The sequence below is a fragment of the Myxocyprinus asiaticus genome, chromosome 2 (assembly GCF_019703515.2).
Source record: "Myxocyprinus asiaticus isolate MX2 ecotype Aquarium Trade chromosome 2, UBuf_Myxa_2, whole genome shotgun sequence".
Taxonomy (NCBI): domain Eukaryota; kingdom Metazoa; phylum Chordata; class Actinopteri; order Cypriniformes; family Catostomidae; genus Myxocyprinus; species Myxocyprinus asiaticus.
The window spans coordinates 27,599,808-27,888,165 of NC_059345.1; the positions used below are offsets into that span (position 1 = coordinate 27,599,808).

The 288,358-nt window shown below is 38.8% G+C and overlaps 1 protein-coding gene and 1 long non-coding RNA gene across 20 annotated transcripts; both read left to right on the forward strand.

The window, feature by feature from the left end:
• Positions 1-618: 618 nt before the first annotated feature.
• Positions 619-179,307, forward strand: LOC127450578 (transcription factor SOX-6-like). 19 transcript variants are annotated; one of them, XM_051714888.1, is made up of 21 exons: positions 619-1,013; positions 3,685-3,810; positions 24,727-24,806; positions 26,371-26,441; positions 38,033-38,083; positions 48,366-48,490; positions 64,364-64,610; positions 69,470-69,680; positions 93,739-93,828; positions 107,783-107,955; positions 109,349-109,417; positions 123,985-124,020; positions 130,541-130,661; positions 134,757-134,836; positions 146,681-146,830; positions 150,112-150,289; positions 150,888-151,075; positions 162,626-162,731; positions 169,217-169,390; positions 171,209-171,425; positions 174,013-179,307. In XM_051714888.1, exons 7-21 carry the CDS (start codon positions 64,371-64,373, stop codon positions 174,320-174,322), a joined length of 2,343 nt encoding a protein of 780 aa, XP_051570848.1. In that variant the 5' UTR covers positions 619-1,013; positions 3,685-3,810; positions 24,727-24,806; positions 26,371-26,441; positions 38,033-38,083; positions 48,366-48,490; positions 64,364-64,370; the 3' UTR covers positions 174,323-179,307. The 19 variants fall into 19 exon arrangements, with proteins under 19 accessions (XP_051570848.1, XP_051570803.1, XP_051570893.1 ...); XM_051714843.1 differs by lacking the exon at positions 48,366-48,490; XM_051714933.1 differs by lacking the exon at positions 38,033-38,083.
• Positions 179,308-212,101: 32,794 nt separating this feature from the next.
• On the forward strand, positions 212,102-213,296 carry LOC127450719 (uncharacterized). The gene is made up of 3 exons (XR_007899025.1): positions 212,102-212,189; positions 212,395-212,650; positions 212,779-213,296. It is a non-coding gene; the product is annotated as an uncharacterized LOC127450719 (long non-coding RNA).
• Positions 213,297-288,358: the final 75,062 nt, after the last annotated feature.

Sequence of the window (288,358 nt, forward strand, 5' to 3'; positions counted from 1 at the left end):
ACCTTCACATTACAAATTTAATTATGGGCTGCAGTCCTAACATAACCTTTGTGACAAAATTGGCCCATTATATAGAAATCCGTACAAAGATCAAATTCACCTATCTTTTACATAATCAGCACTCAGTATGAATGCTTTTGCAACTGCAATTTGTGAACTTTGAACATAGTTTTGGCTGTAACTATATATATATATATATATATATATATATATATATATATATATATATATATATATATATATATATATATACACACACACACACACACAACTTTAACAAAAATGGCTACTAACAAAACATAACTCTTATATTTGCAAAAATGCATTTAAATGTATATGTTTTATAAACATATGCATATGGTATATTTTATATATTTATAACCTATATATAGCCTATGTTTTGCTCCTGATATCTGAGGTTAAAATGTATCACCAGAGCCACCCCCCCCCCCAAACAATCTTCGCTACTCTATACCCAACCCCGTTAAAGACTCATTCTCTTTCTCTCTCTCTCTCTCTCTCTCTCTCTCTCTCTCTCTCTCTCTCTCTCTCTCTCTCTCTCTCTCTCACCCATTCTCTCTCTCTCTCTCATTTGTTGTCTGGGAGGGGGAGCCCTGCCTCTTTCCTCAGATCAATGCCCTGGCCACTCACTTTCTGATGTTGCAGGACGGGAAATGCTTTGAATTCTTGTGACATGGCCGCTTGCATTGATTGCCAAGATTGACAGCAGTAACCATCGTCTTCTCTCGCGTCTGTTTTAGAGTAGAGAGGAAAAACGCGATAAATATACTTACATCTAATCTCTTCTCAGCAGTTTTGACAGTTCAACTTCATATAGCCAAAGCGGGATTCCCTCTACGGTCAGTGGAAGCGATACACTTTAGCATTTTTTTTCTTCTTCTTTTTTCTTTGCTCTACAACAGATCAGTGTTCATCATTTCTAACCTATTCCAAAACAAAAACGGGATACAGCGAAGACGAGTGTTTGTGATTGGTACCCTGCTCACATCAAGGTAAACTTTTATCATTGGTAACCTGCCGTCCGTGATTTCGTGCGTTTTCGTCATGTTGTGTTGATCGTCATTTAGCGTAGTAACACCGCTCCTCACTGTTTTTACAAAGAACAGCTACTGTGTTTAGACTGTATGTTAACGTTTACTTTATCTTAACCTTACAGTAAGGATCTAAAGTCTTTAAATGTTTGGTTTGTCTTGGATTTACATGTCTTAACGAGCATTTTCAGCTAAAAGAGATGCGTAGCCTACACTCAGTAGAATGATGTGGCGCGAGCGACTAAATAAAAAACAGCTAAAATCATGGTAATTAGCAGAAAAAGTGAATCAAACGTTACACCGAATGTTCTTCCATGTATTCCCTGCAGTTATAATGTTTTGTTTTTACTTATTTGTCCGTTTTTGAACTATCGGAGTCTACTCGTGAACGCACGCGCCGAACTGAAACAATAACACAACTATATTGAGTAATAGTCCTGCGCTGGTTTTATGTCTAACAATATCGCTACGATTATTCCTCCGGATGCAGTGCCATTGTACTAATCCGTACTATTTTAGAGAAGTGAATGTAAAGTTGTCATCCGGACGACGGGAAACTTCCCTCCATAAGAGGTAATTTCACGTTTGTCCACAGAGCGGTACTCTTCCTTGACAATAACGGAGGACGGCCCCTATAGGTACAGTAGAGGCACCTCAGGAACCTCACAGGTCCGATTCGACGTGCTTTAAGATTCGCTCTGTTAAGAAACAAGTATGCATTGTCTATTTAAGATCGGACACATCTCCTATAAGAAATAGCTAAAAAGGTATGTGGGTTTAAGAAAAGAGTAAGGCAAAATTGTTCTCTCTGTGAGCCTGGGAATTGTTTCTTACTTAACTTTCGCTCGTGGTCAGGCATAATGACCCCTGAAGAATGCATAAGCCATAAATTAAAATGAACACCTCATCCAAAGCTGATCCATTTAGAGACAATATGCAACTTGGACAAGCAGACTTTTTTTAGTCTCACAGCTCGAGAAACGGTTCAACGAAATACACGACGTTCAGACTGATAGGAAGTGAACTCCGGAAAAGGTAATGCGTGCAATTATTTTATCAGAATGATTGTTATTTTATCTGTGAGTGGTAAAAGAGCTCATTAAAATTATCTGCCTCGTGTTACACACAGTTCTTTACAGATTATCGCAATTATTATTATTATTTTTTTTTTTTAATTATTATTATTATTTTTTATAAGACAGAACGTGTAGTGGAGAAACTTCAACAAAATCAGAGTTGTTTAAATTTTTGAACTTTTTTTTTTTTTTTCAACGTTTGTTTCCCATTGTTAGTCATTTCATTTAGATGATATAGTACACTTTGCATCAGTGTGTGTCTTTGTCATTTGTTTTTGTTATGCGCTACATGATGCTTTTGAGATTTCCAGAAACAGTGCATAGAGGTTTTGAGAGGACAAACAGAGCGCAAAGTGTGTGAACTCAGTCTGTAAGATACAGATAGCCCATCTTCTCATGGGTGTTTCCCAAAAGTAGACCCTCACAGAAACAGATAAGCGCCTTTCCACTGCTGGACGCGATGTGATAATATTTTATAAAGAAGCACAACACAGCACGCTGACGTATGAAGGAATTTAAAGACTTTTAGAAACTCCGAAAGGGTCGCCAGGAGGACAACACGTCAATGGGGAAATTCAAATAAAACATGGAATAGCCTACAAAATATACACTTTACAGTTACCAACGCTAGAAAGCGAAACACTTTGTCCCCACTTTGCTTTTTAAAGCCCAGAGCAGAAACACAAAAGCTTAGTTGTTCCCGTGCAGGGACGCAACCTGACACCTTAATTAATTAAACACAGCTTAACTGTGCAAGTTTTTCTCTCCTGAAATGCTGTCCAGTCTATAAGAATAACCGGGTGTCTAATAATACATTCTTGTCTTAAGTGAGAGGGGGGCTGTTTGAAAAACAATCCCTTTGGCTTGTTCTTCTGTTGGGGTGAAGTTGAGCCCGTGATGGCATTTTGTTTTGAGCAGTTGCTGTTAGCTGTTCCCTCATAAGGTAAGATGGCACTGGAACCCAATGGAACATTTATAATTAGACTGCCAGTTCAGCACATTGTCCTGATTGCTGTACAGGGATATGCCGCACTCACAAGAGATAGACTTATTCACTGCCTTTGAGAAAGGGTGTCTTTTGATGGACAGCATTCGATGTTTGCCTGTGCCTTTAGATATAGCCTGTTTTATTTTCCCTAAGCCATGCACTGAAAAGACAAACCATGTGCATGTTTAATAAGCAAATCGAAATATAGAACACATATAATTAATAACGTGTTGTCTAAAACATGCAAATGTAAAATAAAAGTTAAAGACCAGACATATAGCATATGCTGATAGTGAACCCCTCTTTTATAAAGAGCACACCTCTCAAATGTACGCAAGTATTTTTTTTCTTTTTTTTTTCTACACTTCACCGCAGGGTGTTTAAAGTTTTGTTTTTTTATCCATTACCATTTTACCATGCCTATAGGTTGGATTTTTCAAACGTTTTTTAATGAGCAAAAATTAAGTGTGAATCCAAGTTTATGCGCAGTTTTATAACGATATCATCCTCCGATGCACTTTCATTTTCCACGAGTCTGAGATAATGATAATCTCTGTTTGTTTTTCAGGACTTTCTGCCCGTGGATTTGTGCAGGACCTTGTGGCTTTGTGAGAGTAAAGAGCATTTCCTAACTGGATCCGGCAAGCAGATATATAGACTACGGACAGATCGCAGACGAACGCTTATGTTGCCAGTAAGTTCAGAGATTTGGACCGCATTCTCGCTTGTGTTTGAATCTCCTCTTTGATATCTCATTAGTGACTCGATATCTGAAATATGCATTTTTAACACATTGGTCAATTTGATATGTGAAGAATAGTTAATTGTTTAATTGTATAATTGTTTTTGTCAGCTCCTCCAGATATTGTAGTTTGTGTGTGTGTGTGTGTGTGTGTGTGTGTGTGTGTGTGTGTGTGTGTGTAAAATGCCTCGATGAAATATTTATATGCAGTGATGATAGTTTTGCATATTTAGGATTGAGGCAATTAATCTGTTCAGTTCTAACTCGTTGTTTAAACACTATTGCAGACAATCAGTTAAGCTCTCAGACCCTATGCAGTTACTGAGTGTTTGAATTTCATGCCACCAGAATGGTCAGAATCTTATGGTCAGCACAAAATCTTTATACCCAAGTTTTAAATGCAATTTTTTTGAAAGCAAAAAAAAAAAAAAAAAAATGGAGCAGAAGTTTTTTCATGGTTTCTCTTAAATTTAAGGAAAAGTAAGAGGAATAGATGTCAAACCTTTTTAAATGGGTACTCAATATTTTATATAATTAATATTCCTGGAATGAGACAATCACTTTTTTGTCTATAGTTGATCGTATGTTGTATAGTTATAATATAGTATATTTATCTCTGCTGGTGGCTTCTTCTGGGACATGAATTGCATCGCTGGCATCAGTCAAATGCATTATTACTCCTAAAACCTGGACAGTAAATTAACTTTGAATAATTCCCTTTCATGTGCTTCTGTTGCCAGCCACAGTCTGTTGTTTCCAGAGGTTGTCAGCCATATGTCTTGGTACTTGTGTATTATTGTCTCAGATCTCCCTAACTGTTATTTTCAGGTTTAATCTATTTTCGATGAATTTCTGGTGCTCAGGCATCTACACAATATTCATTGGCTTTGTTTTATAAAATATCATTACTTACCTTAGTTAAGCTAAGTTTATGTGGATGTCTTTAATGTTTAAATAATATTTATACTCCTTAAATGGATGTATATCTTAAAGATACAGTGAGGGATGAAGTAAGAGGAGGGATTGTTTTCTTTTCTTTTGACAGCGCATGGCCACTTAGGCTTATAACAAGTTCATTAATGAATATCTTTTTTTTTTTTTTTATTTGTCTTCAAAATTATATTACAATGAGAACAAAAATATTTATTTTAAGTTAATATTTATACCGCTCATCATTTACCCCTGTTTAAAATGTAAAATAATATTTTTTATTGTCAATTTGCATACGGAATGTATTAGCGCATTATCCAACACATACGCAGAATCAGCGTAACATACACAGACAGGTATATAGTGGACTAAAGCATGTTGAAACAGTGGAAGATGCTCAGGCACAACTCTAGTCTGGCTATGCTTTGTATCGGAGGGGTTAGAACAGTGCCAGCAGAATTCTAATGATAAACAACACTGGAGGTAAACAACAGCAGGCCTGGTAAAGGTAAGCAGCACGCCAGCAGTAGGGGAGGAATGCATGAGGAGGAAATGTGGCAGCACATGTTGTGACATCTGTCTTTATAAGTGTTAGCTAATTTGCTGTGGAATATTTCAACAATGATCAAAACCGATGGCAACATGTTTATTAGAAGGCTTTTTTTTTCTTTTCTTTTTTTTTTTTTTTTTTGTGGCAGAATCTCTCAAGTTTCTGGAATGTGTTATTGAAGCTATACTGCACTTTTAATTATAGTAAGTTAGGCTACTAATTAGTGAAATGAGGAAGACACAAGGAAGGTGGCATTTGCTTTAATTTCTTTTTTGAGTTTCACCATGTTTAAATTGCAAATCTTGGATTTACATGTCTAATGATGTTTTAAATGCATGGCAGTGGCTTTTCTCAGAGCTATGCACTGCATTCTTGGAGAAAGACAGATGCATTGTCATCAATGAAGATGGCACACTTACAGCTGTTTGAGTTCCCCAGGGATTCCAGTATCTCCTATCATTTAATGATTTACATATACATGAATTCTGCCCCTGGGCACACAGAAACAAAATCAAAGCTGTAATCGTGGTGCAACAATCAAATGACTGATAGTAAATAAGTATATTTGTAGTCCTGTGAAGACCTTTAACATTAGAACCTAAGTATTTCTTTCCTCCAGCGCAAGCACAAATTATCCAACCTATATTTATCTGTGGCTTAACAACACGCCCAAATTGCAGTCTTTCCTCTGAAAAAAAGAAAGTGAAGCTATAGCTCAGGAGGCCTTGTGAAATACCAGTACTGTCTTTCAACAATCCAAACAGCAAATTATTTTTTTAAATGGTTTTATGTGTTTTGCCCTTTTGCAACTTTAGTTCTAGACATTACACTCACTCAAGAATAGAAAACCGAATATGTCTTTGATGTCTCGGACACTCTTTGTAAATGAAGGCATCTCTTTGACCTGTGTTAAAAAAGCATATTTATCTGTGGCCTAGTGCTGTACAATGAACCTGTGAGAGAGAAGCTTTTCAGAAATACTAAATGCTTTTTTCTCCTCATCTTTAACCAGATGGTTGTGCTAGCACAAAAATAGAGCTACTCTTTAAAGGAATATTCTGGGTTCAATACAACTTAAGCTCAATCGACAACATTTGTGGCATAATGTTTATTACCATACTTTTTCTTTTTTGACTTGTCCCTCTTTTTCTTAAAAAAAAAAAGAAGCAAAAATTGGGGTTACAGCGAGGCACTTACAATGGAAGTGAATGGGGCCAACTTTTGAAGGGTTTAAAGGCAGAAATGTGAAGCTTATAATTTTATAAAAGCATTTACAATAATTCCTCTGTTAAAACGCATGTATTATTTGAACTGTGAAGTTGTTTAAATCGTCATTTCTATAGTCCTTTTAGTGTTTTAGGGTTTGTTGACATTACATCGTCATGGCAACAAATAGGTAAAATTGGCCATAACTTTACACAGAAAAGGTTAGTAAGCGATTTTATCACACTAAAATCATGTCAACATGCATATTGTTTATGTCTTGTGGCTATACTTTTGAAACAGTGAGTATTTTAACATTTACGCATTGGCCCCCATTCACTTCCATTGTAAGTGCCTCACTCCAACACAGATTTTTTTAAAGAAGGAACGAGACGAAAGTAATTTTTGTGGTAATCAATATTATGCCACAAATTTTGTCGATTGAGCCTAACTTCTATTGAACCCAGAATATTCCTTTAAATTATCAATACACACCATTGCCCAGACCATCATATTCTAACTTTACTTGATCTCACCAACAATAAGGTGCGTTGTGTGCCTACAATTCTTTGAAATTAGGTGTATGACAAATATGCCTTCTACATTCTTTATTATTTTCTTTTTGTTATCTCTCCTCATAGCTTTCTTATAAGCAAACATGAATATGTAGATTTAATGGTAGAGATTTCTGGAACTGTGAGGTTTTTTGACACTGGCTTTATTTGTGGATATAATCAGCATTATCAGATATCGGCTCTGGTGTAGAATATTTTTTTTTGTTTTTTTTTTTCAAACCAGAAGAAGATTTCTGCTGCGCAAAAGAATATTCTGGGTCCATTTCCATTTCAAAGGGGTTCACTGTGCTTGCTGGCAGTAATTAAAATGCAGTGGTTTGGAGCCCGTATACACACACGCTCTGGGGTGGAGGGTTTGCTGGGAGAGAGTGAGCGCGGGGAGCCGTGTGCAGGCGGTTGACTCCTGCATGCGTCTCCAAATGCACTTATAATTTTGTACAAATGTTTATGCCAGTCCATGCTCTTTTGTGGAGAGCTTGTCTGCTGGCCAAAACCATTTCAAGACAAAGTTAGTTTGCTTTTTCCTTAACCTTCTTGTTGTGGCCTTCTTTTTCTATATCTCTGTCTTGCTACAGCTGCTCTCTGACACACAGGCTTTGGCATGTGTTTAACCTTTAATTGGCGCATGAATAAATAATGTGAATCAATCTTTTGATTAGGACTAGTGCTTTTCTGCTCGGGAATGTGTTTTTGTTTCCCATTTCTCATTTTTCTTTCACTTTCAGTTCTGGCCAGTTTAGTTGCAAACATTGCTAAATTGTGTAGATCAGTTAGCAATTTTTATGTTTTGTTTGGTTTTACGGCATTCGTATTTTTTTTAAGCATGTGGAGAAATGTACTATTAAATTGCTGGTTTGTTACAGATCCGTGTATCTAACTGCACATTTTAATTCTTAAATTTATTGCCCTGTGCTGTGTTTTAAGGGAATCAAAGAGGCTTCATAAATATAACCTGACATTCTGTTGCGGTGGTCGTTTCTTTGCGGGGCAGTTGAATTTAAGGGGCTGGTTATGGAGTCATCACGCTTATTGTAGCATAATGGATAATTATTGTGTACATTAACCTATTGAATTGTTATAATTGAGACTTTGTAATCACCCTTATCTTTTATGTCTGAAACTCTACTGACATCAAAATTCAGTGACTTTTTAATCCAGTGTTTATCAGTTTACTCCTTAAATGATTCTGAATCTGCTGCCATAAAAATAAATATAGTAAATCTTAAGATGCACGTATTTTAGTTTCATATAACATCATCTTGTGATGGAAGTGTGCTGTATCAGCTAAGTCAATGTCAAACAAAGATTAAGAAGCAGTCAGTGGCAGTGAGCTTTTTTAGTATTTGCGGTAATCCTGGTCTTTCATGGTAGAAAATAATTGATCATTAACCTAAGATGATACTGTAAGTTTGCCATCACAAAGGGATCTGCATGGTGCACAGCAAAAGACTCTGCATTCTCTGAACACTCTGCAAATAGACATGAGCCAGTTAGATGAAGCTGGCAGAGAGCCTTTATCTCTACTATAATTTTACTATGACAAACATACAGTACATGCAACTAAACAGATCAATATGTATTACTCTAGAATGTTGTGAATCTCTCCTATGTAATAAATCTCAAAATTAAGTGAGTTGGTCTGAGTACTCGATCCAACGTGACATGGCACAGAGATCTACACGGCCATGTCTAAGTTGAGTGTTGCTTTTAAAAATAAAAAGCCTGGCAGTAGGGTTTCTTGCAAGGGCGTTTAAAACACATTTTATTGCAAACTATGGTATATACAGTTATATACAGTACAGCTCAATAATACTATAACATAAAAATTATATTTAGATTTTTTGGAGGGAGGGGGGTGGGAGGCAAATCAGTTAAGCTGTGCATTCTGGCATGCTTATGATAAAAAGCATGATTGTGTTACCTTATAACAGGGGTGTCCAAACTTTTTTGGTCTGGAGCCAAATGCAGGAACAAATAAGGTGCTGTGGGCCGCATCACTATAATAATTAAAAAAATGTCTAGAAGCTACTAGATTGCCACTATGCATGATCTTTATATTGTATGCTTATTATGCAAGTTTTAATCGTAATTTGTGCTCTATGGTATGCTTGTGTAGGCCCTACATGTAAATAAAGGATAAGGTATTTCACTCACAAAGAACTCTTATAATGGAACAGTTATGCATCTTATACCAAATATTATACTCATTTATTCACATTTTTATCTTTTTGACGTCCATTCTGTGGCACTGCAAAGAACATATAGATCTGCTACTGAGTGTTGGGTGTGACCCATAACAATAATCAGAATCAGATTACATTTGATCACTTTATGAATTGATGCAAGGAATTACTCTTTATAGCTATACAATTATAACTTCTGTTCTGTTGATACTTGCATTACAAATACGTTTTTAATTTGATCAAAATGATCATGCTTCATTTTAATTTGTAGATGTGCATGTGCAAGCTGAGCGCGCATCAGGAACAGATGTGCAAGTGTTTTAAGCGCTCTCTTCTACAGTATGTCCTCACTGAAATGGTGCTGGGAAGCCCGTGAATCATTTTTCTTGTTTCAACGAAATATCAGAACAAACCAATTAATTACAGTATACTTCCCAGTGCTACAGAGGACGTTCTGGAAGAGGATGCTCAGTTTGTTCATCTCTGTGCGTGCTCAGTAAACTCTGTTCAGCCACTCGCACAACAGCAGCTCTACTCAGTTGTATGGTGTGAGATATCGGGACATTTTAACAAGAACATGTACATGAGTAAATTATCTAACCTGATGTCAGTCCTTTAATAAATGCATCATTCTTTCTGTGGGGTGCTTCATCCTTGGAAATAAGAAGTATTCCAAACTCCTGTTGAACTCTGTCAGTGGATGAAGCTGGTGACGATACAGAACGCACTAGCAGAGACGATGCGCTGTGAATAGCGGCTGCACGTGATAGCGGCATCCAGTGCCCAGAAAATGAATTTCATATAATTTCTCCATAGCGGGCCTCATTCTGTTCTATTTCTAAACTCTCTCGCAGGCCGCATTGGAGCAGTCGGAGGGCCGCAGATGGCCCGTGGGCCAGACTTTGGACACCCCTGCCTTATAACATAGAGATACATTTGTGTTAAGAACTGTGTCAAAGAAATATCCACCCCAAACCTCAGAGCAGAATTCATCTCCAGACAAAAGGGTCTTTGAATTCCTGAGGAATTTTCTGTTTTGTGAAAGAAAGCCTGTTGCTGTCTTCTTAAACAGTATTGTTATGGCTTTGCCTCTGGCTTTTTTTGATAACAAGATTAGTCTAGAATCAAAATCAAATCAAATCACTTTTATTGTCACACAACCATATGCACAAGTGCAACTGTGTGTGAAAGTCTTGGGTGCAGTTCCAAGCAACATAGCAGTCATGACAGTGATGAACAGTGTTTCTCAACTGGTTTTACTTCGGGACCCGGATTTTACCTTGGACATCAAGTGGCAACCCACCATAGTAAAAAAAAAAAAAAAAAAACCTGTATTTTGTGTCCTGGGTTGGATTTTCTTTTATCTTGCATAGTTTTGTTCATGGTTTTCAAGTATAAGGGCATTTATCAAGTGCCATTATTTTTGTTGTTGATGTCAACAACAGAAGATACACTGTAACATTTATTTATTTATTTTTATTTAATTTTTACTCTTTATTTTACAGGTTTTTTCCTGTATTTTTAAAGTACAGAAAAATATTAATAAAATTACAGAAATAGACTGTGAATTTACATGTGTAATGTAGAATAATATGGAAAACCTGTAACTGTGAATAACCATAAAATTTCCATTTTTTTACATTTCCATTTTTATGAGGAAAATCTTGTTTTTTCTACATAAAAAGACTGTTAAAATACATTCACAAATTTATCATAATTGTATTTAATGTATGAAACTGTTGAAAAGCTAAAAAAAAAATACAGAAGATCTCAAGTAAAATTAAAGCAACAAACTGTATTTTAATTATGGAAAATTACTGTATTTTTACGAGTTAGTTATTTTCCGTTATTTCACAGAATTATTTTGGCATCCCAGCTGCCGGAATATTACTGTTTGTTTAGTGTTTTTAAAACAATTGTTTTTTACAGTGTACAGGAAGTTTTCTTTACCCCCTTTTAAAAGGTAATGAGCCTATTTATCATGGTTATGTCAGTGTAGCTAGTCTTAAATAAAAATAATAAATTATGGTATTTACGTGAAAAGAAATTTGCTGAAACACATTTATAAATTTTAACTACAACTGCCGCTGTTGTTATAAAAATTAGGTAGATTCTACCTAATAGATTATTTAATATGAAACAAAAAATTTTTTGTCAAAATATCACAGACACTTTTACTACTGTAAAATCGTGAAACAATTTTGTAAAGGTCATGATGTCTAATGAAAAAAATAACAACTTTATTTTGGTGCATAGCACAGTAAAGCTCTTTTCCTCCTCAGTGCTGTTTGGCATGTCTGGGCTGACTACTGTTTGAGAGGTTTGACTTGAGTTCGTCCATAGCACTTTAAACTAGAAAATTCTCACTAGAATACAAATGGGTCATCAGTTTTATGGTCTGTGCGCCGCAATATTGAGGGAAGACCAATTGTTGCACGCACGAGTGAGCAGATCTTCATTAGCCCGAGCTAGTTCCATTACAATCGTGCAAAAGCTTTAATCGCACTGCAAAAATATCGCAGTGCAGATGAGAAGCCTTTAGCTGAACGAGAGATTATCATTAAATTTGCATCGGCAGCCCTATCCGAAGGGAAAGAACCAGTCTGAATAGACCTGTGGCCCACTTTTGGGTTGCGACCCACCAGTTGAGAAACACTGGTCTAGAATGTGTCTTGGATATTTGCTGCTCAGAAACCAGAAGCTGGTAGTTAATTGCAAGGGAAACTTGTTGTTATGCAAGTCTTTATCAATAGCGATAGGACATCTGTATTTTTGGAAAATTATATGGAAAAATTAGGAGATATGTTGCCAAAATCACATAACCCACAGTTTTTTAGTGGAAACTCAGGATAAATAATGCCAAAAACAAATTAAAGTGACAAAGAAAGGGGTAGGTAAGGTGAGGGGAGGAATGATTTTGGCTGTGTTTCTGACAGCAGTTAAGCTGAAGTATTTCTGTCGCCCTGAAACCAGCTCCCTTTGTTTCCTTATACCATGATTATGTACACCCGCTCGTAGTTTTAAAGACTTTTTGCAGTACATGTGCGTCACAAGAAAATGACTTCAGCAGACCAAACCACAAGTGTGGCTTTCTCTCTCTTTCTCTCTCTTCCTCTGTCTCTCTCTCTTCTTTCTGAAGAAGTGAAAGCCTCTGTTACCTGACTGTCAGTGGAGTAAGATGGGGATGTATACTCTGCAAACAGACAGACTGACAGAAAGCACTTGACTACAGTTATGGATGTGTCCATGAACAGCCTTTGAAGTGGTGACAGCAGCTGTTGTGATGTGTGTGTGTGTGTGTGTGTGTGTGTTAGCTTGATCTGCCATCCTTGCCATCACAGTTTAGAGAGAAAGAGACAGAGTGGAGGAGCAGCTTGTCTGACTCTGAGTGGTCTTCATGTGAAGAGACTCAGCAGTTAATGATGTTAGTCTTATTTCAAAGCTGCGGCCATGGAGATAGGCCTCTTTGTTTAGGGCTGTATGGACTTAATGTGACCCATGAAGCTCCTTTAAGGGTCATCGTTCCTGGGGTCATGGCACCAGTAGCTTGAAGATAGTGGACAAGCAAATGCATTCTCAAACAAAGTAGTATGAACTCACTAATCATGTGGTGTATCCAAATGGCAGTATTTTCCTCTCTTTCTGGCTTTGCGAATATATATTAACCACACCAAAGGAAAAACGGCAAGCTGGAAAAAGTGAATCTTTTCTTGTGGAGGAGTAAAAATATTGAAATTGAATAAAATATTATCCTCTTTTTCATTAGTTTGTCATGCTAAATCTTTGGGGCAGGAAGGGCTAGGAGCACAAGTTTTTCTTGTAAGTAGTCTTAGTGGCAAGGGGGCTGTGTCAGAGAGCTGTTTGTAGTTAGTTAAAGCCAAGTCAAGCTGAATGAGTGAACTATAATGTGGTGATCGCTTTCTCTCTCTTTCTCTCTCTCTCTCTCTCTCTCTCTCTTTTTTCTTTTTAATGGCATGACTGAAATCTGAGATAATCTTGTGGCTTCGCCTCCCATGCATCTCCTTGAAGCCTCTTCGACAATCTTTCAGTATACCCACACTGGCACACACCACACACAGAGTCTGAACCACTCATCTTAGGCCAGTGTTCAGGAACATACAAACTTCACAGAAAGAGAGAAAATGGAATAAGGGGCGATCCTGGCAGTTTTACAGCCTCACCAGTCTTGTTCTACCAGCGGGCATGTTGTCCTGCAGCTGGAAAGAGCTCACTCATAACACACTCATAGCCTCTCTACCAAGAAAGAAACTGAAACTATGACACAGGGCTGAACTAATGGGGTCTGTCGGGATGCAAATGAGACATTTTCTCAGTGCAACACTGATTGTCCCAGAGCCAGGGTTTTTTTTACAGAATGAAACCGCTTGTTCCATTTAGTACTAGAGCTGAGAGCTGTGGACCTAATCCTGCTGTTACCTTGAAAGCACTTCTCTCCTCCTGGACCATTTTTAGCTGCTTCTACTATAAGGATGTTATTTTAACATAATTTAAGTATAGTATCAATACTTCAGAGCAATGTCAGAGTGAAACATGTCAGTGATTGGTATTTGTACAGGAGTCTTGGTGTGTTGAGGTGTGTATGTGTGCGTGCAAAGGGGATGCAAGCTTGAGTGATGATGGCACATGAACGACTTGTGGTGCAGTGTCAGAGGGGAAGAATTTTTTCTGTCTCTGATCGGCAGTGGTACTTAGGCGAAAAGAAAGAGAAGTTTTAGGGGAGGTGGAGGAAAGGAGCAAGGCATGGCCCTACTCTTCTTCACTGTTGCTAAATTTATTCCATCTGCAGGGTGGAAGAGTTTGGGCTGACTCCAGACCAGAGTGAAGCTTCTAATTAAATCGTCATCATTATCAACTTGTGGTCACCGATCATCCCTGAACGCTCGCTCTTCCAAGATGATCATGGAACCAGAAAGGCTTTTCCTTCAAACCTTTTGTTGGACAGAATTAGAAAGTGAAGAGCAGAATTGGAAAGTGCTACACAAGGCTGTTTTTTTCTTGTTGGCATACATTAAAAAAGGCACTCAGCCATTCCCACTCAGGTTTAAACAATTACTGCACATCAGAGGGAAGCATAGGAATCTTAGCTGAGTCTGCTAGACTCATCGCTTTTCCCTCGACTCGCTAGCTTTCAAGGGAAACATTAGCCGTAGCTTTAGCATGTTCAAACCTGTAATAATTTCAATTAGAGACGATGGGCGTGTTTGCTGTATTCGGATCAGCACTGTTTGGGAAGTGCTCCCCTTAAGGGTTGACAGCTCTTAATACGGTATTCCAAGCATGGATATGTGAGTGACACTGAAGAGTGCGATAAAATGCTTTATCAAATCATAATTACAGCTCCAGTGATTAAAGGGGAAGTGACTCTGATTAGAAGAGTTTCTGGGGATGTGGAAACAGGATGAATATTCAAATGGGAAGGCAAGGAGAAAAATTATTTGGAATTTCTCTCTCTCTCTCTCTCTCACTCTCTCTCTCTGGAGTGAGGTATGTGTCTGCCAGACTACTGTGCAACCACAGCGCTATGATATCATCTTTACCACACAGATTTCATCTGGGCCCTTTCAGCTTTGGCTATTGGGCAGAAAATGTGCATATAGATATTGGTCCATTAATGTTCATCTCTCTCTTTCTTTCCGCATCTGTTAACCTGCTCTTTGAGAATATATCAATAGTAAATTTCTTCTCTTGTTGTGTCTCTATCACTGGCTTTGCAGTGGAGTCGGATTTACCATTTATCACTGCAAATCAAAGATTATGAATAGGCAAAAAAATGTGTGGGATGTACTGAGTTTGACTCTTGTTTTTATATGCTATCAGCCTGGCATGCAAGCTTAATGCAGAGGACTTTCAGAGCAAATTGGACTTGAAATGGTGAGGAATGTTAAGGGTGGAAATGGCAAGGCCTCGTCTGCTCTCTTTTTCTCTCTCCACTCTAGTGCGCTTGGAGAGCTCGATGGGTATCACACGTTTTTGTGAACTTCAAAGTATGCACTGTTTAAGCAAAGCAGATAAAGGTGCATATTATTAGGGCTTGTCTTCGGCAAGAAGATTAGGATTGCTTTAGCCTTTTCTCCCCCCACCTCTAAGAGCCTCAAACACTGGCTGCCATGTGATAGCCTCTATTTTATAAATCATTTCAGTGAGCGTTCATAAAATGTAGGCTGTGAAATAGACAGTGAGAGCCTCACAATTTTACAATTTCACAACCGACTTCCCTCTTAGAATGACAGTGGCTAACCCGACTATTACCGCTTTTGATTTCAGCAGGGCATGGTTTTGCGCTCGGTGAGCTATACATAAAAAAGCTTAGGCCCGTCTAAATTTATGGCTAAATGCTGCTTATCTTCCAGCCTATTCACAGACCTTAGAAAAGAGTCATATTTTCCCCCCACTTCAAAAAATTCACGGTTGTGTTGTTGTCCATTTGGCTCCGTTGTGAGTTACACAAAGAGAAGCAGAGCACCACCAACTTTTTTTTATAGCCATATTTCTCTTTAATATGGAATGTTTTACAGTTGGGATTCTTTCAGCGTCGACACAGACAAGCATGTAAACAGACAGACAGACACACACACACACACACACACACACACACACACAAACTTGTTTTTATATCATTGTGGGGACTCTCCATAGACTTCCATGCATTTTATGGATTTTATACAGATCTAATGATCATTTCTATCCCCTAACCCTAACCCTACCTTTAAACCTAAACCTCACAGAAACCTTTTTGCATTTTTACATTTTCAAAAAAACATAGTTTAGAATGTTTAATAAGCCATTTCCCTCATGGGGACCGCTGGCTGGGCCCCACAAGGTAGGTGATCTCAGGTTTTACTATACCTTTGTGGAGACATTTGGTCCCCACAATGCAGGATAAACATGCACACACACACACACACACACACACACACACACACACACACACACACACACACACGGGAAATCCAGATGTTTCAGGTGAAGGCTAATTTTTGTATTCTAATTATCCACATTCTTCAGAGTTCTCCGACTTGTGCATGATTTAGAGAAAACCTAAGCACGTAAGAGACTGTGAAAGACTGCTAATCAAGTCAACACTACACTCGACTGTGGAAAAAGCTGGAGTGGAAAGTGCAGGAGTTGTCTCAGCCCTATCCCACCGCGTGTTTAGCATGTGTTGTGTTGTATTTGCCTTGTGCTTAAACACCTTTCCACATGTCTCCTCAAATCCTCACATTTATTTCACAAGTTTCTACTTCCCTCTGAATTTACCCGTCAAAGGCCAGTAGGCCTGGAAAATTTACATTGCTACATAATCTAAGATACATTTGAAAATAGTGTGTGGCGAACAGTAGTGGTGGCGGAAGCCTCCTGATATTTTCATTGGAGCGTTGTCAGTTTTGCTGGAGAATAATCTAAACCATGTGTTCTGCCGGCGAGAGAAAATGAGAGACCTTTCATACGACCCACCTGTCGCGCTTTCAGTACCAATAATGCTAACCTTATTTCGCCAGCATCTACCAAGAGAGTGCGAGAGCATGTTTATCAACACCAGAGGAGTGCCCCATCTATACTTGCGCCTGGCACCTGGCTTTGACACACATTCAGAGACCTCGCAGGGAAAGATCGTTTCTCTAAAGAGCCAGGCATTAGCAAAAACAGCTCTCACAAACATACAAACAAACATTAACTGTTTAGGCATAATATTCCCCCCTTTATTTTCTTCTCTAATTTTTCCTCTTGAACATTGGTTGGCTCCTCAACTGCTGTTATGAGCTTCGACTTTTCAAGTTGAGGAGTTCCTAAACGTTCTTCAAGGTTCACATGGTCTCTGCCATGCTGTAATAGGTTCCCTGGGTGTGACTGGAATATAATAACAATGTTACGGTATTTCTTTACCACCACCCCAGCCCCCCCCCCCCCCCCCCCGCCCCCCACCCGTGCTGAGAAAATACTAAATGTGCACAACCACCACTGAGCATATGGTTGGCGCAGTGATGTCAGTTGTTATTGCTGGATACGTCGAATAGGAAAAGTTTGATTCTTTTCCCAAAATCCACTGTGCGAGGAGCATTATGTCACATGGCGACATTGTTGCCAGTTGGGTGTGTTGTATGTGTTTTTCTGTGTGTCCCTTCTCACTCTCTTGTTCTATGCATTGTTCAATCACACTCAAGTCAACACTTGACTTGAGTCATGGCACTTCCCTTCTCTTATGCTGAAATCAATGGAAACTGCTCCTACAGATTGGCTTCCTAATGGAAAAGTACAGTAGTCACATAATGGAAAAAAAAAAAAAAAATTATTGCCACACATTATGCCTGTCCATTTTTAGACCACAAATTGTCACTGTATGGAAGTGTGTGATCCCAGTAGCGCCCTTAGCTGGTTTCATATGTAGAGCATCTTCTTAACACCAGTTTCAGCACTGTTATTTGGATCATGGCTTTCTAACAATATAAGGCATAGTAGATTATAGCTATCTTGCTGGTTGCTAGAGGGCAGAGATTGAGCAACAATAATCTTGCTCTCCAACTTACCTGCACTGTCATGTGACACGTGTAATTTCGCCAAGCCCCCCACGATCGCTAGGATGAAGTGGATTTCTTTAAAGCTGTCCTCCATCAGTGGATACTCCAATCTGATTGCCTTGCATAGGACGAGAGTTTCATGGGAAAGGATATGCATCTAATAGCTAAGTGAAGAAACATGTGTCTCCTGTTTTTCACTAATTGAATTGTCAACAAATGCAGAGGCAGGACCCAAATGAAAAGTTGAAAAATAAAAGGGAATTTATTAAATAACACATGGGCAAAAACACAAACCAAAAACTCCCACGAGGGGGAAAAATAAATATAAACTACCCCGAAGGGGAAAAAGGGTAATCCAGGCTGGGGCATGGGGAAACAGGACCAAACGGACCGAAACAGGAACCAGGTAGGGGAAACAGGACCGACAGGGAATAAACTAGACCAACCAACTGGACACACAAGACAAATTGGCACTGGACAGCAAACACAAGGAGACAAAAATAGGGAGAGAAATCAACAGGTTAACAGGGGACATGTGAGGTAAATTAACTAATACTAAGCAAACAAGGAGGCGGGGTATGACGTAAGACAGAGAGACACGCGGCGATACAGAAACAAAACAAAGCCACATGCTCTCACAAGACAACAAAACACCTGAATGGCATGAGCGCACATCGCCAAGACAATGAGGCAATATACGTCCATGTCAACCGACAAACAAGACGAGAGAATGCGTGGCAACGAAATCTGAGTGTACATCGCGAGGCAAATGCCATGTGATGCACGCAACAGGTAACAAAAACAAGAGAGGACACCTGTGTGAGAGTTCGGCCACACATACACCCGACACCTTAGACCGAAGTGACCAAACCTCAGCACAACATGAAGACAGCTTGCGTCTTGGGCGCGCAATGCAACATGAGCACGAGGCGCACCCGTGTTCACAAGAGACAGACAAACTATTGACGCGAGCGCATGCTGCTAAGATGACATAAGCGTGATGCACCCACATCAATAACAGACAGACATGGAGCACGAGTGTCCGGATCCCGACACAGACCGAAACCGAACCAGACAGGAAGTCAGGATCCAGACACCATGCTCCTGACATGAAACAAGACAGACTGAAGAGTGCACGGCAGGGAATACAACAGAAACTGCGCGCTCACACAAAGACAGACAACGAAACACAAGACAGACATAGGATGATAATGCCACGGTCCTGTCAGACAAAACCCAGACTGGCAGAGTGACAGGACCGTGTCATGAATTCTGCACTAAAATATGCTGGCAGGAGCCCTCACCTTGTTTGACTTATTTATTGCCTGACTGGAGAGGTAATTTGACCTCCTCATTTGAAAGACATTTTTTTCCTGCAGAAAAAGAGTGTTAAACTCAATTACACCACTGATCAGTGACTCAAACACTACATTTGTTTTCTCAGAGGGGGGAAAAAGGGAACCACGGAGAAGAGAGGAGCTCTTTTGGATGCATTCTATCTTTCTTTTTAGTCCTTATACTGTCTGAGCAGCTGTAGCGAATGGGGCAAGTACCAGAGAGAGAAAGAGAGAGACAGAGAGCTCAGGCAACTCCCAGTCATGTCAGCTGAAATTTGGGTCCATTTTTAAAATAATTTTCCTCTCTAGAAAAACTAAGAATGCAGAATAATTCTCAAACCAGCCAAATATGTTCTATTAATTTGCATTCCAACATTGGAATAGTATTTGTGAATTTTGAGGTGATAAACATGAATAACATGATTATTTAGAAATAAAAAAGAAAGAAAGAAAATAATTTATTATGAATTTTTCCATTTTGTTCAGCACAAATCACCTCATTGAACTGTACCAAACACTGTTACATCAGGAATTTATGTGCATGCTCTCGAACTTGAAAAAAATAAAATAACACAGGTTTTAGAGTTTTTCCATTATTTATGCTCATTCATTTTCTCTGCCTGAGAAAAACATGGCAGAATGCTTCTGGATTTTTATGAAGCCACCAGACAAAAACCCTAGAGCACAATGTGTTCCTCCCTGCTTGCTGGTAAAATAATTAAAAGTGAACTTGTGCATGAAGTATGCAAGTACCAATGAGTCGTAACCTCCTTTTTGTTTTTCCAAATATTTTTCAGATTTTACATACCCCTCAAGCCATCCTTGGGGAACCAAGGCCTTTCCTGGCGTGTTTAATCGATGTTTCCTCTATTCTTCCGAAAGAGAGCACTGCACACAACTAATTTTTCTCCTTTGTGATCTTGACCATGTCTCTTCATTTAAATTGTATCTGTTCATTCATCGTGAATGCAAACTGTGGAGGTTTCAATTCAATTGCAAATGTAATATTTGAAAAATGAGACTGTGCCGTACACACAGTCCCGTGTCTGAGCAAGAACGACACAAATCATTTGCAAGCAACCAACGGCCCTAGTTGTAACCTGATCTTTTCTGGATCAATTGATTCCATTCTGGTTTAATTCATCATATGATTGACTTTCAGCTTGGCTTACCATTGGAAAGATATCCCTGAACAGACTAGGGCCTTTAATAGCATAGTATTTTGAATACATATTCTTGCTACCTAGACCTTGTCACTGGAATTGAGTCATGAGACAATTGCAGGTTGATTATGTTGCCACTGACATAAGTTGCAGGTGCTTCTTTGTGCATCAGATATCTTTGCATTTAAATGCTTTTTGTAAGCAGGCAAAGCATATGCACTCTTGAATGTCTGCACAGCCTGTCATTTTGCGTCGTTTTCTGAAAGACAAACTTAAATGAATCGCAAGAATGGATAATCTAAATGGAATTATTTTTCCAAACGTAGGACGAACATCAATCAATGTGCAACATTTGTTAACTTGTTTTCATATCAGTCACATTATTTATTTAATCTCTGTGTTGTTGTGTGATTTGATCAGAATCTGCATAATCCATCCTAACATTTTGTCTTCATATTGTACAGTAGTTGTCTCTCTGACCAAGTCAGTGAGGCTGCGTTTGAATGTTCAAACATGCAACAATACTTTGTTTTGTGTTACACCACATACTTGAACTGTGTGTGTGCCTTGTGCCTTTATCTGTGTATATGTGTCTCATGTTTGGTCTATGTGTATTATATCATAAAATTGTGTGTGAGGCAGGTGTGCGTGTGTATGTGTTGTCCTGCTGCTTCAGGCTCTGGTTTCTTTGTCCTGCAGCACTCAGCATGTCTGCCTCCTCAGGAGAGCCAGGGCTCTCTCGTCTGGCCACACAAAGGCACTGCCTTTCTTTGAGGTGTTAAAAACGTCCATTTATGCATTCCCTGGACAAAAAGCTCCCAGACCCATTTTCGAGGCCATTGGCAACACAGGCAGACATTGTGGCCATGCTTCCTCGGCACTCATTTCACAGATTCTAAAACCGGTATGTGGTGAACAGGATTTCAGCAGCTAAAATGCCCCGTGAGAGTATAGGCGATAAGAGAGCGAGAGAGTGAGAGAGAGAGAACGGCCGGCAGCCCCGCAAACTAGAAGATGAGACCAGGAGAATAAACACATTACCTGAGAGAGAACCAGGCTTGTTTCCATAACCCAACTCAATAGTAGGGGGTGGATAAATAGGGCAAGAGAAAGAAAAAGTGCTTTGTGCTGTGGCTAGGGAATAAACTCCATCGAATGACGCTAAATCAATGACAAAAAAGACAAGGCCTTGCTCTCTTGGTTTGCTGTATTCTAATCATGGACTGGAGTGTGTGTAGTCTGTATCGAAGAGCACTGATGCTGTATTTTACTTCACTCAAATTCCTCACAGGCTGGATTTGAGGCCCTGAAGTGGCCGGTCAGCCTTTCTTCCCCTAATACGGTGTTTCGCTGTAGTTATTTTACAGCAGAGTAAATCACATGTAATGTATCTTCAGTGTTGGACATGAAAGTCTGGCTTGGTCACAGAGCTGTCTGCAAGGAGAGGAGATGTTTGATTTAAAAACAGCACCGTCCTCCCCCATCCACGACTTTCTCCAAGACAGCAATAGTGAAATGCACTTTACAAACACAACAGAAAATCCTCGACTGTAAGCAGGCCCTGTTAAGCAAAGCAAGTGCTTATTTCTGGGCAAATGGCAGATTCAAAGAGAAAGATCAATGAAATGGGACATCTCTTTTTTATTCTAGTGAAAGAGAGTTGGTATTTTTGGTTCTGCTGCTCTTTATAGTGTACATTTCTGTATTTCTGCAAAGCATGGATGGTGAGATATATATTGTGGGAGACAATCACACATACACACACACACACATACACACACACACACACAAACTTGTGGGGACTCTCCATAGACCTCCATGCATTTTATGGAATTTATACAGATCTAACAATAATTTCTATTTCTATTAATTCCCTATCCCTAACCCTATCCCTAAACCTAAACATCACAGAAATTTTTTTGCATTTTTACATTTTCAAAAAAACATCGCTTAGTATGTTTAATAAGCCATTTCCCTTGTGGGGACTGCTGGCTGGGCCCCACAAGGTAGGTGATCTCAGGTTTTACTATCCTTGTGGGGACATTTGGTCACCACAATGTAGTATAAACATGTACACACACACACACACGTTGGTGCGGCTATTCTTATGTGGACTCTCCATAGACATAATGATTTTTATACTGTAAGAACCATAGATTCTATCCCTAAACCTACCCCTAAACCTAACCTTCACAAAAAACTTAGTTTAGTATGTTTTTTAAGCAATTTGAATTATGGGGACACTAGAAATGTCCTCAAAAAACACATTTATAGCATAATACCCTTGTAATTACCAATTTGTAACCTAAAAAAATGTCCTCGTAAACCACCCAAACCCGCCCACACATACACACACACTTTCTGTCAGCCAGTACTTTCCTATATTTTCAATAGATGTGTACCATGCGTTTACACCCACCAACCTGTCAGCTGTGCACTGGTGGATTTTTGTCAGGCTGAATATTTAATCAGACAATAGGCAAGCATGGAGGTTTTCATAAAACACCGACTTGCCTCTTTTGCTATTCCCCCACTGCTTTTGGCCCCATTCTGCCTTATTTTATCCCCCACTGCCTCTTCTCCCATCATCCAGACCCCTGGTCCTGCTGTTAGTACAGAGATAACCTGTCCTATACCCAGTAACATACCGTCCTGCTGATGGAGGATATTGCCTCTTTTGTCCCAATAACTACTTCCCCTAAATCCCCTCTTAACATGTCCTGGACTTGGTAAGAGTAACAGAGGAAATAGTACATTTAAAGTGATTTTTTTTTCTGAAGGTTGCTGGATAAGAAGAAAGCTAAGGCAAAGTTGATGCAAATGAAAATATTTCATCCTCGGTTGTACAGCACCGGGAGTACAGTATGTTCACGGTCAGAGAGATGAAGGATTTCATCTATATTTGACCCATCCAAAGCACTTTGCCTTACAGTTCTGTTGCTGAAAAACCATAATTACCAGAGCACATTTGTGGCATATTATGTAAAGCAAGCTACTGTATTTCTCCCCTTTTTGAAAATATATTTAAATCAATTTGTTTGCTTTAATCAAGTGACCATGGTGGGAGTGCGTGGCTCTCTTAGACTGTTATTGTGGAGCTTAGTAACTGATTCAACTGCCGTCATATGATGGTAAAAGACACAGCACTGTTATGTACAGGATTGATTAAATCAGCCTGAAATCAGCGTACTGTAGATGAACACATGCCTGGAATTTGAAAAAGTTTATTGGATTTTTCTCTAGATTCCTCTGGATTGTTCTCCAAGAGGAATACACTTTGGCTCAAGGCTCAGTCACAATAACCCTTGCATGTGAAATTCTGCAGATGAAGAAGGCGTGGCCGGATGTTAAATGAGTGTGAAACTTGCAAAAATGGGAGAGTGATGTTATAAAGAAACAAATGTTATTTAAAAATAAAATTATTGGGGTTAAAAGTTGGTTCTGTGCATATATGTTTTGCTTTTCTGTTTCATTTGTTAGAATCAATAAAAAGTGTTAATGAAAAAAAAAAGAAAAAAGGCTAGTAATGTTATTTTGCCTGTAAAAAAATAAAATACAAAAATAAAATAAGTTATTTGCTTGTCCATTGTGAATATTCAGTGTACAAAGCACCGCCCAAGCAGAGGTCAAACCAAGCAACTTACTACTGATCAATGCTGCGAATTTGCATGTTAAAGTTTACCAAACTTCACAAGCAAAATTCACGTAGAGAAATTTCTTCACCAACAGAAGTCCATCGGGCAAAATTCCCGATCAAGCAGATTCCCATTGAGATCACTGTATTCCGCCTGCAAAATTTCAATGTGCAAAGGTGAAAGTGATCGAGATGTTATGCAAAAATTATGTCCCAATGGTCATTTCCATAATATTTATGTTCTGGCGCATATAGATCATGGAATCAGGAGATATTGAGAACTATGGAGGACCTGTAGAGGACCTTCATTTCTGGGGCATCAGTTCAAGCTCTTACACCATGTCATTTGTGTGTAGCCATTGGCTCATGCTTTTGGAGTCAGTTTGGGGTAGTGTGTTCATTGGAGGCGATAGCTGGATTCACTGTCATGGTCGATGGATTGGCTTTAACAACACCAGCTTCAAGCACCCCACTTAACCGCTTTGAAATATTCAGCACTGTTTTCATTAAAAGAACTCAATTCCTCATTTGATGCATTGCGGAATATGACTTAAGGTTGATTTAACAGGAAGAAACCCATCATTAATTTTTGGGTGCCCCCCTGTCTGTCCTCATGGGGTTTAATGGGCATTAGCTTTTTGTCTAGCAATTTGCCAAGAAGCTTGGCTTAGCTCAACTACTCATACAGTTCGGTGAATGGTGAGGTCTCTCTTTCTCTCCTGCCCTCCCTTCATTCTTAATTTCTCTTTATTTCAGCTCCCATTTGTACAGCCAGAGTTACTTCATCACGGCAGTCATTGGAGAGTCAAGAGGAGAGAGAACACAGGGCTCAACATGTGAGAAAGCCACAGTGGTTATTGCGGACACAATGAATCAGTAATAAAACTTTTGGGTGACTAATAAAAACAGGCTGGTGCTGATTGGAATTCTCTTGAATGAATTCATGATCGCCCAATTAGAAAAGGGAAATGGTTTGTGTGAGTAAAGTCCTGCTTGCACACTTAATACAGGTGTGTCAAAGTCGTTTATATCACAGGTCAAGTTTTAATGATTTCTAATATCATTGTCTTATTTTTCACAATCAAATGTTTTTTTTAAATCTAGACAATGAGTAGCTTAAATAAAGCATGAAAATGAAATTGCACCATTTTCTTGTTTACTTTCATGATTTTTCTCAATTAGTATCAAATTATAATTTCAGATTCCTTTTTATTTTTTACCCCCCTGCAACTATTTTTTGCTCTTTGAGAAATGTATGTGAGTGCACACACACAGACAAATACACACTGTGAGTGCATGTGTGTGTGCTGTTTGAACGGTGAGACAGTGTGGGGACACAGGCAAGGCCTTTGGTATGGTCCTTTGAGAACGTGGAATAGACTGTCAGCTCAGAGGTGCTATTAAGATGACAACAGCTTTCCATTCACACAGGGGTCAGACCTCCTGCGTCTTTTCTCTGATTGTCACCTTCAGCCTCATGGTTGCCACATTCAGATCCATTGGAGACCAAAGATCTCTCAGTTTATTCTATTAACCCACCCTCCTACGCAGCCATTTACTTAGTCCATGCAGTTGGCATAGTTCTTCAGCGCTCGTATGGAGTCGGAGGTCACTTTTTGGTGGTTCCTGGCTCGCTTGCGGAAACAGAGATGGCGCAAATTACAGGGGGATCAAATTGCTGTGACCTCAAACCCTTGTGTCCTTGTTTAATTGGGGATGCTGAGGCAGGCTGATTGTATAAATCAGTTGGTAATGAGATTCCAGCTTGTTGTGAAAAACAGAGTAATGTGGAGAAATTAACATCAATGAGATTTGTGCAGCACGACTTTCCTGTCTGCATTCTACATCTTCCATCACATGAAGCAAATGTAACGATACACATATGGTTGGATACTGGTGAAACTGGGTGTGTCACCATCTGTTTGTTTGTGTTTCCTTGGTGGTGCTGCTGTTGCTGGTGGACCTCAGAAGACCTGCTAGAACTAGCCGAGCATGTAACTAAATAAATCATTAGTGCTCTGCAGTGTAATAGACGCATAGAAAGGAATTAGAGAAAACAAGTGCTTTGTATGAAAGCCATTTATTAGTAGAATCAAACAGTGCAGGGACAGATTAATGAGGTATTAGAGAAGTGGACTCTAAACATTGTCTCGGATTGAGTCCCTCAGGGAGAGTGGAGGCTAACTAGGGGCCGTACAGCACTACGACTGTTTAACTTCATCTGCCGGGCCTCTGACTGCCTGCCAGCACTCTCTCTTCACTCATCTGATGTCCTCTCTCTCTCTCCCTTTCACTCTCTCCCTCTTTTCTGCCTCCTTGTTACTCTTAAAGAATTTACAAATATAAAGAAACTCATGCCAACCTAAACACTCATGGAATTTTCTCTTTGTTCTTTTGTAGGTCATTTTCATGAATTCAAAATCAACTCACCAGTGATCTTTGGGAGCTGGGGATCAAGTCTTTCTGTTTACGTAAGTACAATCAACACTTTATATTGGATTTTGTGTCTTTTCCAGCGTCACCTCTTCATCATTGCTCCACAACCCCCCCCCCCCCCACACACACACAGACTTGCAGACACGCTTTATTTTTCTCCGTCGCTGCTGTCTGTCTGCTATGATTTCAAACTCATGAAACCACTGTACATGCTTCGCCACCACAGGAAATGGTGGCCTCACACAAATGATTAAAATGAATGAGTGTGTTTTTCTGTTCTGTCTCACTTTTCCTAGAATTAAGTTTGCTAAAAAACAGTTGAAAACCCACAAGCACAAATGAGTGACTTATATTGCTCCCAGCCAATGACATCCGTGATATTCCTCATTTATGAGTCTTTAAAAGCTACATACCAATGATTAAAAGAAGCAGAAAAATATGATTATACTCTTTGAATTCCATTTTAGTTCTTTCTAAACATTGAAAGTAGTCTTTTAGAGAGAAAAAACACAATTTGCTTGTTAGAATCTACCTCCAAGTTCCACTCAAACACACACTTCCAATGGTGCATATAGAGGGAATCTATTCTCTATGCTAATACCAACTATGTTATTGGTACTTTCAGGCTGCCAGTTGCCCTCAATAAGAGCATTCAGAGCAATGAAGAAAGAGCCCCTTTTAAAGAAACACAGACAGGGTCTTAGTAAACAGTCAGTGTACGGATGCAGTTTTCTGCCACAATATGTCTTAAATGGGAGTTCTCTCTTTCCAGCGTAGTAATAAAGATCATTTCTGGCAACGTGTTGCTCTTGGTAATGTTGAGCAAACAAGCCTCCTGAAAGTTAAGTTCATATTAATCTTTTTTCAAATGTCACTTCGATATGAGGTGCAGGACAGAGTTATTTTAGTGTGCAGAAAGCCCCACTGTTGGCCCTGCATAATTAGGCCACTGAGAATGGCATATTTACGCATAAAGTTCAGGGCCGCACGCTAACACAGCAGCTTTATCCCTGTGATTTCAAGTCAAACACCGGCTTCATCTCAGATCAATACGCCCTATTACACTGGGGCAGGCTCTTTTATTTTGGCTGCGGTTATAGTGTGTGTCACCGAAGTGTTAAGTTCATGGTGAATGGCTGTCAGAGGAAGGAGAGGCAGATCAGTGAGGTTCGCTCTGCTGAGCTGAATGGGGAAATAACAAAAGGGGCTAGGAGTGATTACGGCTTTTGTCTGCCTGGCTTGTCATTCTGGGCGAGAGTCCGAATTTCTCTGTCAGCCTGAAATAGGTGGCAATGGAAGGCACCACAGAGGAAGATAATGCGCTATGAAGTTATTGGAAAATTGTACGGTAACAAAAATATGATATTGAAAATGACTATTCTTTGCCGATTATTTCTGTTATGACTTTATTGGTTTCAGCAGGCTGGAGTGCCACACTTGGTTTATACTAAGGTAGTCTTACTGTTTGGAATGAGGTTACATATCCTGTGTTATGCACAATCATCCACCACCACAGAACAGCTGCAGTCTGTCCCATTCTAGGTCCTGTGAACACAGATATTAGCATTGATATGTCGCAGGGTCAAGTCTCTATTTAAAGAATGAAACACTGATTGTCAAGTTGAATGAAGGTGAAAGGACCACTTGAGTTAGAACAGTAAACATCAGGCTTATGCACTGGCCCAGCTCCAGCACTGAGGGTAACACTGTAAGCCTTGTAATGTACATCAGGTTGGCTTTGTGTCAGCGTTCAGGCTTGTGTGTGAGTGTGTGTTGGGTGGGTGGGTCAGTGGATGAGAGAGTGAATGTTCATGGCAACTAGCATTTTATTTTCCCATGTTGTGAAAGTTACAAAATTTATTGAATCATTTAAAACAATTCTATATGTTTTTAATGGTGTTTGTTGAAACATATTTTCCACCAGTATAGTCAGAATCTAAATAGAAAAAAGTCACTTGCGAGTTTGAATGACTATCTGACAGGAATTTCTTGATTTCAAAACACATTTCAGTAATTTAACAGCCTGTTGCAGAGGCTAATTTTTAATCCGTCAATATGTGTTAAAAATCAATCTGCAGGGCCTGCCGATTTCAATGAAACCAATGTCTTCTTCATTTCACATTGTTTGAGTATGATTTCAATAGAAGAGATGGGCTCATATCTGATGCTTACAAGACATATGAGACCTCACACACTCATTAATCTAAAATGCAACTTTAATCTGCATGTTCAATTAATCACAAAATGAGGGAGTAAGTAATTTGGGCGAACGTGTGGTATGCATGCGCCCGGCGTTAAATCACTCTTGTGCAAACTCATTTGGAAACACCTGAGGATGAGGCGACGGCATCTGTTTGAACAGGCAGAATACACTCTTTGTCAGTGTGTGCCATTCATCTAATAAAGCTGCTGGAGTCTGCCTTCATTTCGCATTAAGCATGTCTCGCGGTTGATGTCTCTGTGGGGCCGGTGTCTCCAGGAAAGATATTCTGTAAAAAAAAATTAATAAACAGTTCTCCTGGACCCCTAATGAAAATGAATAACCTTTGGTGGTTATTTTCCCATCTATTAACAATCACTCCCCAGCTACATTTCTTCACTGACCCTGTTCTTGATTGTTGTTAGAGACGCTGTTCAATAGGGGTTGGCATTTTAATTTCATCAGCCACCGAAAACATTTTCATCCTATTCTCTCAATCTAGCTAGTCCAATGGAACATCACATTTCATCACTGTGAATTTAGAATCAGATTTAATTGTTGGAAATTTAATTATTGTCATGAAAGGAAGTCCTATGGTCTTCAAACATCTGAGATGGTTGAGATCCTTGCTGAAGCATTTAGGACGCAGGATCTATTTGTTTTCTCATTAGTTCTCATGAGGTATCTTTCGGGAGACGCCAAGAGCATCATCAGTTATTAGTAGAGGATCTGTAATTTTTCTGAATGTGCACAGGGGAGGTGTCTAATCCCTGAGATCTTTGGTGATAGATTTTTAACATGAAGTACACCTCAGTTTTTTGTGCAACGTTTGACCAATTTAGTCTAAAAGACAAGGCTTTGTCGGAGACCCATTGATCATCTGGAGCATGACATTTCAATTGTCTTCAATCACCCCGCTGTGACCTAACATCCCAAACACACTGTCACGACTGGGGCAGTGGCCTCAGCCAAGGATGATTCAATATATAATCTTTTTGATGGCTTGATATGCTTTATCTAATATTCAGAAGAATTAAACATAATATAGACTTGGCTGTCTTTCTTCGTCTCAAGGTAAAGACAGTTTTCGAGGTTAAAACAAAAGATATGTTTCCTATTGGCTATATATGGCCACAGACAGACTAAGGAACATGCCATTAATCTCCTGGCTTCAACAGCTGGAAAGAGTAATGCATAACTAAAAGCCCTGTAAAATAAATTAATGATTTCAGCCATGAACTTTTCTCCCAAAATGCCATGAATCCTCAGGAGCTGATAATGTGCCGTGACCCATGGGTGTGAAATCCTTGTTATGTTGAGAGTTGCCAGTTAATTGATTTGCAAATTATTTAAAGTTTGTGGGGCCCAAAGGAGCGCTTGGCTCTGATGATGCCTATTCCCAAAGAGTTCCTTTCTCTCTGTATTCCATTGCCTCAGAACGATTGTAATGGGCTAATACGTCTTATCAAAGATTTACAGCACAGTAACACAAAGAGGGAAAGCAGAAATAAAGAAGTCTTAAAGCATTTTATGGGAGGGAAACTTTGACAATATTCATAATTTAGCACAGATGGAATGAATTGTTGTTTTGCTCTCCAAACCCAGTCTTCAATTTTATACAAATGTGTCTAAGCAAAGAAAAGTGCTGGTCTCAAAGCTGTTATTATATTTAAAATATTAGTATATATACACACAAAAAATCTTAAGTGCAATTAATAATTAACAAAATGCACCCTCTAAAAGAGATTTGAGAAATCTTCATTTATTATATATTGTCATTTTATGTATTAGATCTACACAGACAGTCCTTACAGTTAATACTAAAAATTCTGCATTATCTTATGAAAAAATACTAAAAAGCTACTGTCTTTAGCTGCGTTTCATCTATGCTCCCACTTGTATTCATTTTTTCCCCCCACTAATTACATTGAATATGTAAAGATGGCAGTGCAGGGTCTTTGTACTTTACAGTCACCTGCATAACATATATCTGAAAAGACAACTTTTTCTGTTGTCTTGGACACATAGCAACTTTTCAAACTGTATTAGAAGCAGTGCGCATGTCATTGCTGGATTTATCATTGACATATCTTGTCTTATCTCTTTTTTTTATTTTATTTTTTATTGCCAAAGTATGAATATGACTCCCTTTATTAAGATGTATTTTTAGAGTTCTAATGGGAATTGTAAAGACTACTAGAAAGATGAATGTGTCTTGTTAAAAAAAAACATGTTTATTTTTGCGCATGTAGAATGTAAAAGCAGACCATGCTGAGGTCATCTTCACGCATTAAACATGCACATGAATCTGAAGCTATCTGATTACCACTTGACTCTTAGGAATACTGTGGATATAATTAGCACTTATGTTTCTCTGCTGCATATAATAGGGTAGATTTTCCCACATGCTTTTTTATTCACAAGTGTGCTGCCCACACCAAACAGTTAGTGGGTCAGTGAGATGTGTAATTCACCTTGAGTCATTTTTAAATTTTAACATTTCATAAAAAATGTATGAATTAAAAAAATAAATCGAATGTTTTCAGGTTAGAACCCAGCATGTTTTATTTTGTATTTTTTTTATAATTCCACCAATCTAAGTGTCCTGCACTAAACAACATAATGGCCTCGACTAATCTAACTTTCAAATGATGCCTGCTGATGGATGCATTGAATGACCTGCGAACATCTGACTCGAAAGTAGTTTAACATCGTTATGTTTTAACTTTTTTCTGTCTCCTTCAACTAGCCCAAACGTCGAATTAAGCTTAAAGCTGCAAGACTAAAAATATCCACCGCACCATCTGCAAAATGAAGAACTGCCTCCGAGCTTTAATTGATTTTCACGCAGATGTAAGTTAAGAGAGACCTTACCTTTCGCGTGGCTTGTAAGTTTGTAAGCACGCAGTAATGTGTCCATTAGGGGAGGCAGATGCTCAGCTGGTTGAGTTGTAGGGGAAAAGTGTGCACTGTCTAACCCACTAAGTGGCTGTTTCTCTTTGCTAATATAAAGGAGACCCTGAGCCCTCATTAGCAACTGCTGTCATTCAGACACAGAGTGTCGGCCTGATTTAAATAAAATGAAATGAAGATAGTTCTTTCTGGTCCCCTGGCTTCACTCATTGCCATAAACATATGCTCTGTGCCCCGCTTCTTTCCATCTTATTTATGACTTTAATTTGTTGTGTGGGCTGCGCTGGAAATCAAATTTAATACAATCCTCCCAGGGACCCTGTCATATAATAACATGGTAATTTCTGTGTATCCTTTTGAAAAATGAGGAAATTAATTCTTCCTGACATGTTCTAATTATTCCAGTGTGAACAGGCAAATCCAGACTCTCTCTCTCTCTCTCTCTCTCTCTCTCTCTCTCTCTCTCTCTCTCTCTCTCTCTCTCTTTCTCTCTCTCTGCTAAGTGTCAGAGGCAGGCGCGCAGCCTTGACGGGCATCTAGGTGCTAATGCTGACCAGCAGTGCATTTAATTTGAAACATGAGAAGACACCTTTCAACACACCTTCCTAATGTTGGGTTGCTTCACACAAATTAATTCACTACTCATCAGGCGGCACTGAGTGGGGGGTGAATGAGAGGGGTTGAGACTAATGCATGGGATGCCGCTGCTATTAGTAAGGCTGTATTTAATCGTAGAGTTTGGTGGGGTACTCAGGAAGACCCTTTCAGTCACATCTTCTTTTGTGATGCCGTTTGGAGGTGTGTATACGCATGTTGGGGGAAACACCCATAAGACGTGTTTGGATCTGCGGAGGGAGCAATTTTTTTTTTTCTTTTCTTTCCCCAACGTTCCCAGCACTGTCAAAACCTTTTCACACCTTCCTTCACACCTCAGATGAGAGGAGATGAAATGCTAATTTAATTACACTGTCATTAGTCACTTCAAAATATAGTGCATTGGCTTTACCATAGAAACGACTGATTTCAGGATCAATGTTCTATTGTCTTTTTTTTTATTCTATCCAAAATTTGTTATGCATCTACTCTGTACTGCCCTAAAAAGACAAAATGGCTTTAAAGTTTTTGGACTGTCCAACCAAATATCGATTATAATGTAGTCTCACTACATTTTCTTTAAATGTGAGCATATTTGCAATAAACCCGTTGGTCATAACAACATTTAGACAAAATGTGTAGTTTATGGATTTTGCCTTCGCATGACAGTGTAGTAGTTTTCCTCCTCCTCAACTTACCCCCCTTGTATATTAGAAAAATCATTGATATTTCTGAACTGAAGACAACCCACAGTTGTTCCAATATAACATAATCTCTGAATTATTATTATTATATTTGAGTTGTAATTCTCTGTTAATATATATATATATATATATATATATATATATATATATATATATATATATATATATATATAATTATTATTATTATTATACCTGAGTTGTAATTCTCTGTTTATATTTAAAAATGAGATTTCTGAATCTGAATATTATCTTCACCTAAGAGTGTTTAACTCAAGAGAACTGAAAGCAGAACTCTTGTAAATAAGCGCAGCCAATGCTGAATATTTGTATGTGGGTGACACAAAAGCCTGAACTTCCTATTACATTCTCAATTAAACTTTCTCCATTGAGTGTCACCCCTGCACAGTGTGCTTTCATTGAGCACTTAGATGCAGACCTGCCAGCACTGGAGATCAGATGACACCATGAGCCGTTATTATTGGCACATTTCATCATTTCATTTAAGCCAGACGAGAAGGTGCAGCCATGTCATGTCGATTTCTGATTACAGGCACTACAGCGTTATTAGTCCAGGAATTATTTATTAAATGAGGAAATGCACATAATGTGTATTTATGTCATGTGTTTTCCGCTAATAGCTGTCACCGTTCAGCACTCTGAGGAAAAATATCCCCCTTTTTTCCCACTCTAATTATGAACAGTGTTTAAGGCCCTGAGATGGGAAAAAATAAACAAACAGAAATGGAGTGAACCATTGGGTCGGGTTAAAGCCATAAAGGCCTAATTGATTTGATGTGTGCCATACATGTGTGAGCAGCAGAAAAGAGAACCAAATTATGACGTCGTGTGCAATGAATAATAAAAGCGCTTTATAGTCTGTGGGTGGGGTCGCGTTGACTCCCTCCTATTTGCTGAGGAGGGGTGTCGCCACTGCAGCGCCACGGCGTCGCATTATCACATCCCACACCCTCAAGGTTTTAATCAGTGCCTTCTTGACTGCTGGAGGAAGACATGATCATCTTCTTCACGGAAGAAATGATACGCAGCTTGTGCACTGCAGTTCTTACACAATAGAAAGTCTTTAAACTGAAGATGTTAGTCATTAAAGTTGTTTTGTGGCATTTTCTGTCCTTAAGGTCCTGTATATAAAAAATAGTCGGTGAATAAAGATATAACAAGTCTTTTATGTCACCCTAAATTAAGTTCTCCGGCTCTCAGTTTCCCCCTGCTGCCTGCAGAACACACATAGAACAGATTGTGATAGCACGTAGGATAATTTAAGCCTGCTATCAGCAGAATCTCCGGGATTTTCTTCTCTGTGCCCGAGCCCACCCAGTTTCCATAGCACTACATTAATTTAGCCAGTCAATTTGACTGAAAGTTTGAAATGTGTGTTGCGTTAGCGAGGGGGGCCATACAGAAGCCGTGTTAATAGCAAGGGCTTGTTGTCCATATGGTACTGTTTTAATGGAGCACATTTGATGCAGATGGTGGGAGACTTCGCTTGGGCAGAAGCGGTTCTTGGCAGGTCTTCGGCTCTTTGGAGAAAAAGCTCAACTTTTAAAACTGATGTCGATCTTCCCTTGCAACACGGCCTGTTCTAAATTTAAGCGTTGCCGCTTTATTTATTTTATGTAGATATGCTGAGACAATACAGTGTGGCTCAGTCACTTTTTCCTCAGCTCAGTCTCCAAATCGCACCTCAGTCCCCACACACAGGTATCTGTTTTTTCTGTTTCCACAATGGATTTTTTTGGGTTGCAGGCGATGGCAGTAATGAGGTAATGCAGCAGTCAGAGGGTGAGAAAATCTGAGAGAGAGAGATACTAATCTCTTCAATGCTACTGTTTCAATGTATCAATGATGAACTCTAGTATAACATGTAGCACTATATATAACTGCTAAGAGTGTACAGAGTAGTCAGATATACAGAATACCATCTGCAGGAGGGTGAATCTCAGGAAAACTGTCAAGAAAATGTCCCAGTGATTTCTCTTATATATACACTGCCGGTCAAAAGTTTTGAAACACTTGACTGAAATGTTTCTCATGATCTTAAAAATCTTTTGATATGAAGGCGTATGCTTAAATGTTTGAAATTAGTTTTGTAGACAAAAATATAATTGTGCCACCATATTAATTTATTTCATTATAAAACTAAAATGTAATAAAAAAAAAAAACGTTTTTGAAATTGATGACTTGGACCAAATAATAAAGAAAAGCAGCCAATAAGTGCCCAACATAGATGGGAACTCCTTCAATACTGTTTAAAAAGCATTCCAGGGTGATACCTCAAGAAGTTGGTTGAGAAAATGTCAAGAGTACATGTCTGCAAATTCTAGGTGAAGGGTGACTACTTTGAAGATGCTAAAATATAACACAGTTTTGATTTATTTTGGATTTTGTTTAGTCACAACATAATTCCCATAGTTCCATTTATGTTATTCCATAGTTTTAATGACTTTACTATTATTCTAAAATGTGAAGAAAAAAATTATAATAAAGAATAAGTAACTTTTGACCGGTAGTATATATATATATATATATATATATATATATATATATATATATATATATTAATTATTATAAATTATCAATTATAATTTTATATACAGTACTGTGCAAAATTCTTAGGTGCATAAGATTTTCACAAAAACATTTGTCTTAAGATGGTTATTTATATCTTCAGCTTTAGTGTATCAGTAGGAAATATACATTTTAGACTCCCAAACATTCCTTTTGCAAATAGAATAGAATAGAAGAACAGGGAGCCCTGCAACAGATGGCATATCCCCCACAGAGCCCCCCACTGAACATAGAGTCAGTCTGGGATCACATGAAGAGACAGAAGCAATTGAGACAGCCTAAGTAGATAGAAGAACTGTGGCAAATTCTCCAAGAAGCTTGGAATACCTATCTGCCAACAACCAAGAAAAACGGTGTCCAGGTGTCCAGGTGTACCTCTGAGAATTGAAAAAATGCTAAATAATAATAATGCTAACAATAATGCTCCTAAATATAGGCTTTATTTTTTTATGAAATTTGTATCTTTTTTTCTTTCGATTTTGGAGTGAAATGTGACCTGGACCTGTGATATGAGATTTACTCAGTGTACAATTGCAGCAAAATTGAAAAATCGCAATCACTATTTACTATAAGTGCTGTAGATGTATACCGTATGGGCCAGTAACGTATTCAAGTTTTGTGTCAGTTAACTCACCGGACACTTAGTGTGTTATTTTACTATATAAAGATAATTTAATGAAATTTGTATATGCATATTTATTTTTCTACTTTATTCTGCTTATTTAATTAAAGCAGAGCAAACAAACCTCACATTCAAACCACATTTTAATCTAACCTCTCCTCTCTCTTTGCTAAGAGTACACTATCCAAATACTTTAGACAGACATTGTCAGTGTGCATGTGTTTTTGCTGTCTTCTTGCTGCCCCCTAACAAAAGCAAAAGTTGCTGAGAGAGAGGCAGAGTGTGTGAGAGTGTGTACAAGAGTGTTGGTGAGGAGACACACTTGATTGCCTCTGTTGCGTTTTTACTGTTGTTTTCTTACGTTGTCACTGGTGTGGCAGCACTGGGTATTATGTGAACAGAGGGCCTGTGGCCAAAAACTCTCCTTTCCCATCCCCCTTAGACACCTGACTGTGAGAAAAATCTCAGTGGGTCTTACGGGTCCTCTGGCCTGCTAAGTGCTGACCGGCCTGAAAGGCGCAGTGTCCTTGGGGTTCTCTGATCTCACTCTTTCCATTCTCTCAGTGGCTTTGTCTCTACCCAGCCACAGCAGCACAACTCGCCACAGAGAGAGAGAGAGAGAAGGGAGGGGAGAGGCATGGGGAAAATTACACCCATGTAAAAGAAAGCGAAAGCATTTAAGAGGCAGAAAACTGGATGTCTTTTGAGTCTGATGTGTCTCATATTTATGATGATGATGATGTGAGAGAGGGAGTGGGGTGTTAGAGCATGAGGGAAATTGCTAATTAGTTTCAGCACTTGATGAATTCTGCTTCTGCAGTATTGTATTTTTCAGGAAGAAAAAAACAACTCTGAAAATGCACAATCTCCAGTCGTCGCTTCAGGAGGGACTGAAAGTGAGATCAAGGGAGAGGATCCATGCAGATGGGGAACTTTGAACTGCTATGACTCAAGCGTTATTGTGATTGATGTGTATTCAGGAGTGATTTTATTTTAATTGTAGTTAGCAGAACTGTAGTTAAAACATATTCTTGCCCCTTTAAACCCCACTGTGCACTTTACATTTTCTTTTGTTTAGCAGATTACTTAAGAAGACACACACACACACACACACACACACACACACACAAACACATATATGCATGTATTGTAAACCCTGTTGAAAAGACCAGCTTTGCTGGTCACCAGCTTATGTTGTGTTTTGGGTGCTGGTCCCCCAGTATTGAATGCTGGTGTGCTGGTGTCCCCACCAGGCTTTTAAACTAGCTTAACCGGCTTCATCAGAAAGACCATGCTGGTCAACCAGCTTCACCAGCAAGGTTTTGATGATAATAAAATCATGGCTATGATTGTCCACCAGCTAGACCAGCACCAAACCAGCATAACCCAGCCTATACCAGCATGGGAATTGCATGCTGGTTAAACTGGTCTTTTCAGCAGGGAAGACCAAGAACAGAGACTAATGGAAATCTTTTGGACTCAATTTCCAAACATGTGCTCCAAAATTTGCGGTGTTATGCTTTATGAACAGCCTCCGTGCGTGGTGATATCATGACCACATCCTCCCGCCTCCCCGTTGGGTGCATAGCCCAGAATTGGCGCCATCTTGAATTTGCCCTATGTGGGCCCCTGTGGTCCAGCTCCGAGGGGCTGTTGCGGCCCTGCCACACATGGTCTACAGCTGGACCACCACACTTTGTGCTTTGGGAGGAGCAGCATCCAGGAACCGCTGTCATACGATAACATATCATCAAAAACAGCACTGGAAAACCATGTACGCTAATGACAAATGTCTGTTTCTCTGAAAAGATGGATGAAAAGCTATTAGTGGAGTTGTGGGGATTGTTCCGTCTTTGTTCTTCAGTTCGGTTTGGAAGAGAAAATGTTTCAGGGACAGTCAAGGATGTGTTGGCGGTTTAGTCTGTTTCTATTACTGTTTTAAAGTTGCTGTGTTAACGTGTATTCGCTAAGTTACAATGGCTCTCTATGTATTTCTCCTGCTACAGAACCCAAATGCTGAACATGGAGGGCTTTCTGCGTAGCAGCTTTTTACTGAGGTTAGTTGCTTTAGTTTCTCTTTCGTTTCCACGGGGGGTCAAATGGGCTAAATTCATCTTTCCTTTCACAGATCCTGATATCACGCCACCTAGCATTAGCAAACTCGTGGGATGATGTGTTATTTACATCTGTTTGTGTGTATGCTTAAAGGGATAGTTCACCTCAAAATCCAAATGCTGTCATTATTTACTCAACCTCATGTTGTTCCAAACCTGCATGACTTTCTTTATTCTGTGAAACACAAAAGAAGAAAGTCACATGGACTTGGAACAACATGCAAGTGAGTAAATGATGACAGAATTTTAATTCTGGGTAAACTATCCATTTAGACTCCTAAGTATATCTCCCTGACATGTTCACACTTCCACCCTGCCAATAATCAGACCCTTCATACACCGTGTGCCCCCCACCTCAACCCCTGTCTGTCAGAGGATGATAGACAGGTTTCACCCCTCATACTACATGTACATGTCTGTCACCTTCCCCTCATGCTGATCGGTCAGGTCGGGGTGGGGCGGCACTCAATTTGTGATTCTCACATTTCCTGTTTTGTGTGTTTGTGTTATAACTGCAGTCAAAGCGAGTTTGGACGCCCCTCCACCCCCTCCACCTTCCTGTGCTTCTAATTAAGAATGTGTGCCGTGTGTCTCTGCACAGAGGAAGTAAATAACAGTGTGTTAGCCATTGGCTGTTCTCTCTTTGTACAAGGCACTTTCTCCAGACTTGAACTGCTAGCAAGCCTAATTAGTAATCTCTCATTAAAAACAGCAGCATCTGCCTTTCAAAGCTGCTGTCTTTCAAAGCTAACTTTGCTAAAGCTAATGAATCCTCTTCTTCTTTTTCAAAAGGTCATTTATTTGATTAAATTAAAATAATTTTTATTCTCTTTCCAATCTGTCAGAATCCATACAAATGCAATAATGCTATTCAATAATGAATGTTACTTGATTTAAAAGTGATTAATATATAAAAAATTTGAATAAAAGTAAAGAAAAGCACCTGTAATCATAGCTTTTTAAACATTAAATGCCAGCATGGAATGAAAATTGACTCTATTTACCTTCTTAAAGAACATTCCTGGTCTTACAGTGCATTATTCATCAGAGCACATATATATATATACAAATACTAAAAATGCATTTTTAATAGTTCATCAAAATGTAACAACTAGCTGTGCTTCTGAATTACTTTTTTAAGTTAACGTCGCCTAGACAGTGTGGGCAGGGGAAATAAATGTTAACCAATAGCCAAATAGCTATTAAGAGATTATTTCCAATTACTAGGAGCCTTTCTGAAATATTTAATTCCGCTTGAATGCTGGTTAAAATTAATGTTATTATAGATTGTGATAGATTTGAAAAAGAAGCGTTACCATTGGGATGTGTTGGGCCTCCTCAAAAATGGGTTCTGGCATGGAACACCAACTTTTCATGATCCAATCAATTACCAGTTGATATAATCAAGCTCTGTTGAATATTCTGTTTCATTTACAAGTATGTTATATTAAAGAAGTCAAATTGGTTGCTTCATGTTGACAAAACACAGCAAAAAATAAAATAATAAAAAAACTGACTTTTGTTTAGTTCCTATTGCAATATGCACACTTTTGTATATGCTACACTCTCAAGTATATTTTAAAGTCATGACAATGAAAGGTTATTAGAAGAAAAAAAGTATCCTAGAGATCCCCACTATAGTGATTTGTTGGGAGATTACTGAAACTGATTGACCCTCACTAATCCTGAAAGAGCAGAAAGGAGGATCTTTGATCACACTGACCATAGACAAGTGTCTTTCAGTGCGTTTCCAAATAATCACATGCTTTCAGGACAATCTGTGGCAAATATGCATGTGTTCTTTATCGATTTATCGGTTAGATCATCAGTACAGAAACATCAGTCAGGATGTTTAAATTCTCTTTATGGTTATAAAATTGTAAGTGTCCCTGCTACTGCTGATGAGTTTGTTGGCAGATATGTGACCCACTTATATCGCCCTTGGCAGCAGGATCTGCTAAAGCAGGCTGGATTATTGTCAGCATGATGCTTTTATCCACCCACCTTCCTTCTTTAGTGCTGCAGAATGGAGGATTGTCTTTGACTGTAGCCACCTGTTGAAGGAGGATAACTAGATACATTGGGGCGGGGCTGGAGGGGAGGGAGGGGGCAGGAGGTTAAGAGAGGACAGTAAGTGACACCTTATCACTTCCTCACTAATCCATCAAGATGTTCGAACTCTTACCAAGAAAGAAAGCAATGGTATAAAGGTCACCCCATTTACATTCGGTAATGCCAAAGATTTCCATTTCACTTTGTTCTTTTTCTGAATTACCACAATAATCTGGAATAAATGCATCATTATGCTCTTAAAATCAACTTTCTGTCACATTAGAAAATACAATTATGTGATTGGAGGAGAGATATGTTGCCTTAGGATGGACACTTTTGCTTGGACAATGGTAATAGTATCTTCTTATTTGGCAGAGCAGAGTGGGGTCTCCGGAAAATTATTAATAACAGAATGTAAAAAGTGTTCATGTAGATTTATCTTAATAAGAAATAATTAACTTTCTCCCTAGCTCTGTTCTGATAGGGTGAGCAGAGATTAGTCAAATCTTTTTAGTTTCAGTCCCTAGAAAGAACTTTCTATTAATCGTCTTTAGTTATCAATCATCATTTGTGTATTGTACCAGTAGTCAGAGTTATCCTCTCCCCAGCAATTCATATTCAAATGTATGCAGTGATTATTGTAGTCATTTTGAAACACATCAAAATGTAATTCTGTACACAGAGAACTTAGATTTAAACAGCTGCTGGTGAATTCTTTAACCATGGTCTCTATATTATTTTTTTCGAAGTTATTTAAAGTTTTTTTTTTTTTAACCTTAAAAATAAATTTTCACAGACATTTACTGTATTATACAGTAGACAGTGAAATGTTAAAGCTCTGTTTTCCATCAAAGATTAATTATCATTCTTAAAAGAAGCTGAATTTATTTATCTTGGGTTGGGTTCCATAATGGACATTGCCGTTTTTTCTTTGATCATGTCAAAAAATTGATAGCTGGGAAATTTAGCATAAGGGTGGGCTAAATAAAGAGACAGGGAGGGAGAGAAAAGTGGGAGAGAGAGAGAGAGAGAGAGAGAGAGAGAGAGAGAGAGAGAGAGAGAGAGAGAGATGTCTTCAGCAGTTCCAAGCTAATCCCAGAGGAGAGGACCTCCTCCTCCATCTCTGCCATTATTTGATGTAATGAAAGGAGAAAGTGTGTAACAGCTAGATTGTTAATTAATTTACTCTAACAAGATGAAGATAAATGAAACACACTGAAGGTTGACTAGGCAAAGGGGGCCCACTTAGCATTCCCTCTCCCCTCTGCCCCTGCTCATACAAACAAAGAGCCGTTCTCACACCAGTCAGCACATGAGGATTCTTATGACTAAATGCCATCACTCTGAAACACTCATTTCAGATTTTACTCGAACTTCGGATTGGATTCCAGCACTTCTGGTGTCATGCTCATTTGCCATGCATGCTGATGATTAATTGATATTATTCTCTATGGTTAGTTATTTTGTTTATAGCCATCAGTCACTTCAATGACATTTTTGAGTTTGGTTTATGAGCCTTATTTTGTGACAGCTGAGCTAGAAAATGTAAACCTTATGCTTTAGTGAAGTAAACCAACCAAGAAGTGTGAATGGTTGATTCTAGGTCATGCTTGCCTCTTTCTATATGGAAACTAAGATCAACATAGATACAACATAATATGCTTTCTTTATTCTGTGCAAACAGGCTAAGATCTTCCTTGGTCTAGCACACAGAGGCTACCTAACCCTTCTGAAAGATGTGCTGCTGTGGCCCAGCCCTATTCACTGTATGAATAGTTGTGGTCTAATGCGGATTGGTGGTTATTTATGCGGTGAGAGAAAGAGGCCCAGACACAAAAAACAAGAGAGAAAGGGCATTTTTTTTTGAAAAGCCAGTCAGTTGTCTTCATCCAAGCCCTTTTTCCAGGGTAGTTAGCGTTCTATCAAGGGCCTTCTTTGCCAGACAATTCTGCATGGGCCCCACATGGCAGAGCAGACCAATCACCGTGGCACCCATTTTCTGCGCCTTTGTTTTTTCAAGTCACCAACAATAGGTTGTTGATTGTGTGGACAACACCAGTACAATTACCTTCTCTGTTGTTGTGGCAGAGAGGCATTTTAATGTTCGCTCCTCGATAATAGAATCATTATTGTTATTCTTATAGCAGGGCCTCAGGAGAAGGAATAGCTGCTCCCGGTATGTCATTATTTTGCAAATGTTCGATTAGCTCATCATGAACATGCAGCAAGAATCACAGCTAATTAGACAGAGGGAGCGTCCCCGCTGGCCCCTCTAGCTCCTGAGTTAAAAGGTACCACTTGATGGGCCAATAATATAAAGAAAGGTGGTAAAAAGAGGGATTAGAGCTGTTGCCTTAGTAACTCCAGCTTCCATCTGCGAGAGGAACAATGGACTTCTGTTCCTCCACCACCTTTGATTGAAAAATAGAAATGAAAGAGCGAGTACTCTGAAACGGCAAGACGCTTTTTAACAACAAAGTGGAATTCTGGCCTAATAGGCTCTTTGGTAAGAGTTGTTTGGGAAGACTGCTGGAGGATAGAAAAGACAAGAGATCGCCATGTAATCCGAGGACAGCAAAGGTCGATGTCCTCTTGAACAATAGCAGTTTGTTTTGGGTGTCCTGTTTTTTGGCGCAGTGGTGGACATGAGACCTGCAGATTGGCTGTTCTCAACACTTCTTGAAGGGAGAAGGAAGAAGAGAAAGTGGAGGTGTAGGGAGGTAGACCTATAAGGAAGTGATGCAGTATAGCATCCAGGAACAAAAATGCTCCATGGCCAAAAACGACTTGTTCCTTACTTACTGTGAATAAACACCAACTAGATTTACGCCTGAGATCTGGAGGAAAAATAACTCCTACAATTAGAAGAAGCTGTCGGATGATGTTTGGACAGCCTCCAGTCATTCCCATCTTTATTCCCTGTGCAATGGAGGGTGGGAAGAGCAGAAGAGTTTTTTTTCACTACTATGTTTGTTCCTGCCACTTTTTGTTCACAGATAACTAGGGTCTTAGCTGTTTTCTTGCCTGTTTTGCAACTTTATTCTACTTTCTATATTTACTGTAATCGTCAAACATCAATATGTTCATACCTAAAACAATTCCAGAGTTCCCACAGTCATGCAATACCTGAACATATAAGGGAATTTTGCCATTGTGATTTCCAGACCTGGAAAAGCCCTGGAAAATTCTGAAGTGAAAATACATTATATGAATACTAGTAAATACTAGTATAAAATACTTGTTATGCTTTACTCTAAAATGTTCCATTGGCTAAAAAATTGCTCTTTGTGAATGCAGTCTCTTTAAAATGATATCCAAAAATCTTATCTAGTAATCATAGAAAAAGGACATGCAAGTTCATTGGTCAAAAGGTGTGGAAACCCTGAGTATTATTCAGGCATCCTACAATTATGCTTTCTGGCAGATTATCAATGTCGTCATATCTTGCATTCTATTAAATCAGAGTGTGTCTTATATACTGAAGGACAAGTAAAATCAGACAATAAATTAGTAAGTAGAGATAAAGTGTTAAAGTTTAATCAGAAAATGCCACAGTAAAATATTTATACATTAGCAATTATCTAAGATAACATCATTATTATTTTTTCCTAACCCTTTGATGTCCTTCAGAAAACATTTGTCATGCAGTAAAAAATGAACAAAGAGCCATTAACACTTTTTGTCAGGGACAATATGTTTATGATCTACAATCACTGTCCCTTCATTTCCCTCATCCATTTTATATCCCCTATTAGCGGTGGAATATGTCCTCTCACATTAACCTAATTTATGGTTAGGGCCACTGTAGCAGCAGCACAGGTTAATGAATTTGGCATTACTGATAACTGTTATTGAGGGCTGAGGAGGAGTCCAGCAGATGGGAGAGATTGTAAAGCTCGCCTGCTTTGCATGCCAATGGTTGAGAGGGGGATAGGAAAGGAAATGATCTGAGCACATCATGAACTCCTCCACCCACCTGCAGGACAATTGTGAGAAGCTCTTTTTTCCTGATAGGATGTCTTTGGACCGTTAGTTCTCGTCGCATTGTGCATGTGGAAATGCTCTTACTTTCGCTGTTTAACTTAGCTGTGAGTTCTTCTGTCGATTTTTTACGATGTGACTTCATCAAGCGTTTTAGTGATCTCCAATCACAATCAATCAAGATTTTTTTCCGACCACATTTCTTCCGTGAAGCTGACGGTTCACCACTATCCTTCCAGGTTTTAATAATGCGTTGGACAGATCTTAACCCAATTCCAGTGATTTCAGCAATCTCCTTAGTTGTTTTCTTTGCTTGATGCAGGCCAATAATTTGCCCTTTCTGAAACACAGTAACATCTTTTCCACGACCACGGGATACGTCTTCCGACATGGTTGTTTAAGAAATGAGAAGCTACACACTGCATCAGTTAGGGTTAAAAGAATTGTTTCCAGCTGAAACATATTAATCACTGCAATAATGATTCAATCATAGGCTCTTAAGTATCTGCTTAGACTTTTTTTTTTTTTGGCCAGGCAGTGTATGATTACCGTTAATCCGATAGAATCATTTCGGCATGGAAAACAGTTCTCAGTTAAGCCAGTCTGGAATTCAGGTGTTTAGGACTCATTGACAATAGACCTTTTTTCATTTTCTTTTTCTTTTTTGGCAAACAGCAGATTTGCATCCTCTCATACTTGATGAATCCTAAATTGAAAATGTCTTTTATAGCTCAGAATACTTAATGAGTTTCTCAATAGGTTTCAATTCAGGATTTACTTACCAAACTTCTTACTAAGCATCTGTCTTAAATGTCTCTCTTATAATTACTTAAAATACATAAAAATAGACACAAGTGGGAAAAATGTTAGCATACAGTAAGAGTATAGAGTTATAATATTAATAGGGGTTGTATAGCCCAGAAAATATGGTCTTAGAGGAATTTGATGAGCAATATCTTTCTCAGAAACATTTGAAAACAGGAGACTTAAGCAAAGGTCTCCATTTGCTCTTCATTTAATCTCATCTAGGAGAAACAGATGTGATGTTAAAGAGATCTTAAGAGATCTTATTGTCCAAAATAGGAGCTCTGAAAACCTTTTAGGGATCTCAGAGTAAACCTATATAGCTCTTTTAAAAGTAATAAGATGAAGAAGAAAGAAGAAACAATTTGACTGAAAATAAGTCATACTGACATTAGGAGACATCTTCCAAAGTGAACATACTAGAAAGTAAATTTGCCTCAGATAACATCTATATGGTTTTTGACTCACAGTAATATGTTGCGACATGCCAAATGCTTGATGATTGGCCTTTGCAGTGCCCAGCACAATGAGGCTTAAGAAAACTGCCCTGTGATGACTCACTGGTCCTTGAGCTTGTCTTCCAGCCATTTCATTCATCTCTCCCTCTCTTTTTCCCTCCATCAGCATATTTATGCCTTTTCTCTGCTTTCAAACCATAAATACTTCCGCTCTCTCTGCCTTGACACAGTTGCACATGGCACACCAACTCTTTTAATTTAGATTTCAATTATCATGTTAGTTTTGTGATTATGCTTGTGTCCTCAAGGAATCAAGCCTCTTCGTTCCTCTCTCTCTCTCTCTCTCTCTTTCTCTCTCTCTCGCACTCTCTCTCTCTCTCTCTCTCTCTTCCCCTCTGCAATCAAATTGGATCTGATGAATTGCGCCTGTAATTACGGAAGTTATTGAATATGCAGATCACTGATGACTAGCAGTGTATCTGTTCATAGTGCATTAACTCTAACTATATCAATCGAGAGGCTTGTTGAAGACCCACTCATGTAATGAGAGACGGCCAGTGAATGCCATTAGCTGGAATAATAGCATGCTTGAAAGGGGCGAACTCAGTTAAGACATACTCAGACCTGTTGTGGTGCCTTTGTTTCATTCCCTGAGTGTATGTTTGTGTGTGTGTTATATGATGGGAGTCTCTGGCCAAGTCAGCTTGTGAAGCATTGTAACCAGTGCTTTTACTGTAAACACAGTCAGTGTAGTTCTCCCTGGCTGAAATGCTGGGAGTTTATGAATTGCTCAATATAAGGTATTTTCTCCAGCTGGCCCTGACCATGGCAAGAGACCATGATGCAAACACTGAGACAAATGGGTGGGGGTAAGACAGGGAATGGTGTCACAGAGAGAGACTGAAGTGGGAAATTCTGTTGTGAGCTTAAAGTAAGTGCTATAACATTTTTCCTTTTCAACCTTGCCTTGTGTTTGAGCCTTGTCAACTCTGCCGATGTATGACCACTTCAGATGTCCCAACAAATCTATTTTCAATGTGCTTCACAATATTTCTGAGGTAATTTAAAAACAATAAAGGGCCTCACGAGTATAGCCAAACCTGTAACCGGACAAATTGGAAAAAATCAGATCATCTCATTTCGGTGTTTATTTTGCGGAGTAAACGCGATGGACTGTGCATTATAAGGCAATATAGGCTAATAATAACACAATCAAGTCAAATGAATGATAAACGTATTGAATTAATGATTTATAATTTTTTCATTCAAAAAAATCAAAATGGCTGTCATGGAATTAGCGTCTAATTAAAAAAAAAAAACAATAATGGGGGCAAAACAAAACAACTAAACTGCAATTTGCCGCATATCTTTTCGTTTATAAATACATATTAAAATAAAATAACAAATTGTTATGTTGTGTCATATGATTTCTCATCTTGGCTAATTTCCTTCTCTTTATTTTTTTGACTATTTTCCTCCGATTTTTCATATCACAAAAGCTTCCAGTGTTTCTCTACAGTTTGAGATGCACATAAGCCTGGTGTCCATCTCTCCAGAAGACGACAACAAAAGGCTGTTTTAATGTGATTCTGAAGTGAGAAGCTTCTCACTGCGGGCACGCAAAACAGGAACGCAGGCTGCTTTTGCCATTGTGCTGGATACATCACGATGTTGTTGCGGATTAAGACTCTGCAAGCTTCGGGAAAGTTTAAACCTCTCTGGCAGCTAATTGCTGTTATCATTGGCATGGCATCAAGTCAAGTCAACCTTTATTTATAGAGCACATTTAAAAACAACAGAAGTTGACCCAAAGTGCTTTACAGATCAAACAAATAAATAATGACAGAGTGATATAAAAACAGATTGATTTAAAGTTAAATATAAGACATAATAAAATAAATGAAAACCTTTAAATACAGCATCATGTATTTATCCATTTCAAACTATTCAATGATCTATTCAAAAGCTACAGATTAAAAATATGTTTTTAAATAAGATTTAAAAATAGCTAGTGATGAAGCTGACCTCACATGGAAAGGGAGACAATTCCATAGATTAGGACCTATCACAGAAAAGGCACGATTACCCTTAGACCTATAGCGTCAACGAGGAACCCTCAATAAAAGTTGATCAGAAGACCTGAGTGCACTGGTATTGGAGTAAGGGAGAAGTTCACTGATATATTGGGGTGCGAGACCAGATAGTGCCTTGTAGACATAAATCAGAATTTTAAAATCGACCCTGAATTTCACAGGAAGCCAGTGTAGAGATGCTAAAACCGGGGAAATGTGATCTCTCTTTCTTGACCCTGTTAAAAGCCTAGTTGCCACGTTTTGAACTAGCTGCAGGCGGGAAAGGGCAGTCTGGGGGAGACCGATGTACAATGAGTTACAATAGTCTAACCTTGATGTAATAAGTGAGTGGATCACAATTTCCAAGTCTTTATGGGAAAGACATTTTTTTTATTTTAGCGATAGATCTCAGGTGGGAAAAGCTACCCTTGACAACAGCACTGATCTGCTTATTGAAAAGTAATGAGGAGTCTAAAATCACTCCAAGACTCCTTACGTGATCTTGTACATTTGACGACATAGGACCTAACTGGGCAATCAAGCCAGGTAAGGAGGATGTGGAAGAACCTAAAATCAGAACTTCGGTTTTGCTTTTATTTAATTGTAAAAAATTGTTAGCAATTTAGGGTGTTCTCAAATGAACAATTCTTGTCTATACTCACTGGGAAATAAAACTGTGAATCGTCAGCATAACAGTGATATGATATGCTGTACTTCTGAAAAATAGAGCTGAGAGGAAGCATATACAGTGAAAATAACAAGGGTCCTAAAATCGACACTTGAAGGAAACCACATTGTAATTGAGCCGATGTAGAAGAAAAAATTGCCTAAATTAACAGAGAACGTCCTTTCTTTTAGATAGGAGGAAAACCACAGGAGGGCCATACCCTGGATGCCAACCATACACTCCAGACGATTGAGAAGAATATTATGGTCGATAGTGTCGAACGTGGCACTGAGATCTAATAAAACTAAGACGACAGGTGAACCTGAATCCATGGAGAGTAAAATATCTTTGGTGACCTTCAACAATGCAGATTCAGTGCTGTGCAAGGGTCTGAATCCAGACTGAAATGTATCTAAAATGTTAAATGTTAGATAGGAGTAGATCTGTGAATAAACAACTCTCCCCAAAATTTTGGAAATAAAAGGCAGTTTGGAGATTGGTCTGTAATTGTTGTGTATTGCCGGATCCAAAAAAGTTTTTTTTTTAACAAAGGAATTGCATGTTTAAAACGTCTTGGAACAACCCCACTTGCTAATGAGCTGTTAATTATAGCTGTCACACTGGAACTGATAGTCATGAAAACTTCTTTAAGAAGGCACGGAGAAAGAATATCCAGCCTGTAACTGAAACACTTCATCTTAGAGACTACATCTGCTAACTGTGCTGACGTAACTGGTTCAAAGTGAGTCAGGGAGCTGGACGGTGAAGGAATTAATGGTTGATCAAATTGTGCAGGTACAACCGCACCTTTAATCTGCTCAATTTTGTGAGTAAAGAAGTTTAAAAATGTTTCACAGGTCTCTTGGGTGGCATCCAGAAAAGCATTTTTAGTTGGGTTTAAAACAGAATCAATTGTTTTGAACAATATTTTTGGTCGATTTGCGTTATCAGAGATTAATGTAGAGGGAAAAACTTGGCTTTCACTTTCTGTACATCTCTCTGATAGTTAGTTAAACACTCCTTTAAAATATCATAAGATACCTGAAACTTTTCTGCACTCTTGTCTGAGAGTGCGGGTGATGCCATTTAGCCAAGGCTGTGAAACACCCTTAATTTTCCTTGGCTTAAGCAGAGCGACATTATCAAGTGTAAAAACAACATTTATTAAAAGCTTCAACCAATGATTCAATGTCGAGTCCAGCTAAGACATCATCTGTGAAATGAGTTAGATACAATTCTGCAAACAGATTGGCAGTAGACAAGTGAATGGACCAGGAGTGACGTAAGGGCTGAGAAAAAGTAGGGAGAGGACAAGTAGATACAGACTCAAACATTATTGAATAATGGTCAGAAATGCCAATATCTAAGACCTCTAAGTTGGATACTGAAAGACCATAAGATAACAAAAGATCCAACATATGACCCATATTGTGAGTAGGACAAGTGACATGTCATACAAAATTTAAAGACTCAGTGAGGGAGATAAATTAATTTACCAGAGGTTTTGATGGACAGCATACGTGAATGTTAAAATCCCCATGAATCAGAAGTCTATCACAACAAGACACCAGTCCAAAGAGAAAGTCCGAAAGTTGATGGATGAAGTTCTTATTGAATCTGGGAGGTCTGTACACAAGTGCACAGAAAGCAGGACCCAAGACGTCAATCTTTAATAATTGGACATCAAAACTGGAATATAAAAGATGTGCATTTCAGCAAGCTGAGATTATCAAAATTGACACCCCGCTTCATATCACTTTCACCAGTCAGAATGCGACGGTGTGAAGACCAGATGGCCAGTAGGTGATGGTTGTAAGAGGAATCAGTCTTTAATCTGCAGGGATGTTGGCGTAACCCTCGATAGACATACTGGGGGCAACGTGCAATTCCAAGTGCAGCGCAATAATTGTATACTCCGTCTGACAGGCGGGCCGAGGAATTAAAACGCCGTAAATCCAGAGATGAGTAAAATAAAACCATGTCGGAAAAAAGAGGACTGTATGAACCTGCAGACAAGCAGGGAGTTCTCCGATGAAACTGGCGAGGGCCAACAGCAAAACTCCAACAGGCCAAGATGGGCAACAGAATGTAGAACATCCTCAATGAATCCACCAGCACGACCCGAATTCAAAGTCCACACACTCCAGCCCCACTGGACATGGAAGATGGACAGGGAATCAAACAGCCTATTTAAGACTGCACACAGCAGTCCCAGCGAAGACCATCGGTGAGTGCAGTGGTGTTTATTTCCTTTGAGGTAATCCAGTAAAATTTCCTGAAGTGTGGCGTAGATTTCAAAACAAACTAAAAAGTTAATAGTCCATAAGATTGTCCATAAAAGAGAAGCATAAATCTCGATTTCCTGAGGTCGCTTCTCCAAAAGGCCACTAATCAAAAGCATCTAAATACATTGAAAAAAAAAAAAAAATGGAGAGCAGCGGCAAACAAACACGCCAGCGTTCACTCTACCGGAAGTCATGATAGGAAACCAAATGGTAAATGGTACAACTGTACACTTGTGACATACCGCATTACAGAGAGACTAAGAGACAGAAAGATGCCAACTAACTGGGGAAGAGATACTGAGTGTCTTAAAAGTGGAGGGCCCAGTGAAGTGATAGTATTAAATTACCTAACCTGTCACTCACAGACTTTACATTTTCCCCCCTCTTTTTATCCCTGAAGCCAAAGCAGTCAGATTCTGGTATTTTAACTTGAAAGCTCTAAGCCAGAGAAGCCCCTTGTATTTTAGCAGCGCTTATAACCTACAGTCTTATTCCTAGACTGCCACACCACTGATGTGCGAAAACACAAAGTCACACAAGGAACCTCGATCCGAGGGGGCCCTTACATCAAGAACCAGTTACACATATTTGAATACCTACATGCCTTCAGCATTTCAGCATTAGAGTCAAATCAGCTAAAACAGCACACACATTCAGCCCAACATTCTAAGATATACACATAGACACAATGTTTTTCATAGTAAGATAATGATGTTTAATATACCCTACACCTAACCCTCACTGAAGCCTGTTGACATTACATTTAAAAACATGATTTGGCTGACTTTTGAGCCTTCCAAACACTTCAAATGTCCTCACAAGTCAGTTTGAACATGTTTCACTGTATTTATGAGGACATTTTCACACACAAACTAATATGAATGAATACGGTGTGTGAGTTGTCCATGCAGTGGACCTGACTTATTTATCATCTCTTCAGAAATGACAACTGATGGAAGCATTTTCTGACACACAAGTACAAGTACAAGTACACACATACACGCTCCCCACATGCTTAAAATGTATCTGGCTCAATGGCCCACTGTTAAATATTTACCCTAAAACTGTCTCCATTTGCTGTGGAGGTGACATCAGAACAAAACAGAAGGAGCATCTGCCGGCATTATGCTTTCACAACGCCACATAAAACGTGTTGTATGTCGCTTTTAAAATGCAGCACTTTTATGAATAATGCAGCTCACAATTTCAAGAGGAAACACTTAGAAATTGAATTCATAAAAAATAAATCTCTAAGTTTGTTTTTTTCTCCCTCTGTGATGATGAGAGGAACAGTTAGAAAGTTAAGTGCCACCACTGTAAATGAAACAAGCTCACCAAGCACAATGATAAATTGACGGAGCTCTAGTGTAGAGATAGACACTGTCTATGTTTCTCTGAAGCTGGGAGGATTATGGGGTCTATTTATGCTCTAATTAGTGTTCATTTCAGGAGTTTCCTGCCTTAGATGTGTATTACTGTAACGATAGAGGACGTGTTTGTTTTTAGGTGCCTAAGTGGAAAGGCTTAATGCAAGCAATCTAAATAGCACCTTCATTTAAAGAAGTGCATTGTGGATTAATTTATTACCCTATTTGTTAGCACAAAGCTCAGAGCCACATTACTCTGTTGCTCAGATGGCCCAAGCTTGTTAAGTCTCAAAGAGGTCGCAGCAGCATGGTTCCGTGTATATTATTAGGTTAATAGGATTGCACTTGTTTACACCAAATGTTAGCTTAACACAGGTCAAAGAGGTGGCTTAAACTTGTGTAACTGACTTATTAAGAAGGCTCAAGTAGCATTGTAGTGGAGAGGTTACAGAGGCACAGATGCGTGGGTGCCGCACGATGTTGGGCCGTGTGCGGCAAGCATGGGCTAGCTGCGTGCTCCCTGTTTTTTCAGCCTCCGATAACACACATATTGAGAAACATGACCTTTGTCAGTGGCTAGCTATTGTTTGCGAATCGGTTGCACACTCCGCAGGCTGTGAAAGACACATCTGCTGCCTTGCACACAGAAACAGGGAGAGGAGGAGAGAGAGGGATAAAGGGAAAGGGGGAGGAGGGAAGAGCTGTGCTATACGTCCCACATTGCCACAATACCTTTCCACTTATCAAATATTTGTCTGGCCTTCACCACCTATTTACCTTCCCTCTGTTCGCTTTGCTTATTTAAGTCTTTCTGTGCCTGATACAATGTTACCAAAGACTAGATGCTTCAGTTCCCCCGCCCCCAACCCCGGATTATTCACCTCCTCTCTGTCAGAGCACACATGCTCTTTGAAAACATTTTATTTTGGGTTTTGTCATATAGTTTGCTTTCAATTCTCTCTTTCTTATGGCCTCGTACATTGCCATGCTCTCGGTCATAAATACATTAGTGTTGTGGCTTGCTCTGTGTTTGATGACATATAGAAGTGGTGTTAATTTGCTCACTGCTCAGTCACTCTTCCCACTAGCCCTCTGCTGAATGGCTTCAGTCGCCAGCTCAAAATGTATATTTGTTTAATATGTTTTTGATTGATTCAGCGATGATGATCCATAAAGTCAGTATTGAGTACATACACACACACACACACACACACACACACACACACATACTGGAACACAAAATGATTCTTTGTGCTGCTGGAAGAGCTTGTGAATTTAGGGAGAGCGCAGTTGAGATCACTCAATTATTTTATACCAGGACCAAGCGAGTCACAGAGCCCAGTCCCGGCCGCATGGAGCAGGATGGCTGTGGCGACAGCAAACCACAACAGAGCCGAGCCCGGCCTGCAAGGGAACCAAAAAGTGATGGACAGCAGCCAGAGACAGATACACACTGCCCCTGTCTCATACTTGTGGTTTTTTAAAAGAAAGCAATTTAGTTAATGATTTCATTCTGAAAGGCCGTCATGATGCATGTGTCTGCCTTTGCCAGGAAAAGAGCGGGGTGAAAGAGAAAAAGAGAACGATATGCAGACGATGGTGTTAGTCAACACGTCTACACTTACGTTCTAACCGCTTGTGGCTGCCATACGGATTGTGTTACAGACTTTCATACTGCTACTTACAACTGGCTCAGCGCTGAGGCAGCCCGTCACTGACCATACTGTTAATTTTCGATATTTTTCGAGTTTGTTGAGAAAATTTTTAAGACACTACTGTGCTGTTTTATCTGAAACAGGAGTGTGTGACTGAGCAGAGAGCTGAAAAGCGAGTGGTCAGACACAAGGTTTAATAGCAGATGGGTGAGACATTTTCTGTATCAGTCAGCGGCTAATCCAGTAATGTGCCTGCTTTCTGGCCTGGATACAAATCTGCTGCACATTTTTCTGTTCAACCATGCTTGTCAGCTCCTGGTTTTATTAGGCCGTGGTTCAGCATGATTCATATTCACTTTACCACTTTTTCCCTGTGCCGCTCCATGGGCTGCTCCATCTTAGCATTGCTAAAACATCAGTCCTTCATGTACTCTCTGAGCCAGATTTTCGTGGCAATTACACAGATCGATGGACGGACTTTTGCTCTCGCCCTCTCATCTTTCCTGTTCTCTCTCTGCTTTTTTGTATCAGCTGTCAGTCATGTAGGGAACTTGTAACCACCTCCTGACAGACATGAGTGCCAGCAGTTCCTTTAGCGGGGTGTTTTTATTCAGCCCCCTTCACCCGACCTGTCACCCTGGCCACACACTGTTGCCCATGCTTTCCATTAAACGGGGGCGAATGAATAACTTTCAGAGGTTTAAATCAGCAATCAATGTCACTTGCCCCATCATAATAAGGCTTAATCGTAGATCTTGGAGATGTGTCCTGGCTGACCCTGGTGATTCATCAGACATCTTTACATGGCCTCATCTGGGTGGAGCAAATGAACTGCCCCTGTTTTGATTTTCCGAATGACGTGTCACATGAATTGTGGTCTCTCGCAAAACTCATCCCCTCCCCTGCCTCCACAGTCCTCCCTGATCCCCTCTCTTCCTGTTCCCTCCTTTAGATATCTAATGTCATAGAAAAATAATTAATCTCGTCACCCTGAGAGAGGATAATATTAAAGGGAAAGTTCACCCATTTAAGCACCTACATGTTGTTCTAAACCAGTACGAATTTCATCTGTGAAACACTCAAAGAGTTAGGCAGAATGTTAGCATTAGTCACCATTCACTTTCATTGCATCTTTTTTTTCCACACAGTAAAAGTTAATGGTGACTGAGGCTAACATTTGATTTGATTTTCCTGAATAGGATGGAAAAAGCATGCATGAGAAACAGAGCAGTGTAGGTTGCAGCAAAAAACAAAACAAAAAAAACCCTGCCTTCGGTGGGATTAGTAATAACTAATGAGCTGTTGTGCACCCAAAAAGCACACAGAATAGCACAGCTCAATCAAAGAAGCGTTGAAGGTAATTTCCTTAGTGTTCTTCCCCCCCACAAATCCCATTTATGAGATGAAAATGAAAGGGAACAAAACAGCTTTTCTTTTCATTAGATGCCACAAATTTTCCAATTTGGTTGACTAGCGACTGGCGAAAAAAGCGTCCTATTTTTGGAAAAGAAAGGAATTAGGGGGACAGTGGCTGGAGAAAGCAGGGCACTGTGTGCCGGCATTCCAGATGTCCAAACGGCATTTGTACCAGCCCAAGTTTTTTTTTTTTCTGGGCACCGGGTGCCAATGATGACCTCATGAGCTCCATGCTGAAAACTGTGGGCATACAGTTCTCGTTGACACGGGCTTGAATAGCCCTCAGCCTTTCAAGCTTTCATTCACTCTCTCCAGTCCTCTGGCGGCGAAATTACTCCCTCAAAAATAGCCATTGTCCCCTTTTTTGGCTAGTCCGAAAAAAGTTTTTTGTCTAGTCACTTTTGTCTAGTCACTTTTTTAAATTCTTGCCCTTTGTATTCTTTCTTTCGTATTTTCTCTATCGCCCTCCACCTTTCCTAATATTTTTATTGTGGAACTTGGCAATCCCCCCTTCACTGTCTATCTTTAGCATTCTCACTCCATTCACTCTCTCTCTCTCTCTTTCCCTCGTCACAGTGGACTGTGGGAGATTTTACACTTGATTTGTTGACTTTTGCATAGTCCACCGCTCTGAAGAAAATCTTAATAAATGACAGAGGGGTCTTGTACCTGAATGGTTCTTTGTTTACTGTTTTTCTAAAAAGGGGCCCCCCACTATATTTCAACTGTCAGAGTTGCTTTTCTTTCCCCCAACAATGCTTGATTGTTTCTACAAAAAGAGGGACAGAGAGAGAGAGAGAGAGAGAGAGAGAGAGAGGAAAAGAAAAAGGGAGAGAGAGAAACAGAAAGACAGAAAAAAAAGAATTCAGGTTCCACAGACAGGAGAATTCTATATTATATTTTCTTGCCAAATTCCGATCTCTGTTTTCCTTCCCGTGTGCTCAAAAAGGGCTCATAACTTACTGTCAACTGTGAGGGAAACCACAAAGCTCCACTGTTGCTCTGCAAATAGGCTGTGTTGCTTGATCACTTCACTGGCAGTAAAGTTTGCTTAACTGTAGCACTAACACCAGTCACTTTGGGAACTGCAGCCCCGTAAGGCCCTGACTTCTGCACATTCACAGAGAGAGTGAAGGACAACAAGCCGCGTTTCTCGTGTCTGAATCTTCTCCGGCTGTACTGCGACTAAAAAGAGACATGCAAGAGTGAGACCGTGTGTGAGCAGAGGAGCTTAACAGCTGCTCTGCCGGTCGCTCCGATTTGTGTGTGTGTGTGTGTGTGTGTGTGTGTGTGTGTGTGAGTGAGCATACTTCGTTTAGCTTGGCGTCGGATGTGTACTGACAAGACTTGCCGTGGCTGGGACGAACGGCCAGTTTGTGCTCTAGTGTTTTGGTGTGTGTTTGTGTATAAAAATTTATAGAAGGATTTGAGGAAGTGTAATGCACTCCATCTCTGAACTGGTGTGTGAAGAACAGAGAAGACCACCAGCGGCCATACAGGCTGAGGGGGACAGTATGTGAGTGTATTCTGACTTCATGCACATTCATTCACACACATACAGTATCTCTCACTCACACTGACACACAGTGACAGGCGACTTTGGCTTGTATTCCAGGGAAAGTGTCAGTCTGCTCCTAAAAACTGAATATTTTTTCTCATAATTCTCCATGCAAAAGGGTATGCTTGATGTCTGAAATTTATTTTTTGGAGAAGACTGAGTTTGTTTTCTTCTTTTAAACTTATTTTGGAGCAGTGGCGTTTCCTCCGAGGAGGCAAGGAGGCAGTGCCTCCTCAAAAAATTCAAGTGAGAAAAATAATCGACTGAACATGAATAAAACAAATACAATATCATGAGCTCAAATAATGTGTAAAGCATTCATACCGTATTTCTAAAATTACACTGTCCAACAGCGATATTAGCGGATAAAGTTTCAGAGGAAGGTATTACCACTCTTGCCTCCCTTTAGCTCATTGCGATCTATTGAGCTCCTAAAGCGTGGCTTGAATGTGAGTGGTGTAACCGTGGAATATAGGCGAAAAGTCAATTGAGAGGAGGAAACATCTCCACTTTGATTTGATTGGCCATTACCCTGTCATTCATTCGTCAATGCAACAAAACCATGCTCGCAGCAAATCCACAGATCGCCATGAACCGAGCGAACTGGTGGAAGTGGGCAGACTTATTACAAAATAAACGACTAACCGACATGGACAACACCACTTCTGGTCACATCAGAATCAAAATGAACTTGAAATGACTTGAAAATAATAAAGCGGACAACAATTAATAGTAATAGATACTTATGTAAGAAATATGTATAATGTATGTATAATTTTAAATATTATTTTTGGAAGCAATGTAAAAAGAATAGAATGCATAAACACCTTTTTTATTTGACTTGGTTTAATAAATATTATAAGTTAAAAGATACTCCATATCCCTTCCCATACAGAAATATGATTTATGGTCATGGAAATGTAAACTATAATTTATATATATATATATATATATATATATATATACAAATTTCTGTATGGGTTTTGCCTAAAAACATTTGCCTGAAATGTTAAATGGAACAAAATATGAATTTAAATTGGACTGAATCTACCTCCTCATTTCAAAAGTCCACCACACGCCACTGCTTTGGAGTGTTCTTTAAAGTGAACACACTGCGGCGGATGTGGAACAGAACAAATGCATAGAGACAGTGAAAGACTGACTATACTTATATTATATCTTACTGTATAATTTGGTGGTGAATGACATCAAAACATTAAAAATATTTTAGCATTTGTTCGATACAGCTTTCTTAAATAATAATAATAATAATAATTATTATTATTATCATTATTAATATTATCATTGTTGTTATTGTTATTATTATTTAAATGATTGTAATGTAATAATAATAATAATTATTATTATTATTATTATTATTATTAAAGTAAATGTATTTTTTATTTAGTTTTATTATAATTACAAAAAATATAATTATAATAATAATAATTGTTGTTTATTTTTATCATTATAATTTATAACTCATATGTCAGTTAATAACTGTATAAAAGAAGATATCAAAATATATTAACACTACATGTTTTTGAGGAGCTGTTTGAAAGATTGGAAGTTCTAGAATTTCAATAGGAAGTTCTGATGAAACTAAGAGGTGTCACATATACTATTCTGAATCCTGAGTCGTTCCCCACTGATCATGCCGCTGACTAGCACTTCCTAATCAGAAGCTCTGGAACGTTTAAACGAGAGACCGTTCTTTCCTTCTCTTTCTTTTAGTTCATGGATGAGTAGACGGCACAGGCACAATGAAGGTGATAATTTAAAGGTGCTAAACAGTTACAGTGAGGCTGATAATTTTCCAGCCCAGATTTCACAGGTAACAGAGGGTTGATTATAGGAGGTGAGGACCCTGAGAATCTGTGCTCTGTCACCTGCGTGATCTGCTGTCAGAGATACACTCACACAAAAGCACATATGCAAACTCATCTGTGCATTGTCTCGCACTTCTGTTCTCGCTCTCTGTGGGACAGGAGTTCATGTCTGTGTAATTATTGACAGAAATCTCTGCTGTAATTTTTAGCATTAATAAGTGAGAGTATTATCTACATTTTAAGTGTTTTAAAATTGTAGTGTTGTTCACTATAAAAATCAGTATCAATTACTCCTGCATCAGTAATCGAATGCTTACTAGCTGTGGCAGCTGCTGTTGTTTAAAAAAAGTACTGCACATAAATCATCAGTATTCAGCAGTGATATTTGTCAAGAAGGCGTATTTACCAATTCGAAGAGCATTTTTGTTTATTGTTTTCTTGGTTGGTGTTTTTTGGTCATTTATTACTTTATGTCTGTTTATATTCCACAGACTGGCGCAATTATCATAAAAGGCTGTGTTTATTATTATAAACCTAGCCACAATTGCTCTCCTCAGGAATACTACACAATACACAGCTTGCTTGTTTTTTACAGATATCGTTTCAGGCAAAAATGCTTCCTCTTACCCTTGAAATAATTGCATTCGAGTGTCTTGTTTCAGATTTATGATTAGCCTTTTAAACTCTCATTTGAATTGTTTTGTAATGGCTAACACTCTTTTTTTATGTTCTTTTCCTGTTTAGGAGTTTTACGTTGCTATAACTTTTTAGTCTTGACTTACCTTTAAATTTCTTATTATGTTTTAAAGTATGTGTGTATGCGTGAGTGTGTGCACATTTGTGTACTTGGGCATGTGCCAGCGTGTGTGTCGTTAACCATGGAAACTTGAAGCCCTGTCATAAAGCAGCTTTTGCCATTTTTCAGCTTACCCATCGTTAGCTCCCTTAACAATGGCCCTCTTGTTTTACCCTCTTTTATTTGATTATTTCTCTTCATATAGGTCTGGGTGGTGGTGCCGAAGAGAAAACTGGCCTTCTAATATTTCCTTTCAGGAGTGACTGGTAATTTAGGGGGTCTGCTGGGTCTGTGTTTTTTTTTTTGGGGGGGGGGGGGGGGGTATGGGGTAGCAAGGGGCAGTAGTGACACCATACCTCAGGAGTTACTTATCACCATTGTCTATAAAAGGGCAGCAGAAAGAGACAGCAGAGACTGAGGAGTGGGGGGCTTCTTACGATTGAGAGGGGTGAAAGCGGATATCCCAAGACACATGGCCCCCAGTCATAAGACCCCCTAAGGAACACCAACGTGGGGTGTTTCGGGGGGATGTCTTCTAATGCCACTAACCAATTAAACAGAGTTCAGTGCGTGATGAAACGTTAGCAGTGGCAACAATTCATGAGTCAAAGCATTCCAGGCTACATGAGAACTCGCAGTGAGAACTTAACTCCTAATCCTCATAAACGTATTGCAATATTGTCAGCTATATATGGGGCCTTTCTCCTCTCCCTTTCTTTCTTTCTCGCTGACTGGGAAAAAAGAAACTGAGGTGCGCTACAATTATTGATTGGTTTAGTTTGTTAGCTGTCTATTGTTATTGTGTATTCAGGCTTGAGTTGGAGAGGACTGACAGGAATTCATTTGAGGCCACTCTGGCTTAGCTGATAAAGTCACTGCTTAATATGCACAAAGGGCAACTGATCGGACTTAATTACTGGAGAAACAGATTGAATTATTAATAAGAATAAAAGGAAGCAGTGCGGCGACACACAGGAATGTTTCTTGGGTGTTTCTCCAACTGTAAAGCTCTCATCGGATCAACGTGTAAAACTAAATGTAATTCTATGAAATGTGATGCCGTATGTTGGGGCGTGGCGAGTTTACATGTTTAGTGGCCCCTCCTCCATCATACGCCACATCGAATTGAAACAGATTTTTGTTTTATGGCTCGTCGGGAGGAATTCAATGATTTATTAGTGCGCTTGTCAGCTCAGTCAGCTGGTTTTTTGCATAATGTTGACTACCACAAAAATAATTTCGACTTGTCTGTAGTTTATTTAAAAAAAAAGTAAAAAGTAAAAATTGCAGCACTTTCAATGGACGTTAATGGGACCAGACCATATACTTCCTGTTGCTGTACTTTTGAAACAGCGTGTATTTTGATGTTTATGGACTGGCCCCATTCACTTTCACTGTCAAGTGCCTTACTTAACTCATGATTTTTGCTTTTATTTTATTATTTTTTTTATTTAAAGTGGCAAAAAACATGAACCCAGCTCGCTGCACTCTGTGCTGGCTGTGCACACAGGCTGAGCCACCCTCCCAGCTCTACAAATGAATTATTAACTCCAACTGACAAATACTATTATGGGGTCCTGGCTCAGATCTGTTGCGTTTTCGAACAAATTTGCTGTAGACATGTTACAGGAGGATGGAGTCAGTCCTCGCTCTCTCACGCACTCGCTCTCTCTTTCCCCCTCTCTCGCTATCATGCCTCAGCAGTTTGACTGATGGCTGGAGACTGGAGGGAAAGGCCTGAGAGACTGAATATTTTAGAGGTAAAATAATACCACTTGATTTAGTGTGTAATACAAAAAGAAGTGCTTTGTTTCACTCGCACTCCATTGAAGATGAAGGTGGGATGGGGGTTGTGCTGGAAGCTCCGGCTCTTTGGATCCATGAATTAAAAACTACAGACAGAATCTCCGATCTCTCTTTCTCTCTTTCTTTCACTCTGAGAGTGTCTTTCTTGTCCTGTTCTCCTCCTCCTGTCGCCACGGTGGAGCCTGCGTGCCCCTTCCGTACATCGTTTCGCACTTGAACTTTGATCTTAATTTTGATTTTCAATTAACGCTCTACAATTTCTATTTGATATAATTACTGGAAACAATTTATTGGCTGATTAAAACTGAGGGCTCGGTCTCGCTAAAGAAAATAGGGGTGCGGAACGGTCTGGGTCTCCAGTGCCATTCCCCTGCGCTAGCCTGCTTGATTAACTTCCATTGACTTGCATTGTCCGCTTCTGTTTGCTGCTACAGAACTGTGTGTGCTTTGTTATTTTGTATTTGATTTTGGTAAGCATCACAAAAATTCTGTGCTATTTCAAGGGCTATTTCTATTACTGCAACCAGAATGAGACAACATGGCAGCTCAAGTCTTGTTTTTATCTCACTTACTGAACTGTATTAAACAGATCATATTAAGAGTGTAAACTGGCTGAAGTGCTCACCCATGTGTGCAAATTGGTGGCACGTCTTCAGCTGAAGTAGTCATACTTTGAAGGGCTTGAGAGCAATTGGGTCTGACAGCCCATTGCAACCCATACATCCCTCATGCGCAAGAGTGAATGGCCGCCACGTACGTGAACAGATTAACTCACAGTTTGGTGTTAAAATAATCTCTCCTGGTGTCAAATTTGTTTTTGTCCCATGATGAGCCCCATGCTGGAAAATTTGGCAGAGCTGGGAGATGGAGTTCTGGAGGCACCTTGGGCTGCCTTCATTACCCAGCCTGCCTTTCTCTCATCTCCCTGCAGTCTCAGTGGGCAGTGGAAGGACATTAGCTCACCTGCAGCCCTTGACCTAGAATGCTCATGCCCTTTGTCCACTTTAATGTGGCTAGCGGCAGCGTTTTGGCTTCCTTAGCCACAGCATTACTGCCGCTGCCTCTTGTAGACTCCAGATGTTTCAGATTTCATACAATCAGTAACACCCATCCCTGTGGTGAGTATTGGGTGTCTAGTCTAGATAACTACCTTAGAGTAGACAATGTGAAGGTCAGAAGAGAAGTAATTTAGAGTAGATGTGGGCTGACTCATTGTGAGTACATCAGGTCAGTTGGAAAGCCTTTGATTCAAGTATTTAAACAAAGAGCTTAATTAGATTAGCAAGGTAAGTATTTATTTCCTTAGTGGTATTAGAGTGATTTCATTAATTGTTATAAAAACACAAGTGACCTGTTGATATACACTCACTGAGCACTTTATTAGGAACACCTGTACACCTACTTATTCATGTGATTATCTAAACAGCCAATGGTGTGGCAGCAGTGCAATGCATAAAATCATGCAGATACGGGCCAGGAGCTTATGTTAAAGTTCACATCAACCACCAGCAGGGGTAAAAATGTGATCTTAGTGATTTCAACCGTGGTATGATTGTTGGTGCCAGACGGGCTGGTTTGAGTATTTCTGCAACTGCTGATCTCCTGGGAATTTCACGCACAACAGTCATTAGAGTTTACTCAGAATGGTGCCAAAAACAAAAAAACATCCAGTGAGTAGCAGTTCTGCTGACGAAAACGCCTCATTGATGAGAGAGGTCAACAGAGGATTTCCAGACTGGTTTGAGCTGACAGAAAGGCTACGGTAACTCAGATAACCACTCTGTACAACGGACTCGTGTATGCACGGCGTATTGCCTATGTATTTCCGCAAAAATCTCAGTGGCTACACGAACCCCCTGTATAGTATTCTCCAATATCAAGCTGTGGTAGTAGCAAACTCTTTCATATTTTGATTAATTATCAAACACAACTAATTATATATATAACTATATTAAAACATAACATTTTAGTGATGAGTTCCAGAAGCTTTAAATACAGATTCCAGCCTCACAATGCGATTGACATCGTTCACAGTAATCCGTAGAAGATCTTGCAAACAGCAAGTGTAAAAAGTCGTGTTGACAGCACTCATTGAAACTGTAGGCAAAGATCGCTTCTGGCGCAGCACCAGTATACCATATTATTTTCCTAATAAAGTTCTCAGTGAGTGTATGTTTGTACAGGTGCACTTTTTACACCTGTTGTGCCGTGTTCCCTTGTTTTTACGCTGACAGATTTTAATACATTTTTTTTTTTTTATCTGCACTTTAATTCGTCTATTTTCCTGGAGAAACACTCTAACACTAAAAATGTGCTTTGCTCATTGGTTGCCATGGGCTAAAAAGGAAACTTGGTTGAGTTTTATGTTCTATGGCATTGTTTTTATTTTTCTATTATTAATTAATTTACCAACCCTGTTTAGTGAAATAAGATTTTTGCAATAATTTTTTTGGCAAAGTTAGCCCCCTTCTGCCACATCACAATTTAGTCCAATTAAACCTTAAATACAACTGTAAAAGCAGAAAAGCAAAATTACACATGACATTTGGACATTTATTGTCTCGAGTTGATCGAAATCCCGTGAAGTGTTAATGTCTCAGCATCACAGCTCTTTTTGCAGTTGGTGGCAGGGTTAGCGCTTTAATGAGAGCATGTTATATGGTATGGTAACCCTCTTAGCGTGGTAATCAGGCACGGGGTGGGGAAAATCGGGCCTGCCTCAGGCAGCTCTCCAGCCGTAGCTCAGCACGTCCATTTACATTAAACAAAGGATTAAGAGGGACCACAGTGCCTGCCGTTTCTCCCGTACTGAGGCAGAGCCGTGCTTAGAGCCATTGATAGGATCTCCCCAGCTCTGATACAGGTCCAATCCTTAGATGGGATGCAGAGGCTCAGAACAGCAGCCAAGTTCATATATTTGTGATGTGAGAGTGGAGGCTGGGATGTGCACTCAGACACATGCTGCTGATACAGAGGAAATAAATCATTAGGTTCTCTTACTGTGTTCCAAGCATTTCCTGTCTGTGATTGACAAGATCTTCATTAGGTTTTCTCTATCCATAGGAAATAAAAATCACAAATGAAATCTCTTTAATATCTCAATAGGTTATCAGTGAATCTCCTGCTTTTCAGAGTTAATCCTGAGAAAAAGATCTCAGTAAACACACATTTGTCTTCTTTAGAGTTTCAGAAGAGATGTCAATAATGCTCTCTCAACAATTCTTGTGTTTGTTAACAACTGTCACATTTGTTTCTATTTAAATTTTAGGAAAATATCTCAGACAAAGTAGATACTTAAATGAAACATAACTGAGAACTCCGTTAAGTCTGGTGACAAAGTATGAAATTTAAACCTTGGAGTAATAAAATTTTCCTCTGTGTAGATCTTTTATTTAGAATGATGTTTATATGTTCAGTGTTACATTATATGGCTGAACATATTTTGTGACATGCGTGTGTCCCCTGCTCTTCTCTCAGCAGAATCATGTTTTCCAAGCAAACCACCTCACCATTTGCCTTGACCCCTGACGGAGGCGAGGATGGAGTGAATCAGGAGCGCATATGCTGGGAAAAGGAGGAGAACCTGGAGCCGCTGGCCGCCCCTCAGCTGCCCCTACACAATCTGCTCCACAACAAACCTTCTCTGGAGGAGCTTCAGCCAATCAGCAGCAGTGTGCCGCCTGAATCTGACTGGGACAGCCTGATTTCGGCCCAGCAGCGCATGGTGAGAGCTGCGCACAGAGCCACTGCCAGCCCTATGCTCATTTAGCTAGTCATAGCTCATTTACGTGTGCTAACATAGAGTATGTGTTTTTTTTAAATTACTAATGAGTTTTAGATGAACGGACACATTATTAAAGATTATTGGCAGGTCTCAGAGTGTAAGAACTGTCTGCTCTAGATGATTCGTCTAGAACTTTGGCGGGCTACACATATTTTCCAGTGGTGAATCCTTTACATCACAGTTTTACAACATTGTGACAGTTCAACCATAATGGAAAATTCTGCCATCATTTCCTCACTCTCATGTTGTTCCAAACCTAAAAAGGACACAAAAGATGTTAGACAAAATGTTAGCCTCAGTCACCATTTCCTTTCATTGTATGGAAACAAGATGCAATGAAAGTGAATGGTGACTTGAGTCGAACATTTTGCCTAACATCCCCTTTTGTGTCCTGTTTGGGTTTGGAACAACATGAGAGTGAGGAAACAATGGCAGAATTTTCATTTTGGGTGAACTATCCCTTTAACAGCCCTGTCATGACATTGGATGTGAGTAAACCTCCAGACATATCCCACTGTCTATTTTTTCAAAAGACCCACACACAGTGACACAAAAAATCTCTGTGCTCCTGCTGAGAAGAATACTCATCCCAAGGACACAGTACCAGAACAGAGCAGGTCTCGTTGGAACACTTTTGAATGAAGACTTAAGACTTTGCGATTTGCCAAGCTTGACTTTGAAGTTGAAGTGCCTGGAGATCCCTCACACTGTAAAAGTGCAGGAGAACAGAATTGAATTGCATTTCACGTCAGAGCGATTTTATGAATCTATAAATAGAGAGACAATGAGGGAGTGGGAACTTGAAGGAGCCCCTCATCCTCAGCGATGGTCTCTCTGGACCATAAGGCAAAGAGCCCAGACGCAGGACTGACAGCCACTTATTGTTCAATGCTTGCAAAAAAAGGAATTCACCATAAACCCTCCCTCTGCTGCTGCAGTCCCAGAGCTGTGCGACTTCAACAGATCCAGAGGTCTGGACTCCCCTGGCCCAGCAGCACTCAGACACCAGCACGGCTCTAATTAGCCTGAACAAGGACAACGAGAGCAGCAGTATGGAAACCCTCACGGACACAGCCTCCAAATTCAACCGTCACGAGAGGAAAAAATGCTTTCGCTGTTTTATGTTTCTCAACAAACTTAAAGAGACTTTGTATGTCGAGTTTAAAGGGATAGTTCACCCAAAATGTAAAATTCTGCTATCATTTATTAACCTTCAAAAGTGTAACACAAAAAGTAGAATTGTGCATTTTTTTTTTTTTTTCATAAAATGAAACTGAAATGTGACTTAGGCTGTCAGTCTCTAACATTCTGCTTAACATCTCATTTTGCGTTCTACCCCAGAAAGATAGTCATGTGGGTTAAGAACAACATGAGGGTTACTAAAAAAATTATAGAATGTTTATTTTGGGATGAACTATACCTTTAAGGTTCCTTATTTGTGAGAAACAGCAAGAAGTGAAGAGCGCTTGCTGCCAGCACGTGTGCAGTGAAGTAGCTCGGGCAGGTGGCTTTAGGAAAATCCCAGAGGGCTGTTGAAGTATTCCATCAGCGTGCTCCTCCAGAGGGCCTGGAGCAATTGCCCATTTACCCTTGTCTTCTTCATTGTCCTGCACTTGCTCTGTATGTTGACAGGGTGTTCTCCTCTTTCTGACATGTAAATGCAGAGAGCTTCGGCATTGCTCAGGTGGTCCCTGTTTCCTAATTGGATTACAGAGCTTTTTATGATTGGTGTAATTAGAAAAGCATTTCAAAGAGTTTTGCTGCGCTGCTGTGGTTGGATATGCACGGGATGATCTCTCAGTATCCTCTTGATATAATGAGGGAAAGCATATGAAAAGTTAATTGTGCTCATTTGATGTTCAAGTGAAGCTGCTTGTGTTTGATTTGCATGTGCACAATGCAGTCTTGTTCGCTTTTCCTTGCTTGAGCAGGACGTCCTGTAGGTGAGGTTTTTTTTTTTTTTCACTTCAGCTCTGTTTCTCACTATCCAACATTAATGTGAAGTAGGTTAAACTCAGAGGAAAAAATAAATAAAAATCCTCAACAATGATTTAAAATTTAGAGCAAATTGTTTGTCACATGCTTCTCTAATATTTCTCATGAGAAAATACCTTTAGTAATCTCACATGCATCATCTCTAGAGTTTCAGGAGAGATCTCAGCAATGTCACAAATTTTGCTCAGGTTTGCTAAGATACCAAAGTCTTCAATTTAAATTCAGATTCAATATGAACACCCCACCCAAAGTTTTTAACCTAAATGTCCCTAAACTAAGTTATCTGTGCCATGCTATCCACTTTGATGTTATAGCTCTATCCTATTACTACATATATGCCAAAAAATTGCTTATGTACCAACATACCAAAATCTACAATCAAAAATTTTAATTCTCATCAAATTCCTTCAAGACCAAATTATTAGAGCTATGCTATCCACACTAATCTTAAACCTTTAAAAATCGTACAAACAATTTTTTTATTTCTCTCATGAAATCTTCTTCCTCAAAAGAGAAACATACTGCATGTATTAAAGTTGATTCTTAATTGAAATCCACCATGTCTCCAGACTATTAACTATCCAGAAATAGATAGGGAGGACACTAAGATCTGGTATGTCAGTGAAGAGAATTTCATGGAATAAAAAAAAAACCAAGAAAATCTGTACTGGTTTAAATAAAAACTAAAAAAAGAATTCCAGGATTTCTAGGAAATGTGGTTTGGAATTAGAAAGTGAATACATATACTGGTTCACTTTCTAATCTCATTACAGATTACCTGCTTGGGCAAGTCAATGTGTTAGCAGAACTCTGTCTTTGCCAGCTACTTTGTGTGGTCTCATTTCCTGCACTCCTACCACATTATCACACTGCCCTAATACCCATCTGTGTCCTGGGCACCCTGTCTGTCACAGTTTGATGAGACAGGACCCAAACAAAAAAAACTCACTATGGAGAAAACACAAAAAAATAAATAAACTCTACAAACCAAACAAAGCTAAAAACTGACCATCATAATTAAAGCAGACAAGAACCAACTGATAGGAGAGATACACCAATCTACAAAACAATCTGGCACAGAACTGAACATGAGAGGAGCTATATATAGGGAAGGAACTAAGGAGGGTACCGAGGGAAGGCAGGTGAGGCTAATGAACTAATAACACAGTAACAAGGGGGCAGGGCCTAGACGTGAGATTGGAGAGCACATGGCAAACAATCCTGGCGGAAGCCATGTGCTCACACAAAACACAACTGACAAAACAGAAGAGCACATGGCGAATGAACACAATCATATGCCATGTGCTCAAACAAAAAAATACAGCGCAAAAGACAGACTGAAGAGTGCATGGCAACAGAACCAAATCTGAAGCCATGCTCTCACAAAGACAAAACATGGAGCATGAGTGTCTGGATCCTGACACCAGAACCGAAACCAAACTAGACAGAAGTCAGGATCCAGACACCATGCTCTGAACGTGGAACACAAAATGGACAGAAGAGTGCATGGCAAGGAAAAACAACCCCAATCCGTGCGCTCACACAGAAACACAAACAAAGACAGACAGAGCACATCGGCAGGAAATAAACCCTGAACCATGTGCTCAACACAAACACAGAACATGAATGTCAGAATCCCATCACCAGTCAATAAACATGACTGACAAAGGTGACAGGATCCTGACACTGTCTCACTGCAGAGCTTCTGCCATACCCTCCACCTCAGATTTTTGTAAAGAGTGGTAGGACTAAAATGGATCATTACTCTGCCCATATCCACCTCAAACTCTTGTTTGTGTCAAGTCTCCATCTCTAGTCACTAACGGGTCTGTTTTCTCAGGCTTTTGCCTGTGAGAAGTTTATGTTCCACTGAAGTGTATGTACTGACTTCTCAGCTGTGGTGGTGGGGGCGTGGTTGAACGCTGGCTTGTGAATAGAGAGCGAGATCAGGAGATGAGAACGGTAAGGATCATCACCTGGCAATGATTGTCTCTAGCAGCTGTTTGTCATTGCAGTGAGAGTTGGAGATGGATTTAAGAGCGAGTCAGATGACAGTAAGGGAGAGAGAGCTACTATATGTACCCAGAGACTGTGTTGAGCTGTGTGTGTGCGCTGTGCTGAAAAGCATAATTATTAAGTGAAGTGATGAAAAGCAAGTTTTGTGTTGTAAAATAAATACAGTTTGAGTTGAATAAATGTCTCCCGCTTCCTCCTTGCACCCCATCGTGATCTTTGTTACATCAGCGCTTACACTGTATTTAAGTAGTATGTTGAGTTACCTGTATGTTGTGTAGGATCAGACAAACAGATCGCTCCTCCCTTTTGTTCTGTTTTCCCTTTCTTCGTAAGCGCTCAGGGAACACTCAGCTATCAGCTGCAGACAGAAGCCCAGTTAACCACTAAACCACACACAGGTGGGACCGCAAAACAACAGCAGTTTGAGACAAGTCTCGGATTTATGATGGCCTGGAGGGTTCTGTGAGGAGCAGCCACTCACTTGAAAAGCAAAACAATTACACTGCATTGAATCCCAGCTCTGACACACACTCATAACCTTTAGGAAAGGAACTACAATGGTGATTCTATCACAGGAGTAGGAGAGAAAAGAGCTGTTAAAACTCTATTCATCTGCTCTTTTGAAGATCTAATGATTTAACTTATGCTGCCTGAACTCACTTTTCATTCTTATACAGTATATTTGTCTTATTTGTGAACTTAGTACTTTTACAATTTGGTGTTGTGTTTTTTATTATGGTATAAAAATAAACACCCTTTTCTCCCAAACTCTTTTTGTTTTCCTACAGGAATCGGACAGCAATAAAGTGTGTTCCTTATACTCCTTCCGGAATAACTCTACCTCTCCGCACAAGCCAGAGGAGGGGGCCAGGGAGCGCGGTGACCTGCTGAGCAGCTCAGCCTTCGGAACACCAGAGCGCCGCAAAGGAAGCCTGGCCGATGTGGTGGACACACTGAAACAGAAGAAACTGGAAGAGATGACAAAGACAGAGCAAGACGGTACGAGAGGTTTCAATGTGGTCGTGTATATTTGGAGGGCGGGTGAAGATGTGTGTCAGGGATTTAGGAATATACGTATGTAAGGGGCCTGGGTAGCTCAGCGAGTATTGACGCTGACTACCATCCCTGGAGTCGCAAGTTCGAATCCAGGGTGTGCTGAGTGACTCCAGCCAGGTTTCCTAAGCAACCAAATTGGCCCGGTTGCTAGGGAGGGTAGAGTCACATGGGGTAACTCCCTCGTGGTCACGATTAAGTGGTTCTTGCCCTCAGTGGGGCGTGGTATGTTGTGCGTGGATCGCTGAGAATAGCATGAGCCTCCACATGTGTGAGTCTCCAGGGTGTCATGCACAGCGAGCCACATGATAAGATGCGCGGATTGACGGTCTCAGAAGCGGAGGCAACTGAGACTTGTCCTCCACCACCTGGATTGAGGTGAGTAACCGCGCCACCACGAGGACCTAGTAAGTAGTGGAAATTGGGCATGCCAAATTGGGGAGAAAAGGGTATTAAAAAAATAAAAAAATAAAAAAAAGGAATGTATGTGTGTGTGTTTGTAAGTGTGCGTGCCATTAATAAATGTTTTTATTAACGATAGAAACGTTAATTCACGTTTAGAAACGTTAATTCACTGTTTCTTTTCCTGGCCATCTCTGCTCTTTTTGTAAAACTCTGTATTCTTTTTCATTCTACATAATCCATCTCTCTTCGTCCACTGTACAAACACACGCACACACACACAGTCCTTTAACCTGGGAGAACTGACGTGGCTATGTTTCCAGTTTGTTCTGAACTGGGTCCAGTGTGACAAAGAGTGGGTGGCACTACCCCTCAGCTTAAGTGTGGTCTCCAGGCCATGCCAAACCAAACTTTCAGACCATAAAACACACGCCACGACCTGACGCCAGGAACATTACCTTTTTATTCTTCAGTACAAACGACAGCATTTATGCCACGAAATTCATCTACAGACCAACTCAAATAGCACCAAGAAGACTTTTTTTCTTCCATGTCTTTAGAGCCCAGAACTATCCAAGGATTTGGCAATTGAATTCTATGATATAAATTCTATATAAAAGACATATGTGCAGGGTAAAAAATTTATTGTACAAAAGATTTATATTATATATTTTGGCAGGTATACGTTATAGCTTCTGGAGCAAGTTCAAAGATACTTTTTGTTTGGAAAAAAAAAATCCCATGACTGAAATGAAAATTTTGTTAATTGATAAAACCATACAGTATGTATATTCTTTTCATTATGTTTTACTGTTTAATAATATTAATTAATAGTTTGACTAAGACGTGCCGCAGTGGAGGCTGTCCTCTGGGAATACGACAGAAAAACAAATACTGCAAAGAGCTGCTGAAACAGTTCCTCTTCTCGTAATTAGTATAAAGTAGAAACCTTTACAATCAAATAACACACACACACACACACACACACACACACTCTGCCAGAATTGCTCCTTGGGGACATACTAGTCTCATTTAAGCATCTGGGGAGCTTTTACCCTGAACACTTGATCAGAGGAATAAATTACGGCATAATTCAGTTAAATGTGTTTTTGTTTTTGTTTTTTTTTAAATAGTTTTTCTCCCTCTGTGAAGGTCTTCATATTAAATTATTCATATTTGTTTATGGTCTGTTTCATTATCACCAAGGTTTAGAGAAATATTTTTTTATATGAAAACAGGATAAATTAAATCTGAGTGGGGGGCTGTCAGTCACACATAGACTTGTTATTCTCATATTCATAATTGATATACTGTAGAAAATGATGACAGGCCATCCATTAATATAAAGGGAGTATCATTTCACGGAGCAGCGCAATGAAATAATTTAACAGCAATTTCAGTTTCTGTAAACTGATTTAAGATTTGTTTTCTCTAAAACTATTTCCACCTATAATTTGCCTGTCTGTCAATTAAGGTACTGTGTTAAAGAAATGCACTTCTGGAAATATAACCAACCTTTTTAATACTGCATCCTCGTGGGTTCCTCTTGTTGTTTCTGGTGGGGCGTTTTTGAGATGCGCTCTCAGCCCTGTACAGCTTGCTATGCTAATGAGCCCCAGCTGGTATGGTCGGTTGCTGCAGTAATTTAAATGGTCAAGTGCAGCTCATATTCCTAAAGCCCCGTATGTTTAGTTCAGGCAGGAGAGGGTGCTTCACTTCTAGTGTACAGCTGTGTTAATCTGCCCTTAATAATAGAGACAGAGCTTACCTCATGCCTCCATGCCTTACACCACAAACTCCCTTGTTGCACATAAATTAGCTCTCCAACTTGAGTGAGATAAGAGACGTGCAGAGTTCAGCACGTTAGCGCGGAATGGAGCGGTTCTTCGTCCTTGAGGATATATGGGTTTGGTGCAGCTGTAAGGGCAATCTTGGAACCTGCAGAACAGCAAATATCAGGATTAACCTTATATAACGCTCTAAAGCAATATGAGTCATGTGTTGTCTTAACTACAAAGCATGTTATGTTATCTTAGACAAAGAATGAACGAGCTAAAAATATTGCTTATCAAAGCTCATTATTAAGGGAACATCTGTGTCCCTTAATCTAGTTTGCTCTGCCCCACTGTCTTAGATCCTGCTATTCTCAAGGGATGAGAATTGTTCCAAACTGGGATAACTTTCTACCGAGGAACACAAAAAGAGATGTTAGGCACAACAACATGAGGATGAGTAAATTATATCATAATTTTCATTTTTGGATGAACTATCCCTTTAAAGCTAAATTTTAACCACTCTTTTTTCTCCCGTTATTATTCTAAAAAGCATTGGCTCAAAGAAATTGGCTTCGCTTGCTGTGTGGTGCATGGTCTTAGGCTTTACAGTATAGCTTTGTCTTAATGTGTAGGCTGCACATGTTGCGTTGAAGCTTAACTCTTTGTTCAGAAAACAATATTATTTTGATTTCAATAAAGGGAAGATAGATTGAGGCATTCTTGATGACTTAATTGCATGTGCACTGGTACTCTCTCAAATTTAATCAGACCTATTAGATCTGGACCGCAAGTCTGTGGAACCGGACTGTCATCGTGGTGCTATCTCTCCTCTCAATAACAATCCTTAAAGTGCCTTAAGTGCTTGTGACCGCTCTAATGAATGAAAATATCCTGCCCAAGTCTAAAGGACTGCATTAAGCTGAATAGTTACCTTCAATGGAAAAGCAGTATGTGGGCCTCCCTCGCCTTACAATTGTGTCTGCTGTTTTTTTTTAAGCTGGTATTGTGAAAACATAAGTTATTAAGAGCTGTCTGTACGGTGCTTGTCAATAGTTTAAAATGTCTAACTAAAGTGGACAAAAGCTAAATAAAGAGAATGCGGAATGAATGGGACAAGAAGAAAAATTTTCGTCCATTATAAAGATTCAAGGTGACCTTGCCTAGGATTCACAAGCAATTAAGGCAGTGGTTCCCAAACTTTTTCAGTCAAGCCCCGCTACTAACAGAAAAATCCATTCGCACCTCTCATAGTAAAATGAGTTGTAATTGTTGCATAGTCATACAAAAAGCTATTTATTGTCTCTGTAAACAAGAATACAAAAGATAAAACTAAAGTTGATGTCATTTAGTTCAAATGTAATTGTAACTAATTACTAATACCTAATTTCGAAATAGTTAAAAATGTGCTGCACCTACCTCCCCTGGAGTCGTGAGTTCGAATCCAGGGCATGCTGAGTGATTCCAGCCAGGTCTCCTAAGCAGTCTCCTAATTGGCCCGGTTGCTAGGGAGGGAGTTACATGGGGTAACCTTCTTGTGGTCACCACAATGTGGTTCTCGCTCTCGGTGGGACATGTGGTGAATTGTGCGTGGGTTCCACAGAGAATAGTGTGAAGCCTCCACATGGCTCCGTGGTAACATGCTCAACAAGCCACGTGATAAGATGCGTGGATTGACTGTCTCAGACGCGGAGGCAACTGAGATTTGTCCTCCGCCACTCGGATTGAGGCAAGTCACTACGCCACCATGAGGACTTAGAGTGCATTGGGAATTGGGCATTCCAAATTGGGGAGAAAAGGGGAGAAAAAAAAATAAAAAATTTGCTGCACATTAAAAATGCTTCTCTTAGGTTTTTACTGGGTCAAAAATGGTTTTTGGTGGTGGCTGACGTACATGGTCATCACATGTATTATTTTTATTTTATTTTTTACATAATTGCAATTAATATGTAAGATATGTAGTTGCATTCAATGTTTGTAATGAATATGATTTATTTTTGATCATCTGAGCAACAGAATTTTTGTACTTCAAGGTGCTGTTTGAAGTCAAATTAACTTAACACTTTATTTCTATAGGCCTAATTATAATATTCATGAGTAAACCACTTTACTGATTTGGGAACTGTGCTTCTATAGAGGAATTGTTTGCTTCCTACTCCAAAACAGATTTACCAGACTCTTAATGATTTTGGAATTATTTAGATTATAGGAGTATCTGATGCTAAACCAGGCCAGTTTGTATCCTAATCTCAAACATCATCAGACAGGAAATGTATTAAAATAGTACACATGCATTTGTTAATAATTTATAAAGGTCCAGACTTTTGTTCTACATTGTACATGCCCTTTTGTTTACCATAGTTCTTTCATTGTTTAAAAGTTGCATTTGTAATGCCATAATCACAAGAAAGACCACGGATGGCTCCTCATTACAGTGGTTAGTTAGGTAGTTAGTCTTTCTTAAAAAAAAAAAAAAAGGTGTTTATTTGTTAAAAATAACAGCCTAAACACATTTAACACCACTTTATATTACAACTCACACAGTTGTAATGAAAAATTATGTTACAGTTTACTGTGTTAAATGTTAGTAAGGGTGTTGTTGATGTGTAGATGTGAAAAGTCTTGTAATTCATGCTGATGATGAGCAGGTGTTTTCCCTTTCCCTTGTCATAGCTGTTCAGAATGTCAGCGCTGTAGCCATTTGAAATGGCATGATATTGAGAGAAGCCCAGTTTAATGAGACAGTCATGTGATCCGCTCTGCACTATCCTGTCACCGGAGCTCACATATCGAGGGAAGCCTGGTTGACACGCATTGCGCGCGCACCTGCACTAGCATGCTCCAGAGATACAGTAGGATGGAACAGAGTGCGTCTTGCGTGTGATTCTCAGTGGATCGCACAACACTCACGCCACACCCAACTTTAAGCACCCTGCGCTCATCCACGTTTTAGATGAATAAGCATATTTAGCGCTTATAAAATGGCAAAAGCAAGGTGAATTTGAATATCATTTGCTTTGGCGTCCGAAATTTCGAAAATTTTAAATGCAGGAAAAACCCTGATCTCACAAAAGCAGAGGATTTAATGCCTCACACTTTTGGAACCACTGAATCAAGGCCTTCTTTATGTAATGTACTTCAGTAATGGACTTTGATATATGAATCCTTTACCGGGGTGTTTGTTTTCATTGTTGCAGTTACAAACACAGTTTAGGAACACTCCTTTTATTGGATAAAGTGGGGTGATTTTTTAACCTTTATTTGGTTGAACTGTACTCACCCTTCCTCAACCTTGAATCGGTTTGTTTGCTGTTTAATGAATTCCAAATATCTGGTGTGTACACTGAGCAGCGTGCTTAAAACGGCCCCATTCTCTATCACTGACTTACTCGTTTCGTTCCAGTGGATTTTTTTTTCAAACAATACAGTCCAGGATAGTTTTTTTTTTCTATTTCTTTTACAATCCCACGGCATTTTGAAGCAGACGGAAAGATCTAGACGCTGCATCCGCACCTAGTCAAGGAGGCATGCTGCCTACTGCTCTAGTTTGGCCATCAGTGAGCCACTGACTCTGCCAACTTAGTCAGCAGTCTTGTATTGGCAGAATTGGCCACAGCTCCTGGTAATAGCTTGTTAGCTACTAATCCACGCTTAGAGCCCTGTTCTTCTGAATGACAGTTTTACATTTTGCCGGCAGTTCGGTGGCAGGAGTTCAGATTGGTGGCTGGAAAATAGACGGTCCATGCAGGCTGTCATTCCTCTGTGATGTCTAATGTGTGCTGTTTCTGCTGAAGACCACACACGCGGTTATACAATCTGGAATCCCTTACAAAAAAACTCTTACTTTTAAATGGTCTGTTTTATATTGTTTATAAAATTTCAGCTTGCATTTCAGGATAATTTGTTATAGTGGTTCCATAATCAAATTGATTTGAGTCTTCATGGAATGTTTAAAAGACAAAATCCGCCAAAAAAGCATTGAAATATGATGCTTAAAAACTTCACCATCACTGATTTTCTCAAACGCTGTTTCTTATGTCAGTGCCTTTAGCACAGTTGCTCAACCCCATGCGCCCTGCTTTCCCTTTCCCCTGGAACAGTGAAAGGGCAAGGTTGTTAGGCATGTTTTGCACGCACACAGAAATATGCCAACCGTCTTCTCAAGCCAACAGGTGTAGGAGAGGCACTTTCTTCGCCGCAACCAGTGACATGGGTGACAACAGGAACAGTTGCTAATGTGGCGTGGATGAGGGCTTTCTCTGGGGTGGTAACCCTAACCCCTCCGAGAAGAGTTTAGAGTAGGTTAGAGAACAGCTCTATACACCTGGAGCGTTGTGTATTGAGTCAGAGTTAATGAGTTTAGCAGGGGGGCAGATTCTTCAGTGCTTCCATCTCACGTAAAGCCTGCTCTCTGGGGCAGCATCGCAACCCCCCTCTGTGGACCTTATTTCAGCAGCAGGTGAGCACCGGTGTGCATTTGAATAACAGCTGTGTGTGTGTGTGTGTGTGTGTGTGTGTGTGTGTGTGTGTGTGTGTGTGTGTGTGTGTGAGTGATCTGCTCTTTGGAGATATCTGTCCTCAAATCTCCTTTGAGAGACCCATTCTACTGTAAATGTGTCTACCTGCTCTAGCTTGTGTATGTGCTGTATGTTTGTCTTAAAGTCATTTCTGAGTCATAAGAAAGGTGAGCAATGATGAGTTTAATAAATGTACAATTTACAGTACATAAATTACATATTACTTTTTTGTGCATTTTAATATTAAAACAAATAAAAGTAAAAAAAAAAAAAACACATTAATATTGTGTTGTTTAAGTAACACAATCTGCATTTTTTCTACATGAATATATATATATATATATATATATATATAGAAGACAGCAGACGGCTCTAAACATAATTGTGGGTCCCGCCTGGACATCGTGCTTCTCTGGGAGCCTCTGGAAGCTCCTATTTGCATTGGAATTTTTTTTTTTTTTTTATTGTTTATTTGACGTTGGGCTTTCAATCAATATATTTTTGTCCCACCTGAAAACCTGACTTCTCTATATGATGATTGGTCGAGCTTTCAAATGGGTGGGACTTCAAAACAAATGGCCTATAATTGAAATGTATGTGATTGATTGACAATGTAAGCATATAACATTTATGTATGAAATGTAAAAGCTTAAATGTAAAAATGTAAAATATCATAATCTGATATTTTCTTTAAAACAGTTTTGAGCTAATTTAATTATTTTAATTGAGAAATTTCATTGTCTGAATAGTTTGAACATGTGGGAGCACCAAAGAAAGTAATCTGTACTTCCCCACTTTTGAAAAACACCAACCACAGCTGCCCCACATGTATACATTTCTAACTGGAATTAGCCTTTTTTTCCACTTTTCTTTAACATCCAGCCCAATACCTCTAGGCGGCACGAGTCTTTTCCCATCGAGATCAGAAGATTGATGGGTTTGGGCAGCGAGAGAATTGAGTGCAGAAAGCTGTTTTACCGCATGCCATTTTGGTTGCATTTTTATGACCCTCTTGAAAGGGTTCTTGTTGAAATAGCAGAGGGGCTAGCTTTGCTCTCCGCTCTCCGGCTGCCCTATCATCTACCTCTGATTTTCATTCCACCTAATTAATAACAATCTTTGTTGTAATGATGTGCGGCACTAGCCCTGGACTTAATGCATACACAATTAAGTCAAAGGCTCGCCCAGCTTTATTAATTTCTTGGCTAGTGTCTGGGCTGAACCTGAGATCTTGAGTTGTGCTACAAACGTAATGTTTGGTCAACTGATCCCTCAGGCAGAGAACACAGGCCAAACATCAGTCGTTCAAAGTCTTCTCACTTTCTGCACACTCTCTTTCACCAGTAGCGCTGTCTAGCCACTGTCTACCTTTTACCAGGGCTTCTCGTCTCAGTAAAAGTGTAGGGATTTGATTAATCCACGTGCGCTTGCACAGATGTCAAAATATGTCCTTGTGTGTTAGTAACACTTCAGGGTGATGTGTGGATCTCGAGAGTTGGCAGGTAAAGTAAGTATACAGTATAAGTGAGTGAGTTGGTATGCCCAGCCTGCTCCTAGTATAGAGAGGATCTGGCCCATCACTTTTGTTTGAATAGGTAATGTAAATCTGCTGGGGTAGAGGAGACATGATCTGGAATGGCTTGTTAGGACACATGATCAAAAGCTCCTCTCGCTGCTCTCTGCTCCTTGCCAGTCAACTCTCTTGTCACCGTGCGAGGCAAACGTTAAATAGATTTTATTTTTCTTAGGCTGTACATCACAGGCATTCTGCCAATCTGCAAACTTTAACAAAAATGATAGCCCCTACTCCTCCTGTCTTTCTACGAGAGCTATGCTACTGACTTACAGGAAGAGAGAAAGAGACAGTGATACAGACAAACTGCCCCAGTCCAGAACTCTGGCAGCTATGTAATTCACTGCAGCCTGTATGTTTCATATCAAATTCACATAATACACAAGTTTTCCAGAGGAGCCTGCGTCAGGAACAAGAAATGGTTCCCCTCCTGACTGCCTAGTGTGGCTCAATGGACCTCCAAAATTCTGTCCCTGCTCCAAATAGAGTGCTCCTCTTTCAGATGACAAAACAAGCAGCTGCTTCTGTCTCAATGTGCCATTCTTTGTGTCTGTATCACCTTCCCTCTTCTCAGATTCCCATTAGTCAACAGTAGCAACTGCTGCAGAGCATTCCAGGAGCCATCTTTTCTCTCTCTTGAGCCTCAGCTGTTGACTCTGTCCCCCTTATGTGTGACCAAGCACAACGCCTCTATTGTGCCGGGTCTCTATCTTTGAGCTGGGGCTCTCCTGATTGGAGGAAACGGTTGTTTCAGAGAGACAAATCATAGCCAGGTCTCCTGAACAGAGCCCCATTTTTCCCCTCTCTAGCACCATAGGTATGTCACCTCAGCCGTGAATAAAAAGTTCTTGCAACTCAATTCATATATGAAACAGAAATGGACCTGATTTACTTTGATAATAAATGCCACTGGTGTGCATGATTTAATAAGTGCATGCTCTTCTAAAAAAATAAAAAATCTAATCACATATCAAATTTTTCTGCCTCTGCTAGTATAACCAAGGTTGCACAGGCTGGGAAAAATAACCATTAAAATGAAAAGAAATTTCTATCATCATTTACTCACCATCATGTTGTTCCAAACTTTATATCTTCTCTGGAACACAAAATGAGATTTCTGGCAGAATGTTAGCCTCAGTAACCATTTACTTTCAGTGGGCCTCATTCATTAAACTTTAGTAAATATATGGGTCAATTCGGAGTAATTTGCGCGTAAAATTGACCTTCCTGAAAACTTTTCGGCAGATTCACATATGCTTCATGCTCCCCAGATTTGTTAGTAAAATGTGTGTATGTTCGTGAATTCCAAACATTCGCAATGAGGGGATGTGTGCACATTCATTCACAGTTATCATAATCCACGGCCATGAATACGCCATAAAAGAAAGGCACCAGGTAACATCTATGCGGAACAGTAATGAAATCGTTTTTATGAATGAAGTGCATTTACATCGTAAAATTTTGATTTAGCAAACACAATAGCGTCTCAAAGAATGTGAGGACTTACTGTTATCGCATGTTTTTGTTGTCATATGACGGCCTTTTATGAATTCGGCAGTTCAAGAAGTCAATAAAAATTGTTTGACATGATTGTAAAAAAATGTTCAGTTCACACCAGGAGGAGGCCCACCACCATTAACCTTCTCTGGTTCAGTTCTCAGCATGATTTACCGATGCCTATATTAAATTATGAAACCTTAAGAGCTAATATCAAATAAAAAATAAAAAAATGCCCAACCAGTCACGTTAGAAGGCATACATTTTTTCGAGAAAAATCAATCACTTCTGCTGGAAAAAACAATAAGTAGGGTTGGGGGAAAATTATACTTTGAAAAACAAATTCAAGCAGTAAAGAAACATTTCTAAATAAGTAGCTAAGCTATGATTTAAAAAGAAAACAAATATATATATATTTTTACTAATTTGTTATTTTTAAGGTTAATTTCACTTATTTAATTATTAGTTAATTTTGTCATTACTTATTTAATTTCACTTCTATCAAAACTTATTTATGACAGTTTACCTGAAAGAACACAAAACATTTGGATGTCTTACGCACGATTACACGTGGTCTGGAGCATGTGGACATTTTTCGTACCAACTAACGTTTTGAAAATACGAAAACTTTCATGAATACGAAATTTACGTCAGAACGGCTTTATGGACGATTTACACAAAAATTCATTTTGCTTGTGTTTCATGAATGAGCCATGAGTTCCATTGTATGGAAAAACAATACAATCAAAGTAAATGGAGGCCAACACTCTGCCAAACATCTCTTTTTGTGTTTCATGGACAAAAGAAAGCCATATGGGTTTGGAACAACATGAGGGTGAGTAAACAATGACTGAGCTTTAATTTTTGGGTGAACTGTCCCTTTAATGTCATAGCCTAACATGTAGCTAAACAAATCCTGATGAATAAAATCAGGTCCCGCCCTATTATTTCACACTCAATATTCTCTTTCACTTTTTAATAAATCACATTTCACGAATGCCATGTCATTTTGTCCCTATATAATATAATTTAGGCAGTTATGGAAATGAAAGTTAGGAATGTTGTCTCAGTAACAGTGTTTATAGCAACAGCGTTGAGTCGGACCCTTGTTTAACAACAGTGTTGGAATAGTGGTGTACGTGTAAAGCAGCACTGGAATGGAGTGGTTAACAGTTTTAATGAGCAAGCATCTTTATATGTCCCTCTCAGTATTTGGATTAGCACAGGGCGAAAAGCAAAATGCTGATGCCCGGGAAAAGAGAACCACCCCATTAATTAGCCTTAAATCTGTCACTGCGCTGCTGAGCGCTGCCGGTGGAAATAGCAGAACCCTTTATGTAGATTAAAAGCAGGCAGATCAAGATGAGCTGGACTTAACCTGTAAAGTGTGTGTGTATATGAGTGTGCGGTCACAGCCCCCCCGTCACCACCCGCCTTGTGCTCAGTTCCCAGGCAATGACTGCACATAACTAGACAAAAGAACTGGTGTCATCTGACTAGGATTAAAATAGTGTCAATATAGCTCACATCATAGCCACAGACAGGCCGGTATGGCCAGCTAATAATTTCAGGCCACATAGCATAGGCTTGTTTTATAAGGTATAGCTACGTCAGCTCCATCTGGTTGCTAATACCACCACCCTTCCCAAAATTCACAGACACAACAGCCAACACAAGCCCTCCTGTAAACAAACATATGTTGTTTTCCTTCACCAAACAATAAACATGAACATTCCCATTTTACACGAGGAACGGAGAATTGTAATCGACGGCACCGTTAACGTCCTTGTATCTTTCCCTCTTGTGCTCTCTCTCTTTGTTCAATAAGGTGCCACGCGGTGCCAAGGGATGAGATGGGATGTCTGAAAAAACAGATAGAAACATGTTTTATTGCTCGTCGAAAGCTGCAGCACTGATCATTGCAATTATTTGCTGAACACCATCTCTCATTGGGAGTGGCCCCCATATAATTTTAAGTCTGTGTAGGTCAAATGGTTAATATGCTTTTGGACCCTGTCATCCATTACATGTCATGAAGTTCCATTGATAGCTTGAAGTTATGAGTTTTAATTCTAATTAAGGGTTTGCTGGGTGTAAAAAAATATATATATTTTTTCCATAAATTTCCATCAACTGCAATTTGTGATTTGGACAGAAAGGCACGCTTTTCTCACACCTTTTTTCCAGAGTGCCCTGCCTGAGAACGCATTCTCCACACTGGTCTGGGTCTGGTCTTGTACCGAGTTTAAACGAGGGATATTTTCACACGTCTGTTTTCTTTGTCTCTCACGCGCACTTTCTTTTTCCCGTTCTTGAGAGGTGATAAAGAAATGAACTTAGCTCCATGTGAAATGGCAGCATTTTTCCGTCTTCTCACAGCAGGCAGCAGTGGATACGACCCCACAGCCCGGAAAAAAAGGAACAGGTCGATTCAAAGGAAAATACGGCAGCCGTTGTTGCAGAACCGTGCAGGAAACAATGGTGCATTGAGTGTCTTAGCTGTAGAGCAGCGAGTAGACTTCCGAAGAATCGGAATTCTTAACCTTTTGAAGTACTATGGTTACCGGTAACTGCACCATCTCGACACGGCCTCTCCTCAGACTTGCTCAAATATCAAAAGATATAGAAAATACCTTTCAGTTACTGTCAAATCAACATTTACTTTTTACAGTAACCCTGCCTCTGATAATGGGCAAAACTGGTCAGATTCTGTCTTCATTGTTCAGTATAGGTGGATTCTATTCCTGTATGCAGCTGTGTGGGCTGAACTCAGCAGTCACTGGTGGTCTGTGTGTGTGAAGCAGTGAGAGTGTGCAGTTACATGATTGCTACATGTGTGTGCAAGAGAATGGAGGACAACAGCTAAAAATAGTGACCTTTTAGGCCTGTGTGTGTGAGTGCTGAACTCTGACATGCTGGTAAACAGAGTGAGCTGCACGGGACCATAAACATTTTTAATTGTTGCCTCATAAAAACTGAGAATGTCCGTGGCAGCAGTGGCAAATATGCTTCCTTAATTAGTCAAGCCAAATTTACAAAGAACGAAGATGCCTCGTTTTAACTTTTTAATGCACTCATGCACACGTACAGGACTGTTTATTACTGTTATGAATAAAATAGTTCTTGACTGCAAAAAAAAAATAAAGCTGCACTTGTGGATGTAAAATGCCGCCAGTAAAATACCTAGGTTACTAAAGATCGTCAATTCTAATCAAATTATAATATTTTCTCTACCCAAAGAGTGCATAAAAATTGAGCCATATTGTTTAATGGTTAAAATGTCTTAAATTGTTATTTTAGCACCACATAATCTTAACATAACGTTAAGACTGCGTATATTGTGAGAGAACTTATCAAGCACATCCAAGTTGCTGTGGCATTTAAGATAAATAAAGTTTCAGTGACGACTCAAGATTTTAATCTGTTCATGTGGATCCTATCAGTTTCTTTTTGTCCCTAGCACCCATTAATTTACTAAATCACTCTGAGCCAAAATGATCACAGTAAGCATCATTATTCACACATTTTTATTAATTCAATGTAGACGAATAAAAGCGAATGTTTTGAAGCATTGATTAGCAGAAGGGTTTATATCTGACAGTTAGATTGCAGGGTAGCCAGCATAAAAAATGGCTCCTCTCCAAGGTACCCAGTAATTTAATTCTTGTGTGAAATTATTATAATTTATTACAGTATCTAGGCTCTAATGATTACCTACTTCAAATGGAAATTATAAATTAAGATTAAATCCATATATCTGTGCTAAAACCTCTCAACAGTATTTTAGAACATTTTATAAGATGCATCTTCCCTCTGTCTTTTTATATTTTCATTTTTACTTTATTTACAGTTTCAAAAAATGAAATAAATAAAAATGTATTATAGGTTGGTTTATAAAATCAGAACACTCGAAAAGCATAAAAATGTTGTAGAAATCGAGTTTAGGAAAATGGCTTTATTTTCATTGCAGATTAACAGAAATAAAAATCAGCTGAATATAAAAAAAATAAACTGAAAAAAGAGGTACAAAAAATACACAAGGGACAAACAAGTGCAGGATGCGAAATGTTTGTGTAGAAAGGTGACATACTTAGTTATTAAATAAGAACACTATTATTGTGCAAAGTGTACATTTTGAAGCTTTAACAAGAATTATTTTTCCTCTCCGTGTTTGCTGAAGATGTTTCTTGTTCAGAGTAAATTCTAATGAGCAGCAACAGGACAGAGCAGTCGGGGTGGGCTGCCTTGGAGGGCTCGCTTAGCCTGAGAGGAGGCTAAAGAGTATAGGGGAGAGAAAAAGTTCATTTTACTATCCAAGCATTAAATGGTCCTAGATTTCTTAAAAGTGACCTTGTGGGGAAGGCAGAGCCGGCAAGCTTCGGCACACCTCCTTCCAGCTGCACACATGGCATCCATTGGGGCACAATCACGTGCAGTCCCAACACCTCAGGCTCGGACATATGTTGAGTTTTATTTCATTCTTCTGACATTAATCCTGTTCACCAGCTGTTCTGCCAGCTGCCACTCTCCAGCTTAAGAGGAGATTGCAGTTTTGGGGGCTCAGAGTATGGGCTTATCTTGGCTCCTGATCTCTCCACACTATGTTCTGATTGGATTTTTTTTTTTCATCTTGTGCCTCTCCTCCTCCACTCTTCCTCCCTCCTCTACACACTCTGTAGGATCCTTGAGTTGTACTGCACTCGCTAGCGATCTCTCTCGCTCTTTCAACTTTGCTTGAATTTTGTCTCTCCACTTCCTGGTGAGGCAGGGAGGCTTCAGGGGCATGTTATAATCACCTGCCCAAGTCTTCCTTCAGAAGATACTGACCCTCTGCTAGTGTCTCTGTTTGGCCCTAGCTGTATCAACATTTATTATTCAGATTTGTTCTTTCGTAGCCCTTGTATATGGTGCCCAGACTACCTCTCAAGAGGATGTCTCAAACCCATCTGAGGATTAGGATACCTGGCAGTCTGTCTTAGTGCCACACATGCCATGAAAATCATTTTTATTCAAGGCTTTGATTTTTTTTTCTCAACTTGAATGATTGACTGTTTTTTCTTCTACATCTTTAATTCTTCTATTAAACATATTTCAACTTTATCTCTCCCGATCGTGTTACTAATCAGCGTGATATATTTCTCTCTACATCTTTCGTTGTCTGATGGAATTTCTTCTGTCATTAGTGCTGCAGAAGTACCCTGTCATGGAAGGTCTGGCCAGCGTGAATTGATCATTGGTGGCTGCTCACTTTAATAATTCAGCCCTGATTAGTGCCGAGTCCTGCAGTAAAATGGATTGAGGAGGAGGTCATGTGCTGCCCTGCTCAAGAGGTGAAGTCTCTTGGGAGTGGTTAATTCATATATGCTTGATAGACACGTGTCCTGTTTAGAAAGGTCAGGAATCGTGTGATTGCGGGGACAACGAGGTCAGCACGGTGAGCTTAGCACCTTAGATTTGTCAGATGAAGGCAATGACACACTAGAACCATCCACATGTACTGTTATGAACTATTTTTTACCTTGTAGCTTTTTTATATCTACCTGAATCTGTATCTTCGCAATTACAATCAAGTCTCAGACCCAGTATTTCCATATATTTTTTGCATTGGATAAAGTTGGATAAATTCTGATTGGATGTGTTCCATTGGAAATTGTTGTAAAAAGACTGTAAATTAATTCCTGTGAGCGCACATACCAAACAAATGCAGCAAGTTGCAACAATGCTTGGCAACCACAAACAGCCTACAGTTACAGTAAAGATACATTTATATAAATATATTTCTTAAATTATCTATTCAATCTTTTTTTAACTTTTAATCTATGTTTAGAATGTATTGACACTTGTTTTATGTCTGATGTGTAGTATGCACTGACAACTTTCACACAACATCCTAATAATGCAATTTATAAAGACAATAAAATGCATTTAATCATTTATGTAATAACTAATTATTATTTGCATTGTGGCAAGAAAAAAAAAAAAAAATCTTACCCGTGGTAAAACCACTGTAATGCACGGCCTCTTGTGGCTTATTGCTGTAATGTACTGGACCTTTAGATATTTCACTCAAAAACACTCAAAAACCAAAATAATAATAACTAAATAAAATGAACTAAAAGACTTTCTAGGCTAGTCTGTCTATTTAGAGCAGCTGTCGACAGATGGAAATGGCAGTGCGGTGTTCGAGCAACCTACAGGTGACTAGCAGAGATGCTCACTAAGTGGAATAATGAATAGTATTAGGTGTCAATTAAATCAAGCCTTCCCCGAGGTGCAGGTGCTCGACAATATACTGACACATCTCAAGGAGCCGAGGCCTCTTCTCCCATGCATGCCAACGGGTGCATTTGCATATTAAAGAACCAAAATTATTTAACTGAATAATAAAATAAAAAAATACATGAAAAAAAAGAAAAAAGAGCTTCTGGAAATGATCGAGGTTATTAAAACTGTTGACAGGGAAGAAAGGTAATTGGCATAAAATGAGGGAAATGCTACTGTTATACATGCATGAATGCATGTGTATGTGTGCGTATTTTCTCTCTGTCGTTATTTTTTTCCTACCCGACTTTTTTTTAGCTGTTAGCATTGTGCACCGTCGCCCGGGTGTGTAACCTATTACGTTTAGATTGCTCCCTTGCAATTAGTGCCCTTTTTGTCCTCACTTCAATAACGGCATGATTATGGAGATTTCAGGAGCATTTGCCGCCACCGCCCCAGCTAACAGCTGTTGTCTCTGGAACTGACGACGGGAACGACAAACATGTTTTCTTGTGGCGTTTCACTTTCCTGTCTGCCTCTTGTAATTATTATACTCTTATTTTGTGTGATGATGGAGTCTTGTTTTAGTGGCTCTGTGATTAAGACATTCAGAAGATTTTCCCTCTGTGTTGTGTGCACGCTTGCTTTTTTGTGTATGTGTGCTTGTAGCTTATGACTCCAGTTTGTTTTTGTAAGGAGACGGAGGGAAATAGGAAAAGAAAGAGTACATTTTTAGTTTTCTGTTGACTGCAGCATCACTATTGTGAGAAACAAATCTAATGCAAGAAAAGCCTTGAGATATGATTTTGGAGAGGGTCTGTGTTTTTCCAGTTGGAGCCGAGGAGAATGCCTGGAATAAGTTTTCCCCTCTAAATTGCACAAAACTCTTAATATTCTCTTGACCTTGGCTTCTTGACTACTACTTTTTTTCTCAAGCTTATTCTCTTCTAATATTATCAGAAATGAGAGTGCTTAGAGGATAATTGTTAACCTAACTGCGACACTTGCAATGAGAGTGCCCTTCAACCTGGGTGGCTTCAAGTGGAACTATAATATCTCTTCCTCAGTTGGGCCTTCTTCCTCTTTCCTGCTGTCTCTCTTTCTGTTCAGAGAATGAACACAGTTCCTCTGCTCTCTCCATCATTGCAAGGTGAAATTTATATCATCATTGTCAGCTGATCATTGATTTGATAATTCCGTGTTTCTCCAGAAGTGTGGACTGCAGAAATGCCGGACCAAAGGGGGAGCATGATTTCTCTTTCCACTAAAAGGGTAATTCTAAGGAAACTGGTCCTATTTAAAAAGAAAATTCCTAGTCCTATTTTATTCTAAAATCAAAAGAAACATATAAGAAATTATATTTATATATATTATTGAAATGATAAAGTATTTATACATCATAGTAGTACTCCTTATTACCAATGTTCCCTCTAAGCTGCGCGTGTGCACTGCTGCGCACTTTTGATATAGCTCCCGTGTAGGTGGAAAAAAACATCCACGCACTGCGTGCAGACTCAAAGTTGTGTGGGAAAACCTAGATATGTCTTGTATTAGAGCTAAATGCATGCTCAGTGTTTCAACTGGAGTTCATAATAATGTTAGTTTTTTCCAGTATGGAGCTGAAACTTTGAGTAGAATCTTGTGTGAAATCAAGATGGAAATAAACATTAGTGAGTCGTGAAACAAAAATACATATAACTACATTTACCGTGAGACGCGAGCGCTATTGGTGGATGCGGAAATGCAGATGTGTGCCCGTCCCACGAGCGATTAACATAAATAGGTCTTGAATGCAAACAGGTGCAACACATCTGGTTTGTGTCAAAATATCAGATCTGTGCATAAGACCTTGCAGTGTTAATGCACTAATGCAGCCCGATAGATCTGCCACTATCTCTGTTATGTTGTTAATATTAATCAAACAGCAATATTGAAAATAAAGCCACTGACTGCTCTTTATTTGCTTTATATTAGCCTACTTTGTTTACTTTATACTTAGGCTACTTCATTATTATTATGACTATTTACCTGAATAATTCAAAATATTAAGCAATGTTTACTTAATGAGAAACATTAAGGCAACATGCCATTGTTTTAACTTAATAATATGTTAACATTATATAAATATTTTACTTTTTAAATAAATGAATGTGTTCAATAGCATATCCATTTTTACTGTGGAAATAAAATATTCAAATATTAAGAAATTTGAAATGTAACCAGTATTGGTTATATATATATATATATATATATATATATATATATATATTTTTTTTTTTTTATATATATATTAACCCAAACCCTATATTATTCTGCTCAGGTGGCCGAAGGTTCTGCCTAATAGAAATAGGATTTGCTCTGCAAGAACAAAAATGAGAGGGAACATTGCTTGTCACTGCCTTTCATTTCATTGAAATGTAATACGGTAAAAGAAAAATTCTGTTACGGTAATGAGAACCATTACTGAAAACAATGGGAATTGTTAAAGTAAATATGTATGGATGCATAATAGTAAAGAGAATTGGGGTGTAAAAATTAAATGGTCCTAAATGTAGATTTCATTTTCTTTATGCAAAATAATATTTCATTATTTTTATTTTCTTGACCGGTTTCATGAGAATTACCCAAGAGCTCTGTATCATAGCACCCAGTACAATAGTGATGTTTTTGAGGTCTGTTGAGAGGAAGGGACATAAAATACTACAGTTTATAGAAAACCAGATTAAGGATGCAGTGTTTGGTGGACAATTGACAATAACAGTATGAGGACAATAGGGCAGTTCACTAAGGACAGCTGTAATGATGTGTGCACTGTGAAGTGGAGTGTGTCTGGAGAGAGAGTACTTTCCTTCCTCTCTCACTCTATGACTCTTTCAGTCTCTTTCTCTCTCTTCTCGAGTGTAAGGATTGATTGGGGGAAGAGCAGCTTCCTGTGGTGGGGATTGCAGTAGTGGTGTGAGACCTGGGGGTGCTGGCAGATGTTCTGGTGTCTGCCACAGGGCAGGACTCATCGGGACATGGGGTAAACCCTCTCCGCTCAGCACAATTGCATCTTTAGGGGCATGACACAGCCATAACATCTGATACATGCACATAGAGGTCATTAATGATGGCACACAGGTTTCTTTGAGTACAAAAAGACTGATCAAGTTGTTTTCTACATAACTACATAATACTCATGCACATTAAACAGTTTTAAGGCAGTCAAACTAGGTATTTAAGCACAGCATTTCATTATATACATTTGTGCCACATTTAGGCAACATTCTGACCTTTAAAGTCATCGTGGACGCCATGCACATTCTTGTTCTTCATTGTGAATTAAAAAAAATATTCGTAATCTTTCATGATAATGGAATGACTAGCTCCACCTCTGAAACGATTTCCCTTTTTGGCTCATCTCCTCTCCAACCACATGTCTTATATTGTAGATGGCACTTTTCATGATCCACATGAAAAGTCTCATCCCACAATTTTTTCCCCTCATTAAATATCCTATTTCACTCTGAGATACATCACAGTATGGGAGTAAAAAGGATTTATGAGCATTGGTGCTCCATCTATTCATGTGTTTAAAACCATCTGTGTAATCTTGTCAGCCGGTCTTTGCTTTAGGTGTCTTAATTGAGTTGCCATTGTAAAGATGAGAAGATTTCTCTGGCAACAAATCATGTTGTTAAGTTTGGATTGTAGATGAGTTGATAGATACAGAGAGGTCAAGTGTAGATGGTCCATTAGTATGTTGAGGAGGCACTTGAATGTTCCTACTGTGACTGCACTGAAATCAGTAAGTTTCTCCTCTGACTTTACAATGGGCTCCCTGACTTTTGTAGTTTAGGAGGCTTTGGCTTTGTCAGGCCAGAAAAGGGATTGTGGCATGCTACTTTTTCAGCCCCTGTTGTGGGGAAATGGGTATGCTGCTTTCTAATCCTGCTTTTTTGACAGGGATGGTCTCCTGAGTGTGTAGATGGGTGAAGTTTTAAAGTAACACCGCACTGAGACAAATGTGTATCTGGGGCTGCTGTGCTCTCAGAAGAGCTCTCTCTCTCTCTCTCTCTCTCTCTCTCTCTCTCTCTCTCTCTCTCCTCTCTCTCCCTTTCTGTCTCTATTGTTTCTTCTTTCATTCTCCATTTTCGACATTTCTGGCCATGGATGTGGTGCTCAAGAGGCTTTATATCAATAGGGTGTCCTTTAAGCACTTTCCCCAGTGCCATGTCATATCTGTGGGACAAACAGGGCCCAAGAAAGCTCCTCTGGGTCCAGTGTGGCACAGGGCTAAGCCGTCTGTTGAGACTGTGGGGCCTTGGGAAAATATGAATAGGACGTTTATAAGGGCTATTGTTTTTATTCTAATCTCATCTGGGCTGAATTGGTTTCCCTCCAGCCATGCCACACTTTATCTGAGAGGATGAGAGAGGAAGCAAGGAGATTTCTGGGGCCCCCACGGGACAACAACAAAGTTAATGCTTGCTTTATTCATCTTGTCATTCTAGGCCTCTGACAGGATTTTCTAGACAAGTACAATCTTTTCCACACTTCCTCTTCAGTTTGCAGAGTCTACAAATATCTTACTGTCTCTGAACTGGGGGATGTTTGTATTTTGAAATACGAATGCAAATGTGGGAAGGAAATGTACCTTGTTCAATGGGCTGTGCTGAATTTTTCAATTGAAGTTGTGGCAGCGCTGAGAGATGAATGGATGTGGCTGAAGCATTGTTTGATTTTTGGAAATAAATGGTCCACTTTTGTTTCTTTACATCGGTAATATGTTAGTATGGCACTTAAGTATTATCCAGATGTTAAGCAGTGTTTCCATTGGCATTTATACTCTCGCCGGAGAAGATGGAATGCAACTTTGGAAATTGTGCAAAAAATATCCCCTTATTATTAATCTAAATTCCTTTCAAATGTTCTAGCTTTATAAGGGTACTTTGAAAAAACCCAGACGTCCATCTCGTTAACTGCTTGTTTTTCTAAAGTATCCTCACATGAAAACATTGCAATTGGAGTTGTGGTTTCATGGGTGGATGGGTTGTTTTCTGTGGGTGTTCCTGGTCCGTCATCTACAAATGCTGGACATTCCTCACCTCTCTCAGGTAATAAATGTTTTGGAGGACAGCTCCAGCACATTCCAGCTGTAGTGTGTGTGTGTGTGTGTGTGTGTGTGTGTGTGTGTGTTGTGTGTGTGTGTGTGTGTGTGTGTGTGTGTGTGTGTAGGAGTGAGGGAGTGGCCACTCTCAAAGGAGGCAGAGTGGAGCAGAATGGGAGCTGGCACCGCATTATCTGCAACAGTTGGCGCATTCCTCAAGTGCTGAAGAAGCATCTGTGCTGCGCTCTGTCTGTGTGTGTATGTGTAAGACAGAGAGGAGGAATATGGGAAAAGTCTTCCCTAAAACCTTTTAACCCCCTAGGACAGTTCCACCCCAGCCCTGTGCCACAAAAGGAAGTTTCTCTCTTTCCAAATATTTTTTTCAGCCTGGAGGAAAGAATGTACTGCTATTTGTTTTATATACATATATATATTGGTATGTGTGTTCTGTATTGGGTGCTAGTGTGTGTATGTGATATTATTCGAGGGAAGTGTTTTGAGAAAGGAAAGCACTGTTATTCAGGGACAAGAGCAGTATCACAGACCTCAATCACACATACGCACACGCAAAAACTCACACAAAACACAGGGTCTTAGCATCTCACAAGGTCAAGGAAACAAACTGTGAGTTCTGGATTAGGAAAGTCAATAAAGTAGAAGTAATGTTAGAATGACCCAAGTGGAGGCATCCTGTCGGTCCCACTGAAATAGAGGAAATGGAGAATGAAAGAAAATGTGACCTCCCCTTGATCTATCTTTGCCCTGTATTACAACACTGACCATCAACATAGTCTCCACAAGCTTTCAAATATTTATCTGCCCATAGTCCCTGCTAGACCTGGAGTCATGTAACTGTTCGTTATGAAATTTTATTATATCTATCTATCTATCTATCTATCTATCTGTCTGTCTGTCTATCTGTCTTTCTGTCTATCTGTCTGTCTATCTGTCTGTCTGTCTGTCTGTCTGTCTGTCTGTCTGTCTGTCTGTTTGTTTTGTTTTGTTTATCTATCCATATTTGGCAATGTACCAATTTTGGATTCTTATGTTTTAAGTATTGAAAAAGATAAAGCATTGCTAATGATAACAGAGTTATAATCGCAACAATAATTTTTATTGCATGAGATGAAGATCGCATCATGCCACATTCATGAGTGTGATGATGTCAATCTTTGGGAATGTTCAATGGCCTGGAGTACCTCAAGATATGAATACAATACACGCAGACACAAAGCATGCAAAACAGAATACCCAAAGTTATTCCCAGCACTTTTGTGCTCATGAATCGTACCCTTTTTGTTTGCCAAAGTGTGTTCACAAATGATCCATTGTGCGCGCGAGTGGTTTAACTGCGGCTTACGGTGCCGGAGGGCTGCCAGCGGCGTGCAAGAATGTCTGCTTTAGCCCGGTGCCCTTTAGCCTTTCACACAGAGAAAAAACTCTACTCTTTCTGTCTGTTATGTGATCGAATGGCAACATGAGACCCACAGGACCTATGCACTGAGGTCATGCCTGCAAAAAAAAAAAAAAAAAATCCTCAGCTCGGAAAAGGTAAAAATCAACAAAAAATGGATATAATTTTGGTCACTTTGCCTGATTCTTCTCCTTATAAATCCACTTCATGTCTGTTCAGCTGGGTGTATCTCGGTCCTGTGTGTGTGTTTTTCCTTGTTTTGTGTGATGGGAACAGGATGACCCACGCTTCAAGCTTCAGACTCTTGCTGGTGAGCAGTGTGTTCTTTATCAATGACCCTGAGGCCAAGGCTCTGCGGATTCCAGCCATTCCTCCTCCTGATTCATTGTCTGCCAGACAAATGTTAATTGTTTTCATCATTGCCGGCTGTGCGGGGCCAGTCAAGCAGACCCGTCTCATACCTTCCCCTTTAATGTCTTTGTGTAGCACCTCGCTCTTATCACTCTTTCAGCCTGTCTGGTTGACCTTCAGAAAACCAGGGGCCACATCGCACATTATCCACATATTATATGTGTGTTCTTTGTTTTGTGTTCGATTCAGAATTTAAAGAACTCCATGCTTGCCCTTTAATATATATAAAAACAATTAGTACCTTTTATAAAGAACCTTTAATTCTCTCATTTTGTTTTTCGGCTTGAGGTAGAAACATATTCACCTTGACACTTTTACAGAATGTAGTTGTCCTAAGTTGAAAATATTGCATTCGATCATTTCTTTCAGTCAAAAATTATGCTATGTTTATACTTTTATATATATATATATATATATATATATATATATATATATATATATATATATATATATATAAATTCTGACCTTTTGACATCAACCCTAATACTCGAACTGTTGTGACAGTTTTCTACTGTAATACATTCCATACAGATCTCTATTAAATTTCACATTATTACCACGGTTCATCCATCAGAATGTGCGGCCAACAATTATTATGTACCGTGGCTTTTGAAAGCCAGGTGCGTGCTACATTCACTTTCTCAATAAGTAGAAGGAATTTGTTTCTTTCATTTTGCTCAACACACCTTTTCAATCAGAATGTTTTCCCCTTTTTTCTTGCTTTTTTCTTTGTCTTTTCTTTGTCTTTTTTTATATAGCACAAATTGTTTTATTGCTCAAGGTTTGTGGGTCTTAGTCACAGCTATGGATTTGAGAGAGATGTATTTCAATGCAGACTGCTGTCTGAATGCCTCTTTACTGCAGTCGTCTGTTACACTCAATCCATGTTTGCAGTCAAATCTGTGTTTGTATTTATACTTTAGCTTTGTATGCAATTTAGCCCCTGAAATGTACTCTGCCACACGCTATTAAATTTGTGCACAGTCTATAAATTGAATGTTAAATTATTATTTTTCCCCATTGAACATACATTCAGTTTGATTGTGAGAAATTGACTGTTTGTTTCAGAATCCTCCTGCATGGAGAAACTCCTTTCTAAAGACTGGAAAGAGAAGATGGAGCGACTCAACACAGGGGAACTGTTAGGAGAAATCAAAGGTAAGAAGACTCCAGTGACTTACTTACAGATCTGTTTCTATCAAAGTTAAGACTATAAGTTCCTATAAGAGTTAAGGCCTATTCACACATCTGTTTTTTCGGTATGAATGTTCGTTCCGAATGAGCTTTTGAACTGGATCAATAGATTCCTATAGCACTATTGACACAAGGTCCGACAAATCTTCCACCGACAATCTGAAGGTTTTTTCATGGAGAGCAGTCCGATTTTTTTTTTTTTTTTCAGACTACGATGAAAACGGACTGACCAATGAGATATAAGCTTTTTATTACTTTTCCAGAGTCACTGCAGCTGCCCAATTCAGCACGTTGGTGGCACTTATCAACTGACAAACACAGGTGCTGTGCTCTTTTACATGTCTCACGCACAAAAATTCGGAATTCATTGCAAATATGCAGTAAATAAATAATATATGGAAGCTGTAAACACATTCTTTTAAAAATATTTATGTAATGTGCTGCTACCTCAAATTTTATATTGTGTCTATTGTTTTGTCTTAATGTACATTATTTAATATGCAAATCACTGTACCTGTTATATTATCTTGACATTAAAAATAGCAGTGACGTTCGGCAAGTCGTTTAGACTAAGTTTGTAGTAAAATATCCCATAAAAAGACTTGCATGCAATATTTTACTACGACTGTAGACAAATGAATTGCAAGCCTCACTGATATTTTTATTGCAAGGTTAATGTAACAAAGTATTCCTGTAACTGTGCTCTTTTTCTCACCACGCACAAGAAACCCTGAATTCAACACAAATATGCAAGAACTAAATACAGAAAAGACCATGAGCCAATGTTTTCTTTTATATTTCTTTTACTATCATGCGTCATATTTCATTCTGTACATGTTATTCTAATGCACATTATTTCACGTGTATTTATATCACTATACCTTGTGTAATATCATCCAGGCATTAATCCAGGCATTATAAAAAGAGAAGTTGGTTTCGGGAGTTCGTTTGGAATATACTCATAGCAAAATACATGTGCCAATATAAAGACACAGTACATATACTTATGCAACAGCGCCCTTTACTCATCTCACTTGTATGAAAAATTCAAAATTACTCTAAATGCATCAAAAACATTGAAAGAGCATAATGAAACAAATTAGTTACATAAATGCTTTAACAGCATTTAATAAATTAACCTCTAGCATTTACAGCTGAATGCTAAAGGGTCCGGGCAGGAAACTATTAAAAATATGTTTGTAGAACAGCAACAGTGCCGCCTACTGTACAGGGGTTAAATAGTTTTTCGTTTAATTAACTGCGGTCTCTGTATGAATAGACCTTTCGTCGGAAGTTCGTATTGCAAATTCTTCACGGATTTGGTGTGAACAGGCCTTTAGTGAGGAATTTGCTCCTGGCTTCAGAATATGGCAGAGAAGTATCAGAAAACAACCCTTTGTTTAGTCACTCTTATCTTTCCTGTCTAAATTCTTTTCGCAACATCTCCATTTTAATTTTAACCTCTTTCTGTTCAGCATAATTAATATACAGGTTTGAAATGCATTATGAAGGCTATAGTGTGTTTTTATTTCTTGGAATAGAAAATTAGGCAGGAATTGCTGTGTACTCAGGCAGGTGAGATACATTTCAGTTTACTAATGGTTAGAAACAATTTAAAAGGAAAGGGGGCTTGATGTAAACAGAGAAAAGACGAGAAGATTGCATGTATGAATGTGTATTGGAAGACAGTACAGCCCATGCACTGTTTATAACCAGTGAAGGTGTACATGGGATGAGCTTTTGTGTTTTTTTTTGTTTTGTTTTGTTTTTTTGTTTAGTTTTTTAAATGCGAGCAGGTCTTAGTACTGGCTGTTACAGAGAAGTGTTTATGTAGCAAGAGAGCACTGTAACAACTCTCTGATAACACACCAGTTCACCCCGGCTCCAGCCACACACTCCTACCTCTCTCTCTCTCTTTTCATTTCCTCTCCTTTTCTCTGGCACACTGGGTTTTTAGCTTGTACCTACCAACACGAGTCCACACCATTCCCTCAGACACATGCAGAAATAGAGCTCCATCTGTTTGTCACATAGATATACTGTCTATATTCCCTACTAAACTCACTTTTACAGCCATGTGTTTCAATAACAGTCTTCGGTGAGGTACAGGTGTCATAACACTCAGAATATAAAATATTATAGCATCAGTATGTCACAGCAGTTTTAATGGAGAATACATTTAGGAGGAGGTTAATAGCAGGATTGAGATTGCAAGGGTAATAACATTGGAGAGAAGTGTTATTGTTTTTTTGTTCCCTCGCTTAATGGCTCTTCTTTTTATCCCTGTGCTATTTAGAATTATGAATAACATTTGTCCTTGGTTTTAATTATTGGAGTAGTGTTTCTCTCTGTGTTGAGTGGAGGAGGGGTTGAAATCGGGGGGAGAACAGGGAAAAAAAAAACATTTGTACATTCTAATTAGTGCATTCATCGGCAATAACCTTAATGAACCCTCAAATGTATATCACATCTTGGTAAACCAGATTCATTGTACCTGCCCCTGTTATGTGGCACTGTAGATCAAAGTGCAGCGGGGAAAATGGTGAGGAATGATTTAGCCTTTTGAAAGGAGATCTTTTTAAATTACAGTGTATTTTTCTGTTGGATAAATGGCATTGGGTGAGGTCATGTTTAAAAGGTATAAACAGGTAGAAGGCGTTGATAATACCCCACCGGTGGCCTCCGTTGTGATTTCCAGCGAGGCTGCAGGCGGCTGCAGGGAAACAGACAGAATTACTTTTCATATCATACTGGCAGCCTTAGGTTTCTAATTAGCCTGCCATTTCATATGACTGTAGACATTTCAAAGGCCTCCTTTGTGCTCCCCCTTACAAAATGTCTCTCTTTGCGTTTGAAGTCGGTCTGATGTAAATACAGGCAATTAAAAAGGAAGCTCAGGGTTGGAGACACACAAGGTCTGCTTTATTAATACACAAACAAAGGCACCAATCTGAAAAAGAGAAAACATACACAACTTATGATTAAGATCTAAAGTGTTATGATAAATCAGAGAGCGCATTACTAGTAGGGTTAAAAAATCAATACAAAGTCCACACATGCCGCTAGCTTGGAATTAGTAGAGGAGAGCGCTAGATAAAAGATGGCATAAGGATGAAAAGGAAGCTGTTGCCTGTTTGGCCTTGCTGTTTCTGCTGTCATATCTGAACCGATGGCATTGTGCTTTCAGCTCTTTTGTGCCATTGTCCCCGTGCTACAAAAAGCCGCCTTGATCTTTGTTCGATAAATAAATCAGGTAGGAATTGCTGCCCCCACTGAACTGTGTATAGATATTAAAACAAAGTTTCTTCTCGCTTTTAGAGTGTAGCTCCACTTTGAGTGTGTGACATGCAGATGCTTGAGATTTCTGCAGCTGTTCTTTAAATCCTTTGCATATTTTTTGCCTTGTGAACCTGTCAAGACACTGTGCCATGGTAAGAAACACTGTATACTAGCTGAAGAAGGTGACTAAACGCTTGAGGGAACGATGAACAATAGTGCTGAGTGAAAAAAGCAAAACCTCAGAACACTTAGAACTGCTTTCTAAAACACAGCAGCATGTCCAGACTTGCCCAACACAACATTATCTCCCATTGCACAACAACAAGTAAACAAGATGTTCACACCAGTTCACAGTTTCAGGTCTGTCCATGTGTTACAAGCTCAATTAGTTGTCTGTAATATTTTTCCATGATTAATTCCTCATATGTTCCAGGTGTGTTTAAGTTTAACCAGTAAATACATTTGAATGAGGAAGTCCAAAAATTTGCTGAAATGCTTGTTTCTTTAAGCCCATTGGAGGGATATAGACATAAAGTGAGGGGCAGTAGAAGTGGGCACGGCACGTAAAGCAGAGTTAGCTATGGATCGTTTTCCAACCGCCGCCACCGGAGCAGTGTGTTTGTTTTCATACCTGAACTCAGCTGTCAATCAGGAAGAACAGTGAAGAGAGAGATGAGATCTGCAAAACAAAACCACAAAGCAGGAGACGCAGGATGTCTGGAGGACGTCCAAGCCACAGCAGTACTTGCTCGATTGTCTGAGAGAGAGAGAGAGAGAGAGAGAGAGAGAGAGTGAGAGTGAGAGAAAGAAAGAAATATTAAAGAACACATCAGATATATGCCAGAGAATTTTAATTGCCAAATTTAATGCAAAGAGGTGCTGCTGGTGCAATTAATGCATTTGACATTTTTTATGTATGAGAAGCTATGGTTCACTTCAGCGACATTTAATTTTTAAATTAAAGACACCGCCACCCTAGCACCACTCATTCATTTTTCGATATTTTCTGGACACTTCTTAAAATTAATTTGAATTCATATTCTGGTGGAATTTTAATTAGGCTTTGTCATTTTAATGGGATTCATCAGTCAATCAGAGCTATTGCGCTTCTGCACAAAGCCGTTTTGTTTCTATCGCCTTGAACGTTCAGATGTCCCTGACTGTTTAAAACGTGATAAAACGACTGGAACTCAAACCGTACTCATGCAATTAGAGTATACAAACAGCGACCAAAAAAAAGAAGAAAGAACAAAAATCTGAAAACTTTGATTTTGAAAGAGTATTGTGCGATCGCATAAAAATGGTTGATTTTGGAATAAGAGACCCCTCGCTCTTTTCTTAATCAACCATCTACATGGTTGTGGAAAGAACGTCCTGTGGTCAGTAGATAAGTAGATGCTCTTTAAGAGAGGAGCAGGACTGAGTATGATTTTAATGGGACTCGTACCTGACTGAGATGCTCTTGGACAGAAAGCAGACTGTGAGTGTACAGAGCACTGATTGTTCCAGCAGCTGGATTTACTTAAAAACATGATTATTCAATTTAACATCACCTTTATTCTTAATGGCTTTAATAAAAGCAGAGAGCTCATACCAGTGTATATATGTGACATTACATTTAGGAATAAGCATGAAAATGCTTAACCCTTTGAGACAATTTTTTTTATTTTCTTTATTTTTTTTGCATTGCTATTCCATCTCATAAAATGGTATGAAACATAATTTAATAGCGTTACACATTATAACTACTAATAAGGTAAAATAAAGAGGAAATTTGAAATGTCACTAAAATAATTTGACATATTCAGAGTAATCAAAGTTAAGCAAAACATCACACATTTCTGGTTGCTTATTGATATTTGATCTGTGCCACATAAGGTTGTGGATAAGAAACCATTCACCATACTCTTTTGAGACATTGTTCCTTACCTAGAGAGAGAGGAAACCTTCTCCACCCATCAAGCCGTTTGAAATATTCCTCCATCTTCCCCATCCTCTAGTGGCACGCTCTGCATTTTTCTCTCCCTAACGCCTCAATAGTCAAACTGTTTGCCCTTATGTACCCAAGTGAAATATGAGCCACTGTAAATTATTATTCTTTGGGCCACATTTGCAAGATGAATGCAGGGAGAGCTGTGCTCTGTTTCTCTCCTAATGAATTGAGGAATTTAGCTTGTGGCGTTTGGCTGTAAAAAGGCACACCTTGTTTGCTGCCTCTCCTCACATGGTGTTATTGAAGGTTTTTTGTGAACAGAAGTTTGTTTAGAGGAAGACAGCCACTGAGGCAGCCCAGCACACACCCACACTGTTCAGACCAGAGTAAAATCACTTCTCTGGACACTAAACCACATGGTATGCATTTAAGCTTTCCTGCTAGGCATATATTTTCATTTTTAAAATCAGATTCACAATGTCCTACACTGTTACATACGTCAGTCCGGGCCTACAGTTTCTCTGAGGTGGTGAAATCTAGTTAAACACAATTATTCACAAATTAAAAACATCTTTGCATGATATGTGCCACTAGCAAACAGATCTTTAAGGCAGTGAGCTGCAGTGTTGGGAGAGCTAATGTTTATCAGAGGGTGGCTTGCAGAGCTAATATTCTGCTCACGGGCGTGTAATGCAGTTTAAGAGCTGGCAGGGCCGTAGCTGGGCTGCTTTAGCATGTTTCATGCTGGATTTCCGACTACAGTAGAGTCTCCGAACTCTATCTCCACCCCAGCCTAAGCCCCTAGGTCCAAAGGGGACATTCACCGCTACTAATGAAACCTTTATGGGTAGGCACACAAACACACACACATAGACATATGTAACTGAGACTCAAGCACAAGGTAGGCCTTGAATGTTTGCCTAGTTTGGTTGTTGACTCTAATCAGGGCCTTTTATTCTCTCTAATGATAACAATAATAATAATAAAACAAGAAGAGGTCAAGGCATCTAAGTGAGCTATGAATGGGTGATTTTAAAAGTGTGTGCTCAAGGACAGCTCCTTTCTCAGCGGTGACCTCGGCACAGACCAGATTTGATAGGAGAAACATTGAAATGCACACCAGGAGCTCTCTGTCCAGTGTCAGTCTGTGTGTGGATTTTGTGGTAGGTTTAGCTGTTATCTCAGAGGGACTCTTTAATGAAGGGGTTTGTGTGATGATGAGGATGCTGGGAGAAGAGCAGGGCTCTTGCATTATCTTAATTACACTCGTGAGCATCGCTGCTGTAGTCATTAGATTATTAGTTGGCATTAAAGTGCCACATGAACGTCAAGAACATGAAGTGTGTCTGTGCTTAAGAGCCACTCTGTTGACTTTTGGTGTCAATCAAGTGTTTTCAAGATGGGAGGGAACAAATATGTGTTGACAGTGTGTAGTAAGATTTAATTTAGTATGTGTTAACACACTTTGCATATAGTACATAAACTCATATGCATACATATATAGGGTTGGGAGGGTTATTTTTGAAATGTATTCCACTGCAGATTACAGAATACATGCTGTAAAATTTAATTAGTAACATATTCTAAATACTTTGGATTACTTCTTCAGCACTGTTAGATTTTTTCACTTGTTTTGACTATAATGTAAGACAAAATACACATGTTAAAAATACATTCTCTGAAAAACTAAATATCTTATGCAGTGTTGTTTCTAAAACAAGATAAATCAAACTGATCTTGTTTTAAGGATTTTTAGATATTTCTACAGGAAAACAATAAAAAAATTATTATCAAGAATAAGATTTTTGTCCTAATATCAAAGGTCTTACTAGAAAAAAAGAAATTATGATCCAATGTGAATTTTCTTGATAAAAAAATATGATCGTACCTGGTACGTGCATGTAAAATGACTAGAAATAGCATTTTAGCTTAGTGTAAAGCTGACAATTTACACAAGGTTTATTTCTGTTTCTTCTGCTCCAAACTTACTTCAAACTTACTTCTCTGTCTGCTCGTATGAATGTAACACATCATAAGAAATTATTTCACCGCTGTTCAGATGTACTTTGGATCGCATCATTTATATGTGTAAAAGTTTTCCATCTGAAAGAACTAAATATTAAATGAAACAAATGACAATAAAATGCAAAGTAATCTCTTCAGTAATCAATAATACTTTATGAATGTAACTGTATTCTAATTATCAATGATTTAAATTGTAACTGTAGTGGAATACAGTTACTTATATTTTCTATTTTAAATATGTAATCCCGTTACATGTATTCCGTTATTCCCCAACCCTGTACATATAAACATACAGCGATACATCCCACATGGAATCAGCTCACTTTTTTTGCATTTTCTGCACTGATTGTGGGGGAAACTGTGGAATTCTGAAGAATAGATTTAAATACGTTGAATAAAAAACCCCCAGTGTTAAATAGATCGACAGTATTATCTGTATAATATAGAGTTTTATTATATATTAAGGGTATTATCAAATTGGCAAAACATAAACATTTCCATCTTATTTAAACAACATTTATTCATTTATATTAAGGAAAAACAAATAAACATTTGATTCAGTGTGGGCCTAGCCATGCATGCTCACATACACAGCTAATTTCATTTAAAATCTCACAGCGCTGTATCTGGTTTGGCACTAGTGGAAATTGAGGACAAGACATTCACCCTCTTTATAGCCTGGACAAGAGCTGTAAATTTGTATTATGTTAAATTTGAATGCAGCATTTAATGGTTTTTTGAGTTGATGATTTGAGCTGCCATATGCTTACATGTGCTAGCAGGTCCTGGTGCATGCTAGTTAATGAAGTTTTACTGGCAGGATCAGCAGGGTTTCGATCATCACATGAGGCAGCAGGCCAGGTAAAACAGCTGTTGGTCATACCGTATCAATTCAGGAGCAAGGGTAACAGTTTTATTAACGTGATATCACTTAAAACGTTGCTTGTCATTCAAAAACACAAATGTGCTTTTTAACACTCAGTCATCTGTACTTCACAAAATTTTAGTTAAATGTTTCTCTCATCTTTTGTTTAAAAATAAATAAATTGTAGAAAAATTTACATTTATTTTTATTGCTGAAAGTAAAAAAAAAAAGCACAAATAAATTGTTGAACATTTTTAAATGTATTTATTTTGTTTATTGCTTAAATTATAAGTATTTTATTGCAACAAGTGTTTAATTGTGTATTTCTTAAAAATACATTTTTACTCTTATTTAATTTATTTTAAACAATTATTTTAAGTATCAGTTGCAGTTTTAGGCAGTTATGCAGTTATATTTATTTGGATATACCATAGGTAAATTAAAATTTCTGTTGAACAGAATTATAATGATTTTGCCTTGGGGTCCTGTCTTTAGATGCAACAAGCTTCTGTAGGATGAAAGACCATTAATAGTGATAGTAATAGTATCTGTGATCATCATTTTTCAGTTCTCTTTTATTACTCTAATAGTTTCTTATTGATGTTGACAATAAAAAATACATTGACAACAGACATATTCAGATTTTGAATAGTGAGATTTAACACAAAAGAACCTTCAGAGTTCTTGTGTGTACAGTATGGTTGGCCTGAAAATCATTAGTGCTTGTTTTTTTTTGGTATAGATGAGGGAATATACCTTTTTCACAGACTTTAGCCACTTCAGCCATGCCAGCTATCTGCCCCCTTTGCCCAGACTCAGCTTGGGCACAATCGCTGCTTCTGGAGCCCTCTTAATTTACTTAGGATGGGCTCGCAGCATATGGGAGCATCCACAAAAGCCGACTGATGGAGAGACAAATAAATTCCAGTATTCGTACATTAGTGGGGAAAAAAGTCATTCACATGTAGTAATAATGGTTCAGCTGTCCTAACCAAAGGAAGAGATGAGAATAGAGAGCCCTTCCCTCTTTTGCCCCTTTTCTTTTTTCATCCTCTTTCTTTCTAGTGTGTGCCTGGATCTTTTATCTCTCTTATTCACATGAGACTCTTCAAAGTAACAAGCTGCCCTTCTTTCCCTGGTGCTGGACTTGGAACTCAAATTAGGGACTGCTTGATTAGAGGGGAAAGGGGGGTGGGCTTGTCCTGGGGTGGCAGAATAGCTGTTGGACAGAACAAATCGCACCCCTACAAAGTGTCTTTTATCTGCTGGCCCCTCTCTTTGACAGCTCCCTCTCTTGCTCATTCACTGCAGTCACAGTTGTTTCTCTCCAGTATTCTAGTTAGGCATTGTGGGAAATGTCATCAAATCTGGTTTGTGACACTGAAAGGGAGAGGAAGGTAAATGTTCGAACGACGTTTCATTACGTTTGCTCATACTGTTTACGTCCAGTCTCAACCAAGGATAAAGGAAGCTCACGTACCTCCCTTAATTCTTAATTTCTTCCTTTCTCATTCTTTCTTTTCCCCCTCTTCAGCACAACTAAGTGTCCTGAGTGGAATGTTATGTCCTCAGCCTGCCGTGATGAATTAGACAAACCTAACCTGCACTCATTATTTAGCTAAAGAGGCATCTTCTTGCCAGACTTGTCTATTGCAGGAACGGCAATGCAATGAGACACCTTTACAAGAGTAGCCAGACTCACTGTTCAAAGCAATGCAATATGCACCAGTGCTCTCTTTTTCAGCACTCTGCAGTCAGGCCAAGACTCTCCATGCCCCCTGCCAATAAAACTTTTATCTGCTTTTAAAAGGGATCTATAATTCAACACAGAAAGAATAGGTTCTCGCTACCAAAATATAATGCACATTACAGAATGAACTAAACGCTGTTCAAAATTCAATCTACGAAAGTACGGCTCACTTTAGTGTATTATTATGAAATAAACCACTGCATGTTGTCAGAGGCGCTGTTACAGACTGAAAACAATGAGAAAGTACCAGAACAGAGCAGAAATCTGAGGAGGAGTGAGAGACAAGGGAATGCATTCACCATTTTGGGGGGGGGGTTGAACTCTGGACAATCAAGCCGTAGAACAAACAATGGGGCCTCTGTTAGTATGCTGTTTGTGTTTGTCCGGACCGGCAAACACAGACCCTGTGCTGGGCCCTCCTGAACCTGTGGATCCTTAGTAAGACATGGCTACTGTAACATGTGTACGCTCGGTTACCAACCAACACACACACACACTAGGGTTTGCAAGGCTACTTATTTTTACTAGTAGGCTAGTAAAAATAGGCCCAGAAAAGTAGCTAAGTAGTTGGTTACTCGACAAGTCAGTGTTTACCCTACGTAAATGACTGAGAGGATGTCTGTTTTCCACATTTTAAAAGCTTTGACGGATAATTCCAAATGATGTTTGTCATTTTGACAGATATAATTCAAGAATGAAAATCATATAAATCATAGCACGTCAATTTTCCCCTTAACCGTCTTTACTGTGGGAATACAAATATATTACTATACAAATAATGTATATTTGCTTGTATTGGAAAATGTATCTGCACACAAAGAAAATACAAAGGATGCAGTTTGTAGATTGAGGAATTTTCCTATTGTTATAACCATATAATAAGCACAACTAAAATTATGTGATCCACGGGAACTCGGCATGGACTGAACATGTCGACCAGTGGCAAACCTAATTGACATACCAAGTAGCAAGTACCAAGGAAATTGGTACTTTAATTCCCCAAAGTGGCATTCAACTGATCAAAAGTATAGTCAGGACATTACTGATGTAAAAAACAGCACCATCACCTTTTGAAAAAAGTCATTTTTGATCAAATCTAGACAGGCCCCATTTCCAGCAGCCATCACTCCAACACCTTATCCTTGAGTAATCATGCTAAATTGCTAATTTGGTACTAGAAAATCACTTGCCATTATATAAAATACTGCTGAAACTACTCTGAAGTAGTTTAAGAAGTTCTGAACATTTTTTTATTATCAAATTGTAATAGTAATTTTTCACATTATTAATGTCCTAACTATACATTGTGATCAACTGAATGCCACTTTGGTGAATAAAAGTACCCATTTCTTTCCATAAGAGCAAAATCTGTACATTATTCCAAACTTTTGGCTGCCAGTGTGTGTGTGTGTGTGTGTGTGTGTGTGTGTGTGTGTGTGTACATACACTACCGGTCAAAAGTTTTGAAACACTTACTTATTATATATTATTATTATTTTTCACATTTTAGAATAATAGTAATGTCAGCACAGCTATGGAATAAGATAAATGGAACTATGGGAATTATGTTGTGACTAAACAAAATCCAAAATAAATCAAAACTGTGTATATTTTAACATCTTCAAAGTAGTCACCCTTCACCTAGAATTTGCAGACATGTACTCTTGACATTTTCTCAACCAGCTTCTTGAGGTATCACCCTGGGATGCTTTTTAAACAGTATTGAAGGAGTTCCCATCTATGTTGGGCACTTATTGGCTGCTTTTCTTTATTATTTGGTCCAAGTCATCTATTTTTTATTTTTAAATTAAATTTTAGATTTATAATGAAATAAATTAATATGATGGCACAATTATATTTTTGTCTACAAAACTAATTTCATACATTTAAGCATACGCCTTCAGATCAAAAGATTTTTAAGATCATGAGAAACAATTCAGTCAAGTGTTTCAAAACTTTTGACCGGTAGTGTGTATGTATATATATATATATATATATATATATATATATAAAAGAGTAATCCTGATTGTGTGTTAATCTATGGCAGAATAGAGCGCAGTGGATTGTGTGATTGAAATGTGTGATTGAGTTGTCAGGAAGGCTCCTGAGTGGGCAGAATTGAGTCCAGATGTTTGCCCCTCAGAAGGATATGAGTCTGGTCAACACCCCATTACCCCCCCCCCCCCCCATGCTGGTTGACATCAAAAGCCCTTCTGACTTTGTGGAGTGGCTCTCCCTTCATCCACTGAGAGATACTCCGCAACCCCCTAGCAACCCTCTATCACACACCCACCTCTCTCGCTAACTCTCTCACTCTCTTTCTCTCTCTCGTGTGGGGGCAGATGTCAGTCCCGTCAGTAGCCACTGCTAAATGTGTTCCTTCATGGCTCAAGCCAAAGGTTAATAAAATCTGTAGCAAATGTATCAATTTTACAGATAAGCCATTCACAACAAGTGTAGTCGGCTGAATAAAAAGTCAATTCAGGCTCAGGGAAACCACATGCAGTAGAAGCAGTGAATGAGCGCTTTTAGGTGCCTTTTTTGAGAGAGGATAAATAGGGAATTGCAGCCTCTGTCTCTCTCTTTCTTCATTGCGGCGGCGATGGCAGCACAGGGCAGACCATTAAATTGCTTTGAATGGGGGCTGGAGGTTGACAGGCCCTATTAAGACAAATGGCCTTCCTCATCGGAGAGATAAAATAAATCAGGTGTTTAGTCAAATTAAAATAGTTGAACTAGAGTGGGCCCCAGGGAGCCCCTATGGAGAAATTCAAGACAGATGTGGCCAGAGAAACATAGGAAGGCACCCAGGAAAGAATTTAACACTGAGCTGGCCACAAGCCAAGGGAATCATACAGTTCCTACGGCTCTCTGGCTCTTCTTGAGGTTACTCACAAAAAGGAAAAAGAGAGAGAATGCTTGCCATGAGAGACCTAGTTACCATCCAGCTTCTCACAAGCAATTATGGCTACTTTGTAATTCAGGGAAGGATCACTTAGCATTGATTAGCAAAAGGTGCAGCACTTCCTCCTGGAAAGACGTCTATGAGGCATCCTTATTGTCTCGTGTGATTATGTGATCAGTAGCGATGCTATGTTTTATGTGCATGTGTATGTGTGTGAGATAGAGGTAATGAGAGGATACAAAGGTGACAGTGACCCTGTTTGCAAGAGGCACGTCAGTTTCGAGGTGTTTGTCTTGGCTCCTCCCTTAATGAGAATTGAGAGCAGACATTACACAGCAGCGCCTCAGTCACGACAAACGCGCAACTGTCGCCAACACACACACACACACACACACACACACACACACACACACACAAACACACTTGCCCTGTATTGTCTGTCACTAATCTGCCACCTTCACTCGTCTCGTGACAGCTCCTCTTATTTAATGGGAACAATTCCATTCCTCACCATCTCTCAGTGAAGCTGTGATCACCAGAAGTGGAAAGAGAGAGTGGGGGCTCGCAACCTTCGCACTTTTAATGAAGCTTTTCTGTTGTCAGACCAAGGCTGTTCAGCTGATACCATTCTTGGCTTTGAAGGAGCTAGAGTTTCAGAGGACAGACCATACCTCCTTCTCTCACTGCCTTCTGTGGTGTTCAGGAATTCTCTTGACTTAGACATCGCAGTCTTGGATGCTCAGCATTTGTTGTCTCTGTTCTAGCCTCTCAAGAACAAACGTATTGATCCCAGGAGCTTCTCTGTGGGTGCTTTTTATATCTCCAAGGAAGGTTACTGATGCACAGATCAATTAACAAGGGTCTGTTTTCCATGGCTTGCTTGCTTTGTTTGCTCTTCTGTCTCTAGGAAAACTGGCCTTGATATAGAGACTATATTTAACAAAAGGTGAGGGACATCTGGCTGATGTAACATTAGACGTAAACCTTTTTCTTCTCTCTGCTGGGAGAGTGTATGAGGTCAGGGACGCTCACTTATGGTATGGAATACCTTTATCTACTGACTCCATATGCATATCCAGAAGGGAGAGTCCTGAAATGTTTGCCTTGTTTATGCACACGCTCATGGGCCTGTGTGGTTGACTGGTTGTGTTCTGGCTGCAGGTACTCCAGAGAGTCTTGCAGAAAAGGAGCACCAGCTCTCCACCATGATCACCCAGCTCATCAGCCTAAGAGAGCAGCTCCTCACCGCCCATGATGAACAGAAGAAACTGGCCGCCTCGCAGATGGAGAAACAGCGTCAACAAATGGAACTGGCACGCCAACAACAAGAGCAGGTGAGAATGTGCACACCTGAACCTGCCCCATGTCTCATTGGCTTCATATTTATATATCCTATAAATCCTGTTGCTTCTTTTAAAGCCTATCTAATTAAGACATTATTATCCATGCATCACCTCTTCTCACTTTACTGTCTCATTCATCAGAGGAGGTACTAAAAACAAGATTGCTCGTATTTGCTTTTAAATAGGTAATGAGTTTTCCTGTTTAGTTATTTAATTTACTTTATGATGTTCCACTCCTAGACAAACCCGGGCTCAGCAGTTGTGAGGAAAGATGCACAAAGTATCAGTTATTATACAGTGTATAATTGATGAAATATGGAAGAATGTGGAAATTGATCCCTATTAGATCAGACTTGGCATGAAAAGTGTAAATGTGAAAATGTGTAGATCATGCAAATGAGGCGTAGTGAACGCATCAGCAGATAAGCACAGCTCATGAGCTCTGTTAATGTTGCAAAAGATTCATCTACATATCCACTGTTTTTATAGCTAAACCATATAATTGCTGTCAGTTTATTTTGCAGATGCATAAGTGTATATTAATGTTGTCTACATTTACCTGATATAGATGCACACATTTCTGAATTTGCCCTATTAATTTCACCCAATTCTGCACATTAATATCCAAGTTCATGAGGATTTTATCTTCATTTTATGCTTAGCTGATTTTAATAAATGGTTATGGCAGGAATTTACTGTTTTGCAAATGCTCAAGAATGCATCCCATTCCATTAATGACAAGCAAAATGGAAGGAAAGGAGGGGGGCGAGAAAGTGAGAGAAGGGGGGGGGGCGGGGGGGGCTGCCTGAAGTTGGGATGTCATTTAGCCATCCAGACACGACACAGTAATTAACTGTTGACACTAGTGAAGAAGCCAGCACAAATTAATCCTGACACATTTGCAGACGGGTGATATCTTACAGTGAACACTTTGTAATTATATTTGAAAATGAAAATGAAATGACACTTAAACCTAGGCTGTAAGGCTCACTGAGGAGGAGGAACGGGGGAGTCTGAATGGCCGGGAGAGAGGGAGAGAGGGAGGGCAGGAGGGAGGGATACATTGAACGATAAAGGCCCACCCTTGGGCAGACCCAACCAGGCTTTCACCCTGCTGCGGATCGCCCGGCCAGACCCGGCTGTGTATAATACACTGGCTCTGACATTAGCTCTTCACTGATTACAGTTATTAGGGTCAATTGGTAGACGAGAGATGTTATCCACAAGCTCTGATTGCATATATTATCTGTCTGTATAAATACATGGTACAATGAATTCAGTTGCACTTACATAGACATCCTTTAATGTGTTGGGCCTTTTAAATTCTATTAGAGTGTTAGTGTTCTGGCTGCATTCAGCTAAACAAATCTTTTTGCTTTCTCAGATTGCCAGACAACAGCAGCAACTTCTGCAGCAACAGCACAAAATCAATCTCCTTCAACAGCAGATCCAGGTCAGTGCCCAACTTTCACGTTTTCATCTTCTCTTGACTCATCATGTAGTTCTACAAACACTGTTATTTTGTTATTACAACTGTCATCAATCAAGTTACAACTGTCACCAATCTGGATAATTGGCCAATGGTAATTCGGAAGGGGCTATAGATGAGTAGAATAATTATCACTCCCTAATTAATGAAGAAAAAGGGAAAAAAGCACAAAAAATGAAAGAAAGCTTAATGACACCAAGTGGTGCCTGTTTGCATGTTTTGTGGAAAAGTGCCCTAAGGGTTTGTGACATGAAAGCTGCTGGTAAATACCTTTGAAATTACACTGTCCCAGTGCAGTGATGTGGCAGCGGCTTCAGAAAACAGCACAAGCACTACTGTTAGCCCCAGTTCTCATTGTATCCGACACTGGAAAAATCACTAAACATTCATTTGCTTTAATGCATTGCATTGACTGCATTGCGGCCAGCTATTCAGTAAACGTACCATGTTGACACATAAATTGCATAAACCATGCCTTTTACAAATATTTGCTGCTGTAAGTCAGTTTGAGTGATCTTTTGAAGCTCTCTCTTTATAAGAGTATTTCAAGAATAGACTCACTGAAAGTTTGCTCTTTGCTTAAAAATAATGGAATTGGATTAGTTGCAAAGTACACAGAGTGGTCACCCAAATCTGTTTTCTCGACACAAAGTGGATTGCACTTTTTTTTTCCTCCATCAAGCAATTATGTAAAGTGAAAAACTGGAAATACAGATGGAGGGAGAATTCACATCAGTTGAAAAAAGAGAGAAAGCTTACAAGGGCTTCATAAATAAATTTGATATATTTGCGAAGAAAGGTTAGGGTTAGTCTGTAGTAATTATAATTGGCTTTATATCAGAAAGAATAGAAGTCTATGGCATGTCTGCATTCAGATAGCTAAGTAAACATGCGTGCGCATGTGTGTGTGTATGGACAGATGATGGTTTGGTGTGTGTGGTATGTGTAGTTCCATCAAGCAAGGCTGTTTGACCACCCAGATTGAGAATGGACATACACAAGCTGGTCAGTGGCAGTGGTCTTTAGACATACACCATACAAACATAAAAGACGAGGGAACAGAGAGTAGCCCATGCCAGGAGATTCTCTCTGTCTCCTTCTCTCGTGCTTTTTTTTTTCCTTTCGTACATTTATTGGAGACAGGTACATGTCTCCCCACTCCTTCATTCTTTCTCATACTTACGTCCAATACACCATTATGTCAGTGTGTCCTGTTTCACATTTTTCATCTCTTTTTACACACTCATCCTATTCTCTGCCTCTCAGTCCTCACTTTTCAGTCTCTTTTTCATGTCTCATATATCCCTCTGAGTTTGACTTACTCTTCAAAGCCTCTGAGCTTGAGGCCCAACCGATGGAATCCAAGCTGGTTTTCTTCTCACGTGCCGAGAACCACTCTAGCAGTCACTGCGAGGTTAACCATCAGCCTTTCTTTTTCACTCTACTCAGAAGTGTCAGGTAAAAACAAACCACTGTCTTATTTACACAGCCCGGAGCGTAACAGATTTATAGCGTGGCAGTAAAACCTCTTTCAAGTGCACTTCTCAAGAGAAAGACCCAATCTGTTAAAGGCCCCTGCTGTTGAAGAGCCCGCAGAATAGCCACTGTGCTACTACCGTCTGTTTGACGCACTCCAACACTCAGTGCATGTGAGAAGTACCACTCTTCACTTTCCAGTAGACAGGCCCCTACACGCTTACTGTGTGTTCAGTCAGTAGCAATGGAGCAAGGATTTGTGTTAGGATTTGAGTCTCCTGGGTTTGGATAACTAGTGGTGGCGCTCATATCAAGCAGCAGTCTTGGGGAGTAAAGCCCAAAGTATACTTCGGTCAGACGGGATGCTCTGGACGCGTGACGCAAATCTCGTCATCAACAGATTGCGTGAGCACTGAACGTGCGCAGCCCGATTTTTCTAACCGCGCTTCTTTGAACACGCAGAATGCACATGCGCCTGGAGTTATTTGCACTAATTAGTGAGTCCACAAGGTGGCAACACTTACATTTGAGCCATGGTTGTCACGAAGAAGTGCTAGCAGATGTTATCGCTGCTAAACATCAGGAGATGAAGGTAAAAACAACAACAGTTGATGTGCAAGTCAAGAACGCGTGTATGAGGAGGTTTGGAGATACCTGCATTCCTATAACTCAATTCTGAAGGAATATAAAGATATCATTATGGGTCTAATCTCTTGAATAGAAAGTCCAGTGTCTCATAGTGGTTGTAGCGCACATGAGGCAACGCCTGTGTATGCATGCACAGTTGTGTGGAGTATACTTTGACAGGCTTGCGTTTGACTCGGAGCGTTTGCGTCAAAATGGAAGTATACCTAGGGCTTAACTAACCAAAAGTAGCAACGCTATTAACTTAACTACGTTTTTCACAAAAATGACAGTAGCTCAGCTGTTTTGAAAATTGTATAGCTTTGCATCAAAGAAGGTTTTACAGCCAAGCAATCTGAGCCAATAATAAAACTGCTAAAATCTCACTCATATGTAGCACTGAAAAATTTAGATTTGTTTTAGGGAATTGGTTGGTTCATGTAAAAGAATCAGTTCAAAAAAAGTTCACTACCAGTTCACTAATTTGTTTCCCTGCGTGGCATTTTAGGTCTTCTTATTCATAGCTAAATATTTTGTAAAATGCTAAAATATTGTCCTTAAGTAACTTCAGTGTAGTTAGCTATGTTTCTACTTTTTAAACGTTAGCTTGACTGAATGTCTAGCTTGAAGCATGGTATGCTGCACAGTTTCAAAGCAGCTTCCCCAACACTGCAGCCCTGATCCCCTTTCTCGATGGTACCACCCGTCCACGATTAAAACAAAAGAGATGGTCAACATCTGTTGCTGTTGATGGCTGTTACACAGGGTCCTTATCATAAATGTTTATACCCAGAACACTACCAGAAACAGAGAGACACCAATATAGTTGGGCTTAGGACCCGTGCTATTTTATCATGCTTTTTATCTTCTCTGACTTTGTTTCCATATACCATTACCATTGCACGGTTGGTCATAAAGAAGAAGGGAACGTCAGAACACAAGAGTAGGATGCAGTGGTAAGCCAGAGGAGGCTTGCTAATGCAGTTCACTGGTACTCTGTTTTCATTTGAGCTAGCTCTACAAAAAATGCCCAGTGCTCTTAATATACAACAGCTTTGAGTTAATTAGTATTCCAAACAAGCTCTTCAGCCTTCATGTAGCAGACGTAAAAGTTGAGTGGTAAAACAGCATGCGAGGATTGGGTTTCCTTGCTGTTGTGTGGAGCGTGTGCGTGGTTTAAAGAAACAGCCTCGCCATCAAAGTGCTACTGTTTTGGCTCACAGGGGAAGTGGCATTTTAGACCTTTATTGATGATGTAACTGATCACATCACTGGATTCTTTAAACTGGACTGAATGGGGTCCAAATAAAACCATCATGCCTGTAACCCAATACATTGCTGGCTCTGGCAACCAAATTCTGGTTTTCTCCGAAAAAGCAAGAGAGTTGGAAGCTAGCTTTGTTTGAAACTGTACATTGCCCAACTCAGACCACTTTTAAATTGGCCTTCTCTCTGATTCATCCATTCACATTTTTTACAAAGAGGGCTGAGTGATGGAGAGATTGAGTCTTTGTCTTTTCGGAGTTACAATGTCACTTGTTTAAAGATAGCAGATGTTTAGATTACAGTGTTAGGAGGCTTATCAGAACTTCCAGCTCAAGGTTTTGCTCTTATTTATTTCTTTAGCTAAAGCCTCTTGTTAAGATATTTCATATGGCAACTAATTCCGTCCAGGGACTGGATTACCTTTATGCGATTTAAGTACAAACTTAAAAGCGCCATCAAAGATTGAGGGAGAGGCTTAGGAACAATTAAAAACAAATGTCGAAAGTAAATCTTAATCTGCAAGAGAAAATGTGTAACTTATGTAGGACAAGTAAAGCCGGACAAATAAGACCAGGTAAAAGTCACTGCCTTCAACAGGAAGGCCAAAAAAAAGTCACTAAGCAAGTTTGTATTGTTCTTTAGAATCGGTATTTTGTTATTAACTATTTTTTATTGATTCCATGCAGCAAAACAAATAGACACAACAGAAAATGCACATGAAATCAAAATTCTTCCCCCCGAACATTAACCCCCTCACCCGACACAAACAAGTACTCCAGTGGTCAAAAGCCAACTGATAAAGACACATAAATAGACAATAAAACAGCAGAAAATATTTAGAAACATAAAAAAAAACCACTAGTCTCTCTCCGCTGCCCCTCCCCGAGAGCCTTCCAAAAAGGCTAGATAGCTGCCCCATTTCCTGATGTATATATCCATGTTGCCTATCCTTCTATATACCATCTCCTTAAATGCCGCCACCCTGCCCAACTCGATGCACCACTCACGAAATGAGGGCACATCAGTCGACCTCCATCCCCTGAGGATTACCCGCTTGCCAATCATCATGCCGGTCAGGACCCAGCTCTCCATTTATCCATCACTCATATTCAGGACTGCCCCATCACCCAAAATACACAGTCTGGAGAAAAATGAAAATTGAGTGTCCACTACATCACACATGAAGCTCTGAACCCTCAACCAAAATTATTGGATCTTAACACATCCCCAAAAAACATGGGTTGTGTCCCCGTCTTCTGATTGGCATCGCCAGCAGGTAAGTGTGTCTTTAAGACCAAGCCCAATCTTAAATTGCATCAGACTTGACATTTTTTTAATCCTAGCCCACACTCCCTCCTCCAATACCAAGTTTAAATCTTTCTCCCATAATCTCTTGAGAGAAGTTGAAGCTCCGTCCCCCAGACTCTGAATTAACAGGGAGTAATACACTGATGCCTCATGACCTTTTCCAAAAGCAGTAATCACAACTTCCAGAGTATCTATCACTTTAGGGGGTGTATGCTACTCCCAAAAATAGTACAGAGCAGGTGGCGCAGCTGTAAATATCTAAAGAACTGAGATCTGGGAATCCCAAAATGTTGAATCATATTTTCAAAATATCTCAACACTCCACTCTCATATACACTACCGGTCAAAAGTTTTGAAAGGTAGTGTAGGTCACCGAGCGTACTAACCTCCCTCAAAATGCACTCTGACCAGCAGAAAGGGGACTTATTAATACGTAATTTTGTTTTCAGCCATATGCTCAAGGCAACATTTAAATAAATGTCCGAATAAAACACTCTGGACACTTTTGTCCATACCGCATGCAAATGCGAGATATCGGGGTGTGACTTAACTTCTCCGGTTAGTTTAATAGAAAGGCTTTGCAATGGCAAAATAGGGGCAAGAAATTCCTGTTCAATACAAAACCAGGGAGGGGCTCTCTCAGTTGGAAGTGACCAATGAGCCAAGTGTCTGAGACCGAATGCATAATAATAAAACAAAATCTTAGGTAGGCCTAGTAGAATCGGTATTAATCAAGCAGAGTGATCCGGGTTCCGCTGACCTGTTTACAGAAGCCAGTCTCCTTGACAGTTCCTCTCACTGTTGTATTCTGCCTCACAGCTTTAAATTCTGCTGTATTTTTGGAGGCCGAAATGAGCTCCCATACTATACGCAGCTTCCACTATAGAAACAAAAATCACATATGAGATTAAGGAGACACAAAGTGATTAAATAGAGACTTAAATGAAGGCAAATGGTTACCTCATTTTTTACCTGAGAAAAAGACCCCAGTAATCTCAAATGCGTCTCCTCTAAAGATCCTCCATTGATTTCAACAATGTCTCAAACTGTGCTTAGATTTGACAAGACTGCCACTGGTGTCAAAAGTGAGAGATTTATGATGAGCTCAAACATTTCTCATAAATGTTTTGTGATGATATCCACTTTGATTTTATAGTTCAAAAGAAGCAAAACTTTGTCAAATGATACATGAAACAGAGAATTTTTTCACCAAACATATTTTTTTATTACCATTATGGTATTGATAAATGATTAATCACTTTTTTCCAACTCCTATTTCTTTCACTTAGCCTGAGCTGCCCAGGCTTTCGACATGTCTGTGTTGATGGAATATATGATGTTAGATCAGAAAAATATAATTTTTAATCATTTTTAATATTTATGATAATGGCTGCCATGCTCAGTTAAGATTTCAAAGGTTTATTCATATGTGCATGTCTATTAGGTAGTATTGTCTCTTTCTGGGCGCTGTTTTGTGATGGCAGCTGTAAATTCCCATGCTGGACTCTGGATAATCTGTTCTGGAGCTGACGTGCATCTCTAGCTCAAATTTGGCATGGCTCCAGGCATTCCTGCACGCTGGGGCTGGTACGGTGTGAGCTGAGGTGACGCAGGGAGGAGAACACACAGGTGGAGGCAGGCACATCTTATTGTATACACACACACACACGCACAATCATCAGGAGAATAATGATTCTCTCAAAGGTCAGCATGAACTTTAGATACTGGGGAGAGAGGCGAGGCTACAGCGTATTTGAGGAAACATTCCAGTTGAGATTAAACAACTGTTTCTCTATGAGAATTATATTATGATGCTCATATAATGTCTCTCATATCACTGCAAACAAGAGCTTATTAGCTCTCTTCCCATTCTCCCTCCTTAGAGACAGTATTGGAAAGAGAGAGAGATAGACACTGAGCTCCATTTGTCAACGGACAGAGATGCTGTTTGTCCATGTTGGGGCATTGTTGTGCTGACCGTCGCTTCCTGTGTTGTAAAGCAGAGTGCCGGTTCAAACACTCTGTCATTGTGCAGGCCTGGTTCTACTTATCTAACCCCAGGGCTCCACTTCCTCTTGCTGCTCTTCTGAGAGAAACCTCCACGTGGCTGTCTTCCGCTGTCCTCCCTCTCTCTCTCTCTCTCTCTCTCTCTCTCCTCTCTTCCTCCCACCCGTCCCCCCTCTCCCCTCTTTCTTCTGCCAGCTCCGGCTGGATCACACAGATCTCTTGCTCTCCATCTCTCACCCTCTTCTGGCAAGCGCCACTTCCCACTCACTCACCGGCGCCTCATCCACTTCTCATTCTTAGACAGACACAGAATCTGCATACTTTTTCAATTTTTCCACACTGAATGTGGGGGACAATATAGGAAAAAAGTACTAAAAAAGTACATTTTTGTGGGCTTTTACCTTTAATTGGACAGGATGGTATAGAAGTGACAGGAAACTATATGGAGATGGGGCAAGGGGGTTTGGTAAATTACACAAGCCAAATTCAAACTTGGGTCACTCACAAATAAGTGCAAAAGGTGCAGGAGAACATACACTCCCATCATTTGTTCAAAATGCTTTCAGTGTGCCATTATAATGAAGAAGCACAAATAAAATTAGAGAGATGCATAGAATTCTGTGTTGGAATTTTGTGGAAATCTGCAGAACTTTCATTGTCAGTTTCTGCAGATTCCATGCAGCCCTACTCATTTCCTCTCTATTTACTCACTCTGGACGTATTATCAATTTAATACACTTACAGATGACATATCACACAATTCTTGATTTTGAATTTATAACATATTTTTGATCTGTAATGGGTTTAAATAAATAATGAGATGAATGGGTAATTCTACACTTTACTTTTCTGTTATTTTCAACACTTATGCCGGGTTTCATAATCTGTATTCCAGCTCAGTGGCAGAGGAGTGGCACTATTACAGCTAAAGCAGAAACTGTTGTCAACATTCACTTCAAAGCAGGAAAGGTTCCCTCACATGTGGTTTTAAAGGGTGTGGGGGAGCAGTAGCGAGCCTCTAAGGGTTAACTGATAATAGCTGCATACAGCCACCAGATTAAAGATTCTTTTTAATTATACACGGCTAACTACCACCATAGCAAAGCCAGACAGACTAAAGACGACCTGCGCAGATGACAGACACAATGTGCGAGTGTGTTTGTGTGAGTTGTGAACTGTCTGAGAGGCTGGTCAGAAGGTGGAATAGTGGGCCTTTAGGACATTCTTTTCTTCCTGTGGACTGACAAATATCCTTAAGTGTGTGTGTGTGTGTGTGTGTGTGTGTGTGTGTGTGTGTGTGTGTGTGTGTGTGTGTGTGTGTGGTGGGGGGGTTACAAACTGGTAATTACAAGGGTATTATGCTATAAATGTGGTTTATGAGGACATTTCTAGTGTCCCCATAATTCAGATCGCTTAAAAAACATACTAAACAATGTTTTTTTGAAAATGTAAAAAAGTTTTTTGTGAGGGTTAGGTTTAGGGGTAGGGTTAGGGGATAGAATCTATAGTTTGTACAGTATAAAAATCATTATGTCTATGGAGAGTCCTCATAAGGATAGCCGCACCAGTGTGTGTGTGTGTGTGTGTGTGTGTGTGTGTGTGTGTGTGTGTGTGACTGATCTATCTCATATGAGTGCCATTTCCCTAGAGTGAGCCCTCATAGGCATGTTTGTCAGTAGGAGAGAAGGCCAGACAAAAGGGTTAATCAGAGCCAGCTTTCTCTGTACATCACTCACACTAACACAAAGCATACACATCTGGCTTTGTTGGCCACTACAAACTAATTCAATCTTCAATAATTCGATATGTATGTGTATTTTGATTGTGTAATTGTTGTATTTGATTATAAAACTTGATGCATACGTCCTGTCATCCAAGAAGGTCTTTGTAAGATTACTGAATATGACGAGAATAATAACAGGTTGCGAAGCCCCATTTTCCTCATCCTTTGGTGCATCAGAGCTCACAAACAGGAATAGAAGAATTATAGCAGTCTGTTCTGAGAAGTTGCATAATGGTGTTCAGGTCTCTTCTCTAGCTATTTTGCAGAGCGGTGACAGGATTCACATGGGAAGTTGAACAAAAAGAAACTCTGTCTGCACTGACAGAAGAGAGCCTCCTAATTAAACACACAAGACTTTGAGGAACTCATTCGTTATTTATTTTTTCTGAGAGAAAAGAGACCTCACTCAATTTTTCTTTGGGGATGTGTTCAATTAATGTGAACCAGTCGAAATGAATACAAGTTTTGTGATTTGTTATAGTTTTATTGTTTGTGTGTGCATGTGTTTTAAAGGAGAAGACCATATTTTTAAATAGACTGTGGCCTGTTAACATATTTTTTATTTCCCTCAGGCTCGGTAGAATTTATGTTAAGAGAATCGTAATCCGGTTACTGTACAGCAGTTTCATCTCCTCATAGTCATATTACAATCACCATTATTTAGCCACTGCATATGAAGCTAATTACCATAGCTTTGTCTTTAGCCCAGAGCCATTTGGTTTGCCTTTTTAATTCAATGAACAACAATTAAATCCAATATTTCATTAAGCTCCCTCAAATGCGCCAGGCGCCATATAATGGTGAATAATTCAGCTCGGGTTTTTAGATAAATATAGGGGTGTCTAATTGAACAAAGATAATGCTCCTAATTTGCCTCTTGTTAGATGGTTTTGGTTGTCTCCCAGCACCCTTGTGATCTCTCATGCTAAAGTCTCATTTATGCAGAGACAGTGCTGAAAACAAGCTATGCTAAAAAAGAATGTGTTGCCAATTAGCATTGTCTGCCAGGCAAATAGATTGTAATAAGGAAGAAAATGAGCATGGGTGCTCTGTGTTTTTGTCTGCGTATGTGTGTCTGTGCATCTCTCCGCACACTGCCCTTCTCTTTACAGCTTGGAGTATGCAAGCTCTCCTCCACTACCAGGATGAGGGCCATAACGGTCTCATCAAATCCTCTTGGCTGGTGCCCAGTGCGGCGGAGCCTGAAACACCCTCATCCTCCATTTAGCCGAGACTGTTAGCTGATGAAGAGCCCAACATGCGAGAGCGGAGATAAAAGAAAGCGGTGACCCGACACATTAGCCCCCTTTGATTTAATATATTGACACTTGGATACAAATAATTCCATTTAGTGTGCTTGGTTGGAGGGTGGGGGATCAATTTAATTAGTTATGAAATGTGACTTCTTGTCACAAAGCAGGAGAAATGCTGACGTTATATAAAGTCATGTGCAGTTTGAACAATAAAGCTTTCGTAGGCCCCGTTTTAAAACTTAACGATGCATAAAAATGGGCCTAATAGTTACATCCTCACCAATGGGCCATGATGCTTTTGATATTAAGCTAATGGATGAATGAATATAGAATGTTAAAAGACAGTTCAAACAGATCCTGATATTAAAAATATAAACAAATCACTTGGCCGGACAGAAATTTTCACAGCTCTGTGCATTTTAAAAGTTTGTCCAAGGGGAACGACTAGTGGTGCCTTCTGTATTGCTTTTCACTGTATGGTCAAATAATATCACTTTTTTTCTTTAAACACTCTGTGGGTCCAGACCAACAGAAAGAGAAAGGATACAGAGATTGACATACTCAGCTAGAATGCCATTTAATAGTAGGATTTAACAGAAGAGACAACAGTCAGTATTCACTTCATTGTACATATGTTCAGGTGAAAAACATGTTTCCATTGTTAAGCTGGATACAGCAGGCTCCTAAACATGTTGAGAGATCAAAACACAGACATACTTGTGTTGTAACATACAGTATGTGAGCATGGCAAGTGACTGCTCAGAAAGACACACAATAGAAGGCAAACACAGGCCAATTATTGTTAGTTGCACACCATCTCCATGCTTTTTAAATGAAAAGACTTTATGCCTTGATAAAGTTATAAGGCAGCAGGAAGAAAAAATGTGTGAACAGCTTCAATGCTGCACCTAAATTTGGCTTGTACTAGTTATCCATTAGTATATTACAAATGTGTGTTATACTGAGTGGCATAGACACAGAGGGCTGTAATTTAAGAATGCTACATCTTGAGCGCAGTGCTAAGCAATATGTTCTACATGCAAAGTCAGTGGGCATGGCCATGAAGTCTTGGTATTTTCGTGCAAGTATGTGCTAAGTCTTAGGCGCAGTGTTAATTTTTTTAACAGTTTTTTGTTTGTCAGTTTTAAAATTAGTCAATATTTCGTCATGTCATATTCATTCATTTTAGTCATTTTTACTCAGACTAAAATGGCATATAATTGTAGTCAACAAAAATAAGATCTTTTAGTCGATGATTATGTGAAAAATGACGAACAAGACCAAACTTTTTGATCAAGTGCAATTTAATTCCAAGGTTCTTCTCTGGTTATTGTGTTGTCTGCGTTCTATTGTATATTCCACTCGCCGTCAAGCAACTTTGATATAAATGAAGACCATTCATAAAAACTTGTTTGTGTAAATTGGCTTCATGCAGAAGAAAATAAATATGGACCATCTGTATCTTACGGTCTTTTGCACATTAACTACGTTGTTGTTAAATGTCAGGTTGGGCTGCAACTAACGATTATTTTGATAATCGACTAATCGAATGATTAGTAGAACAATTATCCAACTATTCATCGATTATTGCAACGATTAATCATTAGCTCTTAACCCATCTTGTGCCTCGACTTAAAAGGTTGTATAAAATATGAATATAACAATAAAGAGGACAAAATCATCTTTTAAAAATAAGGAAAAAAATACTTGGATTTTTATTAAATTTAATTCATTAAAAAAATCACTGCAAAAATTCCTATTGTTATCAAGGTTTTTTGTCTTGTTTTCCAATTAAAATTATCTAAAAATCATATAAGATATGATAGAAACATAAGATATTTAGACTTGCTTTTAGTGAATGTATCTTGAATATAAGTGTATTTTTTTTCACTTATTCATATATCTGCCAGTGCAGTAAAGACAAAATATACTTGTATTTAATATATATTCTTTTAATAAATATCAAAATCAGTGGCTCTGACTGCACAGAGAAATGCCAGTATCAGAATTTGTGCTTATTTACACAACCCGCTTCCTTATTATTTGAATTTTAATAAAGGATGCATTAAGCATATAACGCCGGGCTGTTTCATTTTTAGACGCTCTGACAGGCAAGTTTTGCTCAAGCGGAGTGCCAGATTCGGCTTCACTTTATTTCACGTCAGGACAACACTTCTTCTGTATTTACTTATTTTGTATTTTTGTAGTATAATCCCCTCACACTTTGCAATTTACATCACCTTATGCTGTTTGAAAAGTTTGGAGTGCATCTGGACTGTGAGCTGTGTCTTCTTCCTCTCCTCAAAGCGAGCTGCAGTGCTCCTCTTGCGCGGCATCATTAGAATTTCAAATGATCTCGTGTTACGTTAAATGAGATCAAAAGACCATTCGACAACACAATTTTTTATTGTCGATGTTGTCAATAACGTCGACTAATCGTTTCATGCATATTTCTATGACATTGACACACTCCTTATATACATAAGAAAAATCTTGTGCTTGTCAGGGCTAATTGGGTGTAGGCTGCGTTAAATGATAAAGAATGCAAGTATAATTAATCATTTTGATCTACAAATCATAGCTTTTTCTAGTATTAAAAGTGATTGATAGCTTTTTGATATAATTTGCTGGTGGGATCTCAAAACTGCAAATGCAGGTACGAAGACTAGATTTTGCATAACAAATGGACAATGTGCTTAGACATTTTAACACAATTATATATTTCTGAGGGAAATAGCAAATTTGCACCACTTCATACACATAAAATATACCCACAGATAGCGCAAGCACTCCAACCCACAGCCACTTTCGTGTTGTGCTGGCACAAAAATTGCGCTTAGAATCAGCGCTCTCAAGAAAATTGGATAAGATGTAGCACACGGTCATTGCGCTTAACACTGATTTTAGCGCTCTCATGAAAACAGAGCCCTGAGTGTCTGAGTAAACCAATATTAAAGAGACAAATGGCATTTTTGAGCATCTTATCTTAATTTTTCATCTTAAAAATGGTCTAGGCATTGTTATGACAAACCACAGCCGACTTGTAATCTACGGTAGTGAGCTATAGAATATTGTTTGAGCCCAAAGTCCGGTCAACATTGGCATAAAACGGGCACTGCCCTGCCGACTTCAGCCCCTGAATCTCACCAGAAAGCACCTGTCACGCACTGCCTCTCAACAATCCCTCCCAGATGAGGCCAACGGACCTATACTTGGCACTCATTGTGCCAGGGCCCTGTGAGAGGAAAAATATCAGTTGGTGGAGAACACATCCACCAGTGTGATGTTGACTTAGTTTCCTCTCCCCTTCTGCCTGGCCCAGTGTTTTCCCTGTTAATGTTGAACAAACTGTTTTGTCTTTGCATTGGCTTTTTACCGTGGTGCTCAGCCTCCGCAGTGGGCACACATAGAGGGGAAAGAAGGCAAGGCATTAATAGCCTCTACTGTGTGCGGCCAGCCGGCAGTTTAGTAAGGGGGCCCGTGTTTTCTTAGGGCTAGGGTGGCAAAGCAAAGCATTCAGCCCTGCGCGTAGCAGCACAAAAAAAGGGCCGCTTTGTTTTTCAGATGGGGCGGAGGAGAGTCCAAGCATTCCCCGCGGAATACAATGAATGGGCCGTTTTGTCTTTCGTTCATTTTTCAAAGACACTGAATTGTTGTTGTATTACTCTCTCTTTCTCCCTCTCTCTCTTTTTCATAATTATTCTTCCCCATCACTGGGTGTGCACATGACATTTGAGCGTGTTTTAAAGTCTCAACACTCATGTGCCTGTAATAAAGTCCCGGCCGTAACAATGTCAGCTTTCTGCTGGACAACAGAGTGCTCTCTGTTGTTCTCAGGGCCCAGCTGCTGGAAGGCTAGAGTGAAGACAGTGGCTCAGTCTACACACAGATGACAGGAAGAGGGTGAAATGCCCCCCTCCTCTCTCTCTTTCTCTCTCTCTCTCTCTCTCTCTCTCTCTCACTGGACAATGCCATTTTTAGTTAATGGGTTGTCTGACTCTGAAGCATTAGGAGCATGATATTTCTGCCATTATCCTGATGAAGGCTCCTTAACTATCTTCACACTCTTTAGGTGATCTAATTTATGTTTGTACCTACAAATGGAGATATATATATATATATAAAAAGATATGTGCAGAAAAAGTTGTAGGGTATCAAATGCTTTTCTTTCTTTTTTTTTTCTTTTTTCTTTTTCTTTTTTTTTTTTAAAGAATTATGTTTGTCCACAGTATTTTGGCAAAGACTTTTCTTTTTTCTCAGTAGATTTTTATTTATTCCTCAAGTAGACTATTTCTCTTTCAAATTAGACCTTGTAATAATATCTTAAATATTTATTAATTTGAAAGCCAGACTAAGCATAAAATAAATATTGATCTTTAAATACTTGCATAATGCATAATTTACATGCATAATTTAAAACTGACGAGAAAAGAAATAAAATTAATAAGAAATAAAAATAATACAAACAAAAATCAGATGTTATTGCTTGAATAAACGTAGGCCATCTTATTGTCCCTTTTTCCTTTTCGTGTGCCCTAAACACCATCCCTGTCTGAAAGGGTATTGACTGTATTGTGTCGGTGCCAGTTTTCAGATATATGTGAAATAATTATGTTGGCCTCAGACTCATTTGTGGGTTTGTTTATGTCTGTCCTTTTCTCCCCTCATTACCCATGCTGCTTGAGCCAGTCCCTTCGGGTTTAGCCAGTTTACTGCAAACCTTTTTACTTTTATGATCAGACACTGACAGAAATATGTTTTTCTCCTCTTTCTCTCCCCTCTCTCTTTCTCTCTTGCACTATGTGAACTGAAAGTCCCATGTTAATCGTGACAACCAAGAACATGTAAACGTAAGTGAAGAATATGGTAAGTCAATTAAATGAGTAGGGAGAGGGAGAGAGAGCGAGAGAGAGAGCGAGAGCGAGAGCGAGGTGAATGTAATATCTGTGCACTATGCTACAGCAGTGCTGAGCTTAGAGGACTACTAAGCCTTAGGCTCGTCTTTGATATTTTATATGCAATACAACCCTAATTGCTTGAAATATTTACAGACTTAAATTACATTTTAGGTTCTTAGAGGCTCAACAAGAATTTGCCTTAAGAACACATTTCTGTTGAACACACACTGATCACATTTTGCTGGTGCTCTTAAGGGAATAGCCTTTCCCCCTCAACATCTTTGTACTGAACTAATTTACTAATTTCTCGATCCCAGCATGAGGCTAGATTCTCCCTTCCTAATATTAAGGAAGCTCATTTGATCATTCATAAATTACAATGCACTAATAGTTTTGATTAAAAAATACAGGTACTGTGTAAATAAAGTACTGGAAGTGTGTTATACACGCTGGTCATAAAGGCATAATAATATTCAAGACAAGTTGAATTTGCAATATAGTGATTGGAGCTTAGTTGCTCGTGTATCCTACATTTGTTTTTTGCCACAAGTGAGTCTTGGGTGGACTTGAAGTACAGCTGAAGTGGAAGGCGGTGGGGGAAGGGGGCCGTTCTTCTTTTAACAGCCCCGGTCTTAATATAGACATATTGGAATGGCTCTTTTCCAAGAGGGCTTGTTTTACTGTGTAAGGAATTAGTGGAACAAGAAGTCATCTATTGGTTATTCCTCCAGACGAGGAAGGCCAGTGTCTGGTTTCTGTGCACCTTGCCCCGTTCAGCACACACACACACATTGAGTCCTCAGAATCTATTTGTCCCCTGTCAGCTCTGGGTCTTTTGTCAAAGGGGCCAGTGGCGTAATATACATCCAAGTACACGCAACCACACTGTTTGCCAGTCCTCTTGTTCAAATGTCGCCTTCTAGAATCGGGAATGTTAATCTTTTACCTTTCCCTGAAAAAAGAACAAAAGAACGAATGAAAGAAAGAAAACACGGAGCTCATCGACCGATAAGCCTTTGAGTCTAAGGGCTAGTGGATTGGAGGAGGCGGGTTGGTCCAGGTCAAAGCCTCTTTATTCCTGGTCTGTATCTGTGTGGCTGATGAGGGCCTCCTGCAGAACTCCTCTCTAACAGAGCAGAGAGACGAGAACAATGCGTTTAGTCTGTGGCACAGAGGTGGAGACCAGGTCTTAATTCCGGCCCGGTGCTGACAGAAAGCGTAGAGATCAAAGTCTGACTCAGCCCTATCGATCCACGCAGCCTGATTGTCATCAGGGGCTGTCGAGCAGAATATCTACCACTTTGATAACGGCCCTGTGAGCGTGGCTTTATATGTGTATGTGTGGGATTAGAGCTCAAAGCTGCAGCCGCCGTACGCTCGAGGAGTGTGGTTAACTGATAAACGACCTGTGACGTGAGAGTAATGTGTACTCGGGGATCTATAGGATTGTTTTAAAAATGTACCTCTTCAGAATAGAATAATGTGCAGACTCCCGAGCGCAGAAGTGGTTAATTTCCACTTTAGACACTGAGCTCTCTCTCTCTCTCTCTCTCTCTCTCTCTCTCTCTCTCCTATACACTTGCTCTTTGCTGGTTAGTTTCCAGAAAGCGCTTGCTGAGTGTGTTCACAAAGTAGTGGGTGTGAAGTTCGTGCTGTCGGGGCTCGCTGTGTGGATTGAGCTCTGTTGCCAGATCCTCTAGAATCACTTCACCTTAAAATGGATCCTCTAAGGTGGTTTTCTTTCACAGTCATTTTGGCTGTGGTAGCGTTGAGCGAGGGTAAGAGCATGTGACTTATTGGTGCTTACAGCAATAGTGAAAGCTGTTTTCGCTCCTGCTAAAATTAAAACAGCCCTGTGTTAAAGCCTTTCTTTCAACAAGAAACGATAATGTCAAGTGGAATGTAGGGAAGTTTGGATGAAAATACATTACAGCGCAAGGCTGTATGGCCTCACCTTCTGCTTGTTGATGGCACTCTTAATGCTTAACCTAAGGCCTTGAAGGATTTTGCTCTCTCTGGTTTCCTCTGAAACTCAAAGAGAAGAGAAGTTAGCCACCCCTCCCCATATTCATAGTCTTATCTCTTCAACATTGAAAGGCATTTTGGACATGTTAAAACAACTCTCCCTCTCTTCGTTTTAAAAGGTAAAGAATCCCAGATTGATGCTCCTTGAAGATCAATCTCTATTTTCATGTTAAGGGGAGTTGGGAACAGGTGGGGTGCATGTCTCCTGAGCCTGGCGGGACCCTTTAAAAGACATTGAGGAGCATGGGTGCTGACAGGGGACCAATTGATCACTGTAATGACTTGTACATCTCCATTTTCCATGCGCTTGTGAGACAGCCTGGGTCAGGATATGGCAGCAAACAGACATTTACAGCTACATATGCAGTTACAGGAGGGCATAAACATAATACTGACTGTAAATGGGTGAATCTCACAAAATCTGTCAGGAACTTGCCTGGGTCATATTTTACCCCAAAATCAAGAGGAATAAAATAAGACATTAACATTTATCCGAAAAGATTTACAAATGAAGAAAACAGCAAAAGCAATTAACCTTAAGAAGACTATAATATGAGAAGATCTGCAATAAACATTTTCAGATTTGCTCATTAGAAATTATATTTTGCTTAAAGAAAATTATGTTTATTTTTGGACCATTGTGACATTATTTTCAGGACAATTAAGCACACTTCTCCATTCTTATTACTATTAAAAATGAATTAAAAAATAAATCTCTTTAAAACTTTATTTTTATTTTTCATATTTATTATTTTTATATGATTCAATTTATATTTGTGGTAGTATTTGTTGTACTGCTTGCTAATAATAATAATACAAAATGTATAACAGCAATGAGAATCACCATTGAAAATAATGAAAATTAAAATCAAACTCAGAAGTAAAATGTCTGGAGGCATTACGGTATTTAGAATTTACATGAAGATAATGTTGCAAGGCACAAACAAAAACAAAAGTCTTGATAATCCTAAAAATAGGCTTAATTTACTACAAAATAAATAAATAATTCTTTTGATTTTGGGGTGAAATGTGACTGACATATTTTTGTGAGATTTCATACTATATATTCACACCCACCTGCAGGTTTAGCAAAATCAGACACATGATTAAATACACACTCATGTCGACCCATTCTAACTGTAATCCATGCACAGTGCACACTCCTCATATAGGGTGGGCTGTCTGACCTTCGGATTAGTTGCTGCTGTAAACCATTACTGAAGCTAAGTGCTGATGTCAACATTTCCACTAACAACATTGATTAATCTATAGCTCCCTATTTACTTCAGGGGATTTCTCCCCTCCTCCTTTTGTTTCGGTCATTCAACCTACAGCGAGCACACACTGTGTCTTTAAACAGGCCTCCACTGATTCCCCTGTGTTCTTAACGGAGGGTAAATTAATACCTGATCTAAGGGCAGGGGACAGTAGAAAGACACGGCCAGGTGTGTATCTCTGACAGAGAGACAGATTGTGCCGTGTATCACCGTAGACTTCATCAACTGTACAGAACTGATGATATATGCGAGAGAGACTGGAGGTAAAGAGGCCTCTCTCTCTCTCTCTCTCTCTCTCTCTCTGTTTTTTTCTTTTCCTCTCTCTGTGCCTCTACACCCCCATAAACCGGTCTGCTGTGTGCAGAGAGGAAGAGACTGCCAGCTACACAGCCTGACTGATTGCTACAGATGCTCTTCCTCAAGTACCACAAGTTACATCCTCGCCACGGCAGGCCTTCGGGGACAAACAATAGCACCTGTTCCTCATAAGATGGGGCTCGTTCATGTATCTTTAATGAAGCTTTGGAGCAGATGGTGAGAAATGGCATTATCCCATCCTCTGATCCTAAGGAGCCAATAAGACAAAGGGCAGATAGAGGAAGGCCTGCAATGAGGCTAAGTGTATAAGGTTCAGAGCTTCCGGAGGCCCTTGCTTTCCTCCTCACATCTGCTCCACTTCATTCTTTCACGCTCTTGAAGATCTGACTGGAAATACTAATGCTGCATGCAGCCAACTGCCTGGCACACTGACAGAAGAGAGGGGGCAAAATATCAGGGCACAGATACACACATACACATGTTGTTACATGGGGAGTTGGCAAATAACATTTGCCATAACATCAAGATCTTAGGTTAAGTATATATGTATAAATATATAAAATCTCCATGAAAGGGTTAGTTCAGCCAAAAAAATTAATAAATAAATCTCTTATGTACTCACCCTCATGTAGTTCCAAACCCATATTTCTTTTTTCAGTGGAACACAAAAGGAGATACTAGGCAGAATGTTTGGAACTGACAGAGAGAGACCAATAGATCCAGTGACTGAAGTAGTCAGAGACAGAGAGAGATTGACGGATATAATAAGCAAGATTCCATGCAGGATGCAATATGCAATTTATCAAAATCCATCTGTCTAAGTGCACGCACTTAATTCCATTCTCTGTCTATTAGCAGTCAAAGCAAATTGCCAGTAATAATCTTTACATCTTTATCAGCATTGTCTGCTTGGCTCCACCAGTGTACATTAATTGACAGGCTTGAAAGCTAACCTTCACTATTAGTCCCCACTTTAAGGACACTTATTTGATTTGCCACTCACAGTGTGTGTAAATTAAACTTTAATGTAAAGGCCTCATTACTGCAAATCATGACCTCTCAAACTGAGGGCAATTTATCTGTTCCTACCTTCCCTTTTTCATTCACGTGCTGTTTGCACCCATTGAAATAGCACTAGGAAAATCTATTTTATTAGCAGAGTTATTATTAGAATTGATAGTTACTTTGTTTCAAATTATTCAAATTCTAATTATGTTTTAACTGTTCAGAGTTTTCAGTCAGAATGAAGAAAATATTTTAAAAATGATGGAGAAGGTGAGGCAGACCAGGTGTCATTATGTATGTGGGTCATGGTGCGGCTCAGTGTTAACTCTGTAGTTGCACTATTTTAAAGTGTAAAACTCCATAAACAGAAAAGTGCAGGATATTTCTTTCTTTTTTTTTTTTTTTTTTTTTTTTTTGCTTAGAAGAACTCACTCGGCCAAATCAATGATGTGGACCTGAACACTTGTTTAGCACCTGGGGAACAGGCCCTACTGAACCGAGCTCTAGTGTTAGGTGTTTGAAAGACGAAAGCAGTGTAAAACCTCAGCGAGAAATGCAGAGTTGAAAGTGGTTGCTCAGAGCACATTGATTTCATGCCCCAATGCTGCAGCAGTAATTGCATCCAAACCGTTTTTTATTTCAGGCTCATTTTAAAGAGGGATGAATGGAGAAAAATTCTATAATGTGTTTATTTTGGGGGGGGGTTGACCTTTATTAACCCGTTCTCCATTTGGGCTCCTCAGAGGTGGGCTAAGCCGTCTGCATTAACTCTATCCTGGCCCACAGTAGCAGCACTGCAGCCTATCACCTACAGGCAAGAAGCAGGGAATGACAGTAACATTGGGCCCAGCCAACACTCCACATACATGTGTTTTTAGACTTCTATGGGAAGTCGCTCAGATCCCTAAAAACACACAGACTCCCTTTTTGTTTGTCTCTATTTCTGTGAATCTGTTTTTACTCTTTCTCTCTTTCCTGGAGACATAATCCACACACACACATGCATAGAGCTAAAGCTGCCCTTATGCACATCAATACAGTTATCTATATTTTGCAATAAAGGAGGAATGAAGACGAACATGGTTGAAAGCATTTAAAAGGCACCACACGCAATGACTGGTGAGATATCACAAATACACCACCTTTTCCATCATTTTCACAGCTGAAAGCAGGTGCAGTAAATTACTGGCCTACCATCGGCATTTATCATCTATATAAATTACCTTACAAAGACCATAAGACAAATTCTGTTTATCTGTGAGGACACGCTGTGTTTATAGTTTGTCAGCATGACATGTGGTGCGCACACTTGATGAAGAAAATCTCACCTGTTATTCTGAAAAGAGGAAGGATTCTGTTTTTTAAGGCTGTTCCATTCTGAAGAATCAAATTTGTGCTCATGACACTTATCCCGCAACCGAACGCACTGTAAAGCCTCTTAGATTCCACACAGTGAGTCTCATGATTAAGCTTTGCAAGGAATGTCAGCCTGACAACAAAAGACAATGTCTCTGTGTGTTTATGTGAAAAAATTATCAGCACAGGAATATCTCATCTGGTTTTATCGTATTATCTTAAAGACCGCAATCACCTCAAAACAATGAATTGGGCCTTTCCATCATAATATAAATACAGTATGCATAAACACTCTGCAATTACTGTACATCCACCCCTGTTTGTGTATATGTGTGTGTGATGGCTTCTTTGAAGTGCTTAAGTGCGATTGGCGAGTATTAAGTGCATGTATTTGCTGAGCGTGTGCAGGGTGGACTGGGGGCAGAGTATGAGCTCTGCTGTCAGCCTGTGTTAGACTCCTGTGTGATCTCCTCTCGCTCTGTGTTCAGCAGGTCCAGGGTCACATGCCTCCGCTCATGATCCCCATTTTTCCACACGACCAGCGCACTCTGGCAGCAGCCGCGGCAGCCCAGCAGGGCTTCCTCTTTCCCCCAGGCATGTCCTATAAGCCAGGTAAGAACACACACTTCAGATTTTATCTATCTATTTAATCCATCCATCCATCCATCTATCTATCTATTTTCCATCTGTCTGTCCATCCGTCCATTGCTAGTTATCTAAGTTGGTGGAAAATGACCATCATTCACTGTACCTCAGTGGGAAAGCCTTAGCTCACTGGCCCCTCTTTCAAGCTCTCTTTATCCTCCTCATGGTCTTCATGTCTTTCACTTTTCCTCAGCATGTATGTTTTTTATTTCTTTGTGTTCACTGGCAAATGTATTGTTTTTAAAGAGCCCACAACACACACCCCTTTGGATTCTGAGAACATCAAGCTCTCTTCATCAAGGCAATTAATTCTGAACACTGTTAAATGTATCACCTCAGTGAAGCAGCCAATATTAGCAGAGTTCGAGGCATTTCGAGCCGGCAGAACAATGGATGGTGTGAATGAGGGCTGGAATATAAACACTGTCAACATGAAAGGCTCTCAAATTCATGGACTACAAATATGCAGAGGAAGCTTTACCAATATAACACTCTCCATGCCCCTGTACAATGCTTAATATTCCAGTCCAATATATTCACACTTAGAACTGTCACCTTGGGAAGGGACGTGTCAGTGTCACAGGTTTGTAGATACTAATCAAACAGTTGTTTAGTAATGATGGCTGGATCTAATGAATTACATAAAAGGAATAGTTCACCCAAAAATGAAATTTCTGTCATCATTTATTCACCCACATGTGGTTCCAAACCTGTATGACTTTTTCTCTTCAGTGGAACACAAAGGGAGATGTTTGGCTGAATGGCAGTCCTTGTCACTATTCCCTTTCATTGTATGGAGAAAAAAAAATAGATGCCATGAAAGCAAATGGAGACTGAGGATAACTTTTAGCCAAACATCATCTTTTGTGTTCCATGGAAGAAATTCATACAGATTTGAAACAAATTGAGGGTGAGTGAACGATGACAGAATTTTCATTGTTGGGTGAATTATACCTTTAACAATTTATCATAATATGCCCCTTGCCCCTGGTTATTTCTGTTTCATTTTAGAAGTGTAATGTGACCCTTAGCGAGCATTTTCCCTTTTTGAGGTTGAAGGGCCTCTGGTGAAGCTGCTGTCATACTTGTCCAGGCATGTCTTTCTTCTCCTTTCGTGAAAAAAAAAATCGCTCCTCGTGCAAGCATTCTAAATTTAAAAACAAATTTGTAAAAAATTGCTACAACATGCAGGTTGACTCACTGCCAGGCTAGTATTCCTCAACCTTATATCCAGTCATTGCTTTGAGATTTAAGGATGTGCCACTCTTATTTTCTGTAATTAAATGTTTCAAAGCAAAGTCCTGCCTCTCAGGGGATCAGTTGCAGTATAGTAGGTTGATTGCTTTTTGAGAAAAATAAAAATGCTCAAGTGATGACTTTTCATTTTAGCTGCTGAGTTGTTAATTGAAGCATTAGTAGACCTGTGGGAAATTTCAAGGAAAAGAACAGTAAAATAAGAAGAGAAATAAAGACAAAAATTTGTTTGAAAAGAAGGAAGAAAGAGAAATTAATGCAGCTCAAGTAGGGAAAGCCCTGGTTTCCTTTTGTCTTTAAACTATACCTTGAGCACACACGTTTGATGCCAGCACCTCATAAAAAGTCAAAAATAAAAAAAGAGCAAAATACCGAGACAGAGTGACTGATGTGGGGGGGGGTTAGCTTCAGAAGTCAGCAGAATATTACAGGGTGTGGTAGAGCAGCTAATAAATTAACTAAAAAGGTAAACGATGGAACATAAAGTCAGCTATTTTGGAACTACAAAGGCATGACAGGTTGAACAAAGAGCCTGAGGGGATTCTTTTCCCCAGTTTGATTTTTAATATGTTTGACATGGAAAGTGTTTTAGTACAAATAACAGCAGCTGTAATGGAATACTTGCTGTGTGTAAAGCACCTGCATTATTCATAATTTGCGAAACAGCAGAGAGGAGAACATTTTAGGAAATAGCTCATTGCTGTTAACGCGCATGACTCGAAATATTGCCATGGATGATGAGATAGAACTCATTGCTACCCAGCGTGGGGGGCCTGGCCTGGCTCAATGTAAGTAGCCAAGGCCCAGTGCTGATGGTCCTAACCCTGCAGTGAAACAGCAGAGATCCCCTTTCTCACACACTGTGCTCAATGGCTTGCTCTTTGTCTAAAGAGAGGACTCAGGTCATCCTTTTCTCAAACAGACTTGAGGAGGATAGTGGTGATCCTCCCTGTGTGGATATGAAGAGAGGTATTGCTGATTGAGGTGCTGCAAACAGCCCCTTGGATGTTTACGGTCCTTGGAACGCAGTGATCCCACAATGCCTGATTGACACCCCCACTGACAAACAATGATTCTCCAGAACCTTGCCTGGAGGGCGCATTCATGTCACAGAGAATGTTCATTCTGTATGCGTTTAGACATTGATACACTGCATTAGCAACTGATGATCCCCGTGTTGAGCTGCTCTATAGATCCTCGATGGATTGTTGCCAGTTATTGTTCTATGTGCTTTTTTATATAAAAGAGCCTCTGATCTTGGCCTAAGGGAAGAGACGTAAGCAAGACACTGAGCCCTTTAACAAAACCATTCAGTTCAAAGAGGCCCACTCGGTTAGAATATTCCACACACTTAGCTCTTGGCATCAGCTGGAGTAGAAGTGAAGAGGTTGCAGAAGGAGCACTCTGCTATCCGTTCCTTCCTGCTCTCCTCCACCTTTTCATTAGCCTTGCGGCCTTTGCGTCTTAGGGACCACCAGCCCACGATGGCAGCAGCAGTGCTCTGTGTGAGACACTTGGGTCCTTCCACTTAAAGAGGCCCTGTGCCAAGTTGGCAGCCCATATTGTCCTCGATTTGCAGCATGATACCTGGTTGAAACAGAATACACTATGAAGCTCTCTAGTAATGCCTTTATGAAAGAGAGCATTTTAAGCATTATTCAACAGCTCCTCTTCTGCCTGCCCATTTTTTTTTAAGAGAAGAAGACTGTGCTGGGGAGGTTTGCCCCTTCTTGCTTAGTCTCTGTGCAGAAAGCTTGCTTCGACAAGGTTCTTTGAAATTACAGGATGAAGTGGTGGCTCTGGCTTGGGCTTTCTGGCCTGAGGTTTGTGAGCCAAGAGCTTGTACTTAAGGCCAAAACTTGCTCTTCACAAGAACATAAATGCAGATGCTACTAGCTGCACAAGTTCGATTTTGTGCGTTTTTGCATTCCAACACAACGCAAGTACACACTGCATTCCCTAAATTGCCGCAAGGGCAGTTATAGCAGACATTAGTGTGAAATGTCTGCCTCTATGGTGAGTTGTCTTTCAAGCCAAGAGACAAAGTTCAGGCATGAATGTCTGAAAGTTGCAAGTTGTTAGGTTCTTTGAACTTATCTGTTAACCAGTCGGCTCGCTCACGTGATATGTCAAGCAATCACATTGTGTAAGATAATAGGTCCTTTGACGTGTATGTCCTATTATGTTCTGTTTTTTTATCGCCCTATTGTATCTATAGTGTTTTATTCTGTTGGGTACATTTGATCTCATAATGAAAATGTCTTTCAAGCTGTATTTAGATAAAACACTTGTTGTAACCTGTTGAGGTTGGCCTCAGCGCCTCTCTCTCACACACATTTCATTGTGCCAGATTACATTGTAAAAAACATAATGGTATGTAGAACAATAGTGCAACAAGTATGCAGCCATGTAAAGCTTCTAATAGAACATGATATATCGTCCATTTTATTGACACCACAGGTAGTTGTGAAGAACAGAATAAAAAATTGCATAAATGTGTACAATACATAGACAGATTGGAAAAGACTCTGCAAGTGTGGGCACAGTTAGTAGAAAAAGAAAGAAAGAAAGAAAGAAAGGGAAAAAAACAATGTGAGAGAAATGAGAGAGACACTCCTGTGCAAAGCCCGCTCTGCTCTGACCAGCTGACTCTTTTGTGAGTGCAGATGTTTGGGCTGAGTGCCAAGGCTGGGTGCAGGCAGGCCCACAGGAACTGTGTTGGCACTTGTCTGGCCTACCGTTGGGCCGGCTCATTGTCTCAACCTGTGCACATTGTTCACAATCTCCCCCTCCCTCTTTCTCTGACAGGTGATAACTACCCAGTGCAGTTCATTCCATCCACAATGGCAGCTGCTGCTGCTTCAGGACTTAACCCTCTCCAGCTCCAGGTATGTACAGCTAAAAAATAATTTACGGGCAGCAGGCCAAGCCCTGAGCACCGTGTGAGCAAACCAGCTGTATTTTAAATAACAAGTTAGAGCTAAATCACTCACACCGGTCCACCCCTACTAGCTTAACACCTTCCATCTGCTATATACCCCTTTTTTAGCGCAGTCTTCATGCTTATGCATACACCTACATGGGAACTGGGAGTTTTGTTTATGAAGTGTATTTCAGGGAGTAGGGCCCCTTGCACCTTAATTGCTTTCTTGGTTCACGGTGTTCTTATTAACTTTGTGGTATAGTAATGTAAAATGATGTTGGAAGACCTTCCAAAACCCTCCAGGCTGTCCTAAGAGCGATTCTCAGAGTCACAGGCTGGCAACTGTACTTGTGAACCCCAGTCAGATACTATCTCTGGGCGACATGCTTTAATATAGATCTATATCTTCATTCCAACTTATCTTATCATGCTTGTCATTTTAATTGTTTCTTTGGAAAATAAAGGCTTTGAAAAGACTAGCTCACATTTTTGTTACTTGAAGTATCACTCTTACTTTCTTTCATTTACGAAGAACAAATTTCTTTGACCTAATAGTGAAGGCAGGGGCCTTTATTAGCACTGTTAAACTAATGTCATTAGTCCTTCCTGTTTACTCAAATAAATTATGAGATGTCTTATAAGCAAGTGATTGAGTAAAACTGATGCTGTTCTTCAAAACTTCTTAAAAGTTCCTTCAAGTTCTTTTGAACAAAGTGTGAAGGAGTAAATGAATGAGAGCAGAAGCCGAAACAGCTTACAGCCCTGCAGCAGATTCATTTATTCATATATTTCTTGCTTTTATTCATAGACAGTTGTGTCAACAACAGTGGTAAGCAGTTGATAGCAATTAGACATTAAGCTCTCTGATATCTGGGAATGTTACAAAACAAAGCGGCAATCAGAGGGAGGAGGACGTGCGGGGGAGAGAGGGGCTAGGAAAGCATTTCGTACCTTTTCTTCTTGCTGATACATGTGCACAATTTGTCCTTCGGAGCTTATCGCTCTCAGCATTAATGAGCCTTGGCAAGTTGGAACAATGCTTGCAGCTGGAGCTGGAAAGGCCTCTGCTATAACATGTGACTTTGGGGAGAACAATCATTTGTGTTGAAGGTGTGGGATGAGTCTATTCATATTAAAAACTGTGTGTAGTATGTGCGTGTGTTTGTAAGCGAACAAGCTAAACAGAGAAAGCGAGCAAATGGGAGAAAAGAACAGATTATTAAAAAATGTCCTTCCTCCTGGAGTAGGCGGTGGTGGCATAACCCATCCTGTCCCATCTATTTATAGTGTTCTGATGGGTCAGCTAAAGTCTGGGATAGTCATAATTCAAAAGGCACCAAGACCTCTCAGTCATTCATTGTGCTAATAGATTGAACCCTGGGAATGGGCTGAAATCAAGTCTCCGAGTCCATGACTTGGCTGACCTTTAGAAAATACAGTAAACACAAATGGGTTGCATTCCCATTAATTGAAGTTTGTCTGTCTGCCACATATTTAGCAGAGCAGATTGCTATTTACTTTACCTACCCTTCAGTCTAAGAAAGCCCAGCTAGTCAAACATACCCTTTCCGCCACGCGTCCCAAACGTTCCAATGTGAGTGCACAAAGCACATTGGAATATTATTAAAAATGATGAGGAAGAAGATGTATCTCATACCAAACATGATGATAATGCTGTTAGCACTTATGTCCATTAAAGTCTTGCTAAGAAAGAGAGGTTACACAGGCAACTGAGTCAAAAGAGGACACAAAAAGTTCCAAAACATTGTTTTAAATGAAAAGAACAATAGATGGATGTAGATGAGGTTATAATTTTGTGGGGAAGGGAGATATGGAAGGATTTGTACAGCAGTTAGCATGTGCTAGCTTGTGGTTGTGGCTGCTTTTGTCTCCTTTTCTTTTTTTGAGCAAGAATAACAAGCTTTGATTTCCTGTCTTAAATCAAAGGAAGCAAATCTTTCTAAATATGTCTGATAAATGAGGGCCAGCACTTGGTCAGTGTTAATGAGAGGTATGTATGGATTCGTCTGGTATGTCTGAGTGATTATCTGTAATGGCAGTATCACTGAGCTTGTGCCGCTTATGCATCACTGATCCGCTCAATGGGAGGGACCTCACCTATGAGATCCCCATTTCCTGTGCCAGTGGACCCACCCACCCCCTGCCACTTGCTGGGTGCATCTGTCTAATTAGAATATCTTCACTTGTCAGCAATTCTGGCAAGGTATCATTTTCCTTAATTTGCTCAGTTTAGACTGGGGAAATATATGAACCTTTAAAAATGCTCTGATTGGAAAGGAATTAATTCCCACAGAGCAATGCTCGCTCATGCAGGAAGAGGGACATCCGATCTGCCAGTCTTAATGTTGCCGATGCTACGGCTTGCAATTTTACCATGTCATAACAGTAAGTGGGACAGCCATGGGATCTCTCTCTCTCTTTTTCTCTTCTCTCTGTCTCTTCCCCATCAGCTAAGCCGGTCCACAGGCTAACAAAAGGCCTCAGGTCCTGGGGAGTGTAAATGAAAGCGGCCAGGCGATCTTAGAGTGTAATTTGCTTGTCAATAAATTTCCCTCGTCCAGCAGCACACGCACACACACACACTTGTCACCACGAAGCCCAACACAGCAAGTAATTTCACTCAATGCATCCCTGACAGATTGGTCCTCGTCTGAAAGTCACCAGAGGAAAGCCGCTCAAACTATTCCCCAGACCGCGTGCCTCTCTTCATTAAGACCCTCTCAGGGTTCAGGATGAGGTGGGCACGGGCTCCAAACAATGGCTCTATCCCCCTGTGTTGCCTGCCTATTAGAAGTGACACCTCTCACCTCCAGGCGGAAATTGCGTTCAGATTGTAGCCGTACACCCAGACGGTCTAAAAGAAATGATCCTAATTCTACAAAAGAATTCGATTTTATTTTTGTCTCTCTGAATTGGCATTTAATTTGCCAGCATACATCAGTTGCTTAGAGGAAAACAATTTGCTTAAAGCCATTCTCTCCCTGATATATTGTTTTGCCATGAGTTCTTTACAAATCTGAAGTCGACTTGCGAAAGGCCTGTTTTTTAATCATTGAAAGCAGGCTTTGGGGTTTCAACAGTTCTAAAGTAAAGCATCACCAGATAAAGCAGAACATTTGGGGCCTCCCCGTGGCACATAAAAGCGGGAGTAAACTCAAATAGGACCTACTGACCCCCACTCTCTTTCATTTACTCTTTCCTTTCCTATCTCCCTTATGCTTTCTTTATTATTTTGTCCTCTCCATTGTCTAATCTTTATCTCCACTCTTACTCCTCCTCTCTTCATAGCTTTGTCACATTTTTAAACTGTATTTATTTGATTGACTACTTAATTCATATTCCAGTTGCCCTTCTCCTCAATAAATGTGCCTCAGTTAATGCTCTCATTACTTACACATTTAAACAAATATGAAATATGAAAAATACTGTCATCATTTACACATCCCTTATGTTGTTTCAAACTTGTATGTCATTCTTTCTTCCTTGGAACACAAAAGAACAGCCGAAATGTTAGACTCGGTGAGCATTCGCTGCCATTGTTTGAAAAAAAGATGCAATGAAAGTGAATGGTGACTGAGGATAACATTCTGCCTAACATCTCCTTTGTGTGTTCCGAGGAAGGAAGAAAAAGCCATACTGATTTGGAACAACACGAATTTGAGTAAATGATGACAGAATAAAAAAAAAATTGAATTAATTTTCCCTTTTAAAAGCAGACTGGTTCTTCAAAGCATACCTGAGGGTCAAGGAAACTTCTCAGTTGAACTGCCGGGGTTGAAGAAATGAGGGATAAGAGGAAATACTGTGTTATCTTTTGTTTGGATGCTCATGTATCTGCATTCCGGATGTGTGGAGGGAACAGGGCTCTCTGCCATGGCTAGCAAGTGGAGCACTTTCGAGCTGCAGAAGAGAGCGAACAGCTGCTGGTGTGATTGAGGAGGAGAGGAGAGAGAGAAGAAGGGAGGAAAGGAGTGGCGCGTGCTGTGCGAGACAGACTCCGCAGAGATAGACATAAGAAGAGAGGCGGTGTGAGCACAGGGCAGAGGCACTAATGGGAGGAATAGGTGGACATCTGGATGGATGGATGGATGGGCACATATAATTGTAAAACAGGGTCAGATGGACAGAGAGGCAAGTAAACAGGAGAGAAACATAGACAGAGAGATTGGATGTGCAGAGTGTAGCTCAAGATGCTTCATGCACATGGGTTAATATCAGCACATGGTTATTTGTACATGCTTGTATAGAGGAAAATCTCTGCACCACAGCTTAGCCACAGGAACACATACATCAGATATATTACCGTTAAAGGGATAGTTCACCCAAAAATTTAAATTCAGTCATCATTAAATCATATCATCATATTGTTCCAAACCCATATTATTATATTTTTTTTTAGAGCTATCAGAATTAACACGTTAACCCATGCAATTAATTTAAAAAGCTTAACGCGTTAATTTGTCTTAATCACGATTAATGCATTTACCGTTAATACACATAAACACATGTTGGGAAGGGCGGAACCTTTTTAATGTGTCCGCCCGGACACTTACACACACAACACACCAGAGCCCTTCTATCAATTTTAGCTCACAAGCTTAGCATAACATAGCAAAATGCGGCGGTCCCATTGACATTCTATGGGCGGTACTGTCACGCTTGACCATTACGCTCTCTGCTATGATAGAGCCACAGAGGTTGTTATCTCAGTAAATAAAAGAATCTCTGTACACACACACACACACACACACACACACACACACCAGCACTTCCATGATAAAATTATGGAGAAAGGACCTCTTAATGCTATTTGATGTACAAAACAAGACCAGCTGGAAATTGTGATAGAAATCAAGTATTTTTCAGAAGCATGTAAGGTGCATTTTAATTACCACAGAAGCACGGCAAGTCTTAACTATCACCAGAACGCAGAATGAGATGTTTTTGTTTGCAAGCGCTCTTCATGTGAGGTTCAAAGTGCCGGTGGCATTGATGCTCTGACGCGAATCATGATCACGACTACAAGATTGCTATTGGAAAGCAGATAGCCACAGTCTACCAGCAGATTAATATTGTGGAGGATGAGAGTTTAAAAGATTTATTGCCCATTGCAATGAATATGCAACCTATGTGGGGACTAGTTCTTTCAGTTAGTCAAACTCCCACTTAGACTTTGGGAAACATTTAATGTTACTTGAATTGGTGAAATATTAATGCATTTCTATGTTTATACTTTATACTATCTTTATTAATGCATTTCTATCTTTATCTTTTTACTTTATACGATTAATCACAATTAACTACAAAAAAGTATGTGATTAATCACGATTAAAACACTGTTTTTTTTTCTTCCGTGGAACACAAAAAGAGATGTTATGCCAAATGTTCTTTTCTGCATCTTTTCTGTACAATGAAAGTGAATGGTGACTAAGGCAGTCATTCTGCAGATGTTTGGCAGAATGTTATCCTCAGTCACCTTTCACTTTCAGTGCATCTGGTTTCTATACAGTGAATGGTGACAAAGGCAGTCATTCTGCAGAGGTTTGGCAGATTGTTACCCTTAGTCACCTTTCACTTTCATTGCATCTGGTTTCTATACAATGAAAGTGAATGGTGACTAAGGCAGTCATTCTGTAGATGTTAGGAGGAATGTTATCCTGTCTCCTTTCACTTTCATTGCATCTGGTTTACGTACAATGAAAGTGAATGGTGACTTAAGCTAATCTCCTTTTTGTGTACCACAGAAGAAAGTCATACAGGTTTTGAAAAACACAAGGTAAATGAGTAAATGATAAAAACTTTTATTTTTGGGCAAACTATCCCTTAATCATCTTTTCAAGTTAGTGAGGCAATGTAACAAAAGAGAGGGAAAAGCGAAAAACCAAGGAGAATGGGTAGAAATGGGGGAAGGGAGAAATGAACGAGGGAGCAGGCTGGGCGCCAGCAGATGGGACAGATGTCTGGCCATACTGGAAAGCATTGGCGCAGTGCACTAGCGCACCCCTGCTTCCCTTTCTGACATCTGGGCCAGCCTGGGTCAGCCCGCCTGCCTTGGGCAATGAGCCTGGACAAGCCTTGTGGCAAACGGGCATGGGCGCCCTAATGCTACCGAAATGGCAGAGTCGCCCATGCGGCAGTAACGCAGTACTCTCCCCATGTTACCACTCAGCTGTGGCCATACAAAGAGAGGACACACACGCAAGTGTATGTAGTGTATGAGTCTTAGTGTATGTAATTTAGTGTGTATAGTGTGCTTATGTTGTGACGTATGATAATGTAGCAGTGGGGTTTTTGTGGCTTTATGGATTCGTTTCAGTGAGCTCAGACTGGGGCCTGTGCGAATAAGCTGGGGAGAGAGAGTCATGCACCATTATAGCTAGAAGCAGTAAAATTTGCTAAATCTGCCACTGTATTTCACAGCATCTGCCAGAGAGCAGTCAGCCCTTCACTTTAAGAAAAAACAGGAGACTAAAGTTGTTTTTTCCTCGCTTGATGGGCTATTTGACTGTTGTATGTGCTCTCGTCGCCAAAGGCTTAAATCGAGTGTTTTCAGTTTTATTACTTTATATCTCAGAAACAAATATTCAGAGAATATCTTTGCATAACCCTTAAAGGTAGAGTACATTTATTATTTTGTATAGTGCTATATTTAGAACAAGATAAATACATCTGGGAGGCAAATATATTAAGTAAGTTATTAAGACTTGAATGTATTTTGTATTTTGTCTTGTTCCATTCACATTTTGTACACTTTTTCTAAGTGCAAACCTCATAAAATGTATTATTTATTTATATTAAGTTCATTTTTAAGAATTTTTTCTAATAGGTATTTTGATCATGTAAAAAGGTTAACATCATGGTGCTTAATAAGCTATTTGACTATAATAAAAAAAAACTTTTTTTTACTTCTTTTTCTTTTCTTCTTTTTCTTGTTCCACTTGTTTAAATCATAAAGCTCATTACGTTTATTATTAAAATAATTATTTCTTAGTAAATTTTGAAGACACAGTTAGTGTAAAACACAGTTAGAGTCTTTGAATTTAATAAGCTGTTTGACCATAAAAAAAGCCTAGCCTAGCCTTTCAGAATATAAACAGTTTATCCTGAACGATTACATATTTCTACACAGAGGTGGAGCTCTGAACTGGCTTTAGGAGACACAGAGACACATAAGCAGAGTGCTGATGTGTCCAGGAAAGTGGCCTGAAAGTGTCGGCTAAACTGGCTGATCTGCAAATACTGTTGTTCCAGGCAGAAACAGCGAACCCTCTCATTTAACCTCTTCTGTCTCCAGAGGGGTTGCTTTTAATTATCAGAGGCTAACGGCCTGACCTTGGGCCAAATCCTACTTATTTGGAATCCACGGTCTGTGAGATGGGCTTGGCCTATATGGGAGAGAGTGAGAGAGGCAGGAGATATTAACAGAATTGTGTGTATGTGTGTTGCCTGAAGTGTGAGGACTGCCGGCGAGCGAATTGAAAAGCCCCATTTCCCGAGCCCTTTTCTCTCTAACTAAGCTGTATAGCAGTGAGTCATTTAATGCTCAAGTGGACAAAGGTACAGTATTACCTGAGCCACTGGGGTGGATCAGACCTTTTCTCTGCAGGCCTTTCTGAAACCACATGCTGAGAGCAGCTCAACATCTCTGCCTCTCTTTCTCTCTGCTTCTCTTTCAGCCTCTCTCTTTCTGTCGAACCCCACCAGTGTTCGGTCCCCATCAGCTCCCATTTCCTCAGAGCCAGCAGCTTCACTTCACACTGTAATAGCTCTCCACTGTGTCAGATTGCTGCTTATACACCACTTTGTATGTCTGTTGGTATTAGCACATGTGTGTTGAGGTAGTGTTGAAGGCAGTGCTTTTCTTTTGTTCTTGTCTTTAAGGCCATTCCCTTTGCAAGTACATGAATGCAAATGATTCAGACTATGCTAGCTGGATTTCACTTGTTGTTGTTTTACGAAATGTGTCAGAAAACAATTCATAACTTCATAAGCGCAAGTTGAGTTGTTGCATACTCAACGTTGCATCAAGAGGCAGTATAGTGGACATTAGCGTAAACAGTCCTCTTACATGGTCAGTTTTCTCTTTTTACATACTACCATTATAGCAGAGCAACTTTTGAAGTGAATCTTTCTGAGTACGTTTATTCAAGTCTGTCGATATATTTATATCTACCCACCTGAATAATAAAGTATCCAGTTTAATGGCACAGACATTTAAAGGTAACTCTGTCGCCCCGTTGGGCATAGTATCCTAATAACACAAGAATTAATGCCAGAATAGTAACCTAAGAGCACAAGTATGCCAACCATTTGTGTTTTTATGCAATATTCTAATGTTTGGACTGAAGGAGATGGGATTGACCATGCTCAGCTTTTTAGTTTTGTGGAGCAGGGGGTCATGAAGTCAGCACATCCCAGCTGCCCTGCTCCCTGTTCGGCCGTTGACTTTCAGCATGACCCTTATTAGTGTTGGCCCTGTCTGCTGTGGAGACCCTGCAGTATGGCCGGAGGAGAGGGAGAGCAGCCCCAATGGAATATCCCCGCTTTATCCTGCATATGCCCTTCAGACAGAGACTACCACATGTGTCATCACATCACATCAGCAATCTCTCTCTCTCCCTTTGTCTTTCTATTTTTCACACCTTTCACCATCCCAACACTTGGCTATAGTAATACAGAGGCCACACAAAATTCTGTACAGCTCAGTGCAAACACACATCTCCCTTCCTGCTTTTGACAATGAGAAGTGTGCTATACATGTCACACCTCTGCGGTAGTATTTATTGTTCTTACACTGTGCCTTTCATCTGGCTGAGAGGGGCCGGGCCACCTTACTTTTAACCCTGTGGCTTTGACCCATTAATCAGGCCTCACAAAAGGCAGACTGACTGGCTCTAATTTGAAGCAAAAGCCAATTACGCTCTTTTCCGGAACAAAAAAGTTCTTCCCACGTGAGGTCAGTTTCCCTCTGCCCATCCACAGCAGCAACAGCAGTGCTGTTAACAAACATCTGTCCAGCAGATTGGGTCAAGGGCTCTCCTTCTCTCTCTTTCTCACAAGTATACAAACACGATCAAAGATACATACTCGCACAAACACATACATTCACTTCTTACCTGTAGAGAGAAAGCGATTGTGTTTTTTAACTTTGTGGGACAAAGGCTTTCTGTTTATGAAGCTGGCGAGCTGTGCTATCACTGTGTGAACCTAATCAGCCTGCCATTTCCGCTGTCCGTGTGCCGGCGCTTGCCCCAGGTCTCCTGCAGAAGAATGACCCTTTTGTGTGGCACTAATGTGCAAGCGTTTAACTTTGATACCGGAGAGTATTTTAGTGTTTATTTCTCCTGATACATGTAGACACAAAACACTTTGTCTGAGCTCAGGGTTTTCTGTCTGAGTGACTGAGGTGGGGCAGGCCACTAATGCTGGTGCCACTTTTTCCATGACAAATGGAGTCCTTATGTAGCCCAGTAAGGAAAGGAAATGAGAGCAGAGAGAGGGCAAACACGCTTGGGTACATACACATTCAAAAACTCCTTTATACTTTTTTGTGGGTTTAAAATACAATGACCGTGGCTGTAATAACAAATGAAGAATAGAATTGGGACACTATTTTTAATTCTTTTTTATTATAATCTATGTCTTGTTACTGTTTTTGTATTGTTGTGTACTGGAAGCTCCTGTCACCTAGACAAATTCCTTGTATGTGTAAGCATACTTGGCAGTAAAGCTGATTCTGATTACTTAGGCTATGTACAACAGTTATTTTACTTAATTCCCATTAAGTTTTAAACACATTCGCTGTCCATAAATAATATTTGATCGTGTAATGGTTGAACGCATATAGTGAAGGTAACATCTTGTCTGTATGCAGATCATATAGTCCAGATGTAAAAGAGAGACAACAGCATAATAGATAAGGGTGTCATTTTATTCAATCAGTTCATGGTTAGATATTGTATCCTAAAAATAAAATGAAAACTATTTGTAGCCATTAAAAATTTAAGGTTCATTCTGTTCTGTTTAACACATAGTATACTGTATATGGACACAAATTTACACCCCCACCGATATTTCACTTTTAAAAATGTATACATGTTGGCAAAATAAAGTCCTTTCTGACTGTTTCCATGGCAATGTGCACACCTGAAATTCATTGACTGTAAAAAAAAAACTGTCCTCAATGTGATAAACTTGCGGTGATTTAGCGCTCGCCATTTCCCATGTGAAAAGGCTTTTATTCTGAAGAACAGGAATGAGGAAGAGCAGATGACATTGCAGATTTAACCAATCAGTAGAAATGGGCGTCACGTCCATCCACTTGTGCAAATCAAATAATAAGATTGAACCCTTATTTTAAGCGCTTGAATGAAAAATGAGAAATCGAGCTGAATACTTGTTTTTCTAGTTCTTATATGAAAAAAAAAAAAAAAAGAAAGAAAAATAAAAGTTTTTTTCTCAATTTTGATAATTTCTTTCTAGATGAAAACTTAGTAAACAGTCAGTTTATTGGTTATTCCGTTTTGAAGACAAAAACGAGAAAACGAATTAACCGAAGGTACACAGACCCTATAGGCACAAACCTATATTAATCTCAAACCTAGATAAGCCTAATAGAATATTATGAAATATTTCAAATCTTTGATAACAAGTAAAATAACAAAGGAATTGACCAAGGTGTTTTTTTTTTTTTCCCCTTTAAATTTTAGTGGCAATTTTGCACTGTGCTCTGGTTAATTTCTAACCCTGGTCTGATGCCTCCTATTTAATGAGAAAGACAAAAAACAATTTAAGCATTTACCTTCTTTCTATTCAATATTTGCCTGAGGGAAAGCAGAAGTGTGTATCAATCTCTTCTCACTAGAGAGCATGAAATTATTCACAATTGTTCTCAGTGTCTGAATAATACACAGCTCTTAAACAAACATCGATGCGTCCTTGTACAATTTGACATTCTAACCTTGGGTTTTATATTTAATTGTTCCTTTTGATATAATGTTTAGAATTGTTTTAATAGTGCAGTTAATACTTATTTTTCTTTTCTCTGCCTGTTGTGCGGGAATTACCAATCTGTTAAAGTAAAAATCATTCTCAATATGTTATGACAGACAATCAGTCTCAGAGCTGAAATCTAACCCTCTCTAGCACACTTTCTCTGCACTTTTCCAATAATTGATTGACATGCAGCCCTTCAGCCTGCTGAATTCGTACCACTGGAAGGTTGCTGATGTTAGCGAGTGTGTTGAGCATGAGCCAATGAAAATAAGCAGAAGAACATGATTTCTCTTTGTCAGACTTTTTGTCTTATTGAACGCCTTTGATAAATGGAAACTCATGGAAACTCGACTAACTTGAGTTTGTGTAACTTTGTTAAAGGGAATGTGTGCTGTGCGATAGAATGTTGGGGAAGCTCAGGTGTCTGTGTAGCGACTCAATAAGGCACCAATTTAAGTAAAAGAGGCTTTTGGAGGGGGGGGGGGGCGGTGGGATTAGATCTTAGAAGCAGCTAGTCTTCAGTCTGCAAATTTTGTGTGATGAGTGGAAAAAACAGTGGCTCCAAGTATCTTGAATGTGTGCCATCACTGTGTGGTTTTGTGGGCCGCTGTCTCTCTCTGGATCCAGGCTTTGATATACAGTTAGACCTTTGACGGAGCTTCTATGCCGGGATGGAAAAGGGAAAAGAAAAGCAGGAGGGAGAAAGAGAAAGAAAAGAAAAGAGAGAAGAAAGGCTTTGAATGGTGTCTGGCTTTGGACGCTAATGCCTTGTGGGTTGTCTCTCTCCATACAGCAACTCTACGCTGCCCAGCTGGCCAGCATGCAGGTCTCTCCAGGAGCCAAGATGCCTCTGCTGCACCAGCCCCCCAATTCTGGTGGGTCCATCTCCCCGTCTGGCTTGAAAAACGAGAAGAGGGCCTCTACCCCACTCACTCAAGTGAAGGTACGTTCCCAGACTGGTGTGGTGCAAGTGGAGTGGTTCTTGACCCAGTCTTGTCCACTTCCCCTGCTCACTAAATCAGCTGTGGTAGGTACTGCAGCGAGCGCTCAGCGCTGATTCTCATCTCGCTCCGAGCCCATCCATCTGAGCTGCTTTTACAAGGCACCCGCTCTCTCAAGCAGAACTCTGTGGACAGGGTTGCTATGGCTTTCCCTGCTCCTGGAGAGCAAATTTTGGAACACATGGTTTCTCATCACAGAGGCTGGCCACATTTCCTGTATATATATATATATATATATATATATATATATATATATATATATATATATATATTTTTTTTTTTTTTTTTTTTCTTTTGACTTGGACAGAACAAAGGCAATGACATCACAGGCACATAATCTAAATATATTGATGAGGCTAAAATTATGTGATGACTCCCTTTTGTTTCTTTTATAAGATCAGCAGTAGGGTACTCACAGTATATGGCGGGTTTCCACCAGTTTTCAGCGCCAAGTGGAGGCCATATACATCATCGTCCTGCTTTTTTGTGCTGCGGCTGTAACTTAAAACACTTCCACATTTGGAAAAGTTTAGGTTAATATCACAATAGAATGGGGGATAAATCATTGAGCTGAACAGTAATGTGTTCGTAGCGCTGTAATCCTTTTCAGTCTGGTCAGCTAAGCTGCACCTCCAGGGCTTTTGGAACTCTGCCCTTGGAGAGCACTGCTACATATCAACATCTCAGTGTCTTTTTAGAGCAGGGGCTCTCAACGGGGGCAGTATCCCCCCCCCGCCTCCCCCCCAGTGGGCGTTCAAACGATGCCAGGGGGCACTGAGAGCAAATAAGTAGAGAGGGGGGTGTTAGGTTACAAATGGTGGGGGGGCGTTTTTCAGTCATGTTAATCAAATCTATCGTCAATTTCCTATTTGCATTAAAATGTTTATCTGGACTTCATTATATGGTTCATCAGATTTTGAAGTCTAGTGACACATCTGAGGGATCTGGTTTAGCAGTGTCAAATAGACAGGTGAAGTCACAACCTCTGCTAATGCACCTCTATGGCTCTGTAGGTGGATATTGTCCAATGGACAGAGCAGCGCAAGCACAAAGCAGGTGCGTTTTTACTCACAGATCGGTCTCGAGCTTTTAAATGCGCACCTCGGATAATTACAGCACTGTGAGAACCAGTGAGAAGCATGGCATGAGGCATGGAACCATTTGAGTTCGGCACAGAATTCTACATGACCACCCTTGAATTTACTATAGTAACACTAACTGTACTTTAGGCAGAAATAGACTCATAATACATATTATCATATCACTACTTCATCTCTATTAAATTTGTCATAGGCTACATTAGGGGAGTGAGGGAATATAATACATTTTTGTTACAACTTTTAAATGTTTATATTTTATATTTATTGTTATGTGTTTAGAGTAGGCCTACTGTCTGTAATTACAAAAATCCCATAATTTGTTTTATAGAAATCATGTTACATCTAACCACAGTAGTGAAGAAGATCCATGCTTCCATGTTCTAACTATGGTCTTGTTACAAATACCACTGTTAAAACTATAAAAATAAATAAATAAATACATTTACATTTTCAAATGCAAATGCAAAATACACTATTTTTTTTTTCTTTAGATGAAATAGAAATGTGTATGTCCTAAAAAAATAAAAATAAAAATAGGCTAAAATATTTATTTTGTTTTGAGTGTAATATAACTGATTTTGTTTGCCTTCCAAAAGTCCAAGTGATGACAGAATTTGAATCAATAATAACCTGATGAAAGGAGTTCCAACTCAGTCACGCTGTTAGAATAATTTAGTCACATAAAGTAGGTGTTAACTTTTTACTTTTTATAGATGTTATAGATAACCTTACTGTTGCTGATACCAGTAAATTTACATCTACATCCAACTCAAAATCAATGCTGTAATGTTGAATGAGCATTTCAGTGGGACAAAATAGACTATGCAATATTATTGATCTTTTCACTTATTTTTGAAATATAATAACAATACCACTTTTATTATTAGTTTCTGTCTTCGCATTTCCATTTTATAGGCCCCAGATTTAGCCCTCCAGGAAATGAAGTAGGGGGCCGTTCATTAAAAAAAGGTTGAAAACCACTGTTTTAGAGCATACGGCAAGATCATTGGCAATTACACAGAGGCAGAGTTGAACCACATAGAGTGGGGTGAATGTATTTTGACATGCAAAGTCAACATGTTAGCCCCTTTATTTCTGTTCATTTATCCGACATGTGTTGTACGAGATACGTTATGTTTTAAATCTTAATATTGATAAAACAAATCAAACCAGATTTTTGCCCTGCTACCTCCATATGTAGATATGTTGTGCTTAATTAGCTAGCAATCTGTTTGTTTGTCTTGTTGAAGCATAATTAAACGACAAACTGTTGTTGGCAGTGCCATTTTTAAAGAGCTGGGGGCAGTCGCTGTTTTTGGCCCATCTGTTTGGACAGTCAACACTCTGCTAGTGAAATCGTTTTCTAGCATACATACATTTGGAGAGAGGTACAGTTTCTCAAATGAACATTAGCGCTAACTAATTGTTTGATGAGATGCGTCTTATATGATGAGATGCCCTTTAAAAGTATTCCTGGATTGATGAAGCTGGTATTTTTTTTGTGTTATAGTTCAAACATTATCAACTCTAATTATTTACAAATGTGCAATTATACAATGATATGCACACTAACACACATACACATTTGTTTTTATCATGGTGGGGACCTCCCATTGATTTCTATTGTACTTAAATTAAGCCAATTTTTATTAGGATAGACTACTCCTAACCATAAACTTTATTCATTTTACATTTTTTTCATTTACCAAAATTTTTTTGACTGTGTGTAGCAATAGCAAACACTTAATAGTTCAATAAATGTTCAGCCACACTTTCCCCAATGACAGCCAAGAGCAAGCTTGAAAGCCTTATTGGATTTGTTTGAAACAGGCTGTATTAGCGTTTAGCAGTTTCTCTCAGCCTGAGAGCAGGTGAGAAGATAAAGATGTGTACTCAGACAGAGTGGGTTTTAATTAGCCTGAACAAAGCCTGGCCCTCGCTACACTGATGAGCTACAGCATGGCACAGAGCCTGGCTATGAATACAGATCCCATGTCTTGGAGGAGTTGGACTAATTAGTCTACAATAATAGCCTATGGTGCACTGTCTTTTATGTAAGGTGGAAATCATAGCTCTGTAGGGCGTCTCTGTTTTAACAGAAGCTTTGTGTCTTTTATGTACAGGAGGAGGGAACACAGCCTCTCAACCTCTCTGCCCGACCCAAGACAGCTGAGCCGGTCAAATCCCCCACATCCCCCACACAGAGCCTCTTCCCCGGCAGCAAGAGCAGCCCGAACCACCTTTCCAAGAGCAGAGGTATCCCCAGCCCAATTGGAGGAATGGGCCGCGGCTCGTCTTTAGGTAAAGCTTTGGTGTAATCATTCATAATTAGTCTTCACAGCCAAGAGACTAATAGTATATTTCTAATTCTTTGTAGTGTTAAATCAGAGAGTGCAATGAACTTGACACTCCCAAGTCATAATCTCTCTTAGACCCAGCCAGTCTAACTGCCTTAGTAAAGAGTAACGGATGCTGTTGCTGTATATTTGTTTTCAAAGCTTGTAGTTCATCTCTCATATTAAGATTTTCTTTTGGAAGCTGCTAGTAACAGTTACTAAAAACAGTCTTTCATTAAAACTACACTGTGTTGCTGAGCAGCACTCATTTCCCTCCTCATCTTGGAGTTGGGCTTTGAACACAGGCTTGGTGTTTGTTTTTCTACTATTTCCGAGATTTAACTGCCATCCCGCCTCACCTCACTTTGATCCGCTAATTACAGAAAGGCGACACACACTGAGATTGCTCCCTTCGTTTCCTGCTCCCCCACACATGGAGTTGGCCACACTTACAGTGCACACATGCACACTGTACTCACAAGACCTCCTATATTGGGTTTCAAAATGCACCCCTGAGCATTTGTTTGTTGTATTTGTGCATAACCAAGCGATTGTCTCCGCAGATATCCTGTCCAGCCTGAGCTCAACAACACTGTTTGGAGATCAGGATGCTGTGATGAAGGCCATCCAGGAAGCCAGGAAGATGAGGGAGCAGATTCAGAAAGAGCAGCTACAGCATCATCAGCAGGGCATTGAGGCCAAACTGTGTGCCCTCACCGGCATGGGCCTCAACAACTGCAGGGCTGATAAGGTGAGTTTGACAACCCCAATTGTGTAATGCATAAGGCAAGGCCTCCTAAGCCAAAGGTTGTTGGTTTGAGTCCCGTCTGGATGAATTTAAGCACATTGACGCAGCGGGCCCATTACCCAGGGGTCAATTGTCAAAAATCACCCTCTCCTATTTCTCAAATCTTTATTAGTTCCCTGTTGCTCAACTGATGTTAGCATAAGGTAGTGGGTTCGATTCCCAGGGAAGACATGTAGTCATAAAATATATACATTGAATGCACTGTAAGGTAGGGTGACCATATTCTGGTTTTCCAAAAAGAGGACACCTTTTTTTTTTCGCCATGGGGGGGGTGGAATAATAGGGTTCAAAACAGTGTTACTATGAATGCAAACTTTAATACAGTGAAAAAGACACTCTATTAGCATAACATAAATATATATAAATAAATACAAATTTCCAACATTCTTTTGAATGTCCATGAGTGTACCTTCATTTACTATTACTATTATTTTGAATGGCCATGGAAAATGAAGCAACGTGATAACAATTTTACCTGTTCGCAGAAATTAGTCCGTTAATTTACCTGATGAATTTCACCTTTTGCTGACCCTTTATGCTTCAAATCACTTGCACCTTTATTAGCAACTGACACAGAAGTGCCAGCTTTACATGTCATACATTCTGCGTACATTTTTTGTGCAAATCTTCTGTAAATTTGCACTTTCGTTTGGGCATTGTTTCCACTAAGCTGTCATTTGCTGCTGCTGTCAAGTAACTGTTTGATGCCGAACACAACAGCGCTTTGCACGTTCGCGGAGAGATTGACAGGCAAGAATTTGGCCAAAGAATTTTGCTGCAAGCCTCTTGTAATCGACCAATTGGTGTGCGAGAAGGCGGGATTTACAAAGAGGGGTTAAAGCAATGCAAATATGTGTGCACACACAATGAAGTATTAGACCAGATGCACATCATAATGCAACTAAAGCCGAATCCCGGACATTATCGCAAATTTAGAAATCCCGGCCGGACGCTTTTTTAAGGTCCGAAAAAGAGAACATGTCCGGGAAAAAGAGGACATATGGTCACTCTACTGTAAGGGCTCTATTTTTTAAGTGCGCAAAGCACAGCGCAACATGCTACGACTGTGCACAACATCTTATCCAGTTTTTGTGAGAGCGCTAATTCTAAGTGCAATTCTCGTGCAAGTGCAAAGCACAACTGGGCATGGGTGGGAGTGTTTGCGCTACTGTGGGTGTAGGTGCGCAAACTGTGGGTGTACTGTATGTAAATGAAGTGGCGCAAAGAGCAACTTGCTATTTTCCTAAGAATTTGGCGCTAAGACGTTTCAATACTTTGAGATGTCCCCAGCAGGGGGTAATAAAGTTCATGTCCAAATTCTGAAAGTATAGAACATCAGATTACGTCCTTTCAATCACTGTTGAAGGCGACTGTTTAAACAAAAAATTATGAGATTTGTGTTAAACTTTCTAGAGGTCATGGTTAATTATTATTATTATTTGTATTGTTATGTTAATATGTATTATTATTCTTGTATATTCACAATGGTATGTATGATTTCATTTTGACTAGTAATTTTCCACCAGTCGTACAGTGATTTTTAAGTCACTGCAAAAGCAGCTAGTGGAACAAGTTGGAGAGAGTTAAATATTTGGATTTAAATAGATTTTTTTGACCACTTCATTATTTTTATTATATTTTCGTTTCATTTGAAGTGTAATTTGAATTTTTTCATGTTTCAATAAATGAATTAAATTTTTCAAAATCAAAACGACCAGTAGAAGTGAAGTGTGCGTCGATACAATCACTGTTTATACTAGCCATGATTTGTGTGTCAGTAGATGAAAATGATTAATAATAATTACTCAATTTAACAGCACATACATCTACATTCTGACGAGAATCACATTTTCCATGCGTATAAAAGGAGCGTGCCGTTGTCATAAAAAATATGCCTGACATTCATCAAGGATGCAGTCAATGCACAGAAGAAAGTAATTTTCAATTCTTTTAATTCATTGCATACAGTCCATTTACACTACCAACTTCTTATTAATGTGCTGTCATTGTTTAAATTGTTGATGCTTGAGGGAATGGACTATATAATAGGACGCAGACATTGAATAACCGGAGAAGAACCTCAGAATTAAATGGCACTTGGTCACGCCTTTTGCACGTTGCACAGACGATTTGGGCCTAGACATAACGCATGCTTGTACGAAAATACCAAAACTTCATGGCCATGCCCATTGACTTTGCGCTTATGACTTAAGGCATTGCCTTGCGCATAACACTTGCGCTCTTAAAATAGGGCTCTCAGTTGCTTTACATTAAAGCGTCTTGCAAATGTGTAAATGTATTTTAAACAAGTTTGTCTGACACCCTCAAAACAACCAATTCTTGTTCATTCTCCTTTCGCCTAAGGACACAGCAACCAAAGCTCAAGGACTTGAGCCCACAATGTTTCTCAGAGATGATCTTTAAAACCAAATCAAGGTCTTTGAAGCACGTCCAGAGAAGCGCCTTTGATTGGCATTGGCAGGGTAGATGTTGTGCTAGTGTGTGTTTGCATTTGTGATCTAGGACCATTGCGGTCCTCTGGTGCCTGGCCTGCGCAGGTTCAAACTATGATGTCTCTGCCCAATTAAAGCATACAGGCAGGCCTCTCCAGCCCCTGGTGTGGGACAGGCCCACTTTGTACCGGGAGCATGCATTCTCTCAGGGATTCCTTTTAAAAATATCTTCAATCAATGAGTCAATCAAGGAGCAGAAAAACAGGCACTGCTACCATCTGAGTGATGCCACATTGCCAGTTGGCTGTGAGACACAGGCAGGAACTGGGAGTGGAGGCTCATTAATTTTTCAGCACCTGATTACTTTCAACCAGCATCTTAAAGTAGGTCAATGTATATGTAAAAAAGTAAGAGGGACTATTTTTCAACCAACTTAGAAGTCAGGGCAAAAGACATCTTCCCCTGATGTGGGTGGCATCCAAGGAAGACCACAGCATGTCCTCAATAAAGCGCAAGATCACGGCGCTTTGATAATGCTATTGATTAAAGCGCAAGATCACGGTTTCCACTCTAATAAGACAAACAATAGCAGTGTTTAACTGAAATCGTCAGAATCCCAATAGCTATTTGTGAATTCCCTGGACTAGGTCATTTTTTTAATTGTTGCTGCTTCTCACAACAATTTACCTCATTACAGTGCAGAAAGGCATTGTGGTAGTCATAATCTTTCTTTCTCAAACACAATGCCCATCTCGAAGCCATTATAAATGAAGATATCCCCTAAGCTACTGTATTATGCGCTATTCTTTCGTGACTTTGCACTCTTTGTTCATGTTCTTTGGAGGTGGATATGGTATGTGCACATGTAGCCATCACCTGTGGCTGTCTCCCTCCCTCTCCCTTTTCCCATTCTATCTACACCAGCCTCAACTTATCCTCTCCTTCGTTCCTTACCTCCCAAAATCGCTCTGGGGTTAGCTCATGGTCAGCCAAACACAAGAATATGCCACTACATGACATGAATGTTGCTCCAACAATGGCTGAAAAGGAACATTTGTCAACAGGCAACACACATCTATGCCTGCATTGTTCCTACCAGGTAGAGCTTAACGCTTTTTTTTTCTCCTTCTCTTTTGTCTGGCCCGGGTTTTGTCTTCGCACGATTGTAAGGCCCTGCCTTTTCACAGGGTTATTTGGGCACCTCAGCTCAGGTAGGCTTTATATGTTTTTCTAAGTGGGGATGAATTGAGGTTGGAGGCTGCCTGTCTCTCTCCACCTCCTCTCCACCCCGCCCCTCCAGCCCCCTGCCTTGGAGGAAAAGACATTAAGCTTGCGGCTAAATGTGTTTTCTCTAAAGAACTTTGATGTAAGGGCAAGGTAATTGTGGGCAGTTGGCAGGGCAGAGGAGGGACCAACAAATAATAATTAGATGCTCTATCAGTGTGAAAATATGACTGGTATGTTTGGGTTATCACTGTTGCTATAGGTTACTGAGCACATCACAAAGACTCCTTCCTTTTTTGAAGTCAGTCAAGTATCGTTCGCAAAGCCTTTCTATTTGTTTATTTTTTTTTCCCCCGTCTGAGTTTGCAGTTGCTCTTGTATCTGAGAATATAAGTTTATGACCTTTGCGATAAAATCTGATGGAAGAAAATGGCAGACGTCTTTTGTACCGTAACCTCTCTCAGAAGCCTGTCTGCATCTGATGATATCAAAAAGGCAGCTCCACCTCAGTCTGTTGCTAAGCTAAACAGACTTCTTGATGTCACAAACAGCCAGAGTCCAAACAGAAGCCGTATTTTCCTCCTCATATGTTCCATTTGTCTCTGATGTTCAAACAAATTTAACTGCTTGCTAATTCTCATACAGCCAATTATTATTCTCAGCCTAATTTTGATCAGTTTTGATTATTGTTACATAACATCTTAGAAAACTTAATTAAAACCTAAAAGCTAGTTAAATATTTAAAGCTAAAGCAATGCCCTCTACCAATATGTTTCTGAGGGGACACTTTACATGTCATGGGAAGAGCTACTACAGCCATGTACAAAACGTTAATGAACAGCCTGCTGTATATCAGCCACGACTGCCAGCAGTCAGACAGTTGGCCTGTGCCTGCTGCTCACGCCTTACGCTGGAAAAAGGCATCTAAGTGTTCCATATAAAAGCTTTCACTTTGGTCAGTTTCAAAATATTACTATTTCAGTGCATCGCCTCACCTGACATAAATACTGGTCACCCTTTAATAACTGCCTTCCAGTCTGCTGTTTGGAAGTTTATCATAGTGAAAGCCTACGTGGAAGATTCTGGAAAGGTAGCATAAATGGGATTAAAGAGAGGTTAAAAACATCTACTGGGGCTGTTGGTGGGTGATATTAAATATTGATTTATCCTGGTGTAACGACTGAGCTGCAGAGTGGGGCTAAGTGCTGCTTACAGATGGATCAATTCATCTTTTAATACAGTGTGTCCGTTAAACACAATGGAATGACCTGCATCCCTTTCCCTCTCTCTCACCCTCTCGCACACAGTGAATTCCATTTTTCGAATTTTTTCTCCATTCTGGCATCTGAGATGGAAGAGTCTCCTGTCTTTTAGATGCATGTGTAAAATATTCATGTTTTAGTGTTTGCTTGCTTGTTTTCTATTTGTCTTTTTTCCTTTGATGTCCCATCAGTGAAATAAAAGCTTTTATGGGACCTCTAACAATTTGCCTTTTTTCAAATATTTATTAAATGTATTATTGTCTACAGAGTGCAATTACTTTATTATTTATTTCTTATCCCTGTGAAATTTTCCCCCTTGGAACAACACTGAGTTGTACTTACACAGTTACTTTTTATGCATTAGTTTCAATTTAATAAGTTTAACTACTTTGTTTAATTTTACATTTCAAAATTGAAATTCACAAGCCATGTAATGATAAGGCTCCACTTTTGGAAAGAGGCCAGATTTTGATTTTAGATTTCGGCCTCGCTAATAACCCAGTTTCTGACAGATGTTGCAGTCTGACGGAGTCTGGCAAGGAGATAAAATATATTCTTGTGCTGACACTTCCCAAACTGGAATCAAAGGGTGAAAGGCCAGTGTATTAACCTATTGAGCATCCGCAGGCCTCCTCCACCCCCTCCTCTCACCTACATTATTGATGAGAGGAATATTCACTTTTCTCAAATCCCACAGCACCGGGAGACCACAAACATTTAAATGAAGCTTTGCTCACTCTCCTCGAAATCTTCACCCCCTACCTTTAGACCCAAAGCCAATGTTTGCCCTTGTTCCCTCCCTGTGTGTGTGTTAGGGTCCTATTCACACTTCCTTTTACAAAGAGTTGGGTATAATCTTGTCTGGTGTGCAGCCCTGGAAGCAATTTTCTACCCCCTTTTTCTGCTGCTGTCTTGGAAATTGCCAGCATAGGTTATTTTTGGCCGCAAAGTAAATCCTGCCATACATGGCTTTGGCCATCCAAAATTTGATTATATTCTGAACTCAGGCACTGCGCCATAGCCAGCAAGTGACATTGTTGAGTATTGCTTACATTAATTCTTTGTTCCAATTATTGAGATGTGCCAGGAAATAAAAATAGCGCCTTTTTTGGTTACTGAGTGGGTTTGAACATCTGTTTGAGTTGGTGCATGTCCCTGGCTACTTCTGAAATAATACCACACACTTATTCGTCCTATTACTTCACCCTTAGTAAGACATGACCAGAGCTCAACTCTGTGTCGATGGCCCTGATTTTACACTGTGGCTGCATAAAATCACAAATGGCCAAAACAGGACACTCTTTCAGAAATGAAACAAGCCTCTATACTGCAGACCTGCACAGCTCTGCTTATGGCAGATATCCCACAACAAATCCGGCATAAAGAATAGGCTACAATGATTCATTTATATGGCACCATATTGGAACAGAACCCCTCCAAACATGCACATAAAGAAGCCTATGTCTCCCAGATCATGCGATTTAGAGTGTCCATTATTGTAAATAGATTGCATAGGAAGAGCAGAGAAAGCAAGGTCCCTCTTAACAGATCCTTGAGGACTCTGTGTACAGTTCAGGGTCATTTAATGCTAAAAACATATAAAAAAACGCAACAAGAAAGAAAAAACAGAGCTAGCGACTTGGACACATATAAAATGGTTAATTTCCCTAGTGACATTGAAAGTTCAGATGTTGTGGATAAATTTCCCGGTTTTTATAAGAGAGCACCAGTTGTCAGATTTAAATGCAGTTATGGTATAATCCGCCACTGAATAGCACATTCTAAAAATGATTACAATAAAAGGAGAGCATTAGGCTAAGAAAATGCAACTATTAGGGCTGCCTGACTAATGCGAGATGTCACAATGTCTTCAGATGATGTGATTCTGGAAGATAAAAAAGCTCTATGATCAGTTGCCCACCAGTGGAGTGAGGTCGCAGCCCTAGCCATGTTCTGCCAGCACTTGCTTTTTCGGTCTGGGAGCCTGTGAGCGCAGAGCACCGCTCAGGAATAAAAACCGAGCAACCGCATGAAAGGAACTCTGGGCTCGCCGCACAACTGCATGTGCTTTAGACTAAATGCTTCAAAACTACTAACTACTGGAAAGCTGCACCATTATAAATAACATTGTGATAGGTTACAGCAGGAATTGAAAGCAGATGAGGGGCAAAGTAAATGCAGTGATTTGTATTGAGTATCAATCTCAATACAGCCAAAGACTTTTAAGTCGGCTGAAGCTCACAACCTATATTGCATATACACAGTTGGCACTCATTGTAATACGTTTTAAAGGCTCCCTTTATTTCTCTATCACTTGGATCTCTCAGCCAGGTGTGGAACTGAGAGAGCATGCTGTATTCTCAGCTTTCAGAGCCAAGGCAAGGACACGGCACAAACACTTATTCACTGGACCATTGTGTTTTAGCAATTTTTTTTTTTTTTTTACCAGATTATAGTATTAACCTTGTGCACCTGGGCAGCCATACAGTAATCTGGGCATATTACTAAATCGACTTGTTTGCACCTGCCAAGGTCAGTCATTTGTTCTGTTCAACTTGCTAGTACCTTTCTATTTCCAACATCTATAAGCAGCAGAGGCGTATGCTTCTCTTGCTCCCTTTTAAAACATCTGGACATGGATGTGGATGCCCATGCTAAGCAGCATGAGGCACAAAATTGTCTCACAATTGCCATTATCTGGACCCGGCTGGAACAATCCAAGGCCATATGGCTGAAGCTGGGTTATTTATACCGTAGGAAAAGCGTCACTCTAAGGCAGTGTGATGTGTAAGTACAGGGTAGACACCAGCACAATACGCTTCTGCCCGAAATACACGCCGCTGCTGATGCATCTGCGGGCAGCACTGCAGTCCTCAGGCACATGTTCTGCGGCTGGCCTGATTAAAGCCCTTGCCGCTGCGCTGACATGTGCTCCTCGCTCTGGCTTCGTTCCAGATGTTCAGAAGTTCCACCAGCCTTGCCATCTCTTCTTCTATGTTATTACTTCACTGTGCAATTGTCCTCCGTCGAAACAAAATGCATTCTGTAACCAAATTTGAGGATGGAGGGGGAAAAAAAAGGATAGAGGAGGGGAGATTATTGTGGGTGTCTTTTTCCACTTCAGCTTAGGACTGTGTGGTTATAATTTTAGATGTGGGAATGAAGGGCTGCATGCTGAACTCATTTGAGGGAAGGGCCAGCCGTGCGCCAGAGAGGTCGCGGTTAGCATGGGAGGGGCACAACGTGTACTATGACATCTTTTCTTTTTTGCATTGTTTCTTTTTTTCTGATTCCCTCAACGCCCTCTTCATTTCTCCTTCGCCTCAACCTTTTTGTACTTGCAGAGAGTTGGGGCTTCTGCCATCATGCTGGTGTAATGCACATTATAAATATCCTTTATAGCACAATGGTAAGAGAGATGTGCCCATTAGGATCTGCCAGGCCTCTCTCAGGATGGTACACACCCTTTACTGCTCTTCTGTTGCAAAGTGATCAGTAAAAATTTAATGACACCATAAAATAATAAAAATGCCATTGATTTATCGCAGCACTTGATGCGGACAGTAGTAAAGCTGCTTTAGACATTTTTCTTTTTCAAGTCTTCAAACAAAAAGCCTGATGTTATGCATATAAATTTTCTCAATGATTTTTTTTTACCATAATACTAATGCTACGATATAAATTACATAAGTTACAACCAACAAGTATATAAAACATAGTATATTAAATTTAATGGAAATTCATTGTGCAATGTTTGAAGATGTACACATTTAGTTTTATGTTCATATTCACTTTCTCAATTACAGACTGTTAATGTGCACTGTAAACAGAGTGTTACTATCTTCTATGGTTATCGGCCATGAATGAACTCTCCCTCAGTCCATTAAGTTAGACCTCAGACATCGAGGTGTCTAATCCCATTTCCATGCACAATAGCTCTCTGCCGACTCATTTTTTTAGTACATTTCTGTCTCAAAGAGGAAAAGGAGAAAGTTTAGTGTTCAAACAGTACTTAATGAAACTCACTGATGGATGCTTCTTGTTCCCCAAACTGATGTTTAATGATCCTGACTTTATAAAAGGGGTTAATTGATCAGAGAGAGCCAAACACCCCCGCAAACACACACACACACAGTTTTTGAGCCCTTCTCCAGTGGACTGTCCACAGCGCATCACCCATTGCTCGTGCGACTAATCGCACACATCAGTCAATTTGTCATCGGGGATTGCATGCCTCTTTCATTAAGTGCAATAATGCGGCCTGGTGATGAATACAGCAGCATAGGAGACTTCACACAGAGCGTGGCATGCCGAGCTAGTGCTCCAACTTATCTTTACAAAGCCACCCGGGCCCAGCGGGGATCGCTACATATGTCATAATTAGAAAACACTTAAATAAGCAAGGCAGAGTCAAGACAGGCAGCTCTTAATGACAGGCCATAAGCAGGTAGTGGTTAATTGTATATCAGAATCACTCAGATGGCAATAAATAATGATTGTTCCATCAAGCGTGGTGAGAAATTGCGGTACCCTCTCTCTCTCTCACTACCGCTCCTCTCTCTGTCTCTCAGATGCTTGAGTCATGTTTTTTGAATAATAGTAATAGTTGTCTGTAAGCACTCAGAGTTCACTTAAGAGACTTGAGTACAAGTTTTTTTTTTTTTTTTCTATACAGGTATTTATTTATTTGGTAAATATGTGTTATCATGCATCATTTGCAGACTAAATAAAAAAAAAAAAGATTAATCAAATTATTCTTTTTCTAACCTTGCAGTTTTTAAACAGTCAATGACATTGAATAAAGTCTATTTAAACTGACTCCAGGTGCAATGAGCACAGCATCATCTCAAGTAATCCACTATTGTCATGGGCTATTGACAACTTGAGCCAGAGTGATAATCTATTGCCGTGTGAAGAGCTTCCATGCTCCACGAGCTCCCTAGTGGCAAAAAGAATAGAAAACAAACAAACGAGCAAAATGGCCAAAGCAGCGCAGCTGAAAGATTAATGTGTACATTGGTATCTGTGTCTGCATGTGTGACAGGGGAGCTGTTAGCATTGTGTTGGGAGCCCGCCCGAGTGTCTGTTCAAACTGTGTGTGATAGGCATTCTCTAAAGAAAAGAGAAAGACAATTCAAGCACACCTTTTGCCTGAGATTGTATGAACACCCAGGGAGAAGAGCAAACGCTCTGGGGCTGACTCACCATAGCATGCCTGGCTTTTAGCATCTTCCAGGCCTGATCGGAGGGGGGAGAGATTACTTGTATCATGCCGAGTCAAAGTGTCTGTCTCCTCCTTGAGTCTTCAGAGAGATCAAGAAAGGGCTCCGCTAATGCCCTTCTGCACTCACGGCAGAACTAGTTCATTTAACAATGGGCCCGAGCAGTGGTCGGCCCCTCTTCCTCTGCATAATACATTAAGTGTAATGTGCTGCAACCATTAAGGAGGGCCCCCAAAAGCTATTTTATTCTGTAAATGCACACGGACATGACATTTAATATTGTCACCCGGGTGAGGAATGACAGGGGTTTATTGTGCATCAAGTGTGACATGATGCCGAGTTTAATCTGAACAGAAAGCAACACGACAAAAGGGAAAACACGGCGCTTCCCCCGAGCATGAGCCTTGAATAAATGATAGACAGGGAGCTCAGGGCAGCAGAGACAGGGGTATGTGCTGCAAAGATTAGAAAGAGGGAAAGGAAAAAAAAAGCTGAATATTTCACTGGAGGTCCCAAGCTGCATTGTGTGCACAGAATCTTTCAGTGTGTTGTTTTGAAATCCTTTTTATAAGAGTGTTCTACACTCTTATCGGTACAAGTCCCTACAGATAAAGACAGTAAGAGACTAGAGCCATGATAAAGATGGCTTGACATGGGCATGTAGAAAATGCACGCAACAAGCATGTGTGTCCTATGTTAAAGGAATAATACACCCAAATTTTTTTATTTTGTCATCATTTACCCACCCTCAGTTTGTTCCAAATCTGAATTTGAAAATCAGACTTTCCAAATAATCTGACTTTAGTTTTGGGTTGCCGCCTGTCCCGTTATGTCCATGTTCATAACATTCTACCTGTTGTGTTCCAAGGAAGAAAGTCATAACGAGTTTGGAATGAGGATGAGAATTCATTACAAGTGATGACAGAATTTGTAATTTTTGGGTAAACTAAACCTTTAACACTCATGCTATACTGGTCTACAAAGGCAAATGCATCCTATCGCAAACTATCCAAACACTAAAACTTCAAAGTTGCTTTTTTGCCAAAAAAGTGTGGATTTTTTGATGTTACTGCAATTTTCACACTGTTTTCTCTGAATCATTGTTAATCCAAATCTGTCTGTCACAGGCCTCATTATTCATGGTTGTGTACAATATGTACAATTTTCAAGTAATTTATCTGAGTAAACACAATTTTCTTTATTATACATTATTCTGTCTTTGTATGCAATATGGTATGATACAGTATCTATAGATAATAACAGACATCTGTAGACATGTAACTGCATTTATCTCAACTAGAACTGAACAGATTTTTGTTTCATGTTTCACAGGAGAGGTCTCATTATGACAACCTGAGCCATCACCTGGGTAAACTAGGCGAGGATGGAAAGATCGGTCACAGAGTCATCGACCTCACCAGGCCAGAGGATTTCGAGGGTAAGTGTTTTTCTGCCTGTAGTGGCACATTGTGTCAAATCATAATGCGACAGCTTATACATTTTGTTCACTGCACGTTGTACCCTTGAAAAGCATGTGGCATGTATCTGATGCTACTTGCTACATGACTACATTAAGGAATAAGGTCACATACAGTTCAGTCACATGGTCAGATTGACTGGATTCCATAGGCGCTTGGTTAGTGTCAGGGAAAAGCACTAATGCAGTGTGTGTATTCTGGGGGTGCACTACACAGCTGTATTTAAAGTTTTTTTACAGCTAGTTCTGATTTTCTAGTTGATGACAAGATAGATGTTGTCCTATAGGCTCGGGCTCCATAGCCACAGCGTGTGTTTGATGTGCTGTAATTGGAGGTTTAACTTCAGATTGCACCTTTTGTGGCCCTGTTCGTAAACAGTAGTGAGGAACACTCAAAACACTCTCTGTTTTTCCCATGTAAATCTTTGTAAAAGTTCCAATGAAAATCCAGAGCCAAGACACAGAGAGAAAAAAAATAAATTTTAATTGAAGATCCTGAATATGTAATGATGGGTATTATCAAATTTATAAAATGAACAGTGAGCCTTGAAACATTTAGTTGAAGATACAAACACAATTGAGCGATAATCATCAGCCTCACATAACTCTGTTGGTTTATGAGCTTTCAAAAACATAATTTATTTATTTTGGCTGGATAGAAATCTCCTCTGTAAATAGAGGTTTCGAGATGCAGTTTTTCTGGTCTGGCAGGATCTTCTATGACCAGACCAGAGCAGATTCCTACTGAGGAGTCTGTCCTACCCCTCTCTGATCAGTGAAAAAGTTGGGTCCTCAAGTCCTCCACACGGTGGGAACCTTGTCTCCTGTGGGCTCCGGTGCAGTCAGGGGAAGGGTTGAGGGCACCCAGCAGCCTGAGTGATGGGGTGTTCCTTTAGAGTTCCATGTGGAGGTGAAGGAACAGAGAATGTTCTGCCAGTAAACTCCCAGTAGAGACTGGATTAGTAGTAGGCAAAGGCCTCAGAGGTTTCTCATCCCAGGGGGAAGCAGTGGACAAGGCGCCAGTACGAGTGCTCCGAGCTCACCACGAGCCGCCCCATCTCCATCTTCCCGCAAACAAATCGAGATGAAAGATGTGAACTGCATTTTTATGATGATGCACCCCACATTAAATAGTCTCTTTTACAACCAGAGTGTGTTTATCCGTTGGGAAACACAGTGTCTGTTTACTTGGGTGTTTTGTGTTTAGAGCCTTTTTTTCAAACAAATTCCATTCCTCTCCCTGAAATATTCTAGGAATGTAAGCACCGTGGATGTGATACCTACGATAAAAAAAGCAGTACTTCATCCCTTTTATTCTGCTTATTTGCCACTAGTCTCTGTTTTATTACACTGTACCATGCAGAAGCTTCGTCAATAAAGATATCTACTCTTTTTATGCCCTTTAAATTATATATCAACTGACTAGTAAAATACCATTTGAGAATTAAATTTCTTGACATTTTAACAGAGCAAAAAGACTCATACAGTAACTGCCATTGGGAGCAAAGGAAAATCACTGAGTGGATGTTACTGCCCTCGTAACAACGGCGTGCTTCTCTGTGTGAAGGTCTTGCCCGCTGAAAGAAGCATTATATTGGAAATGGCTCGGGGTGTAAAACAGCTCTCTGTCAATGCTGTAACTCGCAGAAAGCTTTAGGTTGCTTGAACTAATATTTGGGAAGCATGCAGCAACCAAATTAACAGCTGCCAAAGTTCTAACGAGAGAGAGGGGCCGTTGGGAAATAACGGCGGGGTATGGAAATAGATAGAATTTCCTTCATTTCGCAAAAAGCCACGAGCCACATGCATCAGCTCACCACAAAGTCATTAGGTCTTTTTAAGCTCAGATGAAAAACATTAACTAATACCACAAAAGGCTTTAGTATGGCCCCTTTGTTCATTCACATATGGCAGCGTATAAGTTTTGTTTGCCTGATGGGTAGGGTCGTGCGAGTGTTTAAACTGTCTCTGTCAGAGAGGGGTCTGAGCAGAACAAAGGGTGGGTTGAAAGATTTCAGAGGGCAGGAAGTCGAGGTAATATAAGTACACTTTTGTGACAATACCAGCCAAAATGAACGTTGGCCAGGGCTGATTAACTAGGAATGGACAAATGACTTGTAATCTGATTATGTTATTACTGTTTTATTGATGTATTTGTTTGGTTAAATTGCTGCAAGGTTATTAAATGGAAATAATCTCAAATTCACTGTAGTCAAAGAAAAAAATCAAAAAGTCAGTCAGACATTTTTGTTAGAGGATCGCTTTATGAACAAGTTTGATAAACTAGATATTATTATACTGTAATAAAAACAAAGATCTTTAGGGATCCGTGAGAAACAACAATCAATAACACATTATAGTTTACCGTATAATTTATTATACTTTCCGTACCTTACCTCAGACAAAAGACAAAATACACAAAATCTATGTGTACAGAAAAGAGACGAGAGAACGACAATGACATTTCCATTCCCACTGTTGCTGTATGCATGTCAGTCTGGGTCTCCTTTAACCTACCACTTCTGAAATGGTGCACAAAGGAATTTAGCTTGCCCCTCTAAAAAAAATCTTACAACATCCAGGGTGAGATGCATGAGAATAATAGCTTTAAGAAACATGTGGTAACATGATGTGCTTTTGTCCCTATATACTCACACCAATAGACATATCTAGAAGAATTCCAAATATACAGCTGGGTGAAAACCAACAATTGGCATGTTAAAGCAATGGGCTTGTATCACATGCAAGTCACAATGGTTTAATTAGCAGAATATGAGTGCTGACATGAATTGGAGAGCCGAGCATTGTGTTGTATCTGTCTGTGCGCATTAATCCGTACTGATCCTCCTTTGCGCTGGAGAGATTCCCATTGTCAGCATTGAATACCTTAATGGAAAGGCGTCTCTTTCTTTATTTGATCATGGGCAAAAGGCCCGGCAAGTTTGCGTGATTGTTGCTTGTTTCGCAGAGCGGAGTGATGGGAGCGGATTCTTGTGTGACAGTCTTTGTGTGCCCTCGGAACAAAGTGCTAGCAGCAGTGAGAGCCTGAGAGTCTCAGCCTTTTGGCTCAGTTCCGCGTACCGTCGAGTCTGGGCCTGCTGCAGACAGGTGTGGTGGGCCAGGGCCCCTTTCGCTCGCTCACTCTCTCGATCTCTGTAATTCATACAGTCCCCCTCTGCTCTCCCTCCTGTTCACTAGGAGAGACAAATTAAATGGAGATTCTTGTATTGCTCTTTCATGTTGGGCACTGGGTCATAAATCACTATAAAGTCGATTAGAAGCCTCCTGCCGTCCCCGACCCCCATCCTGCTGTACATACCTCAGGGGGTCTCCTGTGGCATCCCAAAACATCTGCATTTATTTACACAATAACGCACCTAACTAGGTGCTTCCTAAAAGAGTCGCAGGGGGAAAAGAAATGTCAATTAATGCTAATTTGATAGGCATGTAAGCTCTCTTTTATTAAACAACAACAACCGAAAAAAAGCAGAGGGATGTAAATTGCATGTTGAGATGCGGGATGACGTCGCGCAAGGCAACCTTGCTGCCAACTCTTTGGCTGCTTTTGATTAAGGCACATCATGATTGCAGCGGTGTAAGGGGGTAGGGACCACCCGTGTCTGCAAGCGGGGCTCCTTGCCAGGGGCCCTTACTCGTCCCCGCCAAGCACCAGCTCGCAGAGGCAGACGTGCAACACCCCCTACCCAGATGCAGTCTCATACGGCGTCTAAGTTGGCTCTCATTCCTTTGGTCCGCTCAGATGACTGAAAGCACGGCATCTGTTTAGCCGCCCTGCAGCCTGCCGACACTCTACAGCAACAACAGGGCATGAGATGATTATTACAACCAGCCCCAGTCCCCCTCGCTCACTTTCTCTCTCAGCCCGTCAGTGGAGAAACAGAAAAATAGAGCTGATCTGAATCTAAAAGCAGCATAAGGGGTTGTTCAGATTGAATGAGTTCTTGCGCTAAAAAAGTTGGATGTAGTGCAACGAATAGAACTGAATGCAGGTGTCCTGATACTTTTTTAAAAGATTATGTTCTATTTAACTTAGACACGGTGTCTAAAAAATGTGGCGCTCCAGCAGAAAAACTGTCAAAAATGTCAATCTAAAATTTCCATGTTTACATAGAAATACAATCGGAAAAAAGCACAGGCGGACACAAAAATGCATTCGAAATCCAGCTGCTGTTTTTCTGTCTTGCCACTCCAGCATGTTGTATCGCTTTTCCTCATAAGCTGTTCACCTCTGCCTATATCTGCATGCATGCCAGTATATAAATTGCTGAATCAGTGTCAGTGGTAAAGTAATGGCATGGGGGTGAATCGTAAATTAGAGCCGGCCATCTCTACACCCTAAGCAGACAGTGGCTGTCGTGTCTGGGTGAGGTAGCTGAGTGAGTGAGCAAGTGAGCGTGCGAGCGAACACTGGGCTGGCAAGGTAATGAATGCCTTCATCTGGCCCTGGCAGTCAGCAGATTGCCCAGCGTTGATGGATACTGTCAGCCCTACGCCACACTACATTTCATTGCACAATAAACATGGCTGTCAAAACCAAACAAAGTGAAATCAATTTATCCTGCATGCTGAGCGCGTGCTAAATGAAATTAATGTACTGTGCGGGGAAGGGTGCTGCTGTATAATCCCCGCACCCCTGGCGGCTTGCTCGCGGGCTTCGCCGACAGAAGGGCTGTGTCGTTCCATACGGAGAGGGCTGGAACTAGGCAGATATTTGTAGTGTGTTTGGTTGTACAAAGTTATTGCATGTTTCTGAGGTATGTGAAGGGCTGCGGTGGTGCTGCCTTTGCCTGAATAATAAAGGAAGATCGTAGAGAGGCAAGATCATAGAGTGCCAGCGAGAGAGAGTGAGAGAGAAAGAGTCAGATGCCAGTGGACCTGCAGCAGTGACGGCAGATGCTGACTGATGCACCATGACTGTGTGGAGCTCTAAACTGTGCTGGCCAGCCAGATAAAGGCCAACCCTTTCTGGATTAGGAATGTGCTGGTATGATTGTTAAACATGACATGTGTAAATGGATCTTTGGGGCCCTGAGCAAAGCCATTCTGCCGAGCAGAGCCGGGGGAATAGAGCCTCCTGCTGGCTCTCTGAAACTTAGACCTGATCTCTGGCAGGACCCCTGTGTGATGTGTGCGTGTGTATTTGAGAACAGAGAAGGTTAATCTTGCGAGAAGATTCCACTGTGGCCTCTTTTCGTGCTCCTCCCTCTCTGAGTAGCAGCGCACTGCCCTTGGAATAATTGGCGTGTCACACATTAATAGCAGTACAGTGCCAAGATCCATTACTTAACCAGAGTTTTTATTTTGTTTATCAACACCAGTGATAATAGAAATCAAAAGCAGGTACTGTGTGCCAAGACTTGAAAGTTTCAGGGTTCTAATGAATACACATCACATGTGGATGATGAAATATTCATGGCTGATTCCAAGCCTTCTTATCCAGTTTTTGGATCATTAAAGATGTATCGTAGCATATGGAAAGGCTTTATTTTTCAAGACTTGTTTATCAACATTTTTTTGTTTGTTGAAATATTCATACAGCTTTTATTTAATTCTTTCACATCTTAAATATAAAAGGAAGCAAATGTGCATGCAAACAGAATCATTTTCACTCTGCTGTAAATTTAAATACAAAAACTGGGGGACACACTTGCTGATTGTGAATGGCCTGATTGAAGAGTTGTTACACTCTTGAGCACAGTCTGTTTGCCCTTTATCACACTCTTGCTGTGATAGAGAGTAAAGTTAGAAGAGATTTTATCCAAAGCAACTTATAGTACAATTATTACAGAAACAACCCCGCTGGGGTTTCTCAACCGTGCAGGGTTTGAACCTACAAGCTTTCGGTTATCAGCCCCAGTTTAACCATTAGGCCATCACACCCCCCATCACATAAAGAAATATATTTTGTCAGGACTGTGCCACTGGCCCTCTCCCCTCATTTTACCTCACTTACGCAAACACCCTCCTGCCACATTGATATTCAGAACATTACCATTACAACATCACGACAGCCATCCAGAAATGTACAGCAGTTCAAACTCAGCAATGAATGTTGAGACCCAGACAAAATATTTAAAAGGCATTATAGTCAAGCTCCTCTTTATCTGGTTTGAGCTAGTTTCCACTCTTCAAGAGTTGCTCTATCATCAATGGTGTTTTGTTCTACATTCCAAAGCATGGGCTTGTCCAGTCCAGCTTTGGGATGGGCACCCTGGAGTATAAGGTATGCCTTTTTTCACTTGGGATCCCCAAGCCCAGTGCTGTGGTTCAGCTCCAGTCACACTGATGTGCTGATGGATACCCTGCACTACTAAGTTGTATAATGGTTTGCACCAACTCTCTCCTTCTTGCTTTGGTGTTCCTAACGAGTAAGGAACTGAATGGCTCTGCAGATAAACAGCATCATTATTATTGTTGGCCAACAGGAGGCGCCAGCAATACCGAAGCACGGGTCTACAGGGAACCTCGGGGAAGGAACAGCAACGAACCTCACATTAAACGGCCCATGAACGCCTTCATGGTCTGGGCCAAAGATGAGCGCCGCAAAATCCTCCAGGCCTTCCCAGACATGCACAACTCCAACATCAGCAAAATCTTGGGTAAGTCTAAGCCCCCAAATCAATCACGACCAGCAGCCATAGCCGTCTACATTGGCCTTTCCGTTTTGATTTGGTATGACTCCATGTGCCGTAAGCATAAACTGAACCTCTGCCCAGTGTCTCTGCAGTGCTGTCCAGGGAACTATTGTAAAGTGGTTCAGTCAGACACTGGCGAAAAATGGATTTGCTTATTTTGGATCACTCTAGCTCAATGGTCTTGGTAACACATTTATTTAAAGAGTCATTCTACTTATTGGAATGACTTTGCTTGTCTTTGGTGTAACAGCTCAAGGAATATTTTTATTGTAGGCTTGGAATTTGTATGTATGCTTTTCTACCATATATAAATTAAAATTCAGAACACTATTGTTATAAAGACGCTCTGTTAATGACAGTATGACTTAGAACAGCATTTAGAAACACTAATCCTCTGTTGAGGTGAAGGGAGGGACTGTTTTTACCAAACTGAAACAGCCCAATGTTTTGGATCAAAACCAAGACTTACAAGACTAAAATGTATCTGCACCATTAACAGAGAGGGTGTGTTTTATGTTAATGGAGTACAACTTGGAATATACTGGACCTTGAATTTCATAAAAAAAATAAAAATAAAAAAAAGATAATCATATCAAAGCCAGTTTTTCTTTCTAAGCAATCAATAGACACGTATCTTAACATTACACTGCTACTATTCAATATGTTTTCAGTGAAAATTATGTTCAAGCTATTGCCACACCTGCCTAAACTTCTTTTCCAAATAATTCTGCACAATTCAATGTGGCTGAAACCAACGAGCACGTTAAACTTGATGACGTGTTGCCCATAGAAGCAGCTCAATTAGATGGATTTAGTGGCTATCACGTGGGCAGTGTTTGTCATGAAAAAATGACAGGGCTAAATGGGTCTTGTTCCACAGTACAGAGAGTCAATAGATCAAAGCAACTAAATGTCCCGTCAGCCTGGACATTCTGAAAGCTGGAGATATTTACTGGCCTGTTGTTTCTGCTAATGCAGCAATGGTAATGGTCATGCAGTTACCCTCTATTCAGAACAGCGGTGCTTTTTACAAAAAAATTCAGCTGAATTGTTGTACATTGTGTTTGTTCATTTTAACATGATATGTAAACATGCAAGCAAAAATGTACTTTAATAACATTGGATGCTTAAATATTATTCATTAGAAACCACTTTAAAATTACAGTGTTAATATTCATTGTCTTTTTCCCAAAAGGTGTTTACATTTAAGAATATTTCACCCAAAAATAAAAATTCTCTCAATTCTCTCAAAGCCTGTATGACTTTCTTTCTTATGTGGAACACAAAAGGAAATGTTTTAATAGGATTGCGGTCTGATGAGAAACAACCTGAAAGTAATTTTACAGGGAAAATCTTGTGATCTGTTGCACATTCATGAGTATTTGAGAGAAGCTCGTTCACAGTGACATGCTTGTTCATGTGAGAACTTGTGTTGTTTTTTAGTGCTTAACGCAAGTCACTGTGAACGGGCAACGGACGTCAAGATTCATTTTAGGTTGTTTCTCACCAAAACTTTTTATGTCTTCAGAGGACCTGGATTATGACGCATAAAACACATGGACTGTTTATGATAGTTTTAGCTCATTTTTTTTTCAAGTTATAACGACTGCGATATGAATTGAAACATCTCTTTTTGGGTTCCACATAAGATAGAAACCATTTGGAATGACATGAGGGTAGGTAAATTATGACAGAATTATGACATGAACTATCTCTTTAATTGTTTTTTTGTGATTGTCTTTACAAAACATATCCTAACTTATCACCTCCTGTGGTCATCAGGATCTCGCTGGAAGTCCATGACAAATCAGGAGAAACAGCCGTACTATGAGGAGCAGGCACGGCTCAGCAAAATCCACCTGGAGAAATACCCCAACTACAAGTACAAGCCTCGGCCTAAGCGCACCTGCATCATCGATGGCAAGAAGCTGCGCATCGGCGAGTACAAGCAGATGATGAGGTCGAGGAGGCAGGAGATGAGGCAGTTCTTCACTGTGGGGTAGGTTCACCATGCATTGGCCTCTGCTTAAACCCTGTGTACTCTTAATGAAGCCAGCTTAGAGCTCACACAATAGACAGGTAATGACTCCATGCAGTGTGCCAGCTCCTGATGTAAAGCCAGTGACCCTCTAATCAGCTTGATTGGAGTAATTAAGCCATTTAGCTCGTTTAACACTGCCTGTCATTTTACACTCACTGAGCACTTTATTAGGAACACCTGTACACCTACTTATTCATGTGATTATCTAATAATCCAATTGTATGGCAGCAGTGCAATGCAAAAAAAATCATGCAGATACAGGCAGTGCTGAACGGATTACTTGTGAATTGTAATCAGGTACTGATTACAAATTACATGACAAAAAATGCAGTCAGTAATGTGATCTCATAGATTACATTTTTGGGTTAATCTAATCTGATTACTTTTGGGTTACTTTCAACCAAATTATATTTTATTTTATGACACATGCATTTGAGTAGGACAATCATTTTAACATAAAAGTACAAAGAGGAAGAAAATGTATTCCATTCTTCATTACTAATGAAAATAGCCTCATGAAACGAGCTCCTTATGACATTAATTACATTAATGAAATCAACATTAAATCTAACAGCAATGACAGTGTATGGCCAAAGTTTATAATTCAAAACACTGAGATCAAGTTCATTTTAAGTGCATAAAACAATATCAACATCATAAAATGAATGAAAATGAATGACCATGAAATCAACTGCAACTACACTGCCTAGGTCCCTGTGGGCAGGACCCTTAGAGATGGAATTGAAGCAATTAAGTTCAATGTGTGAGCTGCACACCATTGGTGAGGTAGTAAGAAATAATATATATATTTAAACAAATCTAGTTTATTTTAAGTGCAAAAAAAAAACAATAAAAACATTACATAAAACAAACAGTAATTAACCTGAAATCAACAGCAATGACATTGCTAGGTCGAAGCTAACAGCTCAAAACTCTGACACACTTACTTTTAACCCTTACTACTTATTAATAGTCCATCACCTATTCCTTAGCTGAGGTGCATGTCTTACTGTTGTAATTTAAAAGATGCACATGCTCAAAATGTTCATCTGTGAGACTATTGCTCTTCGGGTTAAGAATATGATGATATTGTTATAATAATGATCAATAAAATCAATTAAACTGCCGTTGCAATGTTAATATGTAATCATGTAATCTATAAAAAGTAACTAATTCTATTACAAGTATTTTAAAATGTAATTTATTCCGAGTACTTATTTTTTTTATCCTATTACGTAATCCATATTACATGTAATCCGATACAACCCAGCACTGGATACGGGTCAGGAGCTTCAGTTAATGTTTACATCAACCATCAGAATGGTGAAAAAATTTTATCTTTTCAAGTGATTTCAACTGTGGCATGATTGTTGGTGCCAGACGGGCTGGTTTGATTATTTCTGTAACTGCTGATCTCCTTGGGATTTTCACATACAACAGTTTCTAGAGATTCCTCAGAATGGTGCCAAAAAAAAAACCATCCAGTGAGCGGCAGTTCTGCAGATGGAAACGCCTTGTTGACGAGAGAGGTCAACAGAGAATAGCCAAATTGGTTCTAGCTGACAGAAAGGCTATGGTAAACTCAGATAACTACTTTGTACAATTGTGTGAGCATAATAGCATGCACAACACGTCGAACCTTGAGGCGGATGTGCTACAACGGCAGAAGACCACGTCAGGAACTTTATTAGGGCCATAGTGTTCCTAATAAAGTTCTCAGAGTGTATATGGCCCTTGCACTTCAGTTTGATCTAAAAAGTTTCCAAGCAAGAAAGAAATGCCTTTTGTCATATACGTGGTCCCTTTGTGATTATATGCAGTGGTGACACTGTTATATATTTTTTCTCAGAGGAGGGAAGTATATAGCTTCAGGATTTGATCTTGGGTCAAATCCCATTGACAAAACAGTATTTTCTTTCAGCTGCTTAAAAGTAGTGGTTTATCAAATTTAGACTGTAACAGAGGGCAGTGGGACTCATGTGGCCATTATTTTAGGATATTAGGGTTGAGTATGAATGTAGAGAGGGCTGCGGGGCAGATGTTTGGAGCTCAACTCTATAATTTACTGCGTGTGGTGAGTGAAGAAAATGCCTGCTCCAGGTGTTTCCACTTCAACAGCAAGAAATACGAGTGCTGGAGTATCAATCAGCCTGTAAAAGATCAGGAGACGTGCGTCTACCAACCAATTGGCTTTGTCGCCCTGAAAGAAATGAGTGTCATTTTCACAATCATGCCCAAATCGTTGTCACTGATTGGAAATCATTTTTACAGGGCTACTGGCTGGGGATGTTCCCCTGTTAAGAGCATAAATCTAAGTGTTAAAATCAAGAGCTTTACATTTTCGACCAGTGTTGTGTGCGCTTCTGTACATTCTTTCCATTCTCTAATTCCCTAAGACTGTAATTGTTTTCCTTAAGAAACGTTAAACTAGTCATCTGTCTCTCAAAAGCTCTTAAGCTTCTCTGAGCTTTGCAAGAAGTAAAAAAAGAGTCCACTGGCACTTCATAAGCATAAATCTGTTTTTCGTTCTCCACCTTTGTATCAGGCAGCAGCCACAGACACAGATTCCCATCACCACCAGCGCAGGTGTCGTCTACCCTGGTGCCATAACCATGGCGACCACCACACCCTCCCCTCACATGACATCAGACTGCTCCAGTGCATCAGCCAGCCCCGAGCCCACCATCCCTGTCATTCAGAGCACCTTCAACATGAAGATGGAGTCCGGCAGCCTGGTTCCCAACAACCCAGTGAATGGAGAGGATGAGATGGACATGTACGAGGACTTTGAGGATGAGCCCAAATCGGACTACAGCAGTGAGAATGACACACACGAGCATGTCAGTGCCAACTGAGGCAGTGAAGAATATCCTTTTATTAGAGGGAATACTGAAGAAGACGGAAAAGAAAAATTATTAAATCCAAAATAGAAAAACTTGTTTCTGATGATATACCTTTTGGGAGCCAGCATGCAGATGTGGCTCCTGCAGATTTAACAGCTATTGTTTAATTTTGGGGGTTTTATTTTTATTTTATTGATTTTTTTTTTCTTGTGTTTTGATCATGAACAATTTTAGGGTATTTCCTACAACATTCTGGATAATAGGACTTAACGATTTAAACATTTCATATGAATGCATAACTCAGTCTTACTTCATTTCATATAAATTTACACATGTACAGTACATGTACTTTTTTTTTTTTGAAGCGTACATTACTGTTTTTGATGGGGTTCTATATCTCACTCAGGTATGCTGTACCAGCCAACAGCTTGTGAATGTTTTTAATCAGAACTATTTAAACTGAAAAAGACAACAAAACTTCATTTGACATTTCATAATGCGAAAAAATTGACAAGTCCTTACATTTTCTGAACCATAGAGGGAAGGCCTAAAACTCCCCATTATTCTTATTATTTTGATTAATGTTGTTGTTTTAAAATGTCCAGATGTGCCAAACATATCATAAGCTTCCTGCTCTTAAATCTTAAAATGTAAAGTCTTAAGGGAGACACCGCACGAGTCTCAGACAATCCTTACAATATCACAGAACTTAAAAAGCCCACACTTTTCACCTCTCCACTGTATACCATGTTAAAATGCTCAGGAACTAAGAGTGTCATAGTTCTCTGGGAGGTTGAATGCAGTGATTGCCCAAACAGCACCCTCTCTCAGCCCTCTAGTTCAGTCTTACCCGCTCAGTTCTTAATCACACTGATTGTAATCAGGCCAGAATGCCAAGGGGCCAAATGGCATCCAATCTGCAGAATTGGACAGGCAGTGAAAGGCAGCTTTGGTGTATTACAATCACAAATTGCTGTTGTGCAATATGTACATGCACATTCTGCTAAACTCTTCAGCCCCGTTTTCCAGGGCAGAACATTTAAAGTCTTTTATTTACGCTTAAGTCTTTTGGACATTGTAAATCTTAACTGACAGAAGATAGTCTTAAAGCAGAGCACGCCCTTTGGGTTTCTGCAGTGTGTTCATCATTAAGTCTTAAGAGAACACCCAGTTTATCTGGATGTTTTTGGCCAGTTATGCAAAGTGTTGGTTAAGGAAAAAAAAAGAAGAAGAAGTAAATAACAAAATATGGCATTTATTTGACAAATCTTCCTGTCAAAAAATTTGTGGATATATATTGCCTATGCACTTGGATAATTTAGCATTTAAACCGAATTATTTTGACATTATTTAAATATATGCTTCAACTAGTCGATCTGAAAACGTAGAAAGACAAATCTGCCGGATGTGGCAATTTCAATCATTTTGCTTTGATTGGATCTGTTTTGAGCACTTGAAAAAGAAAAAAAAACAATCAAGTCAATACGTTTAGACTCATGCTGCTAATGTGTCCTTTGTATTCAAATAGGCAGTCCTGCAGCTCAACTAAATCATGCGGTAGAACAGATCTCATGTTGTTTCCATGTGGAAGGACAGCCAAGAAGCAGCTAGCGGTCAGGGCCTCTTGTTTTAGACTTTGGCCCTACTGAAAGCTCCAGCAGGGCATGAGTGCCATTCACCTCTATTTACCTGACCTCTGCCCAGCGCACACCCTGCCTCAAGGGGCTGCCATCTGGCTCCCAGCATCGGCCCATGCCCAAGAGAAGGTACCAAACAATGGAGACGAGGCCCGTGTGGTTTATTGTACTGTCTCTCCATCAAAGTTTACGCGAAAGGCCGCGGCCAGAAGATGCCCATGAGGTGCTAGCGAGCAGATGGAACAAGTAGATCAAGCTGTGGGGGATTATTAAAATGACTGACGAGTCGGTATCATATGAAATACAGCATTATTAATGCATGAGTCCCGCTATTTTCCCTTTGCCCTTGAACCTGCCTGTTTCATCAATAACCTAGAGATTAGAATAGACAGTAAATGTCATAGCGAGGCTGCTGGTCACTGTATTACCTCCAAAGGTCTAAAAGGTACCAATGGGTATTAAGCGCTTATTTCTCCAGCAGTTAAAGCATTAACTCTTATACTTAGCCCCCCTCTTTGAAAAGCATGTACTTAATTCGTAGAAGTTTTGAGCAGTTCTCTAGAAGCTTGTATTCGTACCTTTATTTTGTTTGTTTTGTTTTAGTTTGTTGTAATTTTCACATAAGGGACAGTACTTGGCTGGGTGTCCCTTGACATCCACATTCATTCTGTTTTTTGTTTTTTTTTTCACTGCTTATAATGCAATGTTTACTGTTTAAAGCTGTTATATCTGTTTGCTGGTGGATTGGTTGATTTGTACGTGATTTGTACATATTTCCTTGACCATGATAAGCCAGTTCTGTAGGCTGGTAGTAGACAAAAGGACTGTTGTTGGGACTGAAACTTGATTGCGCTTGTATAAGTCTAAAAAAAAAAAGAAAAGAAAAAAAAAAGACAATTTCAATCTCACACAGAGACAATGATTCATAAGTGTTACAAGCACTGGATATAAATGGTATTTTTATCAATTCTGACTAATGTGAAGCTGTTGTGCGAGAAAAAAAAAGAAAGAAAAAAAATCTACATGAACAAGTCACCTGTTTGGACTCATGTGAGCACACCTCACAGTTGCCAGATTTTAGTCATTTTTCTTTCAACATTTTTTGTTTATTTATGCAAAGACACGTGATGAATGAACACTTTGTTTAAGCTCCAGTGCTGCCTAGGGGAGAAAGAGCAGTATACTCGACAGAGAGGCTCATGTAGTGACTGGCCAACTGAGACGCACCGGACTTCAGTAGCACATTTTAATGGTCATGTATGTTTGTGTTGTATATTGTATTTGAAGCTCTCTAGTGCGTATAGACATTTATTGTATTTATTAGCCATTGTTGGCTCTAAAAGTGTCAGTAGAACATAATTAAAGGACAATCAGAGAACAAGAATAAAAAAAGTAAAATTTTAAACCGAATTGGAGCTCAAAACTGTTTCTTTTTCTTTCTTAAAAAATTATTTTGCCATCTCATCAGTTTTTTTTTCTCTTTACATTGTAAATATAACATAGGAAAATAGAATTCTATTTTTGTTCACGGATACTTGTACTGAAGTATAAATTATGTATTTTACTTTTCATTTTTTGTGTATGTTGTTGGTCATTGTAAAAAAGAAAAAAAAAAAAGAAAAAAATAATCACAAACTGACAATTCACTGTACCTCATGTAGTTGCTGAATGCGCACCCCTGTTGATTGAGTAGTATTGGACAGACAGCTGAGACACCCGGGCATCTCACTTTCATGTGTTTCAGTGATGAACTTCGCACTCCATGCTGAGTTATCCAGCCATTTCCTATTACATTCTGGCTTCCTTCTATGTTGTAAGTGCATTCTGTAGCAAAGGACAAATCTTCAAATCAATGCACGTAATAATTTTTCTTTCTTTTTTTTTTTTCTAAATGCAGAGGTACTTGATGAAGTTTTAATAATTGGTTATGTGCCAAATTTGGATGAGAGAATATGTAATTGCAGGGCATAATTTGTGCCATATCATACAGCATCATTTAAAAACACACCTGAGCATATTGTCCATTGGGTATGTGCAAATATTTATTTGTTTTTTATGCTGCACAATGCAGATCCACTCTGTGCATTTGAGGTTCTCATACAGTATTTTTCTCTGTGTTGTTTCATAATGTTTAATAGAACTTTTCCCATCCAGCCAAGAGCAACTAAGACTATAATACATAACTTTCACTGCCATATTAATGCAAAGTAGGTACAATAACTGAGGATAAAGTGTGGGGGTTTCTATTTATCTTACTGTAATGCTTTTTTTTTTAATTATTATTATTTTTTTTTTGTTTTTGGTATGGACATTTGTGATGTATATTGTGGGATAGTTTTTGTTAATTTAATCAGCACATTTCACTGACATGCTGGACTGACATGCTAGCTGCTGTTCAGAAGAATACAATTTTGCTGTCAGAGGCAACATATGTTGTTGTCAATGGTACTTTGCTTTTAGATTTCTGTTGTCTTTAAAGAAACATTGTGTTTAGCTCCTCTTTCGCTAAGGACACTCTTATTTTGAATTCTGCTAGCAGCCTGATAACATTTTTCTTTCATTTTGTCTGTGTGCTTGTGCGCGCACACGCGCGCGTGTGTGTGTGTGTGTGTATAGAGACCGGTTTCTCAGCAGGTACATACACCCATGGCAGGTATTAATTTTCAGGCATTAAAGATAGTATAGTATATGTTGCTGCTTTTGAAAAAAAAAAAAAAGTTTTAATCCTGAAAGTGTAAATAGTTTATCATAATATCTTGTACAGTCCAGTGTAAAGTTTTTAATTGAACTTAAAAAAGTTTGCCATCACATTTGTGTTCACATTCTTCTTTATACAGTACAAAAGACAGCTATTTGCTAAGGATATTATTGTTTAAAAAAAAAAAAAAAAAAAAAAAGGTACTAAAAATATTTTTGCTTGGCTTTAGTATGTAAACCAGCAAGCCATTGGTTTCCATGTGCAGTATTGACGTGAGGTAAACTAATTAATGCTACAGTTGTATGTCCAGAGACTAGTCTTCTCTGTAATGGTAGTGTTATTATATCAAATAAAATAAACCAGATGAATGACACATTTCGGTGTATTTAGACACCTTAGTGGATTGTACAAATATCTAGGTTGTCTCCCCACAAGCAGCATTTGGCATATTGTAATGTAACACATTTCTACAGTATATTCTCAATTCACTGATGTACGACGGCAGATGAGGGTGTTCCTGCCTGTTTGCTTATTTACCTCAAGAGTTCCTCTTTTTCCATATAAGATAGACTACACACACATGTATGACAAAATCGTCTCACCATCATTCAATCTTTTGTACTGCTGTTGACACTTACAAATTAAAGAGACATTTTGTTTTATATTGTGTTTGTTTGTTTGTTTTTTTTTTAACATTCTTTATTCTTGGTAATATATTAATGTCAGTCACCATATTTAAAATAGTATTTAACTGGAAAAATTATTATTTTTAAATGAATCATTTGGAGTTTGTTGTGCTAAACGAGTAAGTAAATGGGATAAATTTACAGCATGTGCTTTGAGCTAAATATAAGCTGCCAAAATAAATGCAACGGCTGAAGGGCAATTGCGACTAAAGAGATAACTAAAACATTTACATACCTACAGTATGTGTATTAGTAAGCAAAGAGGCAAACTGTATACTGTACACTAAAACAATTTACATATTGAATGGCAGCCTTGTTAAGCGTTTTTATGTGCACATTTCACTGTAAATTTATTTGGATGGTCAAAAAAAATGTACATATACATTTATGCATTTGGCAGACACTTTTCCAAAGTGACTTACAGTGCATTCAAAGTATACATTGTATCAGTGTGTGTCAGCACCATGCTATACCAGCTGAGCTACAGGAACATGGATGGACAACAAAGTTTACATTTGTGGCTGACCTGATTATTTTATAATTTCTGGTTCTGTGCCGTTAATACAAAGTTTAAATTTCAAAGCATTAACTGACTTTCCCAGGATGCCGCAAGTGAACATGTACATCTGTCTTACAGTATTTGCTATTGGAGAGTTACAGTTCTTACAGCACTCACTTTTACTGTGGGATTGCAAGTACCCGCTAAATACTAACTATGAATAAAGGTAATATCCATGAATGTTTTATTTGAAAAAAAGAAAAGTATGTCCTTGGAAATACACCACATATATTTCTAAAATTCCTCATTGCAATTCCTCATCTAGGCTTTCGAGGTTTTTGTGTGAAGAGGAATTTGCTGACAGCTGTTCATACTGCCTTCCTTACTGTTTTAAAGACATTGCGTTGGTGTTGAGTTGAAGTTGAGTTGTACCTAAAATCATTCTACAAGTCACACCTCAAAATGGTGTGTGTGTGTATGTATGTGTGTGTGTGTGTGTGTGTATGTGTGTGTGTGTGTGTGTGTAAGGGTGAAAGTGGCTAGTTGTCACACTTTTAATCAAAATCTTGGCAACTATATATACAGCACTGTAAATATCCATTGTTTTTGCCCAGGATAAAAAGACGACGTTGATCTATTGTTACACCATGCCACCATAGCGGGGTAAGTTGTCACAGCTGGAACCTGTATAAATAGCCTATAATGATTTTGGCAAAATGTAAACAATGAAACAATTATAAAACACAAATCAATTCCTGAAACAGCACACACTGAAAAGGTAAAATATAAGCTTAAAAAATAAAATAGAAAATAAAATAAATAAATAATTTTTTTTATTTTATTTTATTTATTTATTTATTTATTTTTGGCCAACAGAAATTGTAATTAATAAATTGTAAAAAAAACAAACAAACAAAAAAACAAACAAACAAACAAACAAAAAAAAAAAATACGTGTCAGTTTGTCACTTGTTTAATGCATCCTGACTGCTCATTTACTGTTTAGAAAAAGATATTTGAAATCATCACGCAAAACCACTACAACAGAAATCACACAATTGTATGGTTGGACTTTTAACTCAAAATCTTCCAGTTACACATGCCTATGTTACCGCACACCAATCAAGTTTCCTGCTAAAAGGACGCTTGTTACTTGCGTCGAATGTCACGTGACCTTTACCTTGAAAACGTTATCCTCCATGGCTTTATTTTAATACAAGTGCTCCGTCACACATTTAATCCTTCGCGTGCAAAACATAACAAAACTTCAGCACATGAGCTTCGCGCACAACAGGTCAGCGCAACCAGTTTAAACCAGTCAAATACAGGTGGGTACTGTATCACCTAAACACACCATGAGAACCTTGGTTTTCATTACACGAGGTTGCAAATCCTATTATGGTGAAGTTTTACCTGAAGTTTAACTTGCTCATATAGATGTTTAGCAATGTACTGTCCATTCACTGAACTTGAACTAACTAAACTTTAAAAAGGCCTGATACTCGAGCAGTTGATTACTAAGTATTTTCTATTTTTGCTTAAAGCAGATTGAACGGTTATTTCAGACCATACAATAGTTAGAAAGATTGATTACTTCAAATGTATCTTATAGGCTATGTAGTATATGGTGTTGGAGAGACCGGGGCTAGTTGTCATCCTTTTCACCTCAGTGAATATTTCTCAGGTTAGGTTTATTTTTGGAAGTTGATTTTTGAATAGTCACATAACTTAAAAACGTTTGTTGTTACCCTGGATAAAATATTCACCAAACTCAAGTTGACCCAAGAGTTGGGGCATGTAATTTGTCATAATGGAACCTGCCACTGAGCATTTTGTGGGCACTAAAACAATTACGAGACTCTAAACAATTCTAAACATTAACAACAAACATGTAATGTACAAAAATATCAAGCCATTGTTAGCCTAATTATTAATAAACAAAATGTATATCAAAAAATATACATTTTATAACGTGATAATTCTGAAAAATAATCTTGTCCAGAGAACACCGATCAACCTTTCACCATTTCAGCACTTGTTACAACTTCTTGTGTCGCATGCCTGGTCTCCCCTGTATACCTACCTAAACTTGCTAGTCATTATGGTTTGGTTTGTTCTTGGTATGTTCTTGGTGTGGTACATTGTTAGATTCTGTTACTAGGCTTATCATTTATCCTTGAGAGGAGTTATTACAGTACGTGTAAACTCTTGAATTATAACTTTATGCCCAACAGATGGTCAGCCCATATTGTGCAAAGAGATACCCACACCACCCAATTATAGATTTGGCTCTATTTGAGGAAGCTCAAGGTTATATGGGACCAGCCATGTATACCGAAGACGCTCACCCTAAACATATCAGGCAAGTGTATAGAGGCTATTCTTAATGTATATTTGCTCCTGCTGACTGACTACAGCATCTGCCAGGAACTGGGTCGAAATCCTGGTGGAAACCAAGCCCTCTGAACTGCATGGGTTGTTTCGTCTTTTGGATTCCAGCCACTGGGATCTCTATTTTTGCTCCCAAGTACCGGTAGATTCATCTCTTTGACATGGCTCTATGTGAAAAACTTGTGACACATAATTAAAAAAACAAACTGTAATTGTTCATAATACTAATACTTTTGATATGTGACTAGACATTAAGAAGTAAAGTGTCAGTGAATATCTGTTTGGCCAGGGTAAAACAAAAACTAAACAAAACATGACTCCTGTAAAGAGGCTGGCTTTTCATCTTCTGCATAACCTCAGTTTGCCATGGTAGGAAAAAGACATTGTTCTGGGATATAACTTATTTCAAAAAAATTTTTGGAAACCCATTTATGTGTGCCTTTTGTTATCTTCATCAATCATTTTTTGTCCAGTGCCAGAGTGCACAGTAAGCTCCTTCCCCTGAGAGTATGTGTAAAATAACCACATTTTAACTGTGGTGCATATAATAGACGCCTGTGTCAGCTCTCTACTGCTGAAGCGCCTCGCGGTAGATGGAAAATTAGACATATATTGCTGCACAATAAATCTTATTGTAATTCACAAAGCTTGGATTACAAATTTTTGGCTCGGAGCAACCTTGGCATTGTCGACTTGCCCTTGTGTTTCTCTGAGCATTTGTGCATGCACATGCAGATATGATGGCTGCCCTAGTGACGTTTTATTTTTGAATAAGAAATGTTCATTTTCATTTCCATCAGAGCTGATTGTTAATCCCTCTGATGTGCCGTACCTCTCTGCATGAGCCCGTAGTGGGATGGATGGGGGAGGCCAGGTGGGGGTGTTTGTAAGTAAAGAGAATGATGTTGCAGCCTTTAAATAGCCTGTTTGGATGAACTGTCAGAGTGTTAGTACAAACATGTAGGTGTTTGGGCTGCAAATAATAATTAATACTGTATTGCTGCGTGGAGGCGACAGCCCTGTTATTTCATGGCTCTGATGACTAAACATTGGAGGGAGTCGTCTGGAACAATATTTTACTGTTCTGGAAGTGGCAGCTCCTCCTGAGTTCCATGCTATTGCCACTGAGTCCAGTGAATCAGTCAGGAAGGGCTGTTTCCCTAAGCCCAGCTGCTATTTATCTGATTTTCTCATTAGACTTGACTCATGACTTCATTGTACAGCTTTTGGCTCCAACTCTGCAGTGCGGAAGAGTTGCACTTTCAAGCTGTTTATGCATATGGTTCAAGGAGGCATTACAGGTAACTTTTGTCTATGTATGGCTTTTATTTACCTTTCAGTCCAGACTGCCATTCAACAGATGTTCAAGACCTGAAATGCCTTCCTTTTTCATGTAGAATGGTTTGTTTTAGACACACTTTGGTGCGAGTCAGGGCTGTGAGTCGTGCTGCTATTCAACTCTGGAGTGTGGTGAATTGCAGAGGAAGTCAAACAAAGAAGGCTTATATTTATGTAATGCAACACAAAGTACAGATTCTACACATTTCAAAGTGCATCTGAAAAGACACGAGGAGGGAGACGTAGGTGAAATTGTCTTCAAAGTAGTTCCCTTTTCAAATATGTGCCTGTCATGTAGAGGGTAAGGTGTGATTATAGTCACAGAAGTTGCCTCCAGATAGCAGACATGCATACGTATGTATAGATGGCTCAGACCCAGAGCCATTTTTAATCCTTGGAGGTGAAGGTCTTAAAGAATTTTGCTAATTTCACAGATGGTTTAAAATGGATTAGTGTGGGGTACCAGCATCCCGAGATGTGTGGACCCACCAGGCTTCCTGTTCCTCTGCCAAAATGCCTCTTCCATGCTTGGAAGTGCCTTCCAAAAGTCCTGCAAGGTTAAACTCAAACTTCGGCATGCCTAAAGCAACTCCTAATTTGTGATGCTTCACCTCTGCCAAGCCCCCTGTGTGTGATAGTGATCATCTGCAGCTGATTGATAAGGACACCTGTTTCTCGGTTATCTAAATACCAAGACCTGCCATTATACTTGCAATTAGTTTTTGGCCTCCCATTGACTGGGGTTGCCAGATGTTGTGTTCTGCAAACCTAGTTTTCAGGCCTTTCTTTTAGTTCAGTGCATTCCAGAAATCATATCTATCTGGTCACAGTGTGAATCAAATGCTTGTTATATCCAGCCACCTTGATATATTATTCACACAAGCTAAAGAAAGAGAGCTCAGAGTCCTTTTGCTTTGAGAATGAGATCTTTCGTTTTCCATCCAAACAATAACTGCGAGCACAAAGGTTTTCTCTCAGCATGAAGCCTAATGCACAAAACAGTTGGCTCAGAGGGCCATCTTTAATTGTTTAACTTCTCTCTCGCTCCATCAATCGCTTGCTTCAGCATGTGTGGAAGCCAAGTTGCCGAGAGGGGAAAAAAGGGAGTGAGAATGAAAAGAACATTGAAGGAGACGGTGTGGTGTGTAGTAGAGGCCAAGCCCGCTGACAGAGCCATCGCAGGCCCATGGAGTCCAGACACAACTCTGGACGGGCTCAAAGAGCTCGGCTTGGAGTTAATGTGGGAACACAATAGGCCCGAGTGAAAAACTCAACATGTTTTTGTTGAACTTGTCATTCGGCATTGCATAGCTGTGAAGAAAGCCTAGGAACCATCTGAATGTTTTTGTGCTTTTCTAATGCACCATATTTGGGTCAGCTTTCACAGGCTTTTGTTAGACGACTTCTAACAATGGCAAAGACGTTTTCCGAGTGACATACATGCTCACCCCGTCCAAAACCTCTTGGACCCACCCCATCTGCAGTAAGTCTCCAAAAAGCTGACCTCATGGCACAGCGGGATGACATAAATCAGATCCTGCCTTTTCATCCTCTATCAGAGAGGTCTTAACACTAAATACCATCCTTTGGATGGTAGAAATTTTTTTTAAATGTTGGAACACAGATTTCTTGCCTAATTTGATCATTGTTTTGAGGGACATTTGGAAATGGGTGTTACCTTAGGAAACTTCCACAGGAATAAAGCAAGTAGCTTTGTTTACGACTGAATTTAGATGTTGTTGTTAGATGTTTTTTTTTTTTTTTTTTTTACCATTGAAATAGAAGGGTATAGCTCCCAGCGCATTTGGTTGAGCTTAAGTTGGGGGGGGGGTGAGTGTGATTTAGTGAATGTATGCAATTTAGTAGTTACCATAAATGTATTTGTTATGCTTTCTTTTTCCCTTTTTTCCCTTCACTCGTCTTTTGAAAGCATATTTGTGTGTTCACTTTAGGATTCAGTCACGTGTTTAGAATTTCTAAGCATGGTTGTTGGTCACATCCGTTTGCTAGATGAACTTTTGAAGAATCTGTATAGGGCAATATTTCACAAAATGTAATTTTACATACTGTTTCACATCATTGCATTCCCTCAGTGTATTTATCTCTGAAAGCATTTGACTGCATTTCTTTTGGGAAGAATGAATACGTAATGGAAATTTAAAAGCATCTTCACTCCCTCTGCTTTTTGAAGAATTTAGAAAAAAAAGGTTCCTATGAAGGCATGTGTTATTATCTCAAAACCATCACTCAGCTCTCTCATGCATATGTCAATTACTCAACCCCACCTTTATGAATATGTAAATCTGCTCAGAATGCCTCATTAATTAGTAATTCATGCATTTTTCACAACCTTAGTACATTTCCAATGGAGGATGAATTATCATTTATTACATCTAAGATATCTGTTTCTTTTAGTAAATCACTCATTTTGAAAATTGCTTCCTGCAGGAAGTGTTCTTCTGTTATTTCAACACACTGACTGTGAGTGTTCTGTAAATCTAAAAGATTAGATTCTGTTTCTGTAGCTGCCGGTTCTGTCTGCCTTGTTCTACATGAGACTACTGAATGCAAATAGACCCAGATGCTTTGGCCATTTAAAGCTCGAATTGGTCAACCTGTGCTTCCTAACCAGTTAATATTAGCCTACATGTAAACAAATACACAGTGATTTGCATATGCAGCACAGATTAACTTTTTCCACTTTTAATCCTTCTGTGCCATAATATGTTCATTACACAGGCCCACTTGATCTTATTTGTCTTTGATAATCACTTGAATTAAACAGACTGTGTTTGCTTTTGGGACTGGGATGCTTGCGCAAGGATAAATGAAGACATGGTTTTGTTGACCTTTGTTTACTTTAGGTCCCTCTGTGCGCTTGATTTATATTTAGTTTTTTTTTTTTTAAGGAGGCCTCCCCCATCCCTCCTCTGAAATTATAAGCATTTTTTGAGACCGTAGCACAAGGGAAATCAACCACAGAATATCTAGTGTGTTGGCTGAAGCACATTCCAGAACTGAATTTAACATGAAAGTGGAAGTAGAAGAAAAGAGCAAGGGCATGGTGCATTTCTTGGGATTACTGTTTTCCTAGATGCAGCCACTTTGTTACCTCCTACCCACTGGCCTAGAGGTACATTTATGTAAATGCCAGGTCAGCACTTAAATGTAAACAAGAGTGTGATCTGGGGCAGGGTGCCTAGGGACCCTACAGATAATTTAATGAGATTACGGTCAAATCGTTTTTATTTGAATAGCACTTTTCACAACACGCATCGTTTCAAAGCAGCTTTACAGAAAATCATGCATAAAGGAAAAAAAATTTTTTTTTTTTTTTACTGTAATATCTATCTTTAAGTCTTAAGTCTTAGAGTGATCATTGTGTAGTTTGATTAAATATGATTGTAAATTGTGTATAAAAATTTAATAAATAATTGTATTTAGAACCTCAGTGAGCAAGCCGAAGGTGACTGTGGCAAGGAACACAAAACTCCATAAGATGTTGGTTAATGTAGAAAAATAACCTTGGGAGAAACCAGGCTCACTGTGGGGGCCAGTTCCCCTCTGGCTAAACAACACGAATATAATGCCAATATTAGTTATTTGTGTGCAGAGCAAGTCATGGTTTTAAATTTGTAAATTAAGCGTTAAGGTCCAGTGTTTAAAAAAAAAAAAAAAAAAATGCAGTTACAGATTTAGAGGTGGTGTAATTTTTCCAATGTTAAAATATTTTTTACAGTTTAATATGCAGAGACAACTACAAGTAAGGCTTTAAACAGGAAAGTAAACACTGTGCGCAGAGTAAAAAACGTTTAAATGAAAACCGAAAACGAACTAAATGTTTTGCAGAACGTAACCGAAAATGGGAACAAAGTCCCTTTTAATTGTTCCAGAGTGAAAACGTTATTTTTAAATGCTGGTTACTGGTTAATAACCGGTTAATTTCGTTCTAAGTTGTTTTTTTATTATTTGTTTTTTATTGAAACCAAAGACCAAAGTGATTATCACACCACTTCCTGTTGCCCAAAAATGGGGCTTCAGTCTTTTTGGTATAGCATAAGCATGTGCTTTGATCCTGGAGGAAACCGCTGCATCACACATTTCTTTGCCCAAGTGCAAGTTGTGGATGTAGTCTTCCATGACATGCTGAATATCTTTTTGGCAACTATATATAATAACTACATTTTACATTATACTACATTAATAACTACACTATTAATGCATACAATTTCTCAGTTTTTTCAAGTCTTTACTTATTTTATTGTTTAGTATGTTGCATTAATACAGATTTGATGCTGCCAGGTTTTGACTGAGAAGCAGATCTGTAATTAAAACAAAGAATTAAAATAAAACTAAATAAAATAATGAAACAATTAAGTAAATACAATAAAATAATTTGTATAAGATAACTTTTAGTCCAAATGTGCCCATGCAGTGTGTGTGTGTGTGTGTGTGTGTGTGTGTGCGTGTGTGTGTGCAGGAGAGAGAGATTTAAGCTATTCATTCATTATAGATGGCCAAATGTATTTTTGAAATATTTGAAATATTTTTGGGGATATATTTAATATTAAGAATACATTTATTGAAAAGACGCTTTTTTAAATAGGCTACTGTATAATATGCTTGCTATGATTTCTATGTTGATAATTCCCCCACATGAAAAAAATACAGTTTCTGCTCAGTCAGAACAAATTGAAATGACAAATATTTCATTTTTAGTCCCTGAATGTGCACTGGTGCTCTAAGTCCCAACCAGCTCGGCATAGCAACATTGATTGCGTTTACAGGCAAACAAATTTGCAGATAAGCACCAAAAAACAGCTTATTCCAAAAATCTGACAACCAAAGAAATCCGTGTTTACATGAGACTTGAAATCATCAGATTACTTTCTGCTTTTGATGTCAGAACTAAAACAGGCATGCGCACAACAGTTGTGCACATTGGATAAGTCGGTAAAAATGGCAGTAAACGCGTGTTTTACAAACTATCAGCTTATTAAGCATCATCGGTGTAAGATCGTACATCTAACAATAGGAAAAAAAGTTGTTTTTTTTACAGTGCATCACATTCTTCATTTGAACGATCTCGATGTTGTTTCTTACATCCCAAGATTGATCTTTTAATGTGTGCAACTCTACAATGCAAGTAAATCACTCGCATGTGAGACCAAATTTCATGCTATGTGACAAAAAATGTAATTAGCCAATGGCTGGTAAATGTTCCGATTTCACTCACCAGTGATTGAGTAGTATATTGGCGTAGTATATAAGTTCAGCATTATTTCACTGCATTTTGAGAGTTAAAGTTTGATTTGACTCGTTCTGTGTAATGTGTGTACAAAGACTGAATAATGTCTCTTTTAATATCCTTTCTGTTCTTTACTGTCAATTGTTGATCAAAAACGACAAAAAATAAGCATTTAATTATGCAATTAAATGAATAGTTCACCCAATAATAAAAATTCTCTCATTATTCACTTACCCTGATGCCATCCCAGATGTGTATGACTTTCTTTCTTCAACAGAACACAAATGAAGATTTTTAGAAGAAGATAGAACTCTGTCAGGTCCTTATAATAAAAGTACATGGGTGCCAGCACTTTGATGGTCCAAAAGTCACATTTAGGCAGCATAAAAGTAATCCATGCAACTCCAGTCAATCAATGAATGTCTTCTGAAGCGAGTCGATAGGTTTAGGTTAGAAAGTCGATAATTATAAACTTTAAATTGGCGCTTCCATTCAGGGCTCTGTTACAGTTTGAAATGGCCGAACTCTCACATGACATTCGTTGTTCTTATGTAAACAGGCGCCGCTTCCGAATTCGTCACACTTTGCGTCAGCTGCTAGTAGGGAGCGCTTTTTAAAAGGTAATAACGTTTAATAACGATTTATTTTTTTACACAAACATAATCGATTTGCTTCAGAAGACATTGATTAATCGACTCGTATCGTCGTGTGGATTACTTTTATGCTGCCTAAATGTGACTTTTGGACCATCAAATTGCTGGCACCCGTGTACTTTTATTATAAGAAACTGACAGAGCTCTATGTTCTTCTAAAAATCTTAATTTGTGTTCTGCTGAAGAAAGACAGTCATACACATCTGGGATGGTATCAGGGTAAGTGAATAATGTGAATTTAAATTTTTAGGTGAACTATTTAAGAGGATTAGCTTAAGAAGCCAATCGAGTCGTCTCGTTAATATTTGCTCATTTACAGACGCTCTTTACACTACTGCTGGTTTTCTTAAAGAGACCGCACAGATTTTTAGGGTGTGTTCTACAAATCATTGTAAATGCTTGTAAATAGTGTAAATAATGCATTAAACAATAAACATGTAACAAAACATAATATGTACAATATAATATTTATTGATGGAATACATGGATTTGTCCATTTTTAAAAAGCTAAAATGTGACCAAAATGATGAAAAGCAAATAAAATAGTTGAAAATTGATATTTTCATAATGTACCTAGTTAGAAGGTTCCCTGTATGATTGAGAGCATAAACTGGAAGAGAATTTCTTTCATATTAAGCAAAATGAACATTATAAATGAAATATTGATTCATGTGGGTCAATATCAAATTAAATCAGAATAAAATTTAATAAAATTTGGAAATCTGTATCAATACACAGCCTTGGTAAACACCCTTACTGACTCAACGAATGGCATGAGTTTGATCAGTTTAACCAATGGCAGATGGTGGGAGTCTTCAGGAAACATGTCTGAGAACTCATCATTTTTGCAATTTCATTTGGCAATGTCAAGTCAAATGTATTTGTAAAATGCTTTTCACAATGGGCATTGTTTCAAAGAAGCTGTACATGAAATGATGCTATAACAGAAAATGAATGAATATAATGCCAATATTAGTTATTTGTTTAGAACTATTAAAACCAATACATTTAATAAACTTATTAGTAAAATGGTAGTGGCTCAGAAATTATACAAACACAACCCTGTTGGTTGAGGCATTGCTAAAACACAAGAGTTAGATAATAAACATTATAAAATGTAATTTGTATTTAAATACAAATGTTTTGCAAAAACAAATCTTGACTTTTTAGGACAGGTACTTATTATTATTATTATTATTATTATTATTTATTTTTAGGAACTGCTTCATTGGCTTCAAGGTCAACATTACGTTTTGTGCCTCTGTGAATTAGGTGATCTATTTTACAAGAAGGTGGTAAGAAATGTACAAGCTGAATTGCTGAGGTGCAACCTACTGGGCACACTGTATTGTTGCTGGGTGCTAAACTACTTTTCTGAGTGCACTATTGCGCATCCTGTAAGTGGAGTGCCATTGAAAAAAGGGGCTTTTACAAATTGACAATTTACTGGCCCTTTTTTGTAACAGCACTTACATGCTACTGGCATCTTTTGCCTGTCCCGTGTCATTTTCCTTTTTCAGGTCTCGCCCCTCCTCCATAATCATAAATGTAAATATGATTATAAAAACATGAGGCTGCCGGAATTACTGTTATCATCTCCCTAGAAATTCAACACGCATTCCACATGAAAATTAAACCAAACATGCTTTCAGATTTTGATAATCGCTGTGCGGTCCCTCTGATGAAAGTGTATATAAATATTTGTCTTCTGTTTCATTGAGGAATAAGAGAAAGAGAGAAGGGTGGAGTTGTGATAGATTTTTTTTTTCATTCACAAATTTTGTTTAAAATAAATTATATATTTATATAAAATAATTAAAAATAATACAGAATAGATTGAATGTGAATATGCTAAATATACATGAAACTCAAAATACAATTCAAAGTAAGAATCCATATGGACCAAAAACACATTTAAAATAAGCTGTGGTGTCCATTCAGTCCATCTACGTTCCCCCCCCCCCCAATGCTTATATTCTGTTGTAGTATTGCATCTAAAAAAAGATTGACATGCTAATAAACTGATTTTAATTGGAAACACTTTGAAATGCCTCATCTTTCTCCCCTCCATCTCGCCATTCTGATACCTGGTGACTTATTAAATCATTTGCCGCTCCTGGGTGATTCCTTTTGAAACCAAGCCTGAACCTCCGGGCACATTTTATTTTAAAAATTATTTTTACCAGCAAATTTTGCATCAGTTCAAGAGACATATAAATCATTATTACACAGGCAGACACTTCAAACATTTTGTAAAAAGCTTTCTGAGCGATGAGGCTTCAAAGGAGGATGCTCTGCCTTATGACAGCTCTGCTGGCATGGATCCAGTCATTAATACCCTGTATTTCACTATGCAAATGCTGCATACAACTTACTTTATGTACACAAGGATTATTAAAAGCCTTTGTTTCAACCAGGAGGAGGTGCATTATCAATATCATATTACAGGAAATGCCAGAAGCCTTTTTATGATAAAATCACCACAGTGACATGGGAGCTCAGCAATAATCTGGCATCACTGTGCTCCCTGAATCTCAAACATAATTCTGAAGACGGCTTCACCTCCCAGCTGTAAATAGCTTATGTAGTATTCTAAGGGTGAAAACATGTCAGTCCACAAAGACAGCTTTGTCGAAAATGATTTCCTCATAGACCTGACATCTTGGAAATATTTAAACCTGCGAAAATCACTGCATACAAACTATGAGAATGTCCTTTTCTCAATTTTCTTACGTTCTCCTTTTATTCAGGAGTTTTATTTTTACTGTTTTCATTCATTCATGTTCCACACAAAATGTGGAGTGATTTTCACGCAGATCAGAATCCATGTTCTGATCTGCCTCTATTTAAATGGTAGTGTCCTTGATGGACTTACTCGCATGTCTCCCATTTCATCTTTGATGTCAAACACATTGTTGCAGGCTTTCATAGGCATATGGATGGACCACTGAAGGAAAAACAGGTCTGAAAGTCCTTATGTTGGCAGATTACATGTCTTTTGTTCCTTAAAACCTCAATTTATGGGAGAAAATGGGAAAGTAGTCAGCCTGCTCAATTATGTCTTGCTCTGCTGTGATTCCAATATATCTAATTAATATCACTCATACATTCACATCTTAATATACAGGAACAGATGCATCACTGTTCACTGGTATAAGATCGATCCTGGGTTAGTCAAAAATAATGCACGTCTGCGGATTATTAAAAAAACAAAAAAACATTTGCATTATGATTTGAAATTAACAGTAATACTAAACTCCTCTGTTGATTGTTATTAACAACAAATTAGGGTAGTTAAAACTAAACTAGCAATTTGTTTTGTTTTCGTTTTTTTTTTTTTTTTTTTTCCTCTCTTGGGGTGAATACAGGTAAAGTAAGACTTTGAGATGAATGGCAAAAAGTCTCTTTTTCTTTTATTCACCTTTAATTCATAATTTTACTTTTTTTTCCCCCTTTAATTTATTGACCTAGTTGGCCAGATTTGCTGAAAGTAAAAGGCTTTGAAGGCTCATTTTTTAATCTGCTATCAAAAATTATCATATAGCTTTGAAATATTAACAATAATAGTAAAACATTTTTAAGTTAAAAGGCCTTTTACTCTATATATTTTTGTTGTTTGGAACTTTTATGTACACTAGCGGCCAAAAGTTTGGAATAATGTACAGATTTTGCTGTTATGGAAAGATATTGGGACTTTAATTCACCAAAGTGGCATTCAACTGATTACAATGTATAGTCAGTACTTCAAACTACTTCAAAGAGTTCTCATCAAAAAATCCTCCATGTGCAGCAATGACATCTTTGCAGATCCTTGGCATTCTAGCTGTCAGTTTGTCCAGATATTCAGGTGACATTTCACCCCACGCTTCCTGTAGCACTTGCCATAGATGTGGCTGTCTTGTCGGGCACTTCTCACGCACCTTACAGTCTAGCTGATCCCACAAAAGCTCAATGGGGTTAAGATCCATAACACTCTTTTCCAATTATCTGTTGTCCAATGTCTGTTTCTTTGCCCACTCTAACCTTTTCTTTTTGTTTTTCTGTTTCAAAAGTGGCTTTTTCTTTACAGTTCTTCCCATAAGGCCTGCACCCCTGAGTCTTCTCTTTACTGTTGTACATGAAACTGGTGTTGAGCGGGTAGAATTCAATGAAGCTGTCAGCTGAGGACATGTGAGGCGTCTATTTCTCAAACTAGAGACTCTGATGTACTTATCCTCTTGTTTAGTTGTATCTGGGCCTTCCACATCTCTTTCTGTCCTTGTTAGAGCCAGTTGTCCTTTGTCTTTGAAGACTGTTGTGTACACCTTTGTATGAAATCTTCAGTTTTTTTGGCAATTTCAAGCATTGTATAGCCTTCATTCCTCAAAACAATCATTGACTGCCGAGTTTCTAGAGAAAGCTGTTTCTTTTTTGCCATTTTTTACCTAATATTGACTTAAGACATGCCAGACTATTGCATACTGTGTCAACTCAAAAACAAACACAAAAACAATGTTAAGCTTCATTTATCGAACCAAATAGCTTTCAACCGTATTTGATATAATGGAAAGAGATTTTCTAGTACCAAATTAGCAATTTAGCATGATTACACAAGGATAAGGTGTTGGAGTTGGAGATTTTATCAAAAATGACTTTTCAAATAGTGATGGTGCTGTTTTTTTACATCAGTAATGTCCTGACTATACTTTGTGATCAGTTGAATGCCACTTTGGTGAATTAAAGTACCAATTTCCTTCCGAAACGGCTAAATCTGTACATTCCAAACTTTTGGCCGTGTGTGTGTGTGTGTGTGTGTGTGTGTGTACAATATACAAATACAAATCTCTTATATACAGATGCAAGGGAATGTATGGCAGAAGAGGTAGGGTATGTTAGATAAATATAAATATAGACTAAACTGTGTATTGCACATAATTATTGCTCAGTGGGGCAGTTTTAACTGTTCATGAGATGGATAGTCTGAGGGGAAAAAAACTGTTCCTGTGCCTGACGGTTCTGGTGCTCAGTGCTCTGTATTGCTGTCCAGAAGGCAACAGTTCAGTAGTGGGCTGTGTGAGTGGGGTCCAGAGTGATTTTTTTTTTTTTTTTTTTTTTTTTTTTTTTTTTCCAGCCCTTTTCCTCACTCTGGAAGTGCACAGTTCTTGAAGGGAGGGCAGGGGGCAACCAATAATCCTCTCAGCAGTCTGAACTCTCCTTTTTAGTCTTCTGATGTCCGATTTCATAGCTACACCAAACCCGACAGTTACTGAAGTGCAGAGGACAGACTCAATGACTGCTGAGTAGAACTGTATCAGCAGCGCCTGTGGCAGGTTGAATTTCCTCAGCTGGTGAAGGAAGTACAACCTCTGCTGGGCCTTTTACACAATGGAGTTAATGTGGGTCTCCCACTTCTGGTCCTGTGTGATGGTAGTGCCCAGGATCCTGAATGACTCCACTGCTGCCACAGTGCTGTTTAGAATGGTGAGTGGGGTCAGTGTTGAGGTGCTACTCCTAAAGTACACAATCATCGTGTTCAGCTCAGGTTGTTTTGACTGCACCAGTGAGCCAGCCGTTCAACCTCCCTTCTGTATACGGACTCATCATCATCTTGGATGAGGCCGATGACTGACTGTAGTGTCATCTGCAAACTTCAGGTGCTTGACAGAGGGGTCCTTGGCGGTGCGGTCATTGGTATGCAGGAAGAAGAGTAGTGGGGAGAGCACACATCTGTGGGGGGCACCAGTGCTGATTGTACATGTGCTGGAAGTGAATTTCCCCAGTCTCACTAGCTGCTGCCTGACCATCAGAAAGATGGTGATCCACTGACAGATAGACGTGGGAACAGAGAGTTGGTTTAATTTAGTGCGGAGAATAGCTGGGATGATGGTGTTGAAAGCCGAACTGAAGTCCACAAAAAGGATCCTTGCATATATGTCCCTGGTCTGTCCAGATGTTGCAGGATATGATGCAATCCCATGTTGACTGCATCATCCACAGACCTGTTTGCTCCATAAGCAAATTGAAGGGGATCTAGAAAGTGTCTAGTGATGTCCTTCAGGTGGGCCAACACCAGTCTCTCAAGTGATTTCATGACCACAGACGTCAGAGCGACGGGTCTGTAGTCATCAAGTTCTGTGATTTTTGGTTTCTTGGGACAGGAATGGAGCATTTGAAGCAGTATGGAACTTCACACTGCTTCAGTGATCTATTGAAGATCAGTGTGAAGATGGGGGCCAGCTGGTTAGCACAAGATTTTAGATAAGTGGGTGAAACACTGTCTGGGCCCTGTGCTTTCTTTGACACAAACAACCAGAGCATAACAATGTGAAATACAAATTTTATAGTACATCAGAAATAATAATAATAATAATAATTAAAAAAAACTGTCACCTTATTGATTCCCCAGTTCATGACTATTTATTTTGAAAAACTAGCGTCTGTCATCATGTGCATTTCTTGTTGAATAGTGGCTTGGGCCTATGTATAACTGCCAAATCCATTTGATGCCCATTCCAAAATCACAGCACTTAATATATAAAAAATATTTAATGTGCAGTATTACTAACATATTTAGGCCTTATGTTTCAGTGGATTTGTGGCTTTTATGTATTTGTAAAAATGGAGCTTAATTAACGAGGTGTCAGAAATTTGTAGGTTAAAAACTCTTCCTATTCTTTTATTTCTCTTTATGGGCAAATGCAGCTCTATGGTCTGTTTTGTATTAAGCCTCTGGTTTAAAAAAAAAAAAAACACTTTCAAGTATTTTACTAAATGGTGATGTAATTTTTCCAGAGACTGAGTCTTCAAGGGCTGTTCTGGTGAAGACATCATGATATGCGGTTGCAGTCCGATTAGTGCTCCATCTTATCATCGTAGAGTTTATTCTGATTCGGCTTTTCCACCCGTTTGCTTGTCCAAAATCATGATTTAACCTAGATAGACTGCATTCATGAACTACAGTATTATATGGCATTCTTTTCATTTAGTCATTAAATGTTGTTGAATGTAGTTTTAGCCAATTTTTTTTTTATTATTATTATTTATTTTTTTTTGTAGCATATTCGGTAGTGCTAGAAAAATGGCATAGAAATCAATTACACTAATTACTCTGTTAAAAGAATAAAGGATTCTGTATTCCAGCATCAAATGAGATGAAGTCTCGGGTTTGATCACTAATCAGCGTTTTACATTCAAAGTACTCATTGTCTGATATGCTTTCAGCTTGGTGTGGTTTTTTATTTTATTTTTATTTTATTGAAAAGTGTGTTTATATTTATCCGTCTAAATTTAAATTGCAGTATGGCAAGAGACGTCCTTTAACAGGAACATGTAGAGATGATTTTTATGGTTTGATCACTTAAAAGACAACATGACTTTCAAATTCTGCCAGACTGCAACTGGTCTTATGTTGCTGTTGTATTTAAGTTTGCATTTGCCTGAAAATACAGTATTCTTATGGTTTTATGATGGCTCTTCTTTTATTGTGGCTTTAAGCTGCTTGGTCAAATAAGGAAACAATTACAAGATATTGGCAAGTGAATTGCTTCAGTTTGCCAGATAAATTTATCTTGTTCCTCATCATTGGGGAAACATTTGTGGAGCTTTGCTGATTCATTAATCAGAAACGTATGATCGCTGAAGCATTATAATAAAGCATTACTTTCAGATTTCTTGCAACCTGTAGATGGTTAAACTCGTCAAATAGTGGTTGCACTGTTATTCGGCAAAATCTGAAGTCTCCAAATCAATTTGAAGTACCAATTTAAAAAATATTTTGAAATGATTTAAATGACTCTAAACAGATGCACAGGTAACTGTAATAGCCTTCAGCCCAGCTGCGGGGTCATCAGCCGAGGGCCACCTATCTTCAATGTTTCACCCCATTAATTCCAGAACATCTCCTGGTGGTGGGGCAGCAGTCACCAGGTCCCCTCCAACACCTCTCATCCTTGTCTTCCCATCCAGACATCCATCCTTCACAAATTACTTGCAACCAGGGTTCTATATTCCATAATACCTCGACACGACCATACGCGCCAGCCCATTGGCCAACTGGCACCGAGATGCGTACTCAGTGCCATACTGGCACTGGCACTGTATCTCTTGGTAACTTGGTGCCACCAGTTCCGTATGGCACATTACCTCTGCACAAGCCCTCACCACATATCACCCAGGTTCCCTATTCCTCAGTTTCCTACTTCTGAACCCCTACATTTTTGTCCTTCCTCCTTAACCATAGCCAGAAACTCCCTTTCTCAGCTTCCTCCAATTCCTTCAAAGACTTTTTTTAAGCTGCTCCTATGATGCCAATGTCTCTAAATAGGTGCTGCATTGATGTTCCCATAAATCCTCTGCACCCAAACTCCACAGGGTAGGTGGCAGTCCTCCATCCATTTTCCCTGCACTCTGTGTCCAGATCAGAATATTTTAGCTTCTTTAACCTTATTCACAGTTTGTGTTAGAATTTCATGTGTGATTAAAAAAAAAATTGTCTCCTATGTGATTATGATAAAGGAATACTGTCTTTATCAAAAAGCCTTATCAAATTGTTAGTCTGATGCATATTGTAGATGCCCAAAGCAAATATAATTATCCTCACCAGTATTCTCTACTCAGTTGTAGTTTCCACCCATATATTTGCATGCAGATGAGTAAAGTACAGTATTTCAACCATTTGAAGTTCGCTGTCACTACTAGTGATCAGTGGAGGCTCACCTGTGTGCCATGTCATAAAAGATAGAACTACTAGAACTGAATGACTGGAGTCTTTTAAGCCCCAGGCAGGAGGGCTTTCAAAATTCCTGTGTCTGTGAACCTAACCAAAATACTTTGATTTAAAAAGACATTCATTACCATTGATGTGGCACGTTGCCGTGATTCCATTGCACTCAGTAAGGTTAAGAGTTGTTCATCTAATAATAATCACAGGTAATGTTGTTCAATTTATTATATAAAAATTGTGGATAAAATTTAGTAATATAATACACTGTATAATTTAGCATTTTTAATGCATTAGATGCATAATGCATAGCTTGGATTTAATTTAGTTCAAATTTTCCACAGTGTGCGCATGATGGCTGTGATGTGTTCTGATGATGATTATGTTTGGAATAGCAAACTAACATACTACTCTTACTATCTCTGCAGTACATAAGATGTTTACTGTGCACAGTATGCAGTGTTGGGTGTATCCAGTTGCAAAGTAATTACTGTAATCTAATTAATTTTAGTCAAATTAAATTTCAAATTGAACTATATTAACAAATTAAACAGACTTTCAATTAAAGTATTACTTTTAAGTAAATTGCTTGTGCTAAAGTAATGTGTACTGTGTAATACAGTTAAAATATGAATTCTTATGTACATCTGTTAGCATTTTTGTGACAGCTGAAGGGTGTACGACAGATTTTGAGTGGAAAACTAAACTTTTCTAGGAATAGTGATTTAGAAAGTAACTAAAAGTGAAGTAATTAGCAATGTGATTACTTTTTAGATAAATAAATCCTGAAAGTAATCTGATAACATTTTTAGAGAAGTAATTTGGAGTGGATGACTTATTTTGAGTAACTTACCCAACACTGACAGTATGGACATTTTTCTGAATGTGTGGAATACCGGATACCTACTGCATTTGTCAAAATGCGGTGCCATAGCCAGGAATTCTGAGGCCCTTTACATAATAGGCCCTTTCCCACCTACAGTCCTGTACTTTTCCTTTAGTAACTTTCTAGATAAGTACTCTGAGGCACAGAACAGTCGAGGTGACTTTTCCCCTGTTGCATTCACGTTGCCAAAAGTTACCACCGTAGTGACATAAACTAGTATCGACCATTCTGTCGTGGTTGTAAAGTGCGATTCAGTATAAACAAAAACAACGAAATCAACAACACCGATGGAGGACGCCGGGATCGGAGTTACACAGCTTTGGCTGCATCCGAAAACATAGGCAGCTGCCTAAAAAGTGAATAGTTTAAACGGCAGCATTTTTGGATAAATGGAAATTTAAAGGAAACTGATCTCTTAATAGTTTAAAAAGCACCTTATTTCATCCTACCTCAGCCCCCAAAGGCAGCATTTTCCCGTTTTGGGACGCAGTCTGTGTCTTCGTGTTACAGTTTAAACTGGGCGCGAGAGCTGTACGTGCTGCAGCCGGAGTGAGAGATGAAACGAGCAGTTAGACTACCACGAAGCACGTGCTGAATTTAGTAGACAACATGTTAAAAGTACTATAAACCTATTTATCAACAATCTTTTATAATAAAGGCTTTTATGACTCAACATAAATTACTGTACTGAAATACTCACAAATTGACTGAAAAAATACGTCTTGATGCAAGTTACTACACAGTAACAGACACAAAATACTACCCTCATATAAACTAGATTTCATGAAGGTTTAGTGTAGAATAGAGTTCAATTACCTACTCTCGATAAACATCTGATTATTTATATCCGTCATCCCAAGAAAAATTAGATGTAGTAATCCAGATATCACTTGTTATTTTCTGAATTGTCACTCAAGACAAACAGTACAGATGGGATTAAAACTCAAATTGTGTCTCCCATTGAAGACACACACACACACACACACACACACGCACGCGTGAAACAGGTGATCATCTTTGTATACTTTGTTGGTTTTATTTTATTTCTGTTAAGGGAATTATAAAATCCTCTAAGTAGCATGCTAGCAGCTAGTTGTTTACAACAGTCCCTATTTGCTCCCAAAGTACCTACTCCAGAGTAGGAGCTAAAAATCTCATGGAACTTTTTACTTCCTTTGGTGCGAAAGCGACGAAAAGTACTAGTCCTGAGGGGAAGTACCTAAAACGGGCTTTAGTACTGCCTGTGGGAAAGGGCCTAATCCTGCTGTTGTTGTGGGCCCCCCTGCACCTTTGGGCCACTAGAACCATTCCCACCTGTCACCTCAGTAGCTACAGCCTTGGCAACATGTAATATCATCCATGATTCATTTCTATTTTGTACTGCCAAAAGACATTTTGACACAATGAAATTTAGAATTAAAATAGCAAAAGCACTGTACCTGTCTAATTGGATGTCACCTCTGTCTGAATTAAACATGCAATGTGAGGAGGTCATGTGATAACAATGTAACATAGTAATGTTTGAAACCTTTTCACTTAGGCCTACTAGTTTTATTTTAAGAATTAGAAAGTAGTATACAGTATAGTAGGGCTCCACAATTGACAAAAATCATTGTTGTTTTTTTTCCCCTTTAATATTGTAATTGTAATTATTTTGATATAATTTACATTACAATACTTACTATGTGTGGGGCAACAAAGGCATATTCTTTATAAAGCATACACGTCCAAAACAAACTGAGAACTGTGTTCAATTACTGGATTACTTTATTTGCATGAAAAAACAGTTATTGAAATTTTGAATAAATTATCCACAAAGTGAGCAACACATCAATACTAGAATACTTGGATGTTGTATGCTAATAGACTAATTTAAACACTTCTGATTTGTCATTGCATTCTTGCACACAACGGACAAAAATACATATAACATTTTGACATAACGCCTTTCTGAGTTGAGGAGGGAATACTTTTCTAATGCTTATTTTAAGCAAACTATCGATTTTTATTTTGTGCCTTGCATTATCATGCAGCAAATTAAATCATATTTGAGAAACTTTTATTTTTATTTTTTTTAAATCCAGTGTGAAACCTGATACCTGAAGGGTTTTCCCTCTGACATATCTGGAAAGAAAGGTCTCAACACGCATAAAAAAAAAAAAAAAAAATCCAGGCAGAAAAAGAAAAAAGGTGGAGGTTTTCAATTCTATTGTCACTTGCATTTGGCTTTCATTATGTTCCTGCCCCAGGCGCCTGCCGGCCTGTGAGGGAGCCAACAGTGATTTGGGTTATAGAGATCATATGGCAAGGAAACAGGGCTTGAAAGATGCAGCTCCAAGAACCAGATTTGATGAATTTCCTATGATTTGAGCCTGGGTTTATTCTTTCCTGTTGTGGAACAGACACACGCACCGGGCCAGGGAAGAGCAGCAGAGAGGGTCACTTAAACTGCAGTATAGGCTCAATTCACACATCTTGAATTGCCTTTCCTATCAGAACAAGAGGGCCCAGTAAGGGATCCAGAATGTTGGCAGGAAACCACACAGAGTGAAGGTTGCCTTTGTCATTAACAATGAATGGAACTGCCATGGCTTGGATCAGCTGCTGCAAGCATGGATTTATTATATCTTGTGATTTAACCTGTATTTTTTTTTTAGTAACTTTTAAAAAATGAGGGTAAAGGAGACGTTGCAGAACAGAGACGTTAGAAAACCTGGGTTGTCTTAAAGAGAGCTGTCCACAAGTGGTTTTATTATAAAGATCGAAACCAGGACAAGTTCAAGTTTCAAGTTCTCCTTGTCCCTGGCAAAAAAGACAATCACCTACCGGCTGTCGGCCTCCTGCTAGAACGTATGCCAGTCTTATTCAGTGCAACCGAAATGTCATCAAGTAGTTTAATGCTCCTTAATATCGCTGTATCGTTTACATTCCCGAGTATGCTAGAAATGATTCCCAGCTGGGGATTTTTGGAAGCCCAAAGAAGGGAAGGGGAGGGGGAGGGGCGGGGGGTGGAATTGACAGGCTATTTAGACGTGCTACTTCACTTTGCATTAGAGTGTACAGTATCAGGCACAGAGAGCCAAAGTAAGGCCAGATTTCAGGCAATGTTCATTGGGCCTGGAGCAATGGATCACTTACCTCAGGAAATCAAAGTCAATGGTATAGGATCTGACCTGGAGAGGAGCCCAGAAGCCATGAAAAAGTGTGAAACCTGCTGAAAGAAAAGAGCGACTCATTGAGAAAATCCATTACCCCTCGAGAAGCCAATAAGCATAAAAAGAGCTGTCTTGTTAAATCTAGTGGTTCATAAAGCAGGGCTTTGGCTTGAAAAATTGCCTTAGGGCAGTAGTGATAAAAGGAAGAGCGAGAGATGGTTATTGATACGGGGCGATGTTTCAGAGAGTTGCCATGTTCGGTGCCAAGAGAAAAAGGTCAGGCTGAGATGTCAGGCTTTCCCCGTGGCCTACTTGGAACCAAAGTACCACACAGGATTCGTGCTTAATACAGTAAAAACACACACAGACCAAACTGCAAGAATTATTAGTTACCTCCCTTCAAAAAGCAGAATTTACAGAAATTGTCTAGTTTTCTAAAGTATCATCATTAGAATCTAGGTATAGTTGTGTGCTGCTGCTTTTCCTCTGCTGTTCTGTTTGATTACATGGTGTTTGGTTTGAACCCTCAATGAAACCAACAGGACACTTAGACTTGCGCCGCTAAACTGATTTCATTTTCTGCTTCGTGTTCACGGCAATCATCCTCATTTTCCTGCTTGTGTCATACTCTTGACTTCTTGCCCCTCTCTCTCAGATAGCCACAGTGTTCAATTTTACAGTAGTTCTCAATCTGTTGTGGGACAGGAAACTATTTAAAGAAATGCCTTGTGTAAACCGATTTGAAGTGATGTGTTTGAGACAAGCATTTGAGATGTTCTCTGGATGTTCAGATCGGCTTAATGTTGGTCTTGATTGTTGTTATTGAAGACGAGAGTGCCCTTTACTATCAAGTACGTCAATTTTTGAAAGAGGAAAGGCATTTTTTGTCGCCTCAGAGACAAGGTCAAGGCATCATCAGGTATGAGCCACCTGTCAGGTGACCATTGACCCTTTAATCGTCTTGGTTCTCCTAAGCTGGTGGCTCCCTCAGTAGATTTGCTTTTAATGTGCTGTTTTTTTGTTTGTTTTTTTTCTCAAAGCTCTTATCTTTTCTCTGTCCTGCTGTGTGGTTGGCTGCACTTGGGCTTCAAAAAAAAAAAAAAAAAAAAAAAAAGCTTCAAATCCCACTTATTAGGACAAGTTTGAAAGACAGCTTAATCATTAATCTGTCCTCCTGCAACTCTTTACTAAATGTGAAAACCTAGGAATATGGCCTACACATTATATATATATATATTTATCTTTACAGTACATCTTTGGCATTATGCCCTGAAGTAGATATGATTTATTTGGATGTTAATCTCCATTTAAGGACAAGATTAAGACGATTCACTCAATTTGTTAGTGGTTAAATTGATAATATTGTGCTTGAGATTGGAATAGATACTGAAAGCAAATTCCATGGAGTTGAGAATTTATTTATGTATGAAATCAAATTATTTCCCCTTCATCCCATGACTCTCTAAGGGAGTTCCTTTGTAATCAATCAAATATTGGATTCCTAGGGCGCTTAGATTGCTGTAGAAACATTCTTTGAAGATATTTAGTGAGATTCATGCATCTCAGAAAATGTATGTCTCTGGCTTTGTTAGCTAATCCTTGGTAAGTTTGTTAGTAGTTGAGAGAAAATGCAATTAAAAATAAAGACTTATTTTATTATTAACATACAAAAAGTTAATCTTGGTTTGCAAAGATGGAAATACAATGATTAAGTTTGATTTTAACTTTTTATAATAGTTTGTACTTGTGACGAGGAGGAGGGCGGGGCCAGGCCGTGTGAACGTCCGGCCCCCAATCGGGCTAATCAGCTGAGGAGAGGGATGAAGCCGAGCCAGATGTGGCAGTTCGAGAGAGAGCCACACGCATCTGCTGTGTGTGTTTATGTTTGTGTCTAAGTTTTCATTAAACCATTATTTTGACTGTTCAGCTGGTTCTCCTCCTTGCCCATTTTAAAGGAGGGATGCGCTGTCATGGAGTCCTCGCCACTGCCGGCCGCCGAAAGGAGCAGCCGCGGCTGTCCGCCGGGGGATGGAGGAGTCGCTGCCGGCCGCCTGGACGCGGAAGAACGGTAGCCATTTGCGAGGGGAGGAGGGGCTTGCTGCTGGCCGCCTGGAGTGGTGGAACCACTGCCAGGGGCGGAGGGGCTCGCTACCAGCCGCCAGAACGTGGAGGGGCGTTCCATCTGCCAGGGGTCGGAGAACTCGCTGCTGTCCGCCCGGGGAGGAGCAGCTGTCGTCCGCCAGAAGGAGCCCATCTCTCTCTCCGCTCTCTCCCCTCTCTGCTTTCTCTCTCCCTCTCTCCATTCTCGCCCCCTCCTCCCTTTCTCCTCTTTCGCCCTGTTCCCTCTCCCAGGCCCGTGCGGGGGACGGATCCGGAGACTATCCTGAAGCGCTGATGCTCTCTCCCTAGAAATGGGAGGTGGGGGAGTAGGTCACAGGCCGGAGAAATCCCCAACCTGAGTTTAGCGATGGGGGTATATGGTGAGCAGAGCGAGGCCAGGAAGATAAGTGGCGAATGACTTTCACCTGCGTGCCACACCAGTCTCGCGTTCCAGTGAGGGACGGTGGGAGTACTTAATGAGAAGAGACAGCAGCAGACAGGAGAGAGAGAAAGACGTAGGAAGCTGTTTGTGTGGGTCTGCGTGTCAGAAGCGCAGTTGCTGAAAAGCAGCGCACATGTTGAATGTACGGCTGAATGTGACATAAAAAAGGTTTAAGATGGGCAAGGAGTCGTCGGGAACCAGACGAACCATCAAAATAATGTTTAATGAAAAAAGAAAGACACAAACATAAGCACAAACGGCAGCTGCTTGTGGCTCTATCTCTCTCTCTCTAACTGCCGCATCCGGCTCGGCTTTATCCCTCTCCTCGGCTGATTAACCTGATTGGGGCCGGCCGTGCGCAATCACGGCCTGGCCCTGCCCTCCTCCTCGTCACACTGTGTAACAGGATAAGGATGGGCAAGGAGAAGGCGGGAACCGGACGAACCATCAAAATAATGTTTAATGAAAACGTAAAAAGACACAAACATAAACACACACAGCAGCTGCGTGTGGCTCTCTCTCTCTCTCTCTCTCTAACTGCCACATCCGGCTCGGCTTTATCCCTCTCCTCGGCTGATAAGCCCGATTGGTGGCCGGCCGTGCGCACTCACGGCCCAGCCCTGCCCCCCTCCTCGTCACAGTACTGTGAACAGCACAATTGAAAATATCAGGAAAAAGGGATGTCAAATTTTAGGTCTGTCAAATTTCAGTTTCAGCCTTTATAACTGATTCCTCTAATTTTTGTGTATTTTTGACCCCATTATAAAGCCTATAGGCACACACACGCTCTGATTCCCTCCCTATCTAAATTAAAGTCTTTTACATTTAAAATTTGACAGTGACAGTTCTTGGTTTTGGCAGAATTTAGCTCATTTTAAATGAAAACCATCTAGCATCATTTACTCATACTGTACATACACCACTTTCAAATCTCTTTGACAATTTTAGCCATTGTGTGCCGGGTAATAAAAGTACTTTTAGAATAGTCCAAGATGACCAAAGCTTCCAAAGAATGAAAATTGTCCCTCAAATTAAATAAAAACTTGGCAGGTGCCCTAGTCCCTCTTATAATGCATCCAAATCACTTTACTAAAAGCCCAGGGACATGTAGTGGATAAACTTAATCAGTGCAATGTTAAATGCAATCATTTTTATTTCTGATGTGCACTGACTGCTGCTTTTTGTTTACAGTAGAATTGCCTGCTATCATATGTTGTTTTTACGATTTCGTGCAGTTAGTACATTTTTTTCCAAGTCAGCGTACCCTTAATATGTTATATTGAAAACATACAGTCCTCTAAACTTCATTCTTAATTAACTTTCTTAGGGAGGTATCACTCAAAATACATTAGGCACTGAGAAAAACACGTTTTCTGATAGTACTGTGCATTATGTATTCTTATAGAGAACAAAAAACTGATAAAGAACTGTTGATCAATGTCTATCTGTTATTGAGTGTGCTATTAGGAACCTGTGGATTCCTGTTTTCAAGTGTAAGGAAAAATGAAAACAAAAGACAGCATTGTTGTGGGATTTAATTCAGCTTTGCCAGCCAGAACCTCAGAGCATTCCATGGTGTCACATAATACTGTCAGTTTCCTATTGGAAGTGCCAGCACAGAAGGAATGAGTGTGTTGGCAATGAGTGTGTGTAACTATGCCCCCCCCCCCCCGTCTGTGTGTGTGTCTGCGGTGTTGGTGGTAGTGGTCTGGATAAGGCTTATGATAATCTTGGAAAAATTCTGGATTTTTATGAAGTTATCCCATATTTTTTGGAATGTCTTTTTCATCAGTCAGGAGCCATATTTGCTTTATTTTATCACCATATGTAATATTCTGTAAAACAAGGTGGCCATTTTTTTTCCTGACATATGCTGCATTGAGATTATGCAGTCCAGTAAACCAGCAATGACGAGGGGAAAATATTTCTCCCTGCCAACGCAGCGTTGTCTGTGTCTCTCTCAGGTTGTATGGCAGCTGCCCACTCTAGCCTGTAGCTCTGGGAAACTAGTCTACATTTGGGTGTGGAAATAAATGGGCAGGGTACTGATAGTGAAATAGCTAACCTGACCTCAACACAAGAGTTTCAGTATTATTTTTCCTTATAACCTATTAAATAACCTAGGGTTATTGTAGTTTGTTTTTATTTACTTGCGCTTTTGTTCAATTTTTTTTAGTTTTTTCAATTTAGTTTAGTTTTCATAGTTTTCAGTCACGAACGGTTAATCGGTTTTCCGTCAGGATGCGGGAATAAAGAATGTGTATTGCAATGGAATTTCCTCGCACTACTCAAAATAGCAGCAAATGAAGTGCACAGTGAGCTATGAGCCTAAATAACAAAATACATAGATCTTCAAATTATAAAATCTCACATTAAAGTAAAACATAAACATTCAAACTGTCACTGCCTGTGTATGCGATATATTGGTGTTTTGATATGCGTTGATAAAAATTAAAGTTATTTTTAACTTTACATGGTGTCTAAAAAAGTGTTGATCCTTTGCGAGACGCTGAAAGAAAAAACGGTGCGATTCAGTGCAATAGTCAAAGATGTCCGTACAGCGTGTGTTAACAGTACATAGAAAAACAATGCAGATGCACACAAAGGCATGTCTGAACAGCCAGTTAACTCGCCCGATACTTGAAAAATGGTCCCAAACCCGGCTGGAAAACCTGATGGTTGGTCGGAACTGGTCGAGTTCGGGTCAGATTGAAGACCTGTATTGCATGTGTAGAATAACTGGATAGTGATTTTGGTATTCGAATAGTGGCGAATTGAACGGTTAACCAAATGTCGACTATCCACGCACATCCCTAGTTTCACACAGTTACATTTCTCAGGGCTGTCTAATGTCATTGACAACTAGTTTTTCAAGTTATGTTTTTATTCTTATTCCAGTTAATGAAATAAAATGAATTTTAGTTTTTGGGAACGAGAAAACTATAAATTGTTAGCTAGTGTCAAACTAATCAGTTCTAAGCTCTTGAGCTTAGAGCAATGCTTGATTGCTTTTTGAGGTAAGGAATGATGTCACAGAGTTTTGTGTTTATTAAAGCCTTGGTTTTGGTGTGTTCAGGCCAGTTGTGCTACTGTAAAAGACAAACCTATATATGCTTTGCCACAATCATCATGAGTTTAACAGATGAGAAGGCTTTTCCTAAGATAGTTTTCTCTCTGTTGCGTAGGTATAATAGCATGTGTAAGCCAAAATGCTAATGACTTTTTGAGCTCAGTCATTTTGAGAGGAAAGATGTCATTTCCAGCTGTAGCTATGGATCTATGGCCTCGTAACTTTGAATTTTCCCCAACAGATGCCAGACCACACCACAACTTAGTAAATGTGATGCATTTGAAATCACTGCAGCATAGTTAAAGGTGCTGCAAGCGATTTCAGCCATTCTACTTCCACAAGACTGAGCCGGTGAATTAGCCACGCCCCCTCTTTCCAAAACCCTGAACTCCAAAGATGCCAAAATGAGCTTTATTGAGAGCAGAAACGGTTGTTAAAAACAACAGTAGTAAAATAGTGCCCTCAACTGACAACTGTTATGAACAACATAGCATTAAAATGCATTATGCCTCAATAATTTGCTGCAACTACAGTACTATAAGAATGCGAAAAATGATTGACGGGCAGAACGCGTCATTGTCCGGAACTTTTTTTGCATACCTTTTCATGAATAAATCAATATCAATATACATTTGGACATACATTTCTTTTAGCAGAATTAACAACTATGGTTTAAGGTCTAGAAAAGCTTACCCACTGAATTTTCCTTGTCTATGGGTAGCTCAGCATAATATGTGGCCCACATTATGAACACGGTTTGTATTGTGTCTTCAATTAAGTTAGTCTGTGGTGATGTAATCTGGAATATTGCTCTTTTCTAGTGACTTTTGTGGGTGGTACAGTCACGGACTTCTGAATGTAATTTCTGGGGTGTAATCTGTTCGTGTTTGTCTCGAAACCCAAATTGTCTTAACGCTCCTAGCACAGTTAGCAAATCATCATCTTAAAAACTTGTGACATCTATAATAAATCTTTAATGAAGTAATAAAATGACGACAAATGTTTTTGTCAATATACCTACAGATTCTAACAAAAGCGCATTTTGAAATTGAAAAATGAAGAAATGCTGAAAGTGCTTTATGCAAATAAACTGACAAAAGTTGCTTAATGTAATGCTTAGGTGGATTTTCTGGAGTTTCGCATTAGTTAAAATGATTGAAACGGATGATTCGCAAAACGATGACATGTTTGGTCCATTTGTGCATGTGATATGAGTGTGCGATAGCCTTGTGATTGGCCCAACGAAAGATCAGACCTTGGCACACAATTCTTCAAACATAACCCTTGACATCCGGACGTCACACAGCTGGTCGACGCAATCCGCCAGAACAGTTTTGAGAGCTGGTGCCCCCAGGTATGCAAAGGCTGGCTGTGTATTGGCATCAGAGTCATTTTAGCCCTCAATATATCAGATATTACGCTTATTCTGCGGCATCTCCTGGAAGCATTTAATAAAATGAGGTACAGCTGCTCCATCATGACAAGTCGGCTCTCTCGAGGTAATACGCATGACTTAGTGGATGGAAACGCGCAACGATTCATATTTTCTTTAGTTGAATTGTTAGAAATGCACTTAACTATAAGAAACATTTTGATGGTAACTCAGCTTGTGGTATACCTTAGCAACTGAACAGTCAAAGTACTGTTTTGGCGAGTGATTATGACATCATCATGAGAAACAGTCATAGTATTATACATATAGCATAGTTCAACTGACCCAGTATGGCATCTGTGTGCTTGCTTACTATTGTGTTATTGTGTGTTTAACCCTGCCTCGCTGCTATACACGTTATAGGGCTATATGCATGTACTCATCAGGGAAAGCGCTCCTGAAACATTCCACTGGTGAAAACGTGTAAATTAGCTCTTGGCCTGGCTTTTCCCCGTAACACTGTGCATACTGCAAGCTGACATTAATGAGCAGTGAGAGATCTGGTGATTTAGAGGTGAGGCGGCCCCACTCCGCACTAGGAAAATAAATGCAAATAATAGATCTCTGGGCTGTAATTAAATGGATTGTGATTCAACAATGAAGTCATGAGCGTGTCATTTAGCTGGAAGTAATGCAGCCTTAAAGTCATATTAAGGAGTGTTAGCACATCTCACTGCTTGGCGAGACTCACGGCAGTTCCATAGTCACAAGTTGTTGTCAAGCTGGCATGCTGGGTAGGTAACCCATTGCTCTGTGCTTTATTAGCTCACACTGAATTAACTATTGTGTAAAGGCTTTTCATGGGCAAGGTAAATGGAAGCTAACAAGTATTGGGCAGAAGTGAGGGTATCTTTAATAGAGCCAACAGTGGATGGGAAACTTGGGCCCAGTATTCTCAGAACCGGTACAATAATACATTTTGTGTTCACATTGCTGAATTGGACTCGGGTGTCTAGTCTCAAATGTGTGTATGTGTGTGTGTGTGTGTGTGTGTGTGTGTATATATATATATATATATATATATATATATATATATATATATATATATATATATATATACACACACACACACACAGTTGAGTGCCCCTTTTGTCTCATAAGTCTACACACTCCTTTCAGAATTTACACAAATATAAGAGATAAAAGATACATTTTTTATTTTATTTCGTACTGACCTTCAGAAGCTAGATAACAGAACTGTACAAATAGAAAAAAAAAAGGCAAAATATCAATTTACACAAATCTTCCTGTTAAAACGTTTACATCCCCATTGGTTCTTAATGTGTGTGCCTTGAGAATGTTTGTAGTAGTTGTGTATGAGTCAATCAACTGTCCCAAGTTTTAAAAGCTGGATCTCAACATTATATATTCGCTGTTGGCACTAAATGTGCAGAAGTTGCTTGGTCACCAAAGAACGTGCGGTACCTGGAGTATTTTTCTTAAGAAAATTGGAGGGATTCAATGCTTGGGACAAAGCAAGGAATCAAGCACAACTATCACAAAAGATACAAACAGTCATTGATCATTGATGAAGCCAATAATTAAACCATAAATCTAACCATATTTAGAACCAAGGGGATTTAAACTTCTGAAAAGGATCATTTGTATAAATTCAGTTTATATTTAGTCTTGTTGGATATATGTAAATATTTGTTGTCATGTCAAATTTATCAGGGCAGCACTAAATAAAATACAAAATGCTATCTGTGTCAGTGTTGGGTTTGGTAACTTAAAAATAGTAATCCACTACAAATTATTAATGGTTTATCTAAAATTGTAATCAGATTACTTTACTGATTACTTAATTGAAAAATTAATCACATTACTAATTCCTTTACATAAGTTACTTTCTAAAACACTTTTCGCTCAAATTCAAAATAATGTCTTATTTCTTTCTTGATAATTGTTACACAAGTCATAGACTCAGCACCTCACATTTCTCATTCACAATGACTCGTATTCTACATAAATAATATATTTGAAATACGAATAACCCTATTATGTACTTAAAAATAATTAAATTAATTGTCAGTAACTGTAATCTGATTACAAGAATTTAAAATGTAATGCATTACACTACTTTTTTTGGACTAAAATGTAATTAGTCTTTAATAATTAGTAATTACTTTGTAATTGGATTACACCCAACACGTACGTGTGTGTGTGTGAGTTTGTGTCAGGGCTCGACATGAAGCATTGTCATGTGCTTGTCCTTTGGACAAGTAAATTGGTCATTCACTTGTCCGAGTAAAAAAAATTTACTTGTCCGGAGAAATTGTTTTTTTTTTTTTTTTTTCAATTGTGATGTAAATACAATTATTTAGAAGTAATATAATCTCATCAGTGTTCTGTCAGCTCATAACACCTTACATGAGTCATCCAATTTGAATCAGCACCACACCAAACAGTGATGTGGTAGCTGGCAACAGCACTGGTGTGATCATGGAAAAAAGCAAATGCATATACTTAGTTTTTCAAATCAAATCCCAAATCTCTTTATTGTGGATAACAGTTGTATTTATGTACAAATATATATATATATATATATATATGTAAGTGTATTTGTGGCCAAAACATTGCCACAGAGTGTGTGTGTGTGTGTGCGTGCGCTCGCGCACGTTCAGTCCAGCACTTCTGTATCGATATACACATGTCTTGACTCCCAGGGGTTAAACCATGGTCGACGTAGCCTTTGGCTGCTTGTCCACCACCTCTCCACTGCCAGTCTGGCATCAAAGTGCTCAAGAGCTCGACCCTCCACTGATAAAAACAACAGTTGCTGGACTGGGCTCAAGCTGGTACTCCAATCAGACTTCATTTGTTTCATGGTGGAGAATCCTCTCTCACACACTGCCGTGTTGACTGGTAGGACCAGGTAGACATTCATCAGAGGCACCAGATTCTTGAACCTTGCACACATTTCCTCGGAAAGGCATGATATTAAGCTGTAAGTTTTTCAGTACTGGGCTTGTTATCAAAAAGTTTCATTTTATATATATAATTGTGAAAAAACTACAAAATGGCCCCTAGGTTCATACTGAAGTTGTCATTTAAAGTACACAGAATGTAAAGAATCAATTCAATATTCATTCATATCACTACAGTACTACACGCACCTGAAATCATTATATTCAAAAATGTGTCTCTCATAGGGACAGCTGATCTGCCCTGGGCAAATGCCTTGTAACTCTGGAAGTCAGACAGAACATCCTCAATGGAAATTCACTCCCTAGACAGAAGACCACTGAAGTGCTCCGTTAGTGCTTTGACATCTTCCTTCCACTTCCCTGAACTGCATATAGGCACTGAGGTCTGATTTCTCCCATTTTGGCCAGCCAGATGGGTCGAACACCCTAAATCTGCTGACTGGACTGCCCCTCTCTAGGTCCTTCATACTCTCCTCTAAATGTAAGATGATGGCATCTGTCTGGACCATAACAAAATCACTGACTGGTCTTAAGTCGCAAGGCTAATGTACATGATTTATGTAACACTCCATTTCTTACCTATCACTTTTGCCCTGTCTTCCTCCATAGGTGGTGGTGATGTACCAGAAAACTTCATTCCTTTGTACTCCATTTTTCCTCACTGCCTCATATACAAGAATCATTTGTGGGCCCATTTCTGTTTTGAGGGCAGTCATGTTCCAGAAGCATTTTTCAATGCACTGAATAGCTTGACAGATGGTGGTTGTGTCTTTCTGGAACTCCTTGCTTAGTTCTGTGAGGTGGTACAGTGTGTCACACCTGAAATGTAGGAACAAGACATTGCGGATGTTACGCAAGTAGTTAGTAACTTGCTTCACCGTCCCACAACTGCTGATAATGGCTTGGGGTTCCTTTCCATGCTCGCCATTTCTTCAAAATGGGCCAGAAAGATGGGGTAACTGTTGCATAAAATCTAAAAAAAAGAATATTTAAGATCCATGTGTCCATGCTGATATCCATTAAAATTTGAGAAACTGCCGAAAAGGATTGTTAATTTATCACTCACCTTTGTTGCACGATACACATATGGCAGCCATCGAGCTCCGTGCAGATTAGATGGCTTAAGTACCTTCTCCAGGGCCTCAGCGATGAGGTGGAGCTCTCTGAGGGCCTTGGGGGAGTAGTGGTACTGTTCATAAATCTGCCTCAAGGTGGTCTGTAGCTGAGCCATCTTGCGGTCTTCTTTAATTGCTTTCATAACACCAAGCTCCAAGCGATGAGCTACACAGTGAATTGATATAAGGTGAGGGATGTCCTTCAGAAGTTGGGCTGATACACCATTCCTGCATCCTACATTGACAGCTGCTCCATCGCTGCCAAATCCCACCAGCCTGTGCTTCCAGTCAGAAATGTCCACTTCAAATGCTTTGTAAGAGAACACAAAAAAAGAGACCATATTTTGAGAGAATAGAAGGATACAACCTAGCGACAGAGGCAGTTAGGTTAAAATTACACCCATTCAACAATACCTGCATAAATGGCATCCAGAATCCCAGCAGCAGTTCCCTGGTTTACATCCTGAATGGACAGGTAGGCATTTACTGGCCCTTTTTGTCCCAGGAATTGGACATAGATCGGCTCATTTTAAATCGTGCCCGCATCAGTTGCCCCATCAATCATAATGGAGAAATACTTGGTCTTCCTCAAAGTCTCCATTAGTTTTTCCCTCTCCATGTCATATATGATGCTTATGAAGCTGCACAAAGAACAAACAAATTCAGTTTGCTCTTCTTGAAAAAACATAGCAGTTTACATTGGGTGATGACATACATACCGAGCACAAGCTTTGTCAGAGCCATTGCAGTCTGGGAGGTTTCCACCTGTCCTTTGGATGAGCCCATGAAGAGAGGAGAATTGAGTGAAAGGTAGCTCCTCCTTTGCAGTAGTAGGCTGTGTGCATCCTGTTCATCATTTGTTCATCATTTTTTTTTTTTTTTTGCACTCCTTGAACTACAGCTGGCACTGGTGCATTGGTTGTTTTGCCCTCTGTGCAGCACTACAGTGCTGGTGGCATTTGCTTTGGCCATGGGACATAAGTGTATCATGCCTGAAGGCACTTGTCCCTTTGAATAATGAACATGAGCAGTAATAGAGGAATACTACTCTCTTAAAATCACAATATAAAAATATTAGCTACTTTTCTAGTTGTATAACAAGTTGCATGCTCAAGCAACATGTCAAAGAGTCTGTTTCTATGTTGTCTAAAATTACTAAAGAATACTTTAATAGTACCTATGCAATAAACTCGATTCTCTGCGTCAGAAATGTAAACTTACACTGGGTAGCGATGTAGCTAGCTATATTGTTTACAGTAACATTACAGCAAGTGTACGGAGCAGTGAACATGACATCAGAATGTAGCAAAGTATGTGAAGGTGGCATAAGAAAAGCATTAAGATCACAGTACAGAAAGACAGCTTGACCTAGGGAATATAGGCCCATGTAAGCAATGTAGCTAGCTAACTGCCACCAGTTTCAATATTAATGACATTAGCTACAGTGAATGTCTCATTCATATCTCAATCATCAGCAAGCCACTTATCCATGTTAAGAAACATAGTCTAGCCTAGTCAATCAGTTAGTCTATACAACTAAAATTATGTGATAACTAACTTGTCAGCCAAATTGGGATGCATCCGACAAACAGTGCAAAACATAACTCCATCTTCTTCATATTGCACCCAGTCAAATTCGTCCCTCAAGGTAGGGATACATTTCTTCTCCCTTTTATTTTCATAATGTGTGTTAAATTCCTTGGTCCTTTTTTATTTCGAATTCAATGCTTTACCAGACACTTGGCCCGGCTGCAGGGGCTTGAGATACACCGCTTTTTAGAAAATTAAAGACGTGCTTAGCTGCTGTTGCCTGTGGTAAAGTCTAATCGAATTCTGATTGGTCAAGCTTGTTTCTAAGCAACTGCTTATTTAAACCTGCACATTCCTGGTCTCCGCTGTATGCAGCAGCCTACGTGCTCTAGATTATTTTTAGCAGCAAAAGAATGTCGTTACTGACATTTTAATCAGGCTACTTGTCCGGTTGGGCAAGTAAAATTATCTTTCACTTGCCCATCCAAAACATTCACTTATCCCGGAAAAGTGGACATTAGGTGATGCCGAGCCCTGGTATGTGTGTGTAAATCATAGCCAACCGACAAACGTGAGTCTGGTGGAACAGGTATGTTTGATTTAATAATTTGCAGAATTGGGGAATGTTACTTTAAAAATTGTTACATTATTGAACAGGCTTACATTAATGAAAGCAATTATTGTTACATTATTGCATTACTGAAAACAAAAGTAACAAATTACTTTGGAAAATAGTGTTGTTACTTTTTTATTTTTGCATAAAAAAACAGGTCTCCACTGGAGTCAAAAAGACTAGGGCTGCCCCTTGATAGTCGACCAAAGGTTAGTCGATGAGAAGGGTCTTGGTCGACCAAGTTTTGATTGGTTGGTTGGTCGCAGACCTAACTCCACATAAAAAGGACGAACACCGGTATTACCACTGGTTGGACGCTAAGTGTTACTATGGGGTAATTTTCGTTAAGCAGGGTTAAGGTTAAGCCTACACAATAAAGCAAGACACCTTGATTTCAAACTTAGAACTTTTTATTTTTTATTTATTTAAAAAAAAAAACTGAATGTGCATGAATGAAACTGGAAAAAAGTGCAATTAAAATGTGTGGTGTTCAACTTTTTGAAAGATGGTTTTACAACAGTTGTGAAGGGAAACATCTCTCTGGCAAAGAACCTACTTCATCTGTGCATTCTCTACCGGGCAGGGAAAATACATAATGTTTGTGAATAAATTCGTTTTGTTCCCTCCTTCACGATATATAGATATACTGGGCTGAGGGATTGGTGAATATTCTTGCTTTAGTGATTTTTGCATTGAAAATTTATTTATTTAAAAAACTTAAATCAAATACATTTCTAAATTCAAATTGCACTCCAAACGAAACAAAAAAACAATTAAAATAATGACATCCATCTTAACATCATGGCGGAAAATTACTTCCACAAATGAAGACATAAAACAATTATAAATGTAAGAACAATAATTGTAATGATGATAATAATCACTGAAATATAAATCATGGTTCGAGGTGAACATGTTTTTGTATTATTTTATGTTTTAATCACAGATGTATAGGCTTCAGAGATGCATTCATGATGGACTGCTCTGTGGAAATAAAGTGAACTGAACTCAAAGCACCTCCTGAGCTGAGATGTCTGATGCCATTTGCAGCACTCATAGATGATACTGTTCTTGCAAAAAAATACAAAATAATTCAGAAGACAGAAACAAAGAAAGAGTGAACCTTTTACAAGCGCGTTACACTAGACCGCACGCCTCCGTATCAGCGCGTCATACATGCTACTTTTCTGTCATCTGTCCTTAATAATATAATAAAGTGTTTCTTCAAGCGCGTGTCTGTGTGTCTACGGGGCAAATTATTTGTAATATTAATTTTATAATAATAATAGCCTAATAATAATAATAATAATTTAATTAATGGGAAAACGAGCCAAACATCGCCTTGACATCAAAGGCATCAGCTATTGGCGATCACTCTGACCATCGTCGATCCCCGAGATCATCGTCTGTCGGCACAAACCTAATGTGCATTTCTCTCTATAAATTAAGGAAATGTTCAGACAGTCTCCTTGCTGGTTTTTCCGACACATTCAGAATCATTACCACTTTTGCCGGTGACGCTGTGGCTCACCCTGTGCATGCACTTGTAAAACTTATATTTTAAAGGCTCATTATTACGGTTTAGTATTTCTCTGTAATGTAGAGCAGTGCTAACAATGTTACTTATAACATTCTTTTTCAGCCCTGGAACTCAAACCATTTTCTGATGCCCCCCAAAATATATATATATATATATTTAAGTAATTAATATCATAAACGTGCGACAAATAGTCAACTAATGGCTTAAACTAAAGCCTACTATCCGACTAGGAAAATCTTTGGTCGGGGGCAGCACTAATAAAGACCCAGGAAAAAAGTCTAAGAAAGTAACAACAATTTCCCAGAAAATTTGAATATAGGGGCCAAAAATTCACTGTAGTGAATTCCTCTATATTTATCTTTTTTCTAACATTTGGCATGTTTCACATTGTTAGAGTATATTCTAGGCCTATCTAGTTATGGGTTTAGTACAGTTTGTGCCTCTGCAGATACCATAGTGATCTGTAGCTGTCAGATGTCTGCATTTGCTATCTCCGAGACCAGTGGTGTTGAAAGGGGGCTAACATTAAATGGTTTTTGATAGGGGGTTTGTAACGATAAGTTAAATTTACATGAAATTTAACATTTATATAATTTAAAATTCATTCTAGGAGTATGTTTATTGGCTCTTGTTTTTATGATCTCTTGTGCATTCTTTACAGCTACTTTTGAATTTGAGGTTAATTTGATTTTCAGTATCAGCCATAATTTCACATTGATATATATATATATATATATATTTTTTGGTCAATACTTTGACATAAATGGACAACATGCAATGTGTTTTAAAATGGTTAGAAAAATGATGCCCTCATACAGCATAAAAAACCCCAAATAAATTATAGGGGGCAAATTGTCCCTTAATACATTTTAACACTGGTTAGTACTATAAAGTGTACTTTAAGGGATCATGACAAGAGGAATCAAATTTTCCTTGATCTTTAGACATATAAGAGGTCATTGTTCTATAAAAACATACTGTAATTTTCAGAACTGAAAACTTCCTCAATAGAAAAAGAGCATTTATTTAAACCAAGCTGCAAAAATGGCTCGTTTGGAATTCGTGGAACTTGTGATGTCACAAGGACCAAATACATCTGCATATGCAACGCCTATTTTTCTGTCTTTGCACCCTCGGCCCCGCCCACTGGTGCTCAGAGTCAGTCACACAAGTGAAGAGGAGAGAGATTGGGCCTGTCATAGGAGATCCATCCTAAGTGGACTAAGTGGACTTGTTTTTCTACTTAAACATGCACAGACAGATGTCTTTGACCGCTTGATACATATCCCGGGCCGCTTTTAAAAGACACGTTGTGAAGTTACAACTCTGAAGAGGAGAGGCTCTCTGTCATTCAGCTGCTGCCCTGCTGTTGTGCACCAACATGTAATGGACACTTTCTTTAGCCCACCTGCACTATTTTTAGTTATTGGTACGATTCAAGCTTTGCAAAGGAACAGTTATTGAAGGATGGGGCAGTTAAAAACACTTGGACGCGATCGCAAAAAACATGAGTAAACAGTTTCATTCATGAATATTTCATAAGTCATCATGACTGATGTGCTGACACCCTGTTTACACCAGGCGCGTCCGTTGACGCGTTGCAGTGGCTTGAGGCTGTCTACACGGGGCACGTCGACATTAACTTTCTAAACCGTTTATTTGTGTTGTTGGCAGTAGTAGCACCAACGTGTACAGTGCAAAATGGAACGGGACATCAGTTTACTGTCGGCGAACGCTTCCATGGTAGACAGCATAATTTTCTTTTTTTCTCCCCAGTTTGGCATGCCCAATTCCCATGGTAGACAGAGTCATTGATTATAATGGGTTCTATTGCTTTTGATGCGACACGACTCTCGTGTCCGGTGTAGACAGTGTGTGAGTGTTAACAGTTGTGCTTGAGATTAACAGGTTAATATATTCGGATGCAATGTGTTGGATGTGTGTTAAGTGTAAACCCTGACATTTAGTTTTATAATGTTTTGGTGCTTACTCAGTTTCTTCATTTTGAGTTTCAAAAATGGCTCTATTTGAGGGGCTGCATGATGTTAACCAATAAGAACAGTGGGCGTTTATGTTGAAGTTTTAAAGAGCACTTATTATGGTTTTTCAAGTATTATCTTTCATGTAGTGTTATATAGCTGTTTGTGAATGTAAAAAAGTCTGCAAAGTAAAAAAAAAAAAAAATCAAAGTGCATGACAAATAGAGTTATTGACTCCCAAAAGAAAGAACCGATTCTGAACACCTGAAACGAGTCGTTAGTAATTCCAGACTTACTTCCTGTACTAACCTACATAATTTGTTAACAAAAAAACCCGCCTCTGGTCATCATTGGCTGCTCGTGAACAGCTTTGACCCGCCCTCAAACACTACACTAAGCGGTAGACCAATCACAACAGACTAGGACATCTGACCAATCAGAGCAGAGTAGGCTTTCTGAGAGGAGGAGTTTAGAATGAATCCTTTAGAACGGATCATTGAACGAGTCGTTTTTTTTACACTGGGAAATAAAGGTAATGCTGCAATTTAAATTGAGCAAATTAAAGTGTTTTTTGCCCTTGGATGCATGTAAATCTATTGCATGAGACCTTTAAAACAAAATTAGGCACATTTAAAAATCATAATAGTTGCTCTTTAAGGAAGCGCTTAGGCCAAAACAGCGTTTCAGACAGAGGGCCAGAGAAAGGATGCAAAATGATCATATATATATATATATATATATGCTCATAAAAAAAAAATATTCGAATATTCTATTATTTAAGTTAAGGTAATTAATGAGAGAGACATTGTAAAATAATTTGTTTAGTCATAAAGATTGCGTCACCATAAAAAAAAAAGAAAAAAAAAAACAAGCTTCTAATTATATCCAAAACAAGCTTGTATTATGTCCTGTTTTTTTTTTATATATATATATATATATTTAAACAAGCAATGCGTGAAAACCAATAAGTATAGAATGAAAGCATTTAAGCTCACGCAAAGCGAAGAAAAAGAAACCACTAATGAAGTAGACTGACGCAGTTAACGTACAGGACGAATATAAACACTCGACAAACAATAGTTGTTTATATTGTATCTAATTATTTTGTTGAGGAAAAACAAGCATATCCACATGCTCCGTAAACTACTCATTTGTAGACACCAATTTCAATGATGGAATGTCCCTTACCTCAGCTAGCGAAGTCTTTCTCGGATGCCATGTTTGTTGTTTACAGAAGTGTCACGGGGATACGTTGCAACGGGGACGCTGCTTTTTGTCGAGCTGCACGTATACGGGAATAAAGTATACACCGCTTATCCAGTACATTTAAACAGGAACCCAGCTTTCTCGCAGTAAGCCACATCGCAATAACCCACTTTCTTGGTATCCATCTAAACGTACTGACAGAACGGTTTGCTCATCAAATGTGATCAACTTGCGCCACCCAATGCATTCTGTTATAACTGCCAGTTTTAGTTTGTGTGTTCAGGATTTAACATGCATCTCACTGTATATATGGCCGGCAAAGCAAAACTTTGCAAAATTCGAATAGTATTTTTACTATTCTAATAATTATTGTAGAACGAATACTCGAGTATTCGACTACTCGTGCACATCCCTAATATTACTAAATTATGTTTTAATGCAAAAAAAACTTTACTCACATTTTCACTGGACCTCAGGGAAGATAATAAAACTATATAAAAAAAGAGCATTTCATGACCACTTTAATAATTGTTTATTCCCTCATTAAACTAATGTATGTATGTATTTATTTGCATAACGCTTTTAGCCATAAACATGATACCCTGTGAGATATTTGTATTGTGGAATAATTCTAAAACATGTTAAGTAATCCTGCTCTTTCTCAGTTTTTGATTAGTGTGTAGGCAGGGCATGAGTCACACTCAACTGTTAGGTAATAAAAGAGACCGCAAATAAATATCATGCATTTCTGTTACTATCTACATGCTCAATTAAAGCACAGTCACAAACAAACAGAAACATGCTCGTCCTTTGTCAACTCTGTTCAGTACACAAGCGCTCAGTTTTTAGATTTGATTAAATTAATCTCCTTTTTTTTTTTTTTTTTTTTTTTACCTGTGAACCTAGTATTGCACCCCTGCTGTAAAGGCCAGAACTAATTATTCCGTTTCCCGCTCCGAGATTTTCACACCATTGCCTGGAACATCTGCAGCCTGTCATGTAGCATCCTATTAATTTCTACTTAATTTGATCCTAATATGTGCATACACGAGGAGCCAGATGTTGCCAGAGACTGTGGCACTCAAAGTTTTGTTTCAGAGAGTTTGAATCTTGCATGGGAATTTGAGACCTCGCTTCGCCTGGTGTGTGTAGAAGGCAGGCAAGATTATTTCCATAATCATTAATATGTAATAAAACTTGGTTAATTTTTTCCCCGTTCAGTCTGTCAGCACACATAGCAATCCATCCTAATTTTACATGCTTCCCATGAGTGGGACTGAAATGTTGTTTTTCTGTCATTAATTCCACCAAATTTTTTGCCAGTAACTTAAGTGTTGCATACCATCCGCACTGACCACAAAAAAATCTAGTGGATTAGATATTTTACAACCACCACTAACATAAGATAATTGTTATCATTGTATTGTATTGAGTATCTTAATTCTTACCTCCATTTTTTTTTCTGCCACAAAAATAATGTACGTAAAATCATTTAATCCCAATTCATGTGAATTGTGGCCAGTGCGATTATATGCTCTATAAAGGAAAAATAGTTTAGCATGAAAATATGTGATTACATCTCACTTGGTCTAGCAAAATTGTGTAAAGGGGCTAAACGTATTTCACATTAGGGCGATTTACAATGCATCAAAGCTCTTTGGCACTTTTCCACTATTTTAGTACTTCACATGATGGATGTAAGCTTAAACAGAGACCTGCGTGTTGTTTTCCTGTTGAAGTTCATTGGGGGAGAGGGTGCATGGCTCAGCATTTGTCTGATTAAGGAGATGAAAACCCTTGTGCTTCTCTCATAATAAGCACCATATGTTGCCCACTGGCCCCTCACTTGTGCCTTGTCATATTGAGTGGCTCCCAGACATGCCTCTTGACATGCCCTGCATCAAGCTCCTGGCCTGAACTAATGAGAAAAGTGTTTAGCGCTGGCGAGCACGTCCCCGGTCCTGGAAGTGAGAGAAGCGCTTCGCTGGAGAAGATGTGGGCCATATGTCCCCGAGTGCCCAGCCCCCTTTCCACTGCTTTTGCATATGGAGGGCAGCCTCCCCTGATGGCACAGAGTCCAAAACACACAGCAAACAGGCCACTCAATGTGAGCAGTACCATTGCTGCCGAAAGTCTACTATGTTACTCTGGTCATTATCAGACTTGCCATGGTTGTACATCTCCAATTGGGGTGTATTTGCTGATTTTGTATTTTCCTTTAATTCGACATGAAACTGAGCACAGATCAGCTTTACATTATGTTATCCTTTCAGTCGCTTTAATGCGGCTTGTATGCTGGCAGTTAAAAGTTAGGGAGAGCTGTATTAGTCACCACGGATAAGGATGAAATTAGATTAATGTAAATACTCGTGCCGTGCCAGCTCTTGATTATGATTTTGTATTATCTAGAGCAGATTGCCAGGGTCAGTTGCGGAATTTTCTATGGATTGTTATTACTGGCGGGGACTCCCACTGAAACATACACCCATGTGTCTAGAGAGGCATCTGCTGCTGTTTAACCCGGTTAGCATCAACCGAAGTGGCAACCCGCACCCAGCCCACGCCCATCCTACACCAAAGAATAGAGCAGGGCTTCATGTATTGGGGGAGAAAGGGGGTTGTTGGAAGCTTTTTGTGGGTTTGAAAGCATGTCTATGTCCATTGCTAACAGTCGTGACGGTTTAACAGTAATGTCATCTAATTACAGACTATATGTCCTTGGCTATGCTTAGATTGGTAAATAAATACACAATTGGGCTGGTAAATTACCTTGTACTGCCTGGTAACATAAGACTCCATAGGCCACATGTGTCAATGATCCATTTATTTACTGTTGTGAATGCATATATGGGTAGTTGACATAAAATACTTTGAGTTGACATGTCCTGCCTTGTGACATGCTATATAGTACCTCAACTATTTTAAATAGCTCATTCTTGTATAATGACATGCAGCTTTAATGGCCTCATGTTAACTACATGGAAAATTTGTATTTTTCAAAGTTAATTTGCAACACCCTGTCTACAGTACATCGGATGCGAGTGGTGCGTCATGTCAAAAGCAATAGAACCCCATTATAATCAATGATGCTTCCATTTTGCACTGGACGCACTTGCGCTACTACTGCCAACAACACAAATAAATGGTTTAAAATGACGCGTCCAGAGTAGATAGCCTCAAGCCGTTGCAACGCGTCAATAGACACGCCCGGTATAGATAGGGTGTCACACTGCAGGATGGTTGCCAATCTACTAGTGACAGCAAAAATGTGATTTAAAATGGTGAAAAACCTAACTTTAACTAGATGCATGAAATTGCAGCAGAAATCTATTAATACTGTATGGTAAAATGTAATTCAATGTAGTAAATCAATAATAATAACATGATATTTTAAGAAATATCTCACAAGCAAGAGTACTGTCGTATTGAATAAAAGTTTTCATCAAATACTGTGATGCTCTGTTAGAAAAAAGCACTTTATTTGATGAAAATAATGCAATGGTATGTTGAAAATTAATTGTAGTAATTGTTTTCATTTGATTAAAGTTTTATGAATTAATTTTATTAGGCAGCCTTTTCATGAAAGCATTTAATTAAACTTACAACACGAATGTAGATAAAGGAAAAAAAATGGAAAAACAATTTGGGGGAAGAAAATATAAATTTCATAGGGCCCTATATTACCTGTTATTAAATTAATTTTATTGGAAAGCGATGTTAGTGTACATTTTCTGTTGAATGGCAGCAATTATTCATCAAATGAGGATCAATATAGAAGAGCTATTTAACTGGGTGTATCCAGATGCGCAGTGTAGACGTGCACACTTTCGACATTTTTAAGTGCTGTTTCAGATGCATGGATTGCAGTGGTGTTGCTGTACAGCGAAGTATGCTAGATCATGGTAGTCTGCTATATCTTCCACAACATAGGACTCAGACCAGCCTGCGAGGAATTGGCCATGCAAAATACGTTTTGGGCATGATTTGCATTATTTTTGCAGCCACTAATAAACTGCGAGACAGCATGCGCAAATAAATGACGCTATCAGCGGGAACAATTCATTCTGTCATTCATACATTTATTCAAACACTCATAATTTTTGATCCTTTTTACCCTTACATTTATAGCGGCTTTCCCACGTCCCCCAACAAGTCATAAGCTGTAGCCATAGAGCGCAGTGTCTTCCTCTCCAGCTCATGTAAAGTCTTTCAAAGAGTGCCAGACGTGGCTTTGTGTTCTCAGTTTCAGTGCTGTCACACTAGATGACGGTGCAGGTTCTTCAGGCGAATGGGGCTGTCAGCTGACTTCACGCTCATTGTCTAACATTCTCACACACTATGCCAATGAAAGCTTTGCCCCCTCAGGCAAAGTACATGGCAGTCTGCTTTGTTCTACATGCTACTGAAATGCTTCTGCTCTCCCGCTAAACTGGAAGCGTCCGATGCAATTAATGTAACAGAGGAGAAATCTCACTCCGTGATGCAGAGGCAGTATACTGCGCGTGAGCTCTTTTTAATTAATTGTGACATACAGCGTTAATTATTGGAGCCCATTTAAGATGTTGGAAAGCAATACTGTATGGACCTTTTTTAGTGTACAGTTTTCACTGGATTTATGCTTCAACATAGTGAAATATTAACAAAATCTGTATATTTTATCCTTTAAAAGTAAAGTGTGTAACAGAATTGGAAAAAAATGACTGTTTTCAAACAGGTTTAATTAACACTTTCCCTGTCTAACATTGGTCGACAAACTGATAATCCCACCCCAAACTCATGCCATTGGTTGTGGGAATGGTGCTATGTTTGCCTGGTCGGGCTGCTCAAACAAGTGGAGCAATATTTTGATAGCGCCTAAGAGCAACAGTGTTTTTTTTAAAGACCCCCATGAAATCACTTGACGAGCACAGTTTTATGTCATGTGTTGAGGTATTTCCTTATGAAAAATGAAGTTGGGGTGGGGGCTTTACGTATGTATCAAAGGGCTTTAGTTAGGTCATAGCCATGAACTACAGCCCCTTTCACACATGTAACCATGTGAATTACAGGAAAATTGTTGGGTTGCCTTTACTGGTAAATGAACCACATGTGCTGTTCACACATGAAACTACTTTCCGTCTTTTTCCCGTTTTGCTACCGTTCACACATCAGCACCAATTGCTGTTAAACTAAGTGACATTTGCCGGAAATAACCTCAACAGGGCTGCACCAGAAATGTTGGCTTTTAGTTTGAAAACACGGCGGGGTATGATTTTGTAGCTAAACGTATGCGGTCGGTGAAGGTGATGGTTTTTTTTTTTCCTTCAGTTTTTTGCCAAATGTTTTCATTTATGATTGACTCAACACCATATACAACGACTTCAGATTAGACTGTTGAACTACAGAGAACAAAATGCTGTCACAAGCATCCGAAAGTGGAAATGCTATGTTCTGCTGAAAAGCATAGTAAAATATGCATATTTCATTACACAGAGGCCTGCGTGAAGTACGTGGGTTCGTTAGAGAATACATAGGAAATCGCTAACTGTTCCTTTCAGCTGTCGGGAAATTTCTTCATCTGCTCAGATGAAGAGAATTGATCTAGTTTCACTATCTGACCAGTTTGTTGACATTTTTCTTCCAATTCACTGGTGTTAAATGGTACAGAGTAATATGCGGCATCTCCTTCAGAACGTTCTTACGTCAGCTTGCCCTGACCTCGTGCGAACCGATGCCGTAATTGTATGGCTCTGTTCACTAGGGATGTGCTGAACGACTAATTTCACTGATGTTTAAATGGAAATTTTGAAGTCGACTAGTCTAAAAAGAAACCAACCTTCAGAAAACAGTCAACAATGTGTTTATGTGATCCAATGTGTTTATGACCTGGAAAAAAATGCACGTATTTCACAACGTGCAGTCGTGCATTAGCCATTGATCTAATATGACAGTTGTTCGGTAAAGAACGTTAACCAATAACAGTTACGATGTAAAAAAAAAAAAGAATTAAAAAAAAAGTAGCCATAGGATTGAAAAAAATAGGCCTGTGATGTAGCCTACAATAAGCCTAATGTATCCTAAACATGACGTGCACACAGAATAAAAGAGAGTTTAGCAGTCGGCACCTCGTTAAAAATAAACAGTCATTTTCTAGGCTACTTACTCAAAAGCATAAATTTTTTGATGAGCAAAATTAACACGTCAACAGGGTCTGGTGAAAGACGGGACTTGACTCACCTGAGGCTGCTATCCTGCGCTTGAAAAAGCCTCCATAGCGGAAAAATAAATTACAAGACTCAAATGTGAAAACATCCATAGGGACTTTCAAACGTTTGGAAATCCGATTCCCGCATCACCACCGAAGTGATTTCATAACTACTTTGCTGTATTTGCTTGTCTAGCGAGTGGACATTTTCCTTCATGCACCGTGAGAGAGAGAGAGGGAAGAAGCACGTGCAATCTGAGGTGAAATTAAACTTTGTATCTGCTCCAGATATCCTCTTTTTAAAATAATATTTGTATTATTATTTCTATTTAAAATATTACATATATAACATTAATTTGACAGTAATTTAAGCGCAGCCTTATAAAAATATAAAGCCAAACGTAAATGTGTAAAAATTATGATCAGTTTAATGGGGGGAAATATGAACTGACTAGTAATTCCAGTGTCGACTAGCAGCATCAGATCCGTTTAGGTAATAAAAAATATATAGGTAACGATACAACTTCACATTAAGGAAAATTGCCAGAGGAAAATGTACCATTATTTTCAAAAGGGTCGTGTTCACACGACCTCTAAACTGGAAATTGTAGGTAATTTTCTGGAAAAGGCTGTATGTGTGAATGCGACTTATAATATGCTTCTTTCTAGTCTGTTACATGTGGTATTAGGGGGAGGGACACTCAATCTTGAGAGCATTCAATCTGAAAAATTATGTTTTTGGAGAGTTTTCCCAGAAGAGAAAGACTGTACATTTTAAACGTGTTTATCTGCTTAAAGTTCATCTTTTTAGATTTTAGGTGTACACTAAGATATAGATTGCTTCAAAGCTAACAGACATTGACTAAAACCACAAAGCTAAACATTTTATTTCATGTGGTCTTTAAGCTTAGATAAATGAAAGCACTTTAATATAAGAAAAATTACACACTTCAGCGTTAAATCTGTTGTACATTTCTGATAATTTCCTAAAGGAGACTCTTATTTTCACTAAGGACAGAATTGTTGATGGCTTTTGCTATTTCATCTGTTTGAATTGGTTGTTAATGCTGCACTCTTGATACTTTTGAAATCCATAATTTATCATCAGTCACTGTCCATCTCTGCTCTAGTGCTCCTGGAGGTGTTTTTGAGCACTTCATTATGACTGCAGCTTCAGTCTTCAGGGAGAGATGCTCAGCCCCGTCAGTCTCTTTCTACACTCCAGCACACTCGCAAATGATTGAGCGCTGAGCAGACACAGAGCAAAAGCACATGTTAACGGTGGTACTGTCAATAAAGAGCTGTGAGTGTGTACGTGAGGGGAAATGAAGAAAAAAAACATACAAGAAGAACAGACTGTGGCAGGACAATTGTTGAGTAAAAAAAAATGTCATGCCCATTCAAACTAAGGGGGCCCCCTCCGTTTTTTGGGGTAAATGGATTTTGAACTAAAATTAGGTGTGGATTTTTGCCACACACACACACAAAAATATATATATATAATTTTATCTTGCAATATGATAGGTTGCACATTTATCCCATTCACATGACTAATTCGTACTAATTCGTACCAATAGAGTTGCACCTTCCGCATGTGATTTTATTTAAATGTATGATTCTGTCATAATTAACCCTCCCTAATATTGCTCGTATTACTTTTTTTTCAAGTTATTACAAAAATAAAAAAAATTTAAATAAAAAAGCTTGTTCTGTTCCTACAACAAAAATGCATGATAAATAGTGGCTGTCAAGATTACATGCAATGTTGCTGTAATCAGTGGCAGACTTTGAAGTATCTGCAAATATCAGATTGCAGGCCAAGAGAATCAATATAAGAACGTATCGTGATGAAACGTCCGATTTACACCCCTAATATTAGGTTGGGATTTGAACCCGGGTCCCCTTGCACAGTAAATAAAAACAAATCTTATACTTTTATAAATACTAAGTTGCTAAAGCATTTTATTATTTTATTTTTTTCCCCTTTGACTGCAACTGTTGCCCCATAAAAAAATTTAATAAAAAAAAAACATTGGCTCATGATGCCCCTGGTTGATTGTTAGCAACTGACTGCTCAAGAGAGAAAAAAGAATGACTTCCTTTGTTCCTGCTGTGTGTGTGAAAGAGAGAGAGAGAACACAGAAGGAAGAAAAGGAAACAAAACAGAGAAACATAAATATAATTGTATGAAATGGTCATTATTATTTCATACAAATGCCTTTCTTTGCTTAAAAAATTTAAGCCGCAGCAGTGCCAATGCAGAGCATGTCAGAAGAAAGCCCAGGGACCACAGATGATTTAACTAGGAGCCGAGAGCGTATGCAAAAACCACATGTGCAACAGCCAGCAGTAAACAGTAAATATGTGGTCAACTTGGCAGGACACTGCATTTTCTTTAGAGTGCACAGACAATTTGTGTCGAAGAAGGCGCTCTCTCTCCCTCTCTCTCTCTCTCTCTCTCTCTCTCTCTCTCTCTCTCTCTCTCTCTCTCTCTATCTGAGGAAACACCCTTTTCTCATTTTGTAAGTGACTATTTTGGGGCTGCCTCTAGCTGTTTGTACAGGGTACACCCTGCTAAAGCTTGCTGGAATACCACTAAACTTTCACTGCCAAACATAAAAGTATAAAGAAAAAAAGAAACTTTGGACAATGTATTATTTTTTTATGATGCCTTTCAATACACGAACACCCTTTTCACTACAAAATAATTGAATTTTTATAAAGATTTACGAAACATATCCAGAATCAGTGTTGGGTGTAACCCAGTAACAAAGTAATAATTAAATGTAATCTAATTACTTTTAGAAAAAAAATGTAGTGTAATGCATTACATTTTTAATTCTAATAAGATTACAGTTACTGACTTTCAATTAATTTAAAGTACATAATAGGGTTATGCTTATTTCTGATATATTTATGTAGAATACGAGTCATTGTGAAGGAGAAATGTGAGGTGCTGAGTGGATGAATCGTGTGTAACAATGAAGAAATAAAGACATTATTTTTAATTTGAGTGGAAAAGGGTTTAGAAAGTAACCTTAATTATTTGTGATTACTTTATCAATTTAGTAATTAGTAAAATAATCTGATTACAATTTAGATTAAATAATTAGTAATTTGTAGTGAATTACTATTTTTAAGTAACTTACACAACACTTTTCAGAATAAATGTATCTGTGCTGCAGAGAGCTATAATTTTCCTCACTGGCATGCTTATAGAGATCACCTTACAATAGCCCACATAAAAGCATCTACAGCACAGTCCTCTTTCTTTCAGTTGTGCATTAAATAGCAGTTGGTGCAGGAAGTTGTCTTGCTCTTTGCCCTAATGTCATTATTTTTTTTTTTTTTTGTGTGGATAATTTTGGGCAATTCTGTGTACATTCAGAACTAACCTTCACCTCCCCCCTGTTTTCATGCAGATCACCGCTTTAATAGAATTCAGAAACGATTTATCAGGACAAATGTGAGGAGGAGGAGGAGGAGGTGATCGCTGTTGTAAATATTTACATTTTGAGTTGGGGTGGCATTTTGAAATATGTACTACACAGCCTTTTATTTCCAAGCCAAATTTTTATGTCATCTCTGTGTCACGTTCTAAAACTCGGCCAACTGCTCTCTAAAAATGCACATCGCCTAATCCAAAAGCCAGCTTTTTGTGTAATTATTTGTTTTCACCAACACACCATATGCATTTCTGCCGTGTCCTATTAATTTAGCCAATGTTGAATTCTGCATCTTCCGACTGTCATTTTGAAAACAGGGAGCCTAATTAGAGGCTTCGCTGATGATGCTCTGTCCTCTCCGTCCACCATGAGGAATTAAATGTCTCCACTGCAGCATTCTTCTGCCGCTGCATCATTGACCATCTGCACATAAAAATAAACAAGAAAAGGATTTTTGTGCCTCTGTAGAACCCTCACAGCAGTGGCACCTTTGATGTGTACTCCTTGATCTGTTTGGCCCATGGTGTCATATCCCCCTGTGATGTACAGGATTAATTAGGCGGAACGGGTATTTATCCGTTAAAATCATAATACTAATTTACCCAATGGACTGTGGTGCCTCTGTGGGTGGTGGTGGTGGCTCGAAGTTTCTTTTTCCCCCCTGTTTTTCTTTTTGCTTGAGAAGGTGCTCAGCCTCACATGTCACACTAATGCTTTCTATACAAAACACCCCAAATTACTGCCTCTGATCATTTCAGCTCGCTGCTCTGATGGCCTTCTCTTGTTTTGTTTGCAAAGTCTGTAAATCAAACAGAGACATTTTTAGCACTAATTATTAAGTTTTATTTATATAGCACCTTTCCAATGGTCAAGGTCACTTTACTGCAGAAGAGACATGTACAAGAAGGCACACACACACACACACACACACACAGTACAAGGGCCACAACAAAATAGCAGTTATACAATAAAGATAAACAACCAGGTCGAGATGGAAACCAAATAGTGAGAGAAAACATGAGCTTTTGACTGAGATCTAAATGTTTGTAGGGAGGAGATATAAAGAAGGCAAGGAGTTAACAATAATTGATTTATAATTGTATATATTAACAGTGTTGTGTAAGTTAAAGTAGTAATCCACTACAAATTACTAATTTTTTTTCTATAATTGTAAACAGATTACTTTACTAATTACTTCATTAAAAGTAATCACATTACCAATTACTTTTACTGCAAATTACTTTCTAAAACACTTGTCTATACCAAGTGTTACAAGTCATACACTCAGCACCTCACGTTTCTCCTTCACAATGATGTTACGGGGCCATAATTCATGTATTCTACATATATAATATATTAGAAATAAGCATAACCCTATAATGTACTTTTAAATATTTAAATTAATTGAAAGTCTGTAACTGTAATCTGATTACAAGAATTTAAAATGTAATATCACTGTAACTTATTACTATGTAATTGAATTACACCCAACACTGTATATAAATAGTACTATGTATTTAAATTTAAGCATTTTCCCTTTGTTAAAGTAATGCATATAAATGTAGTATAATTCTAAAATATAATTTCCTTTTCCTTATAGTATTTAGTAATATCTAAAAAAAAATAAGTAGATAAAGATAAGCTAAGCTAAGAACAGCTAATTTTAACTGTTTTGCAGTATGTATCTTTTAAGGAATTCTTTGTTGTTGATTATCGGGATTGGAATTTATTTTTCTCTGAGGTGGGCGTCACACCAGATTCCACCATTTACACTTGTCTCATTAAATTATGTATTAATGAATTACAACAGCTATGACTTTTCTCGCTTACATTTGTGTGTCTGCTGTCTCCTCCTGTCTCGCCCCCCCCTACATACACACAAACAAATGCACCTACCCTGTCTCTTACACACTGCTACACAAAACACTGTCAACACAACCTCCCACCCAGCGGCCTCTCCATCAAACCTTGTTTCTTTGTGGCTAAACCAAATATAGAGTATATTGTCCATCTGTGTACAATGGGCCAGTGTGGAGCCTGTGGTTCTCTGGACTGAATGTACTGTGTTCTCCGGCCCTGGGCTGTGAATGCTATCGCCACTCTGCAGCATACGGACCGCACACTATTCCCACTCCCAGACGCATCGCTCTGGGGGATAAGACCAGCACAATTGATAGAAAGTGTGTTCTTTTTCATAGGTTCCCACCAGCGAGCCCATTTCCGGGGCCTTATCAAAGAACAAACGCCTTTGAAAGCAGGGTAAACAAAGCACCGTGAGGCATTGTTGCCTACACTTTGACAGGAATAATCTGGCTTTTCCATCAGCCTAGATTTCGAGTTTGTCAGGCTCCACCCAGAAGCCCAAGGGGTTGAGATCCAGATGCTTTCGCAACTCAACATGCTGCTAGGTGTCTATAATGGCACTAGTGCTAGTGCATCTTCACTGGCCTTTCTATCTCTGTCTCTCTCACTCACTCTGACACCCACTCCCTGTTGAGCAGAAAGCAGCACAGCGACACTTACAATGTTTTTTAAGGGACACAACGTTTGATTTGTTCAGTCAGAGTTGTCCAAAGAATGTATTTCACAATTTTGTAATTGCCACTGAAAATATATGCACTTAAGCATGTGTGTGTGTGTGTTGTACTGTATGTACTTGGCTATGGGGCAAATTTGTACCCAGAATAAACTAAATTTGACAAAAGCTCCACTTTGGGACATTGAGGGACGTTCTCAATTGGGAAAAGATTAGAAATACAGCAAATAATTGTTTTTTGTTGTTTTTATTTTTATCTTTTATTTATTTATTCTATGAATGCAAAAAAGTTAAGTCATATGGGTTTGGAATAAGATGAAGGTAATGGTAAATAATAATTTTTGGGTGAATAAGCCCTTTAAAAGCTGACTCTTTCAAATGTATTCACAGACTCCCCTTGACACACATGATTGTCTTAGTCTCAGTGGTGATTTTATTTTGTTATTATTTGAAAGCACACATCATTACATAAGATATAGATACTGTTTATTCCAAAACCTGTGTTTAAAAAAATTATAAATCATGTTTCCTTCGCACTTAGTATTTCTGAAATGGGAAGAGATTTAAAAACAATCAAAATATTGATGTTATGCAGTATCAAATCGATTAATTCAAATTTAGACTGTTCATATTTTCTTTATTATCAGTTAAATAATTTTGCAATATGTGAAACAAATATAGAATACAATCTCAGCTTGCTGAAATAGCTCACCTCTGGGACTTAGAGTCACACAATATAGTGCCATCTACTGGAATATAACAGTCCTACACCTCATACAATCACAGTCTTTTGCAAGTTTGTGAACAGGAGGACTTCACTCAACAGAGCCTTACTGATTCAGAATACAGTTACAAGCTTTGAGCAATGTAAACTAGATATCGTTTAGATGTAAAAAATATTACCATATTTTCTTTCACAGAATACATTCTATGTTTTAACTAATAAACATTAAACAAATTCAAATCTGTAATCAAAATAATATACACAAAAATAAATAGGGGAGTTGCTTATTCATACCATACACATCAACTTTCATGCAAATATATAAGTATGAAACATGGCCTACATGCAGGGAGTCATTTCCTATTAATTTGTATTCTATATCTGTGATTACATTTGTATAAATCGTCGACTATTGTAAATAATTGACTTCTTGAATAGCACCCTGTCCAGACTTATTTGGTAATTAAATGCATTTGCATTGAAATATATACCATAATTGGACAACCTAAAAGCATGTCTGATACATAATGTCAGAATCAACTAATTAATGCATCTACCAAAAGTAGGGCTGCAACTAAACATTATTTTGATAATCGACTAATGTAACGATTATTAGAACAATTATTCGACTATTCGGGCGATTATTGCGACGATTAATCATTAGCTCTTAACCGATTATTCAGCTTGTGCCCTGACTTAAAAGGTTGTATTAAATGTGCTTGCTAACAATAAAGCGGACAAAATCATCTTTTAAAAATACCTTTTAAATGACATTCACTGAATTAAAGAAAAAAATACTTTTTGAGTTTAATTCAGTAAAAAAATCACTGCAAAAATCCTATTGTTATCAAGTGTTTGTCTTGTTTTCCTTTTAAATTTGTCAAAGTTCTTAAAACAAGATACATTTACTTGAAGTAACAAGATATTTAGACTTGCTTTAAGAGAATGTCTCTTAAATAAGTGTATTTTTGTATACAAGTGTATTTTTTTCACTTGGTTATACTTCTGCGAGTGCAGTAAAGACAAAATATACTTCTATTCAAGATCTGTTCTCTAAAAGCAAGTCTAAATATCTTATATGCTGCTTCTCAGGTGAATGCATCTTTTTTTTAAAGGATTTTTAGATATTTTAAATATTTGTATTTTTAATATTAAATTCAACATTCTCAGATAAAAATAAAATAGCTACTAAAGAAAATGTACGTTGTTTTAAAGGAATTTTAGATATTTATATTGGGAAAACAAGCCAAAACAAAAACAAATCAAACATATTTTGTTGCAGTGTATAATGGGGCGAAGACTACCCTCCCTCACCTTTCTGTTCACTTCAATCCAACTTTAGCTCACAAAAAAACAAACTCTCTCTCTCTTATTAATAAAGCTATACATTTTCTTCATTTATAAGAAATGCACAGTGACACGTATACTATGATTCAGTAAGTCGTGAGCCATCGCGTTATAATCTAGCTGCATTAAGCGCGTGCTCGAGGGACTAGCGTCCTGGTGACTGTGTGTGCAACAGCCGGATAGAGTTTCAATCTCTCCCCTTTAGATCGGGACACTTTACACGACTCATAGAAGAGGCGCTGACCACACAGTTTCAGAGTTTGTAGATATTTACATGACCTGCTTCCATATAATTTGAACTTTAATAAAGCTATAACGCATGAAATATAACTGCATTAAAGATGTAACGCCGGGGTGTTTCCGTTTAAAGCTCCGGCTCCACTAATTCCACAATGAGAGTGCTTCTGTATTTACTCTTTTGGCATTTTTGTATAATTTCCTCATACTTTGTGATCGACATCACCTGAAGCTGTGAAAGTTGAGAGTGCATCTGGACTGTGAGATGTGTTTTCTTCCTCTCCTCAGTCAGGCGCGAGCTGCAGTGCTGCTCTTGTGCGCCATCATTATAGTTTCGTATGATCTCGTTATGTTAAATGACATCAAATGATTATTCGACGACAACACATTTTTGTTGAATTGTTTTATTGTCGACGTTGTCTAATAGGGATGCACCGATACCACTTTCTCTTCTGATTCCGATATCAGAAATCTCAGTATCTGCCGCTACCGATCCGATACCAGTGTTTGTTTGTTTTTTTTTTTTTGTTGCATAATCAGTTCAGAATATCTTTACATTATTGTGTGGAACTAATTGGGAATACTCTTTAATATGTAAAGAAACACAAACCTCTCACTACACATTATTTCAATAAATGTATAGCTTATTAAGAAACACTTTATTATTAACTAGTATACTGGATAATGTAGCAGCAAAATTAACAGATTCCAGTCTCCAAGTCTTCAGTAGAAAAGAAACCAGTGTTTTATTTTTTCCTTTTTTTTTTTTCCTTTTTTTTTTTATGTTTCAACTTGCATCTGGACTTTAAAGGATTCAGATCTCTTTTTTTTTTTTTCAATTTAGTTGTAAGACATCAGTCCACTTCATTCACAAAGTTATTTTTTGGAACCCATTCAACTTAAATATTGTTAAAAATTGTAAACAAATACTAATGATGCCAATAATAAATTATTAATATTATTATTATTGACTATTTTAATTTTAAATACAACAGTAATATATTTAAATTGTGCACTTTTTAAACCCTCACACTTTTATTTTGACATACTAAATTCTCCAGGAAGTCCTTTATGTGTCTGTTTGTAGGCAAGTTCACAGTAGTTTAATTCGCTTCTTATTCAAATTCTGGTAAAAATGCTCCTCCGGTGCTGTTCTAAATGCATATTATAAGTGAACTGAACTATTTAGCATCTACATCTGAGATGCTGTTCTTGAGTAGCGCTCAAATATTACGCACCACTGTAAAGGCAAAAATAGTGGCGAGTGCATCACCAGCCTGTGCGTGAGTTTGAGTCTACAGAGCAGCACCATTCACTAACGCGCTGGCGCTGTGCATACTATATATTTACTTATTAAACAGCCTTTTGTGATTCACAGAGCTATCGCATGTCTTCGAAGTGGCTTTGAATAAAATGCATGAGTCATATGAACTGCTTTAATGGTGTTTTAATGGTTCTTTTAAGTCATTTTTGGAGCTTGACAGTAACGAACATGACTAACACACAGTATCGGATTTGGATCGTGCTCGTCAGACGGATACCCGATCTGTCTAAAAGCTTCAGTATCAGAGCGATCGGTGCATCCCTAGTCGATAACGTCGACTAATCGTTTCAGCCCCAACCAAAAGCTGTTTTACAGTTATGATTCTTTTGTCACATGAGCGAGTTCCTGTGTGTATTACATTGCAAGACCTCTGGCTGACTTTATGATTTTTGCTGAATATAAAACACATATTTGCAACACTTGCCTTGTATGCCTGTTTGAGTGAAGAGGCGCAAATCGAGTTTGAGAAGGAGCAGGGGAGAGAGATGCTTCCTCCACTGGCGGATGCAATGAGAGATGGATGTGGAAGTGTGTGAATGTGCCCTCTTCTCTCCATCTGATGCAGAGGGCAATCATGATTACTCACGGAGTGACAGTTTAAGAAAAACCCTGTCCTCTTGTCTCGGCCTGCTTTAAAAATACTCTTCATTATTTGCAGCCACTTTCAGTTTTAATAGCACAAATGGTATTACCAAACCATATTTCTTTCTCCAGGGTAAGCAATGATAATTTAGATGAGGCTGAGACATGTCAAAGCAGGCGACACATTTTTAGAGGAGCATTGAAAAGACGCAGTGTGCAGTATGTTTGTGAATTAGACGGTACTGCATTCATCTGTCAGATTATAGTCTCTTCTGTAAATACTAAATGTAGACTATATTAGTGTTTAATTGCTTCATGGCTTTTTTTGTTGTTTTTAGTTAGAACAAATCGTGTAGTCATTGCTGATTATGAGTTTGTTATCTTTGTGTTTGTGGTGGCACTTCAAGCTACAAGCTGGAACTTGTCTGTATACTGTAAGTGATCTTCTGTTCTCCACATCGAAATCTCTCCTCATCTTCTTGTTCTAAATCCATTGTGATTTTTAATATTTTAAGGATGGGGAACCTTGAACATCAAAAAACTTCATTTCACTTTCATTTTTATGGCGGCGGATTTCTTAGATTTGGGATTCCTGCGTTATTTTGTGCTATTATGCATTCAGCTCAGCATTATAGATTTCTCCGTAAGCTCTGTACACAGAGCTGAAGAGACACTGAGTAAAAACTAACAGAAACCCCATTTACCATTGTGCGGTGTGATTCCTGATGGGCCCATGTGTCCAGTGAACTCTCCATAGGGCTGCTTTCTGTTCCAACTACCTGAAGACTGTTTTCCATAGCCATATTAATGAGAACATATCCACATCTACCATCCAGCACTGCGGCGAGGGATGGGGTGGGTTCTTGTGTGTGTGTTGGTGGGTGTGCACAGTCCTATTTGCACTATACCTATACTAATCTTACAGCCTTGATCATGGTACAGTAAATAAACCCCCAAGGCCTCTATTGATCAGCCTTGAATTTGTTTTTCTCCAAACGTGGCATCTAGTTAGTTTTTACAGATGTTACTCTGTGTCAATAAATTATTTAATCAAAACAGGTATGGTGCATTAATTATTTATTTCGAAGTAAACTCTTTCAGAGTGAAGTGTCCAGCCACGCAGGCAATCTTTTGTGTGTGTGTGTGTGGTAGCACTCAGTGGAGGTTGTGGACCTTGTTTGAAGCCAAGCCGTGAGGGTGTTCTCCGCACTGAGCCGGGATTGTAGCAGTAGGTTGCAAATTTCAATCTCTGCAAAACTCTAACTACACAGGGGTGGCAGAATGAGGTGTCAGGAGTGAGGTGCTTATACATCTTGTTTTGTAAAAGATATAGTATCGGTTCGTATACACTAGCACCTTTCACATGCCTTGAGACACGCACTAATGTAATGATAGTGTGGTAGTTGATGAATAACATTAACTTCTAGATTTTAGAATTTATATGAATGTAAAAGGAACATGTATATTGTAGGTGCTGTGACTGGTCATCATTTTTCTTTAGCCTAAGTTTTTTACTAGTTCGTTTTAAAGGGTCCTTTGGTGGGACAAACAAATTTTTAAAAGTACAAATATACCATGTTTTCTCTCAATTAATATGGTCTTAAAAATGTTATGCATAGTAATTATAAAAGATTTTAAAAGAAAAATGCTGTTTACAGAAATGCTGTTTAAAATAGTTTTAGATGTAGTATAGCATGTCACACCACAGAGCAAGTCAACTTTCCAAAAAATATTTCATGTCAACTACTCCGTTATATAAGACATGTAAACGACCAATCACCATTTGTTTTGTTTTTACGTGCCATCTTATTTCTTCAATAGTAGACCAACGTCTCATTTAAACTGCCCTGCGTATCAGAGCCATGACAGTTGCGCAGGAGCTCATGTTTAAGTGTTTGCATGTTTCATTCTATCTCTCTCCATCTCTTTCTCCTCATCAGTCCCATATACATTTTTACTGTCTTGTCTAATAATAGATATGCAAATATCAATAACATTTCTATCATATACCGTCTGCAAATATGTATATACGTCTGCAGATATCTTGTTTAAATGTATTTAAGTCACAAAACCTCACAGAGCTAATCCAGCATTATTTCCAGAGGAGCGCTCATATATCTTCCTCTGAAGCGCACAATCTATCAGCCTGGATCAAAACTGTGTTCCTCTGACTCATGAATGTTGTGTGACGGTCAGTCCGTGACACTCCAAGCAGTCGATCCTGGCCGAGTAAACTGGAAGCAGTCAGGAGATTGCTGCTCTCGCTGGATCCAGAGCAACTGCAGAGTAGAAGCGTTTCGCATGCGCTATAAGCAGTGTTGGGTAAGTTACTTAAAAACAGTAATCCACTACAAATTACTAATTATTTCATTTAAATTGTAATCAGATTACTTCACTGATTACTTTGTTGAAAAGTAATCACATTACTAATTACTTTAAGTTACTTTCTAAAACACTTATTCATTGTTACACACAAGTCATACACTCAGCACCTCACATTGTTCCTTCACAATGATGTTACAGGGCCATAATTCATGTATTCTACATAAATAATATATTAGAAATAAGCATAACCCTATAATGTACTTAAAAGTCAGTAACTGTAATCTGATTACAAGATTTAAAAATGTAATGCATTACACTACTTTTTAAAATAAAATGTAATTATATTACAGCAATTACTTGGTAAGTGGATTACACCCAACACTGTCTGTATGTGAAGTTAGTTTCATCCGGTCTTTTGTGATAAAATGCGACTGCAAATGCATACATGCCGTCTGTGGTTGCTAAACTACTGTGTGCACTGTTAATTTTTCCTTCCTAATATATTAACAATTTCTTTTTGCAAACAACTTAAATTGGATTTGGATGACTAAACAGAAACCAGAGGAAACTGCTATCTACCATTTTAAAACACAATAAAAAATTAGTGTGTGTATATATATATATAATTTTTTTTTTTTGTGAAATTGAGTAAAAATAGTGCTAAAAAGTTAATTTTTTTTTAGCAACTAAATCTCTCACTCTCTCCTCTCTCTCTCCCCCCAGCTTCCATTTGTTTTTTTTATTTCCCTGTCCTGACAAAACAAATTGTCCCATCACACATTCAGTTGTTGGTTTTGGGCTGGGATTCCCCCCGCTGGGAGTGATCAAAACAAAGTGACAGACTTTAGGAGGAACCTAGGCCCTGATCTTCACCCCAGCAGTGCTGTCATGTAAATGGTGACCTCTTGATGAACAGGGGTCATGTAAATATTAAACATTTCAATGAGAAGCCATCATGCCACCCTCTGCCTGTAATCTTTTGCCACACATGGCACTCAGCCTCTCTAACTGACATCATTTCCCCTAGAAAAACACTTAATGAAGTCGCTCCAAAAGGAAAGGATCACTTTGTATTCATGTAATAGGGGAGTTGACAATTAGGCATTGAAAGTAAGCACAAAAGATCTTTGCGGACAAGACATGAAAATGACATCGCTAAATTGCATATGTTCTTCGTTACTTAGTATATGATAAATATTTTATTTATTCAAACCATGTTTTTGTTAGTTACATATTTATTATACATATTTATACATATTATGTTACATATTTATATCTTTAAAAAAAAAAAATTTAAAGTACATATTACATTCTCCAAATATTAGTTTATTGAAATCAAGTCTTAGATTAAGTATGTTGATTTTATATGATTATGATTTTGTCAATAACACTGAACATGTCAACATCATCCTAAACTCTTTACATATGTTAACTTAATTTAGACAAACTACAATATAAAAAAGATTCTTTCAAATGATAATAACATTTAGACATACAGTTCTTGCTGTATGTCTTAAACTTATTATTATTATTATTATTATTTACATTTTGCTTTTAATTCCTGTCAATATTTGTTATTTAAATGTTATGCGTAATGATTTAGCAACATACCATAGGACAGAAACAGATGGAGCAGAATTTATTAATAAAATTATATCCGTACTCATAGTAAACAAAGCTGTAATAATTTGACCAAAATAGTGACAGTAAAAAATAAAATAAAGGCCATACAGAATTATCCACAGATATTTAACATTAATTTAAATAGCAATATCAGCTAACAATTTTGTCAGCTGCACTACAATGGCCATATTTTATGTATTAAATATATATTTTTGATCGATCTCCTTGGAGATTATACTAATCCTTTACCCATACTTTCTATAACTGATTAAGGATTTATAAAACTAATGCATTTAGGGTTCAGTGTGGTTATTTATCTTGGATACAATTTATGTAATATGGTTTTACTGATATATTTATTTATTTATTTTTGCATCACCATGATTTAATGTCACACCATATTACTGTCTGTTTCATATAGCCTGGCCAGTCTGTGGCCAAATTAAAATCAGCTAGCATCCCTGCAGCATACTCACTTTTACATGCAAATTTACATCTTTCCAAAAAAGTCATTGCATTTTTGTATTAATTTTTATATAAATAATGACAATAGTAACTTTAGGGCCTAAAAAAGTCACAAGCTCTTCTTCTGATTTAAGATATTCTTCAGAGATGTTCTTTGTTCTTTCTGGTTGAGCTAGGATGGCTTTAATACTGAAATGATAAACCAAGTAATTTAATTGATGATGCTGTGACATGTCCTGAACTGTCGCATTTGGATGTTCAGGTCAAGATCTAAAACAGAATTTATTAAGCACTGACTGAAATGTTTGTATACTGTATTACTGCGCTTACATTTGATTAACAAAAAACATTTTTTTGGTCAATACATGTCTCATGTAAAAGCATATTACATAAACTATTCATTCTCCCATCACCACCCAAGAAAACCCAGCAGAGTCAGTCAGCAAACCTAAACAAAAGCTAACTAATTCAAACCAAATGCAAAGCTCCAACATTATAAGAATTCCAGTAAAAAAAACTTGCAAAAAAGACTCTTGTTAAAGACTAATAAATGAGGGAAGTCTGCTGTATTAGTGAGTTGTCTTGGATCTTGTGGATGTATTCTATTAAATTGTTCGTTATCCATGTAAAACTTCCTCACATTTACAAGAGACTGTCTATATAGGTTAAACCTAATGATGATCAGTGGAGCTTTCTGTAAGAATTCTTAAAGTTATTATGGTGATAAGCATACCTGCCATGTTCCTCAAAATAAATAAGGAAAAAGGAGACTTATTTTCCCCTTTGACTGGACTGCTCAGTTCAGCCAGGCATAACCCAAGGGCTTATGGCTGACTGTGACCACACACCCTAGCCTGGCCAAAGAGCATATTCATTCTGCCCAGTGTGACTGTTTTCACTGGAAAACTCGCTGGCACATTGCACATGTATGATTAACACTAGCAGTTTTTAAAAAGTGTGCTCAAAATTGAAAAAGCTGTTAAGAAGATTAATTTCAATATTTAACATCCAGGCAATGCTGAAGTACATTGTGAAAAAAGAAGAAAAAAGACTGACACTGGACCCCCACCCCCTTTTTAGATGTTTTACATTAGCGGCTTATTCAAATCCCAAATATTACATTTTCAAGCGCCTTTTCATGGCTTCTACTTTGTTATGGCTTTAACTTGGGTATCAGAGGCCTATGTTTATTCAACCCTCAGTTACCAAAGGCTCAGCCGGCAGGCCTTTAATTGATTGCTTTAATTGATTGGTCGGGGGTAACCATGGCTGAAAAGCAGTTTATCTTAATCAGTTGAGAGGAAATGTAGAGTGGGGCTTGATTTCCTCCAGCTGATCACCCCTGTGTGGGCTGAAAGAGAGGGGGAGCATCTGAAGGATGGGAGAAGGGGGGGGTTGTTGAGTGAGGAGGGAAGATAGGTGAAAGTCTAGGTGGACCTGGATGGTACATGAGAACAGGGGTTTTGGTTTCCAGCAGTTTGCAGTACTGAAGTTGCACTGTACAGTAATGGAATATACAGTTTTGTCAAACTGTCAAAGAATATTTGTATTTAATCTTTACTATATTGTGTGAATTATGTGGTGCAATATTTTCAATGACACTTCTAACTAAGAGGTCACTTTTTGTCTACTACATAAACTAGTTTGACTGCCAGCTTAAAGAAAAGAAGCCCTGTCAATGCTCATCTTCTCTCATCTCCTCTGGCCACCTCTCATCATCATTACTCTCAAATGGAAGTATTGTAATCTAGAATGACCTAAACGCGACCCTTACTGTTGAGGTGGAATTGTGCTTCAAATGTTTCAAGTGGCTTCTAAGCTTTTAACCAGCAGCTGATTATGACGTTCCTTGAATGGAATTAGAAAATTGACCTCTAAAATGCCTGGCCCCTACATAAACTTGCTGGATCATCGACGTCTACTTGCCATTTAGCCTGTACTGGATGTTACAGCACTACCATAAGAATAGAGAGGGGATAATGGCCTGATGGATCCATTGGATGGCGAAGTATAAATTAAGCTAACCGTCTGTGCTCTGTTCTTTATCAGTGCTTGCACATTACCAGTCATATGAGCCCTGAGGTTTTCCAGACGAAGGTCTCACTGTAACTTACGACAAGGCCAGAGCGTTTTCCCATGGTTTCTGCCATTGTGCTCACTGAAGAAATGTCAGCTTTAATAAAACAGCATGTATGTCTGCTCCATTGTCAGTCAGTTTTTGGAGCATAAACAGGGTTACAAAGTAAAATTGGCCGTCTTTCAAGATAATTTTGTGTCAAACTCTGCTCTGATATGGTTCAGATAGTTTTGTGTAAGAGATACCTTTCAACCTTGAATGATAATTTAACTATCTGGCAGTCAGTGTTATTATAGTGAGAACTTGAAAATGAAATAACATATTGGTGGCTGGAAAAAAAATAATAATAAAAAAATAAGTTTAGTATTTGAGCTTTTCCAGTTAAATAAATTAAACATAACTATTAATTAATTTTGGGATTAGTTTAGTTGCCTTTATTAACCCTTAAATGCATGTGAATTTCTCCAAACACTCTTACATATTTGGATCTTTAGAGACCCGGCACATACATCTATCATAAATGAATCTACAAAATAGTGACCAGATTGTGTCACATTTTTAACATTCAAGACAATTAGAAAATAATAGAATAAAATCTATTTTTATATATTTTTATTTTTTTATTTATTTATTTATTTTTTTTAATATAAATCAGAGAAAATACAACAAAACAGGATGCATTACCTTTACACTGAAATTTCCTGAGATGCAACTGGCTGTTAAAAACGTATTGAGCTACACAAGAGCTACAGATAAGTTACACAAGTATATTCTCAGGCACTTATTGAGTCTAAATAGATGCACAACTTAATGTCAATAGTACACCCAAATGACAATAGTCATATTGTACTGTTTACTTGCTATAATTTACTTCCATGTTGTTTCTTCATCAAATAGCAATGCTAAATGTAAATCCAAGTCAATAACTGAAACAACAGTGCCACACTAAGAAATAACATGTATAATATGTACAGTATGTGTACACGCATATGGAATACTGATAAATCACCATTGTTATTTCATTGTTGCACAGGAAATCAACATGATATACTATTTATTTGTATGAATATAGTACTCATTCTGCTTGTAATAAACAAAGAAATACATATTGTGTTAGTAAACTTGTATAGATATGAAATAATCAAACCTATAATTTAATTAAAAAAAGAATATAATAAAAATATAGTACAACAAAACAACACTCTTACACACCTATGTTCTTTAATGATATTATGCACTTTTGGTACTTAAACCATTATAGTGTGTGTGTGTGTGTGTGTGTGTGTGTGTGTGCAGTTTTGGCTTTTTGTTTTTTTATTATTATTTATTGAGGAATACTAAAGAGGTGTGGGCACAACTAAAAAAAATGTACAGGGGTGAAATGAGGTCCCGGGTCACTAAAGACCCATTAAACATTAAAATGCTACGAATTAGTGATAACACTAGACAACCCTGAGAAATGTAACTGTTTGACATGTTTAATGATATCTGTTAATATATTAACTCTGGCAGCCCTAAAATACTAAAATAACACCTACATATATACTGAAAAAACACAATTAAACATGAGTGCTTTATAAAAAGGTTGCATTTGTTAACATTAATTTACTGCATTAGTTAACAAGAACTAACAATAAAAAACATTTTATAGCACTAATTACAGTAATCTAGATTCATGTTAATTCAACACTGTATGTAATATAACAATATAACTACATTTTTAGCATTAATAGTTGTATATGTTAACATTAGTAAATTCATTATGAACTAACATGAATGAACAATTGTATTTTAGAAAAATGAATTAATTTTTTTTATTAACATTAATATGAAAATATTAAAAATATTTGTATTGTTTTATTATTTATTGATGCCTAATTCATTAAGGTTATATTTGTTAACATTAGTTATTGTAAAGTGTTAAAAATTAAACTTCATAGAGTAAGTAACAAGCAAAACTAAATTTAAAGGAAAAGCTGAAAATAAAATCGAAATAAAAACTAAATTAGAAAACCCAAAGCTATAATAACCCTGCTTGCTGTCATAGATGAAGCCAAATGTCCAAAATAGTGCTTAATTTTTTCTTCCTCACAGATAACATCTGTTGAGCCAGAAAAAGCCTAGCTGACAATATTAAAACCTTGTAGTTCAGGGCCGTGGCTGGTCTTTGCGTAGAATGAGAAAAGGTTGTGTGCTATTGATGCAAGAATTTAAAAATAAATAAATAAATGAATCGCTCCTCTTGCAGCATGTTGTCTGTGCAAAGCTTAGCAGTGGCACAGCACACCGTGCACACAGAAAGCTTATGAGCTTTGTTCAAGATCTCAGCCTAAGGGCTTTGTGTTAAGAGTTAGAACTCACAAAGCCTGTCTAAGCTTCCTGGGCATGTTTAACTCAATGCAGCATCACAGAGGTGCATGTTGATGCCTACTAGTTTGTGTATTTGTGAATATGTGCAAGCGTGAAGGGGTTTAAATAGGATCTATTGTTTGAACTGTTGATTTCCACATCCTCATAAAGCTTTATTTCAATGATTGGCCTATTATAGTAGTTTGACATCTCACCTTGAAAGCTTGAATGTTTTTCCCCAACCTTCTCCCTAACATTTTACAAGTTTATTACTTGTGCTATGCTGTATGTCATTATTGGCCGTATTAAAAAACAAAAAAAAAAAAACATTGTATCCCCTTTTCTCCCAGTGTTGGAATATCCAATTCTCACTACTTCAGTAGGTCCTCGTGGTGGTGCGGTTACCTCAGTTGGGGTGGCGGAGGACAAGTCTCAGTGGCCTCCGCTTCTGAGACTGTCAATCCACGCTTATCACGTGGCTCACTGTGCATGACACCTCGGAGTCTCACAACATGTGGAGGTTCATGCTAAACTCCGCGATCCATGCACAACTTGCCACGTGCCCCATTGAGAGCGAGAACCACTTAATCGCGACCACGAGGAGGTTACCCCATGTGACTCTACCCTCCCTAGCAACCAGGCCAATTTGGTTGCTTAGGAGACCTGGCTGAAGTCACTCAGCACACCCTGGATTCGAACTCACGACTCTAGGGGTGGTAGTCAGCATCAATACTCACTGAGCTACCCAGGCCCCCTATTATTATTGGCCGTATTTGAAAAATACGTCAAATAGGAGCAGAATATATAGGCCATGTGAGTGACAGGCGTTCATCAATGTCAGCATGAATTTTGTTCTCTCTTTCTGTCTCGCATCTCTGTTTTCATCTACATCTCTCCTCAGCCACTCTTCCCAGATAAATGTTTCATGAGGTCCACCTCATATCCTCTTCTGGAATAACATGTCCAATAGATTATAGGAGACATCACTCAGTCACATTCACCTTAGACCACAAGTCTGCATGTCCTCCATTTAACGCATATGCTCTTTGGTGGGGGGAAAGAAGGCAGAGGAAGTGATGGAGGGGCATATTTTAATACCCGAAAGTAACTGTCAAATAGTGTCTACATTGAGAGAACTATCAAAGGGTGGCTCTGTATTAGATGTGAAGGCTTAAAGTGGGTCATGGGCTCCATTCACTGTGATGCTAGAGTAAAATTCACAAGCTAATCATTATTTAATCATGTTCTAATGGAAGTGATCCCCATCCCAAAAATAGGCCCACCTCTAAACTCAATTATTCCCTAATAATTTAACAGTTAGCACTTACAATGATGCAGACTGTGATCTCATGAACTTTCCCCCCAAAGAAGGTAAATATTGTAACCAGTATTTTAAAAGTATTCTAAAATTAGTGTTTACAGTTTTTAAGGTACATAAAGAGCAATATTTTTAATGAAAACAGAATTCATTAAAGGAACAGTTCACCCAGAAATGAAAATTCAATCATAATATAAGTACCCTCATTTCGTTCCAAACCTGTATTACTTTCTATCTTATGTGGGACACACAATTGACAAATTTTAATGAATATTGCTGTCCATCTTTTCAATACAGTGACAGTGGATAGTGCTTCACTGTAAAGCTTAAAGGACATTTAGGTGTCAGAAAAGTAGTCTATGCGACTAAAGCTTCATATTGCATGTCTTTTGAAGGCATATGAAAAAGAAAGTACATTTCCAGTGAAAGTCTTGATGCCTGTTGCACGTTCATGCATGCTATGAGAGAATGCAATGAAGAATACGCAACAGATGTCAAGATTTTCACCCATGATATGATGGGTTTGGATTGTTTCACAACAAAACCTATTGTATGCCTTTAGAAGTCTTGGAATGTGACGCACAAATCACATGGACTGCTTTTGACAATTTTGGGTCCTTTAAGTTTTAGAGTGAGGCACTATTAATTTCCATTGTATTAAAAAGATGTACCAAGATACAGATTTGTTAAAACATCTTTTGTTTTCTTCAGTGAGTAAAAAAGTAATGTAGGTGTAGATCGACATGAAGTTGAATAATTTATGACAGAGTTTTCATGTTAGTGTGAACTTTTTTTTTTTTTTTTTTTTTTTAAACGTAACTTTATACTATTAGGTTATTAACAAAAAAGCAGTAGCAGTTTATTTTGCAGTAATGTTCTACATTTATGTACTATATAATATAATTACAACTATAGTAATTACTAGGTACTAACCCTAAACCTAACCCTAACCTTAACCCATATTAAATACATGTAGTTACCTAATATTATTCAGTGCTTTCTTGGGTAAGTACACTAAGTATATTGAAAGTACACATACTGTAAAATAAAGTGCATCCAAAAAAGCATCAATTAAAAAAAAAAAATAAATAAATAAATATATATATATACATAATTTATTTATTTATTTATTTATTTTATTTATTTTTTTATTATTTTACTGTATATAGGCCTATAAAATCAAATAATGTGTTAAATTTGAATGTTTTAATTTTTATGTAGGGAAGACAGAGAAAATCACATGTATTTGGGATCATGAGAGGAACTTATACTGGAAGTACACACACACCCTGTTTTAGCTTACCCATTTCTTAACAAACTTAAACTCCACTCCAGTGCAATTTTGTGTGTGTGTGTGTCATTTCATACAGCTTCACTTCTCTAAAATCCTTTGTAAGATTTCTCAAACTTTTGGATTTACTAGCCATAAAGTTACATTATTTTGACCTCAAAGATCTTTGTATTTGTGTACTGTTTACTGTAACTTCACATTATGTATTGAAAGTTTCTATAGCTGCAGTCAATTGTTTTGCTTCAGCCATATTGTGCATTAATGAACCTCATCCTTTTCTCTGGTTGAAAACAGCTTTTTTCTTTTACTTCAGTACAGGTTTTCCCACCTGTCTCCTGTTTTTTTTTTTTAAGCCCACTTTTTAAATTTCAATGCAACATAACTTTACCACATTCAGAATCAGATCAAAGACTTGTGGGGCCTCGTGTTTGAAGTGTGCTCTATTTGAAGTTAATTCCAAAGACAGTGCCTGTAAAACAAAAGTTTACATATATGTCGGTCTTTGCGGGAGCAGTGCGTACTGTATGCTGTATTGATCGCGCTCTTTGAAAGGAGAATTAAAAAAAGAGCTTTGTTGGAATTGAGCTGCCGTACTGGCAGCATGAACTGCGGCGGGATCTGTGTTTCAGTGGGAGACAGACTGATTTCCACAGGTTGAAAAAGGTCTGGGGAGTTTTGGATTGATGCGTGTGTGTCATGACCTTGTGACTATGTTCCTGTAAATATGGCTGCAGAGTGGCCTGAGACTATTAGTGATTGGCAAAGCTCCTCTTAAGTTCTATTCAGGGAGGCAAAGTGATATTCTAGGGAACAGAAAGATTTATGATGATGAACTGTCACAATGATATGAGAACTCCTGCTTAAGATATTACACAGCTTCTCTGTATTTATCCAATAATTCTGAATGGTGTGATCCCTTAAATAGATACTCGGACATATAGATTCACATACTTCACACAAGGACCTAGCCAACATAACTTGGGGGGACATGCCCCCTCCCCCAACTCACTTTGACATTTCCAAATTTGTGTACTCAGCTATTGATAGGTGGTAATTCCAGCCTTATACATAAATAATAAGATTATAAATTATATTAAATTCTAAATAATAAATGAATGAAAAAATTTTCATATCAATAGGTAATCCTACTATGGCTGATGTCTACCTTTCAGTGTATTTGTAGACATATTGAAAATTTCATAAAATAAGAATTGCAATGAGAAATGAATTAATAATTAACTTTTTAAAATGTGACCTGACCTGAAAAGTTGTAGTAATGGATAAAGTGAATCCAATTAAACAAATTTGAAAAAGAAAAATTCTCATGTCTTAAATGAAAGCACATTGATGATAAATTAATTTCAGTTCCTTCAGCAGAAATGACTTGAATCTCTGTCACATTTCTCCTAATGAGTCAAGTCATTTAGTACGTTTATGTGCGCAGTTACCAAGCTACATTTGAGTTTTTGTGTTGTCAAGCTGCGGTCTTCATCTGTCCATCTAATAATGATACAATGCATTATCGAATATTTGAAGGAGGAATGGTAATAAATGTTGAGCGCGTCTTTCGGAGCGTGAATGCACACAACGGTGAGGTAAATTGTGGTTCGATTAACGTGCGGTCCAATTAATGTTGGACGAAGCCTAGATACAATCACATTTATCCAGGTCTGTTAGTCCAACCTTGCAAAAAACAGACTGGTATGATTTTAGTCAGACTAAAGGGTTAACAAAAAAAGTTGAATTATTGTCTTAGTCGGACTAAAATCAAACTTTTAAGGTAAACATACTGATTGATTATTACGCATGAACTTCTCACTTCAGGAAATGCATTTCATCCCAACACAATGGGGCAGTGTAGGCCTACTTATTATGTACTTACGTGTTGTTGCGTTGTACTTGTTTTTAAATTACCTGCATTTAATTACATCTGTAGTTACACTGTTTACTTTACCCCTAATCCTAAACCAAACCCTACCCCAACCCTTAAGCCCAAAGTATACTTTGATTTTGACACGAGTGCTTAGCGTCTGCGTACAGTCGAATGCGAACCTGTAAAAGTATACTTCATTTGACTGTGCACACAGGTGTTTGCCGCATGCTGGCTATGACTGCTATGAGATACTGGACTATTTCTCCTCAAGAGTTTAAACACATAAGGATGTATTTATATTCCTTCAGACTAGAGTTATACAAATGCAGGTATCTCCAGACCTCTTCACACACCATGCTTTCTTGGCATGCACATCCACTGTTGTTGTTTCCACATTTGTCTCCTGTTGTTTACCGGCAACAACATCATCTAGTGCTTCTTCATGACAGCAACGGCTAAAATGTGAGTGTTGCCACCTTTTGGACCCAGGTGCGTGCGCATTCTGCACGTTAGACCTGCCGTTAGAAAAATTGGGCTGTTCAGTGCTTAAGCACTCTGCTGATGACAAAATTTGCGTCACGGGTCCTGGACCAAAGTGTACTTTGGGCTTTACCCTAAACCCTAACCCTAACCTTAACCCTAAACCTACCTGTACCTCAATCTTAGTAGTAGCATATGTGAATCTTGTAAAAATTTTGCAGAACAACATGTAGTTACACAGTACATTGAATTAAATGTATTTTGATGTTAGTATATAATATTTAAAGACACCTAATATAAAGTGGGACCATAAAGACTACATCAGTTGCTCTTTTGCTGTTGGAAAAACTTGCAAATGGTAGCATTATACTTTTTGTAAAGAGCGGTAATGACTTTTTTTGGTATTATTACATGCAGACTACTCTTGTTGAAGAAATTTCCTTTGAGTTGCTTCATGAACACAGACATTAGCCAGTGAAAAGATGCTTGCACAACCTTAGCTGTTACTGTGGGTTTCTTTATGACCTCCTGAAACATTGTAAGCTTTGATTTTAGTTGGTAAGCACTCTCAGAAAGAGTTGCAGTGTGGTTGTATCTCCTTTATTTGGACATGGCTTGTAAATCTGATCATGCTGTTGTGTTGTGGGGGTCTTTAGCAATGGTTTTGTAAACCCGTCAACAACCTCCAGAGGTCCTCTGAAATCTCTTATGATTGAATTAAGATTCATTTCAGAATTTTTTGTTGTGAAGAGCATACTCTGAGACTAAAAATTAGAAAGTGTATGTTTGTTTTAGGGAAGGACCTTGAACATCATACCTGAATTCCATCTCAACAATAGGAACGTCAGACTCAAATGACCCTTTTCATGCAGACATGAAATATGAAAAATAGTAATGTTCATTTGAGATTTCTGCTTTTCTATAGAATTTGCTTTATTTTTCATCCCAGATCATAACGTCACACATTTTTTGGACTGACGCAGGATGACACATTTTAAATAGTATGCAAACTTTCTCATACTAGTGTACATCTGTTTACACATATTCCATTTAAAGGAAGCCAACCACCAGCTACAGTGGAAGAACTGCACCCATTCTAAGTGTTTCTGTGAATGGGGAAAACAATAAACATGGACACGACTGCCTCACTTTACAGTTAATTGGCTCTCATAAAGGCAAAGCTTAAAAATGATGGGGAGGAAGTACAGTATGTGATTACTGTAGCTTTTATGGAAAATCCCATTTAAGATGCAACAAAGTATTTAACTTTATAGCAAAGAAGCCCTCTGATAAAGGGGGAAGTGCTTTGAAATTATGCCCTCTTTTATACAGCAGAGGAAAAGGTGGTTTTACAAGCTTATTTTCTGAACAAGTGGGAAGTGTTCAAATATAGACTTTAGTGAAGCTGCATAGAAATATTGCATTTTGGTGTGCTGTGAATACACTTCCTTTCTCTTTTATTCTCTGTCTGCAAACATAAAGTCATTTGATTGTCACAATGCTTTTGACAGGCAGCCATATATTTTAACAAAGCACTTGAGTCTTGCCCTGGCAAACATGTGGGTCAGCACTTTTGAAATGCAGCCCCCCTGCTTATTGACCTCAAGCAATACATTTCATATCTGGCACTGGTGTGTATGGTCTGTATGGTTTATGGGTGGCATAAATCACTTGTCAATGACTCAGGTCCAAGGGGTGATTATGTTTAGAACCAATTTGTCAACAGAACATGGAACACTTACCCAATCAGACTCAATTGGAAAAATAGACTCTGAAATTAGTTAATTTAAAGCTGTATGTTTTGAAATTCATTTGGTGCATAAATGTAGAGCATCTATTCAGTGTATCTTTAAGTAGGCTTAACTGCCAAAGTAGGTGAACAAAAGAGTGAATATGCATGCTATATCCTATGTAAATACATTTGCTTAAAGGAGTAGTTCACACAAAAATAAAAATTCTGTAATTATTTGCTCACCCTCATGTCATTCCAAACCCATTTACTATTATTATGAACACAAGAAATTTTTTGAAGAATCGTTATGCAGCTCTTGCCATATAATGACAGTTCATTGTGATCTGGGCTAACAAGCTCAAAAGCAAGACAAAAAAACAAGCATCATAAAAAGTAGTTCACATGACTTGTGCACAATATTCTTATGAAGCCATATGATAGCTTTGTTTGAGAAACAGACCGAGATTTCATTATACAGTCATTAAAGTCATTATTCACTGAATGTATTTATTTATTTATTATTTTTTTGGAGCTTGACAGCCCATGACATACTGTTGTTATATGGCAAGAGCTGCATAAGGATTCTTAAAAAATTACTTTTGTTTTCCATGAAAAAAAAAAAAAAACAGCATATGGGACTGGAACAACATGAGGGTTTGAATGACAATTTTATTTTTGGATAAGCAATTTCAATTTGTCTTCTGAAGATGTAGTTGTACATTTCAACAAGCTGTACAATATCAATTGTCATTGTATGTGGTCATGTGATATGGTTTCCACTTAAGACTTTTTTTTTTTTTTTTTTTTTACCATAGTAGACAGTGAAAGATGTTTTTTGGCAGTCTGCTCTGCACATCTTGCTCTGTTAAGCTTGGCTTTATGCATTACATGTTCTTTCCAGTGACGTGAAAGAGAAAAAGCACTGTAATTTTGAATTGAAAACCACTTGGCACACCTAACCCTGCATCAGCAACGTGCCTCAAGAGTGGGGAGGATCTACAGAGAGTCAGACAAAAGATGAGTAATAATGAAACATACTAGCCTGAAAGCCACTGATGAGTCTCTCTCTCTCTCTCTCTCTCTCCCTCCACTCCTTCCTCCTCCATTTGGACAGGGCTCAAGTATTCATCTGTCAAATCAAACCTCTTTTACTCTTGCCCTTGCAGCTTCTTAGCATTTTCACTTCCTTTGTGTCAGAGATGGAAAAGTTTATCCTTTCAAGCTGTCATATCAGACAATTTATGCATTGTCAAGACCAATAAAATGAGTCTCAGATGAGGTTTGTCCTGTCAAATCAGTAAGCACTTTTTACAATTACGCATTGATTGTTCTGCCTCCTACAACAACCAAACGATGTACCACAAAATCCAACATAAACATCAATACATGCACAAACATCATGGAGTATTTTTATAGAATTCCGTGCCTTAGTGAAAGTGTGTTTTTGGCTCTGCAGTTCTACACTAAAGGCCCAGATATACTTCATACGATTTAGTACAAAATCTGGCCAAAAAGGTGTTTTTACGTTCATTCCGGTGGTTCGTAACCGCTCGACTGGGCGAACATTTAGGAAAACTTCTAACCGGCTGCTAAACACCTTCTTACTGCCATTGGTCCACATAATTGGTAGGTGTGACCTGAAGCCCCACCTACTACTAAGTTTTTCAGTCTACAAAAGAAAAAATAAAAGAAAAAAATGTAGATTTCTAAAGAGTAGAAATCTATTCAAATACTCAAGTGCCCATTCACTCATGTGCCATCTGCAGCGAAAGCCATTCACACATCTGCCCAAAGTAAGATATGCCATCACCATCCTCTTGTATTTATTCTGAATATTAACACTTATATAAACCTATCTTTGCAGTAGTATCAGTGTCATCATAAATTACAATAAGTGTAATTGGTGCATATTATGGCTGCGTATAGCGTGATAGTGCATTAGCGTCATGAATTCAGAATCTAAACAAGACAAATAAAAAAATAAAAAAAAATTCTACTGCATATATATTACTTTAAATCATCATCGAGTGGTTAAAACAGCTTCTTTTACTGACCATGTGAGTTCTACTCATTGAATGAGGCATAATGTTAATTTTTTTTATTTTTTTTTTCCTCCCCTTTATCTCCCCAATTTGGAATGCCCATTTCCCAATGCGCTCTAGGTCCTCGTGGTGGCGTAGTGACTCGCCTCAATCAGGGTGGTGGAGGACTAATCTCAAGTTGCCTTCGCGTCTGAGACCGTCAATCCGCACATCTTATCACGTGGCTTGTTGAGCGCGTTACAGCTGAGACATAGCGCATGTGGAGGCCCACACTATTCTCCGCGGCATCCATGCACAACTCACCACGTGCCCCACCGAGAGCAAACCACATTATAGCGACCACGAGGAGGTTACCCCCTGTGACTCTACCCTCCCTAGCAACTGGGCCAATTTGGTTGCTTAGGAGACCTGGCCTGGAGTCATTCAGCACACCCTGGATTCAAGCTTACGACTCGCTGAGCTACCCAGGCCCCCCGCATAAAGTCATTGATAACACATTTTAATGTCACATTATTTAAGGTTTACTGAGCATCCTCATATTTAAAGTCTCCTCTAAACAACTCTCACAGGGTCTGTGATACTATACAGTAGGCGCTTTTCAATCATTGGGCTGAATGGTTTTCATTGGGGAATAGTGCAGTTCTGTACCGATTCGGGCTGGTTGACACTGTTACAGTTTCTTTTTCCACTGTGGTTGTGCAAAATCAGGATTAGAATGGACTGACTGGGCAAGTGACCAATCATGAGTTGCCACATCACTAACGCTGTTTCACCAGCATGGTTCTCTGTCCTAAACACCGTTAGCTAACCGATCTGAGAAATCCAGGCCGGGAACAGTTTGTAATCGTACCTTACCGAACCGTGCTCTAATGGAACCGTTACTCGCTATGCTAAGAACAGTTCTGCCCAATGGTGGAAAAACGCTTTATGATCTGACAGATGGGTTTGGTTCCACTTTGCTCAGATAAATTGGACAATCAACTTGAACTTCTCTGTTTCTGGGTGGCAGTTACTGCATTTTGGGTATTCTCGTGAGGGCAAAAATGCTTTTATTAAAGTGGAATAGACAGTGACTTCCTGTCCATCATCAGCATCTTTTTTTAAACAGGCAAGCTGAAATAGTCACACTAAATCATCATGTTTGTTTTATGTAATGAATAAATAATTGGTGAGGTGAATGAGAATGAAACCCTTAATGTACATTTAGCTGACATTCCGCTGATACGTTTCACATACATACATACATGTAATATTGAATGCTATTCTGAGTTTAGAATGCTATTCTGAGATGCGGGTTGGCGCTGTTTTGACGGCACGAGGGGGACCTAAACAATATTAGGCAGGTGGTTTTAATGTGGTGGCTGATCGGTGTATATACTGAATGTACACATAAATATTACTGCCTGAAAAGGTAATATGCTATACTTGAATTTGCAGCACAAAGTTAGCTGTTCACACCTTTGCAGTGTATATCTGAATACAGTATTTTAACAATTTTTCCTTAGTATCTGTCACAAATCTCGACTGTTTTTTTATTTTTCCACTTAACAGTTTTACCTGTATGGCAGTTAAAACCTCTAACCAATTAATTTTTTTCCCTCAGTGTCTTAAGAATAAGACCCTTGCTGGAGTTGTCATGAACTGCACAGGCAGCCAAAGAAAACGGTGTCTGTGAGCAAGGGGTAGGAGGTGCTGGTGGAGGGGTCCGGGGAGGCTGGGAATTGGTCCGGCTTGTTCTGTGTGCTTTCCTGTTCACAGAGCAGGCTTTAGATTGGAGAGATCTGTGAGCCCGCTCTGCTTGGACCCCCATAGACACAAAGCCCATTTCTCTGGGAGATTGCTGCACTGTTTTCTGACATGAATAAAGCTGTCGTGTCCTCAGAGCTACAAATTTGCATTGGGACATGGCCATCCTCCTCACCCACCTCCGATAGCTGCCATGTAGCATCTTCAGATAGATTCAGAGTGGCTTTTAGAAGAACGTGTGCTGTCGAACAGACAGCAGACGATCCTGATAAACAAGCTTTGGATATCAAACATAAAGTAAACCAGACACAGAAACTCAGCATGCACAGTTACTATTCAAGGGTGCATCAATTTTTATTTTTAACTTTTTTTTCAAACAATAAAGCTCTGATTGTTTTTTGGTTTCCCCAGCTATATGTTTGAATAGCATTTTTAAAGATCTCCCGGCAGCAGTTATGGCGAGCCGTTGGAAGAAGTGGCATTTTGTTCAGTCTATGAGTTAACTCTTGTGCTTGGTACTAGGAAATGGGTTAAAACCACATGCATGCTGGTCCAACACAAACAGTCCCATGCATTCCTGAGCAGGCCAGTTGGAGAGGTGTGATTCAGTTGAACATGGAGTGGAGGGCCTGACCACTGGACCCACACCACACTAAAACATGTACTCACTCTGTTCTCTCATTACTCTCACACTGGGAAACACTGCCACCCAGCTTTCTCAGACAGAGCCTACAGTAAATCTGTGCAGTGCCTTCAGTCTACGGGAATTTAACATACTAACCCAGACTAACCTCAGTTAACCTAGCCATGGAAGAGAAGACGATAAGTAATGATAAAAAATAAGAATAATAAAAGAGGGCAAAGCTTAGCCAAATCTCTGTAGTGTGATAAGTGGTTGAAAAACATTCTCATGCCCCTGAAAAAGGATGAGCATCAACTCCAAGGCTGGTGAACTATCCCAGCAACCCTTGCTCTTTGACATTTAGTTCTTGATTCATCGGTGTGTCATTATCAATGATAACTGAAGTAGGGCGTTAATGTTTAAATACATATCTGTAGTAAAATGACACTTAGAAAAATGAATGCAATGTGTCCCATTAATTTTCCCAGGCCATAATGTTGCCTTCTGCTGTTTTTGCGAAATGTACAAAACATAAACTTTTATTCAGCCGATGTTTTTTTTTTTTTTTAAATAGTTTTGCATATTGCTGGGCCAATGCAGTTCATATCATTATTAGTAGTATGTTTGACACTTTGTGTAATGTAAAATTTGGGCCCTGAAGCAAAACAAACTGAAAACAACTGCTATAATTTATTTTGGATAAAAGCATCTGCTTGTTTTCTTTGAAACGTTTTGATTAGAGAAAGAAAAAAGTAATGAAAAGAAGTTTAGAAAGGACATGGTAAAAAAAATGGCAATATCTGCTCATACCAAGGTTGTGAACATATTTAAAATCCACTCCATTATTCCATAATTTAAATTTTTTGATAAAGGAAAATGAACTTATGTTTTATTTGATCTTTAAAATTGTGAGTTTAATATGCCATTCAATATATTAAGACATATATAATGGGGACATGAAAATACTGCATTACAGGAATGATCCCTGTGGTCCATCAGAGTGCTAGATTCAATCTCATGCCCAAGCAAACTGTCCATATTGTAATTTGCAAGGGGATAGAAACTAACCTGAAGTTTAACAGCATCAGACAGCAGAAAGGATTGTTGTTTGTTGTTTTGATTTATTTATATTATCATCAATGTTGGGTGTATCAGATTGCAAAGTAATTAGTTACTGTAATCTAATTATTATTTTAGTAAAAAAAGTAATGTCACATAAATTATTGTAATCTGAATACAGTTACTGACTTTCAATTAATTACTTTTTAGTCGTTTAATTAATTTTTAGACTAACCAGTAAAGTAATCGGGTTAAATTTTAGAGAAGTAATTGGTAATTTGTAGTGGATTACTTATTTTGAGTAACTTACCCAATACTGTTTATCATCAAATAGTACAATTTATTATACATGTAAACAACTGCATGTACAACACGTTTCATATATTTCATTTCAGGCAAGGTGACTGGTATACTCTTTGTCTAGGTATGAATGTTATTTTATATTTGGAATAGTACACTCACATTTAAACGGGCTGAAATGATTAGTCGACGTTATCGACAACGTTGACAATAAAAAAAATTGTTGACTTTCGTCGCTGAATAGTTGTTTGATCTCATTTAACGTAACATGAGATCACATTAAATTCTAATGATGACACGTGAGAGCAGGACTGCAGTTTGCGCCTGACTGAGGAAAGGAAGAATTACACAGCTCACAGTCCAGATGCACTCTAAACTTTCCAAACAGCTTCAGGTGATGTAGATCGCAAAGTATTAGGGAATTATAATGGAAAAAATACCAAATAAGTAAATACAGAAGCACTCTCATTGTGGAATAAGCGGAGCCAGGCTCTTTAAAGGAAACACCTCGGCGTTGCATCTTAAATGCAATTATATTTCATGCGTTATAGCTTTATTAAAGTTCAAATAATACGGAAGCAGATCATGTAAATCACTACAAACTGCGAAACTGGCATTTCTCTGTGCCTCTCCTGAGTTGCGCGAATGTCCTAATCTAAGGGGGAGAGATTGAAACTGCACCCGGCTGAGGCACACACTTAATGCAGCTAGATTATAACGTGATGGCTCGTGACTTATTGAATCATAATATATGTCACTGTGCATTTCTTATCGTGAAGAAAATTGGCAATACGCAGCTTTATTAATAAGAGGGAGTTTTTTTTTTTTTTTTTTTTGTGAGTTAAAGATGGATTGAAGTGAACAGAAAGGTGAGGGAGGGTAGTCTTCACCCCATTATACACTGCAAAAAAAAATACATTTTTGATTTGTTTTTGTTTTGGTTTGTTTTCCCAATATAAATATCTAAAACTCCTTTAAAGCAACGTACATTTTCTTTAGCAGCTATACTGCAGAAGAATTTTTTTTTATATATATATATATATATATATATATATATATATATATATATATAATATAAAAAATATAAATAAAATAATTTAAAAAAGATGCATTCACCTGAGAAGCAGCATATAAGATATTTAAACTTGCTTTTAGAGAACAGATCTTGAATAGAAGTATATTTTGTTTTTACTGCACTCTGAAAAAATACACTTACAAACAAAATACACTTATATTTAAGATTCTCTTAAAACAAGCCTAAATATCTTATATGTTGCTTCTCAAGTAAATGTATCATGTTTTAATGATTTTTAGACTATTTCAAATGGAAAACAAGACAAAAAAACTTGATGATAGGATTTTTTTGCAGTGAATTTCTTTACTAATTTACTAATACTTCCCTTTAATTCAGTGAATGTCATTTAGAGGTATTTTTTGTCCGCTTTATTGTTAGTAACCATGTTTAATACAACCTTTTAAGTTAGGGCACAAGCTGAATAATCGGTTAAGAGCTAATGATTAATCATTGCAGTAATCGCCGAATAGTCAAATAATCATTCTAATAATCATTAGATTAATCGATTATCAAAATAATAGTTGCAGCCCTAATTTAATCACCTACCTAAAAATGTATTTCTCTCTGTCTCGTTGTTTCTTCATCAAATATATGAAGTCTGCCCTCCTCACACATCTTAAGCTTTTGATTCATGCACTCTTCCTTTCTTTGAAGCTCCACCCACTGCCTATTTCTAGACAGAGTCTACTTCTGAACTTCCTGTGATGTGCCAGCCAAGACTTACAATGTACGAATAATTTTATCATCAGACAGAACACAGCTCTCCTTTTCCTGTCCCCTTTCCCTTTCCTTTCCCTTTTTTTCCTTCCCCTTTTCCTTTTCTTTCCTTTCCTTGTCTTTTCCCCTCTCCTTTCTGTTCATTTTCCATTTCCTTTACCCTTTCCTCTCTCTTCCTCTCTCCTCCTCTCTTTGATCACAGAAAAAGGAGCAAAGATTTTCACAATTCACAACTTTATGCAGAAAGAAAAATAAACTTGCAGCCACATTCAACAATCTCCAATAAACCATATTGTTGGAAACTTATGCAAATGCGGACATCAAGTCATGATTTTTTTTTTTTTTTGCTGCAATTTTCTGGGATTGGAAATACAAAAAATGCTGGAGAACAATGTGCTCTCTTCAGTAATAATTAAGCTGATGGCCTATTATGCTGTATTGCAATATGTATGGTCCCTGGCGATGGTTGAAGTAGGAAGGCTTGGCGTGGATCCAGACCATCTTGCACTGTAAATGAGCAGATGCAGGTGCATCGCAACTTGCTTTGGGTTATTTTTTTATTTATTTATTTTTTGTCGACGGGTGGTGGGGTACGGAAGAATAGACTGGTGACAATGGCAGCAGGCCTCTCTAGTGTAATTGTGTGTGAATGCTAATTTTAGAAAGCCTTCCGCTTTTGTTAGACAGGTGCTCAGATTCAGTCTGCTTCTCTGTATCGGTTTCTTCCTCTCTCACTCTCTATAGCACTTTCAGAGTTACTTTGTCTGGGTTTCAAAATGTATTTCTCTTTGTATTGTAGTTTTTTAACTTTGTGTGCGTGAACATGTTTTGTGTGCATGTATGTGTTTGTGTGCAGGGGATTTCATAAATGTTTTATTCCCCAGTCAATCTTAATTCATAATATCTGAACAGTTAAATTATTGTTTTCAGTTAAAAACAAGCATTTCACTTTCTCATTCAGAAGTGTACCTTTGTTTTTAGTGCTTCTCTATAGTCTTTTAGACTGTTCCACTCTGGACTCTTTGATAAACCCTAAAAACAGTTGCAACATGCAATGAAAGCATTCTCTCTGTGCCCTTCTCATTTCACATGCACAAAATGTATATTTACTGTGTAAAGTTCCCCAGTGTTTACCCTCTGGTTTGTTTGCTTGATATCAGTCTGTTTATATCCATTAATTCCACCATTTTTCAGTCTATGGGATGTTGTGTAGTTGTCATCAAAAGCTGCCTCTCCATGGAAGTTCTAGTGTTTTGAAGGAGAAATGAATATCAGCATTAAAAATTAAATGGTATATTGCAAAACATCACTTCATGCATTCGGGGCAAGTGTAGGAGCAGCTGTTCCACCAGCGATGTGTAAATAAGAGGAATTGTAGATAAAGACACTGAGGAGGTTGTTAGATATGCAGGAAGCAGCGTAGCCCACTTTAAATTCACTGCAGGAAATTGTGAGAAAATGGCCATAAATTGTTAGGGCACATACTTGATTTATTTATTTATTTATTTATGCGGTTCTTCTTCCTCCTTTTTCCTTCTCCAGATCCGTATACATCTACTATTTGAACCCACAGAAAAAAAGACCTTGAAAAAGCAAGGAAAAGAAATTAAACATTAATAAGACAAGGGGGAAAAAACTACATCTGCAAACTATACAGAGTTTTGGAAGAAAAACATGAATTCAGGAATCTGAATTGAATGTTTTTTTTAATAGATTAATTTTTCTTTCCGGCTTTGGTTATTTTAGCCAGATCTCTGCAGCAGCCTTCTGAAGAGAGAGGCAGCATGTGCTGCCCTCCACATATTTAATGAAATTTATAACAATTGTCCTCCAATCAGATTAAGTGCTTGTTTAAAATGCAAATATGTTCTTGTCTCTGACATGCTGTAATTAAGTAGAACAATGCTCTATTTTTCCCCCAGTGTAGCACATCTCTCATCAAGGGCTTTGAAAATAGGACAATGATTGACCACCTGGTCTGGTTACAGTAACTAAATTTATTAAATCCTCTTTGTCTATAGAAAATCAATGAGGAATTGTACGCATTGCAAAGGGTCAGGCTTGTTTTTCTATCTGGCATGTAATTACCTTGACCTTTACGGTGCTTGTTGAAGATAATTTTCTATATCATTATATTTTTGTCACCAAATTGTGAGTTCCGAGTCCTCTGTGGAGTTCTCGCTGATTTTCTTTAAGATTATAGAGATAATCGAGGATATCTGAGAGATCCAAAAAAGATATTGATTTAGTTAGTGAGATGAGAGTGATCTAAAATACACTTTTTGTGCTTTATATTGTGTTTTAGCTTAGTTTAAACTTTTGTCATGAAGATTACAATCTAAGAAATATTAGAGCATATTCTTTTTTTCTCTCTCATTCACCAACTTATTTCTGAACTCCTAAGTCTTATCAACTAACCGAATAGACAATACCTTCTTTCTCCTTTCAAGTGACACAAATACAAAGTACCAGATCAATTTCGTGGTATTCTGTGACAACTGAACCAAAATCAATTTATCAAAATTCCAGATGGCATGTGATTAAATTATTCTGCCATCATTTTATTTGAACAGGGTCATAATAGAGTAAGACAACGCGAATATTTCCGTCTTTTTCATTTGTTACATATGGCTGGATCTGGTGTCATCTCAAGTTATCCGTTCAGAGGGCATTTTTGTGCCACTCAAGAGTGCTTTAAACACAGCATCAGGGCTTTGCTTTTGTACAAGATAGTGGGCCTTCTCCCCACACACCCAGCTGACTGTGATTAATACAAACAAACAGTTTCCCCATAGAAGCACACCGCAAGAGATGAGCCCTGCCTCGTCTCTTGAGTCAGTTCATAATTATTATATTGTATCTCAATTTAACTCAATCAGAGCAGTTCACACAGTACAGATCTGCTCCAGACCGCATGGGACTGCCGTTTCGTGAGTCTGATGTATTCTGTTGCTCGGAGAAAATTAATTGGATTAAAAATTTGATAATCAGTTTCTTTGTGCATCCAACCTTGCATTTTCACCCCCCAAACCCACCCCTCCATCATCTCAGCGCATCAGGAGTCACATTCTAAGTATTTCCTCAGTTTCACGGCCAAGGTGTCGAGACCTAGCGTTGATTTCATTTAGCATAATCACTCTGTTCTAATGAAACTGTTAATACCGGAGTGACAAGCTTGCTTCTTTGCTGAAGGCATCCAATCTCACCACATCTCTGAGGTGATGAATGTGTTTGACAGACCTTGTTCAGCTGTGCTTTGTATGAGCGCTTGTGCATGTGAAAGTGAGAGGATGAATATAGTCAGGGTTGTGCTCTTGACCTCATTTCCAGAGCTTATACTCTATACTTTATATATTGATATGCACTTACTGATTTGATATTAATGGTGCACAGATCTCAGCGATTCTTAATAGCAGTATACCAAAAGAGAGGAAAATAAATGCAGCAATTTTGATGTAAAATAGCAGAATACAGAATAATAAAGTTTTTATTGACTGTGTTTCTGCTTTAATCTTGATAAGATGAAATTAGGTATAAACGTCTTTCTGTGCCTCAGAGTCTGGTTGAAAACTATAGGAAAGTGAGCACTCCAATGTGGAAAGTCCGATAAGAGGTAAGCGCCTTCAGTTTGTGTAATTAATCAGTCTGTTGTGTCTCTCAGCTGTGATGAGCCTTAATGTTGAAGTTGTTCATTTAAAGCCGTTTAAAACTATTTCCTAGCTTGGTGTAGTAATACAAGCGGTCACAGAGTGCTGTATGTAAACACTGGCTGACGCGGATTCACTTCACGTCACCTATTACTCTCAAATTACACACAAAGATTATCTTTTGCCGCCACCTGATGGCTAACATATATAATGTAAAAAAAAAAATACATGTAAGAAAAGACAAACAGTAGCTCTTAACACATCTGCACTGCTCTTACACTTTAGTTTAGAACAGCACGAACACAAGCGGAGTGATACACACAGAGAAGCGTCCGAGTGCTGATGGTGTCAGACCATCAGTGCTCATGGAATGTCTCTCATCCAATCAGATTCGAGGACCGGAACTAACTGTTGTATATTTTGTTATAATGCTTACATTACAAAACCATTCATATACGGTAAGCATTATGATGTGCATAGTCATATACTTGTACAATACATTTTAATTTTACTAAATACTTTGTTGTGGGAGGCACAGTGAAAAACATTTATTGAACTTGAGCTTCTTAACCATTAAACAGACATACTAAAGCTAAAGTTAACACTTTACTATAAGGTTCCAAGTTGTATATTTTAACATTAGTTAATGCACTATGAACTTCCGTGAACTAACAATGAACAATTGTGTTTTTACTAACTAACATTAGCAAAGATGAATAAATGCTGTAAAAAATATATTGTTTATTGTTCGTTCATGATACCTAATGCATTAATGTTAACAAATGAAACCTTATTGTAAAGTGTCACCATTTAACATAAAGTGCACACTATATAGTAAATGTGAACTCATTTTAGCAAAGTAAAGTCAGGCCCATGGATGGGGTCAGTGAGCATCAACAGGTTTTAAACCTCTGGTAAATTGACCTCTGCCAGGACTTGAATGTTCCCTCTGCACCATTGACTGGTGATCTCAAACCTCTTTCACATGCTAGACTAGCATCACCAGCTCAAGCATGCATGGTATTGATCAATTTTCAGTGTCATCTCTATGGCTGAATTAGTAAGACACCAGCAAGTTTGAAAATGAGATGGTTTATGATTGCGCTGGCTATTCTAAATCGTTGTGAAGAAGATTTGGAGAAAAAGAAACTGTTTGACAGAAGTGGTCTATTCTGTCTGCCACAGCTCTGATCTCAGTAACGGTGTCATGTCAGTCCAAACCTCTCACTTACTCACCATACTGCTAATCACATGCTAATAAATGAGATCACGTCCCTGGGTCATATCCCCCATGCTAACAGCAAGAGCTGTTTTTTGTCACTCATATTTTTCTCACCCCTCAAAAAGAGAAAATAGCTGCGATGCACATACTAGCTTTAAATAAGTGTGAAGATTCTAAATAAAAAGTTATTTAATCTTTACTGTGGTTCATCTCTTTCTGTATTCATGACATTGCCATCAAATGCCACAGCAAATGCTCAAATTGTAGGGATTTTGGAGTAGCGCTGAAATTATTCATTAGCGCTTATGTATCGTATCCCATGATCCCAACACGCAGAGTGATTTGTTTTTAATCATTCTAATGCTTGGGTTGAATGTTCTGTGAGGTGGAAACTTTGTTCATCTACTTTGGTAATGAGTGTAAAAATGGGCTGCCATCTGTTTTTTCCCCTTTAATTTGCTAAACATTCTCTGTAAATCTGTCCTCAAGAATGCAGGAAATGAATGCAAACGGTTTTTGAACCTTAATTTACATTCTTAATTATAATATGACTGCCTTTGAATTGAAGCAATCATTGTACCTTTGTGCTTCACATCAAAAGTGCTGATATATTAACATTACTAGTCAGTTAAATGATTTGTGCGTTACTCACAATGAACTTGCGCCAGTGTGTGGAAGATGCTGGTTGATTTGAATGCGTCCATAATTATTACAGACGCGTCAAAGGGATGCTATTGCAAGCTTTTTCTCAGACATCAAAAATGTTGTATCGTAGGCCTGGAACATCAAATGTGTAGCTGAATAGCCTCTCAATGTATTCATCAAGGCAATTGAAGAAATCTCTAATTTAGTGATCAGAGAGTGCTTTATGCACAACAAGGAGTGACAGTACATTTAGTTGCGAGTCTTCTTGGGTATTGGATGTCAGGTCACTGGTGATGTCTTATAAGTTTGTTTTGAGATGTTTGAATCTTTTGTTAATTGTATTTGTGCACATCTTTAACACCTTGCTGTTAAAACCCACATCTTTAATGAAACTGCGGTGTCTTAACCTTGTAGATGTTTGTGGAAACACTGTGTGTGAGGGCTGTTTAAACAGTCTTTTTAGAAAACTTTTCACGACCGCATGCCAGTGTTACTTTAAGACAAAAACAAACACTAAACTAAAAGACAACTGCTGTGTTTTGAAGGGGACCTTCAACGGCTATATTCTTGATTTGACCGAAGTGGCAGCTTCAGAAATTATCTTGAATAGGGCTCTTAGGAAAACATTCCTCTCACAAACCTGGGCTGAACCCGTCTCCCAAACTCTATTTGCTGATTATTTAACTACCTGTAAATGCACAACAGCCCTATTATAGCTTACTAGAGGCCCTATCAAAAGGCCCTTTAATATAGCAAGCGCAGTGCACAGACTGCCAGTGTTTTTGTAGTTGTACATGTTGTGAAATTAAGGGGACGAGTTCCTCATTGGGAGAATTCAGCAGCAGGCAATGAAAAGTTTCCTATAACTATGTGGCAAATAGAGGAGGTTGTTTGGGAAATATCTATGCATTAACATTCATATACTGTATATAGTCTTGCAATTTTAGCCTTTCACCCTATTTACTCTGATGCCAGCGAGGAAACAAAAATCGTATGGTTTTGGAGTCATTCTGCCAGCCATACAGTATACTGATATTCAGGCCGGAATAGAATTCAATATTCAGCACCCCGCCCCCAGGAGAATCACTCCTTTCTCTGTAATTTCCATTGAAATTTTGTGTGCAAATGCAGTAAAAGACACATTTATGACATCAAAAGGATTCAATTTTCTTTTCAATCACACAACAGTATGAATAGCTTTTTCCATTGAATCTAACAACGAGGAGCCATTACCCGACACCAAAGGATAGGTTGCCTTCACTTGCTTTTTATGGAAGTGTGTCAAACAATTTCCCATGTCTCCCATTTGTTCTAAGCTAACAGGGGCTGTCAGACAGGTTTGTTTCAAATTTTTCCGGCAAATCCCCATTTGTGCCGGGTAATCACCAGAGATCCACACTGAAATTTTTTAATGCAGACTGTAAGTATTTTTAATACATATTTTTAATAAGTTAACTCCTGCTGTACAGTTTCCAGAAGCCTGTAGGTGACAACTTCTCACTGTTAATTGCAGTTGATAAATTATTTGGAAAAGATGACATGAATAGCATCTCACAGACACCAACACACAGGGCATCTAGATGGAGTGATGGCCACTGCACAAATGGTGCGAGGGCTTTTATTTCAATGGGGTAATGACTCTCGTGGAGGACTCCTTTGAAATGTTACAGCTGAGGGCTGTTTGTCACATTCTGTGTATTTCTTGCATTTCAATTTATGCTATCAAGGTTTGTCACGTTGAAAACCTCTGCATTATCTTGATTGATTGGTCCTTTTACAATAACCCTTATTAATTAGTCATTATCAAACATACTGTAAAATAAGTGGCCCAAAATGTATTTGGACTGTTTTGGACACACAAAAAATCTGATTAATAATGTCAGTAGGTGTCCTAGCAGAGTAGTCACATACTTTGTCTTATTTTTAATTTTTTTTAATTGTTTTATAATTTGAAACCTAAAAAACTTCTTTTTTTTTTTTTTTTTTTTTTTTATGTTTTGCCATATATATATATATATATATATTTAAAATAAATGCCACTTGGTTTGATACTTTATGTGATGCAAAGACATTCATAAACATTTTTTGTTTTGATTTTCTCCCCTTTTCTCCCTAATTTGGAATGCCCAATTCCCAATGCACTCAAGTCCTCGTGGTGGCGTAGTGACTCGCCTCAATCTGGGTGGCGGAGGACGAATCTCAGTTGCTTCCGCATCTGAGATCATCAATCTATGCATCTTATCACGTGGCTTGTTGAGCACATTACCGCGGAGACATAGCACATGTCTTAACATGGTTTAACGCTATTCTCCGCGGCATCCAAGCACGACTCTACCCTCACTAGCAACTGGGACAATTTGGTTGCTTAGGAGACCTGGCTGGAGTCACTCAGCACACCCTGGATTCGAACTCACTACTCCAGGGGTGGTAGTCAGCGTCTTTATTTGCTGAGCTACCCAGGCCCCCATTCACACATTTTTAAGTGTAACTTAAAGGTGCTGTAAGCGATTTTAGCCGTTCTAGAATTTCCACAAGCTGAACCGTTGGATAAGCCACGCCCCCTCTTTCCAAAAGCCAGCACTCCAAAGATAACAAATTAGTTTTATTGAGACCGACATTGAGCAGAAATGGTTATCATAAACAACAGCAGCAAATTAGTGCTGTTATGAGCAACATGGCATAAAAAAATAGCATTAAGTCTCAGTAATTCGCTGCAACTGCAAAACTATGAGAATATGAAAAATGACTGACAGGCAGAAAGCGTCAGACCGCGGACACATTTTTGTTTGCTGTTTACAGAGTCTATAGCTGTCACAGAGACAGGAGAGAGATCTCACGACACTTATTTCATTAATATCTTTCTAATATAAATCAAAGTTTCATGACATCACTAAATATTTGTATTACCTAATAATCGGTTTAACATTAAAATAATATAAGTAATAATATTTGTTAATGTTTTAATGGAAGTTATTTTAGTGTTACCATACCATTTAGGGCTACTGTATTACCATGTCATTATATTAATATCATCTTGTTCATGTTCGGGAAATACCCTGAAAATGCATAATGCTAATAATATGACCTTACTACTATCTTTTAATTTTAAAATGGTTATTGTTAAATGAATTTTGACAACACATCGCTGTCATCTTTTTTTTTTTTTTTTTTTTTTTTAAAACCTTCACACCCTCAAATTTAGCTTCTCTGAAGTCTACATGTTAATGGGAGTGGCTTGGTCTTCCGCTGTCATCAATCAGTTTGCACCATCCCTGACCCACCGCTGAGCAATGCTCCACACTCATAAAGCCATGCACTGCAGCAGATGGGCTGCGATTTGCAACACTTATGTTTTTTAACATCCTGCCATCAGGGGTTTTAATTATGTCTGGCCTCTTCTTGAACAGTCTGTTTACAATTCAAATAAGCCCACACAACCACAAAGACTACACATGTACAGGAGCCCAAGAAAATGTAAGTATTAAAATAGTCATCACAAATGTTAATTAGAGCAATTATAGTGTTCAAATTCTGTGATTAAATTTTTTTGGACAGTCTGTCAATCAATACCATGTTTGAGTGTAATTTTTAGATTCTGTGTGAATCCATAAGATAATTGCATTAAATTGACAAAAAACTGGAGGCTTTATCAAAATAAAATGCTCTGAATTTCCACCTGTAGGTTTTTGTGTTGACAGAGAGAGAGAGAAAAAAAAAAAACAGTTCTAAAGCTCTTTGAAATTTATATTTCCAGGCGGTCAACCAAAGCACAACCTGAAATCATTTTAACTCATGTGCTCTGGTGTTTAGTGCAGACAATGGAGTTCAAACAACTCAAAGAATAACTGTGTGGGGGCCTGGGTAGCTCAGTGGTAAAATACGCTGGCTACCACCCCTGGAGTTCGCTAGCTTGCTAGTTCGAATCCCAGGGCGTGCTGAGTGACTCCAGCCATGTCTCCTAAGCAACCAAATTGGCCCAGTTGCTAGGGAGGGTAGAGTCACATGGGGTAAACTCCTCATGGTCGCTATAATGTGGTTCGTTCTCGGTGGGGCGCGTGGTGAGTTGAGCGTGGTTGCTGCTGTGGATTGAGTGAAGCCTCCACACGTGCTATGTCTCCGTGGCAACACATTCAACAAGCCATGTGATAAGATGCAAGGCCTGACGGTCTCAGACGTGGAGGCAACTGGGATTTGTCCTCCGCCACCCGGACTGAGGTGAATCACTACGCGACCACAAGGACTTAAAAGCACATTGGGAATTGGGCATTCCAAATTGGGAGAAAAAAAAAATACCTAAAACAGTCAATAAAAAAAAAAAGAATAACTGTGTGAGATTTTGCTTTAGACCTACCATATTGATGTTACATCCTGTTTTTGTAATGATGATTGTTTTCTGTCAGAAAAGTGTGTATTTCACCATTCAAAAGGTAAGTGTTAACATCTTCATTACTGCTGTCACACATGAACTCATTTTGTTCTCTGTCAAGCATCATGATTAATTCTCACAGGCTTTGTTGCAAAGAAAGAGATCCACTCTCCACTATTCATAAACTCTAGACTTTGTCATAATATTTTTTCAGAGCTCCCTCTCCTGAATTTTCTGGCAGAGGTGCTAGTTAGTGCTGGTTATCAGGCAGTCAGGATACTGTGGATCGATACAAAGTTCAGGGTAGAGAAGTAAAGAAAGTGATTGTCTTTTTTCTAGACAGCGCATCTGCTGTGGTCTGAGAATCAGTTGGACCTCCTCCCATTGCAACCAAATATTTACTTCCCTGTTAGGACCTTCCCCAATACCCATCGTAACGGTGCTTCTCAGTAAAGGATGACTCGCCATGATCTAGAGTGCATGAGTCAAGCCCTTTGGCAAATTATTTCTTGTGTGTAGAAAGTTAGTTTCATAAACACACTGCATACATCCTCCTCCTATACATATTATGGCTTTTGGTGAAGTTTGGCAAAGTGTTCCCCAAAAATTCATTTTCGCATAAACTTTCCCTGTCTATTTCAGCAAAATGGCAGCCAGGCATTCTGTACACAAGATTTATTCCATTTATCTATTTTGTTAATTGAAAAATTAATGATGGGGAAAAGTAAATGAAGATTTGGAAAAATAAATAATGCATCTATTAAGTGTCACTTAGAGCCAGGCTTTGGTAATGGACTTTTGTGTTGCTTTAATAATATAAAGGCTACTATATATGTTTGTGTCGTGTATATAACACTCTTCTCTTAGGCCGAGAGAAGCTGCCTTGGTAGAGCTGCTGCACACCCGGGATTTGTGGGAACAGCAAAATAAACGCCATTACACCTGACAGCATATTCACTTCTTCAGACATCATTGTGACAGGTGAGCTTCTTCGGGGTGGATAATTGTATCCCGGGTCTGTGGCACACTGCTTATTATTGATTCATTGGGAACAGAATGAACTCCTTGTGAATGTATAAAAATACATTTAAAAGTCCATTCTCCTCAACTAAAATCACAGCCCCCGAAATGATGTGCTTTTGTCACTCCCAGTTCGCTCTCTCTGCCAGCTCGGCTTTTAAGGGCTTGGCAGTGAGGATTGAGCATATATTTAAAGAACCTGACAGGTTGGACAGTAATGCAGTTGTCTGGGCTTTTATTTTCTACATGGAATCCGCTTTGCAAAGCCCTAGTACATTAGAATGAAGTGCGACAGCAAAGAGGCATGAAAAGAGATACTCCCTGCATGAAAGTTTTAAAAAGCTAAAGCCATACTCAAGTAAATGAAAATAAATAAATACAAAAATTTCAATGTGTCCAAGCTTGTAAGCCAAAAGAGCCCGCAAGTCCAGCAATTAGCTTGAACTTGGAATGTTTAAATGATTTCCTGTCAAAAAGCATAATGCGTAAAATTGTTAAATTCTAGATTATTGTTTTATGAAGTTAAAATTACAGACTTATCTTAAGCTTGTTACACAGTCATGCTGGACATCTTTGCTGGACAAGTTTTTCCATTCAGGGTAAACCATAGTCGACAGCTTAAGATAAAGCCTAGGGCCCAAAATTGAGGCAGAGGGGCATTACAATCTGGCTTCCTCTACAAATACTCCAAATTCCTTTTACAAGCTCCTAATTGCAAGACTTTTTTTAGTTTATCACCAACATTCCCTATCATTTCTGCTTGTGGCATTGTATACCCATCATTGTAAATACACTTAAAAACGCCACACACGAGGTCCCAACACCACACCTACTCTAATTACTTCTGTGGAGCTTTAAGAGAAAGGAATCAGAAAGGAACACAATCAGAAAGGAATGCCCTCACACATGCACACATTGGCACCACAAGCATAACTAGAAGCATCACAAGCTTGGGTATCAAGCCTTTGTCAAACTTATAAAACATCAATTTAAACTAGGCCTGTGAATACATTTAAAATGTTTAACTAATCGCACGGTTTTCTGTGATTATTTGCAATTAACCATGGTACATGGTACATTACAACAAACCTTAAATATAATCATAAATATATTTACTTTATAATTTGTCTCCAAGAACTTGAAAATGTAGTTAGTCATAATTTATTGTTATTTAAATATGTAGTACAGGTTACATTTTTTTTTTTTTTTTTTTTATACAGAGGATGCATTCAATTGTTTAAAAACAATTTAATTTTTTTTAAAAAGGCATTTATAATGTTACAATTGACTATTTCTTTTAAAATAAATTATGTATTCTTCAAACTTTCTGTTCATCCAAGAATCCTCTACTTTCAGCAATGCAAGTGTTCGGCATATACTGTTAATTAAAGCTGCTAGTTTAGGACCTCCGAGGAGTCTTTTTCTGAAATGAGAGACACTGATTTACTTGTATTCTTGTTGTTGTGCATCTGGGTTGTCCACTTTTCTTGGTTAGATCAAGTTTGTTTTATTCTTTCAAAACAGAAGTGCATGGAATGGCGTTCATCTTTCAAAAGAACAATAGATTGATGAATTTGAGGAGAAATATGTTTCTTTTTGGTTTTTAAAACTGAAATTTGACTTGCAAGTAACTTATAAAAAAAATGCAAATACACTCAACACTTCAGCTGGAAAAAGACAATATATTGCGATTTCCACACTTCATTAAGTAGCACAACCATTTTAACCATTCTAATAAAAAGAAATGTTACTTTAGTAGTAAGTTAACATATTAAATTATTTCTTAAGGAGTATGTGACACTGCAAACTGGAGTAATGGTAGGTGAAAATGGAGCTTTGCCATCATGGATACAAAAATGTATTTTATTACAAATAAAAACAAATTATTATAGAGATTATATCTCTGTAGTCTATAACAACATTACACATGAGAAAAGAAAATTCTTGGTCGAAACTGAACATTCTGAAACAAACAACCCTCAACCAGGGTTGTATAGGGATAGGGAAGAAGGTTTGGGGAGGGGAGCAACATAAAATACACCTTAGCACCATGATGTTTCCTAATTGCTGCGATTGTTTCATGTGAATGACAGTGGGCTGGTCAACATTATTGCTCAGCCCTCATGTCATAAGAGAAAAGACATGAGATGAGTTGATTAACGATTAAGAGGGCAAACCATTTTTAAAAATAGTTTATGATAAAAACTGTAACATCCAAAAAGAAAATAAGAATTGTCAATTTTGAATTCATTATGACTTTAAAGATCAAATGGGCAGATTCAATTTATATCAATCTTTATTGGCAAGATAAACTTAAGTGTACATTGCCAATGCATTATTAGAAACTATATATATATATATATATATATATATATATATATATATATATATATATATATATATATATATATATATAACTAATTGAATGCTGAAGCTTAATTTGAAGCTGAAGTTTAATTTGAAGTTTAAAATCTCATAACTATTATTTTCTCTGGCTATTAGATCACTCACACGCTACGTTTAGCTTTTAACACTGGTTCAGATGACAGTGAGTGAGCATTTTCGGGGTGATGCAAAGAGATATGGCAGCCTGTCCGTGTCTCTCCCAAACCTGGCTCACCACTTGCGGGTGAAGTCTCCATTCTCCATATAATAAACCCGCTCCCGTGTTTATTATGCCCGGGACATGCTTCATGAATAAGTGTGCACTGCTCCACACAATCACTTACTGTGCTAGGATATGCAGTTGAATCGAGATTGTTCCTCCTGGAAATGTATATATGCCAATTTTAGCCACAGGAAATGGGGGGGAAAAAACAGTAGTGAATTTTCAGGAAGTGAAAACAAATGGATACTGCATTAATTGCATTATTTTATTTATTTTTTTTTACTCGTTAAACAGTCAACTATTAATCACAGAAATTAACACATTAAATTTCCCAGTCCTAATTTAAACTTAATAATATTTAGGATGTCAAAAGATTAAGATAATTAAAAATTAAACTTATTTTGTAAACAGCCTAACTCATTCTGTTACTTTTAAGGCAAGAAAACTAAATCATAGTTTTGTCAATTTGTAGTTTTGACACTTGTAGCAGAACATATGTGCACATGTCATGTTTCAAAGTTATTGTAATAAAGGCGACTGTAAATGATATCCAGTATAAGTTGAAAGTAACACTTGTGTTGTGAGGGTACAAAAGTTGTGGGGGTACAAAAGCCAAAAATGTTTGGGAAACACTGCTCTATATGTTCCTCAAATATTCACACAGTGACATTGTGGATGGCGTGTTGCAGTGCAGCCTCCGCCACAGCTGGAAAACATCATCAGGACAGGACCAGTTTTCTGCACCCATTATAAAAATGTCAAACATGCTCATAAAAATGTGTAAAGCTTGATTTGCTTCCCACATTTTCAGAGGATAAAGGAATTGCCAAATTTCCTGCTGTTGTGAATTTTAATATTGAGAAAAGATTTGAAGATGAGGTGGTTGGAGGGGTGATAGCTTAGGTTGGGAAGGGGCCCACACATGAAATATCTACGGGTGAAGAATGTAATCTTCCACTGAACCTAACTGCCTGTGTTTGGGATGTCTGGCTTCTGTATCCGTAGTGGCTTAGTGTGGTGTGAAACATCCCTCTCTAATCCAATCTTTTCTAAACTGTGAGGGCCGCTTCTCTGAGATAATAATGGTGATAATTGAGTTCAATTGACACATCTACCAGTCGACGCTTCATTACCAGATGAGAGAGCGAAAAAACTGTGTGAAATCTAAACAAAACAAAAGCTCTCAAAGTATGCAGATGTAACCCATCAGTGATCATTTAGAGAATAGTCATTGACCCGTAACTTCTACGAGGAAGTAGGAAATGACTAAACATCCATGTTGTTACCCATTTGTGTCAGTGGGATCAGTGGGACCACAACCAAAAACTTCCTGAATTGACAGGAAACGGCATGTGTGTGGTGTCTGTCTGGCGGGAGCATGGGTACAGGAAAGAGGCCGGGCCAGATCAGAGGACTGGACTTGGCAGACCGGTGCTCCGCATTGTGGGACGAGCCACTCGACATGTGAGAGCCCAGCCTGGCCATTCATCCACACCAGCGTTGCGTGCCGCCCTGTGATTAGCATTGTCCTCTAGCAGATGGCCCATCATCTGTTTCAGGCGGCAGAGAAAAAGAAACCTCTGCGACAGCAGCCCTTCATTCTTACTATTAACTCAGAAAGCAGCCATTGTGTTTAACCACATACATATTTGTGCAGGATGAGGTTGTCTAGAAGTATTAAAAAAAAAAAAACATTTTTCAATAAAATGTACTAGGCTTGGAGACTCGCTTGGAGAGCGTTATGTGGGATCCTTGTATTGGATAATGATTGGCGTTAGGGTTGGGCAGATTTGTCTCCAAGTATCAATACTTTCAATACTGATGTTGTATTGAGGTTATTGATGCTCACATAAAAATGCTGATTCTAATTGTTTTTTAAACTATTTTTTTTTTTAGCATAACAGTATACTGTATTTTAAAGAGCAACTATTATGGTTTTTAAATGTGCCTAATTTTGTTTAAGGTCTCATACAATAGATTTACATGCATCCAAGGTCAAAAAACACTTTAATTTGCTCATAATTTAAATTGCAGCATTACCTTTTTTATCCCCAGTGTCAGAAACGACTCGTTCCATGATCCGTTCTATAGGATTCATTCTAAACTCCTCCTCTCAGAGAGCCTACTCTGGTCTGATTGGTCAGATGTCCCAGTCTGTTGTGATTGGTCTACCGTTAGTGTAGTGTTTGAGGGCGGGTCAAAGCTGTTCGCGAGCAGCCAATGAAGACCAGATGCGGGTTTTTTTGTTACCAAATTACGTAGTTTAGTACAGGAATTAAGTCTGGAATTACTAACGACTCATTTCAGGTGTTCAGAATTGGTTCTTTCTTTTGGGAGTCAATAACTCCATTTGTCTTGCACTTTGATTTTTTTTTTTTTTTTTTACTTTGCAGACTTTTTTACATTCACATAACACACTACATGAAAGGTAATATTTGAAAAACCATAATAGGTGCTCTTTAAGAACTTCAAAGTGATAAAAATTTAAATATTTCAGTGAATAGTTTATATGACTGACAGTGCTCACTCACTGCTTTGAAAAGAGAGAGAGCAGAGTAATGACAGAAAAACATTATCTGGAATTATTTGACAAATGTGGAAAATGTTTACAAAAGTTAAATGTGACATTTATTACAGTGTAATTGTTTTTTGTGACAAGTGTTTTAAAGGTGTTAAATGAGTGATTAAGTTCTGTAATTGTTGATGATAAATGATGAAAAAATATATATATATTTGCGGTTTAGGCCTATTAAATGTTAAATTATGATGTTCCAATAAATGTTTATTTATAAATAAAACCGCCTGAACTCATGAACCATCTCAACATAAAAAAATAATAAAAAATGTTTTCAAAAAATGTTCCTCAAGCACTTAACCAATCCACACTTATTGTACTACTAATAATAATTGAATAATTAAAAAGAATAAGTAAAAAAAACTTTCTATGTCTGTCTCTTCTGTGCTAGCTTCTAAACTATTCCAGCAACAAATTGCTTGCAATGTTCCTCATTTGTAAGTCTCTTTGCATAAAATTGTCTCTTAAATGATTAAATATAAAAATGTAAATGAAAATTGTGACACTTGCGAGCGACATTTTTTTCAAAATGGTGGTTCCTTACACATATTGTGGCGGTTCAGAGGTGAAATGCCCACTGTGATGCTAAAAGTGAGTTAAAATTTCTCCCAAACAGATGTTTTTTTTTTTAATTAATTTTTTTATACATTTAATGGTCTATCGAGTTTTAAATTAAACCTACTGCATCTCCATACTAGGCACGTAACGATACACAAAAAACCAGGCCTTAATGCCTTTAAGCTTTCAGTGAGAAAGCCAAACATGACTGTGGCAAAGAAAAACTCCATTCAATGACAGTTAGTGGACAGAAAAAACCTTGAAAGGAACCAGATCCAGCTTTGGGGAGCCCATCCTCATATGGCTTTACAATTATACATATGCCAATATTATTTAGCAGTGTAAGCAAAAACACTGGATATTGGATATAAAATAATGGATATTTTTGTCCATTATCCCGATTTTGCGTTGCATGTAAACACCTTTACCGGCGTTCTTACTGGCTTATCCAATGTGAGCAAGTGTTGTGCTCATACCGGTATACATTTTAATGTAAAATGCAGAGAATAAGTCTCATGTAAATGCTGGTTTCTTACATTGTCGTTTAAAAAAAAATAAAAATTTATAAACCGGTTTTTGACTGTTTTGAATGCACTCATGTTGACTTGCATGTTCTTCAGGACTCCCGGTCCTTTGCATTGCAAGTACAATGCTCTATCATTTCAACTACTGTGTAACTTGATCACGCTTAAACAAGCTTGTAAATGTAGTTGGTAATGCTATGTTATGTAATTTTATTACATTTTATTAATCTTATGTTAATAATATTTTATTTTATCCTCAGAAATTGCAAATAAAATCATTTAATAGAGGAATCGGTATTGATACCGATGTTACCGATATGAGTCTTGATAGTACATGGGATTGGATCGAAAAGAAAATAAGTGGTTACCCATTCTTCATTAGCATGATTCCCACATTTATAAAGGTGCAATTTTACATTTTGTTTGACCTTTGTGATTGGCTTGATTTGTGGGCCACTAATGCCACAGCACCAGTGCCACTTCCTCTGTATTGATATCAAGCCCCGGATTATGTTATACAGAAGTGCCGTTCACCTCCACACACAGGCACTCTCAATGATAAGCTCTCTCTTGCCTTCTCTGCCAGGCTCACTCCCATGATCGGCCTAATAATTAAAGCCATCCTGCAACTGCTGCCATACTGTGGAGCATCAGGCGCATCAGGGGCCCGTGACATGATACAGAGGGACAGCTTAACTATTAAATATCCATCACGCCACGCAACATCAGTCCTAATGCAATCAGAAACACATGACTACATCGCCCAGGCCCCCACTTCCATCCACAATGATTAAGTAATCTTTAATTTCAAAGACAAATAAAAATTGCAAGATCATTTTATATTGAATGCACATGACCTGTCTCCTCAGATGACAGCTAGATTTGATTGGGGAGGGGGATCTACTTTAGCAGTGCATGCTAATACAAGGCTTTGTATACTTAAGAGAGTACAGCACTTGGGTTGTGGTCTTTTTTGCTGTATTATCATTTTAATGAAGCAGGGTATTTCTTTTGTGGTTTAGAGGCTCTAATGCAGTTGTCCAAGACTCCCCTTTCATCTGTCTTCTTCAAACGTTCGAGGTTGTTAAACAAATGGATGTGTCTGAGTATATAACATTGATGTGGCCAGGCTGCTGTTGACTGGGCCAATTAGGGCTCGGGGAGAAAAGAACGAGGCATGCCTGTTCACTCACTCAAACATTGATACAATACAGTCTGGCTGCTATGTGTTTATTAAAATCACCTGGATCCTTGAGGACATTGTGTGTGAAAGCCGTATGAGACATAGTGTGACATTACTTTCTGATGCTTTTCATTATCAGGACTTCAGCCTAGATCCCCATACTGTTTTATCTTGCTAATTACCATCTAATTATAATAAAATGTTTGCCTGGTACCTGATATGTGATGAATTAGACCTTGCTTAAATGATGGATCATCTTTAGAAAAGTGTTTAATTCTGAACATGAGTGGTGATAATGATGCATACAGTGCATTCGGAAAGTATTCACAGCGCTTCACTTTTTCCACATTTTGTTATGTTACAGCCTTATTCCAAAATGGATTAATTATTTTCCTCAAAATTCTACAAACAATACCCCATAATGACAATGTGAAAGAAGTTTGTTTGAAATCTTTGCAAATTTATTAAAAATAAAAAACGAAAAAACAAAATAAATCACATGTACATAAGTATTCACAGCCTTTGCCACGACACTCAAAACTGAGCTCCGGTGCATCCTGTTTCCACTGATCATCCTTGAGATGTTTCTACAACTTGATTGGAGTCCACCTGTGGTAAATTCAGTTGATTGGACATGATTTGGAAAGGCACACACCTGTCTATATAAGGTCCCACAGTTAACAGTGCATGTCAGAGCACAAACCAAGCCATGAAGTCCAAAGAATTGTCTGTAGACCTCCGAGATAGGATTGTATCAAGGCACAGATCTGGGGAAGGGTACAGAAAAATTTCTAAAACAATTTGCATTGAAGGTCCCAATGAGCACAGTGGCCTCCATCATCCGTAAATGAAAGAAGTATGGAACCACCAGGACCCTTCCTAGAGCTGGCCGCCTGGCCAAACTGAGCGATCGGTGGAGAAGGGCCTTAGTCAGGGAGGTGACCAAGAACCCGATGGTCACTCTGACAGAGCTCCAGCATTTCTCTGTGGAGAGAGGAGAACCTTCCAGAAGAACAACCATCTCTGCAGCACTCCACCAATCAGGCCTGTATGGTAGAGTGGCCAGACGGAAGCCACTCCTCAGTAAAAGGCACATGACAGCCCGCCTGGAGTTTGCCAAAAGGCACCTGAAGGACTCTCAGACCATGAGAAACAAAGATTGAACTCTTTGGCCTGAATGGCAAGCGTCATGTCTGGAGGAAACCAAGCACCGCTCATCACCTGGCCAATACCATCCCTACAGTGAAGCATGGTGGTGGCAGCATCATGCTGTGGTGATGTTTTTCAGCAGTAGGAACTGGGAGACTAGTCAGGATCGAGGGAAAGATGAATGCAGCAATGTACAGTGACATCCTTGATGAAAACCGGCTCTAGAGCACTCTGGACCTCAGACTGGGGCGAAGGTTCATCTTCCAACAGGACAATGACCCTAAGCACACAGCCAAGATATCAAAGGAGTGGCTCCGGGACAACTCTGTGAATGTCCTTGAGTGGCCCAGCCAGAGCCCAGACTTGAACCCGATTGAACATCTCTGGAGAGATCTGAAAATGGCTGTGCACCGACGCTCCCCATCCAACCTGATGGAGTTTGAGAGGTCCTGCAAAGAAGAATGGGAGAAACTGCCCAAATATAGGTGTGCCAAGCTTGCAGCATCATACTCAAAAAGACTTGAGGCTGTAATTGGTGCCAAAGGTGCTTCAACAAAGTATTGAGCAAAGGCTGTGAGTACTTAAGTGATTTATTTTTTTATTTTTTTATTTTTTCATTTTTTTATTTGTAATTTGCAAAGATTTCAAACAAACTTCTTTCACGTTGTCATTATGGGGAATTGTTTGTAGACTTTTGAGGAAAATATTGAATTTAATCCATTTTGGAATAAGGCTGTAACATAAAATGTGGAAAAAGTGAAGTGCTGTGAATACTTTCCAGATGCACTGTGCTTGTTTGCTTTAGTCATAGTAGGAATGTTGAAATAAGATGATAGTGATTGAAGATGCTAATTACTGACCAATCGCAAGAACTGACATTCTTGTCATGTCATATTCTTTTCAATACTCTTTCAAAACATGAATCCAACAAAATCTTTGTTCTGAGGCAACTGCAGTATTCAGTATTTATGTATTGATCAGTTTAGGTTGAGCAGCTCAACTTTGTGTGTTCGGACATCTGCCCTGGTTTCTGTTTGCTCCTTCAAGAATGTGATGCGGTGACAATTACAAAAGTGCTTTAAGTTGGAGTATGATGACATGACAGAATGCCTCCCCATTCTGCATGCTAGATTCTGTGTCTGCCGGTAACATGGGCATAGAAAACGTCAGGGACGTTCACTTTCAATAAAACAAAAATCCGTCCCCCACACTTTTTCACCAGGAAAATGTGTTTACGTTGTGCATTTCAAACAAGAAATGTGTATACATGTAAAAGTTAAAATTCACTGGTCTGTCTCTTAAAAGGATAGTTCTTTCAAAAATGAAAATGCTCTCATCATTTACTCACCCTTGTGCCATCCCAGATGTGTATGACTTACTTTCTTCTGCAGAACACAAATGAAGATTTTTAGAAGAAATATCTCAGCTCTGTAGGTCCATAAAAATGCAAGTGAATGGTGATCGGGCATTTGAAGCTCCAAAAAGCAGATAAAGTCAGCATTAACATAATCCATGAGACTCCAGTGTTTTAATCAATGTCATCTTTAAGCAATCCAGTTGGTTTCGGGTGAGAACAGACCAAAATATAACTGCTTTTTCACTATTCATCTTGACAGTAGTCTCCTTGGTGATCATGATTGCTAGCCTGATTACACTTCCTATAGTGCCATCTAATACTCTACGCATGCAAAAGAAAGTCAGACACATCTTAGGTGGTATGAGGGTGAGTAAATGAGAAAACTTTCATTTTTGGGTGAACTATCCCTTTAAGGATTTTTTCTACTTGTTTCAACCCATAAAAATGTATTTTGTTGGTGTAACCTAATTTGTCAGGTAAATTTAATCAATTTAAATAAAATTTTTGAATTGAATAAAACCAGTTAATTTAAATGTTACCACATGAAGCACATTGTTTAGGTTACCTGACAAATTGTTTTTACAGTGTAGATCTTCAATGTAAAAATTACACATTACCGTGCTAGCTTTTATGTAATCCATACGGCTATATCTAAAGTCTCATGATACATGAAAGTAGTAAATTCCATGTGCTCCCTTTTGTTTAACCACAATGTCAGTTATTAAAGCAGCATGAAATTGATTCTGGGCTTCATTAGTACATAGTACATACAGTATATACAGTTGAAGTAAGAAGTTGACATATACTTAGGTTGAAGTCATTAAAACGAATTTTTAACCACTCCACAGATTTAATATTAGCAAACTATAGTTTTGGCAAGTCGTTTAGGACATCTACTTTGTGCATCACATGAGTATTTTTTCAACAGTTGTTTACAGACAGATTGTTTAACTTTTAACTGACTATCACAATTCCAGTGGGTCAGAAGTTTACATACACTAAGTTAACTGTGCCTTTAAGCAGCTTGACAAATTCCAGAAAATAATGTCAATCCTTTAGGCAATTAGCCAATTAGCTTCTGATTAGAGGTGTACTGAATTGGAGGTGTACTTGTGGATGTATCTTAAGACCTACCTTCAAACTTGCCTCTTTGCTTGACATCATCTGAAAATCAAAAGAAATTAGCCAAAAAAAATTGTGGACCTCCACAAGTCTGGTTCATCCTTGGGAGCAATTTCCAAATGCCTGAATGCACCACGTTCATCTGTACAAACAATAGTACGCAAGTATAAACACCATGGGACCACGCAGCCATCATACCGCTCAGGAAGGAGACGCATTCTGTCTCCTAGAGATGAACGTAGTTTGGTGTGAAAAGTGCAAATCAAACCCAGAACAACTGCAAAGGACCTTGTGAAGATGCTGGAGGAAACAGGTAGACAAGTGTCTATGTCCACAGTAAAACGAGTCCTATATCGACATAACCAGCAAGGCTGCTCAGCAAGGAAGAAGCCAATGCTGCAAAACCGTCATAAAAGCCAGACTGCAGTTTGCAAGTGCACATGGGGACAAAGATCTTACTTTTTGGGGAACTTTCCTCTGGTCTGATGAAACAAAAATTGAACTTTTTGGCCATAATGTCCGTCGTTATGTTTGGAGGAAAAAGGGTGAGCCTTGCAAGCCGAAGAACACCATCCCAACTGTGAAGCATGGGGGTGGCAGCATCATGTTGTGGGGGTGCTTTGCTGCAGGAGGGACTGGTGCACTTCACAAAATAGATGGCATCATGAGGAAGGAAAATTGTGGATATATTAAAGAAACATCTCAAGACACCAGCCATGAACTTAAAGCTTGGTCGCAAATGGGTCTTCCAAATGGACAATGACCCCAAGTATACCTCCAAAGTTGTGGAAAAATGGCTTAAGGACAAAAAAGTCAAGAAATTGCAGTGACCATCACAAAGCCCTGACCTCAATCTGATAGAAATGTTGTGGGCAGAACTGAAAAAGTGTGTGCGAGCAAGGAGGCCTACAAACCTGACTCAGTTACACCAGTTCTGTCTGGAGTAATGGGCCAAAATTCCAGCAACTTCAGGGCTCCAGACTGCGACTAAAATGGTCACAAATGCGACCAAAAATAATTGATTGCGACAATAATTTAAAATCTAGTCGCCATTGGCGCCAGTCGGGTTGTGTGCGTACATATGTGGTTTCGTCAGATATCATCTTGTGAGTTATTGAATATATTTTTAGAATGCACAACCAGTGTGTCTCGTGCTGCTTTTCACCCGTTCTGTTGTGATGACGAGCTTGCTGCACCGCACACAACAACAAACCCAATGCGAGAGAGTCGTGAACAAATGACTCTTTTGAACTGGGTCTTTTCATGAATCACCTGAAAAGAACTGCGGGTTTGAACTCAGGAGCTTAAGTTAGCAGTTTGAATCAGATTCACTTTCTCAGTGAATCAGCTGTCAGTGAGCTCAAAACTGGGATTGTAGACATTTCAAAATAAGAGTCCCATGTGTATTTCAGGCTTTATTATAAAGTCACACATTGTCTGGCAGTTTTTTTCTTCTTCTGGGTAGGGTTGCACCAGCTGTGCGTAAGGTCTCACTTAAGTTGGGATGTAAAGTTCACACTAAGGGCTTAGTAACTAGTTAGTTTGTAACTAAGTCAGTGCTTAATTTGGTTGCACCACCTGTTCTTAAGACAAGACTTAACTAGTAGGTCGTAAGCTCTCCGTAAAGTTATGCATAGTCGCATAATATGACGTTTACCTGAATTGATCCAATAAACAGCCTTCAAATTTGTAAACAGAAGTGTTAAAAATCCATGAATTTCAATATGATCTTGTTACGGTTGATGTTCAGACCTTGTTTGCTCATGTAACTGTCAGCTGTAATAAATTATATCCTCATTAAAATATGATACGTAATAAAAGAAGACTTGATAGTATATTTGCCCTGTGTAAATAACAATATATAGGAACTGTATCTAAAATAAATAAGGGGTGATAAATACTAATTCAACAGGCTGGAAAAATTGACATTTATTCATTTTAATATCCTATATATGTTTTGAATGTGTTGAAACTTGACACCAGATGACACCCTGAAAACTGTGCCATTAGAGCGGTTCATGCTGAAGAGCCGCTTAAGTACGTTTTTTAATTTTTAAATTTTTTTTTTATCTCTCTCATAAATGTAAACGAGTGTAAATCTCAGCATCATACTGTATGTCGAAAGGATTGAAGCCTGTCAAACAAAACATGAGCTCATTGATTTCATAAAATGTCAGTCTGCTTTTTTGTTCCAACCTTTACTCCTGGTCAAAGGCTGCTGTAAATATTTAGTTTATACGTATGTTACGTCCTACCTAAGTTTAATGGTGCAACGCTCAAATATTTAGTAGTGCATAAATTGTGACTTGGTGCCCATTTATGCCACAACTAGGCTAAGTTGTAACTTATGCACAGCTGGTGCAACCAGCCCCTGGTAATTATTGATTGGGAATGGAGTAGCACAATAAACTGCATCTGGGTTTTCATTCAGTTTGCACTCCTGTAGTCTCTGTGTCTGGGCCATCTAGTCACAGTAAAGAAAGACTAAGGCAATACTGTAAAAAAAAAAAAAAAAAAATTTTAAATATATTTTTATAAATTATGAAAGGGTGTGAACATTTACGAGACAAAAGGGGATGCAAACTTATCTTCTCAACTGTATATACTGTTTATTAAACCTCCGATTAACAGGTTATCAGTCTTCCTTTTCTTCTGCTTTCTATCTTGTTTTTCTTTTTTCTTTTCTCCCTAATTTGGCATGCCCAATTCCCAATGCACTCTAAGTCCTTGTGGTGGCGTAATGACTCGCCTCAATCCGGGTGGCGGAGGACGAATCTCAGTTACCTCTTCGTCTGAGACCATCAATCCGCACATCTTATCATGTGGCTTGTTGAGCATGTTACCGTGGAGACCTAGCGCATGTGGAGGCTCACGCTATTCTCCGCAGCATCCACGCACAACTCGCCACGTGCCCCACCGAGAGTGAGAGCCACATTATAGCGACCACAAGGAGGTTAACCCACCCTAGCAACCGGGCCAATTGGTTGCTTAGGAAGCCTGATTGGAGTCAATGAGCACACACTGGATTCGAACTTGTGACTCCAGGTGTGGTAGTCAGCATCTTTACTTGCTGAGCTACCCAGGCCCCCTTTCTATTTTGTTTCTGAACAGCAATCTAAATCAAGCAATTCTGTGATTTGGCATCTAAAAACAGCCATTTGGCTCCTTAATGGTTCAGTTTAGGAGCCCATGGCTTCTAAGTCATTTTTTTATTTTGTCCTGAACTTATTGTGAGAAGCTTCTAGAAGGCTACCCAAAACGTTTGACCCAAGTTAAACAATTTAAAGGCAATGCTACCAAATACTAAGTGTATGTAAAATTCTGACCCACTGGGAATGTGATGAAAGAAATAAAAGCTGAAATAAAATAATTCTCTCTACTATTATTCTGACATTTCACATTCTTATAATAAAGTTGTGATCCTAACTGACCTAAGACAGGTAAATTTACTACAATTATATGTCAGGAACTGTGAAAAACTAAGTTTAAATGTATTTGGCTAAGGTGTATGTAAACATTTGACTTCAGCTGTATATACTGTATATATACTGTATATAATTCTGCCTGCATGAGGTGACGTTTAGTTCAAGCTAGCCATCAGACGAAAAATAGTGCATACAAGTATGATATAAATACAATTGCATCAGACAAGACACAACAGAAGTTTTTTTTCTGTTCTTACACTGAACATTCTGTCCTCCTCACTTCTAAAATTATTGCTATGCCCCTGGCCGGTAATCATCTGTACAAGCAGCTGCAAGATGAGGGGAAACCGCCAGCACGTACAGGTAGTACAGGGTACACTAAAAATGTTAACTTAACTTTTAGCTATGTTACAGCTCAACGTATTCCTACCTATTATTGCACATTTCGAATAAAAAGGTGCTTTCAATGAGATAACATAATGGTTTAAGTTTATTCCATCCAATTCCATTCAAATACAAAGCAACGCTCATACTGATGCTCAATTTTTCCCTCAGTTGTCAAACTACAAATGCAGGTTTCCATGGCAACCTATAGGACCCAAGGCACAGCCTAGCTGGCTGTCTAATGGCTGTTGACATAAAACTACATTGCTATTTTTTATAACATATAACTAGCTAAATCCCATTACATTGTAGTGAACATAGATATTTTATTGTATACTTTAATATTCAGTGGGTAGGGGAGTGGAATTTCTGGATGACATCACGACTAGTTGAATTCGACCTAACTATGGGCTTGACTAGTCGACAATTAAAAATCAGTAGTCGTGCAACTTCTAGTCTGAAATAATAATAGGAATAACAGTAGTAACTAAATATTGTTGACACATTGAACACCCTCCCAGCCCAACCCCACCCCCATTTTTTATGGCTCAAGTGAGAACTTCAAGCAACTCAGAGGCCGCTTTCTTCCGTTTCCCACTCTTGGGGGAAAATACGGTAAGCGCAGATCATCATGTCTGGCAAAGCCACTTGATATGAAGAAAAATCTCTGCGTTCTATATCCCATCCTCTTGTGTCTCACTCATAAGGTCCCTCGGGAGCTGCAGAGGAGCGTTAGTGGGAGGATATGGTAGCGGTTTCAGCTGTCAGAACGAAAGTGAGCCACTTGAGCCAAGCATCATAATCAGTCTCAACAAGCACTGTTTAGAAAACAGTGAAGCATTGGTTTAGGGTGATGTCTGTGCGACCCTGAAAGAGGATAATTCTGATGGTTTGGCGCTGGGCTCTGGCTTATATGCCCGTGATAACAGATGCATATGGCAAAACGCCAAGTGTCACCAGCTAATCAAATTGGTGTGTTGGTATTGGGTTTTAAGGTCACCGCCCCTAGGAGGAGCTCCCACATCGTCAGCTACTGATGTAGTGTCGAAGTTACCAACTTGAAAGGGAACACGATTTTAGTATGGATAACAGGCATACAGTAAACGTAGCAAAATCTATGTATTTCAAATGAAAACATTTATGTTGATGTGGCCTCAGTTTCCCTACATTTTTAACAGAAGTGTATCTTACGGAAATCTCAAACATTTTGTTTTAAATCACCGTCTTAAATGTAGTAAGTTAACAAAAAAACCTAATCTTTGTCCAGTATGAATCTGGTCGAAATGTAAAAGGTGTCATGCCTATAGGTGAAATGGTAGAGTATAGGTGACTTGATCTTAGTATATAAGGTCTGTGTCTGAGTGTGTTGTGGGGGGCTGTCGAAGCGAGCGATTTGACCGGACATAGGTGTCAGAGCAGCAGACGCCGCCTGGTGTCTTTCCAATCTCATGTTTATGCAGAGATCAACTGATTTCTTTTGATTTGCCATTTGAGGCTCTTGATGTACCGCTGACTAGCTGCTGGCAGGCTTTCAACAGAGTTCCATGGGTTCAGGGGTTCACTAATTACATAAAGAGCAAGAGAGAGAACAACACAGACTCTCACACTCAAAAACACTCTGGTCCATGCTAGCTACCTGCTTTGGTCCCAAGCTTTTTATTTATGGAGGAGGAAGTAGTTTTCCTTGTTGTTAGAGACCCTATCATGAAGAAACAAACTCTTTCATGGCTTGGTCCTCATATTATTAATTTGCACACACACATAGACATACAGAAGATTGATAAATATAAACATCTTTAAAGTGTCTTGACTCTAGTCAGCATAGAGGAGATCAGTGAGTGCCTTGTTAGTGTTCCACAAAAACGGTTAACCTGGCTTTCAACGAACTGTAAAGCATAGTTGGAGTCGTCTTTCATTTTCTTTTCAAGTTATTGTGCTATCTGGGTTTGTAAAGGAGGACACCTACTCTCCTACATGGTACTTAACAAATATGACAATCCTTTTCAAGACTGACAAAATATCAGAATCAGAATGAGCTTTATTGCCATGTGTTCTCACGTACACAAGGAATTTTATTTGGTGATAGGAGAAACAAGTGCACACAGAACATTACAGTGAGACACAGAATATAAAAAAAGGTAGGAGCATAAATAGACATTCAAACGATAGAACATATAACAGAATGGCGTATGTACTTGTCCAAGTGTTAATGTATGAGCAAGGTAGGGGTATGTACAGTTATTAAATTAAATATGTGAATGTATATATGTATATGAGATATGTATTTACATTATTGCACTATGAGGGAGTCCTGAGGCAGTTTAATTGTTCATGAGGAAAATGGCCTGAGGGTAAAAACTGTTCTTGTGTCTGGATGTCCTGGCGCTCAGTGCTCTGTAGTGCTGGCCAGGGGGCAACAGTTCAAAGAGGGAGTGGGCAGGGTGTGTGGGGTCCGGAGTGATTCAACCTGCACGTTTCCTCAATCTGGAGACAAACAGGTCTTGGAGGGGTGGGTAGGGTGGCACCAATAATCCTCTCAGCACTCCTGACTGTCCATTTGTAGTTTCCTTCTGTCTGGTTTGGTGGCTGAACCAAACCAGACAGTTATAGATGTACACAATGACGGCCGAGTAGAACTGTGTCAGCAGCTCCTGTGGCAGGTTGAACTTTCTCAGCTGGCAGATGAAGTACAACCTCTGCTGAGCCTTCTTCACAATGGAGTCTATGTGGGTGTCCCACTTCAGGTCCTGAGAGATGGTAGAGCCCAGGAACCTCAATGACTCCACTGCTGCCACAGTGCTGTTCAGGATTGGGGGGGGTGCGGGGGGATTTCTCCTGAAGTCCACTGTTTTGAGCGTGTTCAGCTCAAGGTTGTTGTGACCGCACAAGACAGCCAGCTGATCAAACTCCCATCTGTATGCAGACTCGTCACCATCGTGGATGAGGC

What these genes read in the sequence shown, in the direction of transcription:
- LOC127450578 (XM_051714843.1), top strand. Translation starts at nt 38,040, where the DNA reads ATGCTGAACATGGAGGGCTTTCTGCGTAGCAGCTTTTTACTGAG. An exon ending in ACAACCAAGAACATGTAAAC is followed by an intron (nt 124,021 to 130,540) that starts GTAAGTGAAGAA and finishes TGTGTTCAGCAG; the next exon opens with GTCCAGGGTCACATGCCTCC. An exon ending in GGGCCGCGGCTCGTCTTTAG is followed by an intron (nt 150,290 to 150,887) that starts GTAAAGCTTTGG and finishes TTGTCTCCGCAG; the next exon opens with ATATCCTGTCCAGCCTGAGC.